Here is a 259,544-nt window from a genome sequence, read left to right as displayed (position 1 = left end):
ATAAGATAGATAAGAAACAAAGCTACTGCAAACAAAAGGACTAAAGGAACAAAAAGGTTCAAGGAAGACTAGGCTCCTCGTCTCTCGGATAAATTTCCGAGCAAAGGGGCCATTATGAGCTGGGAATAATGAAGCTTCTGGAATAGATAACTTGGTAGTGTGTTGTTGATTTAGTGAGGTCAGCTGTTGAACATGTGGTTGGAGTCTACTTTCAATTGTCCAGATATGTTCATGGATCACCTGGGCTTGTATATAAAGTTCACACAGACATGGGTTATCTAAATTTGAGGATCTTGAATTAGAAATTGACACAAATATTATTATTTTAAGTGGCCTATGAAGACAGGTTATTATCCTTCCTGTCAGTTGCTCTACTGTGATGTAATTATTAAATTCAAAATCATGTTTTAATAGATAGACTTGAGCTAACATTTGTTTTAAGCAATATTGATAACAAAAAACTACTACTGCATTACCTAACCTTAACAGTATCATGTTTAGTAAAACCTGTAAGGAAATACAGGTGTTGTACAGTGGTATTGTTTAAAGCTCCGTGTCACACTTAGCCACAGGCCAATGTAGAACAGAATATGTCATGGGAGATGCACAATATGCACCGACAGAAATGTATCTAGAAATGCATATGAACAGTCAAGGTCAACAGTCAAGGCAGGTGTACAGTCAGGTCCAGATGAATCTATTCCAGAAACATGTTGTTAGGGGTTTTATAGTGTAGGAATAAACTCTTATAAGTAAAATGTTGTTCTTTAAAACTCTTCTCCCAGGAAGAGTTTAGGTTGAGTCAGTGCATTTGCTCCCCCTTTCTATGTCTTTCCACATCTTCCCAACAGCCTGCCACATGTGAGCAGATGGCAGTGAACAGACAGAAATAAGAAAGGGAGCAACCCAAGGACACCCTGATATCAGAGTGTGGCATGCCGATTCTCTCTCTTTGGCTGTCTTTGTGTTTTTTTTAGATTCCAGATTCCCTCAAGTGATGATTGTGGAAAAGAAAACAACTTCCAGGTTGAATTTATACATTTTCTGGAAATAATATATAAAGAAATATAAAAAATGAATAAAAAATAGATGAAGGACTATAATACAAGAATATAAATTACATGTCCAGCCTTACAGTAAATGCCACCCAGGGGTCAGTGGGGGTATGCTTTGACTCTAGAATCATTTTAGTAACATGATATTGAAAGCTTTGAGAATTTATACTTTTTAATGTTGCTTTTGAAAAAAAACAACAACATCTCAGGAAGCATCTTATTGAGGTGACAGGCATCATGTTAAACCCTACATTCTGTTTAATTACATACTCACAAAAAAAACAAAAAACAAAACAAGAAAAAGGTAGTTGGTTTTGTTAAGTTATTAGAGTCATAGTGTATGTGGATCAGGGGTTGCACAATTAGATTGTTTTCTTTGTAAAATGTGCTTGGGTTATGTGTGAGGCATTCAAATACCTAGCTCTTATTACATAAATCTATCTCAGTGCAATCAATTGTGTCCCCCATCTGCTTTGTCCTCCCCCTATTACAGAGAAACTGCGACATATAGAACATTTTTCAGTGTTGTATTAAATACATGCAGTGGCCTGCACACAAACATGCCCGAGGAGTTTAAACACACAAGTTGTGATATTGCTCAGAAAAAATAAATGTGTAAGTAAAAGATGGTAAAACAACTAGTAACACAACATTCAATGTAAAGGTCACAATTTAAAAGAAGAAGAATGTTTTTGCATATGATACTTTGAATTTTGACAGTGGGCAAATGCGCTAGTATTATTAACACAATGAGTTTAAGTATAAAATGATGAAGCATACACACCAGGATTCTGAAATGAAAGCATTCAGGCACAACATAACTTAACAAGTCAAAAATAGGAAAAGAGTGCAGCTGTTATCTTCAGCCCACTTGACTTGACCAAACCAATAACTTTGTATGATGAAAAAACAAACGAAAAAGATAAAAAATAAAAAAACAAGTACCCTTCAGGATATCAACGTCTGTTCCCACTGCAACAAACCCAGCGGACAAAGTGGAGCACTAGCAGCCTGTGGCCACTAGTGGTCATCCATCTCACAGAAATTGGCTGGACTGATTGATCATGTTGCCTTCAGGGAATGGCGGTAACAGTGGGATTATTATAAAACGCACACAATCAACTCATATAATGTAAAGTGTAAATAAGAAAAGGGGCATTTAAATGCTTAGGGTGAGAGGAATATACAGTGTGAAGGGATGGTGGGGATACATCCAACAAGTCCTGAGACATAAAGGGTTTTATTACGCGAATTATTATATTCAGTGACAGTAGCTTTCCGTTCTTCTCCTCGCTCGTTCAGTCTCAATTGAAAACTTGCATTGCTGAAACCAGTCATTTAAATGGACGTCAAGCAAAACTTTGTTACACGTCTTTCAGTGAAGAAAAAAGGACTGAAGCGCTTGAAGGCATCACGGTTGGTGGACAGGCCAGCGGCAGACTGACGGTGGACGCAGCCTGTGACAGTGGAACTTGACACATAAACAAACCCTCTGCATGGCCCTGAGGATTTTTAACAACTAACGCCTCAGTGTGCTGTATAGCTCATGTTAATGCTATAAAAGTATGTTGCTTGAAAGAGGATGACGTATTTGACCAACAGCTAAACATAATAGTTGTGACCGCCGAGAGGTGAGTTTGATACAAGTCATGCTCGAAAAGTTAACGGTAAGCTAACACTAGCTAACCGATAGTTACCGTTAGTTAGCCAGACAGGGCTTGTTACATGGCTAATAAACTACACACGGTTCTTATCGAACTGTTACCTATTTTGTCTCACCTAACGTTACTTGACCACGTAATAGTTCGTTAAAGTGAGCTATTTAATTAGCTAGTCACTAACTGAAATCCCCAACCTAAGCTATTTGTAATACGAACCGTGTCCCAGCGGCCATATGGACACCGTTAGTTTGTGATGGGAAAACCTGCCTACACTAATAAAAGGTAACGAAGCTTCGTGTTTGCATTTTTTTTTTTTAAACTGAAGTTCACCGGTTCACCTGTTGCATCCTCACCTTCTTCTTACCAGAATCTCTATCAATCGTAGATCGTGCTGCTTTGACTGAGAACTGACAGCTTGTTCTAATTTTGGTGTTAGTTCTGACTTACACCTACAGGATGGTGGCATATGCTCATGAAACCATGTCAAAGTTATATAAATGAAAATATCATCATCAATACTAAAGAACAATTGAAAATAGAAAATAATTAAACTATACTGTTTGCATCTGTCACCATAGTTTTATTTGCTCCTCTCCACAAAGAGGTGGTTTCTAGTAGGTTTCTTTCTACATACTCATAACGAGTAACGGCACGTTTTAATTTGTGTTTATTTTTCTTGAACTTTAAGTCCTAACATCATTAACATCATTCTTCATTCATTCTTCTGAAGCTGAGTGATTTTTACATCATTACCTTTTGCTCTCACCTTAATAGAAACATGGTATTTCTTGTCAGAATATTGGTCTAAAAAGTCATACCTGATTCTTTGCTGTTTCTCTCACATCCTCTACTGTCTTATTTGCCCAGTGGATGGTGTGATAATTGCATGCTGCATGACTGCATCCATCATCCATCAGCACTTCTTCTTACTCCTGATCATTGGCCCCTCTTGAGAAATGAGTGCCTTAACTTTCCTCACACATTGTGTTATGAATGTGACATCCTGATGGGAGATAGGGATAACACTCTGGCACTGTCATCCAAGAAATCATGCCAGAGCCAGACAGATTATGGACAAGGACTAGAGAAGCTGCGTGCTGATTTGGAAGCAGAGAAGACTCGAACACAGCAGGTTCACAGACACCTCTGTGTGGAGCTAAGACACCTGCGGGAGGAAGCGGAGAGGGAACAACAGTGGGCTGTGAGGGAGGTGACAGCCAGGCATTGGTGTCAAAAGGACAGGCACTCTAGAAGATACTGGAGTGTGCTGGCTAAGCAGGTGAAGTTTAAAGACTGTGGACAATATAGAAAGGTTAAGTCCACATGGAACGAGACTTTTTGTTTGTGCAGTGGAGAAACCTATACAAAGCTTCAGCAGTTGCTGCTGACACCGTCTGAGAAGATAAATGGTGAGCAGGCAGTCTATAAATTGCATCAAAGGCAGGAATTTGAACTAGAAAAGGCCATCTTCCTCTGCCACCTGCTACAGGCCTATGAAAGACTGTTGCAAGGGAAGCAGAGAACAGAACACCCCAGCTACAGTTTTAAACGTCTCTCGAGAAAGCCCACTCAGAAGGGAAAAGAAGCTTCCTTTGGACGTTGGACGCTACCAAGATCTCAGAGGGCCTCCCACACAGCTAAGAACAACAACAAACAAGACCACCAAAAGCAGCCTTCAGGCAGGGACTTGTCTACACCTGACCCCTGCACTCCTGCTGCGGTCGTGGACACCTGTTGGAGCAGGAAAATTTGTCACCCTCGCAACACTCCCAATGCAGGGTGGGGCAGCCAGCCCCCTGGGTCACATGAGTCACCCCCCACCAAATGCATGGAGAGAAATATGGAGGTAAGCTGTTTTGTATTTTCAAATATATTGTTTCCACTAAGAATTTCAGAAGGTGAATCAACATGAACTAAACGTGCTGTGTATAGTAAATTGGTTTTTGTTGTGTTTTTTCTTGCAAGATGTTTTTCCAGCATAGTCTTAATGCTCTTTTGTTTTGGAGGACAATGTTTTTTTTTAAAGTTGAGACATTTTATTTAAAAAGGTGCTGCAGAAAGAGAGGTAGGTTTGCTGTGAGATATATCAGAAAATAATACTGTGTTTGCTCAAAGGAGCCCAAGGGCATTTTCTTGTAAACAGACACAAGTTAGATTTACATTTAACAAAACCCATTTTCAGTATCAAGTGAAGACAATATGGAAATGTTAAATATATCACCCACTCATTTCACGCTATGCTCAGTGCGTGGTATTGTTCTAAGGCCGCCCAATTTGAGAAAAAGGCAGCAGTGATGCTCTGCCAGCAGCAAAGGGTAAAACTACTGGGAACATTTCTGCAGAGAGTAGCTATTAGGATGTGTCACACTACAAAATGTTGTGAGAGAGGGTGAATGAAGTACGGCAGAGGAGAGATGGGCGTAGAAAGTGTGGGTGGACCTGTTCATGCTTAATTTTAGAGTGGTGGAAGTAGGTCAGTATGTATCCATGTCTTTAATTTTGGGTCAAGGTTTCACAGAAAGTAAATAAAATAAGAATCAAAGCTCGTCACTGGTCTGAACAGAAATGCGAGTTTGGTTGTTTCATATGTCTTACACAGCCCGGCTTAGACATCGCTGTTGTATTCACAACCGGGTTTGGGATTTAGTTAATTTTTGGACATTTGTGTTGTGGCATTTGCAAATTACTACTGCTGGTCTACTACGACTGTACTAGAGGTGTGGTGATACTGTAATGTCACAGACACCTGGCAGCTATTGAATTTGCTGTTTAGCTTGCTAAATTCCAAAGATGCTTACTTCCCTCCCTGTCCCAATTTTCATGTCAGCCTTCTCGTCAGACTCATGACAGACAGGTAGACACGGATGCTCTGTCAGAATGTAGTATGTCAGCGTGATGGGATATTATTGACACTGTGCCATGATTAACCTTACTACAGCTCATTTCTGTGTAGAGTAATAAGCTGACTTAATGATTTTCTTTGTTTATGCTCATGTCGTCATGTATCCTTGCTTGGGGCAGTTATCATGTGTATAGCATTAAGCGCATATTTTGTTCTTTGGTGGCTGTTTTGCTGTCAGCAACTCTGTCCCTATTTAGGGATTTAATTATTATTATCAAAGCAGCAGAAGCAGATTAGAAATTCTGTTCAGTGGATTTCACGAAAGGGTTGGTTTCAGTCTTTAGGTTAGTAATGACATGGTCTTGTGAGCACTCTGTAATTAATTATGAAAAAGACTGAAGCGGTGAAATGCAGTGAAATCAAATGGCAAAATAAGAAGCGCATATGTGTTACCATTTTGAGATAGCAATGTATAAACTCAGTCTGACTGCTCAAGACAGACTCATGGTACCTACAGTAGATGTTTACTCTATTGTTGTCAATTCAAAATAAAGAAGATTGATGTCACCCAGTGTCAGATGCAATGGTAATCGTTCACTGTCTGTACCTTATGGCTTCTAGGTAATAATTTAATAACCTTCAACAAATGCCTCTGTTTATGTGCATAACAATTTAGAAAACAAGAACCTACTTATGATTATCGATCTAATAAGTAACCAATGGACAAACATGTCAAAAATGTATTTATGCCTATTTTTTAATTTTACTGTTGATATATGCATACTTATATTTGTGCTACATTGACACTAATCTATGTATAGTATGTCATGGTTAAGTAAAGATTTAACCAGATGTCCAAATAACCTGACAACCCCCCCAACCCCTTACCCCCCTTGGGTCTTATTTAGGCTGCTGCTCATTAAGGGGGTTTATTGAGCTGCTTTGCTCATTTGATAGACAATTAGCTGTATTACCTGAGAGAGTGGAAGGCAGCGAGGTTATATAAACCAGCTCTTTTGCAGAGTCAGACAAGCTGCTTTACATGTTTATTAATGTCTATGTCTAAGGCTTAAGTAGTAAAACATGGGAGCATTTAACACTTTGTCAGAAATGTCTGTTTTTATAGAGCGTAACTGCAGTTAAACATCACTTCTATTCTAGAATGGACACACTTGTGCCTCTGTCTGCCTCTCTGTGTTGCAGTGTGTACTGCCTCTTGAACAATCAATAGGCAGCCAACATCATTCCAGCGTCAGCTCCATGGAAACGAGCTGTAGTCGTGGTAATGATTGGGCACCGTCTCATAGGCTGCCTTTTTGTGATAGGACGATGGGAGCAGTCCTCCCTACCCCCTCCTCTCAGGAACACTCACTGTCTTACACACACATTTTTCCCTTCATCCTCTTTCTTCACCTACACGGAGCTGTAACCAAGACAGGATTAAGATACACTGTTGACTCTAAATGTGCCTGGATGAAACGCTTTTTGATACGGCAACATCCGTGAGGACGGACTCAGAGTCGACATGCCACCCACATCTCAGCTGCACTGAGAAAATGGGAACGGGAAAGGAGACCTGTTAGTTAGATCGTTGCACGTTTCTTCTTGTTTGCGGTTTCAGTTAGGCCTACATGCACTGTTTCAGCACCAAGTATGATAAGAATTAGACTTGTGTATCTTTGTGATGCATGAACGAAGACCGGTAAGGCATGTCGCGGGGGAAGAAGAAACTGAAACAGATAAATACTAGCATGTTCAAGAATGCTGTGACAATAACATTCATCAATTTCCCTTTAGAAGCCAAAGCCAAAAATACGTAATATCCCTTTAGATCTGATTGTCCTAATTTTTAAAAAACGTCATAGCACAGAAAAGGAGGAGGTACTTTACAACTCCTGGTTGATCACTTACTGGTCCTTTCTTGAATGTGCTACATTTACTGTAATTCTAAGCAAATTACAACACCTCCACTTTTTTACATTTTTTTTTTTTTTTTTTTTTTGCCTAAACTCCGCTTGTTGTTGGGTTATTGATAACCATGGAAAAACAAGCCTTTGCATGGTTTCAGACACTGCACCTTAGCTGTGAAAAGGCACATACAGTATGAACTGTCGGCAGAAGGAAGGACGGTGACATCTATTTTCTGACTCAACCTAGCACAGCTGACCTGAGTTATTCTCCTCCAACAAATAAAAAGCCTGTGATGGCTTGGTCTTGCCTGGACACCTCCTTTGGTCATATTGATCCTGTCTGCACTACTTGACTTTGACAGAGTGATGTATGACTTGTGCACTCGGCCTGAGCAGCCCGAGCCTGCACCGGCACATGCAGAGATGGAGATCCATGAGGAAGCGGAAGCTCCTGAACAACAACAGCGGGAGTTGAAAAGGTCAGAAGAGCAGAGTAATACTCAACATGAACATGGTCTCTCGGACAACACTGTCCCAACCAAGGCTAATGTCACTTCAACGCCATTGTTGGGAAAAAGGCACCACTCACTGTATGCAAACCTCAATGGTTTTGAATTGGAAGGATTACGTAAGGTACGTGTGGAGCATTTCTTGGCTTCTGTTATCATTCTTGATGGCGGACATGAAAATGTCAATCCCCAGTCTTATTTATTAAAAGTATCAGTTTAATAGATTTTCATATAAATATATAAAACTGAAGAACTTTAGAATTATATTAATATACAGAGTACTACACTGTAACATAATGAAACATGTACAGTAACAATCAGTTTGTACACACTTTCCAGTTAAGTTGAATGGGGGGGGGGCAAGACCACCCCTTTAACTTGTTCTGTAGCTGGATTATTGTGTGTTAGATTACAATGATCTTAATGCTAACATTTTACCGATTAGGTACTATGTTCCACGGTCAGTAATATCACTCCTCTGTACATGTTTTAAGGATAGAATATCTGTCAGAAAATCAACCCATTAGATTTTCATGTAGTCATTTGATGCTTGGATATTAAGAGACAATGCTTTAAAGAACAGTGTGAACTTTACTCTATACGTTACTCTAGAAGAGACCTTTGAAATTCAGCAATAGCAATAACAATTATAGAAGTATAATGGTTACATTTCGAAACATATGAAATAATTGTGTTTAACTGAACGAAACACAATCAGTAAAAACAGTTTGAATATTGGCAAATCATGCCACACAATGTTTTCATCGTGCACTGTGAAGAGCAACATACAAAGGCAGCTTAACCAATGTGAGCAATATTAAGTTGTCACAACATTGTCTTTATTGTCAGTCTTTTCTTATAATCAAATTATTTAAATGCTCTGCTAAGTTTGAGGTTTTGGTTTTTAGCTTATTTGTATCACACAGTACATTGCTGGGAAAGCGATGCCAGCTATTAGTTATAAGCACTTTTGAGTTATACTGTATTTATTCTCTTGTTATTAGAGAGAAAGTAGTAGAGCATGTTTTACCACAAATTCTTCCATAAAACCCCTTTATTTATTTATTTATTTATGTATGTATGTATGTATGTATGTATGTATGTTGAGACAGGATTACCTCATCTGAGCAAGGTAGTAATCTGTGTGCAACACTGCCTGCGGTCTTCCCCACCCCTACCACAGCTTTGCAGTCACAGTGTAGTATAAAGTCCTAATGAATGGTTAGCATACAACCTCAGGGACGAGCATTAAATAATACATTAGAAATTATTATTTAGCCATTTCAGACCCATGGGAGGTGGCACTTGGGTTGCTGTCACTCTGAGATTGTTTATAATTACACCATTATTTGCATCAGACGACTGCCATCATTCTTATGTTTAATTATCACCAGTTCCGAACATAATTGATAATGTGCATGTGTGTGTGTGTGAGTTGGTAAAACTGAATGCATTTTATTTTATAATAATATAATGACTCACTCTAGTCCTGTTTAATAAGATGGAAAACGGTGAGCAAGTATTGTAGAGCCAAATTAAAGTTCAGTATACCTCGACTTGGCTGGGTATAAATGGAATACAGCAGGGTGGCTTACAGTAAAGGTGATTTTAATCAAAAGATCTCCATGATCTAGTGCGGCTCACCCTTCAAAGCAAAATGTTATTCTGTGGATTGTATTTTAGACATTGCTTTCATTTTGTTGGCTAAACAAGTTTAGGAAAATTGGCCCAAATGTGGTTTAAGTGGCATGGAATTTATAGGTGATGTCTTACTTTTCATAGTCATTGAGCCTCTACATGTTGATAAGGGCTCATGAAAGTAGGTAAATATTTTTTGGTCCTTATTCTCATTTATGAAGTTATAGTAAACATTCTTCAGCTATGGATATAAGGGTGAAGATTCCTAAAAAATGTGTTTATGAACAAATTTGTCACAGATGTCTGGTTTTGGTAATTATATAGCTCAGAAAATATATTAGTCTTTTGACAGTAAATCTGTGAAGCTGTTTTCTTTACATATCACAAAAGAAACAAAGCCTGATTTCACTGAATGCTAAAGAGTTTGTTGACTGTGTGGTCCTCTGTGAATTCAAGTCTTTAACACCTATCTGGACACCATATGGCTGCCTGTCTAATGATTGTTGGGCGTAACATGGTGGGAGTTCTAAATGGAGCTATAGCACAAAGAGATGAAGACAGTTATTTTACTTGATCAACCTGTAGGGGCATAGCTGTGATCACTCAGTTACAGCATAGGACATAACGGAGCTAAGGCCAGCCTGGCAAAGTCTGACGTCCTTCAAAAGGTGTGTCTTTTATTCAGTCTTAATATAAGCACATCTGCGCCAGGTTTGGCTTCACTCTAACTTAAAAAGTATTGTTCACATTCACAACCGAGCACTGGTACTGTAAAGATAATACCATGAATCCTGCATTGAACTTCCTGGCCTGACTGTTGCTGATTCCATGTGGCTCTTTTTAATTAATAGGGTCATGCTTGTATGAGCATGTGTACATATGATTGTGTTTTACTAGGCAGCTTTGTTATAACTTGTGAATAATTGATATATCAGCGAGACAGGAACCTCTGGAATATTGGTCTCTCACCTTCTCGCAACACAAACATCAGCATCTGTCTGCGGTCTGTCTGGTGGGAGCCTGGTGGCACAGCATTAGATTGGGATGCAGAAGGCAACGATTTAACCCATCTCCCCCCAGAGAAATGGGTTAAATGTAGAGAAAGAATTTGATTGTAACTTGTATGTGCAATATGTGTATGTGCTCAATGAAAATAAAGGTTGTTGTTGTTGTTCTTCTTCTTCTGGTGCAGACACTCTTTGTGAAACAGGGGCCAGACACTGTCTTCATAATGAAGCTCAGGTCCAGTGTGGAGCCATATCCCTGGTGTCCACTTTTACACCATATATACTTTGGAATTCACAAAGCAAGCACTGGGCATTTATACTAATGTTTTGCACTGATTCTGTTTGGCAAACATTAAAATGTCAATAAGGCTGTATAAAGCGTGTTTACATTCATTGGCTCATACCCAGATATTTGGTGCCCTCCGAGAGGTTTCCTTTGTCTGTGACATTTCTGGTCCTGCTCCCGAAGTGCTGGCAAGATTAAACCCACAATTACCCATGTTCCCCCTTACAATGGGAAATGCTTTTCGCCCGGAGGAGGAAAGGGAGACTCAATCTGTTGAGCAGCTTAATGTCAGGAAAGGTCACTCTGGCCTATTTATTACTATAGTGCCTTCACTGGATGTACATTTATTTGACATGACTTGTATACTGTAGGTTGGTGGTGGAACACTGTAATAGTGTTTGGTGTTGCAAGCAGTGCAACATTTGTTTTCTCTGCTGTTATGTTATAATTTACTGTTTGTGTGTGACACAGAAATACACAGAAAACCCAGGAACGAGTAATCTCTTAAGTAGATACACATTTTTTATTTTTTATTTTGGTTTTATTCATTTAGTATATGCTAATGATAATATAAAGTATGTTAGTAACAGTAGTCCATGCTGACGGTATCGAGGGAAATGTTTTTGTTCTTCAGCATTGAGATCTAAGTAATGAGATGCTGGCTTTAGTGATGGCCGTCACTAGAGTGGCAGCAGGGTCCTTTGGGGTTCAATAGATGTTCAATTAACTTTATGCACTGGCTGACTTCATCGTAGCTTGTAGAGGTCAGGTCAGTATGTAAATAATAAAAGCTTTAGTTAACAAAAGCAGTTTAATATTTGCCTCACTTACCTGTCAGTTCATAGTCCAGATGCAGCCAAAGTACTTCATTACTATGTAAATTTGCATTATTGTTTCCTTTTACTTTTTGGTGACCGTATTAAGAAAACCAACACAGATTGCAAATTTGAAATACTATATGCAATTTAATATTACCTAGTACATTAGTCAAGAGTCATTGTTCTTTGTGCATGTATGTCTTTGTGTGTGCAGGCACGGTGTGCAAGCTCATGAATATATCTTTCTCACATTCAGCCATTTTCTTTCCCTGTAATAACTGATGTGGTGTTAAACATTAAAGCAGGTTGTTGCCATTAGGAATGGGGGTTGAGGGGCTTGTATACATATGCAATTTTCTTTGACAAGATAAAAAATTCTATTCTAATGCTGTCAGGTTGAAGCTAGTGGAGGTTCAGAGGAGAAACGAATCATCTCCAGCACATTCTGTCTCTCCTCTTCCTTTTTTTGCTGACAATGCTCTAAATTGAATAATTTGGTGACCCCTCCTCCTGCTCCACTTTTGCCTTTTTAAAGGCCGGATCTTCTCTGTATGTCTGACATCTTATTATGCCCTTGGATCCTCTGAGTTTGTGATTTATTTTTAAATTTTTTATTTGTCGACTACAGAGTGGTGAGGCAGTCATGCCAGTGTGGATTATAATTACTGGAGCTGTATGGCAATGTTGTAATGGTTTTGTACATGAGAGGCCTGAGACAGCTTCAAATCATAATACAGACATAATTTGAAAGCTGAAGGGATTGGTTATTTATTATAGGTGCTAAAGAATTGTGACCATGTTAATTTCTCAGCTTATTTTATGCATGAAATCACTAATAGTCATATAACAAATAAATTAGCCATGTGGCTGTATCAAAACTCACAGAGAATGAAGTACACAGTAGGAAAAGTCTTTACATTTTACACCACAACACTGGATACTGGATATAAAACCGACAGCTTAAGTGTATGCAGATCTTATGTATGTTCTGTCATACAGTGTGGAAGGACAAAGGCACTAACAAGCATTTTCAGACGCTGCTTTTTATTTTTGCACGACCTCTCCCAAAGGACATTTGTATGAAGTGCAGTGGAGGTAGATTGCTAGATGCCTGGGGGCGTTAAAGTAAAGGAGTGTGTTGGTTCTTTGTTCTCTTAACAGCGTGTGAGAGACCCCCTAATCTGTCACCGTCAGGTACCCCCGGAGATATGAGTCGTGATAAATACAGAAGGGGATTTGAGGGGACACTTAAGAGGGCTTCCTCATGGTTTATATATGAGTACAGGGACAGAGCTGCCGTTTATAAAAACACCTCAAGACACAAACAGCATTATGGTTCTTTTCATATGTTGTTCATATGAGATATTTTTCTGCTTTGTTTGAGACCTTTGCAAATAATAAAGTCCTTGTTTCCTAACCATAAGAAAGTATAAAGCATTGCTATAGCCTACTTTTCTGTCCTCTGAATAAAATATATTTTGCTGCGGTGACCAAAGTAATTAGGGCAAAACACAGGCTTGGAATGGGTGCTTTTTAATACAGTAAAATATATTTAGTAATTTTCTTGCAGAGAATTGGAGACAGTGCAGTTGTACCATGCTAAACCAGAAGAGATGGTAATTAGGTAAGAATTAAAAATAGTTTATTGTAGAAGACAAGGTGCAGGAGATCAAAATATATTCTTTAACTGTTTCATATCTTTTGAGGATTTTGGGCAGCAGAGCTTCTCAGAAAATGTCATTAGAGAACCACTAATGTTTTAAAAGGCAGAGATTGGTTCATTGGTTCCATTTTGGCTCCACATTGTATGTAAGTCAGGCCTTGTTTGTTTGGCTGGTTGGGTTGTTGTTGTTGTTTTTCCCCTTTTCTGGTAATTAAATCTGTGCACAGGCGGCTTTTCTTCAATCATGTTTGTGGGGTGGGTCTCTGTGGGTTGGGTCTCTGGGTTTTTCCCCTTCCATTATTGTTGGCAGCAGACAGGGATTAATTAAACGACATTTCCAGATTCAGCAGACTGTCTCCTTTATTCCAAACCACTGAGCAACACTGGTCAATGAAAGTCTGCAATTTTATTAATATACCTTGTGTGTTGTAATTTTAATAGTTGTTCTGCTTAAAAAAGGTAAATGTAGACTCACATTTGAGAGATTGAACTCAACTGTACAGGCAGCAAACACATTTAATTTCAACAATTCACTGAATGGTTTATTCAGTTACGCCTCTGTGTTCCCATCCAAATCTAGCCAGCAATGATCTTTGTGCTGTGGTAGTGGGTATATCAGAAGCTTATTGGGAAACAACTTAACTATATAAAATAAAAGTTTTCAAAGCTTCAGACCACAGTTGGTATTATTCTGGTGTAGTGTTTTGATGTATTGCTTCAGCAGTAGACCCTGTGATTGCATGAATGTATGGACTTCGGGTGAATTGATGTTTTGCACCAATGACAGATTGAGGCTTTTATACAACTGCTTCAGTTATCACAAACAACAAAGACTTAACAATGGCAAAGTGTGTGTTTTTGTGTGCACCTATACGTGTCTGTGTATTTTTCTTGCAGTCTCTTCAAAAGGTTTATAGTGGGGGATTTCTAGCTCTCGTTTAAAAATGCTGATGTTGGTGTTTCTGTAAAACCCTGCTATAGACATTTCCATACGCTGAACAAAAGCTTGCTGTGGATGCCAAATAAATGAAAGATCTGCTTGTGTCAACTTATGAATATGTAAGAATAGGCCCCTAAACATTTGTTGAGCTATTTAAATTTATGTTAACATGTATTAGAAGTTTCTTATTTAGTTAAAACACCAATAAAAATATATTTAGCATCTACTCTCCATAACAGTTTGGTCAAATGCGTTTAAAAAAAATTGGTCAGGAAGAATAAATAAGAAGAAAATCAGGAAAATGTGAATGTAAAACACTATAGATAAATTTACCACAAACTATAACAAAACTGTAAGAATAGAAAACACTGTCTATCCTTAGCCTTGCTCTGTGTGTTCTGGTCTTTCCAAGTGAGTATTATGGTTGCAACAATAAAACAATTATAAATATGTTGATTTTACAGTATTTTAGTCTATACCTAGCCATATCTGGTCTTACTTCTCAACATTGCCAGTAGGATACCTACAAAGAAGATGAATTGCAGAAATCCCCTAAGGCATTTTCATTTAGGCCCTCAGTGGCATATAAAACTGCAACTGACCCACATAATCAAGAGGCACTGTAGCCTGCTCTTTTTGAAACACTGAGACTTGCCAGTGTCTGCTTATTACTAGCAATAAAACTAGTGGAGCATTTGTGTAAGTGTTTCTTCTCATTTGAACTAGCTTGAGTATGAAAGGTTTGTTTATGATAAACCATATTAAAATGACTGCATTGCTTAAGTAGTTTCTACTTTCAAGGGCAATAAAAGACAATATGTTTGTGCTGGGCCGTCACCAGCCCCCCAAAAAATCAACTTTTCTTTAGCTAAAAAAAATATCGCACAAGAGAATATTTGCGAACAGTATAATTATTGTGACCAATGTCAGTTCAGTGTGTTTGTGTGTGTGTGTGTGTGTGTGTAATAGACCCTCTTTTCAGTTTTCTGCGTGTATCTGCAATTAGAGTAGACAGAGAGTCAAACATAGAACAGGGAGATGGCACCATTAGCCCTGTCTGCCTTGCACACAGCCCGACTTCTCCTGACAGACGGTCGTGTAGAGAACCCTGCCCTCCTGCTACTGAGTTACATCTGGCTTGCTTGCTGAGCCAGCTTCATATGAAAACAGGACTGGTATGAAAGATTGGATATCTGGCTGAATGCTTACACACTGCCCTTGAACAAACCTTATCGCCCTTTTCTGTGGAAGCAAGAGAAACGAGCTCAGAGTGGGTTTAACTTTATAAGAAGTTACCATTACATCATGTTTAAAGAAGAGCCTTTAGTGTCACTCCTAAGGAACAATTACAAGACATGGACAGATTCCAAGATCATTAGAATAAGAATATAGGGAGAGTTCACTCTGGCTGGCCTTACTCTGAGGTGATTGATTGCGCTTTAGCATTATTAGCCTGAGAGGAAGACTGGAACAGTGGGACCAGCTGACACCAATAACTGATTGAAAAGTAATTCTCAAGGACATAGAAGTTAATATGAGAGCTACAGTACTTCACTTTAAGGTATTAAAGAATGTTTGCTAGTAGCCCACACTTGTACGTTCAACAAAGTCTGGAGTTTTGCTTTATGCTTTGCTGGCTTGGTGTAGAGTTACTGTAAAATTGTCATGTAATATGTGATATACTGTAGTCATTTCAACATGACTGTTGTCCTACTTGGGAGCAGAGGCCTCTCCCTTAACTAGGCTGCATTTTGAGGTCATTTGCAATAGAGAGTTGTTTACTCTATTTTAATGCTTTGAAAGGCCATACATATAAAAAATGGGCTTTTCATTAATAAAAATGTTTATGATATAATTTAATGTGAAGTGGTTTAAAAGCTTCAGTAGTTAGTAGTAGGTCAAATATTTGGATCACTATCATGCTTAACCAGAAGGAAATAAAAATTTAAAGATCTGTGCCAAGCTGTCTAAAGACAGGATTCAAGTTGAAGAAGAATATACCTGCTGACTAAGTGTTTGTATTGATTGTAAATGTCTTCTGCGAAGCATCTTTTTTGCCTATTGTAACAAAATGTGTCTTTGCTTTGATTGCAACCTTTACTGTCCAATTTAGACAGTATTGGGAATTCACTAAAACACGCAATTAACAAGTACAGTAACTATTGTTCATATACATATATATATATATATATCCTGCATTCGGTCCATTGACGATCATAAAATTCTATAACTTTGATGCGGAGGTCAATGCAGATTAAATGTAGTGCTCTCTTAATTACTTTTGTTATTAGTTAATATGTTAATAATTTCTGTCAAAATATTGTGTCTGCAACATAATGTCACAATACCACCAGTACATGATTTTTTTTTTCTGACCCATGACATCCCAGTATTTTTAATAGTGTGTTCTGTTATAGACGTTTCATTGCATACAGGGAGCTGTGTCAGGTTAGCGGTGAGATCATACAACTATTATGGAGACACAATGGCAAACATTTAAATGATTTTACTGGTTTTTTACATGTTCGACCATCTGTGCCCTTTGTTTATACAGTTATTTATCCCAGTTTGAAGAAACACTATACTTATTTGTTTGTTCAGATCTCTGTTGGTTTTAGTAGGTGTGGGTAAGAACATAGTCAAGCCTGCTTCAGGTGAGATGAAGCGGTTTCCAATCAAAAAGAAAGAAGTCCAGTTGCTATGACTCCAACCAGATAACCAACCCTGGATGACTGAGAACCTTCACAGACATTACCCTTTACACTAACTGCTTTCTTGTCATACAGTAGGCAAGAGTCAGCTTGGTGAGTTGTTGTGCTTGCAGATGTGGTTAACCCCTCCCCCTAAGATCCAGGGATCGTTTAGAGCATCTCTGACACAGACACACTCAGGCACTGTGGCATCGCTAGCATTCAAATGAAGGAATTCTAAACGCTCATGACAGTCTTGAGCAAAATATCGACTATCTGCCACATTGACTGCTGCTTTGTTCAGCTGTTTCTTCACTTAGAGCTCAAAAGATAAATAGCTAATTAGTGCACCACCCAGGAATATTACACTTTATCAACTGCTAGTGAATTGAAGGAAGGTTAATGTCTATCTAACAATATAGCTAAAATAAGACTGGCTATGGAACAGTTCAATTAATGTTCTCCAGAAAGATCTAAAGCCTAGACTTTCAGCCCAAGAGATAATTTATTAAGAAGCCTGAGATCACAGTTAATTGGTGTTCTTGTCTACAAGACAGCTTGAGAGCATCTACAAGGAAAATGTTAAGAAAGTGCATAAATTCGTGTGTTACACAAGAGCAAAACTTTTATTGCTGCCCTTGTGAAGGGCGTAAATTGATTATAAAAAATAATATAAAATGAAATGAAATCTGTGATCAAAACAATTATTAAAAAAAGTAGTGAATACTGTCTAATCACATTTTCTAAGTCTTCTTGCCCTATTTCACTGTCTCTGCTCCTCTCCACACAGTGCACAGCAGTGCACAAACACAGCTCCTGCTCCTCTTCTGCTAAGTCATTGTGGTATATGGATGTTCAGTGCTGGTGGCAGACTGATTGAGTTGATCAAATGAAAAGCCTTTTCAGTAGGCTGTGATCTGTCAGCTGCTATTAGCCACTGTAGCTGTATGTAAACATTGGCTGATGGCAGAGGAAAGCTTTTCTACATCTCAGAAATGAGACCTGATTTAAGACATTATACAGAAATGTACAGATATAAAAATGAATCTTTAAAAAATTGTAATAAAGTATGGTTGTGTGCCCTGGTGTTTAAAGTTTTTTGTTGTGCTTTTGTTTCAGAATGGCACTGACTATGGGTTCTTGGTGCGACAAAACTCGGAACTCTTGCGAGCCCTCGATGAACTAGAGAAGACTTGCACCACACTGAGAGAGGAGAATGTCCTGCTGGTAAGACTAAAAAAAACAGAGCTTGTAGTCCTGAGAGAAAGCTTCCTAGAAATGGAGACATGTTGAATAAAACCTTTATCTACTGTAGTATGCATTGTTTCAGTGTGGTGCTTTCTTTGTCCTTTTTTTCAGTTATGTAATATATAGATAACTATTCTGTTGTATGTTAGCCTGACAAATGTATATTTTGAGTTTCTACTGTTGACACACAGAGGATATAAACCAGGAAGTATACCGATCCCCTCTTTAAAGTATTAATAGGCCTTCCTGGATTGTGTGACTTTTTGTTTGCCGTGTCTTTGTAGGTTTTTAGCTGCAGGCATTGTCTGATGATTGTGTTTGTTTCCTGTACGTTTAGCGGAAGAGCAGTGCCCCAGAGACTGAGGAGAAGGTCAGGCGGCTGAGGAGAAAGAATACAGAGCTGGCAGTTCTCGCTAAGAGGCTGGAAGAGAGAGCTCGAAAACTACAGGAAGCCAACCTCAAAGTGGTATACAACACAATTAAAAGTCCTCTCACATTTTCACAGCTTGTTGACCCTAAATCTGAATCTGAGACATCATCTAACACCACCATTAAATTCACTACATCAACGTTATGAGGCGAATGCAATAGTTGAGCACGTCATGATTGGAGCCCTGCTGACCATAGTTTTATGTTGTGCTGAAAGTCTTGAATTAAAATGACATTTAAAAAATGAGCATCATATTCAGTGACTGAAGAGACATGGATACGAATATGCAATTATTTTTTTAGATCAATCTTCAGATAAAAAATATGATGAGTATAGATGACATATCGAGCTGTTAGGCTGATGATTTAAACAGAAGAGGACTGGGAAGTGTTGGTTTTTTGTAAGGATATATAAAGACACTAAAACCCTCTAAACACTGACATTCAGCATCTTCAACAATATGTATGTCTAAAATGTTGCACATTAAGCTAGTGCAAATGTTCTTTTATCACAAGAAGTAACTAAAATAGTAACATTTGTCTTTTGATAAAAGTAATTTTCCAAACCCCACAAATTAAAAGTGATTTAGTCAGTCACTTGGTTGATAAATATTTCTTCAATGTGAAATTAACACAATGATGAAATCTGATGAAATAAAATCTATTGTAAGATTATTCTAATGAAAAGCTGCATAAGGCACTGTATCTGTACATTTGCAGTATGTCCTACCTGCTGTGTATGGCATGGGCACCTGCGCTCCTCTCACCTGCTGCTGCTCACTGAAGGACAGACCAGCATAACTCTCGTGAAACTATACCAACAAGAAATGAAATGTGTTTTAAGTTTAGCAGTATTTATTAAACTGCTGTTTGGGAGCAGCTGTAATAGTTTTGTATATGTACAGTATTGTTCGAAAATGAGTTGGTTTGCTTCTTATCTTGGAAGTAAATAACCAAACTGAGAGCAATACATTGCTCACAAAACCCTGATGGAATCGCTCTGCCCAGTGACTGGACAGTAGAATCTGACTTCCTTACTGTGGTGTGTTTATAATGTCTTTCTCCTGTCTGGGGATTAAAATACTGTATATACCTTATTTCTCTTGTACAGGTGAATTCTCCGTCACTGATGAGACCTGGGTCAGTTGAACAGTGCAAGAGGGCGTTTGCCCGTCAGCGAGCTCGTGACCTTGCCCAGCATGCCGATACTCTGCTGTCTAAGGACAAAGAGATTGCTTCCCTACAGCAGGAGTGCCGAGAGCTGGAGGCACGACTTGGCACCATTAAGGTATTTATAAGTTCAGTTTCACAGTAACTGTTTTAATAAGTCTAAGTCTTAGAAATTTGGATGCTATTCATTTTCAACTAAAAGCCTGGTTAAGTTTAAACCACAGCTCTTCCTAAAATTTGTCTCTACTGTGTCACTGAACCATACTCATAATCCCTACACAGGCTCATATTGCTACTAGCTCACTCTCTGCTGGACAATATGAGTACTACATATGCAAACACCCTCCCAAGCTTGTCTTACAAAGGCTGCGTCACTGCTGTTGCCTAGATGACAGCGCAAGAATAGTCTGCCTTTCTAAGTGCCTGCTTTAATTACTGATCTAGTGATCTAAGAGTTGCCTCTCATGAATGTGGCCATCTGTTGTGTTCAGGGTCTTACAGATTGAGCTCTGCATTGCTCTAGTGAGAAATTCTGGCCTTTGCCTTTCCCCCATGTGACAAGTGTGGCAGGGAGGGAGGATAAATGTTTAATGTAATGTTTAATGTAACATAATGATCCCTGAAGACACATTATAGATTGAGATGATCATTATGTGAATAATTAATTTGCAATGCAAATACCTATAATAATATTTCTATAAACTGGTAACATAATGAATTTGTGGCAGTCCTTATGCATATGTGCATATTTTTGTGTAGGGGTCCCCTGATCCATCTGGCAGAGTGGAAATAGAGAAGCTTCTCAGGGAGTCTCAGAAGGAAGTGTTGCGGCTCCAGAGGCAGCTGTCTGTCACGTCACTGAGACAGCAGCCCAACCATCTCGACCCCGGTGGCCCTAAGAAGTGTGTTGAAAAGGTAAAGTCACCCACTTCCTTACAACAATACACAGCACAACTCTGTGCTGTGTATTGTTAGTCTGACAAGACTTAAACAAAACTGATCAAGTCATTATCAGTAAAATAACAAATATCCATATATAAAATCAGCTCAGTGCTGGCTTGATGGTGAAACGAGCTACCAAACTTTGCACTCTCAACAGCCTTACTCCCATTATTTAAAAAAAAAACTTTTGAAGACAGAATCCCTCCACATCTTCCTATGCCAAAAAAACTCCTTTTCATATCTATACTATCTTGAACTTCTGTCTCATGGAATGGAAACTTTTCTTCTCATAGCACTTTGCTTTAATCTTTTCTCCTCGACTTAGGTTTTGAAACTCACTCTGGATAAATATGTCTGCCTAATGATTAAATGTAAATATAAGTTAAGTCATTGTGCATCTGCAAAAATGTGGTAAAAATCTAGTGTGATGTTACTTATGTTTATTTTAAGTATATGTTTATGTATTTACACTCACAAGCATTTGTAGTGTTGATGTTGGTAATGTACAATTTTGCCAGTGTTTAAGTTTATGTTTATGTCGGAACAGATGCTGTTTTGCAGTGGTACACATTGGCTTGTTGCTGAAGTCAACACTAATCTGCCACAAGCAATAGTGAGATGACTCCCTGTCTTGAACTTAGGCCTCATCAAAGATACTAAAGTCACACAATCTGATCCTCTCTGCATTTAATACTGATCTCGTATGTGTCTAAGTCTTAGAAATAATTCTTCACCAGTCAATTGATGTTCCATGGTATCAGTCAGTGGATGAAACATGCACAGAAATCATAAATGTATGCATGGGCTACAGTACGGAGTGTGCGTATTATTTGTTATTGCTCAGTTCAGGTAGGGTTCAGGCACACCAGTGAACATCTGTAACAGAGAAAATTTAATTTCCCAAGAATCCTCTTGAGCGGTACATTTTAAAGGGACAGTTTCTGGGCATTATCAGTTTACCACTTTAAGGGCATACATCTTGTCTTTAACTGCCCGAGGCGGAGAGTAAAATTATCTGCGTGTGGAGCTCAAATGAGAATGCCGATTGTGGTAATCTCTATCATTTGTGGGACACGCACACACCCAGAAAGGGGCCATGTTGTGTGAACTCTAATCCCCTCTAACAACAGAATGGTACAGTCCAGTAATCCGCTCTATGTTGCTGTGGCAGCGGTGAGAGGGTTTTGGGTGGTAGGTAAGACTCCAGCCGCACTAAAGACTTTTCTATCTCGCCCTGCTCTGGATAACTAGCAGGCCAAGGGAAGGCTTGACGTTACCACAGATCACACAAAAGGGGTAGGTCATCTTATGAGTACTGTTGTCTGTGTATGTAGGTCACAGTGGTCCTAAACTCATATGTGCCTTCTTAGATGTGTGACTGAGGCCGTGCAAGACTCAAAGCTGAGACTTAACACTGAAAACGAATCAGTGTAATGACAAATCACAAGTGTGAAGGACTTGGCTCAAGGCAGTGGATGTTGCATTTGTGTTAGATTATAAAGCCATCAGCTTATTCTCAATGAACATTAGTATGCCACGTGCAACATGTTAGTACGACAGTATGACTTACAGCCAAGGTGATTTTTCTTTTAGGTCTAATTGCTGTTTTTTAGCATCCGTTGCAGTAAATCCTGCCCTTGTCTGTGATACAACTGTAACTTTCTTTCATATTAAAAAGACGGGACATTCTAGTGGCCTTTTCAAGGACAGCCGGTCAGAAACCTGGTTTTGTAACATTCTATAGTGGCGCTTCCACATGTAGAATCTAGAAAGAGCAACTCGGTCACAGAGTGGTGGATTCTTTGATCATGCACATCAGTATGATCGACATCGATGTGCTTTGTATTAAAAAGAAAGTCAACGGCCAGGCCAATCCATTAAGGTGCTTTTAAAAGAAGTGATCCAGTTACCCGTTTCAGTAGTCTGCAGGGATTACACCAATGTGCTTATGGCATCCAGGGCCTGCTGAATGGGATCCTGTGTTAGTACGCATGGGCCTAGGGTGTACTTGATCCTGTAGTGTGCATGCACCATATCAGTATGAAGTGTACAAAATGACACCTCAGTGTGCAGAGGTGAGCTCTTAAGCTAGGACCTTGTCTGACAAAAACAAATGCTGCAGCTGCTGCAGCTTCAACATGTGAAAAGAGCTATGGTTACATTCATCAAGTCTTTTAACTACAATGATTTATATGATGTGCTTTTACACATTCAGTGGGATTTGAGTCATTGCTTAATGTTTACAATAACCAGCTTCTTCTTTTATTATTTCTCAGTCCTATTGGGCAACAATCACATAAAACTCATTGTTTACAAGCACACTAACACACTGAAATACCTGTGTATTTTCAAATTTTAATTAAGTGCTTCTTTGTTGTCATTTTATGATCTGCTAGGCCTGTATGTTATAACTTAGTTACAAGACACAGAACCTCCACCAGGCATAAATTTAGCTCAAAGTAGGAGCAGGATTATACATTTATATTCTATAACAAATGCATATAAATCTGATGAATATGAGTTACAGTTGGTAAGATTAAGGATATATTAATTGCCAAATGAAATAATTATGGAGCAAAGATATTTTTACTCAGAGCTCATTTATGATTGAATTAAACTCCAGTGGTGCAAAGTGTACTTGTCTACGGTGTATTTTGTTTCAATACTGGTGTGTTTTGTACAGCTTTACACAGTCTGTATGTGTACAGTCATAGACTAGGTGGTTTGTGTTTTTAGGTTAGTCTGTTTTATGTCTTCTAATCATGCTCAACAGAACTCATCCTGTCTTTTTAAAATCATACACACATTAAAGATCATTGCATCTCTGTAGGACTAAAGGAGTTTACATCCTGTGGTTGTTTAAGTAAATGTGAGTTGTTCAAGTAAATGTGATGCTCTGACAATTTTGGAAAATATTTTATTTATATCTTAAATAAGAACTGCTACTTAAACAAGCTAACAAACAAAAATAATGCTAGATATAAAAAAAATGCAAATACACCTTTAAACATTTCTTCAGGAACTTTAATGTCTTAATTTTAATTCTTGTTATAGTTTTACTATCTTAACGATACATGCAAAATGGTAAAATGCATTACACCATTTGCATAAAAAATTAAAATATCTACAATAATCGATTTTGTTGTGGCACCAGCATTAAACTTAGTTGATATGACGTGCACAACTTTTGAGGTCACATTAAGTTTTCTTAGGTTAGTGTGTTATTCAAAACACATAGTTTTCAAATGATGCGTAATATCCTATTGCCCTCTATGACGGTCTCTTTCTCCCAACATTGAATAAATGAGGAATTATGTAATCCTCACCCTCTGTGCCCATTCGTCAAAGCCATGTCAGAATTATATCACACGTCGCCCTAACCCTGATTATATTTACTTAAAACTCATCATTTTGAGCTCTCACATTCCCTTTACAAAAAGGGTTGCTCTTATACGACATTTGACCAGTGGACTCATTCCAATACTGGCACACTGATCATAATCATAAATGTTGTAATAGTGTTATTCGTTTAAAGGGCAATTTCAACAATTTTTAACTTGCTCCTAATGACTTTAGGATGTAAATAAACACCAATGCTTTTAAATTTCTCTCTGACTTAAAATGTTTCTCTTCTTCTGGCTGAAAAATGCCTCCAGAAGACATCACCCAGAGGAGTTGTACATCATAATAATATGATAATATCATCTGTGGGAGCTCTGGAAAAGCAGGTTGACCACGATCGCAACCTTAACAAAGGCACTTGGGACTTGGAAAAACTTGCAAAACATGCATCTTCACATATTTAACATATATGTTAAATATAAGCTATATTTTAAACATGACTTGCAGGCATTTTGCTACCAGAGAGGCAATTTTGTATTTTGTTTTGTATTTATTTTTTTCGTTTATCCACTTAAATCTTTTTAAAAATTAGAAGCGAATGAAAAAATAGACAAGCATCAGAATAATTTATTCACAGTGTTTTATTAGTTTTTTTTCCTGTTATATGTATTAGGTTTAGCTTATTTGAACAGCACCCGGCACAGAAGCTGTTGATTTAGCAAATAACATTCTTTAGTAAGTGGGGACTGACTGAAGTCTGTTAGTGACTCACAGTAAAGGAAGGAAAGTGTAATGGAGAGATCCCTTTTGCAGCACGTGGCTGAGTGCCTTTGATCCTGTTACTGGGTCACAGCCTTGGCAACACTAGCATAGTTCTACTGTGAGCATAAGTAGGTTTGCTCTAAAATTAGATACTGATTCCCGACTCTTAACCCTTAACCAGTGTCAGCCTGTCCCCACTTCGATCTTAGTTTAACAATTCATACAGTTGGTGAAATGAATGTGAAACAGTCATTATTTGCATTCTATTCAGCAGGCATTTTGTCCTTTCTGATGTGTTCTAGTTTATTGTGCAGTATAAGAATCAGTATTTGTTTCTTTATCAGCAGTTAGTCATGTTTTTTGTAGCCAAACTGGATCCTGGCTTTCTTTTTCCAAATTACTTCTATAAGCTTAAAATTATTGACTGAATGATTCTCTCTGCCAGGTTGTAGGAGAGACCCCATGTGTGGCATTAGATGAAGCTCCAACCAGGTATAAGAGAACTCCAAGAGAGGAGGAGGAGTCGGGGCTGCAAGTAACGCCCCCACCGGGCTTCAGCCCGACCCCCTCCCATCAGGAGGAACACACAGAGGAGCAGCACCTACAGTTTCTGGTGAGAACATGCACTAAACTGAGCTGATACTTCAAATAATGATATAATAATAACATAATAAAATAATCTGTCATGTAGGTGAACATTCAGATCATGACTTTGTAGTTTTCCTAATATGCTTTTTTTTTTTTTTATGAATTTTATTATTAAGACCAAACACCTCATGAGAGTAGTTTCTCAAAAAATACTTGCTGTATGCTTGTTATTGCTAAAAGTCAAGCCTTGGTAATGCAGAGGGTTCTTAAGTCACCGGCGCTGCTTTTAAATCCGTCTCGCCTCCTAAATTCCCACCTAATTGCAGGACCAGCTCTGTGCTATTCACTTTGCATTTTCATCTGAAACTGAAGCTTGAATTTCAGTTGTGTGACTAAGCTTTCTCTCACTGAAGGAAAAACTAGGGTCAGATTTGTTATGTAATTCTGGGATTATTTTGATCTTGTCCCTTGGAAACAGAAGAGTAGCACATTGGCTTTGTGATTCTTCAACTGGGACTTATAGCCTAAATAGACGGTTTCCCTTTCAGCTGTCCATGGATTTTCTTAGTAAGGGTGCAAATTTAATTTGTCTGAGATATCATTGGTAGTTGTTTGGTTTAGTGAAGCATTGATAGTATACATTACATCAGCAAATATAACTTGCACTGTAGGGAGAAGTGATTATGAGAAGTGATTCACAAAACAGAAGGGTTATTTCACCATCCTTTGGGCATCAGTCATTATTTCATGACTTATTTGTGTCTTTTAGGATCATATCTAAACTATCCTTGCTGCTCTCACATACTGTATGTCAGTTGCACCTGGAAAAGCTGGCTGTGTAGTTTTCTGGTTGGAAGAAATCATAATTCATGGGGGGATCTGTTTCATATTTTTAAACAAATGTGTTCCTTTTTTATTCTGTCCTCTATATAACACATGGACATGGTTTGCTCAAATGCATAAGTGCTTTACAATCAGTTATTCTAATTTTCCCAGATTTCAATGAGAGGAGTCTGAGAGATGGCAGCTGTCATAAAACTATATGAAACTATTTTACACAAAGTTTTTGTGATGAACATGTAAATTATTCAATTCAAATGGTGCTATTGAATATGTTTTGGGCCCAAGTCCCATCAGCATACAGTCTTGAGATCCGTGCAAACACAACTGACGAATTCAATAGTATTAATATTTAAAAATCTGTTGGATAAATACTTAAATAAACATAGTAAGTAGGCTACAAAATAGAGAACAAAAAACATTTTTCATTCACAGCAGGATCTTGTTCCAGTCTTTACTTTTTTATTGTGGGGGAAACCTCCGGCAAACAAAATCTATCTGAATTAATAGAGTTCATTACTATTATTAGTCTATCCTCCGCCGTCATCTCCTCATTATCTAGATGATGCTTTCAGTAGTAGATCATTTCACATTGCTTGAAACTTGCAAATAACAGATGTTTAATTCACATCTGATTTGTTCATGAATCATTTCCAAATAACCGTGGAAGGTCTTTTTTTGACTCAGATGCTACCAACATGCAAGTTTATTCTTTTACCACACCTGCTGTTCTTTTGTAAAAACATGGGAGATTGTGTATATCATCACACTGCAATGCTATACTGCACTATATTCTCAGTATTGCTGGTCAGAGTATCTCTTCTGCTCACCTGCTGGTGGTCTGCAATTAGCCGGTCTATTTTGTAGCTTCCGGACAGAGTCACAGGGGTAATACTTGACTGAGGTCCCATTCTGAAATAAGCAGATTTCTCCCATGCCGGCCCTGCATGTAAGCTGCATTTAGAATAATTAAATGATGCTAGGCTTTGTAATACCTCATTGCTTTCGGGGCAGAAGTCAATACAAAAACAACAGCTAAAGTATTTTGCATTGATAAATCTAAATGATAATCATTTGTCATTATTCTTGTTCATTATATCAGGCTCTTTGTTTAAAAGTTTGTTCTGTTACAAGCTGTATATTAAACTACATTTGGTTTCAGAGCCGCTGTCAGATTTCAAAAGAAAGATTTAGTGCAGCTGTCTTTGCTTTGTTCTCATTGTTCAGGAAAGTGAGTTAGGGAAGAAGAGAAAAGAATGTGAAAACCTTGAGCATGAAGTAAAGAAGCGGCAGAAGAGATGTCTGGATTTGGTAAGCAGTCTTCATACACCAGGATTTGTTTTGTGTGTGCTCTTTGATGCCCCCCCCAGTCTGGTGTTACTGCAGTGGACATAATGACTGTGTGGGAAGAGTAATTTTTCCTAGGTTTTATCGGAACTTTTTATATTATTCGTGTTTTATAACAGGAGAACCAGCTTGAGGATGAGCGAGGAAAAAATGAGCAACTAAAGGAGGAGGCAGATCTCCTCAGGAGGAAGGCACAGCTGCTCGACCAGGTCAGGGTCTCCCTTAAAACATAGTCTAGTCTATTAGGTTTGGGACCACAAATTCTATATAAGCACTGATATTGTGTTTGTGTTCATCTTTGTTTTGTTTTTTTTTGTTTATTTTACTTTTATTTTATCTAGTTCATTAACCAGCTTTTGTTTCTCAAGACTCAGGCTGAGAATGAGGAGCTGAGGGAAGATCTCTCTGAAGTGACCGCTCAACACGATTCAGTTCTCGAGGAGAACCAGAGACTCCGTGCCAAACTGGAGAACCTAGAGCAGGTCCTAAAGGTACCAGCTATGGTCAGAAAATCTGTGTGTCATTTTCACTCCTTATCATCGTGCTTCACATAATAAGGTTTTGTTTGTTTGCTTTTGTGAACAGCATATGCGAGAGGTCGCTGAGCGAAGGCAGCAGCTGGAATTGGAACATGAGCAGGCACTGGCTATCCTTAAGTTCAAACGGGATGAAATCAACCGGTTACAGAGGGTAAGAAACTGCTTCCAGTACTCTACACATTTGACCGTAAAATCTGATGTGCTAAAATCAAACCGTTTGTGGGTAATGGGGTGCTTTGTCCAGCAGGAGGCAACCTCTGAGCACAAATAAAGTATGCTTTGCTGTGAATTCAAAATGTATGATCAAATAACCATGGTTCCACTGACTGTAATATATTTTAAACCATCAGGCTCAGTTATTTGCCAAGAGGGAGCATGAAGGAGTCGTTCAAATGCTGGAGGTGAGTTTGTGTTTCAGCAAAACAACTTAAATAAATGGTTTCTGTATCATGCTGTGCATTTATTGTTATACAGTTGTGTCCTGTAAGGCTTCCAAGACTTTTCTGTGTCTTACAAAAATAAAAGCAAAGCTCCCAATGGTAAAGTCTCACTAAAGCTGGAACGTAGAACTTAGTCGTTTTCAGACTTCCTCATTATTTCTCTGCACTACCTTATTTCTGTTTGAGAAACTAAAGCTCCAGTTCTTTACTGAAAAGTCTTTTAAATATTTAATTCATTCCTTGTTCAAAGTAGACAAAACCATCCCATTACTACTGAAGCTAGATGGATGCACATTGCACTGGGCCCTTCATTCTTATCTAAACACCTGGCAGAAAAGCAGTTGCAGAAAATGCATGTATTTTTGTAGCTCTCATAGGCCCAAAAAACCGTTTGAACAGATGGCTTCTCTGCTTCTCTGACGTTTACATTTGCTCTCAGTGTGAGTGCAACGCACTTTGAATTCAAAATGACTCCACACAGCCACTGACAGTTGAATTTCCCGTGCGTCTGATTGGCTTCTGATTTTGAGTAATGAAAAAACATCAAAAGACTTTAGAGCCTACAACTCAAACATTTCATCATCCCCGACTGCTGATTGTGTATGTGTGCTCTATGTGTGCTCTCTGTGCTCCTTACTTCACCTAAGCCTTCTTCACATTGTGCATTTTTTTTGTTTCTAAATGAAGTTTGTATTTTATTTTAGGAATTGGCTCAGCTCGTGTTGCGGAGAGAGTTGGTAGAGTATAGTTGCTCCTGTTAAAAAAAATTCTTTTTCCTTCCTCTTACTTTGTTTCTCTCAATTTATTTAAACCCAGAGCATCACAGGAGAAAGTCTCTTTTTGTCCTAAGAGCCTGGCATTGTTGTCTATTCAACACAGGGCCTCCCTCAATCTATAAAAGCCCTATTTAATGTTTTTATTTTATTTTGGGATATGTATTTATTTTTTTGTCAAAGATTAGCGGGAACATATGTTCTATGAAAAGCTGCCATTGGCTGCTGAGGTCTTGAGGGCCAAGAGACATTCCAGTGATCCTGGCTCCTAGCAGGAATTCTTTGCTGACCTGGACTCAGACTGCTGTGTTTCTGTTTTATTAATATGTTTTATTATTCCCAGGTTCCGTGTTTCACAAGCATGTGTTTAATTATGTACACATTTTTTGTTCTATGTGTTATCTTTTTGCTAACCAGAATACACTGGACTGCATGCAGGTACTGTTAACCTTTAGCTGGCTTGGCCAAGTTATTTATCATCCTGCCACAGACCCCTTCACTAGTGCATGTAGATTGAACCACCAAACCGCAGTACCCTTTTTTTTAAATCGTTACTTTGACAGGACCTATAAATGTTTACGTGTCCCTTATTTTTATACAGTATATACGTTTAAACTGTAAAATCATCTTTTAGAAAGTGTCCACAGAGACTTATCTGTTGCTAATGCAATTTGTTAGGTTACAAAAATATATGGAATTCAGGTCATTCACATGAAGCCAGATCTGCGTTATCACTCCCAGCGACACTGAGCACACACTTTACACTTCATGCTGGCTTGTTATTTGAAGTCATTATACTGAGGTATGGTTTGACGTGGTCTATATCCATCACAGTACTGATGTTAATTGCTAATTTGTAATTGAGATATTGTTAGCTTTCATAGTCATTTTAAAGTTTTAGTATTCATTACCACTTCAGCTCAGTGCAACCAGATAACAAGTGATTGCAGACTGGGCTTTGCGTAGGTGAGAGCTAACAGGAAATGTTGTTCAGACAGTTTCGAGCAGAGGCTTTTGTCAGATCAGCCTGCCAGGAAACTCCCACCGCAACCGGAAGTGAAATCTGCCACTTATAGAAACTCAGTGGGGCTAAGACAAACCTCTGTAGTGTTCTGGCAAATAACCCTTCTGTCAAGTGGCTCTGTTAAAGTGAAGGCAGTGTAAGACAGAAGCACAGCATATAACTTCATCATAACCTAAGCTACCCTGCTAACCTTTTACTCCTGTTTGTTGAAAGCTGCCTGCTTTTATTTCCCTCCTGTTTTTTTCCCCCCGTTCATATAATACCTTTTTGTTTGTAGTCTTAGCACATGCTTTAGTGATAGTTTATATTGTCTGTCTTACAGAAACCTGACCTTATAGTGTAATTCCTAATTTAAAAAAAAAAAAAACAGTCTTTATCCCCAATGTTAGCCATATTGTTACAACTGTGTAAGTTCAAGTGTGGTATTTGACTTCTCAGACATATGCATCAATGACAAAAATAAAACCATTGGATGTATTATGGCATTATGGCAAGGTTTCTGCATGACACTGACAAGTACTGAAGAATTTTGCTTTTACTTATGCTGATAGGTATTTCCATGTGTGTAACTGACGTATTACAATAAAACAGGAAATGTTTACCTAAATCACAATACCTGCCTTCATATTCTGCCTAACTAAACAACTTATATGTAATAGTGTTGAGGTGTGGATTTTTCCAGTTAAAGGCATACTGTTCTCTAAATAAAAGCCTGGGTTTTCATCTGTTTCTTGAATATGTTTCATCTTTTTTGTAGTCAAAGGTACGAGAGCTGGAGGAGAAATGTCGCAACCAGAGCGAACAGTTTGGCTTGCTGTCCCAAGAGTTGGAGAAGTTTCGACTGCAGGCCTCAAAGGTGGACCTGGCCAGCTCTAGCCTTCTCAACACTCCCAGCTTCTCTGTTCTGACCAATGGGGTAGGCCTGACTGCTGAAAGAGGTGAGCCGCACGAAAGTGACTTAGTGGTTAAGTGCTTTAGGCCATGATCGGCCTGCATTTAGCTTCTTAGAACTTTTTCTTTGTGGGAATCTAAGTTTTAAAAGCTCTAAAATTTAAGTTCTTTAACAGTTAAAACAATGTTAAGGGACTACATTACATGTATTTATAACACCTTCAGTATGTATTAGCTTCTGTTAAACTTTACTTCTGTAAAGTTTAATTTATTAGCAAATACACAGCGTTGTCAACAACCATATTTCTTTAGAGCACCAGCTTATGTAAGTGATGACTAAAATCATCTGAAGGTCATTTTGACTCAAGTCTGGCTAGTTTCTAGATAATCTTGTAGTTGGCTAGTTATTGCCAAAGCACATTTCAGCTTGATAATTTCTAATGTTTTATGTATTGTTGGATCGTTTTAATTTTTTAATTTTGTTTTGAAACTATTCATGCATTCATTAAAAATGAAGACAAAAATGCAGCTTAACAGCACTAGTTTACTCATATACAAAGTGCCTTAACACGCATCCAAATCCAAGTGTTTCATCAGTAATACAACCTTTTTAGAATGTTTGTGTTCATGGATATGGACTTTTTACTGTATTTTACAGTATCTGCTTTTTCCTTTAAAACAGTAAGAGCACATAAAATGATGCATAAGTGATCATTATACTTTTTTAGTTTTATGTATGGGTGTTCTTCATCTAAGCCTGGGAATTAAAAGCACAGGGGCCTTTAGAGTATCCATTATAATTGGAGCTCATCCTCAACTACCTTCAAGTAACATCAGTGCAAATTCAGTTCCTACCTTTCCTACTGTATGTAACCCATAATTGTATCCAACCTTTTTCTCCCTACATTGTTTGGTGTGTTTTAGACTGCACTGGTGGCCTATGGGACATGGTGTCTCTGGGTGAAATAGCCTTCTGGAGTCTCGAGGGAGGTGACACTCTCTCCTGCCCTGAGGGTAATGATTCGCTCTGTGCTTGCTGTATCGCTGTTAAACATAAAGTATTGGGCACGATCACAAAAGCACAGCATGTTATAACACATCATCTCGCCTATACCATCACAGTTCAATACTGTAGTAGAACTTGCCTGTAATTGTCATTATTACATGACGGTCAGAGAAATGTCTTTGGACCTTGGAACCAGTTAAGCCCCTTAGCAGCGTTGGTGTGACACACGTTGCACAAGGTAGTGTGACCTCTGACCTCAGACAGATGGAGACAGGATTTTTTCCTGCACATTTTTAATCAGCCAGGTTCAACCTTGAGCCTCCTGCATGTCAACCAATAACACTCCACTGTTCCAGCTGCTCATAAATCCAACCAGGTTAACTAGTGAGAGGGCTAGAGGTGTCTAGTAAAGTCATGGATTATATATTATCCTCCTTCTCCTGTCTGTCTCCTGCTAGATGTGGCCTCTGCGCTGCGGATGGGGGCTACCCCGCATGCTGCAGGCCTGTCCAGGGTGGAGCGTTCGCCTGTCACTAAGCATCGAGAGCTGCCCACCATCAGTGTCAGCAAGTCAGGCTCTTCCTCCAGCAAGTCAGAGACCACACATCTCACTCCCAAGTCTGACACCCGCCTCAGTCCCCACAAATCGAGCCCAACTCACGAGGTAAAGTTGAATCAAACTTCTCTTAAACAATTTCAAAAACCTTTTTTTTTACAAACTTAATGATGGAAAGATTAATGAAGGACAACTGTATTACTTTAGCTGAGGGTACCTAATAAAGTGTCAGCTGTGTCTAATTTGGTTCTATGTTTTGTGTACTGTGGTGCTTGTTTATTCGAGAAATTGGTCTTTACTTGTACTTTTTATTGAAATAGCATTCTTGGAATGGCATAAAAGATTACAATAATTTTTTTCTTTACCTTCTGTTTTCTGCATTGTTTTAGTACATACCCGTAAAGCAGTTTTAGTTTTACCCCAAGGCCTTAGTGATTCACCATCTGTCTACGTTGTTTTCAGGTGGACACTGCCAGTGAAGTAGAAGAGTTGGACATTGATGTAGCCCCCGCCCCTTACACTACCAGCAGAGGAGCAGCAAAGCTTCAGGTTTTCATTGCAAGATATAGGTAACTATGTTATGACATAAATCCACCCACAATATTGTTCTGGTGTTAACGGTGTATTAATCACTCACTCCAGGAATTTGTGATGTTGCAATTGCAACAATTAATACACTTTAATTTATTATAACAAAAATGATCAAATTACTTTGTGATTTTTTTTTTTATTTCTTTATTTTGTTTTAACAGCTATAATCCGTATGATGGCCCAAATGATAATCCTGAAGTGGAGCTACCACTCACTGCTGGCGAATACATCTATGTGTATGGAGACATGGATGATGATGGTTTCTATGAAGGTGAATCTGAAATATGATTTTTGTTTTTGTATTAACATCATCATATTCCTGTCAGTACATTGTATTTAGTATTTAACTGTGGCTCCTTTCAGGTGAACTGATGGATGGACGGAGAGGCCTGGTCCCCTCTAACTTTGTGGAACGTGTGTCAGACGACGATGTTATGAGCGCCCACCATCCAGAGACAGGAGACATGTCTCATAACTCCTTGCTAGACAGCAGCCTGCACAGTGCCAGCCACCAGCATCACCTCCATATGGGCTCCTCAGAAAGGACAGAGGCTTCTGCTCCCTCTGGTCCTGCCTCAGCCCCCTCAGATTCAACATCAGCCTTGGCTGTCCCAGCCCCCCTCACTAACGGCCTGGACTTGAATTTGGAGGAGGTGGGAGTGGACGTTGTGCCTTACCCACGAAAGCTCACCATCATCAAGCAGCTTGCCAAGAGCATCATCATCGGCTGGGACCCTCCGCTGGTGCCAGCTGGGTGGGGCAATGTGTGGAGCTACAATGTGTACGTAGACCAGGAGCTGCGGCTCAATGTGCCCTTTGGTGCCCAGACCAAAGCGGTGCTAGAGCGGCTAGACATAAACCTCAAAGCCTACCGTGTGTCAGTGCAAAGCCTGACAGAGAAGGGCGTCTCAGACCAGCTGCGCTGTAGCATGCTGGTCGGTCGGGACGTTTGTGTTGCGCCTACGCAGCTGCGCGTGGAGAGAATCTCTGCCACTTCTGCCAACCTGACCTGGCTACCCAGCAACAGTAACTATGTGCACATTGTGTCCTTGAACGATGAGGAGTGTGAGCTGGTGAAGGCTGCCTGCTACTCACTGTGCCTCAATAACCTTTTGCCCAGCCTGCAGTACACAGTTAAAGTGGAGGCACGGCCGCACCGCATACCATGGGAGTTACCTGTGGAACGGCGTGAACACAGAAGCACTACAGTCACCTTCACTACACTAATGGCAGGTCAGGATTTAGTATTTAAGTTTCTTTTTAGCATTATGAAGTAACCTATGTTCTTTTGTAATTAACCAGCAAACATTAGCTAATTTCCAGTTTGGTAAACCTTTTTTTCATAAAAATATGATATTTTGTGGTTGTGACTGAGGATTTAGTCAGTATGTGTTCAAATAAGATGTCTTGATATGAAGTAGTAGTGATTCTTTAACTGTTTTCCTTTATTGAATAGCTAAAGGACCTTGGCACAGAATGCTTGACTCATCAAGCAAAATTGGGGATTTAATTTGTCGTGGTAAACTTATTCAGATCATATGACTTATAAAGAAGAAGGGTTTGTTATTGTGGTAGGCTGGTATATACTGACCTTGGAAGTTCTTTGTTCCCATGTGTCTTTATACTTTCTGAGGTTTAGGATTCCAAGTAAACGAGGAAGCTTGCTGTGAGGTTTGTGTATTTTGGTAAGAACTGAGTTGCTGATGCAGTTCAGTTTATGGTAATAATGTTCATTCCAATTTGCTTAAGGTTTAGGATATCATATGACTTTTTCCTATACCTTTATTGTTACAAACTTTCTAGGTAGCCCACTGTAGAAATTATTTCTTAATCCCAAGCCCTGTATTTTCACTAAATCATGCTTCTTAATCTTTGTGCTTGCCACTGGGTCTTATGTGATGCTTTCAATGCCTGCAGGTCCCCCTGATGCTCCTCTGGATGTGCAGCTGGAGCACGGTCCATCTCCGGGTATTGCTCTCATAAGCTGGCTGCCAGTCACTATAGATGCTGCTGGGACCTCCAATGGAGTCCGTGTCACTGGATACACCATATATGCTGATAAGAAAAAGGCAGGAACTTAAAGTTTTTTTAAATTTTTGTATTTATTTTTTAAGTTCAACGTTGCTTTTATAAGCCAGTGCGTTTGTTTGCCTCAGTGTATAACACATACTGGGATTGTATTGTTCTCCTATCCAAGGTGCTGGAGGTGTCTTCCCCAACGGCTGGCAGTGCCCTACTAGGCCCCTCCCAAATCCAGTCCCTCCAGGCAGCTCGGGAGCTCACTGTCCGCACCATGTCTGGTCATGGGGAATCCTGTGACTCTTTGCCAGTCAATGTGCCCTCCAAGCTGGCTGCCATCATGGCAGGCCCAGCTGTCACCACCCCAATTGTGCCACCTCCATTACACTGCACCCCAATAGTTCCCAGTAACCTGCCCTCCACATCATCTAACATGAACTCTGCTGCCAAAGTCTCCATCGTGTCCAGTACTTTGCCATCTGACACACACATCATGGGTCTCACAGTGGAGGGTGCTGCCAACCCTCCTCATGCTCTCCACTCAGAAGATAGTCTCTTATCTGCCTCATATGTGAAGGCTTGGGCCAACCCGTCATCTATTGCTGCTTTGCCTGTTTGTGAGGCCACTGTATCAGTAGCCTCTGCCATCACTTCAATGGTAATCTACACTCTGCCATCATTAATTGTGTAATTTTTTTTGTGGATTACTAAACGTAAATAAAAAGTACTGTATTGATTGTGTTTCTCATCTTCAGGTTAATGTGACCTCCCCCACCACTTCATCACCTCACCTACCCCCAGTAGCAGCACCTGTACCTGAACAAGCACCAGTAACAGCAGGATCAGTTTTGGAGCAGCGCAGAGACACAGACAGCCCCGGAACAATACGTCCTTTCCCATCAATCACAGAGTTTATCGAGGACCCTAGTGCCAAGCTTGGGACCCCTGAGCGCATCCCTACCCCCCCTAAAGCTCCCATCACAGACCTCCTTAACCCTCAGGGTATTAACCTCCTCCGACCACCCAGCACTTCACCTCTGGAGTCAGAGGTAGAGGAGGAGCAAGAGAATACCCGCTTAGTGTCCATTGAAGAGTTCTTGAGACAGGACCAAGAGCCAGCCTACTGTAGGAGCCAGCAGGTCAGCCATAATTAATTAAACTCAGCCTACAGTAGTATAACGAAATGTCTGCAGTAAAAGATACCTAATATATTAATATTTTTGATTCAAAATGTTTATGTATCATCTCGCAGAATTATGGCAGGGGGCTTGTGGAGCCTCCCAGTCACTACCATGCGGACGACAGCCACTCAGACCTGTCAGACATCCTGGAGGAGGAAGAGGAGGACCTGTACTCCGACCACCTCGGGGAAGCACAGACCAGGGGATATGCATTTGGAGCTAACAGGGTAATGGAATAAAGCCATTATACAAATAAACACTTTGTGAGTTCTGCTTTTTGAATGAAATATCCTTTGGTTTGTCTTGCATAGTTAGGTTCTCGTTTACTGGCCTGGATTTTTCTGTTCTCCTAATATTCCGGATTTTGTTTGATTGGTTTTGTTTTTTCTTCCTCTTTCTTTTCTCTTTCATTTGCATGCCTGGATTGCCATCTATTTTGTCTACGCTTCTCTTAATTTCACTAAATGATGTGATATGCAAACCACCTTTATCCATCAACCCAATCTTGCATGCTTTGACCTGACATTCCTGTAGTCCTGCAAGTTGGAGCCTCCAGACAGTGATGAAGAGGTTTGTGAAAGGATCCTTAAGTTGCCCCCTCAGGTCATTCACAACAAGCAACTCTTCAGCATTCCTGAGGTGACAGATGAGGAAGACAGCAGTCAAGAAGAGCCTTTAACCCACCACAGTCAGCCTCGGCCCAGGCCCAGCCAACTTCACCCCAGAGACTCAGAACGTCTCCATCATGTCCCCCAGCATCATCCTCATCACTCTAACACCAACCCATATCAGCACATTGCCCCTCACCATCACCACTTCAACAGAAATCCAAGATCCCACACCAAAGAGCCTTTATCCACACCCAGACCGTTGCAGGTCAAGCCTAAGATTCAGCACAGGGTGCACTATGCAGACACAGTGAACACCATCGGTTATTGTCAGGAAGACATGAGTCTATATGACGCACCCAGCAGCAGGCGGGTGTCAGCCCGCTGTCCTCCCCAGCCAACCCACAATAGCAAAGAAAGAGTACTGCTCAGAGGGCTAGGGGACCGCCTTAGGAGGGAGGCCATGCTCAGGAGTCAGATGGCTGTTGCTGCAACATCAAACCTCAGCCATGGCCTCACCCTGCCAAGAACCTACCCGATCAGCAAAACAGTACGGTCTCTGAGGTCACCCGTTGGTCACGAGGTGGAAATTGATGTGGAGTATGGAACAGATGACAACGAGGAGTCTGTGGAGTACAGTACTGGAGAAGTGGTAGTAGAGCAGATGAGCTCTGAGTGGTGGGTGGAGGGGGCTCAAATGGAGCACTGCAGACTTCCTCACGTCCGAGGGCTGAAGGTCAAACTGCCGGTAAATTTCACTGCAGCCCCAGCTGTGTTGTCCCAGTCTGCTCCTCTCACCTGTAGGAGTGTGGATCTAACCTTTAGTGCAGGTCACTTAGCTCCACTGCTCAGTAGAGAGCAAATTACTAGTCCATCATCATCACTACAGTGGACAGAGGGAGGTCAGGTTTCCCTGTTTACAAAACCCATCACCTAGAGTACTGTATGTTCATATTCAGCAGAGACTTGGGTTGAGATATCAAGATTTTGCCAGACAGTGGCTGCATAAAATTTAAACAAGTTCATTATTAATGCTGTAACTTCTACGCTTTATAATTCATCCACAGCATATCAGAATCTGTTCTCCCTCAGTCTGCCGCTGTGATTCCTACAGCTGTCAAATTGTCCTACACCTGGGAAACCATCCAACTCCTGTAATAAACTAGTCAGTACCATCTTGTACTGTGTTAGCTTACAGTGGATGTGTTTGATGAATGTGTGCTGCTAAAAGGAAAATGTTAAAACAGTAGATTTACACAAGTCAGTAAATCTAATAATGCAGTTGCATTTGCTGTTCCTTTCTCAAACCTGAGATGCTCTCCCCTCACTTGTGATTGTGTCACTGCCTTAGAAGAAGTTCTTATTGCCTCGTTTCTTTTTCTGTATATGACCAGGAGCCAAGTCCAAACCCTCCAGCTGAGGCAGGTCCATCATGGAGAGGCCAAGCTGAACTGCGTGCTAGACCTGAGTGCCCACAGGCAAGGCAAATCAAAGGTCAGAGACTTTCCTGACTTGTTTTTTTTTTGTTTCTTCGCTCTCTTTTTTTCTCTTAATTTAAATACGCAGTTACCGCAGGAGAGTACAAGGCGGCGCTGACACACCTGTGCTTTCTGTTAGCAAGCCTCCCGCCCTTTCACATGATGGTAGTCAGATTAGCAACTTGTTTAGGAAGTGGGGGGGGGTGGGGGGGTGGGGTTGCTTTAGCTGCGGTGGAGAAGTGGGAGAAAGCCTGCTAAGCTGAGAACCAGCTTAAGCCAAAGTGGCTTGTCATGACAGAAGGAAGTGACAGACATTAAAATAGTAACCTCGATTAGCCAGCGAAGAAATAACCTAAGGTGTGAACACTTTTTCTTCCTCTCTACATCTGCCCCCCATCTGCCTTTACCCAGTTCTTCTCATTTGCCTTGATGACACAGACCGCACATTCGTTTAGTACACCTGACCTTTGTGGTGTATGTGTGGGTGAACAGTTGACTACACACATAAATGCATACATATCTACACGTGCATACAGATAGAGGAAGGGAGCAGGGAGAAGTTCAGTCCTATCTACTAGAAAATCAGTGAGGATGTGAAAGTATGCAAGTTGTTTGCCCGTGACTCTTGCCACAGATGGGCTGAGTCTCCCTAATGAGATAAAGAACACGTCTCTTCTGTGCAGCTTAAATTCTTACTACAGCTCTTCAAATGTGTCTCTTACTGTCCAACAGTGTACAGATGTAATGCTTTTAGTCACATTGGCTTCATGCCCCGTGTTTGTGATCCTGTGGTACCAGCCAGACTAAAGAACAGTTTTGCATTACTGTTACATACTAAAAGCATGTTTCATGATTTTAGTAATGTTTGTTCAATGTTTGCTTGTGGCTGTGTTTTCAGATGTAGGTGAGAGAAATACTATTTTCACTTTTGCTCAGTTACTGCACATGATGAACAGTTTGAGTTTGTTCTCTGTTCACACAGATTAGGATCAGTGGTTTAGCTTTATTACCTTTTTTAAGGGCATGGCTGTGCTAGGAAAACACTGTTCAAAGCAGCATTGGAGTTAGTGAGTTGTGGGGGAGGGGCAGACTGCTAGACTTATTGCAAGTGCATGCTTATTTTTGTAAAAGGTCTTTTCTTGTCAAATATTGGAAATGGTAGTAATAGTAAATTGCATTTAAATCATATTTCCTTGATTTGTCACCTGCTAATAAAATTCATAATTCGTTTGTTTTGTCTGACAAACAATCCAAAACCCACAGAAAAGATCCAAATCAAATCTTCTAATGAGAGAAGTTAAATTCAGCAACGTGAACCATGATAATTAAAACAGATTTGTATTTGTTTTAAAAGTCATCTTAAATCCATACTTATAAGACGTAACCAACATTATTGTAGTCATGACATAACCAGATTTATGTGAATGTTGAAATGTGCGTTATGTGTATGTGTGTTTTTGCAGGGGATTCTGATTTACCAAAGACGAAAGAAGATGGTGACATACGCATCTTTGTGGCCCTGTTCCCCTACGATCCTGCCACTATGTCACCCAATCCTGATGCTGCTGAAGAGGAGCTGCCCTTCAGTGAAGGCCAGATCATCAGGGTATGGCCATCACAGCTTAGACGCCACAGGAATAACACTGACATTCATCACGTTTTCAGTTCAAAGCCTCTATAATTAGTAGCATTTTAGACATGTTATATTACTACTATTACAACTGTGGCTTAACATGTCGGCCGGGTTTGCAGTTGCATAGCACACTGAAGGTTAAAGGTGTGTATTAGGACTTTTTCAAAGGATGCAACAATTCCCTTATGAATCACTATGGTGCTTCTCTCCTCAGGTTTATGGAGATAAAGATGCTGATGGATTCTACCAAGGGGAGTCCGGTGGTCGTCTGGGCTACGTGCCATGTAACATGGTGTCTGAGATCCAGGTGGAGGATGAAGAGACCCGGCAGCAGCTACTACAGCAGGGCTTCTTGTCCACAGCTGCCTCTATGGAGAAGATCGGTATGTGAGAGATATATTAGCTACCTAAGGACCAGATTCTGTATCATCAATCCTGCCAAATTATGTTATTTCTTCTCTGTCAAGCTTGGAAACATTAGACATTTAGACATCTTTTACCAGGGGTCTAAATTGTAACCTTTCTCATAATATCACCGCCGTTCATGGTTAAGTGGTAAGTGAAAATAGCAGCACAAGTGTTACAGAATCTACACATTGGCATGTTTGTGTGCTTATTCCCAATGAGCCAAGGAGCTCATCATGTCGGTCTGTAGTTCAACACATGTACACTGTGTTGCTATTGAGGAAATCATAACCATCTACTTATTGTCACTCAGACTGCGTTTTTATGCAGGTGTCTTTAAAAGAAAAAATAAACTCAAGTGTTTGTCTGTGGTGAGTGGTAACGAGCCACCCAGCGAATTTAAGCAGACACTTGGCTTCTGTTTCCTGCTTTCTATCCAGAACCGTGTTTGCAGATGGTTTAACCTTTTCACTTCCACTCGTTGTCACTGCTGTGTCTGGTGCTCACTGGTTGTCATTTTTAAATTGCTCTTCTTCACTTGGCTTTTCATTGTCTATTTTGTCTGGTCTGCTTCTCTCAAAAATGGCATCTCTGTGTTTCCTTTTGGTTTCATTTTTTATATTTTTTTGTTTGTTTGTTTTTTGTTTTCCTTTTTAAAACTCCATAAAGGCACTCGCACACACGCACAGCTCCCACGTCGCCCTGTTCCACCGCCGAAACCGAGACGATCCAAGAAAGGTGTGTCTCACTGCAGATTGCGGCTTCCCACCTCCCTCCTTTCTTCTCCTCTCTGGTTTGCTTTTCTTTCCGTCTCTTTCACTTTAGCCTTTTTTTCTTTCAGTTGCTGCTTCTCAATAAAAAACAAAGAGGGGAAATTTAGGTCAGCTGCTGTAGTGATGAAGTCAGGCAGCTTCTCAGCATTATGGTCTTTGGCCATATCTTCTCTACTGTTGTCTCATATTCTATAATTAATTCTAGATATTTTAGTGCAACAGTTCATTAATAACACTCATGCAGCAGCTTAACAGCTGCATGTGCATGAGTGAGTTCTGTCTCTGCATGAGTGAGTTCTGTCAGTTTTCACTGGGTATTCATGTAATACTTTGGGCACATAGTTCATAATCCTGTAAGTATTTGGACAGTTACTTCAACATGTTTTTAGATTTGAAATACAGTAACTGATCCCGCGTGTTTAGGGGGGTTCAAAAGTAAGTGACCCATGTCACTCACAATCATCATATTTCAGAATTTATAGGAAGTCTTTAGCAGCATAGTTGCCACATAGATCTCCCCTAATTGTGCTCTCCCAGGTCTTCCCTCCACACAACTTCAGCTTCATCTTATTCTGGGGTCTCTCTGACTTCAGTCTGGTCTTCAGCAAATGGACTGCACCTGATTCAAACTGAGATTAAATGGCATTGTCATCCCATTGAGAATGTCCCCTCACCGTACCTTTAAAAGCTCTGTGATTACTTCTGCTATATGTTTTGGATCGATCAGGCTTAAATGTCATCCAAAAGCATTTGAAGCATTTGGCCCAATCAGAATGCTCCTGCGTGACTCTGCACTCAATAAATGCCAGTGGGCCAGTTCTGTTGGTAGCCATAACAAAACCTTTCCATCTTTTCTGATGGTCTGATATCTGATATCTTTTCTGATATATCTATATCTTTTTTTTTTTTTTCAATTGTGTGGTCACCTCTAAAAATGCAGCTCCCAACTCGGAATTTTGTGTGAGGTCTTTGTTTATAAGACGAAATGCAGCTAACCAAAGTAAATTTAGTAGCCATGTGTCCATTTACTTTTGAACCCTTCCAAACTGTGTTAACACTGCTGTATCATCTGCACAGCCTACCTATGTTGAGTTAAAGCTTATCTGGTATCCATTTTTTATTTCAAATTAATACTGACAAAGACTAAGTAAAAACTCTCCAAATAGTTTTTGTCTATACTGTAGCAACTGAACCTGGCACTATGTCCCAAGTGTATTACATGATCACCTAAAGGTCACTTGTTGGAAAATCCATCCCCTCTGATCAACTGTCATTCCAGTGTGATAACTGAGACATACTACAAATTCAGAACTTTCAATTTTGTGATCTTTTTTGTCTCCTGTTATTCTGTGATTGTGCTTCTGCTTTTTTTCTCTCCTCATAACTTTTCTAGTGGAGTCTGCAGTAATGTGGGAGGAGAGCATAGACTCCTCCAGTCAAGGTTTGTAGTTAGCACTTTGACCCTCTGCTTCTCTTCCTGCACATGCATGATCAAATGGCCATTTTACTAGAGAACAGCATGTTTTTACAGGATAAATCATGTGTTTGAAGGGAACAATAGAATATGTTTGACAGTAACATATTATAAAGTACTGGTGTCTCACATTCTTCAACTAAGGTTACATGTGAACGTGTTTCTTCTGCTAATGCCTCTTTTCATTTCACAGTTCAAGTGGCATCATTTAACCATCTTGTAATTTTTTTCAACATTATTTTTTTATAACTGTAATCACTAACTGTATTCACTCTTCATGCCATGACAAATGTTTGATCATACGGATGTTTAGCACTGTCCCAAGCTGCTACGACCTTCTTAATTAAAATAAAAGTGCTAATTCTTACTGATTTTTTGCATTTTTGTTTCTTTGACTGCAGTGGTGTGACTTTTCCTAAGCTTAGCATGGCGCTGAGTGAGTCAGATATACAGACACAATAAGATGCATGCTGATGAGCTGATTGGATTTGCAGAGACACGTCCCTCTTCTAATTATCAAGATGTCACACTCAACTGTTTTCCCCTCTCTAACGGATAGATCCGAGCCAGACTGCTGCAGCTGTGGGGGACCCAGCCCCAGGGGCTTGCAGGATGGTCGCCATCTTTGATTATGATCCCCGAGAGAGCTCCCCCAACAGTGATATAGAGGTCAGGCTTGTAAACACATAACATACATAAAAATCAACATCCTGTGTGTGGAGGACAATCCTATTTCAAAAAAGTTACTTAGCACATCAGTGACACACTGCTGAGCAGGGCACCCGTATCCTGTGCAGTAATGCACCCCTAGACAATCAAAGGTGCTGTCTCTTGAACTGTGCACAAATAACAAATTAAATGGGCCCTTTCCTCTTTAGCAAGGAGGATGTGGCATCTGTGATTTCCAAAACAAATTTCAAATTTTAACTTGTCAGTCCACATGACAGTTTTCCACTTAACCTCAGTTCTTTTTAAATTAGCTCAGCCTCAGAGAAGGTGGCAGCATTTCTGGTATATGTAGTTAATTTGTGGCTCCTGCAACAAAATATCTTCACAGACAGTACTTTTCATAATTGTTCCTGAATCCGTGCAGTAATTTCCACTACAAAAAGAACGTTGTTTTTCTTTTTAAATGCAGTGTTCCCTGAGGGATCCAAGATCACGGCCTTTAAAAATTGTGTTTTAGCCTTTTCCATCACCTTCAATGTCTTTATTTTTTCAAGTTTCTCAGTTTCAATATTTCATTTATTGTGTTTGCTATTTACAAATAGAGGTTTTGAATTATTTGCATATCATTCTGTTGAATGAAGGTGCAGTAGAGGTTGTAGCAGTTTTTATTCCTTACCTCTTTGTTGTGCCTCTGTTCAGGCTGAACTGACCTTCAGTGCAGGAGACATCATACACGTGTTTGGAGACATGGATGAAGATGGTTTCTTCTATGTAAGTATTAATTTGACTTAAGAATTTGAAGGGATCTAGTTTTTGCCACATTTGGCTTCCTAGCTGACAAAATGCAATAAATCCTTGTTTGCAAGACACGGTTTTTCACAAAAACTGAAATGCCTACATTACAGTAACACAAGAGAGGTGGAAATCTGGATTAATAACTAAGAAATGTGTCAAATAAAATGTAACATGCCATGAAACAATTGAGTTCATGTTTGTAATAATTATGGCATATAAACAATTGTAAAGAATAGATTTAGTTGAATTATAGCTTTCTTCAAACATCTCTGCATATCTAATTTTGGATCTATATTCCAGGGAGACCTAAATGGTCACAGAGGCCTAGTACCTTCTAACTTCCTGCAGGCCTTACCGGAGGACCATCAGCCTGCACCAGAACCCAGGAGAGAATCACAGGTAGCTCTACCTGTCCGACTATGTAGTCTGCACTGCTGTATATAGAACTCTCTATATAGAACATTATGTCATTGGCATCACTCAGTTTTGCTTTAGTCTACATTCTGTCATTTTCTGTTTCTTTAATTGCATTTCTTCTGCCCCACTGTTCCTGCATGGCCTTTTGCAGAAGCACAAACGAACTGTGCACTTTGAGACTTGATCGTAAGTGTTTTTGAACAGAAATTTAGCAGCTCAGTCATCAGTACAAGTTTCAACTGTTCACTCCCTGTTTACCTGTTTTGTCCCATCATCCTCTGTACTTACACTGCTCCTTTGTATTAGTTCCTGGACAGAGGTTTAGTTTTAGTTTATTGAACCAGTGGATAAACTGTTAAATCCACTCTCTCCTCTCCTTGTTTTTTCTTTGCTTGTTGCCATTTCTAACTTTAGTTTATACTATAGCAAATACTGAGTGCATACAACACAAAACTAGGACCCAATTCTAAAGACTTCAGTATTACTTAATAGACACTGAGTATCATGTAGTTGCTGTACTCATTCTAAAACTCGTACTTTTCTTCACAAGGGTACCTGGACATCTTCCACAGAGCTACAAGATCGTGGACCCTCAATGCAAGCAGATGCTTTGCACCCCAAAACAGAACCTCCTTTCCTGGCAGACCTACCACCCGCTGTACACCTCACATCAGTCCTGGATCTGTCCCCAGGTCCTGCTGCAGGTCCAGCTCTTTCTCCAGCTGCAGTGGAGGTCTGTTGCTCCCCGTCACCCCCTCCTCCTGCAGACAGCCCAGCACAGGTGCAGTGTTCTGCACAAGGCAAGAAGAAGACAGGCTTTTTCGCCAAAGGCAAGAAGCTGTTAAAAAAGCTGGGATCTAGCAAAAAAGAATGAGAGTCAGGATAACTGACTGAAAACAGCTGCTTTTCATTAAAAGCACTTTTCTATCTTCACCGTTAAGATTCACTTTAGGTTAGTGCGATTAGTGGCTTTGAGGTCTAATATTTAATGCTTTAACTGTCTGTAAATATACATTTGCCTTATAGCACTGCTAGAGATCAGCTTTTAAAGTACTTTCAAACTTTAAACTTACATTCTCACATGAGCATGTACAATATAAGTGCACGATGAAGTGTGCAAACTCACTAAATATACTCACTAAAATAACTTCCTAATTATCTAAGCATTTACAAATTTACTCATTTGAGGTTTTATTGCTTGACATAGAGCTTGTCATAATCTCTCAATTGATTTTCATAAGAGTCTGATGCAGATTCTGGACAAGCAGAATCAGACTTAGCTAATAAAATATTAGCTTTAATATTCGTGTACTGGTGCCACTTTATAATAGAAGCAGCCGTCTCTCTCGTCCTCTGTGTGACTATAAACAATGCACTATCTATCCTGAATGAAGGTATTTGACATATGTCTGCTTGGTCCCCCGCGTGTTTCTTGTCTTTAAGACTATTTATTCATTACTTTGTACAGAACATGTTATTTATTCATATCAGACTCTTGCCCTGGGGGATGGGAGATTAGTCATACAAAACTGACAGAGACAATGGTGATTCATTTTGGTATGTGTAGTTTTGATCTTAATAATTTGGGGGTTTTTAAGACAACAGTCATAAGTGTCTGTTGATGTTGAACATACTGTGAAATGTAACGAATGGGAAGGGTTATCCTTCTTTGGTGTGTGTGAGTGCGTGTGCGTGTGTGTGTGCGTGCGCATGTATGAAGTTTCCCAGTCCTCTGGTGAGACTGAAGACAAATGCCTTTCACAGACATTCACATGGGAAATGTGAACGCTGTATGTTTGTAACCACTGTCACATCTGGCCTGATTGTTGCATATTAGACATTTTCACTCTGTATGTGTGTGACAGGTCGACCTGCTGTGTGTGCAAAAATGATGTATTATCATTTTAAGCAGTAACTAACTAACTAACTTTTTTTGTCAAATAGTATTTCCGTTATGTTCTGAGTAATCGATGAGTCATAAATGGCCTATAAAAAATTTATTAACGGTAAGAAATTCCCATCACAATTTTATGCAGTCCTGTCAACACGTCTTCTTTTATTCAAACAACATTTGAAAACCCAACTATACAAAATAAAACAAGGAAAATCCACAACTGAACCTAAACTCGATCAGATATTCAGTGTTTCTTGATCAATTAATGCAGAAGTTTCTAACTCAGATTCTGTGAGGGCCCCCTTCAATTAAAAATAGATGCACCCCAGCCCGGTTACAACAATTAGTTTATTGATGATTTAGAGAGCGTCAGTGGCTCATTCTGACCCTTAAGTCTGTAGAAAAATGATAAAAAGTAGCAGATTTAGCGAAATAAAAAGTGAATACAGTATTAATGTATTTTGTTTTACTACCTTTGTGGGTGAAGCAATAGTTAAGTGGGATAGTGAGTTAGCTGTGAGCTCCAACCTAAATCCTGATTTGTAGCCTATATTTTACATTTGGCACCACTATCATTGGAGGATGAGGCATGATTTTTAGTTACTTAGTCCTGCAACAAGTTGCCCATAAGTAACTTGCACCCCAAAATACCAAAAAAGTCGTCACAGTCACTTTTTGACTGACTTTGAATCCATGTTCGATTGAAGTAGTGTCCTGGATACTGGTTACTTTCTTAACCACGGTATTTAGTAGTCTGATGCCTAAAATAGAGGATTCAGTATGATTTCAGTGTAGCATGTTGTGGTGTTGTTTAACACAACCAACAGGACACTTGCTACGATTTCATCTAAACAGAACCGTTTTCAGTGAGCACTGATGGTTTGTGGCGCCACTGTACTGTGACAGACTGTGACAGGAGTATTGTTTGTGCGCATTATACAATATGTGGTTAATTAATCCAACTTCAGCAATATAGTGTTAATAAATACTGCAGTAGTGGAACGATAACATATCATACTGTATAATTCAATGATCTAAAATTTCTTTTAAATGAAGCTGTAATACGTGTTTAACATGAATGTGTGGACCAGGCCTTCGGACTCAGTTACAACACATGCAGTCACTGTTCTCTCATTCAGATTGGAAGTTTTAGCTGTGTGACACAGGGCTGTTAGGTATCTTCTCAGGTTTTTACTTGTAGTCTCTTATTCAAGCTGAGCCACCTGCTGACTTTAGCTGTCAATGTATGCCAAAATCTTAGGTGCTTTCCCTGTTACGATAGCTGGTGAATGAGAGAGCAACCAACAGCAATGCAACTGGGGAGTTTAGTTGAGAACATCAGCTCGGATTTCACTCACTCAGTTGAAGTTTCCCACATGAGTAGTTGCACCTGATAGAAGCAAGTTGGTGGCATTTGTTTCACATTTCATGAATGTTTGACTTACACGTTACTTAAAGGGAGCGCGATGATGCCAACAAACAAAAAGGGAGGGTGGTTGGGCGGAAACACTTTAGATGTTACATTGAATTAACATCTATAGAGGCAAGACTGTGACTGTACTGTATTTTGTTTTATTTATGCTGTTCGTGTTTTTTAAGCGGAGGTTTGGATGCTCAAAAGTTGCCGAAATGTACAGTGAATATTTTGTACTGATCTTGTATTTGACGGCCTTTAATACACAAGTATTCCTTTACCTGCTGTGTAGTGAGTAGATTGCTCCACTGAGTAGATTCATAAAAAGTAGTGATTTAGCTCAACTGGTCATATTTAGCCTTACAACAAGACCTTGTTTAGTCTTACTCTGTTGTTTACAGGTTGTTTATGGACTGCATGCATGTCATACCCATGTTTGGCCTTATTTATGTCACTTCCATGTCACTTCTGTGTTTTCTAGACTGACTCGTCTACAATGTAAGGGTTTTAGATCGTTGATGCAGTGGAAGAGAAGCTGTAAGAAATTTCTGTACATAATGAACAGTGATTGGTATATTTTCATACAATGCGGGAAGTTTTTTTCCCCGTGACCTGCACTCATTGTTTGAGACCAGTGGAAGATTGACCTTTTTATATGTGACCGATTTTATTACACTTTCGGATGTTCATCTGTAAATACTTTAAATTTTCTTTTTTAATTTCTCTTTTTGCATGTCCAAGCTGTGTCCATGGAAAAACAGTAACTATAATAGTAGTACACAAAGGATTTGTTGACTTGAAATTGTGATGGCTTCTTTCAAAATGGATCTTTTTACAGGAATAAAGAACGTTTATTTTCACAGAAAACACTGAGTATGTAATATATGTGATGTTCCTGGAAAACACAGAGATAAAACAAAATGCTTGTTTGTTGTTTAATGTTTATTTCGTTCCTTCCAGATTACACATTATAAGTACATGTTTTTTTGGCTTCAGGACTGTTGAAACAGATGAATTTTAAAATGGAGGAAAGAGTTGCAAGCTTTGCTGCGCACCACACACCGCCCATGTGAGCTGATTGTGGCAACACTCTGGGTAATGCGTGGCCTTGCGAGACAAAGCAGCTTCCTCTTTTGGTGACTTCCTGCGCAGGCGTCACATCGGGCCTCTCCTCTCCCTGAAGCCAACAGTACACTCATCCATAAAGTAGGAAACACTACACTGTGGTGAGGAGTTTAGTAGTGCTTTCTACTTTATGGATGACTGCACTGTACATCCACTGCTCCTCTTCTTTCTTTGTCTTTTTGCCGCATCTCTCTTCTTCTGCACCTGCACCAGTGTGTACAGCTGCACACACACACTCTTTCACCAACACCCCACCCCAGGCACACTATTACACCAAATTGAAACTTCTCAGCCCAATGCACAGCCAAGACTCCCAAAGCCCAGTAAATGCACACTTCCTGATTTCCCTTGAAACATTTGCCTGCACAGTTTTTCGAAAAACATGATCAAATTCAAGTGAGTTTTTCAAATTCAAAGTTTGTACAACATTGTTCTTAAAGTCTTGCTTAGTACAGGGTTTTTTTTGGACAAAAGTCACAGCGAAACCCTCAGAGGAAGTGCTATCTTGTGGAAGCCATTTTGGCAGGCATGAGTAAGCTTTTCTGTGCGAGTAACAGACAGTTTGGTATATTTAAAAGTCACATAAAATAAGTTTTAGTTAGAATAAACTTGCAGGAAATTAAAACAATACCATAGATAAACGATAGACAATAATATTATAAAACTTAATAGCACATAAATAAAGTGACAAAACTAACTTTTTAAGTACAATGTTCTTTAAAACAAAATCCAGATGAATTTCTAAATCGAGATAAATTAAACAGACATTAGGTCAAAGAAAAACAGCGAACACTGGCTTATCTTTCATTATCCGACACATAAAATGCATTCAGTCATTTTTACAATGTCACTAATAATTCTAGCATCAAATAGGCAACGCAATGTCTTTCATCCTACATTACCTCAACCTTCTTTTTTAAATTATAATTTTTTTGTCTCTCTTGTAAGTGATGATTGTCCGGCAGCGTCGCAGGTGTCTTCTGTCTGTCCAAGGACTGGATGAAGAAGAAGAAGAAGAAGCTGTCTCCTTTTGAACCCTCCACAACCACGTGATGTAACCACAGGAAGAGGTCTAACAGTCACAGCCCGTCTCTTTCTCTTCTTCCGTCCCAACTCTCTGGTTTTTGCAGGCACTCTTTTAAAATTGCAACTCTAAAGATTTTCCAGTTGCCACATATTGATAGTGACACAAATTAGATGGCAAACAAATAATCTTAACATTAGAAATTTTTTTTTGTTCCTAACTACAAATACTGGGACATCCAAGGCCTTTGTTTTATTTTTTAGATTTTATATAGATAACTTGAATTATTTGTTCAAGGCTTTTGATGCTGTGTTGCAGACAGTGATGTCATTTCTGCTCACGTAGACCCGCTGTAGCTTCACCAACTTTTGTCCGGAACACATTGCAGTGTGAAGTTGGGTAATAAGGCCACAAAGAATATGTCGGGGGGTGGGGAGGGGTGGGGGGGGTTGCGGAGCGGATCATTACAACACACACTGTGAGCTTATCTGTACTTTTCTGTTTCACACTGGGTTCATTTTTGTAACCTTTTCATTACATTTGTAAAGTGCAGATCCTGGGATCATCTTACATTTGCAGAACATGTTACGAAAATATTAATGAATTAGACAACAGAGAGGAGAAGGTGAAGTAGATAGATTAGGTTTAGGTACTCACGGTGGGGGAAGTAGCCGCTGTAGGTACTGTAGTGCTTCTATTTCCATTTTGCAGTACTGCAATGCAATTCAAAAGGAAATGTACTATTTACGTTCCATTATATGTGTTTGACCCCTATAGCTACCACTTACTTTACTAATGAATGTTTTAACAATCCAAAGCAATTATTACACTGTAAAATGTTGGTGAATTAGTAATAAAATTCCAAAAACATATATAAAATTATAGTATTACAAAAATAATTATTCTTTACTTTTATTTGAGTAACATTGCCACTTTTACTTATGATGGAGTATTTTTACAGTGTGGTATTGATACCTTTACTTAAATAATGGTATCTGAATACTATTACCTCTACTGAACAAAAATGCTCAGCTTTTTTACAACCCTAAAAACTAAATAGAGAACTTTTTTTGCTGTGAAGAAAATGTGTAGTTCTAGGTTCCTGTAAATGCTGATTTCTTTAGTTTTTGGTAGTTTATGATGTTAACTAGGTAGAGGGGGAGGAAACACTTTCTGAAGAAGCTCCAGGGGTCGTGAACAGGCCTGTGTGCACTGTGACAGAGATGACAACTGGGAACTGTAATGCACAGCAGTGGTAACAATGCTGGTTTATGCCCTTTCAAACATAGTTTCCTTTAGCAAGCAAGCTCCTGTCGACCCCATTATTTAATAGGCGTTACACACATACTATGGGCTATACACATTTTAATAGGCAGATTAAAGTCATGTTAATTAATTCAAGATTAATTAGCAATTAATTTTCTATCTGCTGAGCTCAGGAATTAATAAGCTGAGGCTGATGTATAAACAGGTGAGGAGTGACTATCACAGGTAAAGCCGTCCCCGTACTCGGAGCATAGCTTTGTTTGACAAATCCTCGTGATATGACAGTTGTATCATGGGAGTTTTGTGTCTTTTGGTACCGGCCTGTTGTTAATGGATTCATCTGACAGTTAACCACAGATCCAACTAATTTTATTCCAAACAGATAATAGGCAGGACATGTAGAACACAGTTGAAATAATACAAAATGTCTTCAGAAGTTCAGAGAAATGTTAATAAACTTTCATCTGACAAGGGAAATGACATGTTCAGGACACATTTCCGTTCACATTGTTGCAAGTGCTCACGCCAACGTTTTTAAATCTGTGTTACTGTTCCTAGTAGACTTTTAAAATTCATTATTCTAAGCCCTGTGTGTAATGTAACATGTGATGTGGACATGGACATGGACATAGACATGGAAATCTATGTGGAGTCCTGATTGTGTAGATGTTCTACCATGAATTGTAGAAGTTTGCAAATTCTTTACCTGAGTCCAACTACTAATACAAGCAGGTAAAAATTTTGGAGATTCATTAAAGTGAAAATCTTGTGAGAAAAAACCCCTAAAACATGGACTTGACATCAGCTGGTGCCCCAGATTCATGTGAGGACCACGTGTGCTTAATACTGGAAGACTACAGAGACCTACTTTACTAGTGTTCGGGGTATTAACTTATTTAGACTAAATGCAAGCAAAACTTGTGCTGCTCCAGTTAAAAATAAAACCCAACTTGTTGAAAATACCAAACATATGTTGCCATTAAAAGCCACACATTTGTTTTTAGCCTGTAACTTTCCAATCTCCTGACCTCTGCCCTGCATTTTGTTAATCCCTGCCCTCAACAACTTACTGAATCACCAGCCTCCAGTTGAGGAGGAAAACACCAACCTTCATTTGGCAGAAGACCAGTAGCATATAGTCATCTGTTCGTGTGCCAGTGAGGAAGTGATCCTAACTCCCTGTGTGAGGAGTCGACTTAAAGCTTTGGCCTTCCCGAGCCCACACTGACTCTCGTGATAGACCTTATCTGGGCGGGCAGCCATTTCCCCTCCCTGCCTGCGCTCTCCAGGCTCCTCCACAGCCGGGTGTCGACACCACTGAGCCACCCAGAAGCTTACAGGTCCCTCCCCGCTCTACACGCTCCACAGGGGCCTGAGCTGCTCTGAAGCAGCGTCTGCAGAGCACCAGGGGAATTTTGTGTACTTCATTAAAATGTTGAGATACTACTATGCCAAATGGACAAGACGCAGCTACAATACCTAGAACTCTGTGTAAAGTTGAGGCTAGCTTCACCTCGAGCAGCTATATACAGTCTAAATCAGTTACTGTGGAGATTTCCTTTTCCAACTTTTTAGTACTTTTTGCTGACAATACTTGTGCTACTGTATACATTTCTGCATGCATTACTTGTCTCTGAATACATTTTACCAACAACAGCAGAGCTCAGAATACACCAAACATGTATATCTATTCATGCTAAAGCTGTGTCGAACATGCCCTCAATTGTACAAGGAAATGAAATCCTTAAATATGACAACCTGCTCTCAGTTCTGTAGCTAATTTCTAGTCTGCAAGAGAGAGGAAGTTTTGTCAGCCTTATGAAACACGCTCACACAAACACTACAGTTTGACTGTGTGTGCCCTGTTCTGTTGATAATGTCCATCCTCTTACTTCCCTATCTCCACTTTATCCCTGTCAGACAGAGCACGTTGCAAAAAGGTGTTGAAGAAATGTCCACTTGCTTTTTCCCCATTTTCAGACAGAGATCTGCAAGCAGCCAGGACCGTGTAAACCTTGTGTCAACACCTTGTTCTCTGATCCGATCTTAACCCTTTAACTTAAAGCTTTGACATATCCAAATATGGGCAAAAGGCATGCAGTAGTTGTGAGCAGATAGGCCTGTGTTTGTCCCTGCGTGTAAAAATGAAAGCCATGTTTTGTTCAGAGTACCCTGCTTGTACAAGACCACGCCTGTGGTCGGGGAAGTCTTGCAGCAGTAAGCAGAGCTCGCGGTTTGGTTTCTAGTTTGCAGTTCTCATGAAATGACTTCAGCCACATGCATTTTCAAGATAAAAAATGTTCAAAGGACGTGCAAGGAACGTAATAAAAACTTGAATTTATTACGGTATTGTTCTGGATTTCATCCTAGACAAAGGGTGAAACCTAATAAAGTGATGTGTCACTACACATGAATTTAGCTCTGTAGTGTTTTAGAAACTGACCTGGAGGTGAACAGACTGACTTGTGGTTTATTTGATTATAAACTGTCTTCAACCTCTGTATGTAGGTACTCTGTTCAAAAAGTCTCTATTCCGCTTGTGGTGGAAAGAATGAGTAACCTTTAACACTATACATTCTATACTATAGCAATAGGTAGTTTTCAAGGCTTTACTTCAGTTTTCGAGAGGAAAATATAGGTTCTTTATAAAGTGGCTGACTGTGACAAAACGTGGTTAAAGCTGAAAGAGGAGGCACAGGCTCTTGCCAAATGAGGTGTTGTAACGGTTCGGTCTATTGGAGATATGTCATTGTCTGGTTGGATTTTCCTTCAGAAAGTCAATGCTCCAAATGCACCTGACGGACAGCAGGCTTACTACCAGTGACAGGTCTGTTGGATTCAGTCAAATGAAAATGCAAGTGCACAATGCGCATGCAGGTACATGTTTAACCTCATGTTTTCAGATTCAGATTCAAGGGGGTGATGGTATTCAAGCGTGTGCTGGTCCGAAGATGGAGAAATAATATTCAATAATTTATCATTCATGTACAAACAACAACTCACACTTAGCAATATTTTGCTGACAGTACACAAAGGTTCTCGAAGTTTGAAGCACAAAATTAATATGAATAAATATGAATACTTGGCTTCTATAGGATGCTCAATAATGCACTAGATTTACAATAAAAACTATTATATTACATGGTAATGTCTACGTGAACATTGTTGATGACACCCCACTTGAGAAAGAACAATACAATTTAATATTTCTAAAAAAAAATGCTGAAAGAATTAAATATTAAAAATAGTAGCATATGGGATGGGTTGAAGAATGAACAGAGAAGTAAAACCATATGACAAATATATATTTAAAAAACTTTATGAAAATGAGAATCAAAATAATAAAAGCCTTTATGAGCTTGTGTGAGTCTTTCCGCAGGATTTCCAAGGTGCTGATGATCCTGACCTTTGACCTCATGTTAGCTAAAGGAAAAAAACATCCCCAAAGATGTTCAATAAAAAAAAAATCTGAATTATCCTCAGTAGTCGGGCCTCTCCACATTAATCTTCCTGTAAAGCTAAGTAAGTATTTTTTGATGAACAGATGAATTATCCAGTTTTTGTTTAAATTCCATACAGCATTTGGATGTCAGTGTCTATCTGCTCTGTAGTATTAGTGCTTACACCAAAGGAACCTCAGTGATCTGTTAGCACAGATGGAAAATTAGTCATTTAGTCAAGTTTTATACTTTACAATTTTAAGGTACTTTTACATGAGTGTTTCTGTTTCCAGTTCTTTATATTTTCACTCCACTGCATTTATGAGAATGGATTTTTTTTTTTTTTTTTGCATATAGTAGCAGGATGATATGAGGCAGAAATAGAATAATTTTGTGCTAACACAGAGTCTTTACACGCTTTGTAACCCGCTTTTCATGAAAACCAAGTTACAGTATTGTGGGCTTCAAAACACCATGTGACCAAGTTGCACTCAGACACATCTGGCAGCATAAGACACTGGTACATACAGAGTGTGCAGTGTGAGGTGTGGCTATTTTATTTATAGCCTCATATTTCTCTTGAATTCTAGTTTGATATATGGCCTAGTTAAAGTAGGTCTCTGTGTGCATGTTTCTATATAGAGGCCTTAAAATATTGCTAATAACATCTAATCTAAGGCACAAGTAAAATCCGACTGCATTTATTTACAGAAATGTCTTCTCAGTTTGCCTGACCCCAGTACATCAGTTTACCACAACACATCAGTACAGTAATGGCGAACTTTACACCTGATCTGCAGAGCAGCACAATCAATTTAATCATTGTCTTTCAAAGGCTACGGTGCAATGAAACAGAACCCGACAGCAGTTACAGGGACTGAAAAGTACATCACTTGACACACCATTTCTGACAGTATGGCTTACAGTTCCCTCTACTAGCAGCTCGTGGTACTGCACGTTGATTCACTGACTTGAATAGAATTTTGTGGTGGTACATAGTAGTGTGTAGTGTAACTCTGCAAATATGCTGGCAGCTCAGTTTAACATTGCTTTGCACTAAATGCAAATGACAATATGCTAAAAGTACATTATCAGGCTGATGTTCACCATCATAGCTTAACTTTAGCTGGTTAATTAACATAGCTAAGGCAGATAAATGAGAGCTGAGGCAGAATTTCATTAGTTTAGCAGGTGTTGTTTTTATTGGCCAAATTAGTGTGTTATCCTAATGTAGGTTATTGAAAGGGTTGACAAGAATGTCTGTACACAATTTCATAGCAATCTCTAGTTGTTAAAATATTTTAGTCTGGACTAAAATGTTGTTTGACCTTTTTCATGACATTTTATTTAACATCTAGTGTAAATAATGGTTGCTCACTAACTCTGGGACACTGAATACTGTGCCCTGCTGCAGTCTGCCTCACTGTGATAGACACATTATCTACTAACTAGTCTCAGTGGGCTTTGTTTGTTACAGTTTCTTCAGGTAATTCTAGGAGTTTCTCTAAGGTAATTTTCTAGGGAACTTCTACTGTCTTGTATCAGCTTCAGCTTCGTGGGAAGCTGAGATAGATAGATATAGATATAGATATATACACACCCACACATATATATATATATATATATATATATATATATATGCACATACACATATATACACACACACACACACACACACACACACACACACACAGAGCGCCGGCCCCCCTCAACTTTGCGTCCTTTTGCCACATTTCAGGCTTCAAACATAAAGATATGAAACTGTAATTTTTTGTGAAGAATCAACAACAAGCGGGACACAATCATGAAGTGGAACGAAATTTATTGGATATGTCAAACTTTTTTAACAAATAAAAAACTGAAAAATTGGGCGTGCACAATTATTCAGCCCCTTTACTTTCAGTGCAGCAAACTCTCTCCAGAAGTTCAGTGAGGATCTCTGAATAGTCCAATGTTGACCTAAATGACTAATGATGATAAATAGAATCCACCTGTGTGTAATCAAGTCTCCGTATAAATGCACCTGCACTGTGATAGTCTCAGAGGTCCATTTAAAGTGCAGAGAGCATCATGAAGAACAAGGAACACACTGGGCAGGTCTGAGATACTGTTGTGGAGAAGTTTAAAGCCGGATTTGGATACAAAAAGATTTCCCAAGCTTTAAACATCCCCAGGAGCACTGTGCAGGCGATAATATTGAAATGGAAGGAGTATCAGACCACTGCAAATATACCAAGACATGGCCGTCCCTCTAAACTTTCAGCTCATACAAGGAGAAGACTGATCAGAGATGCAGCCAAGAGGCCCATGATCACTCTGGATGAACTGCAGAGATCTAGAGCTGAGGTGGGAGACTCCGTCCATAGGACAACAATCAGTCGTATACTGCACAAATCTGGCCTTTATGGAAGAGTGGCAAGAGGAAAGCCATTTCTTAAAGATATCCATAAAAAGTGTCGTTTAAAGTTTGCCACAAGCCACCTGGGAGAAACACCAAACATGTGGAAGAAGGTGCTCTGGTCAGATGAAACCAAAATCGAACTTTTTGGCAACAATGCAAAACGTTACGTTTGGCGTAAAAGCAACACGGCTCATCACCCTGAACACACCATCCCCACTGTCAGATTTGTCTTCCAATGAGACAATGATCCAAAACATAAAGCAAATGCTACAATGGAATGATTCAGTAAACACATCCAGGTGTTAGAATGGCCAAGTCAAAGTCCAGACCTGAATCCAATCGAGAATCTGTGGAAAGAACTGAAAACTGCCGTTCACAAATGCTCTTCATCCAACCTCACTGAGCTCGAGCTGTTTTGCAAGGAGGAATGGGCAAAAACTTCAGTCTCTCGATGTGCAAAACTGATAGAGACATACCCCAAGCGACTTACAGCTGTAATCGCAGCAAAAGGTGGCGCTACAAAGTATTAACTTAAGGGGGCTGAATAATTTTGCACACCCAAGTTTTCAGTTTTTTTATTTGTTAAAGTTTGAAATATCCAATAAATTTCTATCCACTTCATGATTGTGTCCCACTTGTTGATTCTAAACAAAAAAATTACAGTTATATATCTTTATGTTTGAAGCCTGAAATGTGGCAAAAGGTTGGCAAAGTTCAAGATGGCCGAATACGTTCGCAAGGCACTGTATATATAAAAACAAATTTTATGACAGCTGCTCATGTTAATTATAAAACACATTTATTCCTTTTTCAAAATTTAAACAAGGATTATTCACTCCTTCCCCCAATGAGCCTCCATGACAAAATTTCTAATCACAAAAAACAAAAACTGCACAGTTAGAGGAAAGTTCCATAAGACATCACAGATGAAGTTTAGTCCCACTCTTGTTGCCCCCCTGGAGTTGGATACTGTATAGTATAATACCATCCTAGTGAGGTTAATCTAATGACGTTCACTCGAAGCAGTCTGATTTATGTCTTCACTGCTGTATCTCTGGATTTGTAGATCACTCCTCTGCTTTTTAACTCTCTCACCACCCCTTTAGAAAAGGATAAAAAAACAGCAATTAAGCCAAATCAAGCATTTCCTTTTGATCTTTACGACTTTTGGTACATATTGACGCAATGTATTTAATTCCAGTGTACCTGGAGGTAGTCGGCCTGTCACTGAAACTGCATACACACCTGGCTTGAAGTTGCCTAAAGCATGGAGCACATGATTACACAAATATTATGGTATGTATTTTAATTCAGACTGAAGATAACTTGAACTAGTATTTCACAAAGCAGTGTCTGAACAAGGGAGTGATTCAAATTGTACTTGACAGCATCAAGTTGTAATTGATGTTTTCTTATTGATGTTTTATTTTAACAAAGAATTGTATTAATGCAGCTTTAGGTAGGGGCATAAATCCTCACCTATCCTCTGCCATTTAGCCACCCAACTGTCCTCAGGACTCATCATGGCAATAACACTATGAACATACAGACAGAAATGGTAAACATTCGGTCACTCAATCTGCAACATAGCACTGCTACAGTTTCTGATTTACCAATATTAAATCGCTGTTTACCCATCAAATGAGGAGCTTGTGCATTCATAAACCATCTCTCGGTTCCCTTTCATCTGAAGGTACGACTCACAGTTGTCACAGCCGTCATATTCAAACTGATCAATGGTCTAAGAAAAGAGAAGGAAATTTAGTGGGAAGAGTGAGTGAGGAATGGAACAAACCTGAAAAAAGGATAAATACCAGCAAACGTGGTTGGTTCTCAAATTTCGTGTTTTCCCCATCTACCTCTAATCATAGGTGAGTGGTCATTCATTAATGAAGTACCAGCGTAACTTTATTTTAGCTTGGGTAACGTTACTATAAATGAATTGTTTCAATCGTAGCCTAAAGTAAAGACAAATACAACAACAATCGTGCCTTAGTGTAAACATTTACACCCTTTTACTAGTATAGTCCAAGTAATAGCAAAATCATTATTTCTATTTTAGCTCGTGTGTGACATACAACAAAATAAATATACTAACTTTAGCTAACGCTTGTTACATAAAAGACGGCTACGCATTAGCACAAAAGCTAACTGAATCGTCTCTATGTCGCAGTTCACGCTTTACCTTTACTAATGAACAAAGAAGACATGCTCGCAGGTGGCGAAGGTCTTTGGGCACAGTGTCCAATGCCATTGTAACAAACTTCTAATAATAAACCACAAAAATATGACACAATCAAAAAGAGTAATATTGTGATACTGCTGTCGCTGGTGTAATACGTCATTAGCGAGGACCTATAAAGTGACCAGGAGGTGTCCCTACAGCGCGCCTGTTTGAAAATCTTAATATTAACATTAGAAATTACCGGTTTCATGGGTGCTACTGCAATAATCTTGTATAGTTATGACCTGAGTATTTGTTCTATCCTTCCACAAAAGTACCATTCAGGAACTGAGGGACAATTAGTATTCATCTAACGATTCATACATGTATTTCAACCATCTACAAAATGATGAAAAAAAATAGTTTATTGAAAAACTGTTCGTTATTTGAATGTGAATTCTTTAAGTAAAACATAAATAAACATATAATCCAGTATGAGAACTAGTGGACTGGTAAACTAATAAATGTAGTTTCTTTTTGTGTCCTGCATTTGCTTAATATTATGTCCCCAAATATATTAATAAATTAAAATTACCACAGAAATTAGCTATGTTGGTATAATATGCCTATTAAATTAATTATGCTTTTTCTTAAAATTAATATTGTCCACAATAGGAAATTATCTATATATGGCAAAAACCACGCTCGACTGAGAAACAGAGGTCGATCACAGTATTTTTCATAAATCAAATGCACAGATGTGTTAATCCATTTAATTTGGGGTGATTTCATTCCTTTTATCTATGTCATTTGTAGGGTCCTGGTTTTGTGCATATTAACTAGCTTACTGGGACAGTCTGAAGGAACAGACCTATCAATACCGTTATTAATTAAACCTCTTATATGTCTGTTTATTCTAGACCCTAGACAATACTGATGAAGTAAAAATGGTGAGCTGTGTGTACAATATGATCCATCCAACCTATTTACATTACAGGAAGGGTTTTGATTAACTTTACAAAGCTTCCAAATTTTAGAACTTCCAAAAAAGATGTTCAAAGTTCATCTCCAACTTGTTGCAACCACTTCAGGAATTACAGCCAAGCTATAATGTGAGGAACCTATGAAAACACGACCCTTTTAGTTGTGAAAAGGTCATTTTGCTGCTGATGCTTTATTTATGATCTATTTGTAGTATCCTGAAATTTTTAAGGCAGTAGTTGATCTTTGATCAATTGTTTTCCCAATTGAAGAACAAGACAGAATCCTGGCAGCTGGTTCAGTTTCTGTCAGAAGAAACGTTATGAAACAAGTTTACAGCTCCAGTGGTTCAGAAAACTAACGGTTCTGAGAATAGGAGACGGTCATCTTTGGCAACCCAGGTACAAATATCATCGTGTTTGTTTTTTTATGTAAAATGGCCTAAAATACAAAGAAATACAAAACAATTAGCATAGCAAAGAAACATAAAATTAGCATAACCAATTTGCCAATTTACTCATTTTAAAATGCTAAATTTGATGTTTCTTTTCTACCGAACTACAACATTAGCATTTGTAGGGCTTGTGACTATTTTCGTCGTCAGCTGGATTTTGCACATTAGGTGTGAAGCTAAGATAAACGTTTCCTTACAGTTCAATGTCTAGATAACTGCTAACGTTGCCATTTAAAGGTGGTATGGTTGTTAAATAAAAGTTAACCACTTATTCCAATGAGGACGAGCCTTTGTTACCTTGCAGTGACTTTTTTTTACTTTTGTTTCTAGTTGTGCAGAGAAAAGCATGGAGGCTAGTGAAAATTCACTCCCTGGCAACATCAATCCTCATACTTTTCCTGCCAAACTGTGGCGTTTGGTAAACGCCAATAAAGCCATCTACTGGGACAGCCTTGGCAAGGTCATCATCATTGAGCAGAAGCTTTTCGGGAAGCTGCTCCTTTCTCCTAGCTCAATCACCTCCGACCCCCCAAACGGCTTCAGAACAACCAACTTCTCAGGCTTCGTCCGTCAGCTCAAATTGTACGGGTTTAAGAAAGCTGATCCAGCTGTTAAAAATAGCCATCATTACAACCGGGTCTCAACGTGACCTGCCCCGTTCTCGATACGAGCGAATAGGTGGGACAAGTGAAAAGCATCGTGAAAATCCATCAATATAACACACACCTCACACACTTCCCTAAATGTTTTCCCAGAACAATCACACTTCAGGAATCATGAGTCTAACAGTTGTTTTTCATGCTTGTTTTCAGTTACTGCAGGCAGTTCTTCGTTGCTTAGCCCTAAACATCAGGGTACAACTCATCCTTACTCTCTAAATCAATCTCAGGACATGACATCACACCTTGGAACCCCAGTCCCACCACAGTACCTGATGAGGGGTCATAGTGCATCTCTGTCCTCTTCTGTCTTCAGTGTTGCTTTAAGGAAACACTACCCTGCTGTGACCTTAAGTTCCAGTGCTCCACATGTTCCACAGGGTTTATTGGACAGTGCAAACCATAGGAATCCAAATTCTACTGGTTTTAATCCGTGTTCTGCACAATATCAGTCCTGCTACTATTTTCCATGTGAGCATGACATCAGTTATAAAAGCACACTTGTAAAGTGTGGTCAGTTTTATTAAGGTGAGATACTTCAGTCAAGATGTACCCGCAAGAATCTGTATGTTGAATGAATATTGTTTTTAAATATGAAATCAGAACTGTAGATTTACCAGCAGTAGGAACTAGAACCAAAGACTGAATTTTCTAATGTAAAATATTATTGCTTTGTGCTTTTTTTCTGCCACGTCTAGGTGTCTGCCACTACTACCATCCAAATCTTGTGGCAGAACCTATCACAGGCGGTGGGTTTCAGGCAGGGCCATTCTCTCCCCAGAGTTATTACCAGGTAGGTGAATTAGAGTGTTTGAATAATTTCATGTAATCAATGGCTCTGTTCACAACAAATCTTCAAATGGTCAAGAAATATGATCAAGCATAATATTATCTCACTGTTTTAGTCAGTCAATGTCAGTCCAGTCATATGGAGGCAGCAGGAGGAATATGTGATTTTAGTACCAGAGCAAATGCCTGAAGATGCCATATCTGAGGTAGGAGTCCACAGCGTAACTTTCCTGAGTAAGTTTATCTTTTTTGAGGACAACAAACTGTTTGAAAAAAGCCTGGGTGAGCTCTGTCCCGCAATTTGCAAACAAATAGATGATCTCTAATTACAGTATTTTGTATAGTAAGTATATTTATTACACAAGCACAACAGTTTATCAGAAGACCTGTACATTATACCATCTATGGTGTTACAGGGACTGAAATGTACATCACTTCACACAATTTCTGACAGTGTGGCTTACAGTTCCCTCAGTTATCTTGAAATGCACTTCTTTAGCTTTTAGGGGAATGGGAAAAAAGCTAAAGTTTTGGTCCTAATTACCTGTTATTATTTCTTTTATGATCAAGATTGAAATTTGAAATGGAGATACTTTGTAATTTTGGGACTCGGGGATAAAATGGCATTGATCCTTTTATCAAATTAATTGTTTGTGAAATATGGATAGTTTTACTGCCAATATATCAACATCAAAAGTCACAGTGTAAAACTTACTACCACCAAATTTACTAAATACTACAGAGTGACAGTGACTGTAACGTATTCGTAGGGGAGAGTGTAGCCAGACAACACAGGATGGTGGTGTGTAAAATGACTCTGGTGGTAAGTAAGATGAAGAGGACAAAGGCAGAGCAGAGGATGAAATGGTGGAAGTTGAAAAGGGAAGAATGTTGTGTAGAATTCAGGGAGGAGCTGAGGCAGACTGTGGGTGGTCAGGAGGTGCTTCCAGATGACTGGACCACTAATGTGATCAAGGAGACATGTAGGAGGGTACTTGGTGTGTCATAGGGAACGAGGAAAGTAGACAAGGAGACTTGGTGGTGGAACGAGGAAGTTCAGGAGTGTAAACAGAGAAAGAGGTTTGCTAAGAAGAAGTGGGACACTGAGGGGACTGACGGGAGTAGACAGGAGTACAGGGAGATGCAGCGTAAGATGAAGGTAGAGGAAGAGCATATGAGGACTTGTATGTTAGGTTGGACACTAAAGAGGGAGAGGTTGATTTGTACAGGTTGGCCAGACAAAGAGATAAACATGGGAAGGATGTGCAGCAGCTTAGGGTGATTAAAGATAAGGATGGAAATGTATTGACAGGTGCCAGGAGTGTGATGGGAAGATGGAAGGAGAACTTTGAAGAGTTGATGCATGAGGAAAATATAAGAGAACAGAGAATAGAAGAGGTGACTGGTGTGAAGCAGGACGTAGCAAAGATTAGTAAGAGTGAAGTGAGGAGGATGTTGAAGAGGATGAAGAGTGGAAAAGCTGCTGGTCCTGATGACATACCTGTGGAGGTATGGAAGTGTCTAGGAGAGGTGGCAGTAGAGTTTCTGATTAGTTTATTTAACAAGATCTTGGAGAGTAAGAAGATGCCCGAGGAATGGAGGAGAAGTCTACTGGTGCCAATTTTTAAGACCAAGGGAGATGTGCAGAGCTGTGGCAACTACAGAGGAATAAAGTTGATGAGCCAAACAATGAAGTTGTGGGAAAGAGTAGTGGAAGCTCGGCTAAGGGCAGAGGTGAACATTTGTGAGCAGCAATATGGTTTCATGTCTAGAAGGAGAACAACCGATGCAGTATTTGCTTTGAGGATGCTGATGGAGAAGTACAGAGAGGGTCAGAGGGAGTTGCATTGTGTCTTTGTAGATTTAGAGAAAGCGTATGACAGGGTGCAGAGAGAGGAGCTGTGGTATTGTATGAGGACGTCTGGAGCAGCAGAGAAGTATGTTAGAGTGGTGCAGGACATGTATGAGAGCTGTAAGACAGTGGTGAGGTGCTGTTGGTGAGACAGAGGAGTTCAAGGTGGAGGTGGGTCTGCACCAAGGATCAGCTCTGAGCCCTTTCTTGTTTCTTCTCTGGTGATGGACAGACTGACAGATGAGGTTAGACAGGAATCTCCATGGACTATGATGTTTGTGATCTGTAGCAAGAGCAGGGAGCAGGTGGAGGAAAATCTAAAAAGATGGAGGTCTGCTCTGCTCTGAGAACATTGCCCACAGCACTTCAGTCTCCGGTGACTTACTGACGATTGGAAACACCTGTGACTCTGATGTACTCAATTGTCCTGCATCCTTCTGAGATGTTCATAGAATTTGAGGTTATCAACATAAAAAATATTGCTCTAATGGACTCTAATTTTTCACCCAGGGAATTGTACTATTTCGGTGAATTTTATGATCTTCACTACACTGCTCTTTGCCCAAGAGAGACCACCTATACTATTTAAACCAAAAATTAACACATGGGAATTTAATCATAATAACCTAAATGTTAAGACCACTACTTATACAGAATCAAAAACCAAAACTATTAAATGTGGATTATTAATTTTCAGATCTCTCTTGTCTAAATTCCTGTTAGTAAACGATCATCAAATTTATTTTTTTTGTCTTACTGAAACCTGGTTGCAGCAGGAAGAATATGTCATATGAACATGTTATCATGTTCCTAGAAGCACAGGCCGCTCTATCTTATTAATAAACCCTAGACCTAGACAGAGTTAGAACTCATTTGACAGCTTTACTCTCAGCCTTTTACACCCAAACGCTAAAACTCAAAACCACTTCTTATTGTTATTGTGTACCGTCCTCCAGCCCCTTATTCAGGGTTTTTGATTGAATTTTCAGATTTTCTATCCAATTTTAGTGCTTAGTACAGATAAAATCATCATAGTGGGTGACTCTAACACTCATGTAGATGCTGACAGTAACTGCCTCAGCACTGCATTTATTTCATTATTGGATTCAATTGTTTTTTTCCCAAAATGTAACTTAACCCACTAACTAGTCACAAATTAGACCTTGTCCTAACATACTGCATTGAAACTGATCATTTAAAAGTAATATAATAATGATAATAATTCTCATTTGTCTGACCATTTTCTAATAACATTTGAATTTACAATAATAGACTATACAGCAGTTAAGAAAGAATTCCACTGAATGCCACTCATGTTAGAGTTTTTGGAGATAAATACAGAGAGGCCAGGTTGAGGTGGTTTGGACATGTTTAGAGGAGAGACTGTGAAAATATCGGTAGGAGGATGCTGAGGTTGGAACTGGTGTGAGAGAAGAGGATGCAGAGGAAAGGGTTAGATGGAGGCACATGATTCGCGGTGGTGACCCCTGAAAAGGTCATAAAGCCAGCAGGGGTTTTCTCTGTTTGTTCTGCTGTGTTTTTTCCAGTGGTCACTGTGTCTTGAAAGGTTTGGTAAATTAAGAAGTGTATGTATAACTGTACTGAAAGTTAGAGAGGCCTGATGATGTCATCAGTTACATCTTATAACTGCCTTTGAAGTGTTTGCCTTTGAAGTTTGCCTACTTAGTTGTCAGGGATTTCGTGTTTAGTTTTACAACTTTTGGAGCAAACAGATGGATGTGTTCTACAAAGTGGGGAGCTCAACAAGGTAAAGCTGAATGTATAGCCGTGGAGTTACACGGTTTCTAAATGTTCTGTAGGATTAATTTGTGGAACATGTTCTATGTATTTTATTGGTTATCATCTCAACATTTTCTGCGGAATTACTTGATTATCAGCTCAATTGTGAAACATGGAATTCAATAAATGTTCAGTGTTTTTTCATACAATGACCTCTGGAGTTGATAATTGTTGGATGCAATCTTAAGTAACATTAATGTGCTAAAACAAAACAAAAGAAATACTCCAAATACAGAAGATTTCATTAGAGACCGAATGCTAGAAATCATCTGCCAGTATTAGTATTTTTAGGTCTTGTGACTTGAACGCATCTTAAACAGTTTTTACAGCAATTTCAGCATCACATTATCTTTTACAAATGTTAAAATTGGTGCTAAAGTTACATAATACAGGGCTGTAACTTTGCCTCAGGTTGAGTACACTTCATTGGCTTGATTTTGCAGTGTTTGAAGTGTTTGTGCGCAACAGGAGTTTTCTCTGTTCTGCTGTTTTTTCCTGTGCTCACTGTATCTTGAAAGGTTTGGTAAATTAAGAAGTGTATGTATAAGTGTATCCCAAAAGTTAGAGAGGCCAGATTGAGGTGGTTTGGACATGTTCAGAGGAGAAACTGTGAATATATCGGTAGAAGGATGCTGAGGTTGGAGCTGCCAGGCAGGAGGTCTAGAGGAAGACCAAAGAGGAGATTTATGGATGTAGTGAGGGAGGACATGAAGTTAGTTGGTGTGAGTGAAGAGGATGCAGAGGACAGGGTTAGATGGAGGCACATGTTTCTCTGTGGTGACCCCTGATAGGGAACAGCCGAAAGGAAGAGAACAAGATATATCAGCGCACCGATGATGTCATCAATTACATATCTGTCTTTGAAGTGTTTGCCTTTGAAGTTTCGCTTTGTCAGTTGTGGGGAAACAATATGTTGAAATTTTACAGCTTTTGGAGCTAACAGGTGGATGTGGACTTACAAGGTAGTGGGGAGCTCAACAAGGTAGCTTTGGAGGTACACGGTTTCTTACCATGTTCTGTGTAATTCATTTATGGAACATGTCTTTGGAATTTATTGTTTATAATCTAAACATTTTCTGTGGAATTACTTTATAGCATTTTACTTATGGCATTAACTTTTACAAATGTTACAATTGGTGCTTAAGTTAGTTAAACAGGGCTGTAACTTGGCCTCAGGTTGAGAGTGCACCTTTATGGGCTTGATTTTGCATGTTAAGTGTGTATGAGCCAACAGGAGTTTTCTTTTTTCTGCCGGGTTTTTTCCAAAGATCACTTTGTCTTGAAAGATTAGATAAATTAAGAAGTTTATGTATAAGTGTGCCAAAAGTTAGAGAGGCCAGATCGGTTTGGTTTAGAGGAGACTGTACAGTGACTATATCAGTAGAAGGATGCTGAGGTTGGAGCTGCCGTCTAGAAGAAGACCAAAGAGGAGATTTATGGATGTATTTAGTTAGTTAGTATAGGGAAGGCCAAGAACAAGATGAAGATGTATAAAGTATAAGATGATGTCGTCAATTACATCATTAACTGCCTTTGAAGTGTTTGCCTTTGAAGTTGGCCTGGTCAGTTGGGAGATGGTTTTTGGTTTACAGCTTTTGGAGCTAACGGACAGACGTGGAGTTGTGTTCCAAGGTAGTCGGGAGCTCAACGAGGTAAAGTTGAGTGTGTAGCTGTGGAGGTACACGGTTTCTCACCATGTTCTGTGTTATCATTTTATGGAATGTGTTCTGTTATCATTACTCTGCTAACTGAGTGGCTAGCTAACGTCAACGTTAGCATTTGTGGGTCTTGTGACTTTAACGCATCTCAAAATTTCATTATATGATATTAACTTTTACAAATTTTAAGAATGGCGCTTAAGTTACTTAATAAAGGGGTTTAACTGTGAGCCAGCGGGAGTTTTCTCTGTTTGTTCTGCTGTGTTTTTTCCTTTGGTCACTGTGTCTTGAAAGGTTTGGTAAATTAAGAAGTGTATGTATAAGTGTATCTCGAAAGTTAGAGAACTCAGATTGAGGTGGTTTGGACATGTTCACAGGACAGACTCTGAATATATCGGTAGAAGGATGCTGAGGTTGGAGCTGCCAGGCAAAGGAGGTCTAGAGTAAGACCAAAGAGGAGATTTATGGATGTAGTGAGAGAGGACATGAGGGCAGAGGACAGGGTTAGATGGAGTCAGATGATTCGTTGTGGCGTCCCCCGAAAGGGAACAGCTGGAAGGAATATAACTATAGTATACGATTTAGTCAATTACATCATTATCTGCCTTTGAAGTGTTTGCTTTCGTGGTTTGCCACAAGTCAGTGGTGGGAAATGTTTTGTTTTACAGCTTTTGGAGCTAACAGGTGGACTACAAGGTAGTGGGGAGCTCAACAAGGTAGAGTGTGTAACTTTGGAGGTACAGGGTTTCTTACCATGTTCTGTGGAATTCATTTATGGAATGTGTCTGTGGAATGTATTGTTATCATCTCAGTGTTTTCTGTGGAATTACTTTAGCAGCTGAATTGTGGTACATGGAATTCAATAAATGTTCAGTGCTTTGTCATACAACGACTTCTGGAGTTGATAATTGTTGGATGCAACCTAAAGTAACATTATTGCACTAAAACAAAACAAAACAAATAATCCAAATACAGAAGATTTCATTAGAGAACGCTACAAAATGCTAACTGAGTTGCTGGCTACTAGCAATGTTAGCATTTGTAGGTCTTGTGACTTGAACAACTTTGCTGTTTTTTTACAGCATTTTCAGTACGGTATTAACTTTTACAAATGTTGTGTGCATAAGCATGTAGGAGTTTGTTCTGCTTTGTTTTTTCTGTGGTCAGCTGTCTCTTGAAAGATGATGTAAATTAAGATGTGCGAGTATGTACATTGATGTCAGCAATTATGTCACATATCTGCCTTTGAAGCGTTTGCCTTTGATTTCTGCCTAGTCAGTTGTCACGGAAACAATGTTTTGGTTTGTTTTACAGCTTTTGGAGCTAACTGACGGACGTGGTCTACAAGGTATTAGCAGCTCAACAAGGTAAAGTCGAGTGTGTTGCCTGTAAAGAAGGTACACGGTTTCTTACCATGTTCTGTGGAATTAATTTGTGTAACGTGCTGTGTGGAATTATTAGTGGAAGGTGTTCTGTGGAACTTGTTGGTTATCATCTCACTGTTTTCTGTGGAATTACTTTGTTGTCAGCTCAGTTGTGGAATGTGGAATTCAACAAATATTCCATGTTTTGTCATAAAACAACCTCTGGAGTTGATAATTGCTGGATGCAACCTTAAGGTACTTTATTGTGCTAAAACAAAAAAGGGGGGGCTGTAACTTGACCTCAGATTGAGTTCGGTAAGATAAGCGCTTCTTTAAAGTTCAATGTCTAACTGCTAACATTGCCAGTAAAAGGTGACATGGTCACTAAATCAAAGTTCAAATCAAACCACATTTCAATGAGGAAGAGCCTTTGTTAACTTCAGTGATTTTTTTTTTTTTTTTTTTGACTTTTGTTTCTAATTGTGCAGAGAAAAGCATGGATGCTAGTGAGAATTCACTCCCTGGCAACATCAATCCTCATACTTTTCCTGCCAAACTGTGGCGTTTGGTTAACACCCCTGCCAATAAAGCCATCTACTGGGACAGCCTTGGCGAGGTCATCATCATTGAGCAGGAGCTTTTCGAGAAGCTGATCCTTTCTCCTAGCTTCATCAACTCAAACCCCGCAAATGCCTTCAAAACGACCAACTTCTCAAGTTTCGTCCGTCAGCTCAATTTGTACGGCTTCAAGAAAGCTGATCCAGCTGTTAAAAACAGCCATCATTGCAGTGGAGACAACGGGGTCTGTCATCATTTTTACAACCCAAACTTTAAGCGAAACCACCCTGAACTTGTTGCAAATTTGAGGAGACTCACCGCCGACAACAAGGCCAAGTTACAAGCGGGTCTCAACGTGACCTGCCGGCCCCGTTCTCGATACGAGCGAATAGGTGGGACAAGTGAAAAGCATCGTGAAAATCCATCAATATAACACACACCTCACACACTTCCCTAAATGTTTTCCCAGAACAATCACACTTCAGGAATCATGAGTCTAACAGTTGTTTTTCATGCTTGTTTTCAGTTACTGCAGGCAGTTCTTCGTTGCTTAGCCCTAAACATCAGGGTACAACTCATCCTTACTCTCTAAATCAATCTCAGGACATGACATCACACCTTGGAACCCCAGTCCCACCACAGTACCTGATGAGGGGTCATAGTGCATCTCTGTCCTCTTCTGTCTTCAGTGTTGCTTTAAGGAAACACTACCCTGCTGTGACCTTAAGTTCCAGTGCTCCACATGTTCCACAGGGTTTATTGGACAGTGCAAACCATAGGAATCCAAATTCTACTGGTTTTAATCCGTGTTCTGCACAATATCAGTCCTGCTACTATTTTCCATGTGAGCATGACATCAGACATCAGTTATAAAAGCACACTTGTTAAGTGTGGTCATTTTTATTAAGGTGAGATACTTCAGGTGTTAAATATTATTGCTTTGTCCTTTTTTTCCAAGTCTGCCACTACTACCATCCAAATCTTGTGGCAGAACCTATCACAGGCGGTGGGTTTCAGGCAGGGCCATTCTCTCCCCAGAGTTATTACCAGGTAGGTGAATTAGAGTGTTTGAATAATTTCATGTAATCAATGGCTCTGTTCACAACAAATCTTCAAATGGTCAAGAAAGATGAGCCTTTTTTAACACATCCTGTATCTAAAGTATAAATTTTATCCCACTATTTTAGTCAGGATATCCTGTTAATATATATTGTCATGGGGAACACAGCCAGGACTCACAAACTAGGAAAAACCAGGAGAAGAAAAATTGTGATGTTAACTTGGAAGCAATTTTCCAGATTGCTGATGAAGTGATGCAGACTCCAACCAATAACTGCCTGGTTAAAGTCGTGACCCCAGAGAGGTCAGGCTCTGTGCTAGAACCATCCTCCGCCACCTGCAAAGCCACACTCTGCGACAGCCCTGCCAGCACCATGAAAGCTAACCCTTTGTGTGCCACACCCATGGTTATGCATGTGTCAGGCAATGTCAGTCCAGTCACATGCAGGCAGCAGGAGGAATCTGTGGTTTCAGTACCAGAGCAAATGCCTGAAGATGCCATATCTGAGGTAGGAGTCCACAGCGTAGGTTTCCTGAGGGTGATTTTGCTTTATCTTTTCTAAGGAAAACAAACTGTTTGAAAAAAGGCTGGGTGAGCTCTGTCCAGCAATTTGCAAACAAATAGATCATCTCTAATTACAGTATTTTGTATAGTAAGTATATTTATTACACAAGCACAACAGTTTATCAAAGACCTGTACATTATACCCTATTCCTCTGTGCCCTGGTAAGGTCACCAGTGATGATGCAAAGGACACTGATATTGAAAAGGTTAGCAACACTCACATGGATCCCACTCAGGCTTAAGACAGCAGCTGCACAGGAAGTGTACTAAACCTTTAGGTAAGACTTCACTGGAGATTTAGGCTGCTCATTCAATGAACAATTAGTGGGGGGGGGGGGGGGGAGGAATTAAAAAGTGAATGTATCATTATTATAACATGTTTACTGACACATCACATTTCTGTTTTTAATTGTTTTAGAGCATTTCGATTTGCTTTGCATACGACACAGTCCAGGATGTGATCTCAAGTTTTTATTATTACCAGACTTCATTCTCCAACTTTGATGACTCTTAGTTGCGGTAAAATTTGTTGTTGTATTTTAATTAAAATCTTATTTAAAACATTTTGCAAATGTTGTAGATATTTGTGTGTTTTCATTGTAGTGTCTTATTTACAGTGACTTTGGAAAATAGATGAATTTGAGTAAAAATTCTGTAAAAAATTGAGACATTTTACCTATTTTAAACTTGTGATATTTAAAAAGATTATTTAATGTATAGTAACATTTTTAACAAAATTGTAATAGCAGGCAAATACAAACTGTAATAGAGGAGAGTAAATCATTTTATGAAATAGAATTCTTTAATCTACTAGTGATTGCTTTGTGATAGCGACCAAAGAGTGGTATTTTTTTTTCCACATTTTTATTTTTTTTTACTTCATCTTTGTGCAGTGAACTGATGTTTTTTTTTAATGGCAACTGTGTACGAGTTTAGTGATTCAGTGATTGTGTTTGTATGTCATTATTTCATGTGGGCACAGCAGTTGAGTACAGATGTGCCCTGGTTCTGACCCGAAGCCTGTAGCACATGCAGGATTTAATGCCCCGTTCTCACATATAAGCCTCTCACCATAGAGGTGATCTTCACCGAGCTCAGCTGTAAGGTGGCGCAACATATTGTCGTACCTCATCCCTTAAGGGAACAGAGGTTATAGACATAATAGTTCGTTCCCTTTCAGTCAATTCATTTGGTGCAACACAAGTAATGGGACATATATTCACAACCCCACCGTGCAGCCCTCAAACCCATGGACAAGATTCACAATAGCCATTCTAGTGCATCATAGACAACTGGTCACACAAATGAACAACCTGTAATAAGTTCATTACAGGGCACAGGTTATGCAGCTTTGCCTGTTTCTCAGATAACGGGGGTGGGGCAGATGTTTTGGAGCGCAGACCATAGAGCTATAAGCCGTGGAGATAACTTTTGGTACATAAGCGGCATTTGTCCGTAGTTCACCAACTCTTTTAGCAGATAGCAAAGCAAGAAAAAGTGCTGCTTTATATGAAAGGAATATCAACAGACTCAGTTGGTTCAAATGAAGAACCACAGAGGGCCTCAAACACCAATGGTAAATCCCAAGATGGAACGTTGGACCTGACTGCAGGTCGTAATTGGCCTCATTAGAGCCACGGTTTATTTTCTGTGTAGTGTTCAGAACACAAACTCTACCATTTATTGAATTGAACAAACGAACATTTACAGAGGGCAGCTTTTCTGGGGGCCATGGTAACATGACACACATTCCAAACACTTGTTAGGGGCCCTGAGACGTTTTACACACCCTTGCTGGGGTTCATACACTAAGGCAATAAAAGTGTGTGTGTGCGCGCTTGGGAGACTGTTACGGAAGTGCAACACTGTTTGGGGCTAGTCGTCTAAACATGTGAGGGGCTACAATGTCTCCCTGCTATAGCAGCTCCTCCTCGTCCAAGCATCCAGGTAGAAGGCCTGTGCTTTCTTCCTCGTAGTCAGCGAGTCCTTCTGGAGGCTCAGGTAGATGGCTCGGTCATTGCCGGGGATGTCAGAGTGTGAGCCATGTTCGCCATCTCCCTACCAAGAGCGCGCTGCCCACCGAGACCTGCGGAGAATGTCATCAGTTGTCATTCTCACTTCGTTGGTCAGCGTACATAATTGGTTTCCCTGGGGTACAGACACAACTCCTGGTAAGTCTAGAGCATGGTGACGGAGCCCTGCGTGCGCAGTGTTATCCTGAGCGTGATAAATGTTTCGAGTTGTGCAGACGAAATCCTGCAGTGCTTGGGCGGGAGAAGAGTGGGCCCAGACACCCGATGATCGTGTGAAGGCGCCAGGTATGCAGCCAAGTAAGGTTCCATCGGTGGTGCGTTAAGTTCCATCCAAAGCTAGCTACTGCCTGTAACCGGGGACCGTGACGCAAATAGACAAAAGGTTTTTCCCATGACCAGGTTGACTCCAGAAGACAGGGAATTCTTTACTGTTAAAGGGGGAAGGAAAAACCCCGTGAACCTTGACGGTTTCTGTAATCAGGCTGCGGGGCGGGTCATTAGACTACCAGTTTCTCAGCCGGAGAGAGAGAGAGAGCAGACGAGGCTGCAGCGGCAGTGCCTTAAGCAGATGGCAGAGCCTCCTGCTCGTCCTCCGTCACACCTTATATGTCAATCCCGTCGTCAGGCACGTCATCGTCATCAAGGTCAGCGCTCAACACGAGCTCATTCTGCGTGCTCGCGCTGACTTTTGTTTCTTAGTTGTGCAGAGAAAAGCATGGATGCTAGTGAAAATTCACTCCCTGGCAACATCAATCCTCATACTTTTCCTGCCAAACTGGCGTTCGGTAAACACCCCTGCCAATAAAGCCATCTACTGGGGCAGCGTTGGCGAGGTCGTCATCATTGAGCAGGAGCTTTTCGGGAAGCTGATCCTTTCTCCTAGCTCCATCATCTCCGACCACCCAAACGGCTTCAGAACGACCAACTTCTCAAGCTTCGTCCGTCCGCTAAATTTGTGCAGATTCAAGAAAGTTGATCCTTTGCAGTGTCCTTATTCTCACAACCCTAACTTTAAGCAAAACCTCCCTGAACTCGTTGCGAATCTGAGTAGACTTCCCCAACAACAAGGCCAAGCTGGTCTCGATACGAGCAAAAAGGGGGGGAAGGCAGAAGCGGAGATAAACGTGAAATGCATCGTGCAAATGCATCAATATAACATACCTCACATACCACCCTAAATGTTTTCCCAGTGTTTATTTAAAACACAGTAATGGTTATACAATTTCAGGAATCACGTGTCTAATAGTCTCTTCCTGCTTTGCTTGTTTTCAGTTTCTGCAGGCAGTTCTTCGTTGCTTAGCCGCATACATCAGGGTGCAACTCATCCTTACTCTAAATAAATCTCAGGACATGACAGCACACATTGGAACCCCAGTCACAGAACCTGACAAATGGTCATAGTGCATCTCTTTCCATCTTTGGTACAGACAAAGTGATACGTGCCATGAGTAGTGTTGGTTTGAAGAAACACTACCCTGAGGTGACCTCAACTTCCAGTGCTCCATATGTTTCGCAGGGTTTATTGGACAGTGCACAATATCTGTTGTTCTCCATGTGAGTATGAAATCAGTTAGAAACCAAAACCAAAGAGTGCATTTTCTAATGTAAAATGTACTTTTTGTAGTTTTTTTTCCAAGTCTGCCACTACCACCATCCAAATCTTGTGGCAGAACTTATCACAGGTGGTGGGTTTCAGGCAGGGCCATTCTCTCCCTAGAGTTATTACCAGGTAGGTGTATTAGAGTGTTTCGATGATGTCATGTAATCAATGTCTCCGTTCACAACAAATCTTCAAATGGTCAAAGATGAATGTTTTTAACACATCCTGTATCTAACACATTAACACATTATAAAGCAACATTTTATCTCACTTTGACTCAGTCAAATAGAACCATCCTCCGCCACCTGCAAAGCCACACTCTGCGACAGCCCTGCCAGCACCATGAAAGCTAACCCTTTGTGTGCCACACCCATGGTTATGCATGTGTCAGGCAATGTCAGTCCAGTCACATGCAGGCAGCAGGAGGAATCTGTGGTTTCAGTACCAGAGCAAATGCCTGAAGATGCCATATCTGAGGTAGGAGTCCACAGCGTAGGTTTCCTGAGGGTGATTTTGCTTTATCTTTTCTAAGGAAAACAAACTGTTTGAAAAAAGGCTGGGTGAGCTCTGTCCAGCAATTTGCAAACAAATAGATCATCTCTAATTACAGTATTTTGTATAGTAAGTATATTTATTACACAAGCACAACAGTTTATCAAAGACCTGTACATTATACCCTATTCCTCTGTGCCCTGGTAAGGTCACCAGTGATGATGCAAAGGACACTGATATTGAAAAGGTTAGCAACACTCACATGGATCCCACTCAGGCTTAAGACAGCAGCTGCACAGGAAGTGTACTAAACCTTTAGGTAAGACTTCACTGGAGATTTAGGCTGCTCATTCAATGAACAATTAGTGGGGGGGGGGGGGGGGGGGAGGAATTAAAAAGTGAATGTATCATTATTATAACATGTTTACTGACACATCACATTTCTGTTTTTAATTGTTTTAGAGCATTTCGATTTGCTTTGCATACGACACAGTCCAGGATGTGATCTCAAGTTTTTATTATTACCAGACTTCATTCTCCAACTTTGATGACTCTTAGTTGCGGTAAAATTTGTTGTTGTATTTCAATTAAATTCTTATTTAAAACCATTTGCAAATGCTGTGGGTTTTCATTGCAGTGTCTTATTTAGAGTGACTTTGGAAAATAGATGAATTTGAATTAAAAGTAATATTTCAAGAATAATTAAAATATTTATGCTGGACCAATATGTAAAGAAAGATTTTACCTCTGCTTAAAAGATTTATTTTAAAGTTGTGATACATAAAAGGATGATTTAGAGTTTGTTTTTTATAGCAGGGGCTTATTTAAACTTTTCCTATTTTTAAAACACAGATTTCAGATGTGGCTTATGAACATAACTAATAGCGGGCAAAACAAAAGTTTAATACGGGAGAGTAAATCATTTTATGAAATGTAATTGTTTAATCTACTAGTGGTTGCTTTTTGATAGTGACCAAAGAGTGGTATTTTTTTACATTTTAATTTTTCACTTCATCTTTGTGCAGTATAACCGACGTGTTTTTTTCATTCGATAATGCAGGTGTTTGTGTTTCTATGTCATTATTTCATGTTGGCACAGCAGTTGAGTAGAGATGCGTCCTGGTTCTGTAGTGTGTTGCACACTAGATGGAGCCGTTTACCAATGTTTGACCCTCATTGCATCTGCGCTGCTGCTCCGCCCTCAGCTTCTAGCTGCCTTCAGGTGCGACTCAGGAGTTATTTTTACGACATTTGTTCAACGTTAATCCTGTGCATTTTAGCGTTTGTTTTTCTGGTGGACTACCAGAAGCCTATGGCCCATGCAGGCTCTAATAGCTCGTTGGCATTTGAGTAAACTTGACTGAAAATAAAAAAAAAAAACATTCACGCAAGTCGTAATTTTAACGTTGCATTTCAGACAGTAGTATTATGATAACAGCAAAATAGTAAAGACACACTGAACACCGTTTACATGTGTTATCTTTCGTCTATAACTTTTACTATGATCTAGGGTTTCACCCACCCCACCCTTACACACACACACACACACACACACACACACACACTAATCTGTTTCGGGTGTGCAGATTTCCCACAGCACGCAAAGTGAGCAGGACAGCGAGCAGGTAGAGACTGTCAATGAGATCCCAGGGGAGACAGAGCGACTCCGGGAGGTAAACTTCTGGGACAGTGTCATAACTGTGCTCTGTGCCGCTCCACTTGATCAACTAAAAATGGGGATCACAGGGAGTTTGAGCCTCTTTGACTCCACATTTTATGTCTTGATTCTTCTCCGCACTCGTTGGTAGTTCTGATAAACGATTCATTTTGCCTCGGTGCTTCCAGGAGGATTGTATCTAACTTCTCGCATTGCAGGGAAGCCACTGAGCTCGGGGAATGTGTTTTCTTTCTTTCTCTCCTTAAGGTAGGTTTAAAGGAGGGCCGACTGTGGAGAATAGGTTGATGGATCTGATACAGAAATCTCTTTGGTTTCTGACCCAGTATAATTATCAGGTTATAAGTGAAGCAGCGGTCCATTTGCTGTGGTTAATAATTAGTGCAACAATTTTTCGCAACTCTCCAGTCGTAAAATATATTACCTAACTTTTTGGCACCTACGTTATCTGCCAGCATGCCTTATAACTTTCCGGCGGCAACCTGTAACTCAGCCTTTGAAGTTCAAGTCCTCGTTGCTCTGCGTTTTTGGTGGATTTATCCCGACAATGTGGCGACCACAGGACGTGCTGCCTGTTGATGCTGTTTGTCAACTCGGGTTCGGGCGCAAAATGTGAGCGCACGGTCCAGTGACTGGTGAACACTGGGATCTTAACAGTAGTTCGGATACCAATGAAGATCAATAGAGCGCTGCCAGGACCTGCCCTTCTGGGAGAGGATACAACAGTCTAGTTCTAAGGCAAACAAATGAGGACATTTGTTGTCTTCTGTTGTCGCCTCATGAAGACCAGGCTGTTGGAAAGCAGCGCAGACTTGAAGCTCTGTCCTAACACAGCGTGCCTTCATGGTGCATTCGTGCCTGCAGTGCTCCGCCACCCATATTAATGACACTGGATACACGTACAGCTTGTTTTATGTTGGAAAACTGTAACCAAGCGGTTGGTCCATGTGGCCACTGATTGATTTGCGTTTTTGTAGCGTGTCGAGTGTGAATATTAACTCTGGTGCTGAATGGAAGTTTTAGGACAGTCATCCATGAGTTCTGATGGCAGTCGTCCAGCATTAAAAGTTTGGATTGTATCTGGTTCGCAGTAATCGCCGAAGCAGAAAGAAGAAGTGGATCGTGTCCACGCCAGTGTTTTTTCCGTCTTGTTTCTCCGCGGTGTTTGCCTGCTTTGAAGTCCACCATGTGCGGTCGGGCACCGCCGCTACAGCCGAGGCCATGACCGTCCCCCAGCAGCGCCTGGCCGGGCTGTGGCCGTGGCTGCTCATGGCGGCCCTGCAGGTGGTGCTGGGCCAGCCGGGCCTGGAGCCCGAGCGGCCGGCCCTCCGAGCGGTCATCAAGGTGACACTGCTGAAGCACGAGCCAACGGGAAAGCCCATCACCCTGGAGGGGGTGTTCGTGGGAGGAAGTGCCGGGTACGCCGAGGGAAAACTGATGCAGGTAAGGTGTGATTTTCAAAAAACATGTACACTGTGTGAAGACAGTAGAGCCCTACTGTCCCTACTGTCCCTACTGTCCCTACTGTCCCTACCCTTGCAGGCTTATTTATATATTACTTGCAAACAACCCAAAATAAGGAGTTTTCAGCGGACTGAGTCCCAGGGCTGCAGGTGAGCACCTGTTGTCAGTTCAGCTGAACTGTTGGAGATTTAAAACCTTGCTCGGAGACTTAAGTAAAGTCGATAAGTGGGGACATTTGGTCTCGAACTCGTGTCTTTCTACACAGCATCCTTTGGGTCTTGATAGACCCACAGTTCATTTGTTCTGGCTTGTTGCTCTAATAACTATATCGCTCCAAGGGACCCTCCCATTGACGATTTCATTGTAGAAGATGTATTACTGTTCTTCCGTCTGTGCAAACTCATTTTAATATCCCACAGCTTAGCTCAGAAATATTAAACTTTAATGTTCTCTTGTTTCCTACAGTGTTGACAAAGTTCAATGGCCTTATTCTTTGGGAGAATCAGCTCTCAGAACACTGTCCTCAGGTTCAGTGCATCATTGCTAAGCTAAACGATTCTTTCCAAAACTAAAGACCAGTTTACACAACATCCACTGTCTGAACAACCAAATGATGCTAACACCTGCACTTGTTGCTATACGCCATCAAAATACTGTAGTGGCTATGGGTTACAGTCCACTGTATCTTTCCAAGAGCTGCTCCCAGCAGCACATGTCCCACTCAGCACTCAGCATGTGATGACAGAATATCTAAATTCCTTTAACAATAGTGATGACATACAGGTATTATTGAGGTTAGTTTGTTTTGTAGCTATTTTTACTTATCCTAGAAAAACATCATTTAGTTGTGTTTGCCAACGTTTGGGGGTGTATCCTTTGTAAGCAGGCTGCTTTGTTTTGCAGAAACTATTTATGACATGTCCTGTTCTTCCAAAATTTTTAATGTCAAGGTGTGGTTGAAGACTGTTCATCAAAATAGCAAATCATGTTTAGACCCATACAAACCTAAAATTTAATTTTAAGAGGATTTTTTTTTAACCATTTATTAAACTGCAAATATGAAGTATGTGGTCTATTCAGTGTGCATATTTGGGATTCAGGAGTGGATTAAGGTTTCCGAGCTGTAACGCTTCAGCTGTGTCAATTTATTTACTGTTTCCAAAGAAACGGGCCAAGAGATAGGAGGTATTGTATGATCTTGTCTCTCCTCACTCACCAGGTGTGAGAGGTTTTGTGAATGGGGAGCCAGATACGGCAGTTTGTCATAATTGTTAAGGAATTACACGAGTTCTCCACGGAGAAAGCCCAGCATTAGGCAAGGTGAAAAGACACATCGCTATTTCGCTCTCCAGTTAAAGCCCATTTGACTTTAGTGTAACTGTGTGGGATGATGTTAGCAGCATGTAATGCATCCATAGCACAGTGCAGCTGAAATCAAATACACTTCCACCGTTCTGGGATTTCCACCTTTTTAAATTTTTTTCCCACAAAACCTGGCGCATTTTGTTGTACAGATCCCGAGGGCAAAATCTAAATCTGCTGTAGAGCGAGTGCATAAAAAGTCGCCAGGTCTCGGTAAAGAGCTTAAGCAATGTGCTGTAATGTATGAAGGTAAAGTGCATGTTAGCTTATAGCAGTGGTGATGCATCAAGACAATCAGCTAATATTTTTGTATCTACTTTAGTCAGAATAGCAACAGCCTAATCCTCCCCCTTCTTTTTGAAGCCTAAAAAAATCTGGAAAGTCAATTAAAGACTCATTCTCTTTTTTTCTAAGTCACTGTGGTTCTCTCCAGTGCTAGGAAGGTACAGTACAGTTTAGACAGTGTCTTTCTTCCCATAATGCAGAGAGGTGGTGTTGTGCTGCAGGATGCTCTTTGTTGCAGCTTAGACTTGTTCTAACAGGTTCTTATTGCCTGTGCAGGCTGCCTTGCTGTTCACGTTTTATGTCTCTTGTCTATTAGTGGATGAAAGTAAAGGAAGGCTGGGAGGGAGGTTGAGGTCCATAAATATATACGGGCCACTTTATTAGGTACACCTGTACAATCCATTGCCATCCAATACAGCAGCTCTGCCCCCAAATCTTCTTTTACTATGGTATCATTTCTCAGTTGTTACGTTTTTAAATTTGCCTCATTTTGGAGTTAAAGTGGGAAGGCAAACATCCAGCATCAGCAGCTAAACATAAGCTTGGCAGTACCAACAGTATTTACAACAGTACAGATGCACATTTTGTAGCCTTTTTTTTTTATATTAGATTTTGTAAACCTAAATGAGACCCAGTTTTGATGACATTGTGCTAATAGATGTAAGCAACAAACTCCTTGCTGTGCTCGCTACAGCAGAAGTTCCCAGTTTTTTTAGCAAGTTGAAGTCATGAGACTTTGCTTTGGCAGGTATCTCCCACTGATTTATTAAACTGTGATCTCCCTGGAAGCATGCCCTGTCCTCTGAATGAACACGTTCATTGGAACACTGGCTGGGGTCTGGCCAGCACTATTTGGACAAATACAAGTGCTGAGGAATTTCGACTCTCTCCAAAATGAATCTTGCATAGTGACCAGAAGAGAAATGCAAAAGATTACTTGAAAGGCTTGTCAGCTGTTCACCAGCCTCTGTTTAGAGATGGAGTTGGAGTTTATCTTCCAACAGGCATTTGACCTAATTAAAGGACAACACAAAGTGCTAACTGCTTTCACTTTAAATCCAGCTTGACTTTTCTTCCTTTCTCACGCTGTATTTTTCTGTGTTTGTACTTTGAAATGTTGAATTGACTTTTGAGAGCTTCCTTAAATACATTAGCTATAATTAAGGCAGCCTAGGCAATTGACTGAAGTCCATTTAATCCTGCACCACTTCACATTCCTTCGTCTCCCTTCTTAGGGTCCCACAAGGTACTGAATGCCTCTCCGTCTTTTCCTAAGCCATTGACTGTCCAAGGACACTATCTGCACGTTTCCCCCCAACTGGCCCTCAGCGCGGCCATTTGGGAACAAGGGATGGGAGGGCGGAGGGGGCGCTCAGGGAGAACATCAAAGTGAGTCCAGTTCTGAACGTGAGCTGGGATGATTAAAAACGAAGACTGTTTACACTGCACTTCCCATATGGGCCTTCTCCTCCCCCTCCCTCTAGATTTCCTGTCCATACTTCCTATCTCCCTGGATGAGATAACAGCCTGTCCAGGGCTCACTGCTTTATATTGATGTAGTTGCTGCTGTGCATAGTTGTGCATGTGATATAACCTAATAATATATATACAGTATATTAAATGTTTTTCTCATCCATGTGCAGGTGTGTGAAACTTTTTTGTTTAATACGTATTGTGTAAAAAGGGAGGTGAGAAAGGTGATAATTCGATATAACTTAAAAGTAACAAAAATCTATCTACCATGGGATTACTTTTGTTCATTGATTCCTAATCCCTGAAGTTTTTGGAGGATTGAAAATATGTGACAATGGGGATTTGGATGAATTACAGCATTGAAAGGAATATATAGTCAATGAGGACTTTTGTAATTTTTAGACATCGTCTACTTTTTTCTATGCCAAAGAATCCGGAACAAGTTCCAGATAATAACTCAACCCAGTCGTATTGTATGTTTCCTTACAGCTGAATAATCACGAGTGTAGCAGTAGACTGGAAGAAGCCTGCTTTGAATTTTGCTGCAAGCCTCAATTCACATTCACAGTGCTCGTGTTTGGCATGCAAAGTTCCTCTATGTTCACTAGTATGGACACCATATGAGACCTCAACATATGCAGCAGCAGAATCATATCCCCATCCATCCTATTTGGCCTATCTGTGACACTGGCACTTGCATGAAGGAGTGAATGAAATCACTGTAATCTCACAATTTCCCCCTGCTCTGCCACAGTGTCTGTTTTAAAAGAATGCTGACTTTTCTGTGACTAACTTCTGTTTGTGTAGAAAGGGACAATATTCAGAGTCAAGCATCAACTTCAAATCCAGCATATGATGTGGAAGCGGTGAAAACTGAGCGATGTTGATACAGAGATTATTCTCATTCCTCAATGCGGCCAGCTCATACAGATCTGGTGTCAAGATGTGTTTATTGTTGGTATTTCCATATAGTCATTTTGCCATTTTCTACTATCCGTCCTCTAGTGTTCCAAGACTACAAATCTGTTTTGCCCCTGGCTCCTTTCCTTGAACAGACCCCGCGTGTGTCCAAGCTATCAGACAAGCGGTGGACTAATGGTTTCTCCTGAGCAGGAATCTGACAAAGCCGCAGCCTGCAGCACAGGAAGCAGGGGCTAGTACTGTCCTGTCCACCCTTTTCCAGCAGAGATAACTGTTTAGGGCACTGGGAAGACAGGAGAGGCAGGTAGGGAAAACATGGCAAAACTCTTAATCCTGCCGGCCCCCTTCTTTTTAAGTCATTAGACCAGGTCTGGAATTCTTGAAAGTTATACAACACGTTCATGTCTACTTTTCATAGCTCTCCACATCCTAACGACCACGACTAATGCTTCGATCTCCTCCTCGTATGTTTGTGCAAAAAGTCACATACTTAATTCCAGATTGTTTGTAACACAGCCAAGAGGGGCATGCAAACACAGACACATGCACGCACTCACACACACACAAATGCAAACACATGCACGCAAACACTGCAGTATGGTAAAGGCATTACTCCTGGACTTATCCTTGAACTGGCCCACAGACAGAGTGAGCTGGAGAAAAGGAACATCAGAGCAATAAACAAACAGCATTACAAAATTTCACATTAAAGTGAGGACTTGTCTTCTTACACCACTGCTTATGCGTGTGTCCTTTCACTTTTACACACTTCATAGGTCTCAGATTGAAGGTGCATTTACATAAACACACATTTAAATGAAAAGTTAATGACATTGGCTTTGTGTCAATTTTGATTTTGAGGACTTTTACTGTCTGTTCCTCTGTGGAACCTCTGAGCACCCAAGAAGCAGCAAATGTACACAGCTCTTTGAGGTTGTGCTATTATGTAGCCGCACATCCATTATAATGGAGAGCAATGAGTCACTGCTGACTATAAAAGAGCACATGCACACACTTATATATGCAGTACATAAACATAACTACATCTTCCTTTGATGGCGCCACACCTGACATAGCGCTAGGTAGGGCCAGTTAAATGAAGTTATATAAATGTCCAGGGTTTAACAGTTGAGAGTACTTTGGCATTTTTATATTCCTACAGAGAGGTATCTTGTGCAACCTTTTTTGAATTTGTCCTGACAGTGCAGGTCAAGTGAAGCACCTGTCTCTTTCCAGTTGAAACCGATCCACTGGGACTACACAGGAAAGCCTGCTGATCCATACCGGGTTTGTGGAGGCCAAGGTATCCCTTCCTCGGGGATCAAGGCCACGTTTATAGAGATTTACAGAAAACCATGTTGGGTTTAGATGACAATTGCACCATATGGAAGGCGAATTCAGATGCTACTGGTTGTGAATTTGGTGGACTAAAAAGTACAATAACGCTGGAGCTCCTAGCCTTCATGTTTTACCATGTGCTTAAAACCTTAAATGTGAATGATTTAATGTCAAACAGCCAATCTAAGATCAACAGCTTGTCCCTTCAGGGGTCTCCAAAGAGGAACATGTTCCGCACATTCGTTTCGCATGAGTTTTTGTTTTTCACACCAGATGGCCTTCCTGTCGCAACCCTCCCATTTTATTTGGGCTCGCGACCAGCACCAAGGTGGCCACACCTGGTGAGGTGGGATTCAAACCCGCATCCTTCTGCATCCCAACCCAATGCTCTACCACTGAGCCCCAATAATGGCAAACAGCCAATCAACATAATAAAGCAGGATAGCAATATTTCCAGTCCAGTGACCAGTGATGGAGCCAGACCATTTTCATAGGCCGGGCAGACAGAGCCAGTACTTAAGCCCACCCTTATGCGTACTAGCTAATTAATCATCATTATTGGTCTTTTAATACTACGATTCTGTGTGGGGCGGTCAGACTTTATAAAGGGGTCACTCATGGTCCCCCTAGCCGCCCATAAAACTGCTACTGAAGGCCGCTAGCGTTGCTAGACATGTTGTGTTGATGTGTAAACCAGACTTTTTATTGAAGTTTTTCTTGAAAATGTCCATCTCATTGACCACAGGATAAGACCAGCAGCTTTCTTTTGCTTTGAGAGAGGGTATAACCTTTGTTCAACAGAGCATCTGGGTTGTTGCTCCCCTGTGTATTCTTTTTTTTCAGTCTTTTCAAAGCATCAAAATGCTTTTTCTGCATTTAGCTTCCATGCACAGTTTGTAATGTGGTGTTAAATTGAACTCCCAACTGTTTGCACTCATGTGGGACCTCATTTTGGCTTGCTTTCCAGCCAACAGACACCTTATATTCTGTTTATTTCAGCCAAATGGCTTCACAGATAGTGCAAGTGTTGACTTTATCGTGCAGTCACTACTAACTCCTGCCCCGCCTGTAGTGGTGAGAGCAGCCTTTTTTTGCTCCCTCTAACATCAAAGGCTCACACTGCAGTTTCTCATTCCTCTGCTTGTCTGGCTTCTCTTTCTCCCAGCTGCGCAGCTTGAAATTCTTCCTCCTCACCTCCTCTCCTACAGCCCTCTCTTGCTTCTTGACAGCTCTTTAAAATTGTTTTAATTTATTGTATGTGCTTTAGCTTCAAGGACAAAGATGACAACATGTACTCAGAAATTCAGGAAGCGCTTAGTTTGCCGAGGGTATGGAGGAAAAGAGTCATCACCATACCACAGATAAATGCTCTCTGACAAATGCCCTCCCTCTCTCTGGCTCCCTGTGGCTTCTTCAGTCACTCTCTCAGACATGTTTTTTGTAAGGCTTTTGTGTTTGCCGCTTTGGCAAATCTAACAATACCACCTCCAAGCAATGTAATTTTAAAAGTTATAATTGGCCATAAGTTGTTTGGGTCTCGTATGACAAGTTGAAAACTGGTCGTAATGCATGTTTATGACTGTTGCATTTGCGTCAGAGCTGCGGAGTGATACTGTTAAAAAGTGCATTTCTTGTCTTTTGAGTGGAAACAAATTCTCTGCTTTTCTGCTTGAATGCTTAGCTCAACGATTCCCAAGGAGAAGAGCTTTCACCTGTGTGGCGGTCTGATTCTATATGTATGTGTGCACAAGCATGAGTGAGCCTTTGTGAGTGTGTCCACACTGCGTTTATGTGTGTGTGCACAGGAGGCGGAGCTCCCATACTGAGATCATTTACCAAACTCTATTAAGCGGGATCAAAGTGACTTAGATCTTTCAGTGCTGCATGACTACAAAAGCCATATTGTAACCCCAGATCCAGGGAGATAACGCTGCTGACAAAAAAATGCTTTATGGCTCCAAAAGTCACATGGTCACTTCCAAACAACAGACAGCATGTCACTTTTTGACCTTTCCTTTGCCTCTCAGAAAAGCTTCAGTGTTAGTTACAATAATGGCCCTCATATATTTCGCTGCCTCATGCAGAATTTGATATATTGAATTAGAAAAGCTTAAGACCGATGAAAAATGTTACTGAATTCAGTGTCTGGCAAGATGTCTTATTCTGTCTTAGAGCCAAAAACAAGACATGCGGTTGGAGACACAATATTGGCTGCGGTATCAATATATGGCCTGGCATTATTGTAATACACAATGTCTCATTCAGGGAAACCATGTGCCATTCATCCTATGGTTATGTTAGTGTTAGTGTGCGACTCTCATCACAGTTTTAAAAACAGCAATATTCCCAATAGAGGTCTGTGTATGAAGTTTCCTATATTTTTATAGTGGAATCTGTCCACTGCCATAATGGATGTGTCTGTCACAACATAAAATATTGGCTCTATTATTTACATTGTGTATTAAGCTGTGTAATGTCTAATAATCAATGAAAGATTCAAAACAATTGTACTAAAAAAAGCCGCCACTTGTTAAGACACTACTAGGATTATAAGACAGAACATGTCCGTGTTTTCGTATGTAAAGTATTGTAGGTCAGATGAAATGGGTTCATATTAAAACGCTTAAGATTTCCACCCTGGTTAATTTATCGGAAACCAAATAATCGTTACTAACAAGTTATGGGTTGTAGTAAAACACTGCAGTTTAATACCACCGGTCCCAGAATTCTGTGTGAGGCAAGCAAGAAAACACTTTTTGAGCAGCTGATTTTTAAAAAAATCAAACTCTAGAGCAGCATGTCTGTCTGTTTGTTTATGAAAAATATGCTAAATTGGCTTTCGTGGCAAATACACTGTATTTCCTGTGACTTTACAATAAAAGCCACCCCTTGTTTTTCAATTAAATTTAAGGTAATTTGGCAGTAGCGTTAGGACACTGAACAGAAAACAGTGAGGCTATTACAAGTAAAATAACATTAAAAACAGTAATACATCAGTGCATGCATCTTGCATAGTCTTGGAGCAGAAGGGGACAGTGTGAATGGAATGGTGGACATACTTTGGAAAGACTGATGACTGTGTCTGCATCCCTTCTTAGTTGTTTAGCTGGTAAAGTTACTTATAAAAAACACACATAATCATCACAAACACTTCATTGGAAATTGATAATTGGACCTCACTTAACAGAAACACTCAAAGAACATGTAGCATTAGATTTTTGTTGGACAGGTTGAACATTCTGTGATTTTGCCTTTCATAGCTGTTCCTTTGCCTGAGTAAGCAGGAATGATTACTCTGTGTGAACATGACTGATCATCATACATCCAGTCACATGCCTGCCAGCATGATAGATGTCTGCTCTCTCAGTTGGAGAAAATTAAATGTGCATGCTCATCAATTAGACAAAAGGTTAGTATATCTCACAGAGAAATGCATTTAACTCATGTGTCTCTTTCCACCTGCAGGGACAGTTTTCTTCCTTCTAATCAGGGAGGATTCGTTCACAATGTACAGTCAGGATTGCAGAGAGTCCAGTATGTCTTGTTCAGAAAACTTGAACCAGTGTCACATGGCCTCAGGCACTACTATACATGGACATGTATGTTTGTTCTCACAAAAATATTTCACACTGTTATCCTTTCCTCCACCATCAGTACGAGATCTTACTCTACCCAGACTTGTTAATTTGTTATCCAAATCCAAAACATCCAAATCCACCTCTCTAAAAAGGTCTTATCAGAGGGGAGTTGCTTAGGCACCTTTTGTGCAGGAACAATAGAGATATTTACAGGTCCTTTTTAGTAAACTGAGGCCCAGTGGACCCAAATTGATTTTGTTATGCTAATTTGTTCCATAATAAAAGAGCATAAATTAATCTTTAAAGCTTTTAAACAAATAACTTTATATGTTTTATTATTAAGTCTTACTATTGCTGCTTTGGAGTGTGCCTGGTTGTTTGATCGCATGTATGATGATGCAGTGATGTTTGTTTGTCTCTCTCTCTTAGTGTCCACCTGGCGTGACAGCATTTGGGAATAGGCTAAATTATCATTAGGGCCATTTGGATGAGATCTGGCTGAATAAGTCCCTAAAAAAGATGACCGAAAGCCCACCCAAGTCTTCATGAAAGTAGATAAACTACTGTGGGGCCCTGACCTTGTTGCACTCTTTAATTACAACTAAACCCAAACTCAACTGTTCTTGGTTTGCTTAGGGGAGGACTGCATACAGAATGTGGAAGACCCTATGCAATTGGCCATGACCTTTGGACAGGCTGCTCCTAATTGGAAGCGGTCCCTTACAGTGCCCCTCTCTCTCTTGTCCAAAGTAAATACCTTGGCACCCTGCAGGAATGCTGATGGACTGCTGTTTTGGGTGCTGTGAGAGAGGTTTGGATAGTCAGTGACTCCCCTCACATTTAACCCTCTGGAGCCAGCACTAATAACAGTGAGCAATGGAAACACAAATAGTCTCATTGTTGAATTCACTCTAGGTATGTCTTACGATCTTGGCACATTCGTGCCAGCATACTGTGTTGGTTTTCCACTCAGAATGCTTTCACATTATTCCTTTGATGTGGCCTTGACTGCAGACTGGGAATTTGTAAGAAGGTGACAAATGTAGGTGTAGATCAACTATATCTGCGTTACATAACCTGTGTGTTTACATTTACTCCAGCATTAGGCTTCTTGCAGCCTCTAAGTTAAAAAAACAGATCCTTGCTGTTTCAATGTCAGCTGCCCTTGGTTTGCAGCGGTTGACTGGAATCAGGTGGGCAGATCAAAAGGCAGTCTGTATTTGCGAGAACAGGGCCATGATGTCGCATCAGGGCCGTTCACCTGATAAACTCCTGTGTGGGAGGTACTCCAAACCAGCTAAAAAGGAGTAGTTGACAGCTAACAACATGTTTCTAGGGCAATATGGCGTCATAAATGGCGTCTGTTGGTGACTCGTGCTGCCAAGCCTCTTTCCCTCAGAGGCTGCTATTTAAACCCCCAGATTGCTATGGGGGGAGTGCTGTGGGACTTGGTGTTGCTCTTTCTTTTAGGTCCTAGGTTAGGGTTAGCACAGCATTACACCAGAGCAGCCCTGAAAGCCAGCTCTAAAGACAAAAGCAGAGCTGTGTGCGGTTTGGTGTTTGGTCTGCTCATGCTGAGATTAGAGCAGCAGGTTGGCAGACGATTGGGTAATGACATGTCTCCTGCTCTCAAGTCCTTGGCCTGTCTGGGATTCTGCAAGGCTACTTGAAAGCAAGGCACACACCTACACACACACATAAACATGCTTAGCACTTCTTCCTCCACCAGCTTAATTTGTACCGGGAAGAGTCACTAAGACAAGCTAACGTTGTGGCAAGAGGAACAACATTACATTTATAATCTCTGCCAAATGAGATGTGACATGGTCGGCCGCTAAGATGACACATAATGTTTCACTTATGTTATTGAGCAGAAACCTTTTTTTCCAGAGCATTCAGATTATGAAAATGTAAGCATATGAAAATACAGCAGCAGAACATAGGGGGATAAATATTAGTAGCCAGACTATAAATTGTAACATACTACATATTCAAGAACAATAAGACTCAGGACTCATAAGATGCAGGAATGAAATCATGTGAAGCATTGTCCATGACTCCTTAATTTAAACAATTGCAATAAATTATCTGAGATGTCCTGTTAATCCTTTAGTGTATCTTCCCATTTTCCACATTTGTTTTACACGTTAGTAGTTTTTTAGAGGTCGTGTTCCAAATCTGTTCCAAGTACACCCAAACAATGTCAATACCTCTGTATCAAAATTATTTTTCTGAATTCCAAAAATGCAATACGCATGCCATGACACTGGAAGTTGACAGGTTTTCGAAGCAGTCAGTCAAGGTTGTTAAATGTTGTGGTCCTGTTAGAGGACTGTTTACATTCCACAGTATTTTCTGAGGAAGGTCCAACGAAACATTTTGTCCTATATGAGTATATACAAGAGTATGTTTATGAAGCTCAAGCACAAACCTAAAACCTGTAGCTGAGCCAAGTGTCCCAGTCACAATGCCAGATCTGTGAAAGAGGCAGAGAGAGAGAGAGAGAGAGAGAGAGGCAAGTAGCATGGCGGGTGGGGGGAAAGTTGTGTGTCTACTGCCTTTCTCTGACCTACCTCCATACCGCTAACTTCCACTGTTTGCCCACTCTGTTAACTATTACCGAAAGGCTGTGTACCTTGGCTGCAGCCCAACACTCTTACACATACTGTGGCCCATTATCAAAGGAGACCTGCACTACAAGCCCTGGAGTCCTTCCAATAAGGCCACAGCCACAGTTTGTGCTTCAAGACTGATCTCAGAACTGCAGCACTATCTGAGCACTCCCTCCTGTTTTGTCTCCTCTCTCTCTCTCTCTCTCTCTCTCTCTCTCTTTCTTTGTCACCATCTCTCACTCTCTCTACCTCCTCCCATTCGTTCCTTTTCTCCTAATCCCCTTGCTTGAACATGCACATGTTGGTTAAACTGTCCTTGGCAAGTACCTCACCCACTCAGACTTCTTTTTATATAATCCCTTTCATGTTTGCATTCAATTTATTTGGTGTGGCTGCAGTAGAAAAACATGCTAAGAGTTGAAACACAAGTGTTTTACCTCAACTGTTTTTTTTTCACGTATTACTGTTAGGATTGAAATGAACAGCTTCAGTCCTGTATAATTAAAAGTAGCTGTGAATTTTTTTTGTAATTATACTGTCACTTTTATGGGTTGCCTTTGTGTATTTGACATTTTTAATACGTTTAAGAGTAATTTCAGTCTTAATTTACCTTCAGCTTATTATTGTTGTTAATAACTACTCCATAAAAGGAAAAGGAAAATAAATAGATCCTCCCATTGAAGTAAGAAAGTATATTTACTCACGTACTGCACTAAAGTACACTTTTGAGCTCACTAGAGCACTTATAAATATCAGTTGTAAACTTTTATCTGCTCATTATACTTTTCAAATTTAGATTTTTCTATAGAGAAAATAGAAAAAAAATTGTACATGCTCCTGACTTGTTAGCAGTTCAACCAATACCTTTGCATTTTCCTGAAAATCCCTCTGCACTTTTTACACGAGTGATTTTGGAATGCAGAAGTTTTAGTTGTGACTGTGATTTGTGCACTCTAAATACCAATACTTTTACATACTTTCACTTAAATAAAACACTTAAACTGGAACCTTCTATTGCTGTCCAACCCTTGTCACAACTCATGTTATCTCATTCTTTCTGAGATTATGATTCTATGTTATTGCTGTTTTGTGATATCACATAATATCTTATGATGATCATGACTTTATTGTCTTGTTAGCTTGTGATGACATTAGTCATGGCTTGCCAAGATCTGGTTTCATTAGCCGACTGATTTTTACACGTAGAAGAAGACACAGATGAGAGCGTGCACCGCTGATCAGCCAATCAGATTTTGCGTCAATTGTCAGGCTCTATTCGATCATACTAAGAGTTCATAATGTCGCCTATTTATTATGCCGGCTGTTGTCTGATACTCATACTGTATTTGGCTGTCATTGCATAAATTGTAGTGCACTGATGTTTCACACAAACCTGTGTATTAGTTAGATCTGAAAGCTCACCTAGTTACTTGGAGCTGAGAGCATCCAGGTGAGTGCAGTGAATGTGTGTGTGTATTATACTGTATTATGTTCCTTATTTGATCAGGTGGCAGCCTCGTCATGCTTGAACCAGGTGCTCAGCCATATTAGCCTGAATCTGTCTGTACAAATGGCACGCTTGATGGCATGTAAACATATCATACTTTGAAGTGTGTAATGTTCTGTGTGTATTAAACTTGGAATCTGATTCTTTATAACTGATATGTAAACACAGTGTGCTTTGAAGTGAGTGTGTGGCACAGACGGTATCTGAAAGTGTGATGTCAGATATCTTCGGGCCATCCAGCGAAAACTGTTGTGAATGGGGCAACATAATCCCAAAGTCACTTCCCTCCCCTGCCAGGAAGTCCTGGCCTTTTTTGTTGTTGTTTGTTTCATTTTTACTGTGAGCGTCTCATCTGAGCCTTATCTCTGCAGCTTGTAATTAACTGTGAGGTGTTTACCACCTGCCCTGAGGGAGAATGATCAGGCACACAAGAGCAGCACCTAGTGTGTTGTTTTATTCCTTGAGCTGAATATGGTTTGTGAAGTATAGATTGTAACACTAATAAATCTATATGTAGTAATTTGGAGGAGTCGCCTATGTAATTATTATGATTTTAATAATTCCTTTTTTTCCTGTATGGTCAAACACAAGGTTATGGTAATTCATATAAACACAACATATCTATTTAATCATTAACCACGTTCATAAAGCCAGGGTTTTCTGATGATAGAGCTACGAAAGTCACAGTGTCACTAAAACTCATTTCAGGGGTGGAAGGCTCCGGATGCTTTGCTCTGGTAAAGTGGCAATGTGACAGTCCATACAGAACGTTTTATGATTTTCCAGTGTAGGTGTGAGCTAGTTTAGTCTGGATTCAAGTGGTGGTCTGACAAATCTGAGAAACCATCCATAGAGCCACATCATTAGTATTGCTGAACTCTGTATTTGACTCTAATATGTATGTGAATGTGTATAAACATGTCGACTTGCTGTATCATAGTGTATCTATTGTGTGAAAGTTACAAAACAGGTACAGATTTTACAGGCGTTGACTACAATTAAATTGCATATTTTATGTTATGTGCCCATGGGCAGTAATCCTGTTTAATTTAAGGCTGGTCTTTATTGTTTGTTATATAACTGTTGCTATACAGCACTCTGCACGAGGGTTTTGCTGGAGGGCTGGTAAGTGGAGAGCCAGCTTTGGCTTTCAAAAGGCTGGCATCTTTTACCAGGTGTCTGGTTGGTGCCCACGGGACAAGCAGTGGCAGCACTTTACAGCTGGGTATTGCTACACTCTTTACAATGCATCATGCACAATGATGCACAGGCCACAATATGGTTAAATTACACCTCGGCAGTCAAAATGTCGGCAATTGCCAGTACATAATTATGTGTAAAATATACAGTTACTCATCATCTACAGAACACAGAGCTACTGCTTTAAACAGTCTAATTACACACAACTTGAAAATTGGTGACTAGTGAGATCTTAAGCACACCTCCCATACACTTACGCAGACACACTCACACATAATATGTCATGCAGTGCCCCAGTGTTTCCAGTCTACATAGAGAGCAGGGAGGAGAGGAGGCAGCACCTTTCAGAGGGTTTCTCCTCCACGCCTACAACACCTTTGTTTTCTCGCATAATGATTTCCTTTTGGGTCACCTCCACAGACTTTCAGGGTAGTGAAAGTGGATCCATCCTAGGCCTCTCCATTACATAGCCCATCAGATAGGGAGCCCTAGATAAGTCCCCTCTGTATAATAAATGTATCATATTTGATCTTCGCAGATGGGAGCAATCTCACAGCACCATAGCCAGGGTGCCTCTCCTGGGAAAGCTTGCACAAACACCTGCTCTTCAGGAGGAAAAATGCATGTTCCTGTGGCTTTTCACATACACTGTGTCAGACAGGACCATTTCACAAAACAATAAAACAAACTCATGTTGCTGTTTCCTGTGACTCTACTGTTGGTGTATGGGAAGGTGAAAGGTTAACATATCTTTGCTTATTCAGCTCAACCAGCCTTTCAAGTCGTTTTATGGTGCGAATCATAAATGAGTTAATTCCCAACCCAGAGCCCTCTCTTCATGCCTCACCTCCCCACAGTGTACAAGAGAGTGTGTCACTCCTTTGAAGGTTCAAAGTTCAGACACAGGGCCCAGCAATCACTAACACGGTAAAGTGACACCACTTTAATGGAAGGAAATGTGCCGGGAAATCAAAAGGGAATACAAGAAGGGTTGGCTCCAGAATAGACATGGGATCATAAATACAGTGGAAAGTAAATAGTGGAGGCAGAATGTCAGGCTGCCTTGTTAGCAGGTATAATATTGCATGGCTGTGGTTTGAATGGGAGGCACTGGAGACATGGGAGGCAACCCTAGCTGTGAGTTATGTTACCCTAGCTGTGTGGGTATGCAATACTTGTTCCCCTCTTTGCATTCACCAACAGTCAAAACTGTGGCGTGTCAATCACTTTTCCCTGGCGATTATTGGCCACCCAGGGCAGGGGTGTGTTCCCCTGAGTTCTGCCTACTGTATTGCCTCAGTTAAGTCTTGGCCACTTTGTGCCCCAGTGGTGGAAACACAATCGACCTGCTGTTGTGCTTTAGCTGTTTCCCATAACAGCATACATTTGCATACAAATGCAGTGCACCTTGTAAAAAAAAACAAAAAAAAAACGAATGCTGTAAAGAAATACAGTTTCAGCAGTGGCTCTCTGAAGGGAAGTGACTGTGCAGCACGCTGTTGAATTTACAGTATGTACTTTGCATATAAAATCACTTGCATTAACTTACATTGTTGTGAATATCCCGGCCCTTTGTTCACTGTACTCAAGATATGTCTTGGAAACTTTGCATTGTTCGACATTTTACTTTTATTCACATGGCTTATCTTGTATAAATATATGAAAGGTTCTTTATATCGGTCAGCAAACCGCAATCAGAGTTTGTTTTTCCAGCAATGGAAATAGTCAACTACAGTATTCCTCATTTTAAAAAAGATGGATTCCATCAATCGAAAAAAGCCGCAGTTTATCTTAAGTTGCATTAACATAGAGAACCCTGTTATAAATCTGGGTTTTACAGAAGCTTTAGTTCACATGTACATGCCATAATCTAGTTACCTGCGGGGCTGACCCCAGGCGTGTGTTGTTGTTGCCACTGTTTGTATCAAACAGCAATGGAAACAGGCATTTCCCTGTTTTATCTCCCTGTGTTTCCTCCACTATAGAGAGTCAGTCATTGTAACCTGCACGCTTTACTCTGTCATCGTCTACTCGCTTCTATAGCCCCTTATATTTTTAGATCTCTTATCTGATATTGTCATGGCAATGCAGAATAAACAAGCTGTTTTGATAGCAGCGGGTTTCTCAGTTGGAACCTGTCTCTGAGTCCTTTGATCAGAGAAGCCTTTTATTCTGCCAAGAAGCTTGAGAAGCTAGGAGGAGTAGCTGAAACTACAGTGAGGCAGCCAGAAGAGCAGTTGCATGTCTGAATGTTAGGAAACTGACAGTGGTTACAGTTTTCACGTGGACGTGTGCATAATAATGCCTTATTCAGACTATGCAAAAACAGATAATAGCCTGACCCGACAGAAAAAATAACACATTAGGTGTCACAAGTGACCATTAGCTAAGCCCGATTGCCCTAAGTAATGTTGCTACTTTCCACTGAAGCAAAGCGTTTGATGCTACAAGACTAAGGCTAAAACAAATCCTTATTCTCCATGTCTTAGACATAAATAAGGAACATCAGTAATCCCAACATTAGGATACATATTAAAGTAGTATTATACATTAAAATGGGATTAAATTAAAACTTTGAATGGTTTGCATGTGTCATACAGTGAAAATGTATAACTTAAAAACTTCACAAATTTAGCATGAAAAAAAGACTAAATCGAACTTCACCCCCAAGTGACAATAAATGGAACAGTCGCACAAGGCTATTTTTAGGCATAGATGATGCAGACAGTTTCCTAGAGTGCCACCGGCTGGAGGGAAGAGATCATTTTCGTAAACCCCCCATAGTAACCTAGATAAGATTAGAATCATTCAGGAATATATTACATCTGAAGATCTGAAGTCACATTTAAATGTTCTTTAAATCAAACAATATTGTAGTGGAAAGATCAGTCAAAACTGAAACTTGGATTAGATAGACAATCTTGTCACTGACTGACACAAGAAAACTGTGGGTGTTTATTTGTCTATCCTGGGGGGGAAAAGGCGTTCAAAATTCACGTGTGACAAATTAAAGGTGTTTGTGACTTAATGTGTGTGTGAAATTTTGCATGAGAGCAGGGCCTGGGGAGGTCCCTGCTCCCTGGCCCTCTGTGTGGGTGAGCAGTGATGCATGCTAGGCAAAGGGAGTGTGGGAACCAACTGACCGCTGTGTAAAGGATGGGGGGTTGGGGTAAAAGATAAGGTAAATCTTTTGGAGCCAAACTGTCCACATGTTTACGTCTTCATGGGGTGTCCTAGTTCTTTGCTGGTGGCAGACATCAGGAGGCCGTTATGGATGGGGACACAGCACCATCTTGCTGGAGCATGGATGAGTTATGCTTGTTGCTAAAAATAACACGATGCAATCATTCCGCAGGGTGTCAAAGTATGTACTCCACTTGATACCGAATCCAACAACATGTAGCACATGAATGGACTGAAGGGCTGGTGTGTGTGTGTGTGTGTGTGTGTGTGTGTGTGTGTGTGTGTGTGTGTGTGTGTGTGTGTGTGTGTGTGTGTGTTAGTCTGTGTGTGTGTGTTGACCTCTGGATTTTTTTGTGGGATGGCATAATGAGATGCTTGTACCACAAGGTTGGAGTTTCCCCAAGGTTTAAATGTCCTCAAAGAAATGTTTATTTCAGTAATTGTGTCAAACACTGAAAGCAAAAATTAAAACATGTCTTTAAATTTAAACTTTGTTTTACAGACAGCTGGGCATCATTTTACATTTGTAGTGCTTCCAGTGCAGTTTTCCAGTCCATCTGGAGAACATTCTTTATCACTTAGGTTGTTAATACCACATGTAATGCTGTCTCTTAGTATTCACACACACACACGCATAGTCATACTCGTACACACCTCACCCTCATGATAATAGCCAGACTAATTCATGACTTTAGTCCACAATTGCAGGCCTTTATTATGGGTTGGGCAGTACTATGTTGACATAACATTACAGATTAGGGTCTTGGTTCTGTGATTTGTAGCTTGTAACAAATAACCATTAGCCTTTGCTTTCCTCTAGAAATAGCCTGCACTGTCATTGTGGTAATGGCTTTACTCCTCATGGTACCTCTGTTGTCTAAGGGCAAAACAAAAGCCCATCATTCTTCTAGGCTGATTTATTCCTAAGCATATATTTATATTTTTTCTGGGCACAGTTGGCTCCTGCTGGAACAATGTCAGCGCCCCCCTACCACCACCGTCTCAGTGTTCGGAGTGTAATCTTAACTGCCAGCACTCGAAGCCTGTCAATGAAGGGGCAGCTGTTCCCCATCCTCTGCCGGCCTGCTCAGGCCTCTGTTAGATACTTGCATCTATGTCCCCCCCCACCACCCAAACACACACTCTCACAAACACACACACAGATGCCCCAAGCTTGTGTGAAAGCATGAAATGCCGTTAGCAGGCGTCAGGTTACGTGGGCACAGCACCAAGCTATGTCCCTACTGCTAACGAAGGATGTGCTACATGCTAACTGCTCTAGCAGCATGGCACTGTAGCTCTGCACTTTCTTTTTCACAAACACACACACACACACACATTTCTCGTTGGTTGTCGGAGCACAATTCTGTAAAACTTAACCATAGGACAGAAATAGAACGCAGCAGTCTTTAATGTTAGAGTCTCTTCGAGAAAAGGCAGGCTGTTGGTGGGATCCCTTGGAATAAATGAAGGCTTATGTGGCCAGCTCATGTGTTACCGTAAGAGCAGAGACTGTTTTGAAGCTGTAGCTAATCAAACACACTTTAAACAGCAACAACAGCCTGTACAGAAAGTGATATTGATTTATTTACTGCACACATATATCTATGAAATCTATTTACAGCTGATTTTAACTCTCATTTTTAGTCACTGAAAGCTTCAACTACAATATCACAAGTATTTTCCATTTGTTTTTGTTTTTAGCTTGCTAGCGCGTTGCCTAATGGTTACAAAGCTGAACTTAATACTAAGTGCTAAGAGATTTTTGTGTTTATGCTAATTATCATTTATTATAGTGGGCCTGGTGGCTCAGTGGTAGAGCATTGGGTTGAGATGCAGAAGGCAGTGGGTTTGAATCCCACCCCACCCACCCTTGCAAATTGTCAAATGCTAGCACACTAACATACTGAACAAACAGAGTGAATATGGTAAATAATAAATAAATAAATAACACCCCGCACTCAAAAGCTGCTTGCGTGATGTTACACTGTTTATGTAACTTGAAAACAGATTAGAAAATTACAGCATACTTATTATCTAGGCCCTAGATAATAAGTATGCTGTAATTTGTTTGTAGTTTTTTTTGTGTGTAATTTGAATATAAAGTGATGAATGGAAATAGTGAATTTTGTTTGTTGTGTTTAGATACTTTGAGAAAACTTTGAGCTTTCAGTTTTTCCTCAAAAATACAGCAGCAGTATTATTATTTTGTATAATTATAAACCCAGGTTTCATACTAACTAAATGCCCTACAATACAAACGTTCTCTAAGCTAAAGTTTTGGACGTAAGAACGAGAATTTTCTCTCTGATAAAATGATTACATGCATTTGTTTGTCCACAGGGTGTTCGGATGTGCATCCTCCTGTTCGGGTTCGCCGTCACTTCTGCTTCATTGTATATATTTGATTGAACATTAAGCATGGCAACAACATTTAAGTCAAGTTACTTTTTAAGTAGGCCCCCACACTGGTGGCGCAGACAGAAACGCTGGTGTTTTAGAAGGAGTGGAGAGATTGTTTCATTTCCGCACGTGGGAGGCATGCTCCGCATAGCTCGAGGATACAAAACCAGATATCTTTTGCATCTGATATAAGCTCATATCAGCTCTCAAGTCCTGTCCATCACAGGATGTGCTACTGACTTCTCCTGTTGCAAAACTGCTGTTCTATTTGAATTACTTCTGTCCAAGACTAGTACTCCCTGAGTGAACATTGTTAGATGTCTGCAGTTTTGATATGTGTTTCCTTGCTCCAAGTCTCTCCCAGAGTCTCTTTTTCAGAGCCGGGCTAGCTTTAATGAGTGGACTCCATTGTTAGTTGGAGTGGCCGCCTGCTTGCAGCTGTAGATGAAACTATCTGGTGTATTTGGCATGGTGCCCATCTTTGGCCTCAGTTTCTAACAGAAGGAGGAGGAGGAGGAAACAGGCCAACACATTGGATGTACTTGATGTGGACTGATGGACAGTAGACAGCTTGCCTTGTCTCCTGGAAAACAAAAGTACTCCTCTAATCTACTTAGATGGGAATTCATAGAAACCAAATGCTGGTGGAGAAAGACAAGGAGTTCCAGTAGATGACAGATTGGACTGGAAGTGAAAGTAACCCTTTGTTGTTGTTTTTTTTAGAATGCATTTAATATCAGTGGCTCTATCATATTCTATCTGTGATGTTTTGCCTGTTTCTCTGGCCCAGACAATCGGCTCTAAAAGTTTTATGCTGGAGTATATGACAGCATCAAACTGCAGTGTAAACTCTAGTTCAGCCTCTGGGCTCCACTGCTATTATCATGGCCCAGCAGATGCTGCTGACAGTCAAAACACCAAGATCTTTTATCATTTCATGTCCCTGATGCATTACGTCTCTAGGTCCATTGGGGTTAGTTTGTCATGGGCTTTGCTAGTATTTTTGGAACTTTTCACATAAATCATCTCTGACATCCTCTGAGGGTCCAATAGTCTTTGGCTTTTTGAGGTAAAATCTGAGGGTTTGCCAGATTAACTCCCCTATCTGATATTATGTAATGTGTGAAGTCATCCTCAAAATATTTTCTTGAGCTCTGTCGAGTTTTCTAAACATCACTGACAGTGTTGGAGGAGTCACTTGACAGAAGTAATATATTATATGTTACTTATTGTTACGTAAAACTAATATGCTATGTATTACTTATTATCCTTCATTCACAGCGGAAGTAATACATTACATATTCTTTATTTTTATTAAAGTATTAAGTTAAGATACAATATTACTTTCCAAGTTACTACTTTTTAGTTACTTTTGCATTATTTTCACAAGCATCCCCATAATCTGACATTTGGTCTGATGTAAAGTGATGTTATAAAGGCCCAGTAATCAAAGTACTTGCCAATCATCAGCTACACATCTCTACAACATTTCAACTGCTTTTTCATCTTTGGTTGACCACATAATGTTAAGTCCAGTGCTCTCACACAGACCCCATGTGTCCTACTCACAGTCTGATGTTAACCCTGCTTCATTTTAGCAGCTAATAACTCACCTCCGTTTGTCTCTGCCTCAGCTGAATCAACTTATACTAATAATTCCTCATTAAACTGGGTGTTTCCTCAAAATAGGATGGTACATCCATTCTGCATCTGATAAAATCAAATGCAAATACAGTAATTAGTAGTAGTAAACATGATTTATTCTTGCTCATTGTCTTATTATTACATGTATAACAGTTTATATTTACTAGATTTGAACAGATGCCAAGTGGCTGTACATATATATATATGATGGAGACTCAATTCCAGCTTTTGTTGTACAGAGACATATTTCTGCATTTTGTCTTGCATTTGTGAATGTAACACACGGGTGGACCACAAACATTTGAGGACATTGACTTATCCAGAAAACAGAAATTCTCTTTAGTTATATGTAAAAAAAAAAAAAAAAAAAAATCACAATATGGTCTCAAACATAGTAAGTTGCTGCTGGCATTTATGGCAGTCACTGACCAAAATTCAATCTAATATGTGATCTTGTAGGCCTCTTGTTGTTAAAATGCTCAATTTCTTTCTATAACTAAATTGCCTACATGTGGAGTAAAAGACTAATTGAAGAGAATCCTGCTGAACACACTCCAGTGTGTGTAGGTGTGTGTTATAAGAGTCTAGAAAATGTTAGAGAGATTTACATTTGTTCCAAAACAGCTCAAGGAATGGTTGTTTTTAACACCTGGTGAAGTTTGGTCATTTATCACCATTATTGTCGTTAAGTCGAAGCAGATTTGAATCTGTGACCTGTCTTTTGTGTGTTCAGAATATATGTGTGCAGTTTGTAGAAATACAGAGTCGAAAGAAAGGCTCAGGATAAAAGAGCACAGATTACATATTCTTCTGGCCCATTTAGAGGAAGCAAAGCCTACAGAGATTCCTGTCGAAGCTCACTGACAAATGTAAGATTACCCACAGGTGCAACTGTGAAGCACACACATACTTCCATCTTTATGGTCACCGTCTCTCTTTCTCTTTCTTGCCCTCTATACCTTAGTCTTTTTCTCTTCCTGTCTCTCTGTTTCAAAAGCTTGTGTTTTGGCACCTTGAGTTCTGTGTGTTTTATCATTAGCCCTCATCTCCATGGTCTTGGCGCGTTTCTGCATGTACAGTCTTTGTCTCTTATCAGAAATCTACCTTGCTTATCAGTCCCCTTTTATGCTTGAGTTTTTCTGTTTTTTTTCCTTTTCTGTTGTTGGCGTGCTTTTATTTTTCCACATTTGATCATAATGAAGTCCTTCATAGGAAGGTCCCGTTCCACGTCCGCTGATGTTTGTCTCCTCACTGACAGACAGAAGGGACCTAGTAAGGACGTTAGAGTTAGGAGGCAGAGATATAAAGTAGACAGAGAGGAACCTGCTCAATATTGCACTGTGCTTGTCAGTACATATTAAACATGCTTTGTTTTCCAATGCAGTGTAAATTCTTTCCCTGTGTTTTGCACTTCATAAAAGTACCTGGAACAAGTTTTTGTGGTTCAGGTCATTCATACTTTAATTTCTCTGCCACATGTCTTTAGAGCATATTCTTTTATTTATGTGTCATTAGTAGAGGTGTTCTGATCCCGTCCAGGTAATCAATATTGACGCTAATGCGATCATTACTTTAAAGGATTGGTATTTATAAGTAGTTGTTCCAAAACGTTTCCTCTTTGAACTGATCCTTACTGCTGCTCTCCTACACAGGAGGATCAACATTTACAAAAATTCAATCGAGAGTCCATTGGAATTACTTTGAGATTGTGCTGAGACAATAGAGTCTGAAAAACAATTTTCATTGAGCTTAAACAACATTGTCAAGGTCACGATGGACAAAATCTAAAACTATCATGTGAATGGGTATGAGTGAATGAGAAGTTGTGTAAAGCGCTTTGAATACCAATTGGTAGAAAAGCGCTATTTAAGTGCTGACCATTCGCCAGTTCGCATTAACTAGCCTCACTTAGTTAAAGAGGAGAAGCTGTAGAGGCCTGCAGTAGTACCCTCTCACACCTCTACACACATACACACAATGTGTAGAATCAGTGGAAACCCCTTTTAGGTTTAAATGTCTCTTTTAAGAATCAGTCTCACTTAAAGCAAAATGTCACTTATGATAATGCTGAAAAAGCTGGTGTACTGTAGGTGGGTTTTGTGGATCAGGATTGGCCCATACAAAGTGTGCTGCTTACTGCTTCAGTATACTGCGTGCACCCTAACACTCACTCTGCAGAATGTTTCACTGCACAGAGCAGTGTTTGTCTGTATTAACATGACTTTAGTCAGCAGTGTGAGAGACAATCCAGAAGGATTTACTGGCTAACATCCATCTGTACACTATACTGGCTTTGGCTGCACTGACTACATCAGTGTGTGAGAGATCTCTGGTGCCCTCTCTCTGTAGACCGGTTGGACTCCATGTTTACTAATGCCCGACTTCTCAAATTCACATTAGATTAAAAAAACACATATACAGTCAACTTTCAGATGTGCTATTCTAGCCAGAGGCCAAACAAAAAGTCATTAGGACTTGATTAAGAACTTGTTTTTTAAGTTTGATCCTTTTTATCTTTCAACTAGTGTCGTAGTTGAATTTTGCGTCTTTTGCACAAAAGTTAAAAAAGAAATCATTGACAATAACTTGCCATCTAGTCCAGAATAATTACAAATATGCTACTCTGTTTTGATTCTGGGAAAACTGTGACACAGTGCTAGATTTCCACTATGCTGTGGACTTTGATGCACTATTTTTGAGCCTAATGATTACAAATGATTTGCTGCACTGTTTATGGACTGTCTGATAACAGGGTTAACTCTGAAATTTTCGACTTTATCAGTCAGATTCCTTGCCTCTAAAACACAAAGACTTGGGTCTTTTGGCCCAAGTGTGGAGGAATCCGTTTTTCAAAGCAGTACAAACTAACACTAGACGCAAGTTGAAAAATAACCGGAGAAATTAAAATTAATAAGAGAAAATCCCCCAATTAATTTTTGACACGTATGCAGTACGTCTCCAAACATACTGAAGTTTCTACCAGGTCAAGAATTAGTCTGGTACATACCTCCTAGTAAAACCACAACTTGAATTAAACAATGGGAGGCTTAGAAGTGCTGGTGGGCATATTTATTGTATTTGGACAGAGTCAGATTAGCTGTCTCACCCTGTTTTATTCTAAACCATACCAACTGTCTCCTGGCTTTAGCTTCACATTTAATGTACAGACCTGAGAGCGGTATTGATCTTATCTAACTCTTGACAACAAAGCAAATAGGCGCATTTCCCAGAATGTCAAACTATTCCTTCAAGCTCTGTCATTCACTGTGCACTGAAGCACAAATGCGTGAGGACAACACGGGATGCTTCTGCCATCAATCTTGTTCTCCTTAGGGGTCTCTCACCTTGACAGGCGTGTTTTTTGATTCACCCTTGATCTACCTGCCTACTCCTACTCCTGTGTTCTGGCTGACTGGCCTGGAGGGCCAAATAGACGGTGCGCTTCTGAGTGGTTCCACACCTTATGAACTCAGATGTCGCAGGTCTACAGAACGCCTAGAGCCAGATCCATCGCGTGCAACCACTTTATCCTCTAATTAAGCTTCTGAAGGGAGCGACAGCCTTTATTAAGAATGCAGTTATAATGCAGTGTACAACTGTTTCCTCTTTTCTCCACTTCATGTTCCACACCCCAGCTGCAAGGGAGGCAAGAAACCAAATGAAAGGTGCCGCTGTTTGTATCTGATTTATAGACTTAATACTAGAAAAAAAAATGTTGTTGATGTTGTTACATTGCGGATGAAGAAGTATGAGTGTCTGCTATAGCCAGTGGTGAGGGATGACTCCTCCAGATGATTCTGTATGTAGCAGCAGTAACACAGCTGGAATTGTTATCTCTTTGATATTAGGGCTGTATGTAATGTGGAAAACACCCTGGGCCAACTCCACTTCCTCCTCAGATGATAGGGGTTTCACATGCCAGTTGTTTTTAATAATCCCCTCAAGGTTTGTAGTTCATTCCTCTGAATTCAGTGGGATAGTATTTTGTTTTGCTCGTTTTGAATCAAATCAGCCATAGCTTGGCATTGGTTAAGACTTTTTTTTTTTTTTTTTGTGGTGTTGCTACTGATCAAACAGTCACGCCTAAAGTCGAGGTTGTTGCTGTAAGGAAATTACTCAATTTGCACCTGTGGTAAAACTGGAAAGATACACCAGCAAGTCACTGACCAACTAGGTGGGGCCTGATAAACATCAATCATGTCGGCATGCTTTCCTCTGGGACACTGCTGTGGCGCTGCCTTGTCATAGTTGTCTGGGATTCTCAGTCTGTCTTTCTACCTTACCAGTGTGCACCTTTGGATGGAGTACAAGGAGGAACATGGACAAGGAAGTGCTTTGGATGTTGCCCATCTACCTAGAGGGGCTGCATGTTGAGACACACCCCTCCCTCCTTCCCCCTCCTCCCTTTCACTCCCCTTGCACTCATCTCCCGGCACATCCATCTCTCCTGAGGCAACAGCCCTGTCTCCTTTGTTAGAATTGTCCAGCCTGTGGGGTCCACATAATGAGACACGCACTCACAATAATACACTGCCAACATCCCTTCACCCCTGCAAAATAATGCAGACTCACTCATATTTTTTTTTTGTCTATAAATGCGCGTGTGTTGTCTAGAATGTCTAACGTAAAGAAGGCACAAATGTTTCCTTGTCTCTCAGTACTAGTGTTAGGAGGACTTTGTTACCTTTCAGCAGGGCTGGGGAAGCTACTTCCTATTGCTTCCGCTGTTTATGCTAAGCTAAGCTAATTGCGTAGCTCCAGCTTTGTAACTAACAGACACAAAAAAAACTTATATCAATCTTTTTTATCCGACTCTGCAAAAAAGGCAAATATGGGTATTTCAGTTCTTCTAAGATAGCGACCACTTGGGATATGATGAACCACACACGTGTTTAACTTGAGGTATTTGAAAACAGTTATAAGAGTAACTTTGTTGCAGCTGGCAGCTACCAGCAACTATGGTTTGTAATATTCAGCTAAATTATGAGCTGCACTGTTTAGTTTGAGCAGCTGGGGTTTTAGCGGTACACCTTCATAGGAAGTGATAAATCTTGTCCTGTGTGGGAGGTCTAGATGTTTGGGCCTATGTTCTCCTCTAACCATTAGAAACCATTAAATTAAATGCTAATGAATTATGAATTAATTCCTGTAAAATGAAAGGGAATCGAGAGCTGGGTTGAGACCTCCGTTTATCATAGTAAATCAGCGCCTAGTGAGTCTTGAATGTTCCACTTTGAGGAATTAACAAATTCCAGCAAAACAGCCATCACATGAAAGACACCCCGGGGCCAAGCAGCACTGAGTAATACATGAGAGCCTCTTTCAGACTTCTAGTCTTTATTATAAATTCCTTTTCATCCTACTATTCTTTAGTGTCTACATGAATTTTCTAAGATGTTCTTTGAATTTAAACATACTCTAAATGTATGTGTTTGCTATTGATTAGGAATATATCAGGGCATTAGGAGTAGGACAGTAAGACTAATGATATTTCATTGTTTTGTTAACCTAAGTGATGTGCTCAGCTGGCACTCCGGTGAAAAGTGTGTCTAAAGTGTGATTGTGTGCCAAGAATCACAGAGAGAATAGAGATAACTACTTAACTTCATAGTAATACTGCCTAAGCTTGAGCAGTTCTACAGTCTGTGCTACAGGATGACTCACAGTGATAATAGGCTGGCACAGTGTCAGGATGACTCAAAATCTGCTTGAATCACACACATCTGCTGGCATTGATTTAACGGTTCATTGTAGGCTACGCGACTGCTCTGAATACTGAGATACACAGAAGGACACACCCACAGCTTACCTAATGCTTTGTGAGTATTTGACAGAATTAATTCCTCTGCAATTAATGAGCTTATTGTAACCCATGAGTCACGGCTTCACAGAATTAAATGAAATCAATTAAACCAAATTAAAGTTAGAGCAAGGCTAATATATACACGACCTTATGTCACAGACTAGTAAAAACTAGTTTGCGTTTTTGTATACTGTAAATGACCACTTATGTAGCGCTTTTATCCAAAGCGCTTTACAATGTTGATTCCCATTCACACATTCACACACACACTGATGGCGTTGGCTGCCATGCAGGGTGCTCACCTGACCCACCGGGAGCAACTTGGGGTTCACTGTCTTGCCCAATGACAGTTCGACATGTAGCCAGGAGCGGGGATCGAACCACTGGCCCTGTGGTCAGGGGCCAGTGATGTAAAGGCACATGGCATTTACATCACGCCGTGTTACTGGTGGTGGTGACGCGGGCGCCATCTTGTGCTCTATTTACCTGTGCCTGGTACGGAATTTAGAATGGGTTACATGCATATCTCTTTATTTGGATAAAATGTCTAAATTGTTAAAATTTGATGGAGATGGGAAAAAAGAAGAGGAAGAAGAAAGATCACCTGGAGCAATTAAATGGCAATAGCAAGCAACAGCACTTGGAAATACTAATAATGAGAGATACAGTACGTTGTACGTACAATAGTTTTCCAGTTTTGCCAAGGTAGAGCTGCACTGGCCTGTCATGGCGACGCTTTTCAGAATCACCACAGAAAGTCAAAACACAGCTTCCAACTAGACAAAAGAACAGCAATGACATGATATTCACATTCTCTACAGACAGCATGTGGTAGTATGAATAGCCTTCTATTCTGTCTGTTGACCTTCATTTAACCTGGTGCATTGAAAGTGCTGTAACTTGCGGCATTAAGCAATTTCACATATAATAATTTAACCATTGTATTAAAATAATTGCAATCAGCTATGAGTTAGCAAATACAAGAACAAAATACAGAAGGAACTGAGATACAAGCAACTCATTTGAGTTGACTTTGTCAGTACCTGTTGAATCCAGCATTCACTGATATGTTAGTGTTTCTGACCACAGTGTGGAAATACCCCACTACAAGTACAAGTTCTTAATTTGAAACGTTACTTAAATAAAGTACAAAATAATTAGCCAAAAAAATACCATCTAAGTACTGTTTTTTGTAGAATGCCTAATTTCACCTCAGTGAGTCTGATATGATCAGACTATAATTATGCATAATGTTTTCATTATTTTATTTTTGCAGTTGCCAATAATGGAGCATAAATCAACAATTTTGTACAGGATTTGGATGATTATATGTATTTATTATATCTAATCATTTAATTTACCTTTTGGACTCCAGAGTAGCTGGTGATTTTCACATTCGGAGTCAATAAAGGTTAATATAATACTAATATTATACTGTATTTTGTATTTCCCTGTACCTTCATAACAAAACCATGTGCCCCATGAGGAATATGATCTGAATATGTTTTCCTGTCTTTATTGTTACCTTTTAACACACAGACAGATGTGAAACATTAGCATTACACCCACAAGAATTTGTTTTGAACCATAGAGTAGCTCGATGTTGAAGCACTGTTATGTTACCATTAAACTGCAGTGGTAAGCAGGTGTGAATGAGAATTCTGGGGTGATGAAAGGTCTAAAGGTTAGGGTTGCTCATGGTTTAGCTGTGATGTGGTTTACCAGTAGAGTGCTGGATTGTGATGGAGTTTGGGAGAGTGGCAGCTGGTCTTTGCCACAAAGTGCTGATTTTTCTGAGGGATAGGCCTTTAAAAGCTGCTTGTGATTTGCAGCCCACCCACATAGCAACACAGCTTGAATGGACCTATCTGAGGGAATGCTGTGCTTTCCCCACAGTCTTTTTATCATTTCGCTGGCAGGAGTTTAATTTTATGCGGTTATTTACTGCGGTCTACATTGGAGTTCAATTGCTTTTTTCTCCCACTCTCTCCTCCGCCTTTCCGCCGGGTGCAGGTGTGTGTGCTCTCTAGCAAGCAGATGTATTGGCTTGGCTACAAAGGTTCCAACAGAAAAATGGATCAAGAAATTCTGGTTCCACTCTATACTGAGACCCTCCCCTCACATGGCAGTAAGGGCCACAATCCTTGTCCCCTGACCCACCCACAGCTGCAGGAAAAGGTGATGAAAATGTTTTGCGGCATTGCTTTTATCACCTCCCTGCTTTCCACTAGCCTTGAATTAGGGCTAAACTCCCATCAGTCGAACAGAAGGTAGGAAAACACGAGACAGGACTTTTTCATTCTTTGTGCTGTGGGTGGTTCGGCAGATGAACCTGATTCAGGTGACAGTTAATATGAAACCACAGGGCTGTGAGCACTGTAGACCCTCCAGGACTCTGGGATTCTCCTTTCATGTCTTATGAGGTCACCTTCTTTTGTGTCCAGTGCATGCAGGCACATACACACAAGCACACAGAGACTCACAGATATCGCAGCACCAGAGGAAGGAGACACAGCAGAGGAAGTGTAAAGGTCTAATGTGAAACTGGTGAGTGACTCTGGAAGGATAGTAGATCAGGTTGCAAGGCCAAGATGGGGTAAAGATGAGTTGATCTGTCTCTATGAATAGGCCTTGTCTCTGCCATTAAAGTCCTGTTTCTGTTGTAGATCCCAGAACTGCCCGTAAGGCACTAACCGCAGAATGCTGCAGAATTCTGGAAATTGGAAGAATATTTTAAGTTTACAGACAAAACTCTTAAAGACATCTTCTTATATTAACTGACTTTTTAACAATTAACTACATTTGATTTCACTATAGGCATGTTAATGAGGACCTCTTTAATTAAGGTTTGGCAAAAAAAAGTACCCCATAATCTAATGTAGTTGTCATGTAAAGATAGTGAAACAATGCACACAATAACAGAGCAATAACACACAAGATGTTTTTTTCTCTCATGGAAGCTTTAATTAGGGCTTAGTTTGAGGAATGCATGGTAACAAATGTAATGTAACCCACCATTACGCAGAAGTTGTCTAACCTGCTTTTTGGTTATTTCAACAGTGGAATTCTGTAGCTGCAACTAACAGTTATTCAATTTATCAACCAGTACATTACATCAACATTAGAGTGTCATTTTCTGTATACATTTACAGTATAAAACAGTTTACATTTTTTTAGTTAAGCTTAAATTACATCCTTATGGCCATGCATTTTCCTTGTTTACAATGCATAGCTACAATATGTAACTTTCCTCTACTGTGTAGCATGGTGTCTGCAATCTGCAGGCATTTGCATTATGAATAATTTCACCGTGTGACTCCAGCACACCACTACACAGTTAGCTGGAGGTACCTGTGGAATCGCAGGCAAAGGCCATTGAAGATTACCAACTCACTGTGTGTCTGTCAGTGCTGTCCCAGGCTTATGTCCAGAGGCAGTGGGTTAGCTGCCAGCTGCCATATGAGGAAACAAAGAAGTGTCAGTGATCAATCTGCCCCTGAAGACATGGCAGGCACAGAAAGGGGAGTGTTAGATGGGCCCCATAAGAAAGGAGGGAAGAGAAACCCCATGAAAGCCTTAGATTGAAATAAATATTCCAGCAGGAAATGACCAAAGAAGCGCCCTGGACTTGACCCTAGATTGGTTAAGCGGTTTGCCAGATGCTATTAGACAGTAGCAAAGTAAGGAAGGCACACTTTCTGTCAGCAACATACTTTCTCATTTAGACAGAGGACACAACACTGGGAATTTCTTCTTACCCTGAATCCAGCCAACGATGGTAAAAATTTAAAAAAATGTATGCGGCACTTCAGAGTAGTCTATGTTTGCTATTGATTGGATGTAGAGGCCTTCTCTGTTATTGCCAAGAATCTGAGTAAAACAGCAATGATTTGTCTGCAGGCCCACAGAGCTTCCAGGTTAAGAGGAGAGTACAATGCCTGGCTGAGGTCAGTAAACTGCTGCTGCACCTCAGAGTCCTGACGAATGTCTCTTAGTAGTGGAACAGGGCCTGCTTGTGGTATCAGCTGGTCCCTAGATCGCAGACAGACTGTCCCGCTGAAGAGATTGTTCTAGCAGCTTCCACAAAACACCAGCAGATCAGCTCTGCCAGCCAGCACAAGTACCAATTTAAAAGCTTCTCTATGATATGACATTGCAGCGGTGATGACAGGCCCCACTCTGTTCCGGGCTCCTCTACCTTTCATCCAGCGTAATACAGACAGAGAGCGGAAGACTGCGGAAAGACTTTAAAGTAAGAAGCACTGTACAATAATATTGCTGCTGTTGGAGGAAGACGCCTTATATATTGTCATCTGAGTTATGCTCAGTGAAGACAACAAACACTTCCCGTTCTGTGAGAACATTTTAAGATGACCCAGTTAAGTTCCTCTAACTAAACAGGAGGAAAAAATGTTCATCCAACAGTTTAGCCACATGGATTAAACATTATTAAAGATACTTTTCATTTTGGCATATCTTGTAGCCAAACTAGTACAAAGACACCATTTGAGGCTGCAGGTAGAAACTAAATTGAAAACCTTTATTATGAATGGAACCTTTATCATAGTTAAGGTTGTAAACACATGACTATAACCAAAAGAATCTGGTGCCAGCACAACTTATGTTTCTAAGTGGTAAAGTGGTCTGAAAATCAAAAGTAGACATTCCTTGTTCAATGAAATAAAATCTTATATAAAGTTAATAAATAACTTAGTAATAAATCTTTTAGTGTATTTCACTTTCATATTCTGTCACCGATACATAAAGCTTGTTCACTTTCATAGTCTCTCTCTCTCTATTGCGCACACACACACACACACACACACACACACACACACACACACACGCACACTGATAGTAAAAGAGAGTGGTGTTCCAAAGGGCAGTTTTGTTTACCTGCCCACTTGAGTGGATTCCTCAGTCGGCTGGCTCAGGCACTGAGGTACAAGCTCTGGTGCCTACGTGTCTACTGTCTATGCTGGAGACATTCTTAGGCTGGTATCACAGCCACACGCTCAACAAAGATGTTGAAAGGCCATAGTGAAGTGGGACTAGGAGTGGATGGGAGGGAAAAAAAGGGAGGGAGGGAGTTTGAAGAGATAGAAGGAGTCGTCTCATGAAGTTCACTATCGTCAGCAGCGCCGGAAGCCTTGAAGTGTTGTGCTTGCAGAGGGAGAGCAGGTGTGAGCTCCTGAATATGTTAGGGAGTGTGTTTGTGTGTGTGTGTGTGTGTGTTTGTGTGTGTGTGGACGTGACTGCGCAGGCATGTGTTTGTGTGTGTTGGTGTGTAATAGAGAATGAAGTGACTTCAAAGTGGCATGGCAGCATTCTCTCACCCCAGCCTGTTTACACTGCTCAATGGAGTCTGCATTCCTGTGTCTCATTTTTCGATGGCATTCCACAAGGAGCTCCATGCTCCTGGCTTTGTGCCCACCAACGTTTATCCCACCACCCCCTGTCCCAACTCCTGCTCATATAGGACATACATACTTCTGGACACACAACTGTAAACTCCATTTGGCCAGTAACACAAGACAAGACCCAGCTGGACCTAAAGCATGCAGAACATAGTTCTGCAGGACACCTTTAGAGATAGAAGGAAAAAGAAGGAGGTAAATGAATGGGGCCATATGCTCCCCAACATTTGGGGAGGGGGGCTGGGGGGGCTTTTGCAGCCTTTCACACAGGTGAATATCCAGATGCACAAATGTCAGTCTGGCTGTCACCAGTGTCTCAAACATGTGCTCTGGTTTGTCTTGAAAAGCTCTCAGCACATTCCCTGACCATAAATCAGGCTGCTTCGATGTCTGCCTCTGAGCCAAAGTGAAATATAGCAACGAAAAAGAAAACAATTATGCTGCCAATTACAAGGTGTGTTGCAAGCAGTGAGCGGCCACATCAGACAAATTCATTGTTGATGTTTTTAGGACTATTTACTGCTTGGGTTGCTAAGGATACGGCATGTGTATATGCCTGGGCAGTATGGTTACATAGATTAAAAATAACATGGAAAGGCCCTTAATTTAGCGGCAGGGTGTACTTGTTCTCTGCCTTTATGACTGCATTGCTCCGACATCAGCCACAGGTGATTATGGGATTCCCTGTGGGGTGGTGAGGGGAGAGACGATGGCAGACAGTGACATCTGTGGAGAAATATGTCCCTGTTTTTGTATGTGCTTTACTTTCCACGGGATTCTCCACTGGAATAAATTAGATATCTTCCATGACAGTATAGTAGGTACTGACAACTGCACAGCAAGTATACTCATCTGAAAGTGCTCTTTCATCTAGCTTGGAACCTTAAAATTCTCTATTCCTCCAAATATTTGAAATATTTATGTGAGACACTGGGGAGATGTTCTTTTCTGGACATTAGTTGAGTAATCTGATTTATTTTATGGCAGATGTCCTCTTTCCAAGAAAAGAAGATTTAAGAATGAACTTGCAACTTATAGGATATTGTACATGTTCATTGTGGACAGATGTTATTCAAATCAATTGTGAGTAAAGAGGAAATCAGTGGGTAATTTGTTGGTGAAGACGGGAGGATGGAAATGGCTCAGAGGGTATTTCAGGGAAATAATTTATGATGTAAACGCCAATCCTGATGAGGTCACAGAGCTTTACATTTCTCCATAATCATATAAACTCTGTTCAGCAGCCAGTAGCTGAACCACCTTTAAATGCAATGAATTCAATTTGACCTCATGCCCAGAGCTTCATTTCAGGAGTTATATTTTGGTAAAATCATGCTTCTAATCTGCAAAAACTCCCAAATAGCTAGCAGAAGATCCCACCCCATCAGGTTTGGCCACAACCAGCCACCAACGGCCACTTTTGATGCTGGTCCCGCGCCCGGATAAAATGGGAGGGGTTGCGGCAGGAAGGGCATGGGGAGCGTAAAACCTTATGCGGAACACGTTTTGCCATGGCGACCCCTGAAGCGACAAGCAAGAAAAACATTGATCTATATTTCAGTAAAATCACGGCCATGTGTTGAAGTGTCCTTGGGCAAGACACTGAACTCCAAGTTGCCTCTGGTGGGTCAGGTGAGCACCTTGCATTACAGCCACTGCCGTGTGTGTGTGTGTGTGTGTGTGTGTGTGTGTGTGTGCATGCGTGTGTGTGTGTGTGTGTGTGAATGAGAAGCAACATTGTGAAGCGCTTTCGATAAAATTGCTTTGTAAGCAGCCATTTATCATTTAAACAATAGGCAGAACAGTTAAAACAAAAGCTGAGTCCATGAGACATACGAGAGAAAAACAGCTCCATCATTTGTAATAAATAAGTTCGAACACTCTTAAAGAACAACATAATGCTACAAGAGACATGTTGGTGGGAAGGGAACTTGAGGTTGCATAATCAAATTACAGAATGATGTTAAAAACACCCCCAGCAGCCTACTGTTTTTATTTTATGGGGAGTGTGTAAAAAAGGCACCTGTCACTTGTTAAAGACAGCCAGTCTGAAACTCTCCTATGGTGTCTCTCACAGTTTTACGCAGATATTTCCCTTTGGAATAGGATCTCCTCTGAGTCAGTTTGAACTCAGACTCTTGACTTAAATGGAAGTCTGGCACCAGTTGCTAAGGGTTAAAGGTTTTCTGCTGAACAGATGCAGCATCCTTTGACATATGTTTAAATGAGAGTAGACTTATTGGGACTGATCACAGGTTCGTCAGGTTAGCAGCATGGTTGGTTGGTCCACGTCATTGGTCGGAATATTACAGCATTCCAGTTTCAGATGGCATTGCCATAAAATGTTGTCAGACATCCATGGTCCCACATGATAAATCTTGATGCCATGTGATGACGTTTTCTCTAGCACCACCCTCTGGTCAGTCCAAAGCTTTGGCATACCTGTGCTGTGTGACAGTGCTAGCAAAATAACACCAGACATAGATGGTGAAAACATCCCTCTAAACATCTGCATTATCACTGTACATATCTTAGTAAAACAGTAGCATTTAGCTCAAAGCACTGTTATTGCTTTTCTTTTGAGGACTCGCAGAGCTGCAAGCGCAGCTGTAGACATAGCTTTAGGCTTACTGCAGGCAAATGCACTATTTAAGTGATTTAAAAGATTATTTAAGGTGAATTAGGAATTGTAGGGGAAATATCACTTTTTTCTGAAGTGAAATATCTCACCAATATGATTAATTCAATTATCAGGGGGGATGCAAACTTCTAAACTAATATTACTTTTTTAATACAGTCGTGGACCATTTTTGTTACTGCCTGCAAAAAATTACTTCTGTGCAAAAGTTTGCATTTCCCTTGATAGATTAAATAACATTTATTTAAATTTCAGATTAAAGAACAATTGCACTAGCTGTATGCGCATTACACATTATGTTGATAAAAAAAAACAAATTCAAAATAAAGGGATGCAACTGTATGTAGGCTTCTCTGATTCAGAGGCTGAATTACGTTCACTGCTGTCCAAAAATGTCTCAAGTGTCCAAAGTGACTTCAGAAGCATCTTGAAAAATTTTATCGTATACAGTACTCAGGGCAGATATTTTACACAAGTCACCCCTTGTCTTTTTTCATATCCCTGTCAGTGTGTCTTTTTAATAATTTGAACTTATGAAAACTCAGCTTTCCCATAACTAAGCTCGTTCCACATAGCTGAACTTAGGTTCTCAACTATAAGTGACTGACACGCAGGAAAATGTGGGTTTTCTCTCTGACTGGTGTTGTGGAACCTGAGAGACTTTAAGAGTCATCCTGTAGGCCAGGGATGGGCCGGAGGAAGCCTGGAGGATGTGTGGATGTGGCTCTCTGTGTCTACAGGGAAAAAGGATCACTGCAATACTAACAAACTGCGGGGTTACCAAGCCACTGATTTGTTATGACAGGGAAGAGCTGTGTTTAGGTTTAACTCAGAGCTTTGAAATGTATAGTGTAGCGCTGGCCTGGGGCTGACTGAGTGGCTCTAGTTGTTGGTGCTGTGTATGTTTAGGTGTGTGTATATGCAAGCATGTGCGTTTGTATTAGCAAGACCACAGAACCTGTGGTGTGGAAATGGCACAGGGACTCCATCCTAACACTGTTTCCATGGTGATACCAGTACAGCTAACACACTTTGTTGCGTGGCTCAGAAGGCCTTGTCTCCAGACCCAGATTCATTTGTGATTTGTAGTGGCCACACTAATGCAGCAAAAGTATTACAAATGTTTGATGCTATAATATAACAGAGGAACAGAGGAGACATTTACATATTTGAATCTGTTTTCAAAGGGCATCATAAGTCCTGCAAAGAGCTCTACAATCCTGTATTGTCGGTAACTCTCACCATGCCTAAATGGAAATCTGCTGCATGCATCAAAGCGTAGGTGTTGTTGCACTCATTTTGGTACCTTGGTGCACAAGCTCATCCCAGTTAAACACTTGTGTCAAACATTATAATAAAACCATTGAATATTTCCTAAATCAATGGGAAGTAGCTATAGTGAGGAAGGCAAAGAATGGTGTGCAAACGATGAAGGAAGAGGGAGATTACATCAACAATATAGTCTGTAGAAATGTCTTGCATCAGAAAAAAATGTAACGTGTATTCCTTCATCTGACGTTCAGACAGCACAAGCTCACCCTTCATCTTCTTTTTTTTAAATCAACTTCTCTTCCCTCTTCAGGTTCTTTCTTCTTCGTCTAATCCCTTTTATAGAATAGAGAGACAGTCTGACGGGCTTGAAGCTTGGAGGGGGGAGTGCTCCTACTTAAAGAAAGCGCCTGGGCAAATTTGGGGCTGGTGGTAATTATTTGGGCCTCATTATGGGATCACGTTTCCCCAGTCATTCTCTGTGGTAATGTTACTGGATATGGGGCCGACACTGTCAATAAAGCGATGGGGAAAGATGACACGCCTTTTGTTTTGACAGGACCAAAGCAGTAATGCCTCCTGCTCGTTTGCATTTGCAAAGCGAGATGAGGCGAGGGCCTCTGAGCCCACTTTTCCAGATGCTCTGACAGAGAAAGACCCTCTGCTCCACTCCCCTGGCACTCCATCCAGTGTCACTCTCACGTAAGCCTTTTATGTAAATCTACTTAGTGTAGGGTCAGGAGATACAAGCCTTTTTGATTGGTATGAGGACTGTGTATCTGAGAGCTGGACCACAGTGTGTGTGCAGAAGCCAACTTGATTATTGGAACAAATATAACATTTGAGAACAGAATTAGTGCATTGGATTTCACTGCCCTCCTTGAAGTCAACCACTGAGATTTAGAGACACGCTCCTGTACCCAGCGCTGAACCCCCACCCCCCACCTACAGGATGCCAGTGGGACATTTCCCCCCTGTGGATCAGGAGGTGGTTGCTCATGCACACATATGTCCACATGCAAGTACATGCTCAGGTGCCTTTAGCAACAATACATAGCTGTGGTCCCACTCATTAGCCTACATTCTTACACAGTCTCACACTCCAGTGTTATCTCTGCTGCTACCTGCTACCTGATGTGTTTCCAAGATGGTAGGAAACAAAGCTAAGGGTCATTGTCTCAACCTGTGTCACCTCAGGCCCCTTACACCTTAACAAATAAACACACACATGCACGCACGCACACACACACACGCACGCACACACAGACACACACGGGCCAAATCTTAGCAGGGATCCTCAGCAAGTGTTGCCCAGTAACCCGGGCAACTAGATTGAGATCTCTTTCAACTCTTGCATGTGGTTTTGTTGCTCCTTTTGGCAATGACTTTTCTAGCACTTATAAAAAAAAATTGCCCTCGTTGTAGAATCTTCTGCCAAGTTAAGTAAGAGAAAGTCTTGATTTACACCTTTAGAGACTGCAACAGTGTGACAGAACCTGGACAAAACTGATGGAGGTTTGTGAATTTCTGTTGTGTTACAAGCAACTCAATATCACTTTTTTAGTTTCCACTACTTCAATTTGTGGGAATTGAAGGAATTTATTGTTTACAGTACGCTTTTTTTTATAGTGAACTCTCCCTTCCCTTTTTACCCAGTATATGAATCTAGGTGCACTTTAACAGGTTTGTTTCAATAGTGGAGTTTCAAGAGACAGAGAAATTTCATTAGATTTACAGCCAAGATGTGGGAGACTGACTCACTCAAAGTGGGTCACTACCCAAGCAACAGATACTACATACATGTGTGTGTTCGTGTGTGTGTGTGTATGTATGGCAGGGTTGATTGAATTCTTCCCTGATACGCACCTGGCAGGCTTTCCAGGCCTCGGGGCAGAGCTCCATTAAAGCAGCCTTTTCTCCTTCCTCACTCAGAGTCTTGATTTATACTGTATGAGAGAATATCACATACTGTTGTTTCTTTCATCTCCCACTAAACCAGTCTGCTTTGTTTTGATAATGTTGCATGTAGCATTTCAGCCAGTAGTTCTCCAGAAGCCCTGTGACCTCAGCAGCTAGTAATTGAGTGGTTGAGCTTGATGAGAGGTGCAAGCACTTTTTGCTTCGCCCCCCCCCTCTAAAACAGACTGACATAACTGCCTGGGCCTGGTTCCCTGCTGGCAGCAGATGAACTAGAATGCTCTCTTGCTGATTATTGGCAGATGAAAAAAGAAGATCTGCAGAAATACGCAAAGGGAAAAAATATTATTGACTTCTCACCGCAGCTACTATTTATTTTCCCCTTTTTTCTGTCCATATATTTGTTTTGAGACTGTTAGATACTTGCCTCAGAATATTTTTAGGATAGTCTTTGATTGAGCTGGAAAGGAATGCCTTTAATCGTGGCTACAAAGAAACCGAGGGACATGTCCCCGTCAGTTTTGCAACAGATCTAGACAGATGAGGACGAGGAGGAGGGATGGACCAGTGAGCATTGTTAACAGTCTGTGGGGAACTGTTTGCGTGCCCTGTGGTTTCTAGTCCCTGTGAAATAGAGACTCAGTGATTTGGTTTCCCAGGCCCCTTTTTCTCAGGGCCATACAAAAACCAAAGAAGACATTTCAGTCTGTCCTGGTGGCCATTTATAGTCCAGCGTCAGCACATTTCTAAGTGGTGGATGGCACCAATAGTGGCACATGGAGAGTGTTCACAGCCATCTGAATGTAAGTGGTGTGGCCATATCAAAAAATAGAAGATAATGTTCAGTCTTGTCAACAATGCAAAACATAGACACATCGAGGTGGTTGCCCTCAGAGGCTCAGAAAGCCAGAGGAAACTAAAAGCAGCCACCCCTTCTGAGCCTCTTTGGCTCAGCTTTGGGATGATTATCTGCTTTATTAGGTATGATTGCACAGCCCCATGCATCAACATGTCTAAAGTCACAGTAAGATCCAAGCAGAGTCAGGTAAGCCTAAAGACTCAAAAGAAGCGTGGTAATTTCACTGAAAAACCCCAAACTTCTTAACGAATGTAGCTCCTTCTCAACGTTTCCCATGAACCTATAGCAAAAAAGTGCAGAGGTCATGGCATCAGGGGAATCGTGTCATTAAAGGATTGTTTTTATTTTCATTTTCTTTTCCTTTGTTAAGGGCCAAATTCAACTGTAGGCCTCTAATTTAGGCCTAGTAAATGTGGACTGGTGGATGCAGCTGGCAGAGCAGCATGCAAGCCAGGCCTGGGGTTCATATTGACTTACTGCGTTCCTGAACAGGTGCTGCCATTCAGACCTAAACACATTTTCAAGGCACAAGACACAAAACTCAATCAGGTGTTAGTTTTCAGTTTCAGTTTTACTGTCATCTCTAGCTAGACTGATATATTTCATGTTGGTCCACATACCAGAACTGTCCTCTACCAAATATGTTAATTATTAAAACTATTTTTGTTTTGTTTTTTTGTCCTTTCGGCTTATCCCGTGAGTTCAGGGTCACCACAGCAGATCATTGTCCGCATGTTGATTTGGCAGTTTTTACACCGGATGCCCTTCCTGACGCAATCCTCCCCAATTTCTACCAGGCTTGGACCGGCACTGCACAGCTGGGGAGGGGAATGGGCTGTTAGGGGTTCAGTGTCTTGCCCAGAGACACTTCGACATATAGCCAGGGCCGGGGATTGAACCACTCACCCTGTGGTCCGTGGACGACTGCCCACGCCTACCAACTGAACTACAGCCGCCCCATGTTAATTATTAAAACTACTACTACTAAATCAATCCACTCTGCTTCACCCAACCCTCTCTCTCTCCAACTCTACTATACTCTCTGCTATACTGTTCTACACAAGTTGTTGAAAGTCTCTGAATGGTCAGAACGGTAAACCACTTTAGTCAGAAACGTTTAGAGGTGAATATCACCTCACTGCTGTTAGTGCTTATCTGTAAGTCCGACTTTTGAGAAGTGCTGACAGCACATCTCCACAATGTGATCCACAAGTTTTATTTAATATATTTCTATAAAAAATTTTTAAAGTTCCACATTGTAGCTGTAAAGTGGATATTGTTGTGGTAAGGCATCCCTTACCTTTAGGTAACTGTAACTACTTTCCTTTGTGATATTAAAACTGACAGGTTGGCGTGTGTATGTGTGTACTCTGTAGTCAGCTTAGCTAAACATATTTCTTTGTTCAAATCAGTTGGGCTGCTTCAGTATCTTTGCACACACCTCCTGGCACCTTTGGACCTACATCCTAGGATACAAATACCGCTGGTTAAAATCCTTGCTCTATGGCTTATCAATACATTTTTCATAAGGTCTTTGCAAAATATTAAGATTGAACTTATGATGTTAATGCATCAACATAAACATAAATCTCCATCCATCTCCCTGCTCCACCTCGCTCCCCGAAGTCCACTCTCTCTTTTCCTCTCTCTCCTTCTGACAGACATGCAGCAGCTCTTGGCAGCACATTACGTCAACTCCCCCTGGACTGGGATGCCAGCTGTTGATGTCACCCTTGGGTCTTTTTAATTTAGGGATTTCCGCTGGGTGAGATGAGGGGGAGCCCCATGACCTCAGCCCACAGCCACATCAAGAGGCCCACCGGGGCAGAGCCATGCTGGGACGGGGTTGTACAGGGCAGGGCTAGTCAGGGTGGGACTACTCCACTGGGGTGTGGGTGAACATGGAGACCGGGCGCTGCAGGGCGATCTGTGAGCTGCAACAAGAACTGATCTCTGTATTGCATTGTGTTAGTGGGTGCTCCCATTGATGTCATGAGCAGATCCATGTTTTAGGAGTGGTTTGCTCCTGCCTCAACTGTCGTGCAATCCCTTGTACCCGTGACAGTATGTCTGTACCTTGCAAACACTGCTGCTATCCGTTGAGCCCTTAAATGCAGCCTTTCAGCAACCACGAATTTCCTCTCTTTCAGAGGGGATCAAATGTTCCTATAAAGTCTATCTCTCATTCTTTCAGTCCACAAGGCTTTGAGTGGGCGTGAACAACACCATCCATGTAATTGATTTTGTAGGGTGCTTTTTTTATTTCGCTGGGTACAGTTCAGGAAGGAAATGCCTTAATTCAACACATAAAAGTGCAACTGTTTTTGTAATGGTGTGAAAACCGGCTTTGGATTCTCTGTCTAGACTGTCTTTTTAAACGTTGTCTTATTTTGGTTTTAGTCCATGTAACATCACAATTGAAAAGCTTCAACTTGTAGTTTTGGTACATATGGGAAAAAAATCTATGAAATACTGTATTCAATGCTGTTGCCTATTAACATTGATTTTCAGCTTTAAGTCACCTTCCCTCACTGGAGGACATAAGTATTTTTGTCCTACTAAGACTATTCCAGCAATGTATTGCTGCTAATCTCAACCCTAAAAAATAAAAGAATCCTGATGTAAAATTAAAAATATGCCAGCATTTCTTCAGCGGCTGCAGAATCGTTTGACCAGTTTCAAAGAACGATTGCAATACATCTGTGTGATGGGGTGTAAAAGTGGGTAAACATAAGTGGAATTTCTGTAACTGGGCGTTTATGCATCTGGCACTTCTTATAAAGGATGCACACCTACCACTCTAGTGTCATAAACATTGCGAAAATGTATCTTCTCAGTCTGAAAGATATTCCTACAAAACACATTGTACATTTCTGTTATTGACCCTTTGAGCTGATAACCTCGTTGTCTCTGATTTTTGCAGTATCACCCTTTGTCTCTGTGCAACACAAGCGAGGATGAACGACAAGAGAGTGACTTCATCACCATTGTCAAACTGGAGCACAGGGGACCCCGCTGTCTGGCTCTGCTTGAAAAGGTACAATTGCACACACAAAATTCACGCACACAGCTTTCTTCTTGTCAAAGTCTCTGAGAAACTCCCCTCTCCATGAACCCTTGTTTCTCAGACATGGCAGCAGGCAGATAAACCATCTTGCCACCTTTTCTCCTCTCCAGCACCCCTTCCGCTCTTGGATTTAGACTTTAAAGAGGAGATGGTTTTAGAGGGAATTTGGCAGGAGCTTAATGTTTTGTTCAGGAGGGTGATCTTTCAGACTGAGGGCTTGGACAGGAGGGGATGGACTTAGGTCAGCGCTGCTATGTAGCAAGTGGCAGTGAGCCCTGGCTTTGGATGTAAGGCTTTCAAGCCCCAGCTGTCACTGGTCCGATCCCAGCCAGCTAGGCAGCCAGAACCAGACACTTCTCCATTACTTCTTCCCTCTAATATGAACCCAGCCAGAGCTCCATAGATTCCACCCACAATGGTTGAGATGTATGTGCAACTGCAACAGAGTTGACCCAAATTTCCTTTATGTTTAAGTATTCTACCATACACGCAGTCTGACATATCCTAACTTTAAAGTAGTGTGATTTAAAACTGTGGCTATTTTTTCCTCACTTTTCAAGTGGTGACAAATTAGCAGGCAGGAGTATAGTTAGGCGACTCTGCCTTTTTTTAGCCCGTGTTTTCTTTTCCCCTAATTTAAAGCCGTGTTTAGGAGCTGCCCGCCGTGGCGACGATGCAGAGACATTCCCACACTTCCCCGCTTCTTTCTTCCTCCTCCTATTGCTCCTCGGTGGGAACCTAATGGGTGAAGAGGGGGTCACTTTAGGTTGATTCCAAAAAACAGTGCTGATTAAAGCCTTTTTGGCAACACTGTGTTGTCCTGTAAATAAAACAGTCTCTCTCTTTCTTTCTCTCTCATGCAAAAGTACCCATGAACAAAAGGCTGTTGCTTCCGAGTGCTTTCTCCCTTCCTGCAGATCAGCCTTTAATATCAGGAGAAGGGGGGGGGGGCAGTGTCTTGTTGTTTTGGTCGTCTGGAAAGTATGCGTTGCAGTAAACTCCACTCCAGCCACCTGCATCCTTGCTTCCTTAGCGAGATTCAAAGCGTTCGGTCGTGGTGGATTTATTGGGGATTCATTGTGCAGCTGTTGAGTTTGCTCTCAGCCTTTTGAAGAGGATGAATCAGATGGTTTGGGATGTGCGGTGTTGAGCCAGCCATGCTCTCTGGATGGGACTTGTTTACAGTTTAGTCTGGCTGTAACCCGCCCCACTGATCTATAGATACTGCGATGACCACAGAGGGTTCATGTTGCACCACATCCACTCAGAATAGACTGTAAACCAAACAAAGTAAAGCTTAAAACCTTTAAGAATAAGGTTCCATTGTCTTGATTTTGGATTTCAGACGTTCTTACCTCCTTGCATGGCCAGGAATGTGTGTTGTACAGACTCTCTAATACTCTGTCTTTTACTAAATGGCTTTTACAATGTATTTTAAGGATGATAAAGTTACAGTTAAATTTTTTGATGCCTCACTTGTAAACATTGTCTTGATAATACAGGTATCTCCCAAATACACGGGGGGAGTAACCATACTTTTTCAGGCCAGTGTCTGCAAGAATTCCTTATACGATGCATGGAGCACTGAGGCTAATAAAAATGGGTTATACCCAGCATATAGTGTAAGTATCAGTGTCCAGAACACAAAGTATGGAAAAGTATGGAGCAGCAGACCAGCAGACTAGCAGTCCTGCTTGTTTTCAAGCTATCTTTGCATTACTGTTATCTTGCAGCTTCTGATTGACTGAATACACCTGTTCCAGGTAATCAGCAGTGAGTGGTTGTTTCAAAAGCAGGGGTACAGCTCTCAAGGACTGGAGTTGGCCACCTCTGCCCTATACACTATATTTAGTGGCTTAAATAGTAACCTATAACTTGTTCCTTCCTACAGTTATTTTATTCCAATCTATTCTGCTCTGTCAGATTTGACTAATCCTCGAATCAAAGCCACTCCAGAGGCTTTGCATCATAATACAACACAACACAAACAGATATGATGGGATTTCTCTGCCAGCATGTTGTGTTAGAAGTGCTCTGTGTGCTTTCCACTAGCCAGCCTGTTTTAAATATTTATTTAACTGCTAGTTAACTGTAAAGCACTAGGAAGATTCTCATGCTAAGTCACAAAGCAACACATGACTCAATGAGTAAAAGCATCACAGTGGTACCTGGAGGCCTGCTCTAAACCCCACATAAGGCTTGATTAGCTCTAAATAAATGCTGTAATCTGTGCTTTTTGAGACACTCAGTTGACCTTCTACCACTCACACTACAGCTCTGTGAAACACCATCAATAAGAATCCATTTGTGACAACACCTCTTACAGTGATTGAGTCTTTGGCCCATGTCTGAACTTGTCGACTCTCATGGAAAGCCTCGCTTATTGATTCTGCTGCTCTCAGATGAAAAGGGTTTTTGGCCTGATTGTGCTGTAAGCCTGTTTTCTTTGACTGGGGTTTTCATGTGCACGCGCCTGTGTGTGTGAATAACAGTAGTGTGCATGTGTTTTTGGCTCACATTGCCTTACGTGTGCTTTCCCAAAGTTTTCTTAAGGCCTGAGAAACGTGGCCGCTTTGAGAGGAGGGAAGCTTTGGGATCCAAAGACAGTACCAGGCACAGACACTGAAAGTGTGTAAAGTCAAATTTAAATATGATATCGTACTATAAGTGCTCTGAAACAAGGTAATTTTCAGCAGCTGTCTAATGCTAAAGGTATTATGAATGCTATTTGTTATTGGTGTTCCAAAAAGCCTGCAGTTTGAAAATATGTCAATTACTGGTTCTAAAAGTATCGGGTCAAATATGTCTTCCACTTTGGCCAGGAAGAGTTGTCCCAGTGGCAGGAGGTGGTTGAAAACAAGGAAACCCATAGAGGGAGGACTAAATCATAGCCCTCATGAGAGTGCTTTTGTCTCCCTCTGTTTGCTTGTCTGTAGGGGGTGACACTGACCTCAGGATTCACCTACCTGCTGTTTTTAAGTAAAGACTGGGGCTGGAAATGCAATGGCAGCTGCCTTTGGCTTTTATTCCTTTGGTAGCCAGGTCCAACGTCTCCAGTTCATCAGAGACAAGTCAAGAGGAGGAACAGAGGGGAACATCTGGAAAAAGGGAGATATTTTAGCCTTTAAGAGTCAATGCAAAAAGCAGCAGGTACACAATGGACATTTTGGCCAGCGTGAAATGCGTCAGCGTTAGGAGACTACTGGGTGCGCTTTGATTTCTCTCCCAAGAAAATTCATTATTTGCTTCTCCGTGCCAGACACTTGCACAAGTTTCTTCAAAGGGATAAACTATGACTTTCTGTTTCTTAGTCAGATCTGTACTTGTGCTTTGCAACCTTGGCCACGCTTTGTTAATTGACCGGCAAGGACCCTGCACCTCCTAAACCTTTCATTATTCTTTTTAGTCTTTGAAGCATATATACACACACACACAGAGACACACAGAGACACAAACGCTGCATTACGTTATGCTTCCATTTTAGGATAAGCGATTGCATGAAAACCACACCGGGATATTTCCAAATCAGTTTTTAGTCCTTTTGTGCATAAGGTACAATCTCTTTCTTCATGTTATCCCAAGGGTCATATTCCTTGTGCTCTTTGTTAGATAGGTTTACATCACTTTTATAATTTCATCCTGAATGCAAAAGCGCTTTAAAAGTGAGGTAGGAGTAGCTCCCGGGTTATCACTCCCAAACTTCCCCTTCTATTAAGCTGCTCAGAGACTCTGTTTTGCTGTGCCTTCTCAGACGTTTCCTCCCTATAGCATTGCGTCTCTATAGAAACAAAAAGTCTGACTAATCAAGTTTTTCTATTTGTGCCTGTTTGACCCTGACGACAGTCTTTTCCCTCCCATTTCCTCTGTTGCTAAAGTTAGTCGCTGTCTTAGCTCACCATATGAATGTAAAGACAACTCCGTAGGAAGTACTTAGTGTAGAGTGCAGCAGCCTAATGATTGCGTTCTTTTCACTCAGTGCACCCATTGTGGCTTTTAGTACCTATGATGTAATTTGCAATTTGATTAGTCCGTCTCTGAGGACTGTCTCATTTATTTTGTCTTTGAGATATTGTCCGTGTTGACTCTGAAGGTGTTTTCCTGAGTCCTTTGTAACTTGTTCCTTTCATGATGATGCAAATATAGGAAAGCTAAACTCACAGGGTTTTTAATAAAGCCAAACAACTGGCACCTTTGTGAGGACGTTAGCCACAGTCCTACACCTGCCTTCCTGCCGTGCTGTGAGGGACTTTGTACTTGTAATAATGGTATATATTTGTTCAGACGCATCCTCATAGGAATAAAATAGATGACACAATCAATTGCATTTGTCTCAATAGTAGCTCTCAATTTAGCAAAAATATAATTTATCTTAAAGTGGTGCTGTGATATTTTTTTGCAATTATTTAACTATTAGTTTGACATAGTTCCAAATTCATTTAAAACTAATAAATACAGAAAAATGGTGCTAGCTGGTTCTATTGAAGATGACTAGTTTTGTATTAGCATTGAACTCTGGAGAGCTAATTGTTATCCACAACAGTTTATTGTTGTTAGTTAAATTATTTATTAATCTTATTTTACTAATTGGAGTGCTAGTCACTTTTTGCATCTATGGAGGGATTTTTTTCTAAACTAAGCTGGTGAACATGGTAAACATTGTTTCTGTTAAACATAAGCATGTTAGTGTGGTAATATCAGCATGTCCCTTAAATGGTAACCTGTGCTAAAGAACAGCCTCACATGGTTTCATTCTCTTTATTGTAAAGGTAAATATAGATGTAATCGGTTGAGGAGGGAGCCAGTGAATCAGAAATGACAATCAGAAAATAAACTTATAAACGTGTTATTTGTATTGGAAATTGGGTCAATTTCATACTTTTAAAGGGTCAGAAGTGACAGAGCAGTGACACAGGACACTGATGATAGCAAACAATGGCATCACAAATGAGGCAGAACTTCAGTAACTACAGTGTCCCCAGTGTCCCCGGCCTTACCAAACACAAAATGTGAGACACATCAGCTGTCATCTATGCAGTATATTAAAGTGCCCTCGTCAGCCGAGAAAGAAGGCCAAGAGACTCGACACAGCCATTTGTTTTTTTCACCTGTAGATTTTTTTTATGCCAGCTCGGTGTGTCACATCCCTTACAGATAAACTGGCAATTTCAACCTAAACCCCTTATTCCAAAGCCCTGTTGTTCTGGTCCATTGTCTTGGTGAACAAATAAAGATTACTGTGGAACAAATGAAGAACCCTGGAACAACATTTCAGAATAAATATTATGCAGCAATTCTGTCACGTTAGAAGTCCAAGAACAGCAAATCAGGGTATTAAGAATTAAGTTGTTACCTCACAAACAGGAGAGTATATCAGAAAGGGACACGGGGAAATGGAGCATAGGAACATGTTTTATCTCTGGGGAGGCCTTTCGCAGTGACCTTGGCTCTGCAAAAGACTTAACAATGAAAGAATTACTTCAGTTTTGCCACCTCAAAGACAAAGGGCGTTGCTCTTAATGTCACCACTTCAAAAACAACTGGTGTGTTTTCTATTTCTTAGTCATGTGGTTTTTGGAACAGTGGTTTTGGTGACCTGTGTGAATTTAAAAAAAAAAGATTGATAGTAAAGTGTGTCTTAATGTTTCTGTTTAGGTAGGCAGGTGTTATAACAAGGAACAGAAATATTATTATTAATATTACAGAAATACATTTTAGGGCTTTGGAATGAAGTTCTAATGGTGGACAGTAGCAAAACAGGTTATGCTTGGTGACTTTTTTAACCTTTGGAACAATGTAGTAACCCTATTCAAACATATATGAAATACTAAGATAAAGCTATAAAATCAAACCTCAACCTACTGTACTACCACTGATCAGTTTTGGAGGAAACAAGAATTTGAGCACTGCAGTGTGAGCATCAATAATCAGTAATACGGTAGCTAATCAAACAACAGTGAGACCACAGGTCACAGGTTAAGAGGTGTCACCTTCACTCAGTGCACCCATTATGCATTGTTTTCATTAAGCTCAGTTCAGCATTATCACTCCTTATGAGGTTTGAACGTTTGTGAAGCCTCTGCTCCTACGCTGCAGTCTTTCCAATCGTCCTGTCGCCTTAAATAGGTGGAAAATTCTCTGGCCTAAAGGTGCACCCCTTGAGAATATTTTCAGCATAACACACCCCAGCTGTGGCCGCAGCTCTCATCTGCACGTCTTGTTGTTTCTTGCCTGATGCCAGCGTTGCTAAGCCAAACACTGAGTCTGAGCTGATGGCACAACAAACTGTCCTCTGCACACATACATAAAAACTGCAAGAATCTGTTTCCAGATTCTGGCTCTCTTTTTCCAGCAACAGGTGCCTAACGTCCTGTCGCTCTTCCTTTTTTTTTTCTCCCCTTACTGAAATGAAACATGGGCTGTGTACTGCTTCTGCATAGATACTGTAGGCATGGTGGGTGAACAGAGTCTGATTCAGCAGTCCAACTTGTGATTGTCGACAGCATTGCCGCAAAACTTTTATACACAAACAGTGAGATGTCTGTACTGCCACTCGGTGGGATCTACCTCTACTAAATAGAAGCTACTGGCTTATCACCTGTGTGCGTATATGTACGGATTGTAAAATGCCTCCCTCTTAGGTTTTCCTATGAAAATCTCAAAAATTCCTATGTGATATTTTTCCAATTTCTCAAAGTTCACGTAAACATATAAAAGAATGAAAAATAGATCCTATACAAGATTGTAAAACATTATTAGTGAAATCAACTAATCTTTTGTAATTAATTTGTTTTTAAAATTTACATTTAATAATTTCAAATTGAATTCAATTAAATATTTCGATTTTTTATTTTACTTGACCACAAATTAAGCTTATAAATGTACTGGTGAAAACCAACATAAACGATTAGTTTATACTACCATATATAATATTCTAAGCTTTGGAATTAAGTTGTTGTGGAGGGACATAAATTGAGACGATGATGTGTTTTAGCCTTATTTGTTTGTACATAGGAAGAGCTGAGGAATCCCACATATGTTACTTTATTAAAAGTTTCTTTTTGCAATGAACACTGGGTGTTTAGACACTTATCATTTTGTACTGAAGATCTAAACACATAATTATTGACAGGGTATGTTTATTCTATGAATTAGATTTTGGACATTTATTCACTATGGACATCAGAGATGATATCCACATAAAGAGTATGTCAGAATGAATTAAAAAACACAGTATACGCTATGTGTGTTTAGATTTAACGTAGTTATGACTCAGACGATTATGAATTTTGATGCAAATTATGATAATCAATTAGAAAAAATAATTTAAAGTGCTATAACTGCCTTCATGATGTGCAGCATGCAACTGACTCTTTCACCTTACACATTATCTTTAGCTGTTTTCCGACATGCATACTGCAACCCTGAACTTATCTAGACATTACACAGAGAAGCTGTATGTGAGAATGCAAAGCTGTTGGACCAGACATTAACTGGACTTCATCATGCAAGTCCCCTTGTGCTCAGATGGGAAATGTCCAAGTGAACCCACGGGTGAAAACAGCAGAGAATTCTGTGTAAGTTTCTGCTATTCAACTGACTCTACTTTGATTTGCTGTTAACAAAACATTATTATTTCTGCAGCGCACTTTTGCATCATGTTGTTCCTTTTGTACATTCCACCCATGTGCCACCCCTTGCCTAAACCAAACTCAGTATTTCCAGTAGGTGAGAAATGCATTGATATGGACAAGCTCCTTCTGTGTCCTGCATGTGTGAATTAGACCAGATTCTAAGGAATTTTTCTAGAGCGAGAAAATGACTTTTAGCTCTGTCTTTTGACTTTGGTCTCAGCAGTTTCCACATTTTATTGATAGAACTTTGTGCTAATTATTCAGCTTAAGTTCAGTTAACTCACCTTGTAAAGGCAGCCGGAGAATGTTTCAAGCTGAACCAACTAAAAATGGGCTAATTTACATAACATTAACTCAACTGTTAGATGCACTTGTTTACTGATGAAGCTAGATCATTTGTTCCCTCTAAAAGATAACACAATATCCACTTTCACAGGCAGTTTTATACTGGTGAATTTGCACACATACCAAACACGCATACACTCTTGTATGTTTGCCCATGTGAGCGTCTATGCACGCTAGGTTTCTTATGTTGTCCCTCAGGGCAGGCACACCACCCTCTTGCAGGGCTGCTACTGGTGTTTTGAGAATGAATCTCAGGTTGTTCATATTAGGGCGGCACATCTCTCACTTGTCACTTCAAAGGGAGTGAAGCGGGGTCAGGGTTTCATCAAGCTGTCGTCTGTGCTGATTGGAGAAAAGTGCTGACCCAAAAATAGAACTCCCGTGTCATACTCATAAAGAGAGATGGAGCCCAGATGATACAATTCCATGCCAGGTTGCTGTTAGGAAAATACCATCAACTGGTTGGGAGACACTTTGAGCAGGGCATGATGATGTGTTTGCAGCCTTGTCGAAGGGGAAGGGGAGCTGCTGGGAGGGAGGCATGATGAGTTGGGACAGGTGTTGGTGATTTTCTCTCAGAGACAATATTTATGCACGTTTTATCACTTGACTGATAAGAGTTTATCTTTTATTTTCTCTTTGCTTACTGAAGATATTTTTCCACACTGGGATGGCAAATAGGATCATATGATGAATGCTTAATGGCCCTGCAGTTACAACTGTACTATAACACTGCCTGTCCCTGATGAATGAGGCGTTCATAGGGCAGTAACTTATTATTACTGCTGTATTAGTCCTTTGATCTTCCAGCAGTTTGAACCCTGGAGTTTTTTAGAGAGGCGGCGCATCAAAATAGCTTTGCAGATGGGATCGGGCCTGGTCTTGCCCTGGCTACAGGGAGAGGAAGCCTGGAGGTGTGCAGAGGCACCGGAGTGCAGGAAGCCTTCACTACAGAGGCATTGCTGCAGTTCCTAGTATTTCAATCAATTAAACAAATATTTATATATATATTTGTAAGGCAACTGTAGCATTCACAGATTTGTGATTTTTGTGTCCACTGTTGAAGGTTTCATTGAATAGTAGAGTTTAATGTGGAGGTGCCGCCCTTAAATCAGCGTTCAGGATCCACAATGAGACACAAAGTCTCATTCTCGCCAAGACATTCCTGTATTAATGACAAAGGCGAATGGTGAGCCTCATGGTGAAACATGAAGAGGGAGAAGAGAAGGCAGGAGAAAGTCAGAGAGGGGGAGAGGTGAATGGGTTGATTCAGAGGAGCAGCAGGCGAGGCAGAGGGCAGCCCCACTCACGTCCTGTCTGTCTGTCTTCTGTCTAAAGGTCGGGGTATAGCAGGTCAGAAACAGATCTGTTGACAGGAAAATTTGTTGCTTTGATTTGACTCTTTCACATCTTTCTCCTCCCTTTCTGTTGTCGCCAACAGTCTCTCTCCGCTTCTCACCCCACCCCACCTCCGTTTACCTACCTAATACTCTTTCCACCCTCCCATCCTCCATCAGTTCATCTGGTACATCCCAGTTCTCATTGTGAACGCTGAGCCGCTGGCCCTCTTTAAGATCTGCATTAGAATGTTGTTTTTATATAGCAGCAAGCGGAGGCATGTGGAGTCTCTTTTGAACTGCTCGGCAAACAGATGGAGGTTTTCACGCTGCCTTTATGAGATTAAGTAAAACATTCCCTTACAAAAAAGACATTTCCCCCTTGTCCCTTCACCCTTCACTGTCTCACTTTCTCTCTGCCATAAACTTCTCTTTCTTTCTGTCTTCATCTCTTTCTCTTTAATTTTTTTTCTGTCATGCCTAAGGCTTGGGCAAGGGCACGCTACTCCTGAAAGTGAAGTGGAAAGAAGACAGGTTTGTGTTACCAATAACTATATCCCCAGGCAAGAAAGGGAGCACTAAGCATCTCCCCGAGTTGAAAGCAAACTAGCAAATAGGTCTTGTGTGTCCAGTACTGCAAGTGAAGGGACGGAGTTCTTGTTTTTGCAGTACGAACCTGTTAAACTCTGACTCAGGCAGCGCCAGTTACCTCCCACCCTTCTAACAGATTCACGGGATAGAAAGTCTGCCTATAATTTGCGTACAGTAATTTATTAGGAACCAATAAGAATATTTAGACCCAGATTTGCAGAGGGCAATGTCAAAAACCAAGGTTTTTTTTACACCTGCCTTGTTTAATCACCCTAAATCGATCTCTGGTTCATTCCCTCATGGTGCAATTTTTTTGGGCAGGTCTGAACACACCAGGTATGGTACCAAAACAACAGCACTTAGACCATGTAGAGGATGTGGGCTCGGTCAAGCCCAAAAAAACCTCTGGAGCAATTTGTTTCTGGTGGGAACATGGCGTGACCCACTAACCTCTTTAGTGTTGAATAAACATCACATATCAATATGTTTGATAGGTTGTGATGAAAGTGATGATTGTAATGGACCCACATGATGGGGAAGGTCTGTTTATCTAGGGGCCTTGGTCTGTTGTTAGACTAGCCTGCTGCTTTTGATTGAGTTCATTTTTATTAATCTTTCGTTTTTATTGTTGTGTGTTTAAACTAAGAAAATAAAATATATACGTAGCTGCCGCAGAGTAAATGGCAAAGATATAGTAAGCCTTGTTTTCATAATCAAATATCCCATCGACTGACACTGAAATGTGATTTGCATTGATTGAGCAATGGCAGTAATGTGCAACACTACAGGAGGTAATGGATGGTATTTTTGTAGTTTGCAATGAAACAAAGTGGTGCAACTTTGTTTGTGTTAAAGACAACAAAGGTGTTTAATGCCAACGTGCTGGTCGTGTCTGTGGATGGGTATGTGTGTGTGTGTGTGTTTGCTCTGCAGAAAGACACGGCTTACTGCACGGCCTGTTCCAAGAATGAATTCCTTGAGGCTTACAAGAGCTGTTGAATGAGATGGAGGGCTCAGGGCAGGAATGATGGGAGGGAGTGAGAGGAGGGAGGCTGCTGTACACTATAGGAGGGGTGTCAAGGCTCTCACTTACAGGCCTGATTAAATAACAGGATGCTTTATGAAAACAAGAATATTATCTGCCTCTTAAAAGGTCGGGGAAAGGCCCTATAATTGGCTTCCCCTGAATCTCTGTGTTGCCACCCATCGGTGTGAGAAAAAAATGTTTTGCCAGCCACTAACAGAGCATTATTCCCACTCTCTCCTACATATATCCATAGTTCCATCAGTTTCTAAAGGAATGTGTCAACTTACTGATATCAAGCCAGGATCTATTTTCCACTCAAAGGAGGATAATCCCTACCTGAATCTGTTTATTGAATGTAATTCAAACAATAAAGAGAAAGTTTCTCCTCTGTGGGATCGGACAGTGACTAATGTGGCAACTTTCACAACTGATGTTTTTTAAAAAGTCCTCTAGGTATTTCGAGAAGAAACATCAGAGGTGGGGTGTGGTATGTTTGTGTTCCCTACAAGATTAGAAGAGTCAGTACATCCAGGGATCCAACTCTCCCTCTTTATATTTCTTTCCCTGCCATCTAACCCAGGTGGTTTACTTAATTATACTTATTACAGTCAAGTACTTCTATAATTAAAGTATATCATGATATTTACTGTTGTAATTAATTTTGGAAGTATTTCATATGCTTACACAGCTTTATTTAATTACAGTGATGGTTCAGTATAGCAGGAGACAGCATTGATAATGCACTGTTGAACTGAAACTGTCAAAAAATATTTTATTATTTACATTACAGATTAGTGCACCATCCCCAAAGTCAAGACCTCTGACACTGGTGTTTGCTGTGGGAAGGCGTGATGCCGTTTTTCAATGTATACGCATTTGTGTGCGTGTATATTTACACTGAGCATATGTTTTCATAAACATGCACAAAAGAGGACATAATTGTGCAAAAAATGACTTATTTAAGGTTAAAGAAATTTAACCTTATCTTATATCATATCTTAAGTATCTTATTATTCAGTGTGTGTGTGTTTATGTGTGTGTGTGGGATAGTTGATTTCATGTTTGATGTTTGTCTGTCCAATAAATGCTTGAAAATGGTATATTTAATCTCAAGAGGTTCTCCTGGTAAAACAAAGATTAAAAAACGAAAAGAATTATCTTACTATATAAAAATAAAATTGTAATTGGGCAAACCAGTCCAGGCTGCAGCCAGGCTCCAGGTTCTTGAATACTTTCTGGCTCTGATAATCTTTGCATAGTAACTGAATGTCTTATAAGGTATTGTTCTCATGGTCCCACAAAACATTTTTATTCTTTACCTTTCCATAATGCTTTCAGTCATTATGCTATGCTCTCTCAATACGAGTGGTATCATACATTCATTAAGAGAGTGACTAAGCATATTTCTCAAAGTCAAATACTTTTTAAGAAGCATTTTATAGTTGCTGATTATCAGCTTAGAACTTTTACTATTTCTTCTTGCCTGTTTACTGGCATTTAACCTGCTTTTAACACTGTCACTACTCAGACACTGCGCTTGTTGGGTTTAAAGAGGGAAATATAATGTCAAATGTTGGCTTGTGTATGATGACCTCTCAACTCCAGCGTCACTGCTGTCAGTGGTGGTCACATCAGCGCCATCATCCCCTGCTCACTGCCCAGCTTTGTGATGTTTGGAGGATGTGTTAAGCAAGTGATAGTGTATCAGATGATATTAGTCTTTCTCTATCAATTAGTGCTTTGCATTGCAAATATGTGTCACATTGCAGCCTGCTAATGAGAGGGGGGGGTGTCGTGCAGTGAAAAGAGAGGAGTGCAGGCCAAGCTTTAATACTGCGAGTTCTCTAAATGACCCCTCTTATCTCCGCACAGGCAGATCACGTTCATAAAGATTTTCACTATGCCTCTCTCATGTGCACAAGAAAAGTGGCCCAGGTTCCCGATTTAGAGCTTCTCCATGTGCTTGTGGGTATGTGTGTGGAGGAGTGTGTGATTCAGGCCCACCCCCTAAGGCTCAATACTTTTCCTGAGAGCATAGAATCTGCTCACCTGCCCTAACTTGCCCATCCACCGCCTCCACCCCTCCCCTTGTCTTCATACGGTACTCGCCCACCCTCCAGCGGCCCCACATCAAAGTACCCCCTATGAGTAATAGATACCCAGCAGGGCCACACCCTTCCCTCCTCCAACTACCTCAAATGCCGCGAAGCCAGTGGCAAGCACCCGACAATCACACAGCGCACACATATACAGCAATTATTCTCACACAATTAGACTTAAATATGCAGCTTTAAAGCCAGGTAAACTGTATTTAAGTCAAATGCTGTGCAGCTTATTTTTGATGTAATTTATCAAGCCATGTCAAGATTTATATACCGTAACTGTAGTGAGACAGAAAAAGTATAAAGTGAAAGAAAGTGTTTTCTGTAAGTGCTGCATTTTTTTCTGATTGGGCTCTTAATCTGATAATGAATAGGATACTTGATCCATGTAGACACATTATTTATTAGAAATTATATACAGGCAAATACAGATAGGAAACCGGAGCATACTGGATTTTAGCCCAATCAGATTGTTGGAATGATTTATAAATTTGAAAAGTAATTATTACTTTCTCAAGCAATTGGTCAACATACCTTGGATGACACTCATCACCTAAAGATGCAAGGTCATCAACTTCAGGAGTCAACCTTTGACAATAAAGCAGTTCTTCTAGTCCTTACATTTATTGAAGTACTTTAAGAAAATATTGTACTACTAGACAGTTTTATCACAGAGATCCATGTGTACAGCTGTCTGTTCTCTTTGTCAACATTTAACATCAGGTTTGTTAACAGAGATAGTCACTAATAGTATCTACTTGTAAATTGTTTATGCTAAATGTTGATTTCTGAATTCTTTGGTACCTACGTTTTTAGACAGTGTCCAGAAAATTTGGACCGAAGATCTCATCTGTATTTTCGATCAGGTCTTTTTGAAAACAAATTGTAGTTTTTTTGGTGCACAGAGTATTTCTTCAAATACCAGAAATACACCAACAAAAAGAAAAGTTGAAAGAAAAAAAAACAACCTGATTTATTGGTTTAACGCTAATCAGTCAGCTTGTTCCATCCAAACACAAAAACTACTGAATGAGTTGCAGTGCAAACTTCGGCGAATTCCAATTCCATCGAATATAATCATCAGGTCATAAGTTTATTTGTCCCTTATTTTGGTTTATGACAAAATAGCTGCAAAACTAGTGACATTCCCCTCAGCCTCAGCGGAACCTTTTGTTTATTTATGTACTTTCTTTTTGTATTATTTTGACTATAAGCGTTAATTATCGAGTGTTAGATGGTTAAAGACGTTTGTTGAACACTGTAAACACATTTCCTCAGCATGTTTGCATTCGGGAGCACGTTAGCATGCTGGTGCTACAGTTTAGCTCAGCGTACCAAGACGCCAGTATCTGTAGATGTGCTTGTTTTACTTAATAATGAGCTCTATGAGCTGAGTAGATATATTGCTACTAAACATAGTGAATGGATTAATTGAAGAATCTGAGCCAGCAACAAAACTGGATCTCAAGGAGAGATGATCATCAGAACTGGACAATTTGTGAATTCCCTTCATTGTTTGAACCCTGAAATCAGACAAGCAGAAGTTCACATATCCTGTTGATTAGTGATGAATTCCCATAACTGACCATTGACCACGGAGAAATAATGAGACAATGGGACCCAGGCACAGACAGATAAAAGCCCCCCTCAAAATAGGACCCTCAGACTGAAGTAACATACAGAATGACCACCAATGAGGCCTGAAATTAATTTTGAAGTTGTTTTTACCCGCTTTGTGGTTGTGTTTGTCTGTTTGTGACTTATTTAGATGATTTTTCTTTTCAGTAATAAATCCATCGATGTTATCATTCGCAGGGTACCTGTGTGAAGTCCAGTCTAGGACATTCGGTGCATCTCTCCCTGTTTCTCATTCCATGTAATCTTTCTACTTTTGCATAAAAAAAGGCATAAAAATGCCCAGATAGACAAAAACTTTGGTTTATTTACGTAACCACGGTTCTCTGAGTGTCTCACATTAGTAACGCCTTCAGAATGACCTCATCAGAAGCTCCTATTGCACTCTGCCAGGCAGGACTGGCTGGGACTGAGCATGTCAGTGTCAAAGAGGGACAAGCCCTCCCCCTTAAAGGGGGTGACACTGCATAAACAGCGATTCAAAACGACACCTCTTCCTCGCTACCAATGAGCAAGTAGGGTGGACTGGTGAGATGCTCACTCATATGCTACTCAGAGAACCGTAGTTATGTAAATAACCCAAAGTTCTCTTTCATAGCATTTGTTTCGTGTCTCACATTAGGAAATTCTGACTCCCAAATTCCCGGCAGATGTTACCTGAGAGACACTGTCCTTTAAATAGCACTACTGAGATGCCCCTACACTAATGGGCTAGTGAGGAAGCTGTAACATTTACATTTAGTCATTTTGTCGAGCCTGTAAAACTTAGCACAGATTTGTGTTTTGACCTAACTTGTTGCAGCGCAAACGTCCTGAATGGAGATCCCTGTGACAAGAGCCCATAAAGTGGTGAGGTCCCTGGTAGTGCGCCCTTCCTGAAATGAAGGCTTTTTCTGCCATAGACATTTCGGAACTGGTGCTCTCGGTGGAGACAGAGGAGCCACCTGGGTTGCCTGAGTGTTAGACTGCCTAGGGATTCTGAAGCTGAAAAGTTGTTGTGCCCCAGGCCTGTGCTAATGTTTTGGGGTGGGTGGCAGGGAGAGATTTTCTTGGCAGACACAACTTCAGCCACACAACGTCATCCCATTTCTTCTCTTCACATCTCCACTGTGAGAGAAGACCCCGAAAAGGCCCTCAGATGTACTGGATAAAAGGAGATCCTCCTTTTCTTTGGTAGACAGGGTGGAGAGATTTAATCATCTAGCTCTCTCCTGTAAGACCATTAGCCCCATGGCTCTTCCCATAGACTAGATCAACACTTTTATGGAGATGGAGGCAGTGGTCAGTGATGACACACACCTCTTACCATAAACGGGAGTCCGGTGAAGCCATCATCTTCTCTTCCAGCTCGGCTTGGTATGGCATCAAAAGAGAGGAAGCATTGAGGGCCCAGGCCATCAGCTCAGCGGCCTTGTATGACTTCTTCATTAGGTTGGACTGGAAGCGATCTGCTCCGAATGGGAGGGCAGGCCCCGCTGATAACAAGGAGGGTTTCTGATGGGAATGAGACGCCACCGCAGCTTCTATTCGGGTAGTGTTATAGAAACCATGTTATTCCATTCCTTCACAATCAAGCATGGAACTGCCTGCCACAGGATGTTTCTCCCTGTAAGGTTTATTTTGCCAGGAGACCGAAATCTCTTCCAACAGCTCTGGGAAGGTTGGCAGCAGTTGTTTCCCTGTCTTTTTAACTTCTAGCAGTATCTTCTTGTCAAAGCGTGACCGAGTCACCTCGGCTTGAACCTCAGGCCACTGAAGATTTAGCTTGGCAGCCGCACGTTTGGACACCTCCTGCAAGTCCAAATCCAGTATAGGGGAAGACGCATCTCCGTCTTCTGCCTGGGCCACGGTCGGGGGTGTGGGTTTTGCAACCCGGCCCAAAAGTGCCAGTGAAGAGTCGTCAGCATCCTCGTCGGACATGTGAAGCTCCGACAAACCATCTGAGTCTTCATCCACCTTCAAACAGATAGTCAGGCGGCCACAAGCAGGGGTTAATAGCTGTAAAGCTATGATATTGCGTACTGCTAAAGCTAACCTGGTGTGGCTGGAAAATAGCAGGCCAACTGGCAGCGGTGCGATTTCCAGAATACAGTAAGTGAAAATTACTACTGTAATACGTTTTAACATTAAGCACGGGGAGTAGCAAATTTTACTTGGGGGAGTATTGCTGCTAAACAGTGTTACCACTTGGTTGGAGCAACTGTGAACAGTCCGAGGCTCAAACTTTATGTTTGATGACAGACTAGTGTGATCAAATCTCACAAGAGGCCAGTGACCGAGTTTGCGCTCGTGTCTTTGGACAGTTAAGCTACGTCCCAGAGAGAGAGTTGGCTCGAGAGAGAGTTATAATGGAATTTCTGCTTGTAGCGAGAAGAGGTTTTTGAATTACGGCTTATGCAGTGTAACCCCCTTTTATAGGGGGAGGACTTGTCCCTCTTTGACACAGATATGCTTAGTCCCAGCCAATCCTGGCTGGCAGAGTGCAATAGGAGCTTCTGTTGAAGTCTTGCTGAAGGTGTCCCCAATGTGAGACACGAAACAAAGGCTATGAAAGAGAACTGCACCTGTTTTTAATGTCACGTCTTCCTCTTTATCATCAGCAGTCGCCGCCTCTGCCTGCTCCTCATTTAGCTATTTGGCGTGTCCCAGTGCCTCAGTAATGGTTCCAGTGTGCCAGGCTGGTCAGAAATGACAGAGCGTCCGCCTCAGACCTGTAGATCCAGAGCTCTCTACTCTGTCATTAGACACTTTAATTCAGCAGCACCACAGCCTCTTTTTTCTTTACTTCTTTCACTCTCACTCTTTTTTCCCACACATATTATTCCATAGTGTAACTTACTAGGGCACTGAACGATGCTGGAAATATAGACATACTGCTAAAAAGTACAACATATTATAAAATACAAGTCCACTGTTTATACACTGTTATAAACAGGCATTAAGGGTTCGCAGAGAAAAAAGGAATGGTCAGGGGGGTGGTGTTGTGTAAGAAATGGTAAAAAAGGCTTAAAACAACTGCTCATCAAACTTATGAAATGTCTTATTTTCCTGTTGCACTGCTCGAAGTTTTTTAGAAATAAATGTTAAAACGTATTTAAAACTTATCTTCTTTGACTCCGTGGTGGACTCAGCCATCTTTTATGGCATAGTCTGCGGGTGCAGTAGCATCTCTGCAGCAAACAAGAAGAAAATGGATAAGGTGATCAGGAAGGCCAGCTAAGTCCCAGGGATGCCCCTGGACACAGTGCAGGAGGTGGGAGAAAGGAGGATGGCAGGCAAACTACGGTACCTTCCTTGCTGGAGAACAATCTCTCAGCTGCTCCTTCAGTGACAGACTGTTACATCCTAAATGCCTTAACGAGCAATATCGTAGGTCTTTTCTCCCTGCTGCTGTCAGACTTTACAACCAGAGCTGCTCCCAGTAAACCAATACTTACGATAGTATACATTCCTACTACTAATTGTAATACTATGCAAAAATATCAACCCTAGTGTAATTGTTTGTTTAATATGATACTTTGTTTGTAGTGTTTACTGACTTTTTGTTTTTTAATAGAGAAATTCTTGCTGTACATTTGGAGGTTTTCCTCTGCTGCAGTAACACAAAAATTTTGGCCATGTGAGACGAACAAAAGCTAATCTAAAGTTTATTTAAAAAGATATTTTCTTGTGCTCTGTCCTTCCCTGTTCTCGTTTATTATAAATTGATTACTTTTTAATCTACCTGCCTCTGTTAACAGATTGACACAAGAAAATCAACACTTTTTGTGTGGTGGTTACTGTTGCAGATTGTGTACTTGTACTGGATCACTCTGAGTAATGATAGCGGTTTTTACTAATATATTAGAAGCTTCTGTGTATGTACATATGTGTAATATTATTGTTACACTGGAACATGGCTGCAGATGAACAGAGTCAGCCCCAGTACTGGGACAGGCTCATTACCCAGGGACATAAACAAACAGTGCTGGCTTGTCCCCCACACTGCTGCAGAGAACAGATCATTGACTGGGCTTGATACTGTTCAGCTATGTGCAGCTTGTAGTAAGATACAGATTGTGGTACAGTTTGTTTGCATACTGTAGATGTTTGATTTTTTTCTTTGTGTGATTACAGCTTGTTTTTTCCAAATCGATCTGATGCTAAAATCTTTTGTTTATTTATAAAATTATGAAATAAAATCTGTGACAATTGATAAAAAAATGTAAGTTGTTTTCATTTAAATGACCTCAATGTTCTCAACTATTCTCATATTTACAGAAAAAAACAGCTGCAGAGGTACTGATTGTACTGTAAGCAAAAACAGAGCTTTCATCCTTTTGATTATATTAGGGAATTAGGGAAAGTACTATGAATGTGTTGCTGTGTGCTGCTGTTTCTTTATGCAGCACTTGACAGCAAAAGACATTTGGAAGAAATACAGCTTAAGGAAAGAAAGAAATGATTATTTGGAAAACCTTTTGGGGGAAATTTTATTGACCATAGGACTCCAAAACTATAGAATGATTGGTGGCACACGGGGACCTCAAGAAACACAGTTTGACATGTCACAGCAGGGAAAGCTAAGGTGTAAATAACAACAGGCTGATGCCTGAACTCTGTCTAGCTGCTTCAGTTTCAGAGTCCGGCTATTGTTAATGCTGGCTCCTGTCTGATACTGGAACACACCTGATTCATTATCAATGATAGTCGTTACTGTAATTTAAGGTGTGTTTTATACCTACTGACGCCTGTGACTTCAAACTGTCTCTTTCTGGCTGTGTGGCCATTTGTGACCACTTGCTTTTGAAGAAGCTCCTCCAGCATCACACCAACACTTTAACCAAAAAAAAAAAAGAAATAACAGCTAAACATCACCCACGCCCTCCTTCAACTGTCAGTGTTAAAAGTAGTTTTTGTTTTTCGGTGATAACGTCTTCCTTGTATAACTCTGTGAACCACATTCATTTCCTGCGCTGCCTTTTTTTTTTTACGCAAATGCCAAATAATGTTTAATCACGTGTCAAGCTGCACCTCGTAAGGATGGGTGTATACCTAACCACAACCATGTCTGTTTCTGTTCCGACCATAATAGACCTGGAGCTGATGAAATAGTCTTGTTAGCTTCGAACCTGCACCTCTGGTTGCACCAGTAAAGCTTAGGTTTGTCATCAATTAATCACGTAGAAGAGCTTTTGCCGGGTCTGCGACCATCCCGAGGTACCACTACTGCTACTGAGATATTATAAGACCACAGCAACCTTAATTTGATAATCATACTATGTTATATACTTAAACTGTTAGTTAGTAATTGTAGGAGGCTTTTTGTGTGTGTGTGTGTGTGTGTGTGTGTGTGTGTGTGTGTGTGTGTGTTAAACCACAGTGGCAGGCTTCCCTGTATTTGTTACCACAGTTTGAGGATATACAGTATGGGCTCAGTGCCACATAGGTAAAACAAATTCCCACATGTCAAAGATTTTATTTTTCCCCCTAAGTGACCGCAGTCTATCTAGGTCTGTAAATGTTCAACAATTACCGCTGTGATCAAACTGCTGCACGAGAGCTGCAAGCCAGATCAAAGTGAATATGTTGATTTTTTATTTGGCCTCTCTCTGACCGTCAGTGCCTATGAATACTACCTGCGGTTCTGTGGGAAATTGTTAACACTTACTGTGCGCACACTCAAAGAGGGTACTTTGGAGTACACATTACTTGGAGAATACACTGTAAATTAATGGGCAAACTTCTGACATTTTAAGTATACAATACACATACCCCATTTGTTCATGTCATGCACTGACTTTCTCTTTTTTGAAGGCATAAAGATTTCAATGCAGCCACTAAACACAAGAGGTTTCTTGTAAACTTCATTAATGGATCAACTGAGTGATTCTTTCCCCACAATTTGTGAATGTCTTGTGCCCGGCACAGTGAGCTGTAGCCTAGGAATTACTGTTTAGTGTTGAGTTGGACCAGGGTGATTAAGGGTTTGAACTTGTGTCTCCTCCCTGCTATGTGTTGGCAGATGCCAGACACAGAGCATATGATGAGATATTGATGAAAAGGCCGCTGTTTATTTTCTCACTGTCTTCTTAAACCGTAAATATTTACCACCTAATCATTTATTTATATAATTTACCACCCAATAGGTTCATCCTGCATAGCCTTCAAATTAAAATCACAGTTTTGGGGTGGTTGTACTTAACTGTGTTGATTTATGTTTTATGTTACTTCTACTTTTATTCCACTACAATTCAGGGGGAAATGTAACTTTTACTCCACTACGTTTACTTTACATTTACAAACCCGATTCCAAAAAAGTTGGCACACTGTACAAATTATGAATAAAAAAGGAATGCAATAATTTACAAATCTTATAAACTTATATTTTATTTACAATAGAATATAGATAACATATCAAATGTTGAAAGTCAGAAATTTTGAAATGCCTTGCCAAATATTGGCTCATTTTGCATTTCATGAGAGCTACACATTCCCAAAAAGTTGGGACAGGTAGCAATAAGAGAAACAAAAAAAAAAAAGAGGAACAATATCTGTTCGTAAGGGTCCTTAGACCCTGCATCACGTACAGGAATGCTACTGTACTGGAAATCACAACATGGGCTCAGGAATACTTCCAGAAAACATTGTCGGTGAACACAATCCACCGTGACATTTGCCGTTGCCGGCTAAAATCTATAGGTCAAAAAAGAAGCCAGATCTAAACATGATCCAGAAGCCAGGCGTTTCCTCTGGGCTGAGGTTCATTTAAAATGGACTGTGGCAAAGTGGAAAACTGTTCTGTCGTCAGACGAATCAAAATTTGGAAAACTGGGAAGCCATGTCATCCGGACTAAAGAGGACAAGGACAACCCAAGTTGTTTTCAGCGCTCAGTTCAGAACCCTGCATCTCTGATGGTATGGGGTTGCATGAGTGTGTGTGGCATGGGCAGCTGGAAAGGCATCTGGAAAGGCACCAGCAATGCTGAAAGGTACATCCAAGTTCTAGAACAACATATGCTCCCATCCAGACGTCGTCTCTTTCAGGGAAGACCTTGCATTTTCCAACATGACAATGCCAGACCTCATACTGCATCAATTACAACATCATGGCTGTGTAGAAGAAGGATCCGGGTGTTGAAATGGCCAGTCTGCAGTCCAGATACAGTTGAGCAATTAGAAGCCTGTATTAGACAAGAATGGGACAACATTCCTATTCCTAAACTTTAGCAACTTGTCTCCTCAGTCCCCAGATGTTTGCAGACTGTTATAAAAAGAAGAGGAAAGCCACACAGTGGTAAACATGGACTTGTCCCAACTTTTTTGAGATGTGTTGATGCCATGAAATTTAAAATCAACGTATTTTTCCCTTAAAATGATACATTTTCTCAGTTTAAATATTTGATATGTCATCTATGTTGTATTCTGAATAAAATATACGTTTGTGAGATTTGTAAATTATTGTATTCCTTTTTTATTCCCAATTTGTACAGTGTGCCAACTTTTTTGGAATCGGGTTTGTATTATTTTAGTTATTTGTTGCAGCTGTAGATACTAAAAACATACAATGAACTGATAAATGCTGATGTATGATCAGGATTTAACCAGCTGTCAGTAGATGAAGTTGTTAAAATAAGCTCCATCTTTACAAGCTGTGATATTTGTTCCACTCAAAGTCTCTATAGTAACACGGGTCCTTGGTACTTATTCATTATTGATGACTATACATTTTCTTTGACATAATTTTGACCTTTGAAAGTTAAACAAAACTATACTAGACTTTTACATTTGTTGCATAAAATTATAAACTGTGTGTAATTTAGCTTGGGTAAAGACTTCAAAGTGCTACTTTTGTTTGTAGTGGAGTATTTGTCTGGGCAAGTAAATGCACTTTTACTTATTATAGTATTGTGTATGTACTTCTACCAATTCTGCCATCAGTTTCAGTCCCTTAATCAAATAATTCCCATTGTTTCATTAAATACCCTCTTGCACATTAAACACAGGCAGATGATTTAAGCTGTGGTCTCCCCAATAACACACTCTCTGTGTCTGGCCTCCAGAGTCAGGTGTAAAAGCAGCAGGAGCCGCTGTACTTTAGCTCTGTGTTGTAAGATCTAAGGCTCATGGTATGACTGCCACCTAGTGATAGTTTAAGATGCTAACATGAACTCTCCACTGAACGAGTAAAGGTTTTTTTTTTGCTGCTTTTGTGATCCTTCACAATATGTAGTTATTGACAATTATTCAGGTGACTTGAGTAAGAAAAATGCTCTATGTGAGCTTGTGAAGCTTTTAACACTACTCTCTTCTGTGTTGACTCCTTCAGGCTCGCATGGCACTGGACAAAGGAGCTCAAGCCGTTATTTTTGATGTCAGTGATGATGCTAATGCCGCTGCTGAGGTGAGCGCGAGGCAAGGCTAGAGCTTTATAAATTAATTAGGTATATTAAATAATGGTCATTTATCCCGCTGTTTCTTTGTCCTCTTACAGCTTCGGGAAACAGACTCTCTTTCCCGTCCTGTTGTGCTTGTAGAGGCCAACAATGCAGAGGAGCTAATGGGTTTGGTTAACAAGAATGAGGAGGCTAAAGTTCGTATTGAGGTCATGGTGGAGCAGCCAAGATTGGTAAGTAGTGAAGTACACACATCTATCATGAGCTCCTCTGGACTTTGACTTTCCCTTTACTGGTTGGAAGATGAACAAACCCTTGAGGGAAATAGTAAAAGAGTTTTACTACAGAGTATAAGAGTTACTATAAATAAGTATGTACATTTGCTCTCTTTCCATTTTCTTTTCCCTTTCCAGATACATTATGATGTGGGCATCCTGCTCACCATAGTCCTAGCTATTCTAATCATCATCCTAATCTTCGCTTTCCGCTACAAGTGCAAGTCCAACAGAACGTGGGTGAGTGATTCATACAAGTTTACAGAGGCACATATGTCAGTGGATTGTTGGTTATTTGGACCCACAGTCCATCTGGAGTTTATCTAACTATCCCCTTCTTGCGTGTGCAGGACTCTGTCCATCAGCAGACTATGCGCGCCATTAGCCGACTTGAGACCAAAACCTACAGCTCTCAGGGCTGCTCAGGCTCCCAGCACCACCGTGGGGCCTGGGGGTCAGCCAGCAGCTCCAACTCGAGCCCTGTTTGTGCCATCTGCTTGGAAGAGTTCCAGGAAGGGCAGGTAGGACTGGAGGAAGTGAAGAAGCTCTCTGTAGATTTAGCATTCCTTGTTAGTTACCGTCTGTCTCCTTTGTCTATGAATCTCATCCCAGCATTTGAGGATCATCTCCTGTGCTCATGAGTTTCATAAAGACTGTGTTGATCCTTGGCTGCTGCAGCACCGCACATGCCCCCTCTGCATGCACAACATTATGGGTGAGTAAAATCTTATTTCTAGTTAAGTTCAAAAAGGTGCCTGTTAAACTGTCTCATAGAAGTTGGTCACAATGGTGATTAGTTTTAAGCAAGTTGTAAAACTTTTCAAAATGTGATGATTTCTTTTTTTCTTAATCATTTGGAGACAGGCATCCGTGGGTCTATGTTATTATATTTTGCCTTTGCACAAAAATGATTTTTCATGTTTTTAAATATTTAAATTTGCAATTTTAACTCAAACAAGTTCAAAATGTTTCCTAATAACGGCCACGATGTTTTCTCCGAATGAATCTCTGAGCTCTGTGAATCAGATTTATAAGTGCTCTACAAGTAGAGTTAATTATCGCAACCTTGTGTCTTCTAACTGCTGCTGTGGTCCACAGGGACAGAGCGCCAGCCCCAGAGGAGCAGACTCCAGCAGACTCCAGAGCAAAGCCAAGGCTTCCTGCATTCTCAGCCTTACAGCAGCACACACAACCACCCCTTCCCTCAGCACGCGATCCCCTTTTCTATGAGGCCCCATTATCCTCGTGGACCGTCTGGACCCTATCCTTCTCTGGGCCACTACAGCGGCTCCTCTCCCATGGAGACCCAAACATTACGTTACCTAGCCAGCAGGCCGCTTGGTTCCAGCTGTGGGTACCATCTTCCTGCAGAGGGTCTTGGCAGGCCCTATAGGATTGGTGGTAACTGCAGGTCTTCCGCTCACCACTACACATCTCGACGTGCCTGCCACAACTATCGCTCGTCCTGTTCGGCTCAGCGCAGTGCATCCAGCTCAAGACTGCAACACGCTGCCTCTATGACAGCACAGACTAGTGGAGCCCCAGCTCTCAGCCGGCAGGACGAGGGCAGCTGCTCAGGTGGCAGCTACCACACAGAACGCAGTGGATATCTGGCTGATGGACCAGCGAGTGACTCCAGTTCTGGGCCTTGCCATGGCTCCTCCAGCGACTCAGTTCTTAACTGTACTGACGTGTCCCTGCAGGGAGTTTATGGCAGCTGGTCCACCTTCCGGAGCTCTCTGAGTAGTGACTATGATCCATTTGTGTATTACGGGCCAGGGCCTGGCCACGCACCCCGGAAGAACAGCCTGGAGGCTAGTGGCCATGCCCGGCCAAGGTCTCTGGACTCTGTGGTGAACAAAGCAGGCTGCCCTGAAGAACAGCCACAGACTGTGTTCAGCCACATCCACTACCACCGCCACAGACACCACCACTATGAGGAGGGGGAGCCAGGCCACGGCCAGAGCAGAGGCTCCGACGAGGAGCAGGGGGCTACCGCTGCTGCTCCTGCACCTGCTGCTCTTGTCCTGGACAAAGACTCGCCTGTGTGCCCTCCTAAGCACAGCCCCTGCCAATGCCCGAAGCCAGATCCCACAGATCGGCTCAGCCCTGGACAGACAGAGTGTCAGGACCGTGAGTCCAGCAGCCCCACAGGAGCACCTGTGCTGGTGTCCCCAGTTTCATTACAGATCCAACCCCACTGCTGCCACCAGGGACACGGACACCCTCCTGGTCCTCTTGGGCGAGTGGGTGGCTGTGTCCTCGATGGCCCCACTGTTCGGTTTCACCAGAGCTTGGATCTACAGGATGACCGCAGCATCCACATTCACTACGGCCAGGGCCCGGGCTTTTGCTGCTCTCCTCCTGAGCTGCACCCTGCCTTGGTCCCTGTTCCCCTCATTCTGGACTCTGGGGGGATGGAGGACTGGCCATGCTGCGCTGGGACCCATGTTGTGTGGCAAAAACGGGTGCAGCAGGCCCGCTCAGAGCCTCAGCTGCTGGGGCCTGGGACTAAGGACAGGCCGGCCTGCAGGTTCCACCATGGTCCTGCTGCTGACCGTAACACAGACATTTGTTTATACTGCCAAACATTACACCACAATCAGGGTGGGTGTGTCACTTTTTTTTCTTTAATAAAGTGATGTTTTAAGTGATCATTCTCATTCATTACATTAGGTAAACAGTAGGTATCATTTCTGTTGGTTATAAAAACACTGGTCTAGCATGCAGGGTTTTTCTACCTGAAATAGGCTTTAGCCAAAGTGTCTTGTCTTTGAGTCTCTGATTGTTGCCACTTTTGTGTCCCCAGGATCAGAAGAGGAGTCTGGTGTGTGAGAATTTGTTGCAACCCCATTACCACGCTGCTACACAGGAGCCAGAAAGGACAAGCCCCACATTGGCTGAACGCTCTCACGTCTTCCACGACAATTCCACTTGCAATGTTTCTGTTCAGATAATTCTCCAGCTGCCCCACCCCACCTCCAGGAATCAAAGCTCACATGCTCTTTTAGCTGAGTTATTATGACAATAATACACCCTTCATAAAATGTAATAACTAAATTGAGGGATTGGCCTAAATATTTGGAGACAAAGGGGGCAACTCATGCACCCCAAAGGTTTTTTCTCTGTTTCTCCTCATCAGTTATAGAAACAATATACATTACTGACACGATATCACAAGTTCCATGCTCCTTGGTAACAACTAAATAATCCTTGCTTAGGGTGTTGAGCCCTCATGAAGTGAGACTCCATTACGGCATCTCTCACTCTATTACATAACTTGATTTATCGTAGAGGTACTCAACTTTTTCACTATGTGATCTTGGCCTTCCTTTGCTGAGTCCCACTCTCAGCTTAGAGAAGCTTTTCTCTCCAGCCTACCTCAGCTCAGATTTCTTAACATGCCTCACACACGGGGTCTTTAAAGGTACTGCTGTAGTGATTTTGTTTTGTTTTTTTAAGTGCGTGTGTGTGTGTCTGTGTGTGTGTCAAAACCATGTAGCTTTCATAAACTCAACTATAATTAACTTCTTGATATAAACGGAGAGAAGCGTTGATGCTCAGCCCCTCAAACAATGAGCATTCACTGAGGTTGCTGAGCATTGCATGGGCTTTGTTTTCATTATTTCAATAATGGCAGCTGTTTTAAAGGTGTTTGTGTTTTTTGGATCATTTTCTTTGTTCTTTTTTTTTTTTTTTAAGTCAAATTTCTTTTCACCTCTCAAAATGAATAAGTTTGACTGAATATGTCATCGTCATTACAAGCTATTGTCACACTCTAGTCCTTTCTCTTGCCAGCCGTTACTTCACATGTTTGACCTCAGTAATTTGTGCAGAGTAGAATTGATCAGAAAACCACATCCTCTGCTCCTTTAACACCCAGTGCATCAAAATGAAAAAAATACAGTCTTGTTGTCTTGCAGCACCTCAAGCTTTAGAAACCGCAGCAATATAAAATACATAGTAACTCTTATTAATAATATAAGTGGAATAAAGCCATGATAGGTAGACATTGCAGGTCCAAACATCAGCTCAGTTTCTAGCTGAAAAAGCTCGGTGTGGACTTCCCATTATTTTGAGAAATGTCTCAGGAGGATAAACAAACAAAAACGGATATAAATCTTCTTAGCTGCAGTAATAATACCCAAATCAGTGAAAAGTCATCTGTCATGGTAAAAGTTCATTGCCAATCCCTGCATTTAATCTTACAGCACTTGAATAAAACTCCACCTTAAATCATATATCAGATACAGTATTGAGAATAGATTGTTAAATAATACTGTTCACTTAAATCTTGTTGATAAGCCTACAGTAAAAGTCAACCTCATCGTGCCATCTGTGATTGCTTTTTTATATTTACCTTCATGCTGACATGTACTACACTACATAATCTGAGATCAGAGGTATACAAATTCTATTTTAACATGGGCTTTTCCCTAAAGGCTCAATGAAAATGTGAAAGGAATTTTCTTTACGGTCAGATTGCAGATACATTTTAGTTTAGCACAAACAGCAGATTGTGGGTATTGCAAAGCAACCAGTAGCACTTATTAAAGCCTTACATTTGCCTTGTTCTTTCATACTATTCATAATCCTAAATCAGGATCCTCCCAACACACTAAGCTCTTACCTGTCTAACCAAAGAGGTAAAATCTTGAACACAGTGAACTTGTTTTGTGCCTTTTTCCTGTTTCGACCCTCGCCTTAAATCTTAGAATTGCATCTACTCTAAATGCTAGAACTAACGTGGAAATCATTTTGGAGTCAATTATTCTGGACAATTATGCACCTGCAGTTCCTTGTATCAATACCTCACTTTAAATGTTTCAACTCAGTAGCTAAAGGTATCCTTGCCTTATTATATTCATGCCCAAACAATCTGAGACTGCGCTGGTAATGACTGAACTAAAATTGCACCTTGGCTCCCAAACCATCAGGATGAGAAAAAAAAGTATTTGGTCATTGCTGCAGAATATCTGACATGTTTTCAATGTGTTCAAGACCTTTCTCTTTGCATTGTTTATGTGTTTGTTTTGTTATGTTTTGCAAGAATAATGAGCTGAAACTGCCTTTTCTAATAGAGTAAGAAAACCCAATCCCTCCAGAACGTTGAGGGATGTGTCAGTATATTTTGGATATTTTGTGTACAACAGGAACAACAAAAACAAATGAAATAGTGTTGTATTTTATATATAATAGAACATTTCAATATAGTGACATGTCACAAATATATTTATTTACTAATATATTTATCCATTTTGTCCAGGTTTGAAAGAATGGTTTCTGTATAGACTGAAAGTTCCTATATGGAAATTGTCCAGTGCCATCACAGATGTATCAACCTGTCTTCATTCCAATTATATGCAAATAAATTATTTTTAAATAAAACCTTTATGTGGATTTTTTTATACTATGTTATACTGTAAGTACATTTTAAATCTTTTCCTTTTGCATATACACTTTATTCAGTAAGAGGCATTATAGTAACACAAAAACTATGTGTTGAAAGATTTCTCAAAGCACTAGATGATGCGGTTTAACCTTCTTTGCCATCAGTGCTCTTTCACTTTTTGCATCTTGAAACAACAGTTCAATTGTTCTGAAGAAGTGAAAATGTGATTTTGTAATTATTTATTCTCGTACTGCACAGTGAGTTAGGAGGGAGTTTGATGCTGATGATTTTATCATCTAAATACCTATAATATGTATATGTATAAAAAGTATAAAGTACTAGTAGTAGTATGTATAAAGTGCTTTATTGGCATATGTGCCAGAGTATGTCTTGACCAAGGACTGTGTTTTACTTGCTGTAACACATGTAATGTGTCCAAGATGCTGATGAGCTGAAAGCTGATATTTACAGCAGCCTACACATATGACAGAATCAATTTTCTAAACTAGCTCCTAGCTAACATCACCCATTTACCAAAATGTCAAACTGTCCATTTAATATCTGTGCCCATTATTACCAGAACACACATGCCAGCCCACATGAACATAAGATCCTTTATTTGGCCAGAGGACAAACAATCAACCAACTACAGTACATTTAAAGCATAGCTGATGATGATAAGGACATTCAACAATGTTAACATGTGTCCGATTGACTCTATTTCTGGTGGTTGTTGATTGTATGTGAAACGATCAGTAGAAGGCTTTGGCCTGCCCTTCGGGTGTCAGCACAGTGAGGTTGCCCCTGGCGTCTTGGTCCATCTCAATAGCCTCAAAAAGAGACTTGAAATTTCCTGCCCCAAAGCCCTGGAGAAAGAACAGACACACAGATGGGTAATTACCCTGAGATCTACCTTCTTCTGTGTCATTTTTTATGGCTCTGGGGATCTTCTCTCCCTCACAGTTCGAACTGTTCAACGCTTTGATGTTGGATTACAAACGGCAGATAAATATTCTCACAGGGTTCAAACATCCACTGCCCCCTGACAGGGAGCTCGCAGATTAATCATGTAAATATTTTCATAGATAATCAAAAGATCAAGTGTTGGTGGTTGCGCTGAGACATTCTTTGCTGTGGTTCGGATTCAGTTTCTCACTTTCATGCATTGTATCCACATCTGTAGACTCTGTGAAATGCTGGAGAGTGACAAGATGTGCCTGTTCTGACAAGCAGAATGGGTGCCGGGTGTTATGAATGAAGTGCCACAGGGCGCAATCCAACCCAAAGAGCCCCGTCGCTGCGAAGCACGAGCCTTTTAATCTGTATCTGTGATAGATTTACTGAGCTCTACGAGTAGGCTGCTGTTTTATTGTTCTCACTGGGTGGGAGCTGTAAACAGGTGTTCTCGTGGCTCTGCTTTTTAAACAGGACTAGAGGCCTGTAAAACCCATCAGTGAGGTGTTGGATGTGTTCATGAAACAAATGTTAAAAGACCCTCAGTCTGTTTGTGCACTTACAAAGTGGTTCTTTCGCTGAATGACCTCCAAAAAAAGCGTTGGTCTGTCCTGCACAGGTTTGGTAAAGATTTGAAGGAGGTAGCCCTTGTCATCAAAGTCCACTAAGATTTTCAGGTCCTTAAAGAAAACACAGGTACTTAATATTGTGGTACACAATTTGAAAAATTCTCTAAATAACTTCACAGAGAGAAAACACGTCTCCTCACCTGTAAGCGATCGAGGTCCTCCTTCACCTTGATCTTGGCGGTTTTGAGTTTCTGCCTCAGGGCGTCATAATACGCGTGAGGTGCCGAGAGGAACTCCATCCCTCGGGCTCGTAGGTTCTCTATCTGTTTTAAAAACAGGATAAAGAAAAGAAGCATCTAAAACTTTCCTTTGAAGAAGGTGTGCATGGATGGAGCAGAGGTCTATGGATTAACTTGGAATTTTTGACGATTAGAAACTTGGAAGTCTCACAGCTTGGATGATGTTTGAAGTGTTGAGGGCGATGTGCTGAACACCTGGTCCTCCGTTGTAGTCCACATATTCCTGTAACGACACAGATGGATGGCATTAAGATGCACTGAGACAAGGTTGCAAACGGAGGCGTTCCAAATTTTATTGTATTATAAATTGTTCGTTAAGCACAAATGCTCCTCGAACCGTTGTGGACCTCTTAGCTTACAGATCAAACATCTGTTTTAGACCCACAGCCAATGGAACTGACTATCAGGATGCCTTATCACTAAAAGGAGCTGAAGAAGTCACACCTGGATTTGTGACTTTTTCTTCCCAGTGGCAGGCTCATTGATGGGCATCTTGATGGTCTCTTCATAGTTAGCCACCACTATGGACCTCAGTGCACTAAACTGCGTATGGATCTGCTTGTCGTCTATTGACCAGAACCGATGGAACATCAAACAGTTCTGATACCTGGAATTAAGAAAACACAAACATCTATTGATAAGCCAAACAAACAAGCCTTTCCTTACCTGGAGCTGAAATTGCCTCCACTGCTGTTGGCGATTTTGTTTTTAAATCCAAATTTGCTCTTGAGGTTTTATATGTCAGTGATGTTGTACTGGGGCCAGTTTTTGAATGTCTGCACAACGTTTAACCTTGTGACAGAGGTGGAGTTACTGGGTGCAGTGTGTTTACTTGTCCTTTTGGCCCATGTGTCTGCTGTGTGTGTCCTGTGCGTATGTGCAATCAAACAGGAGCCTTACCAGTCTGAAACTGGCACCATTTGATCATCTGGCTGGTTTCCCACAATGTGATCGATGAAATTCAAACCTCCTGGAGGACTACAAAGAAAAGAAGAAAACAAACACTTGGTACTTTTCCATAAAAGATCGGCAAACAAATTAGGAAAACTTATTATAACAGCCCACCCTCATTTTTTTTACACCTTCGCTGTCAAAGAAAACTAAATATAACACTCTAAAAACAGAACATCATCTATGACTGACACTGGTAGTACACACTGCCAAAATAATCTAAATATCTATAAAACATCAAATCATACTAAGTTTAATTATGTGTAGAGCATCTTCAGCCTTGAGTGATCAGGTAAAAAAAAAAAAAAAATCAGTGGTGAAAAGTAGATAAGTGCATTTAATTAACTATTGATGTACTAAGTATTCTACCTAATTCATGAGGTTATATACGTATACTCCACCTGATCAAAGGAAGGTTTTACTGCACTGCAGAATACTGTGGATTAATCACCTCAGCAATGTACGGTGTATGTTTAAATCAGCTCTGCTTACCACAGCCAAAATATAAATTACAACTTTTTCACTGATGCACAACTAAAAATGATCCAGTAGTATTAACTGATATTGCATCTATAATTGCATGCAAACTTAACATAGTATTAATGCACGTTCAACTAGTACTTTCTATACCTACTAGTATCTTCTTTTTTTTATCAGAAGTAACAAAATGTTCAAGGAGTGTATAAAAAAAATGATAGTAAAATAATAAAAATTACTTTAGTGCAAAAGTTTGCATCCTACTTTAAATTAATTTAAACTTCACTTTAATTAATTTCTGATGATGATACATTTATACCAGTTAAAGATGCATTAAATATTATGTTGATATATGGTTTTCCTTTGTTTGCCATTTCAAACTAAGGGAATGCAAACTTTTGCACCCAACTGCATTTTAGTTAAAAATACTTTCACACGCTTTCAAATATGTTTTTGTTGCTAATACTTTTCCCTGAAAATGATTTCAACAGCATCACTTTTCCTTGTAATGGAGTATTGCGGCACTGTGATATTGTCTCTTTAACTGAAATTAGAGGATATTAAATATCCTCCACTACTCCTCCACGCACACACACAAACACACACACAAATCTCAAAATCCCACATGTATTTTGATCCAGTGTTGTAGCATGAGAGAATGTCATTATGTAAGAGACTCACAGTTTGTCTAACAGAGAATCCCTGAACAGAGGCTCTTTGTAGCTGGGCAGGAAGAGGCCTTTGTAGGGTCCGAGGTATTCAATGAGTGTGTGTGTTGTGTCTCCATACTGGGGAAAAAACAGTGACACAACGGTTATTCATTTCCAGTTTCATGTGTGGTTTTATATGAGGCTTTCACATGTGCGTCACTTTTGACGTACCGTTTGAACCACAGCATACTTGACCCTCCCGTGGCTGTCTTGCTCCACCCAGGGCTCCTTGATGATCACAGCTCCTCTGCCCTTAGCTGTCTGTCAGTGGAGCAGTGTTGGGGTCAGTTCAGTTACACATGAACATGACAACAGTTTCTGAAGCTAGAAGGTGGCTGCCCTCCAGTGGTTAATGATAGAATATCCTTCTTTATATTTAGCTCTCAACACTCAGAGTGGTTAAAATCAGCTCCACCTTTTCCAACAGTGACCTTTGACCCTTGATTTTTATATGTTTTGCCATTATTACCATACTCAGTATTGATTACTTAGTGAGGTTTTATTTTTGTACATTATGTAAAATGTAGATAATCAATTTAGTATTTTCACTTGAGTCACAGATTTGAAGTGGTAATGTACTTGTAGTGGACAACTATTTTAGGCCAATCCTCGCACTTTTCCTTGAGTATTGAATTTGTGTACTACTATTACTACTACTATTATCTCTGCACACAGTTTGCACCACTGGTGCTAAAGTTGTGGGTGAATGGTATATACTCTCTATCACTGTAGCGATTACAAAACCACCAATCTGTCCTTGACTGAAGAAAAGATCTGTAGTTCAGTAGAACCTGTCACAACAGCTGCATGTTTACCCTTATTTCAACACTCACTGAGTGCACTACATGCACTTTACCTCAAGTGTGTATAGAAGTATGTGCATTATATAACTACACAGAACATATCAGGTTTGTTAAGATTAGTACATTAGAAGTCAGTGGAGCTTATAGTATAGCTTATTATATTATATTAATTATTATAGTTTATATTATTTTAAGTACTTATGTGGAGTAATAGCTCCATATAAACAGTGGTCAAAAACTGACTTGCTTAAATGTAGGTATTTAAATTTGTGTATTCTTTTATTATTTTTTCTGTCCTTTCGGCTTATCCCATGAGTTCAGGGTCTCCACAGCGGATCATTGTCCGCATGTTGATTTGGCAGTTTTTACGCTGGATGCCCTTCCTGACAAATCCCTCCCTAATTTCTACTGGACTTGGACCGGCACTGCACAGCTGGTGATGGGAATGGGCTGTTGGGGGTTCAGTGTCTTGCCTGGAGACACTTCGACATATAGCTGGGACCGGGAATCAAACCACTGTGGACGACTGCCTTACCAACTTAGCTATAGCTGCCCCCATTTTTAAATACTCAGTGAAATATTGTGTTCACTCAGCTACATTTATTTAATATCTTTACTTACATGATTTAGATTCAGACAATTCAGACTTAAATACAAAATATTATTTTAAAAGATCTATTATATAATTATTATATTTAGGTTAGGAGCAAATAAAACATAGATCCTGCGAGGAAATTAAGAAATTACCCAGTGACATATTAGAAATATAAATTCACCTAATGTTCACATTAACAATGCATCAACGATTGTAATGCAATAACATGTGTTATTCTGAATAATACATGTCATGTTACACAATGCAAAGTTTTTTCTGTACTTTTACTTTTACTTACCACACAGTGGCATTGCTTCTTTTACATGTAAACCTTAGTACTTCTTCTACCACTGTATAAGAATATGAACTCATGTGAAATGATTAAGTACAGTTGGGTTGAAATACCACATCCTTCCATCAGCAGATGGACAGGAAGTGCTACTTGTTTTTACCTTGACTAAGAAGTCACAATCCTCCACTTGGAAAGCGATGTCCTTGACTGCATCTCCATGCTTAATCAAGTGTTTTCCCATCTCTGAGAAGAAAAAAAACATGACAATACAGTTTAGTTTCACTTTAGTTTCAAAGCATGACAATGTATTTGCTTAAGTCATCTTTACAGCATTTCATCTCACAGTCAAGTTCTCTGTTGAGATAACTTGCCTTCATTTCCAGGATTTAGCGGAGATTCAAATGCAAAAATTATCTATGAGAAGAGAGGGTTTTTGAGAAAAGACATAGATCATTGATGTACTGTGAAAACATATTACTTGTATTATGTGTATTGATGCATACCTTATCCTGCTTGATGACATGAGACACCACTTCTCGGCTGCCAGTCTCCAAACCCTTGTAGGCAAATGGCTCGAATCCCATCTTGTCACAGTAGAATGTGGCTGCCTACAAATTGATCAGAATATCTTTAATACGAAGAGGATTTCAGACGAGATAGTGTGAAGTTAGAAGAGTTCATCTCCTGCTAAAAATTTCTTCTGTGTGCTGATCAATCTGGACTGTGTTCTGAACCCGAATGAAAAGCAGATGTGTTTCTATGAGCAACTAACATTGATTTTCCTCACCAATTAATCTCAGTCTATGCTTATCATATTCCTCTCACAACTGTATATTTGTGGTGTCTGTCATATATCAGGAAATTGTGAAAGAATATATATTTGCCAAAACTGGTGACATCTTATTCAACCAAATATTAGTATTATATTCCAAAACTTAAAGATATTAATATTACTACTAAATGATTATCCTACACTAGGGGTGACTGCAGCTCAGTTGGTTGGGCTGGGTTTGACTCCCAGTAATTTACTTATTTAGTTGAGGCTTTTACCCACAGCAACTTAAAACTAAGCGGCAGACACTAGGGACAACTTTGGTGTTCAGTATTTTGCCCAGGGATACTTTAACATGTAGCCAGGAGGACCAGGACTCAAACCGCTGACCAAGTGGTTTGTGGACGACTGCTCGGGCAGGACACTGAATAAGAAGCAGCATTCTTAAGTGCTTTGGATAAAAGTGCTGTATAAGCAGAACCTTTACCTTTTTACAAACGTTTCTATATTTTGCTCATTCATTATCTGTCAGTCAATGTATCACTTCATTTATTCACCATTTCAGCTTTAAGACAAAGGCTGTATTTGCTTGTCTGACGATAATGTCAAATATTCATTAGCCAAAACACATTGGGCGGAAGTTCTAAGAGCCTTGAGATTAAACAACTCCAGGCTATTATAATTCAATGTAATGTGATGTTAACTACATTTTGTAGAACTTTCTGTGAGAACACAGTCTGACTTTTGACCTATTTCTGTCTAATATCATACACGCAGAAGGAAGATGAAGACAACAACATATTTTCTAAGTCAGATTTTGTCAAAATTCTTATTTTTAAACAGTTAATCTGCATCCAAATATAAATAATGTGGAAATGTGGAAATTATGTAGATGTGCTTTGACTGGTGCAAAAATTAGGTAAATACATTTTTTATCTAATGCCAGTGATTACATACTGACCTGTTTGGCATTGCCGACCCAGAAGGTGACATGATGAAACCTGACAAACTTCCCCTTTATTGGCTAAAAGACAAAAATAAAACATAGAATAAAACAAAGTAATCAACTGAACTGACAATTAACTTAGAACTTTCAACCTTTTGGTTTCAAAGGTATTACGCAGTTTGCATTACAAAACGATTTATTGGCTGCAGGTTTAAATGATTTATTAAATCTTGTAAGTTTCAGTCATGTTGCATCCAGACCTTCTTCTGCAGATCTAATAGTAGTTTAGGTCTAAATTGAGCCATCGTAAGAGTTTAGCTTTAGTCTTACCTTCTCGCCTTTATCTGTGTAGCTTGTCTGAAAAGAAAGAAAAGATACAAATCATTAGGACTACATAAACTGCAGTCAATAGATCTCAAATGTCTAAGGTGACATAACTACTTCAAAAATATAGTCATTTGCTCTGTTACTCCGCTGTGAAACCATCCAATTTCCCAGATAACTGGGACTAATAACTGACTCTGGTCATTTTGAAGTTTCCTACCATTTTGCGATTATAGTTGGCTGACAGTTGAGAGAAGAGACAGATCAAAATCAGTGGTCAGCCCGACAACATGCAGATAAGTACTGACCTGATCACCATCTGTGATTGGCCCTTTGGGGTCTACACCCACCTGTCCACCTCCTTGCTTCCTGCTAAAACTGAGCTAAAAAGTTCAACGACAGTAGCATGTTATGTCCTCTTTCTTGGGTCAAGTGTCTAGTTGGTCTTGGTTAGAAATGTAGACACATTAACCTCTGCTTAATGGAATACAGATATGACACCAGGTCTGGGATGATATTTATTATAGCTTCCTTGTGAGCATGCAAAGAAGAACAGATCCTGTTTTATGTAAAGAACAGGGGCTTACCAATGCAAGAAACAATCATGGTACATCCAAAATGTGAAGAACTGAACCGAGAGTGTAGCACTCTCTGTTGAGGGTCCTTCATCAGACCCCCTCTCTCTCTGGTTTCAGATTTCCACCACAAGAGGGAGTAATATTGTTGGATATTAAGTGCACAAACATACAGTATCAGTAACCATATACTGAAACTATCTGAGCCAGAACTTTCTAATGTTAAGGGACTGAATTATTATTAAGAATTATATGTTTTCATTTACATACAATAACTAATTAAATATTCCTTTGAGTTCATTTCTTAATTAGTTCCTTTACCTTACATTCACAAAATCATCTGATAAAAGACAGAACATGCCGTAATCATGGGTTGAACAAGATCCCACATCTCATCAAAAAGCTCGGCAGGGAAGAATGTCACAGACTTCAAGTACACACAGGGGTGAAGTGAGGCATTGAGTGGCTGCTAAATTGTGTTGGGGAACATGAAGTCAGGTCCAGGCTTTTTTAGACAATGCTGGTAAACACAAATAGTGAGAGACCTCAACTACAAGTGCTGTAAACTGCACAGACGTGTCAAATATATGCATACATAAGTGTTGTGTGTCAGTGTCAGGGAGCATCACCAGAAAGCTGTGAATAGGTTTTAAGTTAATCAGATGTAAAATCAGACTAAGGTTGCAACTAAATATTATTTCCATTTAAAATAAATCCATTATTTTTTAAAAATAATGTTTGGCTTGCATAAAAATTGTATAATATATACAATATAGTATAGATATTTATTTTATAAAATACAAAAACAAACAAAAAACGGTAAATCGTTGCACAGGATAATATTTGATTTAATGGTATAAATCAGTGATCCAAACGCACAAGTTGACCTGTTCTATCAAACGTAATTTCTGTAAATTAAGCTTTGCTATGACCTTTTAATTGTTTACTTCTCTTAAATGCTTCTGTTTTTTAAGTTTTGCTTCCTTGTTATTTTTTTACAGAAAAATTATTGACGTTTAAATAACTGTATAATTATTATAATTAATACAATAATTTGAAGTATTTTACGGGATACAAAAAATCTTGCTGTATATGATCTACTAAAATTTAGTATAGAGATCCTACTGGCTTAAGAATGCTACGTGTTTGGAAGAAGCACCATGCAGCAAGTTACCGTAGTGTATTTTAGTAGTGTGTACGTGTGTATTAATTTTGTGCCGCGCTGTGATTTTCTATTGGTCCACTTTAGGAGCTCAGTGGCACCTGATTGGGTCTGCTGTGGGTGTGTGCAAGTCGCTTGCTTGATTGTTGTTAACACTGATTGGCCGGTAGGAGTCTATATTACTATTGGTGTAGACAGTCCAGTTTCTTCCCTGACAATTGGCTAGAGTTGTAGTCATCACAGAAGAATGCGGAAGTCGTGCACTCTACTGAGTCACCGTTGTATCAGCTGATTCTTTCAGAGTGAGTAACTCGATTTAATTTTAAAATGTTGTACCTTATCAATAATGTATTGCGTGTGACATGTTGATGGATTGTCAGACTTGTATTGGACATGTGAACCATGAGCAGTTCTGTCGTTTTCTGTCGGACAATTAACGAAATTTAGACTCGAGCTTCCAGTAGTGTTGCTATCCCTGCTATCCATTTAGCTATCATGATGCACAGTCACACACGCACGCTTTCGATTTGTAAACTTGTCTCCTCCTAACAGAGTTATAGCCAGCAGTAATACTGTCAACCACTTTCACTTTCACCGTAACGTAACATGCCTTTAAACTTTATCCCTGCTATATGGTCACACCTGTTGTATTGTCAGGAGTCGAGCAGAGCACCTGCTTTAACTAATCAGGTGGGGCTGGTACTCTCACTGGGGATACTGGAAATTTCTACTGCATGTTTGTTGTTCTGCTTTTAAATTTATATTAAGAGGAAAGCACCCTGGAATACCCCGCGGTCGCTGTTTCATACTCAAGAGAAAAAGGAACCGCTATTCCAAAAGTCACCTTATCACTGTCATTATTGTTCGGTTAAATAGTGGGTGAATATTTATCTTTATAAGAACTCTGTCGCTTTCGTTGTAGCACATTTTAGCTTTTAGTTTTATAAACGAATGTAAAATGTAATCTGAAATAATGTAGGGTAGGTGAAAAAAACACTGGCAACTAAGTCTCTACACGTATAACGTACATCATTCCCATGTGGTGATGAGGTGAAGTTTAAACAAAATACATTTAACTAACTGCTAAACCATCAGCTGATCATTATCAGGAGATTATTAAGTAATCATGTACATATGACTATATCCCTCCAGATCAAATTTAAACGTTCCCTCAGGGTATTCCCTAAAATTATTGAGAAACATGTTTTTGAACAACATTGTGTAGTTTTATATTTCTCTCTTAGTACAATGCAAACTACGGAAGTTGATGTTATGGGTTTTGCTTTGCTTTTAGGATATTTGAATAATCTCATTGTTATTCTTAAGTCTTTAGTTTCATTTCCCTCACAATTGGTTTACTGAATATTTTCCCTTGCTTCATTTTCCCCCTGCCAAATCTGACATTAATGTCCAGATTTCACTTATTATGTTCACATTTTTTCCCACTTCTTTTCCAACTTGCGTCCTCACCCTTATCCTAAATAGCCCAATTTTTGTATTCATTGTATTCTTATAAGTACATTCTGAAAATGCTGACTATGGTTTCACAGTACTATCAAAATAGATGCTTTCTTTGTGTCCTAATGGTTTGTACAACATGTGTTATCAGTATTTTATTCGTTCCAGCTACCTATACTACCTATAGCTACCTAAGATGAGTAGTTTGAAAACATTTCAAATTTAAAACCCCTTGAATCCGAATAGTTGTGTTAAATATGTTTTATTTCACTTAGTGCTGTAGCAAAACTGTTTTCAGCATTCTTGTTTTAATTGAATGAAGGTACCATTTGAATCTCTGCCTGTACTGTATTGTACTGTACTTCAAGCTAGTACTGAAACGTAGTAGCTTAGTGTTTCAGACAGTACCTGACCCTGTAACTGGTATTGATTGAAATGAATTTAGCTTTTTGTTAATAAGCAAATGGAATATGGGAGAATGTTATATATCAGTTTTTTAAAAGGTCCTACAATTAAAGAATAAAAACCATTTATTGTATCTGAAAACACGGCATGACATGTACCAGAAAGCATATTATTGTTTGACAGGTACCTAGAAATGAAACAGATATCATAACTTGTGTGTTATCATAACTTGTACAAGTGATGCTAAATCTCCTGTACATTGCCCAGAACCTAATGAAATAATACAGCAGTGCAGTGTATACCACCGCGTGTTTGTTCAAAACGAAGATGATTGAATAAAATATAAATCATTTTATATTTTAGTAAACTAATTGTTAAATTGAAACATGAAAGTGCTTAATGGGGAAAATCTGATTAATCAAGTAAATGAAAAAGGAATCAATAGACTGACCAAAATTGTTAAGTGCACCCATAATTGTTGTTGCAGCTTTAATTGCTTTATCTTAACACTGATAACTTGATGATTTCCCTGCCATTCAAAATTTTTGGTAAGTTGCACACTACATCTAAAATTTTCAGTACATCTTTTGAATATTTAAATCTTCAGATGATGCAATTTCTGTTGAGTAAGTGGGTGTCTCATATTGCTTTGATTTTGTTCTTGAAACCAATTATGACTGGTTGCCCATGTGTGGTAATTCCTAAATTTAATGAATGATTAGCAATGAAAGCAATACATTTTGATTAAAATGAGTCATGAGTGTGTTGTAGGTGGTGAAATGTAGCAAGTATGTGCCCTGTAGTAAAGCTTCTTTCACTTTGAGAAGCCTGGCACTTGCAGAGTGGGAGGGAAAGAGAGTAAGCAATAGAGACGGAGCAAGAGAGGGAGGGAGGTATGTCAAGCAGTAGCTTACAACCAGTATGTGTTTAGGAGAGGGAGACTACTGCTAGACTACTTTACAAGGCTTTCTGCTTTTGTGCAAGTTTGAAAGATAAAGGGAAGTTTCAACACTTTAAATCAGCACTTTGTACAGGTAAGCAAAGGCTACTTTGATGAGCGTTTCATGAGTTAAGGAGTCTTTTTTTTTTTCTTTTTTTTTTTTCTAATGTGGAGCTGTGTGCAAAAGTGGGTGTGTCTATAACAAAGTGTAGGGAAGTGAGATGAAAGTACTGAACAGTGACAACTACGATCCAGTTCCAAGTTGAGTACTCATAATCAGTGTGCATTGTCAAGTCTAGTTTAAAAAAAAAAAAAATGAAATGAACATTCTCCGTTTTGTCTGGCTGCCTGCCCCTCTGTGATATAGTGTGCGTGTCACTATCATTATAGGAAACTTGCACAGCATTTCCCTCTTGATAGTGGCATATACACAGGAAGAGAAGGCAGTGCATTACCAGAGTGGTTGGTTTCACTGTCTTATATTAAATGTTTTATTGTATCAATGGACAGTAACTATAGCAATGCATGGATAAATATTTGGTATCTGATTAAATTTCATGTTAAATGATCAGGACATCCACCTCACTTGTTGGTCTTTTGGGTGTGGAGAAAATTTGTGCAGTTAGCCCACATCTGTCTCTCCTGTATTTATCTATTTGGCTGCCAATAATATGAAAAGGAATGTTGAGTTTGCATTTCCTAAGTGTCTCCGATCAAGTCAGGTCAGCATATTGGCTCTACGTTTTCACTCGCAGTGACATGGTTCATGCTTGTTCCTACACGTCTGTCTGCAACACTGCATGTGGAGTGTGTGTTTATGTTGACTTGACCTCATCTGTACATCCTGTTCCAGGCGGCCAGCTGAACCAGCACTCTTTATGCCTCAACATTCTACTAAATGTGGTAGATATGGAGCATATGGTTATGGCAATGTTGTCAGATCTATTCAATTAATTCAACATATTGATCAAGTAGACATTTAATGAGTGTAGTGCCAGTTTCTGTTCTGCAAGCTGTACTTTAGTCCAGAAGGCTTTAAAATCCAGCCCTTTTACGCAATAACTCACACTTCAAAACCACCCACACACACACCCTGTGTCTGAAGGTACTGTGTTTTTTATGTTGGCAGGAGCCATCGCTGGCACAGCAGAGCCCAGTAGACAGGACGAGAGGGAGGGATCTGAAAAGGAGCACCCAGAACGCTGTCTGCAGCACTGGCTGGCAGCATGGTGAGCCAATAACCCTGTTGTGGAGGGGATTGTATATGTTGATATGTACTCAACACTGTATATTCCTGATTGCTAAATCAGCTGCTGCTCAGAAATCTAAACATGCTTTCTGAAGGTTACATGGCAAGTTTAGACTTTTTCACTCTAACAGGGGAAAATATTGTTACAGATCCAAATAAAGCACTGTGTTGCAACATGCTTAACAGCAGAATGCATTCAAATTTCTATCACTTTATTTTTTAATTCAACTCACATGCAATTTAGGACAATTGTTTGCTAAATCAAGATACATTTATTTTGGCTTGTTATCAATAATCCTTTAAAACCAGACCAGTGTTTTTCTTACAGTAATGCAGGCTAACACATTTTGCTGCAGTTTTTTTGTTTTAATTTTTTTAAGTAGTTGTACAGAGAGAGTGGGGTTTTTGTTCTGTCTTTTTTTTTTTTTTTTTTTTTTTTTTTTTTTGGTGGGGGGGGCTCAACAAGTATGAAGCTAATGACTGAATTTAATCATAAACAGCACATCTCTTAACAAGCAATAAGTTGTTTTACCAGTGGAGCTACCATTTTATTGCACTTTTGATTTATTATTTAAGTGGCTGTGTAGCAAGTAACAGATGTTCTGTCTTTGAGATAAATCCTTGCGTGATAAAGTCATGTGTGATCTGCACATCTCTTTGTTTCAGAGCACATCAGACCTTGTTAACCTCCTATTGACATGCAAAAGCTTATGGTATGATGTGAGATTTGAAAGTACTAAACACCAAACCCAACATGCTTGCTCAATCATTGTCTTACTGATTGTGAACCTCAGTTAATATATGGGGGAAAAAAAATCTTGTTCTTTTTATTAGTGAGGGTGCTACACTAAATTAAGATGCCCAACGCTCAAATCTACAAGTGGATAGAGATCTGTTGTGTTTGCCTTTTATTGGATGCTATTGAGTATGTACTATAAAACTACATGATTTGTGTTGTGTAACATTACCATGAAAGTCAAATGTGTAAAAATGAGGAAGTACAGTTATTGTGCAGCTCCAGGTTTATGCCTGCAGTTTTTTAAAAATCTTTGGAAATGCTGAGTCTCAGCTTTGCTGTTGCCAGTACTGTAGACAACAGTGGATTGTCTGATCATGCTGCTGTTTTGGGCCTCAGGGTTGTAATTATATTGAAGCGCAGCAAAAATAACGTACACAATACATTTGTACTTCAGAACGGCGCTTAAATTCCTCTTTATACTTGCAAGCTCTGTATTTTATTGCACTGTTCAAAGTAGGCGTTAAATGTATTCTTTAATGTCATCACACAGGATACAGAGACTTTATAAACGAGTGTTGTTTAAATCAATGGACCTGAAATAATAGAAATGTTAAGGATTTTTTTTGCACAGGACCCTTTGGCACATACAGTAAATGTCCTCCAGTCATGTCAGACTAGGCTGTAGGACAGAGGGGTGACAGTGCTTGAAACCTTTGGGCCAGAAATAGGAACTGTACCTGGAGGATGTGTGTTCTGGTCAGCTGGGTAAGCCACGGTGGCTTTCTGCCCAGCTCCCAGTCTTTTAATGGGACACAGTGGCTCTGGGCTTAATTGATGGTGTGGCTAATGAACAAATAATGGGCCCACCAAGGCACATACAGTGAATACACAGGACTCAACTAATACATTTATTTTGTTGTTGTTCTAAGGGTTGTTTTGTCAGAAGGACATGTGGGGCATATGTCCCAGCAGTTTGTTCCACAGGTAACATGATCCTTTTTAAATCCTGCTCTGTGAAGCAGCATTTAATTGCTTCCCAGCCTTTAGCCTTTTCACTGAAACCAAACAGGAAGTTGTGAGTTCATACTGTAGTCCAATCATGCCACTGTATTGTTAGAATAATGTGAGCATGGAAACGAGGACAATGGGTTTTTTTTACTACCCACAATGCATCAAGAGACTACATTGTAGGGGTAGTGCCAAACATGAGAAGTTAGTTTACCAGCACCATGCCGAGATGAGTGTTTCTCTGTCACTGCTTGATGTGATGTCACCTGTATGTGGGGTTTCCCTATATGTGGGGACTTGACACCAGACACTCAGTGTGGGTGTTGTAAAGGCCACAGGATTCATTCTAGGCTGTTAATGATTTGACTGTAGTAGCTCTTTTTGAAGCCCTCTCTGTCCTTGCCCCAACTCTTAAAGTTGGCCTTCCAGTTTTGCTGGTCCAGCTTTTCACTCAGTTCAAATAATAGTAACTTGGTTGTTGTCTTTAGTCTCCTACATGTGTTTTATCACAGCCTGTTGCTTTATATTTAAGATGTTTTGGTAAGACTTTTATTGAAAGCTTGGCAAAAACAAGAATTAAGTTGGTGAGAACATGTCAGAAATTAAACAACCTGCATTTTAAAGCAGGTTGATGTGTCTGATTCCTTTTTCCAAAGCTCTTGTAAAGGCGAGTCCCAGTTTGAGTCCTTTTCATGGTCAGCTTTACAAACTGAAGCTGTTACTTGGCCAACACAGAGAACCTCAAAAGCCAAACAATGATGAAGACTGACATGTTACAGTAATATCACCAGGTTTTAATTACTGCATAATTTTAAAAAGCAACACTAACAGCAGCTCAGTGAAGCGATGATGTAAATCCAGGTTTCTGTCACAGGTAATGTGAAAGCTAACCACAAGTAAATCTCTGCTGCTCCACAACAAAGTTGTATCTTGAAGTAAATATTCATGCTCAGTTTTTTGCCTATGCACCAGTCAAAATTTCCACACAGAAACACAACTGATATTCGTTTGAATTAACCTTTATAAACTTAATTTACCTTGAAAAGTCTAACTTGGTGGTAGGGCAAACAACGCAGCTTTTGTAATACAGCAATCAACATTCATATTACCGTTTAAAGTCCTGTTAATGTTTTATAAAGTTCTTCTGTCAAAATGCGTGGATGATGAGGGGGAAACAACTGAAACTTCACTAACACAACCACACATCGAGCAAACACCACACAAAACACAGCAAGCAGCTGTTTAACTTCTTACTTACTGGCTCAAAAGCAAGAATGCCATCTCTGCTTCTATCTTGTCTTTTTATCAATCATTCTATCAATCATTATTAATATAGTGCTTTGAAAAGAACCAGGAGTTGAGCAAAGTGCTTTACAACAAATACACAGAATATCTAAACACGCTTTTTATCTTTTAGCTCTCGCCAACAAGTACAATCAGCTCAATATTACTCTCTATCTTGATGTATTTTGTACTTGGACTAAAGAGCTATGTAGTGTCAAGTGTTACCTTTATTTTACCTTCCCTGCATGATGTCCCCAGTACAGGACTCCATAAATCCATACTGGAGTATTTGAGGATGCTAGTCAACGAAGTACAAGTCAGCTTACCATCAATGATGCTGAAGCACTCACCTTAATGTAAAAAGTTAAATTTTAGCATTGTAATGCTTGGAATAAATCCAGTTAAGCTAAATCCAGCTTCAGGCTGAAAGGTCACAGCTGTGACAAAACACTGCTTGTATATACAGTGGGGCCTGTATATTGTATCATTTTACCCACATAATGTTTGTAAGTGATTTGAAAATGCATACTGCAGATTGACCCAACTCCTGTTGTATATGCTTTTCAAATGGTAAAATGCATGTAAACATAAGTGTTTGCTTTTGTGTTTATGCAAATACTTTATGGAGTTTGACTGTGTTTGAGCTTCATGTAGATGCCCTATCTAGTGCCTTCTTCCCTGTTCATACCTTTCTTCAATATCTTATGGAAAAAGGAACCCATGTGTCAACATGTAGGGTAACACTCTGCATTAGTGACTCGCTGACCTCCTTTCCTAAAATAAAATGTGAAACACAGGAGGCCAAATCTGGCACTGACTTTTATGGCTTGTTTGGGTGGGGCAGGGCAGAGAAGTTTAAATCCCAGTGCTGGACCTTACACTTTTTTTTTTTCTTCACATTTTATTTTAAATTTGTGATTACCATTTATTTAAAGGAATTTACATTTAAATAAACTAAAATAGGAGCTGCTGCAGACTTCATGGACAAGTGTTTTATAGGAGCAGTAATTTATGGATGTGAGTTCTACTGCCCACAAGTTCAATACATCATTCCTCTGCAGCAGACCTCTCCTTTCTAATAAGTAATAAGTGATGTTTTGCAAATCCTAATATATTCACTCTGTGTGAAAAAGGCATTATAGAAGAATCTATAAATTAATTGCCCCATGGATTACAATTTAAAAAAATATATATTTTTTTAGGTTCTATAAAATGTCCTAGTTTCAACACTGAACAGTGTATACATTCTCTCCTTGTAGCCAATATTTTCCTTCAAACATATTCCTAACATCTGTCATTAAATCTAAATTGCCAGAATAGCTAAGTTGTAATTTACAATAAAGACCTACAGCAGCTACTACAACTATGCACTTGTGATATGTAATTTGTAAAATGTATTGGCACATTGGATTTTGTTATTGCATCCTGTTGGTTACCATGGTATCTGTAATTTTGATCCAACAGAAACGTAAATTGTCTTAATGCTCTCATTTAGTTAATTCTAGTCACATACGATGAATAAAACATAGATGGTCTACATTTTGCAAAAGACTCAAATTATATTATAAATGGATCTTATTGGTATATAAATTGACCTCTGTGTAGTAGATGTGTCTAGAAATACAGGCTATATATTAGGAATAGTCTAACATCCATTAAAAGATGCAAAATGTACAATTATAAACATCAATATCAATTTCTTTATTCACCAGAAATGACATGAATAAATGAATAAGTGACTGGAAGCATGTTCTTATAGAAATGGTTAATTCTTTAGTTCTCTAACATACTACAGTGGGGTTAATGGAAAGATTATCTTATGGTTTCTTTAGAGTGAGTACTATGGCAATAAACAAATATCCATCTCTAGATTTAAAAAGAGGCTCAATCATGTAAAGGTAACATTATAGGACCATCCCTTGAAAATTAAACCAATGCATAGTGCCGTGTTTACGCTTCCATATGTATTACATAATTCAGGGTCATACAGCTGAAGGCAAGGGTCTGTCACAACTCCTCCAGGGGAGTAGGTTGGTTTGGGGGGGGAGGGCTTTGTGTCCCCTTGTGGTATAAGGTTCACCATATGTGCAGTTTCTATCCAATCTCCTTCATTTCAACCACAAAAAGGTAGACTGCAGAGGACTGTCTGCTACAGAGATGTGTACTGCCCTTGTGTTGAATAGTGCCAAGGAGACACTCAAACGAGGGAGAGGACTTTGTGTCTGTAGAATGCTGTGTCACTAGACCTCTCCGCATAGACTCCCTTTTCTCATCACCCTCCCTCCCTCCGTCCTGTGCCACGTATTTCCCTTCTGCACTAGATTAATGCTACCAGTGCAATGGTTTTGAGATGGGATACTGTCCAACCGCTGGATGTAGAATCTGTGTGTGTGAGTGAGTTTGCTTCAGGGTTGGTTTTTGTGTTAGTGTGTGTGTGAGAGAGAGAGAGAGAGATTAGGCACAAGCCACAGTATACTGCAGTTAATGTGTGATGATGCAGCCAGAGCATCTTCTGGCTGTTGGCGGCAGTTTCTAAGCTTTACCGCCTCGTTGCTGAGGGAGAGGCAGATTTATGAAGAGATGTCGGTAAAGGGTGAACAAGGAGGGAGTGGGTTAAGAGAGGAGAGCAGAGGGAGACGGGGAGAAATGTGAGCGGGAGGTAGATGCGCATGCTGAGGGTGGAGCTTAGCATCAGGCAGTTCCCTCTGTCTTTCCTTTCTTTCCTGCATTCTCTTCTCCCAGTTTCCCCCATCCTCTCGCTACAGTGAAGGAGACACATCTGCAGTCTTTACATCACGTTTGCTTTCGCCTCAGTTTGAACTCAGCTGGCTGGACTGACTGCTGATCCTGTTTGTTCTCTGGATTACCGTTCTCAGTGCATCAGGGGTGATCTTCAGACACCAAGCGCGTGCTCTCTCTCTCTCATCTCTCTGTCGGATGCGTTGGGGTCGGGTGGGGTGGGTTCCGAATGACACCTAGGACTTGTGTGTTGTCCCACAGCACTGCGTGAGGAAAAAGGAACGTGCAAAAAGGTTGGGGGCGGCAAGAAAGCCGGCGAGAGGGGTGGTGGCAGGCAGAGGGGTTTGTAGTGGAAAAGGGGTGGAGTGGCTCCAGCTGCGAGCAGAATGGTTATGCCGGGTCCTCGTGCTCTGGTTGTGCTGCTGCTCCATCGGCTGTGTGTCATCCAGGCACAGCCCTACCTCTCCTCGACATGAGCCTCGCAGGAAGGGTGTCCTGCTCCATGCTCAACTGCTTTGTAAGTCCATAGGCTTTGATTTTGCTGTTTTTCTTTAACCCAGGCTTTTGATGGATGTGTATTAAATCCCTCCCCTCTGTACTTCATCTATGTGTGCCAGCTTGCCAGTCAGTGGTGGGGGGTGGGGGACAGGGGGTGTGTGTTGACACACGTGAGCGCTGCAGTCAAGTAGCAAACCCTGACTCCAAATAGATAATAATTTGAAATACCAGTCTTGTCATTTATTTGCTGACGAAAACCTTTGCTGCTGAAGTTGCTCACCTCTTGGGTTTGGAGCTGCCGGTTTGCTGATTGGGGGGGCGGTGCTGTCAGGAGCACAATGGAATAAAAAGTGTGTGCTGCTAAGAGCCAGCACATTTTATGCTCACTGTTGTGGCCTCAGAGCATCTAGGGACAGATGATGGATGAATGTAGGCTATTTAGGGTGACCAAGGGGTGGTCTTTAACTCAAGTCTCTGGGGCTAAATTAGCTGATAGTCCACAAGTTAACCTCAGACCTTTCATTGATCACATTCCACTGTTTTGGGCCTGTTTACTTCTAAACGTTTTAGCAAGTGTGTTTTCAATGTAAGTAAGTTATTTCGTGATTGTCGACGATCCTTTTATATTGGTCCACTAGGTTTATATTTATCTTATAGTTCAGTTGTAGTATACTTGATGGATTTTTTTTTTCCCCCATTGATTAGGTTGCATAGAAATTTTCAATGGTTAAAAAATGTCTGACTGTGTGTTTTTTTTATATTTTACCACATTCCCCATGCTTGGCCGAACAAAAGGCAGTCTGGGGACAACTAAATGTTTGATCTCATGGAAACAGTACATGAAGGGTCAGGTGATCACCAAAGTAAATAAGTTCCATCTTCAGGTAACATTTCATGTACGTTTAATATTAGTTTTATACAGTAGTGAAGATATTTCACATTCAACCAACCCACAAAAAACACAGACGTCACTTAAAATAATCCCTCTTTGCATGTGTGTTACTGCAGTAAGCACTTACAGATTCAGCCTATGTCAGGACAGGTACTGAAAGATTCTTCTGCTGTTATGCCAACATTTTTCAAACAAAATAGATGTTAATAGGACTAGGAAGCCTTTGATTTCCACCACTAATTCTGTCAGAAGAATTATTTAGTGGATCGGGCAGAGTGCAGCTGCTTGCTCCTCTTCTCCTTTCTCTGTGACCAGGCTTGACTAGATGATCTTTCTTTAATGTCTAGTGCAGCTGAGTCAGCAATTTAGCTCCTGCATCAGTGGCTTTATAATTTAGTATCCACGTCCTCTGTGGAAGAAGGCTGCAGCATTATTCCAAGTTTTCATCATTGTCCCTGTTGCTGGGATCCAGCTTTAGATCAAAACATCCTTTATAACTGTTCCAATATATCATGTTTATCTCTATCTCTATGATATGTTGTCTGCACTAAGTGGAACCATAAAAAAACCTAATTGAATTGATTAAGATTTTTCCATGACTCATATTTGATTATACCCACCAGCTAAATGGATCAATAGGATAAGTGCTAGCAAAAGCTTTCTGGGGGTGTGCTTCAGACATTTTACCTTATTCTGCACCCTCTCTGGTACCTGTGAAGGGACTGGGACACCAAAGCTTTAGCAAATGGACAGTACCCTGAGGAGGCTTTTAGAACCCCAATGTCTTGAAACTGTGAAACAGGAATTTCATCTGTTTTCTCTGTATCAACAACGCAGTCTGTAGACCAAAATAATATCTATCCAACTTTCCGTGTTATAGGTGAATTTTATTTGTATAACAGCCTGCCCCTGCTCTTAGCCCAGTGGTTAGCCTAAAATGGGAATGGTCATTTAGAACATGGTGGTCTATGAAATATTAACTCAGCTGGATGGATGACAGGAGGAGAGTGCATTTAAAGAGTCGTCATACTTCGCGTTCTTTGATCTTGACCCACTTACCCTCAGAAGCAAACATCTTTGTTCTGTTCCTCCCTTTGTTTGCTGGATTTCAAATAACTTGACACAGAGAAGCAGACATAAATGCATGTCACCCACATAGTCATGAGGTCACCTCTGCATCATGTAGCTCTAATCTGCACTACTCTAGGACAAAGTGCCAGTCAGATTAAGTAAATAATCTGGTCAGTAAGGGCAGTAAATTGTTTCCAAAAGCTTCAGAGTGAAAGGGACAGTCTCTCTAAAAGAGGTGGTTGTATCCATGACAACCAGACACTTACTATATTAATGGAGACTCTGCCAGTCCCTTTTTCAATCTTTCTACCTCTTCTAAATTTGTGTATTCATGCTGCCTGTTTTCATTTTCCAATCACACACATGCAAAAATCTCTGAAAGGCAGTTGTGCACCTTTTTATTAGTGTATTATAAAAGGACATGTTTGTTAACAAACCTAAACCTTAATAACCTGCCAGGTTAGGGATTTTTAACCAACCGCCAACTTATATTATCAATTTTAGGGCAATACATATTAAGACATTAAGTGTGCTATCAACTCTGACATTTTATAAATAATTGTGTGTGTGTGTGTGTGTGTGTGTGTGTATGTGTGTGCATATGTCTGGCAGATCTAGCTTTTTGATTGCTGGTTGGACAGAGGTGGGGGAGGGAGCACAGGCTCACAGCGGTGACGAAGCAAAAACGTGTGTTGTGCATAGTACAAGCTGTGCTCCATCTTTGTGAGATGTTTGGAAGTGAGAGCGTTTCCCTTTAATCTTCTCTAAGCTGATTGTCTGGTTTGTGAACACAGTGCAGTGGACCTAAAATCAGAAGAGTCTGCCATGGTTTTCTAATGTAATCAGTTGTTAGCTCTCTTACTCACGGGCTGCCTTGCAAAAGGACTTATGAAGCTGAAATATCAACGTCTACTGGAGAGCTTGTGGTTGCTACAAGTCCTCTTCTAACTCTGCTACACTTTGGGCTTTAATCCTGCTCAGTCTGAGTTCTACTCTACCTTACATTTTCTCTCTCTTGCTCTTTTTGTTTTCGTAGCTAAACAGTCGTGTATCTTTTCCCAGGTTTATGTTTAGAACCAGTACATCAGTACTTTCCACGCTGAAATTTATAGAACAATACAACATCTACACAACTTTTAGTCAGCGGCTTCTGTCTTTAAAGTACAGTGTTCAAGCAAGTCTCCCAGAAGTGCAACGTCAGGACTACTCCATAGGAGAAATGAATAAATGGTGCCAAGAATCTACCAGGTCGTGCAACACAAAGCTCATAGGGACTGGATTCTTGGTGCATGGTGTCTGTGTAGAGATTAAAAGCCTGCTCCTCTCTGCTGTTTGACATTTGATTTCTTAAGGTGAGGTTGTATAACAGCTAGCACAAAACTGTAAACCTTATATAAAAATAAGACCTGCATGACAGGCTGGTCTTTCAGACTGCCCAGCAACACAGCATCTGAGATCAACCTGCAGTGACGTGACCCTTGCAGGACGCCTCTGACTGATGGCCATTGTCACGATCCAATGATGCACCCACTCCCAGGTAAAAAATAAGTCAAATTGATGATGCACTGTTGCCTTAAACTGTTGCAGAAGGCCAGTTCACAGATTAGATGTGTGGCATTTCAAGGGGATTCGAAAGAGCTCAGCTAAGTTTACTAGACAGACATTGAGGCACATGCTGTTGACTCAAGTGTTTTCCCAGAGAAACACAACTGCTTGTGTTTGAAAGTAGCATCTTACAGCAGGGTTTGTGTATAGCATTGACTTTGTTCTATTAATGCCACACAGCAGCTTCAACTTCACCTTAAGAGAAAATGCTGCATGAGCATGAAGGGATCAGGTCAGTGAAATGGAGCTCACAGTAATACCAGACAGCATGTAACATGTGAGCATCTTTTAAGGAATGTAGACAGGTGGGTTTGGCACAGCCATTGTAACCACCTCCATGGCTGACATCAGAACTGGCTTTTATTATGATTGACTGCGCAGAAGTCAGGTAGACTAACTCTGTGTATTAACTTATGGCATTAAACTCCTACACAGCGGCAGTAGTCTGTGTGTGAAAATACTGACGGTTATAGGAGGAGTCTCATAACTGTTAGGTTTGCTGCTGCTGTGTAAGTACTTTCTCCACCAATCTTTACTGTGTCAGCACCTGTACTTTGTTCCATTGCAATATTAAGGGCTGCAACTAACGATTGTCACTACTGATTAATCTGCTGGTCATTTTAATGTTTAGTCATTTTGTGTTGGTGGAATTTTGCCACAACATGAGTGTCTTCATATTTATATTCTAGTTTTCGGCTTGTCCCGTGAGTTCAGGGTCGCCACAGCGGATCATTGTCCGCATGTTGATTGGGCACAGTTTTTATGCCGGATGCCCTTCCTGACGCAACCCTCCCCAATTTCCACCGGGCTTGGACCGGCACTGCACAGCTGGGAAGGCGAATGGGCTGTTAGGGGTTCAGTGTCTTGCCTTTTTGACGACTGCCTTTATCAACTGAGCTACAGCTGCCCCTTCATATTTATATTCTAATAAGCCCAAGTAACTTATCTCTGGGATTCATAAAGTTATTAGAATTTTAAGTCTTTGTTTTATCTGGTCATCACTGTAAAAACCAACAACAATTTAGACTCAATACTGTAAATAAAAGTTGGAAAGGGCAACAATTTTATTTGTCAAGCAAAATAGCAATGTTAAAATGTGTTTGATAAAGCTTCATTGTAACTGATAGCTACTAATCAATACACATCCAAAGGTGCATTTCTCTTTTTGCCACTCAGCTACTTGTTTATTGCTCAGTCTGTGCAGTAGATGTTTGCTGATGGTAAACCACTGTTGACCTATGTCACCGAATCATACCTATGATGCCTATGATTGCAAAGTCAGTGACACGGTGGTGACTTGTAGGGGAGGTATGTAAGGGTAATATCTCCATCTTTTAGTTAGTCTAATGGGTGCTATGTTTATTGTGTGTGTCAGATTTAGTGATTTATAAACCATCTACATGATCAATCTTCAGGGAATTGTCCACTATAATATGACATTTTTTTGTTGTTCATTTGTCCCAGAAGTTGGGACAAATGGACCACTGAAATAAATCTGGTCACTGTGTCCTACCTACCAGGGACCCCCCCCTTCAGGAATCCATTTGTTTTCATTAAGAAACTGCATCAACATATGGTGATACTCACTCAAACAAAAGCCAAATCAGTCAGAGCAGTAGAGGTGCTAAAGCAGCCAGTGACCAGACTGGGTTTATCCTCAACTGTTGATGTTTTACAGATGGGTGATGGTGAATAAGGTGGATGGTCATTAAGTTGCATAATTCTATTACTTTTTACCCCTTTCCTGTGAATGAAGTATTACCTAATGGAAGTATTTGCCTCGTCATAGAGGCCACTGACACCCCAAGGTGCAAGGACAGGATTGACTGTCATCTTTGTTCCTCTCTTTGTCCTCTCTGCTGATTCTGGAGGTGGCGCAGTCTAATTTTAGCCCACCAGCCATTGTAATAGGCATTCACTTGATAAGGCTGTTTCATTTATCAATTCAATTAGTTTGTCACAGAAACAATAGTTTATTAGGTATCAAAATGCGATCGACCAGGGGGAGTGTGTGTGTGTGATAGACAAAGTCCTTTGTGACCAAGCAAACAAAGATGCAAAGTCTACAAGGTTTTAGTATTCTGTGCCCAGTTCTGTCATTGGCAATGCAATAACTCCTTGCACTGTGGAAAAGCAAGCAGATGGAAAATGAGCTTCATTCTTCTAACATCATAAATAATCACAGAAAGAAGCTGCCTATTAGTGAGTGGTATACTTATTAAAATTGCTTGTCTCACTGACCTAACACAAGGTTGTTTGCCCTCTATTCAAAGCACATTTTGGTTCCTCGTAGTAAATATTTAATCTCCTACGTGATGTCTGAGTTAGCTTATGGGAATTGTGAAATTCCACGTGGCCTTTCATCAGAGGCTAACCCCCCTGGTAAATGGACAATAAATGGAGAAAATACATGTTTTTAACTTTACTATATAAATTGGATTTTTAACCATGTGTCAAACATTTACCTGACTACCTCTGCATTGTCTGACAGGGTGAAGAGGGGCCTCCCAGTCTGGAGTACATCAAGGCCAAGGACCTGTTCCCCCAGAAGGAGCTGGTGAAAGAGGATGAAAGCCTTCAGGTGTGTTGAAAACTCTTCATGACCCCTTAACAACAACTCCTTCAACTACTGCGTACACAGTGTCTGTGGAGCAGTCAGGAGCTCGTGTTTAAACCAAATCTGGCTGCATGGTCAGTCCTTGTTCTTGCTCATTTGTTGTCTTCAAAAAATAGCCCAGTTCCCGGTCCCTCCTGGCTACGTGTTGAAGTGTCCTTGGGCAAGACACTGAAGCCCAAATTGCTCCCAGTGGGTCAGGTGAGCAAATCGCATAGCAGCCACTGCCATCTGTGTGTGTGAATGAGAAGCAACATTGTAAAGTGCTTTGGATAAAAGCGCTATATAAGTGGTCATTTACCATTCATTAGTGTTTCTCTGAAACACACACTGATAAATCTTGCTAGTATTGGTGGTCACAGTAGTGTCTGACTACAAAGATATTACTTCAAGAGCCATGCTGTAGGCCAGACGCTGAAGGCAAGATCATGGTGCTTGTTTAAAAATAAATAAATAAAAATAAAGTCGGAACAAGAACAGTTATCCTCCACTGTTGATGTTTTTACTTATTTTATCATTGTTCAGCACAGGAAATTTATTTGGGCAGCTAGGTGTATAACAAAAATATTTGCATTTGAATGCAACCACTACCTAAGGTCTCTACAGATCCAGCAATATATTTCTAAAAGAAACCTTTTTTAAATATTATAATTATATTATAACATTATAAATAAGGGTTTTAGATCACTCTCACACTGAGATAAGGCAACATAATTATGCGACAATTGTTGTGAGCATTAAAGAACCAAACAAAGTGTGATTCACATCTTTCTGTATAGCAGACATTGTTACATGTGTGGCTGCCACACAGATGGAGCTCGATGACAAACCGGGTCCTACATGATCTGAAGTGCCAGATCCTTAGACCCGCTTTTCATTATTCCTCTAGTTGTGGAACAGACACGGTGCAGCTGTCACTATTTAAAGCAGGGAAATAAAACACAATAAATGTTATTCAAGTTTATAATAGCTGCCTTTTGCTGTTCCTCAGACACCAAATTGCATTAGCTGACGGCAAACACTCCCAGCTATATATACTACTAGACACTCACTGGATCTGAATCCAGACGGAATCCCTTTTTTTTTTTTTTACAACTTTTATATTATATTATCCATGTCAAAAAGGACACAATTTGTCAGTCTCAAAGATTTATTTCAGTACAGCATTTTATTCAGAGCTGTACTTGTGGTTGTGTCTGCAGGAGATACAAAACAGGGAACTAATAAGCATTTAGGTCAGTAAAGTGAGATGGATTTGTAATTCTGTTCCTCTGTGACGGTGCCAGGAGAAGAGTTGTGATGGGTAACTTGTGCTGTGCCCTTCATGGTGTTGGGTTTTTGCTCTCTGGCTGTCTGGAAGTAAATGGAGCTGAGCATCATGTGTCTATAGAACTGGACAAAGCAAAGGTGGAGGGAGGAGGGTTTTCCCCAGCCCGGGGTCACTATCTGTTGTTGCTCTTTTAAAGCATGATTCCACTTGGCTTTCAGTAAACTGCAGGGAGTTCCATCCCATTCAGTGTTTTTATTATTACTCTCATTACAGGACTGTGCTTCATAGGACTTCCGATGAATTTCTTTATCTTCAGCCATAGTGTGTGTAAAAAAATTAAAGCTTGACATGAGATGTTAATGAAGCTGCATCTTGGTCCCCTCCACCCACGCATGCACGCACTCACCCTTTGTGTCTTGGTTTTGTGTCTGTCTTTGTGTGCAGGCACTCCCATGTTAGTTTAACTGACGGCTGATGTGTCTTAGCTCAGCTTTCCTGCAGGCAAATTACAGGCATTCCCCACCATATTTAACACCCTGCTGCCTTTTTCTCTGGTGTGCCTGCGTGTGTACATTTGTACCATGCAGGTCCTCACAGACAGGCAGCTAAAACCGGAAGTCACGACGTGCAAGTCAGTGGTATTCACGACTCTCTCTCTCTCTCTTGCGCGTGCTTTGTAGAGGAAACATGACACAGTATCTTCTGCTGCACTTGCAGCCTGTGACTCATGCACCTACTTTTGGAGCACAGCTTGCTTAATGCAGCTCCCAGCCTGTACAGCATGTTAACTATGGCTCTTAGCAGGACGTGTTTGGTGTCTTCCACAGCCCAGTAGCACACACAGTAGCTGCACGTTCTCATTTCAGATTTTTCTGCTGCTGTTGAAACGGCATATAATGCAAATTTTCTACATTCCCGACTGATGACTAACACAAAACATACTTAAATGAGTCTTTCTCCTTTTTATCTCCTGCATTGTGGTGTAAATCTACAGTTTATCTACTGCCTTTTCTGTCACAATCAAAAAATGTCACTGTCTTTACAAAGCTCTAAATGTATCTAAAATTTCATTTTCTTTAAATTGTGCTCTGACAGTGTCTGAGTGCAATTACACTTTCCCAGGTTAAGATATGATCTTTCTCTTTTCATATGCTCCCTCTCCAGGCTCAGCCACATTTTTATTTAAATATAAGCAAAGCAAAATGGACCACCAGTAATCTACAGTCAACCATATTTCTGTTAGACCTGATATTTAGCTGGCTGCACAGATAGTGGACTTGACATCCTTCTTCTCTGTGCAATGACAAAGGCTTTCAACTGTCAACTAATGTTGTTTTAAGAGAGCCATAATCCCCCATCTGTCCTGCTGCATGTCCTCTTAGCATGCACCAGTGGGTCCTCCTCAGCATGACTCAGCAGCATGCATGCTAAAGCAGGATGAGGTAATGTTGTCTCTAAGCAACACTGTTGTCCTTACTTACAGCAACTGAACATTGATAGCAGATTCGTAGTTTGTGTTCCTCAATGATTTTAATTATGTTTATGCAGGCAGTCACACAGAATTGATGACTTGAAGAGAAGAGAAGAGAAAATTAAATGTGAAGAGGTTTTGTAAGTAAATGGGCAATGCAATTCAGTTTTCCAGATGAGGACAATCTAAGCAATAAGCTATCAGCCAGTAGGAATGTTTAATGTCTTGTTGCTGGAAAAGATTTAATCTTGTTCATAATTTTTTAATTGAAATCCTTCTGAACAACACCGTAGTTCACGAACGTATTAATTTCAAATCTCTGGTCTCACTAGAAGTTTTTTTATTTTTTGAATTAATTTAAAAGTTGGCTGCAGTAGCCACGCATCGCTTTTATTTGATTGGCTTTAAAGCTAATGACCTGGCTCAGAATGAATTGAAATCTGCTTTCTTTTAACCTCTGTTGGGAACCAATTATCTTAATGTAGGGGTCTCATAGATGCCAAGGCTTGGGCTTGGTACTAAAATGGTACAAGTAAGGATGTTGACAGTTTTGGATCCCTCACTGTACTGTTAGCAATGTTGCAGACAGTCTCCTTTCCTGCCTGCCTCCTGTCTGGGTACTCATTCAAAAAGCCCTCCATGCTCACAAAGGTCCTTCTGTAAAACGACCGTGTGCTAATTGGACATCTAAACATCCACAAAATTTCTCATGTCTCTTTTCTCATTTCTTGGCCAATAGTCATTGTAAACATTAACCTTAGCTGTAATTTACCTTTATTCCTCGGTATTATGTTAAAACATTTCAATACTGTACTTGTACTTGTCTTTCTATGAAGCAGATGTTATGAATAAATTCCAAAAATGGCTAATCAGGGCAGTAAACAAGACTCTTAAGAATGTCAGTGTTTGTGTTGAGTTAAATTTTAAACTTTAATCCTATCACACAATACCGGAGGCCTTGAATTTCATCCTTACACTTGTGAATGCAAGATCTCTTGAATGCTTTTTTTAATTTTTTCAAAATTGGCACAAAGGTCAACTTGATCTCAAGGATGAACTGATTGGCTTTTGGTTGTCTAAGGCAGAGGTCACAGTGACCTCATGTCTACGCCATTCTTAGCAATGCAATACCTCAACAACAGCCATAGGGAATTTCATTACATCTGGAACAAACCTCAACTTGTACTCATGGATGCACTGATTAGATTATGAGTCTGGATAAACATACGTGTATATGCTACTTTACCGTTTGGTGGAGGTATACAGCTGAAGGAGTAAATTAAAGATTCTCCCATGCTGGCAGTGTGGTTGAACTAATGGCAGTGTCAGTGTAGCGAGTGTATGAGATCCCGAATTTTGCTCCAGTCTAAACTGTCTCAGCAACTTTGTTTTATTTATACAGACATAATGGATCCTCCTTCTAGCAATAGTGTTTTTATGTACCTAATGTACCCATCTCCACATCTGCTCAAAGGGTGTACACAATATTTGATTTCAGATCATGAGTTCTGACTTTGAGACTGACTTCTGGAATTTGTGGCTATTGTTTGGATCACCATTTATTTTGGTGCATACTTCTTTTATTTTTATATTTTCAGGGTGAATTGTAATCAGTTGGTGATCACCTAACAGTTCATCTTTCCAATCATCAATTTTAAGCTAATGACATAAGCTCAGCTTATTAAAGCTAAGTGTTAACCAATGTTTGCATGGAAACGCCATAAGCAGAGATAAATATGTTAAACATGACATTGGACATGTTGACTTTTATTTAAATACCACTGTATTCAAGTACAAGCTCACAGATCCTGTAGTATAATTTTAGACATAAAACCACAGTTTTGTATAGATATTGTCAACACTGACAGCACAGCTTTAACAATAGAAATGTTGACGGTATGATTAATAAAGGCTGAGAAACAGGTGTGAGCCTAATGTTTGTGTAGTGCAGACTTAAACAATCTTGTCGTTTATTGTTCCCACAGGTTCCATTCTCAGTTCTTCAGGGGGAAGGGGTGGAGTATCTCGGCCGTGCTGATGAAGCCATCATTGCCATTTCTAACTACAGACTCCACATCAAGTTCAAGGACTCTTTCATCAATGTAAGTGCACAGTAGACAATCAACATAGGGACGTTTCAGCCCAAAAGGTACAAGGGATACTACTGCTGCTATGGCAGTACAGGAGATAAAGCAGGAGAGAAGAGGTTGTAACTTTTTGGATGATTTTGAGCATTTTACATTTCCCCTGCAAACATTTTGTAAACATAATTATTCTAATAGGGGTTGTAAACCCACACACTTTACTTGAGGTACCTGGAAAGGGAGTTGTATCCCAGCCTAGTTGGCATGCAGTTTTTATGAAGTTTGGGACAAAGATTGTAGCAAAGTAGTGACTGGCCCTCTGATTTTAAGAGGGCAGAGGTTTAATGTGACATCTAAGCTCCAAAAGCCTGCCCCCACTGGCACTGATGCCCACCAGCTCGCTTACATCGGGCTTTGCCCAAACACAATCAGGCCAGTTCTTTGGCCTCACTAGTAGCTAAATTCCTCCTACTTCCCAGGGGATTTTGGAAGGAGGAGGTGACTGCATATCACCAGGATGTTTAGCACTCCTCCTCACCATGACTGACTTCAGGAGACACTAATCAGTGCACTGACTCAACAGCCAACAGTCCTTAACCGGTTTCTTACTGAGTCCTGCCTTGATCCCAGCAGCACAGAATGAACTATTTAAAAATGCCAATAAGCCACACACACACACACACACACACACACACACACACACACACACACACACACACACACACACACACACACACACCCTTTGCTCCTGTTTATGTTTGTCTTTCTCTATTATTTCCATTTGGCTTGATCATGTGCTGCAAGTAGCACCTGGAGTGATCTACTCAGTAATTGTTCAAGCATTTAGAAGTTTTCCTTCCTCTTAACTCTTCATTTCCTTTTTTTTTTTTTTTTTTTTTCTTTTGTGTTCTTTCGGTTTATCCTGTGACTTTATGGTCGCCACAGCGGATCATTTTGTCCGCATGTTTATTTGGCACAGTGATAGTTTTTTTTTATTTTATTTATTTTTTAAATTTAATTTAGTCTTTTCCATTTCCTCCTGTCTTGTCTTGTCTCGTCTTCCCTCCCTTCTTCTGTCTCTTTGTGCTCCATGGTGTCACTGTGTTTTAGACCTACCCAGGTGTGGACAATGAGATATTTGTGAGTACCATATGAAACACCACCCTCTGCCACAGTCTAGACAGACTAGTTATTAAGCTGCTCTTCACTTTAAAGGATTACTGTACATTGAAGACAAATTGTAATTTACAGTCAACTGAGTGTTAACACTGGTTGTTGCTTGACTTTAGGACCTGAAATGGTTAAGACAAACTAACAAAACAAGTTGTATGAGTGGTTTTGTAAACATTGGCATCACAATCAATAACGAATCAGTCCACAGCATCCCTCTAAAACCTTAGAAAGCAGTTGTTTGGCGTAGCACTGAACTAGAGACAAAGTGCTGCAGAGGGTCACTTTCTCCTTCAGAGTTTGAAACTCTGTTAACTATGTTGAGCCTGGATACAGTCTGTACTAGACCAGAGGGTGGTAGCTTATTTGCAGATGCTGTCTGCTGTGACTGTGGGCCATCATGCTGATCACACATGCTCTGTCTCCCCCTACAGGTGCCGCTTAGGCTAATAGAGAGTGTGGAGAGCAGAGATATGTTCCAGCTGCACATCATCTGCAAAGACTCCAAAGTTGTCAGGTAAGGACAACAACTCACCCTCACATCTAATGTTGACCCTGCAGAAAAACTAGTGCTGGTGTTGAACAAATACAACACAGTGTTTTAGGTCTTTTGAATAATTAATAGTTCTGTTCCATCTGCCTGATAGGAGGGAATTCTTAACTGCTAATAAGTAGTTAAATTTGTAAAGGTAGCATTTATAACTTTTGCAGGTATTAAATGACCTGAACAGTTCCAGTTGTCTCCAATCACCAATGACCATAAAGATTGTTTTCCAGTTTCGCAGAGTTTTTCCTGTTAAGGTAACATAAGCAGAAATATGTTGTACACTGATGACTTGGAACCAGGATGTGTTTTTATGGCTGCTTTTTTTCACTTGTTGGATTTAAACACCTAAAACAATTATTAGAACTCAATCTGTTGAAGTAATGAGTTGCTTTATCAATGAGGCAGTTTTTTTTTTTTTTTTTTTTGTAGATCAAAAATTAATTACTTAAATAAATCAGCAGATAATTTTCCAACAGCCGACAGCTGCTAATACATGAAATATTCCAAGCATGCTTGCTTCAAGAAACCTAGACCCTGGCCTGCCTATATTTCACAGCAGACAGAAATTTTCATCTGTTTGTGGACCCTGAAGTTTAAAACCAGTTTAACCATTCTCACCAGCAGTTGTGCTGCCAGCACGTCTTAAATTATCATTGCACAGTTGCATTATTACCCCCTTTTTGAATGCAGTCAATTACTCAACATCTGGAAAACAATTGTTTACTATGAGTTTCTCTCGTAGCAGGGCAAACTCTCTCTAATCAATTTAATATTCTAAGTTCTGCCACTGACTTCTCTACAGATGCCACTTTGCAACGTTCAAGCAGTGCCAGGAGTGGGTGAAGCGTCTAAATCGGGCTATAGCTCACCCGTCCCGCCTGGAAGACCTGTTTGCACTGGCCTTTCACGCGTGGTGTCTGGGAGGTAGTGCTGACGATGAGGACCAGCATGTTCATCTCTGTCGCCCAGGTCCACACATAATTTCAAAATATATATATATATATATTTTTCAATTGTTAATGTATTCATTTTCCTAAAAGTATGTCCTTTTTACATCCTCTGTGTGTGCGCAGGAGATCATGTGCGTCACAGAACAGAAATGGAGATCAAAAGGATGGGCTTTGACACACAGAACATCTGGAGAGTGTCAGACATAAACTGCAATTACAAGTATGTCTCTGTGCTTGAAACATCTGAGTCACAATCATAGAAACTGTATGGTGAGTGAAAGTAGTTCAAAGAACTGCGACAGAGTAGAGCTGGAATCGAACTGTATCCACAGTGTTGTCAAACCGAACAGCTTGTGTGTATTGTCACATCTCACCAGTGTGTGTCAAAACTCTGTTAGGAAATGACAGTTCTGAACTTGTGCTGAATCAGTCATTTTTAGGGGTTAGTAGTGAAGTTAAATATTAATTTGCAAGAGTACAAATGAAATGCTACTTTTAAAACCTTGGTTCTTTTAACAGACACCACAGTTTGAAATTCAGGTGATCAGTCTCAAAGTAAAACAGTAACAGAGTAATGGCGTTCCGTTAATCTATTAGCTTTTATGGTGTTATGTCAGATATCTCTGAGGACGAGCCCACAGACCCCGAAGTCCCTTGCCTAAAATACAGTTGAAGTCATGCCGTGTTTGTTTGATTTTATGGGGGGGGGGGGCGGGGTTTGTTTTTTGTTTTTTTTCTTCCCCCTTTCTCGTGCCACGTGAGTATCACTCCTGGAATCTGTCTTTTAATTGTGCCATGATTCTGAAAACTGACACACAGCTACCACCATAACAGAACAGTAGAGGAATGGTTGCCTCTTTCCCATCTCAATCACATTTGAACGAGGTAAACACATTTTTCAGCCAAAGGCAACAGAGGTATGCAGAAAACCAATTGTCATCACTGTAGCAGTCTGATACCTCACAAGATGGCACAGTGTTCCCAGGGTAACAAGGCGTGACATAACTGACTGAAACACTTAAATTATTGGCAGAGAATTTAACTATGCGTTTGAGTATGTTCTAACCAATCCTCACTTCACCCAAACAATTGCTAAGAACACTGCTTCCATGTTGTAACATCACCACCTCATAGCTTTAAAGCTCTCCTGAAAGTATAAAATGCTTGAAGGGGATCAACGGTGGTATGGAATACACTACTGAAATAATGTGAGAATATTTGTACCTGCACATATTTGTACATTTTGACATATTTGGTAACAATGTGTCAAACCATTATTACATCATAAACAAGATTAGTTTTCTTTTAAGCATTCAGGTGATTAATATAAAATGATCAAGATGGAATTTGGATGGACTATTTCTTTAAATGCTATAATCCACATGTTAATATTTAATATCTATCCATAACATTGTTGCATTCACTCGAGCAGAAACAATGCAGTGTGTTGTGTACCTGTGCATCAGACTCTTGTCTCCCTTGCTGTCTGGGCAAATAAAACGTGCAAAAATTGTTTAAAAAAAAAAGGGTCAGTCTGCTTGGGAGAGCACATCCTGCTGAGGGAGACAGATGAACAGGACAACTGGCTAATTAAACCCGCTGCAGCCTGCTGAGGCCCATGACTCAGCTTTCACTGTCCTACAAACAAACACAAATAGTCTCTGTCTGTCTCGTCACTCCTCCTTACACAGTGAGCAGGTGAAGAGAAATTGAAAGTGGCCTGGTAGAGGAGGAGGAGACCACAGACAGATGGAGTTCGGCAGTAGCACATTGTGGTTTGTTCTCAGCTAAGCTGAAAGTTATTAATCCTGCAGTGACCCTGAAAATCGGAATATCCGTCTCAAATGGGAGAATGTCTCAGATGTGTTTGTAGACACTAAATGCACAATTCATAATTTTTCATTGTTGCTTCAGTTAACGTGGTTTAATGCAGCATGATGCAGTTTACTATTCCTCTAATTATGTCATTGCTCTTGTCCTTTCTGTCGACAGGCTGTGCGCTAGCTACCCACAGAAACTTCTGGTTCCAATATGGATCACTGATAAGGAGCTGGAGAGTGTGGCATCTTTCAGATCCTGGAAGAGGATCCCGGTGGTGGTCTACAGGTAGGTTTGACATAGTCCTATACAAAGGAGGATGTCTTCATTTTGCACAGTGCCATTTTCCTCTTTGAAAGTTAGAGCTCTACTTGTGTTAATTTACTTTTAAATTTAGGCACCAGAAAAACGGGGCAGTGATCGCCCGCTGCAGCCAGCCTGAGATCAGCTGGTGGGGCTGGAGGAACACAGATGATGAATACCTGGTGACATCCATTGCCAAAGCCTGTCACATGGATGGTGGAGCCAAGGGTACCTGTGGTGCACCAGCCTGTCGACAACGCGGGGAAGCTCCTGACACCTCAGATAGTGATTTTGGTAAAGCTGTTGTTTGATTTATGAATATGTACCTGCCTATACTGTTGGACTACAGTCACAGTCAAATGCATTCAAATTTCACTTTATATATTTTTTTTGTGAAATGTCCTTTGTAGAGTCTAAGTAAGCAACAGCCAGATAAGTTTCCTCTAACATCATGCCAGTATGTCAAAAGTAGTTGCAGGACAAAATGGATGTCCGAATAGGCTTTTAGACAGTGGCTTAACAACAATAGGCTAGACAGCGAGCACAGTACAGCAGCACAGAGAGAAGTAGTTCAGTTGCAGCCTCAGAGTAATTATTTGTCTGTCTTGCTGGTCACACACCAATTGTGTCACCAGGAGGAGATTGTTTTTCAGTAGGTTACGGTTTCTGTTAATACTGTCCCTGGAACTCTGATTGTTTCCATCTTTTTTTCTATGTAACACAGTCCTCTCAAAACAATGAACACCTCTTTCATCCTCCCTCCTGTGTCTCCAGACTCCTCTCTTACGGGCGGCTCTGGCTGCAATGACAACACTGTCCGACAGAAGCTACTGATTCTGGATGCCCGCTCATACACTGCTGCAGTGGCAAATCGAGCCAAAGGTGGAGGCTGCGAATGTGAAGGTAAGGGTGACCAAACATTTAAAATGTCTTCAGTTGCTCTACACTTCAGTAAGATATGAGATAACAGGACAGCATGGAGAGCAACTTGGACAGCTCTGCCTCTCAGCTCTGGGGAGCGTATCCTTCTAGTTCTTTTGTTTGTTTTGACTTCCTGTCCTGCTCTCATAACCCTGATTTCCAGCAGCAGTTGGCAGCTGCTTTCAGCAAAAACATAATAAAGATACTACACAACAACTGTGTACACTGACATAAGTAGCAACTAGTTGTTGAACAAATGAAACACCTAGTAGGTGTAGAGACATAAGTTTCTCAGACGTTGGCGGAGAGTTGAATTGCGGGCAGAGTTGAGAGTTGAAGTTGCTATTGCGGGCAACTGGAGACAACACTTTAGATACATTTCAACAGTTGCCCTAATCTGTGTGTGTGTGTGTGTGTATATATGTATATATATGTGTATATATATGTATATATATGTATATATATGTATATATATATATATATGTATGTATATATATATATATATATATATATATATATATATATATATATATATATATATATATATATATATATATATATATATATATATATATATATATATATATATATATATATATATATATATATATATATATATATATATATATATATATATATATATATATATATATATATATATATATATATATATATATATAAACTGCTGAGATGCATATCAACTTCATAAGGTGTCATGTTTTAAAATTGTTCCTCTGACAAAGAACATTCAGTCAAGTTTTAAAACTTTTCTCTGTAGGAAATACAGCTGCAAGTCCCAAACATGAACTCAATTTTCAGAAGTATGCAGCGCATACAAGATGTAGACAGTTTTGCAGAGGTCAACTTCTTTAGACAGTGAGTTCAGAGAGCAAAAATATTCCAGTTGGCAAAATATTTGTTACAGTGTACAACATGTTTTATAAAGCATGGTGGAGTGTAACAAGTGAAGTAAAGTTGTATCAGAGGAGGGAGAGGGAGGCTGCATACTGTAACTTAACAGGGTCCACTACTTTTACTTTTGTTTTGATGTATTCATCTGAATGTGCTGCTTTCTCTTACATTGTAAACATTGGCCTCATTCATACAGTGTATTTTTTCATGTTCAGTATGACGTGATATTCATTAAACACAACAGAAATTATTTCTTCTAGAAGTTACTGCACACGTCCCTTTTTATTTTTATTTTTTTTTAACTTGACAGTTGATGACAGGGATTTGCATGAAGGTTTAAATGATTATGATTATTATTATTAAGACTGTGAATATTATTTGAACACATGATGGTACACTGTTTCACAAGCAAGTGCTGGTTAAGTCTGATGACCGTCCCTGATGATGTTTGTGTGTATTTAGAGTACTACCCCAACTGTGAGGTGATGTTTATGGGAATGGCGAACATCCACACTATCCGCAACAGCTTCCAGTCTCTGAGGACTGTCTGCAGTCAGATCCCAGATCCAGGAAAGTAAGTCAGTCTCTTTGACCTTTCTTTCAAAGAAGCTCTGCCCTGGTTTTTGCCTCCCCCTCCCACCCCCATTTTAGCAAGTAAGGCAGCACTGCCCAGATGGGTATGTTGCCACAGTCCAATCACATTCCTGCTGGGCAGGTGCACTGAATGTACACACTGACAGAGGATACGTGTTTAAAGTGTTTACATGTGTGCCAGTTACATGTGTTGTGATGTGCATAGTACTTGGGTTAGCCCAGTTGCTGTGATGTAACCTCATGCTATTTTGCAGCTTGTTTTCCTGATGGCGTTGTGTAATGTGCGGGGAAGCCTCCAGACAGGAGCTCCCACCACTTAACCTTCAGCCTCATTAGCCAGTCTATGCTAATCTTGAATCACCTAAGCTGATGTGGAACCTTGATACTACATGCATACGTAATTTCCTCAGTTGGTCTACATCTAATGAGACTCCTCTGATGTTTCCAGCTGGCTGTCTGCACTTGAGAACACTCGATGGCTGCAGCACCTATCTGTCATGCTAAAGGCTGCCGCGCTAGTGTGTTCAGCAGTGGAGAGGGAAGGCCGTCCTGTCCTGGTGCACTGCTCTGACGGGTGGGATCGCACACCCCAAATTGTGGCCCTTGCTAAGATCCTCCTGGATCCATACTACAGGACATTAGAGGTAAAATCAGGTCAACTTGTATTGTTTTTAGAAAGGGTTTTAGGAATCCTTGATCTGTTGCCTTTTGCCATGTTATACTCACTCACTATTTGTCGTCCACAGGGTTTCCAGGTGCTTGTAGAGACAGAGTGGTTGGACTATGGCCATAAATTTGGGGACCGCTGTGGCCACCAGGAGAACGCAGATGATGTAAGCGAGCAGTGTCCTGTCTTTCTGCAGTGGCTGGACTGTGTTCATCAGCTGCTCAAACAATTCCCCTGCCTGTTTGAGTTCAACGAGGCATTCCTGGTGGGTGGTGGTACATCATGCTTTACTTTCTAATTCTGATAACCGTTTTAATTTTTGAGCCATTGGTTAAAAACTCTGGCAGCAACTCAGGATTGAGACCAGGTGCTGTCCTTTGCATTTATGTGAAATAACTTAACATCGTTAGATCATAAATTATCTACATCATCGTCCTCATTAGAAGGCCTGACCTCCTGTTCTTTTTATTTATTTTATTTTTTTCACACATCCAGGTCAAGTTAGTGCAACATACATACTCATGTCTTTATGGCACATTTCTGTGTAACAACGCTCGTGAGAGGGACGCGAGGAACATCTACAAGCGCACCTGCTCTGTCTGGTCCCTGCTTCGCTCTGGAAACAAGAACTTTCAGAATTTCCTCTACATCCCCTGTCATGATATGGTACCTGCACATTTGCACAGCAATATCTATGCTACTTTTTAGATCCTGGGCAAAATAAGTTCCGTAATCAATTATTAATTGATGGTGTGACTCCAATTCTGTACTTTAATCTCCAAACTGTCTTTTTGATCAAAGATTTAAAGCATAAGATTGAATCTATCCCACTTTCTCTGCCACTTTCTCTGCCATCCTCTCTGCTCCACACTATCTAAAAGAGTAGATGGGATTATGGTACAACCGTGAACACAGACTAGGCAGAACACAATAGGCACTGACTTTACGGTCTATTGACCTGCCGGGATTTGTCATCACTTGTTTGTCTGCCAGGTGCTGCAGCCAGTTTGCCACACTCGGGCATTACAGGTGTGGACAGCTGTTTACCTGCCCACATCTTCACCCTGCACTGCTGTGGATGATTCTATGGATCTCTACCTCCCCCCGAGTATCACCGGAGATGAACTCACCTCACGTTCTCTGGACAGGTATCAATGTGGATCCGATTCCTCTGTGTTTTTACTTGCAGTCCCCTGAACACAGATTTACATTAATTCAAAATGAATGTGTTACAGAGTCAGGCTGCCCTCTAGAGTTCTAAACCTGCAAGACTGAAAACATCTTATTATGTACATGAAGGAAAAATAAATACTTGTGTATTATTTCCAGACTTCCTAAGACCCGCTCAATGGACAACCTGCTGTCAACCTCTGATAATGAGGTGACCTTGACTCGCACATCCAGTGACCCTAATCTCAATAAGCATTGCCAAGAGGGTCACTCTGGCCTGGAGACCTCACCTGTTGTTGAAGAAATCACTGCAGACTGCTCTGAAGAGAACATTCCTGACACTGGACCAGACAGCAGTGAGGAGGAACCTCTACATCAAAGTCTTGTCAAGACCCCAGACAGTGTTGCTGGTGCTGAGAGCTGTGAAGACTCACAGGAGGAGCCCTGTCTCACCACACAGCCCCTCCCCTCAATGCCCCTTCCTCCTGTCCGTGTCAGTGAAGATGTCACACCTGCTCACACTCCCTTCCCCACTTCTGTACTCAAACAGGCTTTGCCTCAAATGACAAACCCTGCACTCCCACAACCTCTGCAGGAGCCTGAGAGCACCACATCACCCACTCATAAATCAGAGCCATGTTTGCTGCTCCCCAACCATGGCTCTGCACCTGCAGCTGCCACACCCACCTTACTCCTTAGTGGCCACGTTGATATCCAAGCAGATGTCCTCCCAGAATCTGTAGACCAGCTGGCTCTGAACCAGCTAACGCCACTCCTTTCCATGGAGGACTCCACTGAGACTCTCACTGATGACAGAGAGCCTCCCCCTGTTCTTTGCCCCACAGTGAGCCAGGGTCCTACCCAGAATTCTTTTGACAACGAAACACAGCCTCAGGTTCAACTGCAGAAGGAGAAAGAGGACATGAGGGCAGATGTAGTGAAAGAAAGGCAGCGTGTGTTAACAGTTGTAGCAGCTCGCCATCTGATCTCCCAGAGCCAGCTCCCAGATCTTTCCCTGCTTGGCCCCCAGTGGGACAGTGTCCAGGGTCTGGTCCAGTCTGCTTGCAGCAACCCAGGTCCTTCAGGGGTCAGCCGGGGCTTGCACCACAGCACTTACCAGAATCGCCGACTTGCTGGTAAGTTACTTCGCTCCCAGGGCTCCAATGTGTCCCAGTGCTGCCATAGGGAGGCTCTCTGTTGTCCCAGCAGCCCTCTACAGCCTGGATGGCTGTCTGCTGTGAGGAGTGCAGGCAGCACAGGCCTGTGTGGCCCTACTACCTCTGCCCTCAATACCCTCTCACTAGCAGGCCATCAGCTTCTGCCAGGGTCATACTCCTCGCCTTCTGCTTCTAGCTCCCCTCCCCCTCCACAGGCCCCAGCTTACCTTGATGATGATGGACTCCCAGTGCCCATGGATGCTGTACAGCAGCGACTGAGGCAGATTGAGGCCAGTTACAAGCAGGAGGTGGAGGTCTTGCGGCAGCAGGTGCGACAGCTACAAATGAGGCTGGAAAGTAACCAGTACAGCACTCCTCCTTCAGAGCCAGACATTGACTATGAGGATGACATTGTGAGTAGCTTTTTGAGCGATGACATTGATTGCCAGAGAGCAGGTGCTAGAGGTTTTTCTCTCTGCTGTGTCTGTAAAGATTTACTTTTGTTCCTCTCTAAGAAGTATTCTCTCCTTTTTTTATTTCCTTTTTTTTTTCCCCCCTCTTTCTGCACTATCTTCTGATCTCGTCCCGCTCCAGACGTGTTTGCGGGAGTCAGACAACAGTAACGAGGAGGATTCTCAGTCCACCCACAGTGAAGACCGTCTGTCTGAAGGTAGCTGGGACCGAGTGGAGAGCAAGGACACAGAGGTCAGCATCCTTTTAGCCCCTCAATGGCACTGTACTACTGACCGTTTCCACTCCTTCACCTTCTTTCCTCTAACTCACCTGTATGGCTAGAAGCACCTTATCACACACTGTCCTGATAGCACTGTCTGTGGGTGTGTCTGTGTGTAGGTCACGAGGTGGGTGCCCGACCACATGGCCTCTCATTGTTTCAACTGTGACTGTGAGTTCTGGATAGCCAAGAGACGTCACCACTGCAGGTGCGGCTTCAGTCTGGTTTTCCTAAAAGAAATGCAGCACACAATGACTTTACAAATGATAAAGGTATTAAAGAAACAGGTTGGGGGGAAAAATTGAACTAAAAACAGAAGTTGTCTGTTTTTACATATTTTTCATAGTGTGCCAGATTTATGATGTGTTTTTCTTATCAATGTAACCAGATAGAATGTAAACATTGAAAAAAAAAATGTATACATTTATAATTTTTTTGCAGCCTATAATTCAAAGACCCACATTGTGTTTTGAAGGCAGTAAACCAAGCTTTGATTTCAGTATCAAAGCCTCTTAGTTTAAAGAATTATTTTTATGCTTCAATGATAAATTGAGACACTTTTCCAAAATTAGAAAATATTATAATATTCTGACAAAGCACTGAAAATACAGAGCACAGGCAGATTGTAATGATTATTATACCTCCTAATATAATTATTTGAAAGGCAGGGAAGAGATTGTATCAGTTCAGTAGGGCCCATTCATTGGCTGTTAACAATATTCCAGTGCCTGGAAACATTAGTGTTAGTCATCTCCATCAGTGGTGACAGCTTCACTGTCACACAAGGGCGAGAAGCTTTTATGCCGAAGCAAGAAAATTGAGTTTTTGAGCAGGGGGAAAAACTTTTTGTCATCAGACCTGAACTTCTGGCCTAATTTGGGTTTGATTCCTTTATGATAGTATCTTAGTTTTTGAAATGTGTTAATCCTATACAGGTAAGATGGCTTGTAAATCATCTCTGTATCTTTTACAAAGCAAATTTAAAAGCATTTAGCTGCATCTATTTTACTAGTGTACTTTTAAAATATATCATTATACAGCATGTGTTATCTTTGCTTTCTATTGCGCTGAAAACTGATTTGGGTTTGGGATTTATGTGAAGTTGCTTTAAGCCTGAATTTTCCCCTAGTGTTAAAATTTTAACGTTCTGTGCATTCTCCATTTTCAGGAACTGCGGCAATGTGTTCTGTAAAGACTGTTGTCATCTGAAGCTGCCCATCCCAGACCAGCAACTTTATGACCCAGTGCTGGTCTGCAACAACTGCCATGACCTGCTTTTAGAGTCCCGCACCCGTGAGATCCGCAGCCAACAGCTCAAGAAGGCCATTGCCACAGCCTCAAGCTGAGACACCATTGTAGCATGGCCGGCCTCAGCTCTGTCCAGTTCATTTTGGACTGATGAGAGGAGTGCTCCGTTTTAACCGCAACATGCTGTGGTGTTGCCTGGGGGGTGGGGGGGAAGGGTTGAGAATGAATTGCTACTCTTTGGGAGACTCAATTTAGAAATTGAGATGCACTGCAAGTCTGTCTAAGGGGGGTTGAAGATGGAAGGGACTGGAAGACCCTTCTGTTTAAACACTTTAAGCCTGGAGTGCTGTAGCGTCATGCTGCCTCCGCAAGGCTCAGTCCTTTAGTGGTGCCCTGTCTGAGACACATCTCTAACCTGTCCACCCCAGCAGAGTCACCAACATTTAGTACCAAACACCTGCACCCTCCTTACAGAAACTGTCTCACACTTGAGAGGACAATCGCTTACCCTTCAACATGCCGGGGACTCCAAAGCCTTTACCTGTACTACTGGAGGCTTTCTACTTTAAGAGAAAGGAATTGCTGCTACAGTATTTAAAAGTCTAATTTTTTTATTCTTATTTTGTGCACTACTAGCTGTTGAGTATTTGAGGGAATCTGAGACCAAACTTGAGCAAAAGGGAGAAATCTGCTGTTTACTTTGCCATCACATATTGTTTTCATTTATTTTTTTTTTTCCCTAGTAGCCTGAATGTAAAAGGTAATGGCCAACTGAATTGAGTTTGTTGTTGTGCATTTGGTGGGTTATATATGTGGTCATTGCCGCAATGTGTTTTCCAAATGATGTATATGTCAATGTGGTCCTGTCTTTATCAATGCTTTTCCCCAGTATAACCATGTTGCAACATAAGGCGTTCTGAGGGATGTGTATGGACAGACTGATGTCATGCTGCAAGCTGTCTGTTTTAAGAGATGTGTGCTTTAAAATGTCAGGAGGAAGAGAACATAATGCAGGAAGACTGCGGATTTGTAATGTCGTCTTCAAATGTAAGAGAGTCAGTTGTAGGTACTGTTTGCATTCTGTGATGTGTCAGAGGGAATTTCCAGAAGTCTTTGCTTGTCAATGAATGTGTCCACATAAAGCTTGATTTCCATCTGATGGTTCGACTGAGAGTTCAGTAAAAAAAAACTGAACAAAGTGCTTGGAATTTCTTTATGGGATTTTGGCCACAGTCCCCTTTGAAAATATGTTTGTCTACTGGTAGTTCCTTGAGACAATAGTGCCATATTTTCTTTTAGTCTTTTTAAAGCTTTTTTTTTTTTTTAAATTGAATAGCAGGTTTCCAATGGGCCATCTCTATGTTCTAATGGTACATAGCTGCTTGATAACACTGACAGATTAACAGATGGGTCAGTTTGATAACACGGCTAACCATTTCAATGGATGTCAATGAATTAGTTACCTGTCTAATTGGAATTTCCACAAGGTATTCATGAATCAAAATCTTAAAGCGGCGCTCAGACATGTAACATACATACATAGTTTACCTGATCGGTAGTGGTGGCTAAAACCTGTCACTTAATAATTGTTGTAAAGAAATGCACTGTAAAAGTAAAATCCCATTGGTTAAAATAAAATTATATCATGGATCTCTTTACCTGCCTGCTTATTTTTATTTTTTTACTGAGGGAGAGTTTTTAAAGGCCTCATCTCATTGTCAGGGTTGAATTGTGCGAAGTAATAAAGCTGCAAAGCAGGTTAATTTTGTACTTTCAACTCTTGCAGAGGTTTTAAAAAACTATTTACATGTACTGTATTTGAGTTAATGCAAAGCTGTAAGGATGAATGTCAGAGTCAAATTGTCCACCAGATGGAGCTCTTTCATCCAAACGCAGGATGCTCCTTCTGCAGGAGCAGACTTTGGAATCGGTCAAATTAAGAGTGTTCCATAAATTCAGTTGCAGAAGGTTTTGGTGTGTGTTTTTTATTGTCATTTTCTTCCTGTGAAGACAAAGGAACTTTGATTTTCTGCTATTCATGGTGTGTTGGTCCCTCTGGTGCCACCACCACACTTACACCCACGTTAACTTTAGTCCTTTAGGGATTCCCAAACGTTTCTGTCAAACCCCCAAAATAGTTTAGCTTCTTGTTGGGGTCCATCTTTTATCATAATCATTAACACGTCAAATATCATTCTGTGTATAAGCTGGGACTGGCAGGTTATACTTTGATCAAATTTATTTGTAGTAATAAAGAATTTTAAAAATGTATAAATGAAATTTCACTCTTCCCTACAAGTTGCTGGGGCCCTCTGGCACCCCCCAGAGGCCCCCAAAGAAGCCAAGACCCCCACTTTAGAAACCAAAGAAGCATTGGTATTATTGGTATTAGAAGACCATCAAACTCCACCATGCCAAGCTGGAGTTCTTTTGCAGATTAGATCCAAATATTTAAACTAGACTAAAGAACAACATTAAAGCTGAAAAATACTCAAATTGGTCTAGAGAGGACAAAAAGCTGCAAGCTTATGCCTGTTATGCCTCTGAACTGGTAAACAAAATGTAACATTTATTTTCAATTTTTAACTTTAAAATTATTTAGTATAAAACAAAACATGAAAAACTACAGTTTCATATTAAGTAAAACCAACTATACATCCTGACTTAAATGTACATTCTATAATTACACTAATGAGTTTATGGCAAAATATCTTTTGGTCTTCAGCACCCGTCCACCACAACATCTGAAAGAATACTGACAATGGTTTTATCAGGATGTGCCTGTGTTTAATATTACGATAATGAACCTGAGAATTAGATTAAAAAAACCTAAAAGAAGATGTGGTATGAACATGTACTGATATGTAAATGCATATCGGAAAAATGTTAAAGAATATTGCTTTTTTTTTTTACAAACTTTAGCAAAAGTCTCTTTGGAGTTTAAAAAAAAAGCCAATCTTGCAAATGTCTTTTGCAGTGCATGTATTTTATAGAGAATAGAGAGGTATGACCTCAAACAATATTACCATAAATCAAGTGAAGTGAAATTACAGAAAAATGAAAAAGATTACCAGCAAAAGTCTTTAATAAGAGCAACTCAAGCTAATTCATGTTTTTGAGGAACAACTTCTGCCATTGCCCCTCACTCAGCATGATGAATAATTCACAACCAGGGTTTTCAAGATTTCCACCCACTGAACAGAAAATAAAGGTGACAGCTCAGAAAGTTGAAGACAGATGCTGAGATTATTTTTACAGCGCTCTGCACTGATATAAAGCTTTTTAAAGATTTCACCTGATATCCTCTTTTGGATATTTGAAGCTCTCAGGTGTGTGTAGTATTTTGAGTTCCCACGTAGATCCTCAGTTTTCCTATAGGAAACTAAATTTGTCTGACTCATTTGTGGAAAATGTATAAAACTGAATGTGTAGTTTTGTCATTTGTAAAGTTTTTTTTTACTTGCTTGGAACGTAATTAATGCTTTTATGCTTCTTTATACTTTTTTATTTTACTATATCTATTTACATTTTAAAAGTAAAACATACTACAGTTGTATGAATTGATTCACCTCCACTTTAAGCATTGTACTTTATTTCAGTCAATTAATTCAACATTAGTGCAAGTTAGTACAATTCACAGTGCTTTTTAAAATGAATGGGAATGTAAACTGTAAAAAGAAATCTAAGATTGCATACTTCTACAGAATTGTAAGCAGAGCTTTTCAGAGTGCTACTCGGATGAATTTAGAATATTTCCTGTGCCAGTGACAAAATAAATCACAAGAAAGCTACAATAGATCTGTCTGATTAAATGGTGCAGCTAAGAGAAACATGGGACCTGAACATTTTACTACAAAACATCACATAGCTTCAGTAAGCTACTGCAACAAGCACATACTGATTGAATAATGGGAAGTAATGATACTGTGAAGTGCAATGATTCTTCTAACCTAAAATTTAAAGGAAGTGTGGCAAGTGAAAAGGTTGAGACTTTTCATGATGATGGTCCTCTCACACTGCTCTCTGTGTCCTCTAAGGGTTTTACCTGGGGACCAATCAGCTGATGATTAACTCCATCTGACTTCTCCCATTGCAGGAAATCTTTCAAAAGCACCTTTGAGGTGGGAAAATATTCGCCAATTTGATGATGAATATATTTTTCTCCTGCACACAAGGAGTCCATCAGGCCCCCTCAGTGGAGATCTCCTCAGTGGGGGGCTTTATTAAAGGCGATGCCCGAAGTGGGAGGGGCCACTCTTTCTTTCCTGTCGGTGTATGGTGATAGATAAGTAGAAGACCCCCTGCAGGAATACGGTCACATTAGAAAAAAACAAGTCACCGCGTTGTCTTCTCTCCGTGGAACCAGAGACGCTCCACCATGCAGCAGCTGATCCTGTCCGTCCTGCTGGCAACATTTTGGACCGTTTGCAAAGGAGCGGGAGGTGAGTTTTTGACTTTTCATTCACACCCAGACAAATGTCGTAAATATATAAATTTAAAAAAGAGTTGTGGCTTTACTCAACTTCCTCCTCTTCCGACTATTCATTTTCTGAAAGTCTAATGGAAATGCTGGTGTTATTCTGCAGAATTTCAGCCTGTCTTTCCGTCTGTATCTGATATTTCTGATCAAACATGCTAATTCTACTGAGAATGCATCCGATAAATATGAAGCACATGAATACATTAGCATGGTGAAGTTGCCCCAGTCGTTTTATTCGATTTGAAAGTTGAAAGTATCTAAATTATCTGAAAGGCAAAAATTCCACAAATGATTAAAAATTCATTTTGTGGAGAAAAGAAAAACGGAGCCACTTAAGAGCCACAGCTCCCCAGATGAAAGCGAGGATCCCCCATCACAAAAGCCGACTCAACCTGCCCCCAACATCACTCAAATGTGGCACCGGGTTCAGCTCGGTCTCAGCCATCACAGGACACAGACACCCTGTATCAGCAAGACCAATACAGAAGGAACCAAAGCAAGCAGATCTGTCCGAGATGAGATTCCATTGGAGCCTGTCTCTCTCCTCTCTCGTGCACCTGCTCAGATCCGCTGAGCCAATGACAGACGTTTGCGTCCTTGTTGCCGCAGAGAGACGCGTCAGGCTGCCCAGCGCTAATGTCTCCAAATTTACAGCGACTCTTACTGAGGCTTGAATTTTACATATAGTCCCTCTCAAGTCCCCGAGGTTTGGTTCCAAGACTCTAACGGCGTAAAGCCACGATCAAGATGTTTAACGCTTTAATTTGGTTAGTGGATGCGCAAGAAAGAAGGAAATGTGACCAACTCTGATGTGTTTTCATATTCCAACAGCCAACATCTCTTCTGTCTGTCTGTAAAATGCGCCAAACCTCATTTGGCTTCATGAATATTTTTGGGTTATTCTCTTGAGCCTAATTAAGCCCGAAATCATTATCTACACGTGACTTGATCTCATTCCACGTTTGTTCGGGATTCCTGTATCAGAGGGACAACCGCACGCTTTTAGTGTAACCAAACGCTCCAAAATATTTCAATAACAATATATTTTTAGGACAGGAAGGTCTTCTTTACTGTATTTTCTTTTAATTATTATGAATTCATATAAGGCACAACCTCACACACACACACACACACACACAGACCCGGGGTAGGCTATTGGATGCGCCCCCTCCGTGCGCTCTTCCATTCATCGTTATTGTAAAGCAGCACCCTGCGTGGAGCAGCTGCAGCGCCTTGTGTCAATACTTGTCGGTATTCAATGCCAAGGGGCAACAGCAGGACGCACGGAGCCCCGGTGGATAAATGGTTTGTCCTTGAAGCGTGCATGAGACAAACCGTTGTGTGTTTGTGGTGACCAAGGGACACCTGATCCAAACAGTGTCTCTCTATTTTCAGCGCGGTGAATGCTTTGGCCACAAAATAAAGAAATCAATCCAGCTTTGTTGGGGACCCTGGGTCCCTTTTAAAACCCCATATTGAAGTTGAGAAAAGCTTTGGTTACCGTGAGAGCGTTGTCATGGACTAGTCCTTCTTCCTGTGTTTGGTGTGAAATATAGCGCCTGCAGCGCAAAACGCCGCTTTAGTCGACGTACAGGCAGACGTGGCTCATTTGTTGCCTTGCCGCCGCCTTTTGTTTACTTGGTGACAATTTCCTCAGTTTGCTCTTTTGCCAAAGCTCAGTCCCACTGAACCTCTTTCATATTGTTATTTGGCTCTGCACAGCACAAAAAAGACCAGAGCTGAGCGTCGATTGGTCAAGAGCTGTGCGGACAGAAATCTGATTGGTTGGGATGAGAACAAGAGACTGGGAAGCATATGAAAAGATTTTCTACTGTTGGGGGGAGTTTTCAGATTTACAACTACTGTAGCTGACTGTAACACCACAGAAAATCACTCGTTTATAATTACAGTACAAGGCATTTGCCGCAAATATTTATTCCATATTGTTTAAAAAGTACTATAAGCAGTACTGTATGTACTAAAATTGTATTATTGTAACGGTGCAAAGTGATGGCTCCTGTTGTTATTATAAAACGAACAAGATCATTATATTCTATAGGTGAAGGTATTTTAACTACTTTGTACTGTCAGTTTGTTATATTGATATTTGTATGCTCATTACATTTTTTTATAAAAATCTGTAATGTTGAATGTACCTGTGTTAAGACATTTTCTTCTGCAGCGTTTATTGGCCACACATATCTTGTGGGAAAGGTTTTACAGATAGATAAATGAATACAAACAGAAACCGTTTTCTTTATTTCCTGAGACAAAAAGGAACAGGATTTCCAATATAGCAAAGAAACCGGGAAACACCAGGAAGACGTCCTCATACAATTCTAACAAGGACACAGTGTCAAATATTTGTCTCTGAGTAAAGAAAGGGCGGAAACATGCAAGTCATTTGTGAAAAATTAATAAAGCCTCAGACACACTTGTGGGAATGGGACCTTGCTTATGATCAATTATTAATAAAATGATATACTTGTAAATATTTTTGCGAGCGCATGTTGGGAGAAACATCCTTCTCTGCTTTCGCTGAAAGCTGAGACCTGATGGTAAAATCCAGAGGAAACTGTGTGTTTCTGCTCTTTACATTATTTGATGATATATTACAGAGGTGAAAGCCTGTGAGCTTATGTATCTTTTTCTGTCTCTTAGATTGGTGCTATCAGTCCCAGTTTACTTGTGAACATAAATGCAACAGTAAGTTCATTAATTGATTTGTTTTTACATCCCTCAAGTAGAACATTTAAAAAATAACAATACAATATGTGCTTTACAGGCATTATTCTTTTATTTATGACTTTTTAATCTATGAACTATTCAAAGTTTTTTATTTTGTTTAGTTAATAAATGTGTTCGTGAGATGTTTGAAGAGCAGGACTCTGCATGTAAAGAACTTTCACCCATGGAGGACTCTGAACCTTTTATTGTAACCTTTGATTCATAATGAGTAACTACAGGATGTTATGAGATTTGCACAGTAGAAATCATTTGCATGAAATGAAAAATGTTATGATGTTTTTAAAGTATTTGACATAAATGTAACCCATACCTAAAGAATTGTGAAGGACTGAGGAGTGATCCCTGTGGTACTCCATGTGTAGTCAAACAAGATGTAATTTTAGACATACAAAAGCAACTTAAAACTATTTCTTCTATGCCTTCTCAATCTTAAATCTTGTCATGTGACAATCTGTATCAAACATCTCAGTAAGATTTAAAACCAAGTCGGATTTTGGACATTTACATTTATGAAAAGGGCCATTGAACTGAAAGCAACTTTTCTAATTTGTTTAATTCTTCTTTCAGCACCAGACAAGTGGGAACATGCCCACAGTGACTGTGCAGGTAAATACCAGTCACCCATCAACATTGTCACCAGAAAGACTTTGAAAGATGAACGTCTGACTCCCCTCCAGTTCAGCAACTACCAGGAGATTTTCAGAAGCACAGTGAAGAACAACGGCCACTCGAGTGGGCATTTTTTCCATTAAAGATCAAATCAAGACGTCATGGCAAAATCAAGTTTTTTTAACTGTTTATGTTTGGTGTGTGTGTGTGTGTGTGTGTGTGTCCACCAGTTCAGGTTGGAGTCCCTCATCACAGCACAATCTCAGGTGGAAACCTGAAGGCTGTCTACAAGGCTGTGCAGTTCCACCTGCACTGGGGCAGCAATGGAGGACCTGGGTCTGAGCACACCCTCGATGGGGAGCAGTATCCCATGGAGGTAGCACCACAATGACGAATACAACTTGTGCCTTTAATACTGAACAGTTTCATGGTTACATTACTTCATTCTGTTATTGATTGTTGGATTGGTTAGGCAATGCAACAAGCGGCTCAAAGTAAACAGGATCTGTTAGATATCAGAGGCTATTGTGAGAGCACAAAACCTTCTGTGAGTAACCTTTACAGTGCAATTCTCCAAGCACTGTGTAAATGTAACTTTTGTGAAAAATGTGTGACTTTTTAAATATTTTCTCTACAGCTGCACATTGTTCACATGAAGCAACATTACACTGATCTAAAAACAGCCCTATCAGACCCTGAAGGAATTGCAGTCCTTGGGTTTTTCTATGAGGTAACCGTTTTTAACCATGTATTGTTGGAGTGGTACTAGTTTTACAAAACAAATGAAATGGTGCTAAAATGTGTCTCTTTCTATTGTCAGAGGTCCAACAGTGCAAACCGAAAGTATGAAGTTATCATTAAATCTCTGGAGAGCATTGAGGCTACAGGTGGGTATTGAACCTGAAGTGTGGCATCGAAAAGCATTGCTGCATTTCATTACTGCTAATGTTTTGTCTGTGTTTTTTCTTGTTCAGGTAGCAACACAACTCTGTCACCCATTTCCCTGGAGCAGCTAATCCCACCCCAGCAGAATCTGACCAACTACTACCGCTACAAAGGGTCTCTGACCACACCGGGGTGCACTCAGAATGTGATTTGGACCGTGTTTGAGAACCCCATCCCTCTGAGCACTGATCAGGTTGGAATGAAAGGCCAGAAAAAAATAAAGAATATTCAATATTTTAAAATAATTTTCTGTCTTTCGGTAACAAATTAACACTTTTGGACATAAGATATCAACTACACAGCCATCAAAAATGTTTGTCTTAGAACAATAGTATTCACATCATGCACCAAAACATTACCCTTAAATGATGTGTGATGCTTTAATTTATAGACTTGTACTTCATCTTTGGAAATATTGGATAATTTGACCTCTTTGGGCCTGAAACTGACCTGTCCATGTAGTAGAACTGTGATACTTTTAATAATACATATCAATCTCAAATGCTACAAGGAGCCCTAGTTAGACATTGTAGTAATAGGAAGCAAACCGAAAATGCTGGTTTAATTGTTTCATTATTGTGGTGACTCAGTGAAATTGTACACCTAATATTTATGTTTTACTTCTCCAGCTGAGTGCATTCTCTGAGGTCAAGTTCCACGACGGAAAGCCAATGGTGGGGAATTATAGGCCGGTACAGCCCCTGAACGGCCGACAGGTGTTCCGGTCGGGAAGTGCAGCGATCCTGGCCAGCTACGCCTTGCTCGTGACCACCATCATCACGGCCCTGGGACTGTCCCAACTCAACTAGAGCGAGGCATCCCATGCTGCACTGGGACTTTAATGAACACAATAAGTTCTTTATCACTCTTAAGCTGAATCCCGGTTTGTAATCTCTTCATCGCATGGTTGCAAAAGACAATCGAGCATGTCGTAGTGCAGGCTTGACTCACCTGGGGTTTTTCCCTTATGACACAAATGACAAAGGCATTTGAGGAATGCCTTATGAGAGGTGCCGTGAGGGTTCAATCAGCATTCATGCATGTCTACTGAAGAAGTAAGTCTTATTTCAGCATTATGAATGTGCCATAAAGCAGATTACCAAGCACTCAAAAGTGACAGCTAAATTCAACACCCAAGCCCTTAGTCATGCCTTTTCCATTTCCCAGCATCATCCTAAAAACACCAGCACTCAGACATCACGTATCCTCGTACACTGCAGACCTCATCCACCTTGTTCAATGTCAGGTAAATTTAGTCTCTGCTAATAGCAGTTTGATTTGCCGACGATTTGCGCCGTGAGTGCCGATGTCAGCTCCATGACCTGGCGCCTGATGTGTTGTTCTGAATGGGGCATGTGAACCACATGGAGCTATAAATAACAGAACTGAGTCATACAGACAGGCTGCATTTCAAAGCGGTCAAAGGAGTCAGCTCGCAGTCTGGCTTTTCCCTCAAAGGCCAAGAGCATCCAGAGCGACTGTCAGGTGAACCCCTCACACCTCCTAACCTCCTACAGTAACTCCTCAAGCACGTGCACAAATTTGCATGTCTTAATATTCCCGATGTTCATCTATGAGCTACATGTACAGTACATGGCTGCTGGACTGAAGCGTCACACACAGAAGCGTGCTTGTCACTCCATTTCCACATTGTTGACCGGTAAAGCTCAATGAGCTGATCTTGGGAACATGTGACTGTGTTCAGGGTCTCGTCTGCACTCGGTGTTATCGACTGTGAATTACACCCCTCTGAGCTCCTACTCATTTATTCAGGAGAACTTGTTTTGTAGGCTATTCTGAAAAGAGATGTGTGCAGTTTTCCAGAAAGATTTGTTGTGATGACAAGGAATCAATGGTTTATCATTTTTCCATAAGGCATCAAGGCAAATTAAAGCTGTGTGATTGAACACATGTATTTATTTACTGACGTGTATACTGACGATGAGATGCACATGTTACTGTTTATTTATGTATTGCAATGTTTAGTTTGTGCTGAATGCAGTTATGTTCAGTATGAAGCATTAAGTTGTTCTTGACAAATGGAGTTAACTTATGATATTCAAGTGTATGAGATTGTCAGGTTGTAATGCTTGGAAATGTCATAAATAATATTGAGATGTGTTTCAACTGAACAATAAACTACTCACATTCCTTTTTAATGCCCAGTCAAGCTACTTAAACCAGCGATCAAAACAGCCTTTAGACCCAGTGTCAGTCCTGCCCCCACATCTTAGCATGGTGAAAACTGATATTAGAATACACAGTGATGCCTCTGTTGTTTGTCTGCTAGCTCAGGCACACAGGCAAGCTTCTCACTTTCCGGTCCGATTCTCCTGTCGGGAGAACCCAAAAGTGCCCATGGGTCTCAGTCCCTTAATCCCTTTCTAATTGACTTGTTCATGATGTTACAGAGGCCGTTTTTGGCAAGAGTTCACGCACACGCATACACACTCACACACAGATACACGCTCAAGTGAGCAGCAGAATATTGTTTCAAACATAGCTCTCCATAAATGGTGGCAGGAGTAACACAGACACATTGAATTCTATTTGGTTACAAGACCTGTTCTGTTTGTTCCCCTTTCAATTTTAATTTGCAACCCCCATCTTTTGTCCCCCCCTCCCCTATCCTTGAGAAATCAAAAGACTTATTGTGATGGACAGGGCTAGAAAAAAAAACAGCCTATCACTGAGACATACACAGGGACAGACAGTGTATACACAAAAGCTTGAATCAAAGCTTTCCTTGCTCAGGCTACGATTGCATCTCCATGTGAGCATTAGAAGGGACTGCAGGTCAAAAGGTGGAAGCTTAACATCTGGCAGTGATACCTTGATCTTCTAGTCAACAGGACAGCAGCCCTGCAAGTACACTAACTCCTAAATTTCTCATCAAATGCCCAGTGTCCCACGGGTATGTGGGACAAAGGGCACCATTCTCCCTGGGAGAACCCAGAGGTATCCTCAAATTGAATATGACCCTCCCTGAAATGCACACAGGAGCAGCCCATCAGATAGCCAGCTGCAGTTAAAAGTCACTGAGCCGATCTTTGTCAATTTGAACTAGATAAAAACAAACAGTGTCACCTTTACTGGTCCTGTGCTCCGTAGCTTCTGTTTCTCAAGCTTTAAAGAGAGGACACGCAGCACATTAATCAGTGCTGCAAGGTTTGCATCTCTGTGTCAAGCCATCGCCGAGTGGTTTTTCCGCCACAATCAATGTTCCTCTAATCCAGTTGACACACCTGCTAACTGTGTTGATGTACCTGTCCGTGATATAAGTCATCGTGACACAGAGGTTTTCACAATGCAAAGTTAGACATCAGTTTAAAAGAAGCCCTTCCTTGCCAGGTAATTCAGCAGCCAGCGAGACAGCAGCCCACAATACTATCGTTTTAACAAGGATATAAATCTAGAGGTTGCATTAAAAAAGGGAGCAAACATAAATTTCCTCTCTAATTTAATTCAAGACACCCAGGCTATGAGCAAGATGTTGCACTGCCCATTAAACAGTACCACACAGTGATTTTCATTTTCAGAAAATCACAAAAACACTGCAGGGGACCAATAACTGGTAACATCTATTTAGGAGCCTTTTTACCACAGTAAGTGATAGTGGCTGAGGATAATATCCTGCCATTAAAACACCACAGCTGACATCTGTTTACATTCAGTGCTTTGATAAATGATAAGAAAGGAAGTTAAGCAACTTCAAGCCTTTTGATCTCACAGTGGAACAATGAGTAAATTACTGGGTTTAATAAACCTTTTCAAATACTTCATTCTTCCTTTCAATGCCATTTGGGCTTCAGTCATGGGGGAGGTCAGAGGTCATCATGGCCAAAATTAACACAATAGTCCCACAGTGAGGGGGATCTCTTTATCTGCCTTGTTTGCATGTGAGGAGGAGCACCACAGGAATGAGATCAACCGCTGCTGAGGTGCTCTCGGGGTCAGACCCATGAAAGTGGAGTCAGTAAAGCAGACAGACCTCTTACACAATTGGCCAAAGTGTTAACCACTATAATCCCTTTTTGGGCCAGTCTTTGGGAATAAGATCTGGATTAGCTGGGTCTTCTGTAGACAGTGGGTAATGAAGGGATAAGAAGTGTGTGTGTGTGTGTGTGTCTGTGTGTCCGTGCTTGCAAGGGTGCCTAAAAGTCTGAGTGTGCAGAATTGAAAAGTTTTACTCTCCTATAGCATCAGTAAACCCTGATTACTCAGAAGGTTACAAGATTCCCACAGATAAGTGAGAGATAAGTGCTCACATTGTATGACAGTCATAGAAAATTTTTAAGTTAACCTCCAGCAAACCCTGTCTAAGTACATTTGCTCCTAAGAGGAGAACCTGTTCAATATTTGCGCTCCGTATGATTGGGAAATTACTCCTTTGTGACCTAAGTGTAGACTTGGATAGTGGTAGCTGCAGTAAACAGGAAGAAGGCTGAGTCTGGTGTAACAGACCATCCACTTCTAACAGAAACAAAGGCACCTTAAGTACCAGAATGTCTCAAAGAGCCAGAGGCAAGCATGGTGAAGTTGTTCTATTTTTGACAACAATGTTTTTTGGCTACATTGTTCTCAGATCATGGAGTGAAGGGTCCTTGAAAAGTGAAAATCAATGTGTTAGGTTGACCCTGCTGACCTAAATGAATGACAGGTTTTCCCGAAGAATTGCTGCAGTTTTAGAAACTACAGTCATGTAGTTTAAATATTTTTAAGGACCTGTTCTGAGAATTAGAACAGAAATCCTGCTAGAAACAGGTCAGAGGAATTCCACGTTTCCACACATGAGATATGTGATAATGCACATATTGTATTACTTTCCTATTCAAATACAGTTTATTCACCCTTATACCAGTGCCCCAGCTCACCCAGTTCACCCAGTTGCTGTGAGGAAACCGGAGGGCATTCTTATTTTCTGTTTGTAAAATTGAATTTCATGAGTCATTCTGACTACTCGCAATGACAGCAGGAGGCTGCTGGCTGCTGGCACATCACGACAAACCTCCCCCGTCCGCAACCCACCTCCCACCCATTATCCACCGTTGGCACTCTGCCTCACACCCACCTTCTTTTTGAATGCAAAGCTTCTTTTTGAATGCAAATAAAGCCACACTGGAACAAAAAGGCTAAAATGGGCCATGTTTTGTTTCACAAACAAATCAAACAAATGTTTCATGCAAAGGCAGATATAAATATTACTTCTTGTGAAAAAGTAATATTTATATTTATGAAGGAAGTAGACACAGTTAGCCACATGCTGCAGGATGAGAGGACAAGAAATAGGAGACGGAAATGTCCTTGGATGTTGCTGCAGAGCTCTGTGTAGTTGTACTATACATAACCATTCAACAATACCCTCCAGTTTTTATACATCTCATAACCATGCTGGTATAAACCAAGAGAATATAGCTAAAAAGTAAATGCTTGCTGCAGGTTAATAGGACAGTTGTGTCACCTCTTGTCTTTGTAACATAGTGCTCCAACCTTTTCACAAGCTGATGAAATAACTTCCATATATTGTTACACCACCTTTCTCAAGGGAGCTATGGCGGGATTGCTGGCTCGGTGGCTGCCAGAACTGCACACAGGTCAAAGTGAGCGGGCTCTCACCTCTGACACCTTTATGACAGAGGAAGGAAATAGGACATATGAAAGACTTCCCTTCCTGTTAGTGGAGAGGTCATCATTATTTCTGTGGCAACCCTCTAAAACAAGAGAAAGTTTCCTCTCCAGCCGTTCATTTCACAGCTCATTGAGGTTCAGGGGCATCTGTGCACTGTGGCACAGAGGTGCAGATCATATTCAACTTCTTCAATTTTACGCTGAATTAGACAAGCACTCCAGTTTCAAAGGGAATGTATCAGCAGGATTTGGAGGGTAGAATGATATTACTGAGCCTTTCTGTGGCCAAGTCAATCATACACACAAACACACACACACACACACACACACACATACACACATACACAAGCACACTGTAATGTATGTATGCTCTCATAAAAAACAAATAGGGAACTTTAGCACCGTGTGTTGTAGAAATAACTGCAAATAACTGTTGGAGGAAAGGAGGGGGAGGGGTAATACTGTAGGGATTATAATAGAAAATTGACAGCTTTGGTCTGTAAAGTGTCAAATGACTTTATCACCATACATCAACGTCAGTTCAGCAGTTGCATCTCGTGCTGTACAGTTTGGACACAGTGAGCCTCTCAGATGTCTGCTTTAAGTTCATTCAGCCTTTTTCCTGCTGCGCTGAAGGGGACAGGGGGCTTCTCTTTCCTTTGCTTGTGCTGACTTTGTGCTGATCTGGAATGAGACGCAGACAACTTTTTAAAGGAGTCTGTGCAGGCATCCCATGGTGAAGCGCCTCTCTCCTCTTGTTTTTTAGGCCCCCGCCCCATCTTACATGCACCCTGAGCACACCCTGTGATCAGCTGCAAGTAAGTGTCCTCATTCTGCCCTAATTAATGTTGCGTGGATAGCAACATTTGTCATTATCATGTCGGTGCATGGCTTTTGATCAGGCATTTCTTGGTTTATACAAACCAAACAAGTCAACGAAACCTTGAGCACATTTAACTGGTGTAAAACAGTGGGTGTATTATAGATAGATGCAGTAATATGGGAACACTTACCTGGCATTTTAAAATATATATACACACACACACAAACACACACACTCTTTTCTAACTCCTCTCTCAGCCTTTGGTATTTCCCACGCTTCTCGTGTTCTCTCTTCCTGATGTTGCTATTGCTACATCTACCACTGAAGCCTTTTTCTTCTTTTTGTCCACAACTACAACTACTCTGTCATCACATGGGGACATCTTCCCGATGTATTCATGGATCTTGATTCTCCGATCCTGGATAGTGGCTCTGGCGCTCACTAATCCTCGGCCTCCTTCCTTCTGCTACAGAGTATATAATATTACAATAAAATATTATGATAAAATAAACAAGAAAAAAGCTAAATGAATACATTTACGCCAGAATTGGTGTAAATTTGCACCGACAGTTGACATGTTTTACATCTATATGTTTCAATAATAAACTGCACTTAATAAAAGAGATCATTTAGCAGACAGATTAAATAGTTACTAACTAAAACCATGTTTATCTCTGTAACGTTTTCCCACAGTCACGTTGCCATTTGTCAAAGGCTGTTTGGGTTTTTCTGATCCTGAATTTTCTCCCAGATGAGAGGCTCTCAAAACATCAGGCGGCTGGATTATTAATATTTATCATTCACACATCCTGCCGTGAATTATTCTCTTGAATAGGATGAGATTGTGTCACTAGCTGAAAAATGAGTTGTTGTTTATTTATAAAAATAGGGGCGCCACTGGGCAGGATAATATTTGTGCCTCACCCACCCTGACCATGACCTCTGACACAGATGATGTCACCAGTCATATAAGCAAACAGGCTGATTTGATGCAGCATTAAACATTGCAGGAGTTTTCTACATCGTTGTCTGTGATACATTAATTTTTCTAAGTGATTTAACACAGGTCATGTTCACAGACATCCTTAACAGCTCACTTAATTGCCTGTGACACATGAATATTTGTCCTAGATCTAGTCCAACACCAGGAAGGCTGCCAAGCTGCCTCACACCCCCTAGTTCCCCCATTTAATTTCCTTATGATTCCCAATTATAACTGGAGTCAGCATTTTAGCATTCTGTCACATGACAACTTTTTCAGATTTGATTTGTGCTGTTCCGTGAGATATACACCTCCAGAGAGGTGATGAACAATGAGTAAGAGCACTTTACTCTCTCACATCAGCTAAAGTAACACTGGATAAAGCAGCTTTAACTGAGTAACTAATAACTAGTGATATTATGAATTATTTAGTAATGCTTTAGAGTAACAAGGTACTTTCAGTCACACTCGACACACAGCGCTATAGATTTGTCCACCACTTTATGATTGGATCGACAGTGTTCAGACATTTGTGTTACGGAATAGATAAATCCTGTGGAGCTTGACATCACAGTGACATTTTCCATTTTCATACTAACCCAAACACTGTCTAATTCCATCATATATACAACTGTGTTGATTTTGTCACAGATGTATGGCGCAGACCTGAGCTGAGGATGCTGACCCACAGGTCACAGACACATTGTGTGTGTGAAAGGACCGGAACATGTGACAGGATAACAAAGGTGATGAGTCTCTATAGGACCACAGAGTCAGGGACAGTGACAACACAAACTGTGCTGTTATTTTAAATCTGGGGGGAGTAAAAAAGCTAGAGAACTGGAGCTAAGGCAAACATTTGTTTACAAGTAATAAACTAATGCAATAAAAAAGTTGTTTATAAAAGAATAAGTCAGTTTAATGTGTGTTAAAACATTCTGACTTAAATTGTGTGTCAATCTGTTTTTTTATTTCGTAGCCAGATTTTTTATGGTCATACTCTTCATATATGGTGTAAATGATATACAGTATATAACCTACCTGCCTGTCTTGTTTCTGAAGGGTGTTAACTGTGATTTCCATTGATCTTCAGCTGAACATCTTCACATTAAGGCAACACATTTCATTAAATACCCGTTGAATTGTCATAAATATGACATGGTTTTCAAGAAACACACAAAAGCAGCTGTCAAAAACAAGTAAAAAGGTAAAATAATAATAAATATTCTTCTTTCACCAACATATTTTGTTCTTGTCTATTGAAAATCATCCCAATTTGCTTTTGTTACTTTGCAGATTTTTTTCCTCTCTCTATCTCTCTGCAGGATTTTATAACTTCTGCAAACTTTGCTCAAACTATTTAATAGAGCAGGCTTCTTTTTAAGTGCCGACTTGGCACAGAAGCATTTTCTGAAAACTTCACTTTAGCGTCTCCTTTAATATCTGTCAGGATGTATCAGAGAGTGAGCTGTGCAGGGAATGAGTTGCCATTAATGTGAATGCCTCCCTGTCACTTTTCCAGAGTTTCCTAGTTGCTAGTTGCATAACGTTGTTCGGAATCTATGGCTATGTTTGCTATATTCCATTCATAGACCTGACATGAGGACTTCTTGTTTCTTACCTAAATAGTACAGCAAAGTGCACAACTACAGTTTGTTTGACACAACTTCAGTATGTCCTCAAGTGAAAAAAGGTAGAGACACCTTGCCTCATCATAACATGCTGTTCACCATGATTTGTACTGTACTCCTCTGCAAAGAACGTTGGCCTTCTGCATGCTAGAATGACTGGTGAGTATCTGAAGGGCATACAAGGGGAGTAAGATTTGTAGTGTTGCTGCAAACCTTCTGTTACTTTCAGGGGGAAAATAACTGCACAACACTTCTTATCTGTAAAAGAAGAAGAACACTTTATTTTAGCTCTGTAATAGTTTTGAGGTTTATGCAATATTTTGCATAAGTAAAAGGATGGTAAAAAGCTGAGATGTTTGTAGTTGTTAGGGGTTGAAACATCATATACTCAGTTGGAGCTGAAGTACTGAAGTTTACACATGACAATACTACATTTTAAGTCTTCATAAGAAGCTGTGCCAATATCAAGTCAAGAAGTATAAATTTAACATGTTATTTTACAGGTATATACTGTAATATCTGAGTGCCCTTGTTTTTATTTTGCGGTCTATTGACTTGTGAAAACATAATAGAGTCTGCAGTCGTCATTTTCAGCCTATAAAAACTATTATCACAAACTCTTAGTACATTTTAATTTAATTCCACAAATGGTAAAAATTAGACATATACAAATTCCCCACTTACAAAACAATATGCTCAAAGGTGTCATTCATTCAATTGTCAGTTTTAGTATTTGTTTGCAAATCCTTTGCAGACAATGTGTCCCTGCAGTCTGGAGTGTCTTTCCTGGGGCTTAACGTCTTGATTGTTTTGGGAGCATTTTGTCCTCAGTTTTGCCTCCAGCAAGTCCAATTGATGTTGTCCTGGGTTCAGATCAAGTCTTGGATTGATTTTGCCCCATGCTTCAGGTCATTGTCCATCTGCGCTGTGAAGCACATTGATCATGAGAAGTTCCTTCCTTTCATTTTTTCTTTTTATTTATTACAATTTATAAGACAGGCTAATAAAGGAATGAAACAGGACAGGGAAGGCAAAACAATGGATACAGGACATCTGCACAGGATAAAAAGATGAGTGGTGGTGTGCTTATGAGGGTGTGTTCGTCCTGTTCAATCTGTATTTACTAGTACAGGGTCAATTTAGTTTTAGTTACACTAAACAGAAATAGACTCTTTCATTTCAAAGTGAAAACATTATAATTAAGTAGTCTAAATTATTAAAAATGTTATTCAATATGAATGATCTTCACCATTTACAAGTGTCACAGGGGAACTGGGGCCTATCCTAGCTGTCATTGGACAGGTAGCCAGTCCATCTCAGGGCCAATACAGAGAGACATACACAGACATACACTCATTCACCAGTTGACCTAGCATGCATGTTTTTGGACTGTTGGAGGAAACCGAAGTACCTAGAGAAAACCCACGCAAGCACGGGAAGAACAGGCAAACTCCACTGCAGCTGGTAGGTGGATTCAAACCAGGGCCATTCTTGCTGTGAGGCGGCAGTGCTAACCACTCCACCGTAGAAATATTTAAAGGGGTGACATATACATAAATCAACCAATAAGAATTGGTGTCAGGAGCTGTGGGAATAATTCCTGCTGGCAGGACACATTATAAAAATAAGTAGGTGTAAAGGCCATGAAGTAAAGCTAAGAGGTATTATGAGCTTAAGTCTATCATGGCTCAAGATAAAACAGTCGGACTGATACTGCATTTTGTGTAAAGGAGAAATTGAAGCTGTCATTGCCACACCGAACACCATGTTGGTAAAATTCATATCAGTGTTAGGACCAGAGGACAGCAAAAATGTTTCAACAGGGATTTTTATCATGCTTCAATTTTACACTAGGATAAAAAAATCTTATTATTAAATTATTCACAAAATGAAATAAGTGGTAGAAAGACCTTAGGAAATAAATGACTTGTAGCGAACGTGAGTGTTCTCCATATGGCATTAAACTGCTTAAAGCTACAATATGCAATTTAAGCTACCCCCAGCATGAGACAGGCTTTGGCAGCACTCCTCCCAGTTAGATTCATTTTCGGAGCATGTTTCCAGTTTAAAAAAATACTAAACAACATACAGTGTCTTTAATAGGTTTAGTTTTTTATGATGTGTTGGGAGAATTTATGTTTGACATTTAACAACATTTAACCCATGACTTGTGTAGAAATAATAATTATTGCACCTTTGGAAGCATAGTCTGAGCTGTCTGTCGAGTTGTGTGTAGGCTGTTTTGATTGGTTGGTCCTCACAGAGCTGAGCTCCACGCTGCTTGTGCGGGTCAGTGCTTTTGAGAGCATCCTGGGCTGGGACCTTCAGCTGAGAAAATAAATCAATCTTCCCTTCAAAGCTGGTCAACACATTCCTCAATGTGACCTGAAATAAAAACACAACTTTTAATAGATGTTATTGAGATAACATGGGAAAAAGGTTTGATCTCATGAGCATATTTTAACGTAATGATCATAGTTTTGCTTTTTGTCACTTTTTCTGCACATATGGCATATTTGTTATTACAGAAGTGGTAATCAGGAGAAGTTCTGATAAGTGTTTCGTTTCAACACACAAACACGCTTCCTCTTCCTGGTTCTGAGGAGACTGAATAAGAGGCAGGCGGGAATGGTCTGGGGGACCATTTCTTATGAAACCACACACAAATACAAACACCCACAGACACAGACACAAACACCACACACACACACACACACACACACACTCACACACACCACACACTTGTTCAAGCCTTCCCCTTATTTTATCCTTAATCATCCAAAAACACACATACACATACACACATTACACAAGCTATTTAATACATATTCTGTATAAAATGCTTTGTCACAGTAGGGGATTCTTATTTTATTAGCAGCTTATTTTATTATTAAAGTTTTGAAAAACGTGCAAAAAACAGGTCAATTTCTATCTTTTTAATCGTTAAATTTTCAGTGAAGATTTCATTTGCACAGTGATATTTTTTTTAGAAATCTCAATCTTTAAAGTGTCCAAACTTGGACAGGTTTAATCTTTATAGTGGGTGCAGCAGAAATATGGGAAATCTGCAGCCTTTTAAGTCAGATACAAAATCCAACTCATTTAAGCAGTGTTAAATACGGTTAAATACGATCACAAGAGGGCACAAGCCCGTATCCTTTTGTGCCAGTCTTAAGTCGGGATAAATACAGAGGGTTGTGTCAGGAAGGGCATTCGACATAAAACACATTGCAAATTAAACATGTGAATCCTGACTTCCACACCAAATCTGAATTCCAAACTGGATCGGTTGCGGCCCAGGTTAACAACAACCACCAGCAGTGCTGTTGACCTACAGAGTGCCGGTGGAAATTGGGCTACTGTTGGTCAAAGAAGGAGAGGAGGAAGCCACGTTCATTGGCAGAGAGAGAAGAGGTAAGCCAGGAGTTTAGGACTGACAGTAGGGACTTTGAATGTTGGGACTTTGACAGGAAAGGCTAAAGAGATGGTTGACATGCTGCTGAGAAGGAAGGTGGAAATACTGTGTGTCCAGGAGACCAGGTGGAAAGGTAGCAAGGCTTGGAGCCTAGGAGCAGAGTTCAAGTTGTTTACCACGGGTCAGATAGGAAGAGAAATGGAGAAGAGTTATCCTGAAAGAGGAGTTTGTAAGGAATGTTCTAGAGGTAAAAAGAACATTCCTTAGGGAGAGGAGTCTGAAGCTGGAAATTGAAGGTGTGATTTGACCCTCTCTCCCTCCTCTCACCCCACAGTTGTCACCACTGTATGACATTAACTCTGTGTGTTCTCTCCCGTAGTTGTCTTTGTCCATCTCTGTCCCCCTCTCTCTGTCCCTTTCTGCAGGTGTCGCCTGGCTTTAAAGCTGTGTGTCTTCCAGCGTGCAGCTCCTGGTCCTACCAATCTGCCCGATGTTTTGTTGTTGCTTTTTGTTGCTCTGTTCTTTTCTCTCTCCCCTTTCAACTCACCCCAACCAGTCAAGGCAGATGGCCGTCCACCCTGAGCCTGATTCTGCTGGAGGTTTCTTCCGTTAAAGGGAGTTTTTCCTCTCCATTGTTGCCTATGGCTTGTTCCAGGGGGAATTGTTAGGTTCTCTTTATACATCTTTATAATCTTGACTTTATTTTGTAAAGTGCCCTGAGATGACTTTGTTGTGAATTGGCGCTATATAAATAAAGTTGAATAGAATTGAATTGATTTTCAATGTTGTTAGTGGTTATACCCCAAAGGTAAGTTGTGGTCTGCAAAGTATGGGTAGGGGACAGAGTAGCCAGACAACATAGGATGGTGCTGTATGCTCTCTGCTCTCTGGTGCTGTGTAAAATGACTCTGGTGGTGGGGAAGATGAAAAGGACTAAGGCAGAGAAAAGGATGAAGTGGTGGAAGTTGAAAAAAGACTAATGTTGTGTATTTTTCAGGGAGGAGCTGAGACAGACTCTGGGTGGTCAGGAGGTGCTTCCAGATGAGTGGACCACAACAGCAAATGTGATCAGGTAGACAAGTAGGAGGGTACTTGGTGTGTCATAGAGAAAGAGGAAAGTAGACAAGGAGACTTGGTAGCGGAACGGGGAAGTTCAGGAGTGTAAACAGAGAAAGAGGTTAGCTAAGAAGAAGTGGCACACTGAGAGGACTGAAGAGAGTAGACAGGAGTACAGGGAGATGCAGCGTAAGGTGAAGGTAGAGGTGGCAAATGCCAAACAAAGACACTAAGGAGGAAGAGCTGGATTTGTACAGGTTGGCGAGGCAGAAAGATAGAGATGGGAAGGATGTGCAGCAGCTTAGGGTGATTAAAGATAAGGATGGAAATGTATTGACAGGTGCCAGGACTGTGATGGGAAGATGGAAGGAGAACTTTGAAGAGTTGATGCATGAGGAAAATGGAAGAGAACACAGAATAGAAGAGGTGACTGGTGTGAAGCAGGAAGTAGCAAAGATTAGTAAGAGTGAAGTGAGGAGGATGTTGAAGAGGATGAAGGGTGGAAAGGCAGTCGGTCCTGATGACATAGGCCTGACCTACCACCATAGGTAGGTAACCATAGCAGAGGTCGCAGTGGAGTTTCTGACTATTTTGGAGAAGTACAGAGAGGGTCAGAGGGAGTTGCATTGTGTCTTTGTAGATTTAGAGAAAGTGTATGACAGGGTGCCGAGAGAGGAGCTGTGGTATTGTATGAGGACGTCTGGAGTGGCAGAGAAGTATGTTAGAGTGGTGCAGGACATGTATGAGAGCTGTAAGACAGTGGTGAGGTGCTGTAGGTGTGACAGAGGAGTTCAAGGTGGAGGTGGGTCTGCATCAAGGATCAGCTCTGAGCCCCTTCTTGTTTGCTCTGGTGATGGACAGACTGACAGATGCGGTTAGACAGGAATCTCCATGGAGATGAAGTTAGTTGGTGTGAGAGAAGAGGATGCAGAGGATAGGTTTAGATGGAGGATCATGATTCACTGTGGTGACCCCTGAGAGGAAAAGAAGAAGACTGTTTTTAGTTGTACTTTTAATTACTCATTTATAAAACATTAAAATAATGCAGTTAACATTTTGTACCACCAAAAATCAATTGTTACCTACAGAACAAAACTTTAAAAAACATCATACTTTTGCTTCACTTTATTACTAGTGTGAATACAGGAGAAGAGCATTTCTGTTTCTTCTGAAAGTTGCATTTTGGGAATGAATGTTTTTATAGTTGACTACTGAGGAACTACTGTAGACATACAGTAGTTCCTCATTTGAAGGTGTCACACATGATGTGAGCTTCCTAAAATAGAGAAATGCCACCTTGAATCCCCTGGGTTACAGCCAAAAGAGTAAAAAAAACATCCAAAATGTCACATTTGTATTCCTATAAGCTTAATGCTTTGAGAAGAAAATGTCATTTTTGTTTTTGCCGAGATGGTGTATTTGCTGAACATGACAATAGATCCTCTCTGTGACTTTCATCACCCTGATAGGCTGCAAGCAGGCAAGGCAGGCTAATGCTCGGGGCCCCAGGCCAGTAGGGGCCCCAATAGCTAACGCATGCCAACACGCACTGAATGGTAGCAAACAGACAACTTTTCCACTTCCCAACCTTCTGCTTTATATGGCACATGTATTCTGTATTTCAAACTATGCCAGATTACCTGCAAAAATACACAGACAAAGTAGTACACTGTTGTTAGCATGTTTCCCTCAGGGGACCCTTTCTAAGCTTAGCCCTTACAGTGCCCCTACCTCGAAAGGTTGAACTCAACTGGGCAGCTGCTCTAATACTATTTTTGCACAAAATAGTCAGATTTGCTGGGTTACAACTGTGCAAACATAGCACAAAGACATCTGTTATGTTAGGTTTAGGCACTAAATAAACACGGTTAGATGTTGGTAAAATGTCTCTTTGCTTTAGTTCACAAACCAAAAAGTGATGGAAGTTAGTTAGCATCTCTGATGCTTGTTGAAAAGAGAGGATATGGTGATCGCGGCATTATAGATGCCGCGGAGTATAGATGACGCAGAGACACTCTGATGCCACTCTGGTTGCGTCAGAGCTATAGAAAACAGGTTTTGCTCAATAGGAAACTCTGGGTTTACATGTCCCAACACTGACTTGTTGTGGTCAGTCATTTTCTGTGTTAGCAGGTGAACAACAGAGGGGCAACAGAATGAGTCTGGTCCACAATCGCTCGTTTGCTGTGCTCTGATGGTCCCCACACAGCACAGCATAAAATCCCAAGTAAAGCTCTTCAGCTCAGTTGTCCCACGATAATGAAACAAGCTATTTGATTCTGCAGGCTCAGCAGGTTTACTCCTCGTTCCAAAAACAGAACTTTTCTGCAACTTTCTATTCCCTTAAACAAAAATACTGTTCTCTTTTTTCTCTTTTCCTGTCTATCCTAGGTTACACGTATGTCACATGATACTGAAACCTTTTCTGTCATAGCACATTGTTTTAATTACTTCTGCCTAACTTAGGCACCTTTTGGACATGCACAGTTTATCCAAATGTTATGTGGAGGGGTTGTATGTGAGTCAGGAGGCTCAGATATTATGCAGATTTTACACAGGCAGCTCCCTAGTACACAGTGCAGATATTACCCAACTGAGCACATGTGTGAATAGATCAGGTGAATAACCAGAGGAACAATTGCTAAGTGAGTAGATGACAACATTCATGAACTTCTGACGAGAAGCCAAACACTGAAATTGTGAAACAAATTCAGGCAACAGTACATGAACAGCACAGCTGTCTATGACCTTCAATGTGCTGTAAACGAAACACTGTGATTTGTGCAGTGTACTTTGTGCGTCATGTCCTGCCCCTGTACACACTCTACCCAGGCACCACCTCTTGCCCAGATTAACTTGAGTATTTACTCACAACCGAGAACACATCTCACACGAACTATGCCCAAAGTGCACTACAGGTGTGAAATAGTATCATCACAGAACATCCTGACATGATCCTCTAGATAGTCCACAAAGTTCATTCGTTAAAGTTTTTGTTTACTTTGTACCACAATTTTGAGTTGCTTTGCATAAAAGCATCTGTTAGATGACTAAATGCATAAACCACCTGATTTAATGTAAACATGGTGTTTGTTTGCACTAGAGTTGTGTCAAACCTATTAAAAACAGCTTCACCTCATTTGCAAACCCTGGGATTATATTTCCCAACTGTGTGAGACTTTTCGTGATCAGTGATTTTCTTCATCCTATTCCACACCTCTCTCGTCTCTGATTTTGTTCTGCCTCAACTCAGGCTCATAGCATCAACACAGGAGGACAACATAGGGACAAAGGTAAGTATGAGAGCTGTTGATAGAGACAGATTCTCAGAGAGACACTGCTGGCACTTTGTCGGGTTGTGTAAAACCTACCAATAAACATCACATGAGGAAACTCTGGGTTTCCATTTCACAAGTGTGAAATTGGTAGTAAATGTTCTGCACTTATATAGTGCTTTTCTACCTATTGGCACTCACAGCACTTTACACTGCTTCTTATTTACCCATTCTCACTCACAATCACACACACATTCATACACCGATGGGGGAGCTGCTATGCAGCTGGCCAACACTCACCGGGAGCAACTAAGTTGGGGTTCAGTGTCTTGCTCAAGGACACTTTGACATGTGACTGGAGGAGCCAGGGATTGAACCAACAACTGTGAGATTGGTAGACAACTGCTCTACCTTCGTGCGCCACAGTCGCAGGAAGTGTGATCATCTATTTTCTTCATCCCGTTCCACAACTGTCTTTTTCTCTCTACACTGCCTCCACTTGTTCTCTGTACTATCCCAATAGACTATTTTGCCTGAGCACCTTCTGTTTTCTTCTCACAAAAGCCAAGAGGTAAATGTTGCCTGTCAATAGAGGTCTGGCCATCAAGGTACAGATCCAGGTTAAAGCACTCAAACCTCCCTGCTTGCTGTCCATTGCATCATTTGTTTGCTACAGTCACACTAAAACTTGCTCCTCCTCATGTGAATGTGACTGGCGATATGCATTTACTTCCTGTTACAAATTCACACAAGGTCTGTTTATATTATAGTTTTATAACTGTATGGCAAATTAATACCAGCAGCATAGAAAGAGAGACAGTTTAATCGTAATGTTAAATTAAACATTTTTACACAGCTACCCTTGCTGTTTCCTACACTTCTCTTTTGGGCCACACTATGAGAGTACACATCGAAAAGCCACAATAATAATACTTTTTCTATGACCAGCAACACAGTGCATGACCATCAATGAAACAAATCATGCATTACCAAAGACAAAATGTTTAAAATGGGATTAACTAGTTCAATAAGCTGTTCTGGGTGAACTTGGGTACCACACATCTTGTGTGGTGGTGCTTGGGTCAGAGGGTGTGTAAGAAGAACTTAGGGGTGCAGTGCCCACCTTAGCACCATTATAAGCATCTGTATCCTCTTCATTTCACATGCTGAGATGATCCTTGGTGTTTTGCTACAGCTTTACTGAAACAGTCAAGTTGTACCCACATGTGTATCCTACATCGCTTTAAAAAATAGAAAGTGTGGAATGCTCTACTGTATTGCTTGGGGGTGTTTTGCTTCTTCATATACATAATTTTTGTATTTAAAATAGTGTCTAATAGTGGATGTTGCCAGGTGGATGTGAGAGGTTACTTAACACTGGAACAAGACCCATGGTTTCACAAACAACCACACATCAATTTGCTCAGCTGTGTGAGCACTAAAAGACACACAACTTCAGGCCATTTTACATGTACCCACACACACAAACCCCCCCACACACAAACACACACACACACACAAAGCGAGTGTGTGTGAGATAGACCACCCACCCTTTCCTTTGTAGGAGACCCCAGCATGCAGACACAGCTCTGCGTGATTCTGCAGCAATGTATTATTCACCATCTTTAAACACGGATTCTCCTTTTCACTTCATTCACACAGTTTTATGTTATTCAGCGAGTGCTGGAGCAAAATGATGTTTCAAACACAGCATGTATCATGTTGTGTTTGCAAACAGCAAAATCCACCTCATGGTGCAGGTCGAATGCTCAGTGAAATGTACACGTGCTATTTTAGTTGGAGCCTTTTCATCTGTTCCTTTTTTTGTTGAAGCAGGTGAAAGATCACTCAGCGGGGGAAACCCTCCTCTCTCTGCCTCTCTATAGCTCATCAGCGTGTATTCTTTAATCACTTGCACATATTCATTATTCACCTCCCCCAGGTGATGAATTATTCAACATCCATACTTCCACATGGAAACAGTGAGAGGAGACACGAAGAATGCCTGTTCCCTGTCTTTACTCATCCTCTCTCTTCATCTTCCTCTTCTGTCCGACTCAGTCTTTCTCTCTCAACCAAAATTGTTACTCAGCACAGCAAGAACAAAAGTGGGGAGGAATTACCCGCCTCAAATCAGTGTGCATGTTCTACCATCAAAGTGTCTAAATGTAAAAATAGAAGCTAGAAGCCAGAATTCATCACTATTGTTCAAAACAAACCATATTCGCGTGAAATTCCATTAATTAGAGGAGAAAGGAATGAATTCCAAGGCAGTTTACATATTAGATGGGGTTTTGCTCATGTAAGCATTACTGCAATATTACAGCAGTAATGCATGTTATATAATGCATGTTATATGCTTTTTTAAAATACAATCTGCAGTGCTTGTGATGCAGTAATTTTACATCACATGGCAGAAAATGTGAGCAGCAAAAAGTAGTACACCTGCTCCCTGTTGCTAAAAGTTATTAGTCGCAAATCCACAGAAAAGGTGGCTGCACTGTTCTGTCCCCACGACAGCCATTACATTTCCCTCCACAGCTCCAGCCACATTAACTGATGGCAGGAAAATAGTTCATCTTCGGCTGTTTTTGTTTTGTCACACATACAGGTAGTTGTGAAAACAACACTGGGAACAAACAGGATATTGATGCTATTTGTAGGAATTTTGCTGAGATGTGGTAATTCTGTAATTCATGTCCTGTTAAAATGATCCTGTTTCATGAGGGTCTGCTGTGATAAATCCTCCAAGCAGTATGTCTTTCTCACCTTGTTAGGACAAGGAGAGGACTGCAAATTAGTATTAAAATCGATCGGTCTGTGTGCCTGTGCTGCTGGAGCTCTCACACATGACAGTGTCAGAAGCTGCTATCATACATTTGTGTTACTACGTCTGCTGGGAACCGCCTGCACCAATTGGCTGTTATGTCATCAGCAGGGAAAGGAAGGACTTTTCTCATTTTTATTAGTTCACACACAGTGCAGTTACACCACATAAATCATGGGATCCAAAATAACTACCTTATATGACAGCATTACTGCAGTAAAGTAGCCATTAATAAAGCATGCAGAAAAAGAGCACATCTATGCTGAGGTGGTGGTGGTTCTGCAGGTTTCAGATCACAGCAGGGGCTTTGGCAGTGTGGAACCATGGCACAGAGGGTGGCACAGCGTGATGTAAGAGATGACTTCCTACTCTGCCATGCGTGCGCCCACTCAGCCAATCTGCCACTACTGCTATCTGACTGATCCTCCCTGGATCCTTGGTGCAGCTATACCCTTATTTGGGCCTTATTTCCCATTTCTGCCCCACACTTGTATCTCTGGATGGAGCAAGTGGTGCATAGTGTGATTAAAATACACAAGAAAAAAGTAACACACAGCAATTTAATCTAATACAAAATTTATGCTATGAATAAATATTAAACAGTTATAAGCACCTAGAAGGTCACATTATAACTCCTTTCTGCGTCTTTAATTCTTTTAGCAATACACTCACATAGCTGTTTCTAACTTCAAAATGTAGTAATCAAGTACTAAAATTAGATTGAATTCCTTGTTAGATTGACAAAGAGTTATTGCATCATGTCTTCAGAAAATGATGAGAACTTTAGATTCGTGTTAAATTTTAAAACCTTGTATTGCATATGCACTTTTGTTACAACAATGAAAAGTTGCTGCAAATATTTCAGGTGTTGCAACACAACACATCTCTACTATGCTGCTCAAACACAGGCTGTAGAGTGAGAAAGAAACCAGACAGCAAGCTGTCTCAGTGTCTTGATGGCTTTATCCTCGTAACACACATTCACGGTGGACAGCTTATTAGACAAGAAGAGAGTCAAAGGAAACTCTGATTCTTCCTGCTGTGACTGATATGCAGAAAAAGAGCACATCTATGCTGAGGTGGTGGTGGTTCTGCAGGTTTCAGATCACTAAGACATAGTGAAACTCTTCACATCATCATTTACTGCACATTTCATTTCCTGCAATCTTACACAATATCAAAAATGTATTTGAGAAATATCCTGTCTTCTAGTGGATTAAATACACAACTGACTTTTTGAAGTCTTGTTTGAATTGGATCTACACATGATATGTGACATCAATTATAGAGGAATCACAAAGGCTTTTTCAATAGCAGCTGAAATGGTGTAGAAGCAGGTGTACAGGGCTGAAAAATCCAGATGAAAAAATATATTTTTGGGTATTTCAGACACAAAACTGAAGGTACAAATTTATTCCACAATACTTTCAGTTTCTTCACATGAGAACAGAAACTCCACCTGGGCAGCACTTACACTGTGATTTTGATACAGTAAATGCACTTTGCATCCTCTACTGGTGCTTTGAAAATCTGGTCAACTAGTCTGTTTTTCTGTATCCACAATTGTGACATGAAATGTGAAATAGTTAAAAAATTAATAACTAAATAACAACAAATCGAGAACATCTTATAAAGAAAAACAACATAGGGAAACAATTTATTTAGGCAAAGCTTGTGTTGTATTATTTTGATAATTGAGCTCAGCAAACGGATCAGTGCCAACTCAGGATAAATACTACAAAGGAAATCTTTGTACTGACAGGTGCCCATGATCCAGTCTGTCATCTCCCATGTTAGGCTTTATGAATTTTATTAATATCAGCCAGGAAAGGAGCAAACAAATAGTGAATAGCAACCACACAAAAAATAATAGAGAGAGATGCAAAATTAGAAATAAATCCACAAACATTATAGTCACAGAGGAAGATTGCAAAGTTAAAAAAACAACTTATAAATACACAAAAAATGGAAAGAGGATAATTAAAAGAAGAATCTGGTAAAATATGAAAGATAACAATCGAGCAGAATTGACAAGAACAAAATATTCTGGGACACATGAGCTGAGTTAACTGAAAAAAAACTAAAACTGAGTAGTGCGAAAAAAAGGAAACTGTAAAGAAGAAGAGGTTTCACATAGAATACAAACTTTTATACTTGTCTCTGAGAATATATAACATTGTTTTTATTATAGATTTCTATAACCCCTGCAAAAAAATGAGTACCTCCTCTTTTTAAAGTGAAATTGACTATTAATCCTGCCTTAGCTAGAAATGCACTGAAGCCATGTTGTTTGGGTGCCTCTTACAGTATATGATGACACTGATTTTTGATAAAGGTTTTCAGAAGTGTGACTTAGTGTTCAACTTTTCAACTTCAACTTTATTTATTTGTGAAGCACCAATTCATCTCAAGGCACTTTATCATCATTAAGATATGACTGTAAAGATATATAGAATACTCAACAAATACCCTTTGAGCAAGCCCTAGGCAACAATGGAGAAGAAAAACTCCATCTGCCTTGACCGTTGGCGTGAGTAGAAAGTGGAGAGAGAAAAGAAAAGAGCACCAAAAAGATACTATAAATCATTGGGCAGGTTGGTAGGACCAGTAGCTGCACACTGGAAACACAAAGCTCCAAAGCCGGGGACACCTGCAGAAAGGGACAGGGAGAGGGAGACAGAGAAGGAGAAGGACAACTACAGCCAATAGAAGACACAAAGTTAATGTCATACATTGGTGACAAATAAATGTGGAGTGAGAGGAGAGGAGAGGAGAGGAGAGGAGAGGAGAGGAGAGGAGAGGAGAGGAGAGGAGAGGAGAGGAGAGGAGAGGAGAGGAGAGGAGAGGAGAGGAGAGGAGAGGGGGAAGATGATCTTTTCAGAGCTAAATTGTGTTGTCTGTGCAAAATAATTCCCCCAGATAAATGGCTGGTATTCTACTGTATGCAGTCACATTCTGCTTGAGTCCATTCATACAAGCCATCAGTGAAAAAAATCACCTGACTTGATGTCTGACAATTATCTGCACTGTAAATGCTGATAGGGATAACGATTTTAAAATCATGTTTATCCTTTGGGCAAACTATGCAATCTGCATTTCTGCCACCGCTGGTCTTTGTCCATGGCTGCTGTTGTTTGTATCCCACTTGATTTGGTCGAAGGAATATTATTTTCAGTGGCATTACTAGATACTGGGGGGCCCAAGGAAATGAAGCCCATGGAGGCTCCCCAAACTAACACCCCTAACCCCTTTCCTTCTCTTCTTTTTTTCTTTTCATTTTGGGTGTGTGATGGTTTCAGGTGGCTGACTGTCCTACCTAATGGCATCCAGCTGTTATACAGCAGCTAGAGGGCAGCCCATTATAACGGAAGCAGGAAATGCACTGTACAGTGCCTTGATGGAAGGTTTGATGGGGTTTGTATATGTCATTGTTGTGCCAAAATGAGAGGCCATTAGGATCCCCTCTTCCCATTTTTTGAAGCGAGCGGCTACAAACACTGTTTTTCATCTCCTGACGATATACTCCTGCTGATTTTAGTAAGCAAGGTGAGCAATTCGGAGCTGAGGCTGTTACTACTTCGCGTTGCAAAACTTCACCACTGATGTAGCGGTAACATGAGCAAAGCAGACTGTAAAAAGCGTATCAGCAAAAATTCTGGCTTTGGGAATTTTTGTCCCCCTTTATTCTCTCTTTCTCACTCCAGCTCCTCTAGCTCATCAATAATGCATGAACAAACACTGTTTCCGTTTTTAGTGGAGTCTGCTTTTTATTTTATGCTGACTTTCTAATTTATTCCTTAAATAAGTATCAAGTTTACCAGTGGGTTAACTAAAAAAAAAACATTACTACTTAAAACAGAAATGGATTAATAAAGTGAGATAAGATGAATGGAGAGCGCTCACATACTTTTAATAATTTGTATTTTGACACTGTAAAAATTAGTAATGAGCACAGTGTTCCATCACTTTGCAGTCAGAACTTCTGGTGCAAATGTGGATACAAAAAACATGTGCATGCTGCTTTGTCATGATCCTGCATTTTGAGTACATGCCAGTATCCTTCACCATGAATCTCAAATGCACAAGCAGGCATCAAATCGCTCCAGACTGAACAGGACAGGCAGGATTTAACCTAAAGCCCTTGCTGCCTCATTACAGTATAATGTGGCCCTGACCAACTAAAACCAGTCCAGAGGAAAAGACAGCCAGAGGAGAACCATGACAGGCCCACACTGATGGAATGGATGGACTTCATGAGCTGTGTGTCTCTAATGCCTGGAATGACATCAGCAAAAAAAGATGTAAGACCCATGATGCAAAGGGACAATACCATGGACCTGACAGGAGGAGATGGAGGTGGATTTTTAGAACAAAACAAAATATAAGTAAGGAAGTATATCCATGAAGATGTGTGATTAATATTTGCATCATTATTACAGTGGAAATGATTATATGGTTTTCAAATTTATAATGAATCATTTTTACAAAGAATCAAGAATATGATTTAAAGGATTTAATACGCAACCAGTCTTTGACTTAATGCTGAACAGTATGTGCGTCATGCTTTAATGAGGAAGTACCAGGAGGCTGTGCAGACACAGACAGCTGGAGAAAATGGTAATTACACTGAGGCCCATTAAGTTGGAATAAAATAATTTTTTACCTCTTATCATGAAATGACAGTGACAATGTGATTTATGTGTTTTGAGAAGTTTAAATCTCAAAACTGTACTGATCAATCTCTACCAAACATATCACAGGGAAAATTAAACCTTGCAAAAAAGAGGAATGTGTGTGAAAACAAAATTATTCCAACTTTATGGACAATACATATGATTAAATTGATTAAAAGAGAATGATGCGATTGTAGCAATTAACACAAATGACTTAATGTTGCTAGGATTCGAAAAAGTTATAGATATGTATCAGCTCCATGCCATAACCTGACCTTCTGTCAGACCGCATCATGAATCTCCACAGCAGCAGAAGTGCACCAAGACTGCTGGAAGATATCCCAGAATCCACCTGACCTGTTAAGACTGCCATAATTAGTTCGGCCTCCCTCAGGCCTAGAAATGTTATTGCAATACAAAGAAAGCAACCAAATGACTTCACAATGCAGACACTAGAATCTTTTTAAAACAGTTACAGTTACATTTTTGATTTGTCTTTAGCCTCATTCTTCCAACTCCAAGGAGGTTGTGAGTGGAATGATAGTTAAAATAGAGCAAGAATAGTATATTTTATCATTTTAAATACTTTTATTCTTTGTTGTTTCTTTCATAGTCTCTCCTCGTTGATGTAAAAGAAATAGACTAAGAGTGACTAAGCCAGGTTCACTAGATAGAGGCTCTAGTCCAGTGGTCGTAACAACTCTTACTGTAACATGTAAGTTACTGTTAGCCAGTGTGGGTCTGTTAGTATCTATAGTGTCAGGCCTCTGCAGGTGCGAGTGAAGAGACAGCAGGGAAACATTGGGGTAAAGATAGTGAATAGTTGGATAAATTCCTTCCTGCCTGATTTGGAACCTGTTTAACCTCAGGCAGGCTGGTGGAGACCACTTTAATGTGAGTGCTGACCTGCACTCTTGCACTTGAGTGCCCGAGTATGAAACACCACCCACCCATGTAAATGTTTCCGATTGCCTGATACAGATATGTTTGTATATGACTGGTTGCCTTTCATTGTTTTATTGTTAAATATGTTTTTCTTTCTCATACCCATTTATATTTAAATGTCCTTTACTGTGTAAGTCTAACAGACCCCTACAAAGGCCACATGCCAAACGCGTTGGTCTAATAATAATAAAGTTGTATGACAATCTGCATGTGTTGCCAGCAGCCTGATCTTTAACTTTTGGCAGGGAGTCAGAGCAATGTGAAAATGTGAAGTGAGCACTAACTGCAATAGTGAGAGCAGGAGTCTGCAGGCATAAGGGAAACAGCCTCCTGTGTAGCGGTGTAGAACCAGTGGAGAAGTGACCTGAGCAGCTTGGGATGAAGAGCCAGGTCTTTTGTTGCTCTTTGAAGCATATTGTGGAAAAAAGAGTGTCACTACACTTGACAGTACAGAAACATGAAATGGGTTCACAGACCTTAACTGAAAATAAAAGTGTTCAGGAATTGTCAAATGAAAATTGTGAACCATGACGGTGGCAAATTCTATACTACGTGTACACTAGTACTAAGCTTCAATGCATTTGAAGCTCAAAATGAGCCTGGCTTGATTGCATTTTACATTTACATTCAAATCAGGAAATCCAAGAAAAAGTTTAATATGTTGAACGAGACATCTCAAAGAATAGTTGATAACTTCTAAAAATATATTAAAGTACTTTTATTTTAAACATCCCAAATTAAATGGTGGGAAAGTGACTTGGGACAGGAAATTATCTCTGAACTCACCATTAACCTTCTAATAATTCACAGAAGATAACAGTGCAGTGGATCATCTGGACTCACTCTCAAAAGCACTTTCTTATAAATCTTCTTATTTGTGCTTTTAATGTGCATTAATACTGACTCAAAACTTCAAAAATAAACTCTGATTTGACTATTTTGGTGTCTCAGCTACAGTATGTCACTAGGTCAATGTAAAACATTTTGATTTATTAAGAAAAATCTAAACAAAACATTTTGGAGGGGAACTAGAGAATCATATTTGTTAAAGAAAATAAAGTTAAAAATGAATTAATAAAGAGAAAGATCTGTAAGAGAAAATTAAGCTCAATTTATGGCATCCAGGGATGGGAAAAATGTCTGGATTGAGAATAAGCCAAAGTGTAATGTATTTCAAACCAAAGCTGGACTGGGTCACGAAGGTCAGCACATTCATTAAGTGTCAAATTTTTTAATACAACTCATTTTAATATATCTTCACATACCATGGGGAATTTTCAAGAAAACCTAAAAAACCTATAAAAAACTAAAGTTGCACATTAATATTAAACAAAACGGTTGCGTTAGGTTCTCAGCTCAAAATGAGCTGATAATAGATTATCAGATTTCTTTTTTGTAGGGGGACTAATATAACCTACATTTCACATTAGGCTCTTTGCAAACTACTTTCTCTGCACACACTTATACTCACACTCGTATATTCAGAATTACATGGGCACTAAACACTGGAAGGCAGTGAGGTGTAGTAGTACAGAGGTGTAGTGAAAACATTATTAAATATATAGATAATCTTATTTAAGAGTTTATTGACCATTTTTATTAGCAATTTGACAATAGAGAGGACAATACTTGAGACGATGCCCCATGAAATTTGGGATTTGACACTAGCCTCAAACCTGAAACTGATGAATTAAAATCACTGCTTCAAAACAGGGGCATATAAACATTGTCATTATGATGTAGTGGTGGTTTTACATGTTTCAAAGCATATTTACTAATGTTGGTCGAGCACAAATTCAAAATGTCCAAATGGCTCTCTTTGAAACTATCAATCCACCCTCATGGCTTTATTTCCAACAAACCACATGCCTTAAGGGAAACCCATATTGATTGTGTGTCACTTGGTTAGTGGAAATACACAGTACCAACGCATTTAGAAGTGAACTGCCTTGCAGTAATTATTTATTACCTTTTCATTGTTACTTTTTGAAATTCACATTATAATATTCCTGAAAAAAGTAGAGCTTAAATTACCACAAACTGGAGGTTAAAAGGTAAATATTCGCCCCAGGCCATCCACCACGTTAATCTGTTCATGTTCTCTGTGACATAAAAGTATATTTCGTGGCTGTGGAGGTTCAATAGGATCCTGATAACATCGGTGTAACGATGCTGCTGCTCTGCGCCTTCGCTTCGGTTTGGCTCCATCTAGTGTCACTGATGTAGTGGCACAGTAGCCCACTGATGCTGCGTTCGGAGACACATCAGAGCTCGGATATTTCCAAGTCTGTACTTGAAAACCCAGCTGAGCAGTCTTTGAAGTCAGATCTCTGACTGAAAAATTCGGACCTGTTTCAGACACCTCGACTTCACCAAGCAATCGATGGTCTGATGTCATCCCATATGGTCACGTCCACAAAAATTGCAATTTGTCTTTAATGAATAAAACTCCCAGAATCTGTAAAATCATGTTAGTAAGTGATATTTAAAATTATAAGTCTGTTTAAAATCTGACAGAATTGATGTTATATGTGACAGCCATATATATATATATATATATATATATATATATATATATATATATATATATATATATATATATATATATATATATATATATATATATATATATATATATATATATATATATATATATGTACTGAACCCTTTTGTTACCTTTGATGATGAAGTGCTGAAATGGCAGGAAGGCAAGAAGACGTGATTAAGGCAGCACTGCGTCATGTGACCAGACCATGTGACTGAACGGGGAACAAAAGCCGCGGAGTTAGTTTCCGAATGCTCGTCAATGGAAAATGTCACAGTGGAGGCTTTTACGTGCTTTGTGCTTGTTTTCTCTGTTTGACGCGGCATGTCTGCTGGACACCGGCATGCTTTTCCCCCGGGAGTCCTCCTCCAGGGAGGTCAAAGACCTGAGCGGGCTGTGGAACTTCAGGGCTGATAAGTCCCCGAACAGAAACCAGGGCTTCGCGAAGGCTTGGTACAGCAGTCGTCTGGCGGAGGTGAGAGGAACAGTAACAAGCAACTAAAGCAGCACACGTTGTTTGTTTGATACCTGCCTCAGTTTCTCTCACACTATCCTCCAAATGTGTGCGTTCTAGACGACTTGCAGCCAAAATATGGCCGGGTAATAGTACATGTAGTATACCAGGACAATACTTGAGAGGATGCCCCATGAACTTTGGGATTTTACACTAGCCTCAAACCTGAAACTGATGAAAATCTGGGCCTGATGTGGACACTCTGAAAAATATCGTCCAAATCTGTGCGTTTTACACTACTTGGAACTCTGGAACTGTGCAGCCAAAATACGTCCGGGTATCCTATCCTACATGTACCATGTACATGTACCAATATACCTAGTAATTATGTTAATAAAACATCTTCATACTAACATGATACATAGTCAGATCACAGGTCTGTAGCACTACAAGTCTACACTTGAAGGTTTTGGACTGTTTGGTTTTACATTCTGCAGCTTGAATCGAGTTACTCAACCATATATTGCCTAATCAACATGCTCGATCTGCATGATCTGCATGATCTGCTGTGGCGATCCTGAACTCATATAATATAGATAAATACATCTTAAAATAAGTGATGATTTTGTCTTTTAGGGTGTTAATTTTTAACAAATAGTTCACAAGAAAAAACAGATACACAGAGGCAAGTCCATAAATGCACATGACAGAGATTTGCATAACAGATATGTGTTTTTCTTTCTTACTCCTTGAATTACCTTGTAAACCCTCAGATTTATCTTGTGGAGTCCTGAACCTAAGTTGACATACAACAGCTACCATACGCAGTGTAATACAGTCATTATTAACAGTCTTCAACTAACATAGTGTTATTACTCAAGCTGGTTATAATTCTTTTAACCACAAACTTACCACTGAGTACAGAAGTACCACTGAAATAAAATGTTTCACTGTTGTTTTCTTGTTCCTAGACTGGTCCAGTGATTGATATGCCAATTCCTGCAAGCTACAATGACATCACACAGGACTCCACACTAAGAGATTTCATTGGCTGGGTGTGGTATGAGCGAGAGGTGGTGGTGCCTGTCCACTGGATTGCCAATGAGGGAATAAGAGTGGTTCTCAGGGTGGGAAGTGCTCACTATTATGCAATAGTGGTGAGTAACATGTATATCCTCCCAATCAACTCCTATCAAAGACACACAACACTGTGTCTCACTAATTCATGAACCAGATCTAATCCTTGCTTGTATTCAGTTTATAGTCAGTTCACTTATACTAACCTACTGAATTACTGGGACAATGCTTCTACAGAATCACTGTCTTTACTTTTGCAGTGGGTGAATGGGGTAAAAGTGACAGAACACGAAGGGGGGCATCTTCCCTTTGAGGCTGAGATCGGCAGTTTAATCCGTAAGGACCCAAGTGTGCCATGCAGGATCACCATCGCTGTCAACAACACTCTTACACTGCAGACACTTCCTCCAGGAATCATCGAGCACATGGACGACCCCAGAATGTAAAAACTCTCATTTAATACGAAAGTTTTTTTGTTTATTTAATTTCAACTACAATTATTCTATATTTCCGACTTGGCAAGGGGCTGCAACTGACAGTTAATTTCCTTTATAGAATCATCTCCATGCTCTTTCCATGATTAATGATTTTTTTGTTCCTATAATGCCAGAAAATAATTATAAAATGCACACTGTTTTTCCTCAAGAGTCCAAGATATCTTCGTCTTGTTGTTTAGTTTATCTGAAACAGTAAACAAGTTATGTTTCAACCACTTTTGTTGATTAATTTGGGACATTGATCATGACTTTTGCTTTACTTATTGATTAGATGGTTAACATTCTATCAACTAACAGTGACATGACATTTGAGAATGAAATGACATTTCACCTGCTTTTAGCACTTTCACCTATTCTACATAAGATTTCATCTTCTTTTATGTACTTTATATTTCTTTCACTTTTCTTTGTTTACACCTTAAGTAACACATTCAATTTGCTGTTTTAATGTGTATAGTTGCCTGTTGGGGTGTGTATCAGATACTGAGAGAAATTGTAATTGCAACAGGTATCCTGATGGTTATTTTGTGCAAAACACCTATTTTGATTTCTTCAACTATGCTGGGATCCATCGTCCTGTATTGCTGTATACTACTCCAAAGGCTTATGTGGATGACATCACTGTGGTGACTGATTTCTTGGATAACACTGGTAAACGACTGCAACTAAATTAAATAGAAAGACTTCTTTGGTCACTTATAAAAAAAAAAATGAGAATTAATATCATGTGCATCACACATAACAACTGCATTCTTAATGTTTTTGTGTGTTTACTCAACATTGATGGTTGCACTCTTTTGCAGGTCTAGTCATGTACAAAGTCAAAGTCCAAGGTGCTGCCACCCCCACCCTGAAGGTCACTTTGATAGACAATGATGGGCACTCTGTGGCCTCCTCCAGCATGCCATCTGGCGTGCTCAAAGTGGCAGATGTTAAGCTGTGGTGGCCTTATTTGATGCATGTGAATCCAGGTTATCTCTATTCTATGGAGGTAAGGCAACATGTATTTATATTATACATATATTTGTCATAGTGACTTTTTGTGCAAAGTTTCAGATTCAGGTCATATGAGCATGGTGAGAGTAGTTAGTTAAGCAGGTGGCTTTAAAAAGAAATGGGTTTTATTAATAATACTAATCAGCATTTTAGACAGTACAGTATACTTTGCACTCAACAACAGTGGCAGGATGACCATTTATTTAGGTGCTCTACTTAAGTATAATTCAGGGTGCTTGTTCTTTCTCCCAGTAATTTCTTTTCATGCTACTTTATAAGTCACCTCCATTACATTGGAGAGTCAAATTAACTTTTTATAGCACTACATATGTCAGCGCAAAAATTGTCCACTTAAATTAAATAAATTAATTTGCAGAGTGTTAAACTAACACTTCAAGAGTATGAAATGAACACCCTCATAGTTAATTTAATACCTGCCAATTTTGGTAGCAGGTTCCTTATTAACGTAAGGATAATCAATTTGATCCTCAGTGCTTCCCGTTCAGACATAAACATCCGTCGGCAACACACTGAAAAAAATGTCAGCTAGACCTTTTTAGTGCGTAATGAATTTCCCCTTCGGTAGCGCTTTGGGTGCCAATGGGTAGAAAAGCGCTATATAAGTGCAATGCAGAACATTTACCATTGAATTAACTACAACAGTAAAAGGCTGCTTACACATTAATGCGTGAGTGATAGTAAGCTATTGTATTCAAATAATTAACTTCTATATAAATACTATTACAGTAATGAGGATTAAGTACATTTACTTTTTAAAATTTAAGTACATTTTCCTTATTTTACTTTATACTTTTTCTCAAAGTTAAAATAAGCAACTTTATTTTACATAGCTAGTACTAGAAGTACACTGAAAATCTACACCCAGCCTCCCTCTGCCTGCTCTGCTACAATACACTTTACCATACTCTGCAGACTGCTTCAGTGTTTTTAAAGACGTTACAGGATGTGAACACTTCCTCAATAACAAAATATGAACTTCCCAAAAGACCACAAGACTTTATCCTCCATTTTTTGTTAAAGCTAAAATCAGGGAAGTTTGTGGTAATGTTAGTTATCATAGAATCAAAACTTGGGCAAAAATTTATAATAAGGGTTTAAAAAACACACTTAAGTAAAGCATGACTCTAATTTTTGAATGAATTTAGGCTGTATCACATATTTTAGTTTTTACAACTAAGAAATGTTCAGGTTATCACTAGTCAACACATAATCTTATACCATTGCGGTGTTTTAGTTTATGTAGGAATGACTTTGCACTGGTTGGGTAATTATCCCAAACTTTATTTACATGTATATGTTAAAAGAGCTCAGGAGTCATCAAAAAATAGGTTTCTGATGTTCAAAGTTTCTTCAACGACCAGGTTCGCTTAGTGGCAGCTGATGAGGCATCTAAATATGAAGATGTGTATACTCTACCAGTTGGCATCCGCACTGTTAATGTTACCAGCACCCAGTTCCTCATCAACAACAAGCCCTTCTATTTCCACGGTGTCAATAAACATGAGGACTCAGATGTGAGTACCGCCAGAAGAAAGCAAATCCAATATTTCTGAAAAAGCTGCAAAGTTTGCAAATGTACCCAAGGAAGTGGATTTACTTCAGTAATTTAATCCTATGTTCATCCTGTGTGGTAGATCCGAGGTAAAGGCTTGGACTGGCCCCTGATCGTCAAGGACTTTAACTTAATGAAGTGGTTGGGGGCCAACTCTTTTCGAACCAGTCACTACCCCTATGCTGAGGAGATCCTGCAGATGTGTGACCGCCATGGCATTGTGGTGATAGATGAGTGTCCAGGGGTGGGCATCAAAGACATGTAAGTGTTGCTGGCCAAAGCTCTGTGACCTTCACATGCATTTAGGGATTCAGGGTGGTCAGCATCTGACTGTGTACAGTGTATGAGGTCAGACAACTGCATGTGTCATTGCTGTTAAATTAGAGCCACAAGATAGGTATAATATAATTTTCATCCATTCTAGCATAGTCATGTTGAGAGATCCTGGCTAAGTTGCTGCATTCACATTTCCTGCCAGATTTTTATAAGTAGTACTACCACACTGACATTTATACATAAGTAAAAAGTTAAAGGTACTTGATTATTTTTTTTTTGTCCTTCTCTTTTTCTGTGGACCAGTGTGGCATTATTTTATATCGTATATCATTTTGCTATTTTAAAGATTACTGATCATTTTACCGAAATAACTGACCGTCATATATCAGCAATATCAGAAGTCATTTTATTCCCTGTGTGTTTCTCCATAATATGGTTCACACTTTGAGTAATTAAAAAAACTGAATTGTTGATGTTACCCACAAACAAAAATAAACTTAAATAATAATATGATAATCACCAAATAGTTATATTTGTTAAACTCTACAAAAAGTCTTCAGTTTAAATGGTAAATGATCTGCACTTATATAGCGCTTTTCTACCTATTGGCACTCAAAGCTCTTTACACTGCTTCTTATTCACCCATTCACACTCACAATCACACACACTCACACACCGATGGGGGAGCTGCTATGCGGCAGGCCAACACTCACCGGGAGCAACTAAGTTGGGGTTCAGTGTCTTGCTCAAGGACACTTTGACATGTGATGTGATAAAAATAGAATGCAATGATTTGCAAATCTCATCCACCCATATTTTCTTCACAATAGATTAACAAACAACAACATATCAGTTGTTAAAACTGAAAAATTTTAACATGTCATGGAAAATAAAAACACATGGCAAAGTTTGCCATTGTGCAGCATCCCCTCTTCCTTCCGAGATCTGGGATTTTTTTGTTTTATGATGTACCTAATGTTTCGTAATGGTGAAAGATCTGGAATGCAGGCAGGCCACCCAGATGCGGGACGTGGTTTAGCATTGTCTTGCTGAAATATGAAAGGCCTTACCTTAAAGAGGCATTGACTGGATGTGAGCATATTTTTGCTCTATAACCTCTATGTACTTTTCAGCATTGATGGTGGCTTTCCAGATGTGTAAGCTGCCCACGCCATAGGCACCAATGGACCCCCATACCACCAGAGATGCAGGCTTTTGCACTGTCTGCTGATAACAAGCATGATGATACACATAGAGATTTAAATTATCTTTGTGAGCAAGTCAGTGTTGTATGCAGTTGGATGGATAGTGTTAAGAGTGTTTCTGGATGTAGAAAACACAGAGGATTCAGCAGGCAGGCCCATGGGAAGACTGGGAGGAGATCTTTGAGGCCTCATTTATAGGAATCTTAACACAGTTGACACAGATGTGGTGCATGTCAAAAACTCAGCTCCCCACTTTGAATTCCTGGAAGACAATGAAAACACAGAACATACAGCCAACCACACATGGACAAAGACAAAACCCAGATCTGGCTGAGGCCTTCACAGTTTTTAAATGCACACTTTAATTGAAATGTAGATTTAGATGTAATAAGGCAAAAAGATATATTGAAAAAAAAAACAGTTAAAACGATGTCCAAATACTGGATTATTTCTCCCATCTTAAATTTAAATTCTCATGATCATTTCATTCATGTTGCCTCTAAAAAAAACTGGGTACACTTGGGGTGGAGTGGCAAATGCATATTCTCTGTTGCCTACACTTTGTGTATACATCTAGATCCTGGTGGTTTTAATGTTGTTGTGGACGAGTGAGCCTGGAAAAATGTCCAAACAGCTTGCTGCATATTGGGGTTAGAGTTAGAATGCATTAAGTTTATATAAACTTTATATATGAACTTTCTATAATGCAATTTTCTTGGAACAAAGACTTGTATGAAGGCGTTGCTTTACAGTCTTTATGGATAAAAGACTATGTGTCAGGAGTTTAAGTGAATGTAAATATTTAAGAAAAAAATATTCATTTAATCTGTTATTTACATGCAGAACAGTTGTCAAGTGGGTCTTAACTCTTTGTCCTTACAGATGTTGCTATGTGTTAGCTTTGCCTTTTGTGCTGGTGTATCCCGAATGACGGATGTCTTTGTTCCTTCGTCACAGCCGTAGTTTTAAAAACGCCTCCCTCAACCATCACCTGGTTGTCATGGAAGAGCTTATACGTCGAGACAAGAACCACCCTTCTGTGGTCATGTGGTCCGTAGCTAATGAGCCTGCTGCCGAGTTGCCCCCTGCTGAATACTATTTCCAGTAAGTATTGATCCTTTTGCTTTATGTAAAGCACTGCGTACTGATGGATTCACTAATTCAATTTTTCATAAAGTGACAATTGCCAAAAGGGATGATAATCATTTACTTATTTTATTAACCTTCATTTTGCCCTGTAAGTGCTTCAGAATTAGTAAACTGTCTGCTGGAGAGACACTGGTTTGTCAGTCACACTCCATCCCTTTACTCTGAAAGTTGGAATTCTTTAAGAATAATCAAAAAACCACCTCGAACACAGTCACTTTGATCTCAGTAACCCATGGCAACAAACAGGGCAGACAAATACTAGACCTGCCCAAACTCACTTACTCTTTAAGTAATTTGGTCTGTCTTGTGTTTATAAGCATTACTAAATCACAGTTGCTTTGAATTAAATGTCTATATATGTTTCTCTTACAGGACAGTGATAAAACACACTAAAGTTCTGGACCCCACCCGGCCCGTCACGTATGTCACAGACAGTAACTATGCCAGGGACAAAGGGGTAAATTTAACACTAACCATATTGATGCATTAAAGAAGAAAATAAATTGAAGTTTTTTTGTTTTTTCAATCAAGAAGTAACTTAATACCCCCTATACAAATATTCAGTGCTTACTTCTCAACGTCCTGCAGTGATGTAGAAGTCTATATGACTGCACTGTTGAGGTGGACTGGATTCAGCATAGGAAGGATTTAATGCTGGCCATGACCAACAGGTGTCAGAAATAAAACTGCATCTCAGTTCCCCTGTCTACCACAATTTTAACACCAAGGTGGATTTAATGTTGTGCACATGATAGCAATAATTTTAATCCTGCTAAGTTTACCTGAATTGTGCATCAGTGGAAAATAAACCATTGAAAGCTTATAAAATATTACAATTATTTTTCTGTGACATTAACTATTACTGACTCAAATACATAATAATCTGTGGTTGTGATTGCATACTTAAACAAGTAAATAGTGGTTTTATTAAATGTTTGTGAGTGTGCCAGCATAAAAAGAGCAGCCTACAACTGTTTCCAGAATCTAATTTATTTTTTACTTAATTGTGATGGGTGCACACAACTTCCAAGTGATTTTCCCCAAGTTAGTCCCGCATCATGTACAATAACAAAAATTCTTCATTGCATTCTTCAAGACCGTGGTTTGAATATTTTAATATGTTAACATAGTTATTTCTTCCTCATGCGGATACGTTGCCCGATATAAAATGGGGGAGTAAAAGTCAAGTTAGTGAGGTCTCCTTCAGAGGTCTGTCTGTTTGTATTCGGAGGCTGTTGCCTGATGCCTGAGGCAACATGTCTGAGAGTTTTTCACATTCCTGTGCTCTAAGGAATATCTTTGAAGGTAATATTTGTGGCTTGAAGGTTCTGATTAGTTTGCAGCCTCGGACAAACCTCAGCCATTTTTCTATGAGTGAAAGCACCATCATTTCCAGTTGTAAGATGTAAATATGGCCTGTAGGTTATGGAAACAAACAATTGATGTTGAAGTTAATCATATTGTGTTGAACATTACAATAGTGGACAGGTTGAAAAGCGTCTGTAAATCTCTTACTTCTTCTTTTATCTTGTCCCCAGGCTCCCTTTGTGGATGTCATTTGTGTGAACAGCTACTTCTCCTGGTACCATGATCCAGGCCACTTGGAAGTGATCCCCATCCAGCTCAACACTCAGTTTGAGAACTGGCATACAAAGTACCAGAAACCCATCATCCAGAGTGAATATGGAGCAGATGTGGTGCCAGGTCTTCACAGCGTGAGGATTTACACACTTTCACATTTAATGAGAATGACTGTGACGCAATCAATCAATTATATTGACTTTCTGCAATATGGTAAGGCTGTGGTTCACTTCAGATTTTGATAAACCACAATCAGCACACGTTTTTAGTTTGTTATTGTAACAAATATTTATACACAGTTAAACAGTTTTCTTTCAATTTAAATATACAGTGTACAGGGCTGTTCCAAATGACAATATATATATTGTATCACATAAGAAAAACGTCTATCGTTTATTTTGTCGGGTCGAAAAACACCCTTTTTTGGCAGTGTGAGGTTTTGCTGTCTTGCACACAACACAGGTACAGCAGTGTAGCAATACAAATAAAGTGATTGAATACAAGTAGTTAGTTAGTTACTTAGTTGTATAAAGCAAATGAAGCAGCATCAAACATCTTTCTGAGAAAAAGGGGCAGTGCAGACATTATACTCATCTATGAAAATGTAGCAAAAAATCGGAATTCTTTGTTAACTAGTTCCCATTAGCCTGCAACTATTTGCATCTTTAAGGGTTAATCGGTCCATGCTGTGAATCAGTCAACCACCTTAAAGTTCAGTACGACTTTGACCATTCCATGTTTATTTTTTATTGCTTTTCTTAGTGACAAATGACTTAGTCTTCTAACTCATTTAAAAATTTAAATGTTTCTCATTTGGTAAAGTAAAAAGAAGCCTGTGTCCTACTGTGGCCACAATTGTAACTGCAATCCCACCTACTCAAGAAACAGTTTGAAGATAATGTTGAGATGAGAGCTACAAAAGGATGTTGGAAGGGACATGGTTAACTGAAAAATTGCACAGAGGTTCTAAGGATAAATGTAATAAATATAATTACATTTTGTCAAGTATATAATAATTGGCCTTCTCACATCATCATTTGTGTGAAAAAAAAAAAGAAAAAGCATTTCTATGATACATATATCTTTATTGGGATATGAAGACAATTATATTAGGATATTTCACACAGCCCTAACTGTGTAACTATAATGTACATAGTTTGATAAGATTCTGTCTTCACAGGATCCACCCCTCATGTTTACGGAGGAGTACCAGAAGGTGGTCCTCCAGAACTACCACAATGTATTTGACCAGAAGCGAAAGCAGTTTGTAATTGGTGAACTCATCTGGAACTTTGCTGACTTCATGACTGCACAAGGTACTACAGCTGCAGATCATAACGTCCAGTTTTTCTCTTTCAGTTTACACAGTGAGCAAAAACAACCTGTGCTAATCACCTGATGCTGAGGAGGCTACAGGTAGACTCCTGCTCACATGAGTAAAGCCTTAGAAATTTCCTTTTATAATAAGAAAATGTTAAATAAATTGTCCTGAAACATCCCTGGCTGTAGAAATGGGCATTTTACATGGGGAGATTCAGTGCTTTGTGAATCACTTTTGCATTGCTGAAACCTATTAGCAATCAGGACAAAAAATCCTTGCGATGGCTATTTTTAGTAACTTTAAGTTACTTTTATCTATAGATATAAAGCTATAGCTGTTGACTGTATTGCCTTTTGCATTTAAATAACATTTAACTAACTACTTAAGTAACTACCCCCCCCCCCCACTTCCAGGTCATTCCGTTCAGATTAGGCTGTGTTCACACTGTGCACCTCTCTATAATTCTTCATACTCATTCAATTACAATTGTTGGCAGAATACCGGTATAACTTGACTACAGTTACATCAACAGGGGGCAGATTGTGAAAACAGTTAGAGGTGTGGTGAACAGATGAAAGCGGTAGAGAAGGCTGTTACAGGCTTATCCACTGTTGTATCATGTGTTCTTTCTTTGGGAGAATGAACAAGTTAAGGAAATGAAAAGTTTACAGTTGAAAAACATGTGCCAACCTTAACTAGTGCTTACAAGCACAGTGGTCTGGGGAGTGTGTGCTCATAATGAAAGTCCTTATATGCTTTTCAGGGTAGTTCTCTACCAGGAAGCAAAATTAAAAACCAAGAAAATTCACATGAAGGCTGTGCAACAACGTGCACAGCAGACTTAGACTTGGGAGTTAGCTCACAGTTTGGAAATATGGCATTGCTTTTTATGGATCCCCATCATCACAATAGTGAAGTTACATGTAAAAATTCCAGAAGCGAAACATGGGCCCCTTTAGTGAATAAGCACATTGACCTGACAAAAGACTCCTCTGTCTCTGCATCCTCTACATTGTGTCTGCAGGAATCGTCCGTGTGGTGGGGAACAAGAAGGGTGTTTTCACCAGGCAAAGGCAGCCCAAAGCAGCAGCATTTCTCCTCAGGGAGAGATACTGGAAACTGGCAAATGAAACGGGCAGACTTCCTCCTTGGACTAAGCTTCCCTGCTCACTCTGACACCTGCTAGTACTGGGGGCATCCAGTCCAGGACAGGTTTGATCTCATGTCAGCAAATTGCGTTATGGAAAAATGCTGATAAAATTCAGTTTGTTACTGTAGAACATTTCATTTCATCTTATCAGTCTGTGCTTGAGTGCAGAAGTCAAATCAACATGGAAACACATTAGCTATTCCTAAGCTATTCCTGTATTCTGCATATATGAACGCAACACCAACACTATAATCAGGGTTTTTAAAGCCATCTGTTCTTCATTTCGCAGAACATATGAGCAATCTTCTTTTCCTTAATTAGCATTTATGCTTAATCAATGGTGCAGTTAGCCCATCACGCCATAAAGGGCAACCTTGGTGTCGGTCCTGAGCCCGGATAAAAATGGGAGGGTTGTTGCAGGAAGGAAATCCGGCCAATTGCTGTCATAAAAAGGTCAAATCAAGTCAATGCTTCATGTGTGATTAGCTTTACTTTTCCTACAGTCAGGTAAGGTTTTTTCACATGGCAGACAAAGCACATTGCAATAAAAACTGGAAAGAAGTTACCACTCTGTTGCTTGTATGTTTAAGGAAATTTTTTTCTGAAAAATAATTTTTAAATTTGTTTTAAAGCAATGCAAACGTGTGAATTTCGTTTTTTTTTTTGTTTTTTTTTAGATTCAGGTGCTGTATACATGTAATGTCTCTGTGAATTACAATGTTGACTCTAATCATAGCAGAGCTTTATTTTTAATATGAAAATCAAAAAGTGACTTTTGGTATTAATCAAGAGATTTTTATAGGCTTGACTTTATTCTGTAAAGTGCCTTGAGATGACTTTGTTGTGAATTGGCGCTATATAAATAAAGTTGAATTGAATTAAAGCATATACTTAATATCCAAACTGTATTGTTTTTTTTAAATTAATCTTTAACATATTTTTAACATTCCTCAAAGTATAGCTGTCCTGAAGGGAACAATGAATAATACTTTACATTCCAAGTGCCTCCAGTTATCTCAAATTACTGTGACTAAATGTTTCCAAAAACCCAACATACACCTTAAGGGTTAAGTTCTGTCTTGATTGTTGGCAGTGGTGTGACTGCAGCCTGACTTTTCACTATCATCACTCCATGTGTCTTCATCACAGGATTGACCTTTGTGTTACAGCTGGACAAATACTGATTATTCAGACTCAGCCTCGGTTTTTCTTCAAGTATACACTAGCTGGGTGTTTTTTTTAATAGGTTTTAGAAATTTGAATTTTAAGTGTCGAAACATAAGTTGCCTTTTTAGGCACCTTTTTTTCTTGGACTGTATTTGATGCAAATGTTTTATTCTGTACTGTTTAGGTCAACACAAATCATTTTACAGTTGACCTTAATTTACTATTTTAATTAATTCAAATAAATAGCATGTAGTTTCAGAGGGAATGTTTTAATGGTAGATCATTTCCACATGACAATGATACAATTAAAAATGTTCTCATGTCAACCTTTTCCACAGTTTTTCCTTAAGGTGAGTTGGATTTAAACATAACTTTTTTCGCACCCTCCTACCATTCGTGTAACACTTTCCCATGTAAGAAAATACAGCATTTTAAAACATATTTGGCAATACAGAAGCAAACCCAGTTACGTTTTCCTCCAAAAACAAACTTAATAAACATTTGATGCTGACACATGGATTCCTAGCCCTCCAACCCCTCAACTTTATTTCTTCCCTAAAACAACCCAGAATTTTAACAGTCTACACAGCTAAAGGGCATAATCAATGATGAAAAAGACAATTATAATCATGTCGTTTAAACAGAGTGCATTCTTAGCTAACAAACATGTCCTAGCTAGTCAAAAAAAAAGGTGTACAGTGGTGTTCAAGAAAAAAAAAAAAAAAAAGGAAAAGCCATTGGTTGACAGGACATTTTTTCTGGAAATTCTTGAATTGATTTTTGCACATGTACTGAATAAACCTTTGGGAATGTCCAATTTCTCAGATTACATGTTAAGGAAGGCAAAGTGCCTGTTGCAGTAAGCTTTCTTAATTTTACAAGGCTGTTACTGTTGCTCGTCTTTGGCTCAAGGCCTAGTGATCAAACAGAAGGCACTTTTGTTGGCATTGGTGATGCAACTAACATGGCAGTTATACCTCAGGGCCTAAATGAATATTCATGAGAATGCATTATAAATTGTTTTGACCTGCTTTTATCATCATACAACACTAATTCTTTCACCAGCCAACTATTTCAAACATCCAAATTGCTTACCCACTTATTTAAAATAACTGCACGTACTATTAAAGGCTTGTTTATGCAGAGTTATGACATAATGGCAGGCTACTTGCTGTATGGTTGTCAGTTCAATGTTCACAGGGCCCATAGTTCCTCCCCCTAAAACACTTTCACATTATGTCTGACTTCCAGAAAGAAAAAAAACCTTTGACTGGTGCAATGCATAGGACACTTGCCTTACATCTGAGAACAAATGCTGTTAGGAATGAAAACCAAAACAAGAAACAGTACAGTTGTAATCTGAATGTAAGTTTACTTACATAAAAAAGAACCTGATTTAACCAATACAGTATAAGGAATATCTAAAGAGGACTTGTTAAAAAGAAAAAAATGGAAACAATTTGGACTGTGCTGGTTTCCTGCATGTTATTGCAACTTTTACTACTGATCATGTCAAGTTAATGTAACAGGCAAGCAGTTTCCAGAGCCAACCATTGTGTTTAAATGTGTTTCTCTTTCAAGCAGCCACTAGTTTCTAAAAATCAAGTCACCAAGATTTTAAATTTGCTTTAAAGATATGGTCTCAAATAGTGTCACTTGAAGACTACTTTCCAAAATGGGCTTAGAAAGATTAGAGATTACTGGACCATCTCTACTTAACATTACATTAGCGGCCAATAGTAAAACACAGCCAAATTTCCGCCAAATGAACTGGGTTGCATGAAATATGGTTGGATCTGCTTATTTTTAAATGTCTTATGTATTACTGGAGTGGATAACTTAAAGCTATCCACAGATCCCATATATTAGGTTGCCTGACTGCATAACATTATTTACTGATGTTTATCAAATGCAAAGGACACATGTTGACATGGAGAACAGAAAACGTTCTGCCACATGGACACTATTTTATGTAAAATAGTTAACAGGGATGTCCAACAACCTTTTATAATATGTAGATAATGTGTCAACATGGGATAGTGGCTGAGTTGGTAGAGTGACCACCTACCAACCATATGGTTGGGGGTTTGCTTTTCCCGAGCACATGTCAAAGTGTCCCTGGGGAAGACACTGAGCCCCCAACAGCCTACATATTGATATTTTGGAGGGTTGCATAAGGAAGGCATCTGTTGGACAACGATCCACTGTGGCAACCCTGAACCCACAGGATTAAAAAAGCAGATTAACAGTTTTACTTTGATGTTACCCTGGAAAGAAGTATATCATTTTTCATTTTTTATACACAACTGACTTCATGTGTTGTCACACAAAGCACATCCATGAAATGACTTTCCTGACTTCTACCATCAAACCATCTTAACTTTTATTGTATTAAAATATTAGGGGTTACTGAAACTATCATTGACAGGAACAATTAACAAGCTGGTTTAACACCATAGGTGAGTAACAATTGCACGTGGCTCAAGTTTACGTTGCGCCATAAAATAGTAAACCAAGCATCTGATAAGATCCTTTAATCAGTGGATTGTGGATGGAAAAGAGACAGTGGTCCTACTCTGTTCACTGAGTTGACCACAAACAGCTGTGCCTGCTTTCCCCATACTGTGATCTACCTCAAAAACCATCACCAACCTGGATCTCTTTCATACTAGAGTACAATTGCCAAAGACTCCCCATATGGCCTAACGTACACTGTGTTTTCTCACAGAAACTTCTGTCATTAATGTTAATAAAACACTAACCTTTTTAGAGTTTCCTGAACATCACCTAACTCAGCTCGTCAAGATCAGTGGTACCTATTAAATATCAAATGTATACGTGCCAGACAGTGAACAAACGTCAGATGAACATTAATGCAACTGAAACAGAAAGATTAGAGAGACCTGTCCCATCTGGCCAATCTACTGTTGAGCAGGCAATCACAGTGTAGCAGCCTTTGCTACCTCATGAGACTATTAGGGAGCTGGAAAACACTTTACTGGTATTGTAATTTACAAAATTGTGATCATAAAAATAAAGCATTTGGACCTCAAGACAATAAAACAAGAAAAATTAGTTTTTACATGAGACCACCCCATCCCACCTCCACACACACACAAAATGTCAAAAACTAATTACCTTAACACTCCTTTAGGCACATAAGTCTTCATGGAACCCACTCGTGTGGTGGTCAGGAATGCTCTTCACACAATGTTTGTTTGTTAGGAAGGTGGTAGGTGGATGCGTCGTTATGCATACTTGGTGGAAAAAAACCGTGAGTTCTACTTTTATGACTTGTGTTGGTGGCTTCAGACTTCACATAAAACAAGGAAATCTGAATGACTCTTAACTGCATGCCTGACAAGGATTACAGGACCAGTGAGCTCCTAAACTTGTCTTTAGTCTCACCCACCTAACTGTGACCTTAACCTTTTTTCCAGATTCACAGGTGGATGTTGGGTTTGGATTTCCTTAGATGTTTGTGTAAACACTACATCAGTATCTAGCCTGGAATATTGCTCAGCAGCTATTTACAGAATTGCAAAACAAACAATCTGACTGATCTACACACAATATTGTCACATTGTCCTGTTTTTAGTGGTCCTCTTCAAAAACGAAGCGTACTACAAAGTGTAAACATGAAAACAGAAATTCAGTAAAAATCGTTTTGTTCCCCCTTCGCCCTTCTCCCCACCTTATAACTGTTTCTGCAAACTGTACGATAACCTAATGAGTGTTTTTCTAATTTTGGGAGCCGTTACTCACTTCCAAGTTTTAGTGCAGATCTGCTGTGCATTAATAAGGACCTTTCTAACAGTATTGGGTGAAACCCTCGGATGTCTTGTTTTTTTTCTTCCTCTCTGCAGTCCTTTTTGTTCAAAAGACAGCAGTTCTCCATCATATAGGCTGTTGTGCTCTCGTTCATTTGCTCGCTCGCTCGCTCACTCTCACACACACACACACACACACAGCCTGCCCTTGCCTCATGTGAGTACAATGTTAAACAAGGAAAAAGAAATTAAAACAAAAGCATCTTTTCACTTACAGATCCTTCCGTTACGCAATCAACATTGAGATGTCAGGCCCAACATTTAAGTTAAATTTCTTCATTTTTTAGAACACACAGCAGAATAAACATTGTTTGGAAACAAGGTCTCCTGGTGGATCAAGTGTTCAGAGGTCACATATCTTTTCTTTTTTGTTTGTTTGTTTTTCTTGCCGTTCTTGACAGCTTAGTCCAGCTTAGCTTGGAGCTGCTGCTTCCAGGCCTCGTTCAAGTAAACCAGTCGCTTGTAGTTGAGAATAAACAGAATGAAGTTCAGCGCATATGTGGTGACGCAGATGATACAGAAGTCCTTTAGGACAAAATAGAGTATGTAGCCCAGGTACAGTGAACCCACCACTGAAAAGATGGATGTCGTCATGAGAATGAGGGCGGCCATTGCACTGACAGTCATTCCTAGTAAGAAACACAAATTAAGCTTTAGCCAAAACAACAACCTTGCAACATACAGGCAATCTGATGAGTCAGCTCTGTCAACCTCACATGGGCCTATTTATATGATTGTCTTCCTCATGATGACATTTAGATCAACACTGAATAGACTGGCTGTGCTCTTCTGGTGTCACATGAGGTGGAGTCATACTTCTAAGGCTAAGTTTACTCCTTGTTTGTGCTGATGATATTTTTGTCAGGTTTAAAAATCACTGCTCAGCTACAGGTTTTGCTAGCAAAAACTATCAAAACATATTTTACCTGTTAGATCAGTTATTTGTTTTGAACCTAGTATCTCTGACTAATTTTTTTTCCTAAAAATTACCTGTTCTATACCTTTGCTGAAACTGTGGGGTCCTGGTTACTCTTACTGGCAAAACACGAACACTACAATGAAGTAATGTTCTTGATTCAATTCAGTGAATACATTTAATAGATAAAGCTAGAATTAATGTTTTATTCACCAACCTACATACACATTATGCTGTAGGGCACAATGGTGGAAAATAACTACTGAAAGTATCTTTACTGTTCTCGAGTATGTTCCATTTATTACAATACTCCACTACATTTTAGCGGCTAATATTATACTTTACTTTATGTATCTTTAATCATTTAAAAGAAATAATATATAAAAAGACTATGGAACTAAATAATATATGATTCAATTACATACTTTGGCTCCTTTACATAAATTTGAATGCTGAGATTTATTTGTTTAAGACAAAAAAAATGTCTACTGTACCACATGGTTAGACAGTGTAATTATTCATATGAGTGCATATTAAGTAACATATTTTGTTGCCCACTGCAGAAAAGCAAAGTTTTCAAATTAATGCTTTTATTAATTCACTTAATGCGAATATAAATAAATAAATAAATAAATACCCAAATAGATAGATAAACAGTAATTGTGGCATGTGCAAAGGTTTGGGCACGTTATCAGAACTTGAGAAAGATGAGTGCGTGGCCTCAGCTTATAAAACAGGTTCGTATTTCAGTTTTGATAAAATGGGACTGATCCCATCCCTACTTGCCCTAATGTTGCTTCGCATGCTTAAGACTCAGACTTTTGTGCTGAGGATGCTGCTTTTCTATGTAGACCCTATTTGTGTTCACGCACCACTGGTCCTGTGTCAGCTAAACTCCCCTGGAGTTCCTCTGCTGTCATGTGGGGTTCTTGCTTCACCTTCTCGCCAGTACACATGCAGTTTAATGTTAAAGTATTCTTGGTCTTCCAGATCTGGTATCAACTTCCACAGTTCCCTGTTACTGGCATTTTGTAATATCTCAAAATGTAACCTCCCCCTCTATATAGGCACCAATTTAAGATCCTGATTTAGATCCATGGGGGAGCCTATGTTTTTTGTTACATCAAGATGTGGAGAATTTATCAGCTGACAATTCAAAAAGACAAATCCTGACCTACCATAAAAGTCCCAACAAGTCAGTTAAGGCCCAACAAGTTAATAAAGTTTCTACTGATTTACAAGGAGTAAGAAATTTCTGCACATTCAGCATAGTTGTTCATTTTATCCATCAGTTTCAGTTTGTATAATAAAAATCAATAATGCAGTAACATTTCACTTGTCACTTAGCAGACAGCTTTGCACTGGGAGGGAAAAAGACAAGATACTATGTTACAAATGTATGAGCAGCAATGCCTTATTGCTAAAGTATTATTTATTTAATTTTTAAATCAATGTAGTCCTATACTTTGATCTGGGATATAATTAATTTGTCATTTTTTGTCATATCTGCTTAAAGACACTGTACAAGAGCACCACTTAATGAACTATGAACTAGAGCATTAATTTCATGTGGGTATAAAATGTGTCTCTACTGTCAAATCCTTATCAACAATAGTCACAACATGAACACTGACATTAATCAGAGCTTAGAGCCTTGGTTATGCAGATTTTAGAGTAGTCACAAATATTAAACAGTCCAAGGCTATGAGAATGATGCAACTCCTGCAACGGCGTAGTCTTGCTTTTAATATGGAAATGTTGACCCGTTGTAATAGTTTAGTTTAATTGGGCTGCTACTGTGTTAGTCAAATAAGTGGTAACTGCTGTGGTTAAAAGGATATCTTGTTCTGTGCAAGGTGGACAGGGAAGCCTACAAGCCACTTTGCAGGAATAAATGTTAAACTATGACTGGTTTAGCATTGTCATCACTGTACTTGGGGGGAGAAGGACAATGTCACTATGAATGTAACAAAAGGAGAAAATATCATAAAGTAAAAACAGGTCACGCATAAGGAGACTATTTATCCTGACTTTCAACTCTCATTGCATAAATTATACAGAGATAAAGATAAATTAATGAAGCCATACGAACTATGAGAAGCATGCCCTCTGATCGCCTTTGTTATTTTTTTACAACACTGTTATTACTACAACAAATTTAAATTATAAATTTAACCAAAAAAATATATACAATTGCCTCCCATTTAACTATATTAATAAATACACATAGCCCTTTATTATGAGGCATGTTTAGTCCAATATAGCCATGACAGAAGAAGGTCAAAGTGTACCAACAGATTACTCTGAAGAAAAACCCCATCTTACCTAGCAGGAGTTGGAAGGCATAAAAGAGAATCCCGTAGACACTGTTGGGTTGGTTCAGTGCACTGTCTTTTCCAAAAATTGAGCCCAAAAGTCCAAAACCTCGACCCCACCTAAACCACAAAAACATCAGCAAAGAACAAAGCAGTTACAATTTTATTTCAGGAATATAAAAGAAAACTGCAGTAAAGTAGAAAACCTGCATTATAGCCGAGTGCTAAGACAATGAGGTGTACTGAATGGAACTACATTTCCACACAGTATGTGGCAATCACACCCAAGTCAAATCAAATTTGAAATTCTTTTTAATGTTTGGTTTCTTAAAACCTGAACACCAGCTGAGTGAGATTTAAATGTGTTTAATTCTGTGTTTTAGAACAAGAAAATTGTTATTTACATGGATGCATTGCAGTGTTCAGTTAACTACAAAGAGCAATTTTATTTTCGCATTTGTTTTTACCAATATTTTGGTAAGAAACAAATGCTGCAAAACAAAAAAAGTACCAAATTCTTCAATATACATTATGTGGCAAATAAAAACCTATGCAATAAGTGAAGTTTCATTCACAAAACTGAAATTTTAGACTTTTCGGTGCAGCAACTTGTCCTAAGTTTGATTAAATTCTAAACATTTTATCAGTGCATTGAATATCTTGTATAAGACGCCACACTCTGTCCAGTAAATACAGTAAATGGAATCCTGTTCACTTAAAGACTTTTACCATATGATTTAAAATATTATGCCACATTTAATCAGTATTTTGATCAAAAAGCTGTTACAAATCTCTCTTAATGTGCAATATGTTTATCAATCTTGATTAATCACTCTGAGGCCTAAATCTTCATGTGAGCAACAAGCTGGGTTTTCCCACATTGCTTTCATTTCAGCCAGCATTTTCACTAGGTGTCTTTAGACCCTACTCGGAAACTGAAAGATTTTAGGAGACACACAAAACACCCACTTAAACACACACAAATACAATAGGCTGCATTACCAAACGTAGAGTAGTATGTGTAGGCCTAGCCCTTTATGATAGTGGTGGTTAAACTGTTGGAAACCAAGAGAGTTTAGATTTAATTAAACGGCCATACATTTTTATTTCGATGATTAAAAAACATGGCACTCTGTCTTTATAGCATATTCATTCCAGGCACTTTTAAATGTAAAAGTACATGACTGAAAATAGTGAGACTGTTTCTTACTCAGAATTCACTCACTGACTTAACATATGTAATAAACTGTAGATGGGTTGCATTCATCAACGATCTACATTTTCCTACTGTAAAGCCAGTATGGCCACATTCTTCACAAAACTGGTTTTATACAATAATTGTCATGTTACCAGAGTAAATAGTTTTATTTTTAAAAGAGTAAATTAATAGACAAATGCTAGAAATTTCCCATTAGAAATAAATCAAAGTAGCTCTCTAACAGCATCTTTATTAATAAAGTGAGGGCTATTTGTCTGCCAATAAACAGTGATAATGAGCAACACATGTAAGACAGACAAAAATGCAATGATGCCCTCCACTGACTTCTGGAGCAGCTAAAGTATGTGCGTCTTCCCTTTAGGTAAAAAGGGAGTAATTTAACCCTTTGGACTGGCTGGTTGCTGTCAAGAGACATTAGCACGACTGCAGCATGACAGCTAATGTGAGCGCTAACTAGCATCTGGGATAAGTAAAAAAGTTACCCAAAAAATATTAAAATCGAACCTAGTCAACTTCCAGAAATCCTAGTGTTTGTTGGAGTAATGAATGTCTTGCAGCAGAATCATACATATCACGTTTTATCTCACAAAAGTAACGTACAATCAACTTTGATGCTAAAGTTGGTCTAACAGATGTGTTTCTTCCTTCAAGATACAGAGCACACACACATCAGTCACCTGCTAACATTAGCAATCCACAACTTATCAATTGATTATTTACCTGATGACTGCTCTCGGTTTGGATACGTGGCTTAATAACGATAAAAACGGTCTTCATTAGCTAATGGCTAGCTTCATTGAGCTAACAGGACAGCTAATGATTTGTCTATTCAATAATGAGAAAAAACCTAAATTACTTGAATTAAGTTAACTACTGTTTGACTCGCAATATGCTATCAGTTATGGTTTGCGGTTAGCGTTAGCAGGCAAATGTTGGCGGAGTGCATTTGACAGTTTCTACCGCGTAGCCCTTCCCAGATTGCTACAAATGTAGGCGCTCTTTGCTGAATTCAAATTACCTTGAGCTGAACACTTTTGAACAGCTGATGGAGCTACTGACGTCGCACATAGCCGCATAACTCGGATCCCGAGCCTTTTCCCTCTCGACGTGAAAAGCATATAGAGACAACAGTATCCCCAGCAGGCAAACAATAAGCCTAGCTATTCTTTCCCACCGAGGGGTGGACACTCTTAGGACGGGCGCCGCCATCACTCTCTGGCCTAGCTGGAGACACGCATACATACGCAGCGAGTTGCCTTGTGAGGCAGAGCGGCGACGTGGAAAAGCGTCAGGACGTGTCAGAGCGTCAGGGGCGGGCCGCTGAGCCGAGGAAACGGGGAGCAACAGCACCGCATGAGGCTACAGGAACATTCAACATGTATGCGGAAACACTTTCAACATCTGGCGTGCAAGGAAATAAACGGCTTTCTGTTCACACGTTTCTAACGAAGCGCAGGGTTGTATACATGTTTTACTGTAATGTGTATTAATTCCTCTCACTCAAGTAAACATCCTTGGAAATTCCATTTTCATAGCCAAAATAAACGTCTTACTTCAAAGGTCCCTAAACCTAATCATAACAACGCATTAGGAACAATGTTAAAACAAAATGTACGTTTCAACATGGGTTTGATGTAAACGTGTCATTCATCATACACTGCACAAGCTGCATTCAACACGTGTGGATAGAAACAAGCAAATAAACACACTCATTTAATCATAGCCCAAGGTCGTTAGTGGACAAAACTAAATAAAAAAGGAAAATTTGAAAAAACAATATTTACAAACAACAAACATCCTGTAGTTATGGCAGCATAAAATACATTTCCTGCGAAAACTGTTCCGGCGCCAGACAGGGTCACGTGATTCATATCCATATATAAACACAGGGTGACATCATCTGTTTATTCTCTTAGACGACAGTCTGGCAATAAGTGCTCCAATGTCTCTCCAAATGGCTACAGACCTGGAAATATTTGTTTCTTTCGAGGAAGCACACTACGACCAATATGACTACTATAATCTACATGAATACTCGTGCCATGCTTGCGGTAAAGGAAGATCGAAGAGAGAAATTGAGTTGAACACAAACCGCCATTGCCCTGCAGGACATGAGAGGAAGATAGCAGTGAAATATCATAACAGCGAGATGAAACGCAGAAGAACCAAGAGCTCGTCGTCTTGATTTACAGGTAATAGTGTTAGTATGAAAATAGTATTTACTTATTGTTTAAAAAAAAAAACTGCAATTCTGCTGTTGGCCGCTGTGACTGATAAACACTAGTAGCTTGTTGGATATTTACATACTTAACAGACTGGACAAGTAGTTGACTCTCACAACTGCAAAGTGAACAACGCCTGCTTTTGTGCTCACAGTTAGAAGCATTTTAATATGCTTGATGTGTGTTCTACCGGTTTGGCAACTCTAAGAGGTGGAATCATAATGCTCTTGCATTTAAGTATAACGTGTTGTTTTTATTTTGTAATAATACCAGGCTCATTTTTGTTTGCGCAGCTTGAATTTGATTTTTTAACGACTTGATTGTAAAGTTGTCTCCACAAAATGATTAGTCAAACAACAGAACATTGTCACTACTAAGTAGCAATACTGATGCTAAAACAAACACAAACATTCACTGGTTCCGCTCAGCTCAACAACACGGATTTCCTATTTTCCCTGTGATCTGAATATGTTAGCTTTTCTACTCCTGGTTTGGTAAAACAAGAAAATAGTCTTTTCAAAATAGTGATTGACATGTTTTATTATTTTTTTAATATTTTATAAGCATCTGCAGATGAATTTATAAATATCCTATAGCTGCACTATATGTTGTGAAATAATTACTATGTTCTTTCACAGAACGGGACACAAATTGGATTTCAGATGTTGACCGTGGCCAAGTGTCTCTGGCTTTCTTGTCCCAGTGAATTGACCTCTGTGACGCCCCTCTGGACATGCCCAGTAAAGAGTCATGAGAGAGAGCTCTATTCCATACTGAACCTTGTAACACGACCTGCTACTCTCAAATTACCACTGTGTAAAAATAGTATGTGTTGAGTTATATAGGTCAGTGCTGTGTGTGCTTGATAGATATAGTAATTTCTGTTGATGCAGAAGATATTATACTGTATTTTAATACAATAAAAACTGTTAACTAAAGCAGCTTGATTTATTTATTTACTTTTATTGCTCAAAAGTGAATGAAACCCATTTCCACTTGATATGCTTGCAAGGGAATTTTCTTTTATGATGACGGCATTCATAATTTGTCGTTAATTTTATGTTTTCATGATTTAAAAGGCAGAATCTATCCCTCATCCCTTTTTATTTTGGACTTCCTGCATTCTGTACTCCTCCTTTTTGACTGTGTCAGCAGTTTGACTGGGAGAGGGAGGTCTGTTTACTTTTCGTATCTCAGAGGAGTGGCATGCACAAACAGGCACCACACCACGAGGCATGCTTTCAGAAATGTTCAGGGATATGGCTTGTAAACTAGAAAGAGATTTGTTGTACAATACTGGTATTATCAAAATTTTACTTGTAATTAGGACTTGGCTTAAATCCAGAAGTATGCTGTTAAGGTTGACTGTATTTAACTAGATAAATGCCATTTATTTGATTTACATGAACTTAGCAGAAAACTGTTGTGACTATTTAAAATATCCGCAAATTAAGATTGAAATAATTCAAAGGCCTATCTCTACTGTACATACCTGCGTTTGCCTTTAACCGTGTTGGACTAACAAGGACTGAAACCATAGGAGCCGTTGCTCGCTTTTATTTTGAAAGAACTGTCCTGAACCGGAATCGATAGCACCCATTTCCTGTTTTTCTCACGTTTTGCTATAGAAAGCGTGTGTTTCCAAGTATAACGCTTTTAATAGTTCTACCCTCTACTAGAATGCAGCTTTGCAATGTGTGCAGCGACGAGACACCAAAATACAGATGTCCAGCCTGCAAAATAAGATAGTAAGTAATTTCAGATGGCTACGTATTTGAAACGAATTTTAAAATCTACGGTATTCGTCAAAAGTTAAATCCCTTTACAGAGACTAACGTTACAGTAGTGAATATCTTGGAAGATTTTATGTTTTCCTGGTGTAACAGTAAAAGGTGCATCAACTGTCACATTTCCAGTTCATAACGCTGTCTTAAAATTATACTCGATAACAATGTTCAGCATCATGACCACATGCAACGACAACACATTGCGGTAACACACACGCGCGATATAAAATGGTTTGCGAGTTGATATCGCCGGATTCCGAGTGAAGTCGACATTATGTTAGTGTGAAATCAAAATGTTTTTCCTCTTGCAGTTGTTCACTTGGCTGTTACAAGAAGCACAAAGGTAAATGAGTAGATTTCTTTAATTTAATTGGTGTGATTTCTTTCTAAAGGCAATAATTACTCTCGTCATCATCCACTTGCTGTCCTTCATCTAACTTAATTCTCTCCATAGACACTTGCCTTCCTCTTCAGCAGCCGGAACCCACTGTTGCTAAAGCAAAGGATGCTCTTAACAAAGGTTTGGTCCCATTTCTCTCATCTTCCCTGACATTCCCAAGGACATATTAGGTGTGAACCAAATGCAATCACAAAATCAAAGTCATATGAACAGAATTTAGTTGTTTTACTGGAAAACTAAACCAAAACCCAAAGACGTGTTTGTTTAATTTAAATCTGGTTTTGATTTCAGAAAGATTCACTATAATTATTTATCCAAGAGAGTTATGAAGTATCTTACTTTAATAGTGTTATATTCAAGAATAAATATACTGTAATGTCCAACTGCTTGTCACCGAGGTAGGTCATACTGAACTTCATTAGTAATGAGAAATATTGTGTTACTCAAAGTTTAAATCACAAAAAGATGGGCAGTAACATCAAGTGATTTGACCTTCGTGAGTTCTGTGATGCTTTGTGTGAAAAGCATTTTTTCTCTACTGTCCCTGTAGAGTCTTGGACTGTTGAGGATCTTCTACATGAAGATGACATCATTGACAAAGTGCCTCTACAAAGGCTCCAGCGGTTAGGTAGTTATTTAATATTCAACTCTGTTTTTTCATAACACTTATACTAGCAGCGTCACATGTTCAAACTTCTAACAAAAAAAACCCATTGCATATGGTGAATTCATGTTTTCTTCTGCAGGTCAGTCAAAGGAACTAAGAGATCTTCTTTGCAACCCCCATCTAAGGCAGCTATTGTGCTCCATTGACAGTGCAGACAGTAAAGATGATGCAATGAAGACTGCAATGCAGGAGCCTCTGTTTGTTGAGTTTTCAGATCAGTGTTTAAAAGTTGTAGAAAATGAAGCTGGAAATTTGTAAAATGTAATTAGTTTGTGTATCAGATATATTTTTAATTAAATTTTTGTAGCGTGGAGAGTATCTCTTTTATAAATTTAATTTGTATAGGTCACACTTGCTACACATGGTGTAAGTAATGGTAATCTTGTTGATCTGACTTCCATTACTATGTCATGCTATGCTTTATTATGTATATAATGTTCAAATAAATGTTAAAAACAACAATTTGTGAAATAAAACTACACATATACAGTGCTGCCAGTTGTGAGATAGACAAAGTGTGATTGTCAAGAATGTTTTAACACTGGCATTTATTTCAGCAATTTACATATAAACAGTTCAAATTCTTGTAGACCCACTTGGTACTTCTGACAATAAAAAAAAAAAAAAGAAAAAACAGATAAAAGCACAGTGACTCTGCCACCTGGAATCTAAAAAGATTAAAAATTATTTTGTCAAAAGAATTACATGCTAGGAATAAAAAGAGCTGTACCTTTACTGTGTTGGATCAAAAGCTAGGAAATGAAAGTCTTATTTTTATTTTGACTTTTCCTGTTTTGGCAAAATTGTTTTGAATGTAACACTTTTAAATATATTAAAAAATACTCTCACAGAAAACACTGGTGTACAAACACTTTCGTATGTTTATACAGTACTTACATTGCTTTAGAGTACAGATGATAAACATTTGCATAACTGTTTACATATTTACCGATGTGCATATTAAAACATCAAAGAAGGAGCAACAGTTTGAATAAACCTGGTTTATTTGCTTGTTTTGTCTGTCTTTCCGTTCAAATGTTGCCGGTGTGTAGTTTAATGTGCAATATGTGCTTTACATGTGCAATACTTCCTGAATTGCCCTTTGTCCTGGCATAAACTATACTCAAATGCTGATTGTGAACATCTGCAATCATATGTCCAGCTAAATCACACAAAAATTACTGAAATCATACAAAAATAATCCCCCATTTGGTAATTGGCCTAGTTGAGACCAGGTTTTCAAAAGGCACTTGCCAAAGTTTAATCAATAATCACATGCTCCAGAGAAATACAAAACCCTGAGTCCTCTATAAAAAAATAGGATTGGTATTCTTTCTGTTATCAATACAGGGTCAAATTCATTTTAAAAAGTGTGTTGTTTTTTCTTGTCCTGCAATGGCATTATCATAATTATGGCCTCCATCCTGTAGATGGGACACATAGCACATGTTCCATAAATCTGACTTTGAATTCTTAGCCAACTGCAATATCTTATCTGACCTCCTGTTGTCTCAAATACAATTTTTTTGGAGGTTTTGCAAGCATTTGCACTTGTGTACACACTAAGCTAAAAAAAATACTGGCATCATTAAAAGAGTTCATCACTGTTGATGCAAAATGTGGGAAATGATATCATTAAAATACTAGTTTTGGTTTGTCTGTATCAGGTTATGGAAAACAGCTGCTATAATGCTGAAGCTCATCTGTGCAACATTATCCTTTATCTGTTCAGTCTTTTGCTATTAGGTCATTCTTACAATGTTTTCTCTAGCAGAATCTCATTGAACCCTGACACATCACTCTTCACGTCTGGTTGCCGTTCAGCATAAAGAAGTGGAGACCGCTGATAGTGCAGCTTTACAGATCCCTGTAAAAACGAGTCAAAAGAACAACTACTAAAAAAAAAACAGACTGACAAAAACCTTAGGGAAGATGTAACAAAATATCTGTGGTTTAGCCCTACCTTGGGTTGAGCCCGTATGGAGGCAAGCCCCTGCGTGTACTGGTTGGTCTCCACCTTGTATTCCCCTCTCCTGGAGGGCAGGTTGAGTGAAGCCATCACAGACATCATCTTCTGAAAGCCTGTGGCTGTTAGAGACATAGTGATGGACGGGGCCGAGGCCAAAGCCAGGCCCATGGGCCACCCTCGCACTGTGACAGGCTCTTGGATGGTGGAGAGCTGCACTGAGCCACGATCTCTGATAACCGGGTTCAGTGCTGGAACGTCCTCTTCCACAAGGTCCTTAGCATCATCAAGTTCTGCCTCAGCCAAGGATTTTAAAAGAGCCTGCCACAAAACCAATGCAGTAATTTACATAATGTCCATAACTCCACGCTTATTTTTTATTTAGTTACATTGCTTATTCATGCAAAGGAGATACACCCAATACACAGACATAAATATAATATACAATAGATAAAATACATATCATTCTAACACAATAAATCAAGGTACATGAGCACAGAAAGGCTATAGCAAGATCATTGGCATATAGTAAAGACAGGACAACAAGGGCCAATAAATTTTTGCTGACACTTTTTTCAAAATGAGCTTTAAATAAACTGTGTGTCCAGTTCAGTATGTACTAGCATAATGTTCAACTCTTGTGCAGCTTTAACAAAGCCACAAAGAATGCGGATGGAAACATAAAATATTATAATGTTCTTTTTAAATCTTACCCTCCACTTCCTCCAGGTGTTTTGGATGACTGCTGCTGCTCTGTTCCATCTCTGCACCTGCTTCCTGACCAGCCAGGAACGCACTGCTGCAGGCGGCAGAAGAAACAATCAAATTTTTAACAGCTGACTGAAAAAAAAAACACCTCTTGAAAACATTATTTGAGCACTGCAGAGAGAAAAGTCGTAATTCTCAAGCATCAAAAGAATATGTCATTAACAGATGAGTGGCTGTGTCTGTTGCTTATGAAGGGATAATAAAAGATTAGCTATCAGCCTTAAAAATAGTGTGTACAGACTCTTGGCCAGACAATGAGGTTAAACCCAACACACACAGAAGTAATGAGGCCAGGATGCTCTGATGATTCCTCTGACACATACCTGTGTCTGGGTATTAAGAGTTTACCTGCTTGGATCAGAGTAGCAGACTGTCGGCGGGCGTGGCGTCTGCGGTGCTGGTATCGTAGCCAGCAGCACTGAATGGTGAAGGCGCACTGAGACAGGACCTTCTTTCTCTGATCCTCCAGCAAATCCAACTGTGAGAGGACAGCCAGGCAGGTCAGTACTCCCAAATAAGAAAAGAGCTCTAACCTGCTTTGTAGTATTCAACATTTACTGAACAACACCCACCAAGGAGCATATGCCCAGACTAAACCAGGTTTTGAGCTCTGGAACTCTGAACTGATTTTTAGCGAATATTGCAGTCACAAAAAATAAATAAAAAGTAGCTTGATCTCAAACTGAAAGGCAAACTGGAAAAAGGAGTGACCTGCCAACTGGCAATCTGTGTTTGGACAAATATTTTTGTGACTGGGGTATGACAGATGTTCATTGATAAGCTAATCAAACAGCTGATTGGATATTTCTTTGTAGCCTAAACTATGGATTGTAGTAAGGATAAATATTTCTTCTTTTGGATAAAAAAGATACATCCAAAAATAATTTGCCTTTGCATGTGAATTTCAGATTAAGAAATGCACACTGCATAATAACTGCCTCTATCTCACTGAAAGTCATGTCCACTCGAGATCAGGAGCAGTACAGAGTAAAAGAGCTTATCCATTTTTTTAACATTGAAAAATAAATGAAATGAATGAATATTCAAATAGCAAAACTGAAAACCTACACAAAGAACAAATATCTATATAATATAACAGTTGACTATTTAGGTCCAGGCCCAACTATTCCCATTTGTAAATCGTTATGCATAAACCTTCCATTGTATGTAATGTATGAGAATGCTTGTGTATTAAAAATGACTGACCATTGACTGAGTGAGAAAAACTTTAGTCCTTCCACAGTGCACCCATGAATTGTATTTTTCACTTTTGAGGAAGTGTGAGGAGTCAGAACCCTGACATTGTAACACCAACCAAATGAGCTTTTCCACCTGCTGCCGAAGACTGTCGCTGTCAGCCTCCGAATCTGAGACAGGGAGACAACCATGAATTAGACAGAGGGAAGCACTACAGACATAATTCAAGTAACAGCTGAGCACCACTCGAGCGTTCTAGAGATTGAGTTTTACCACAGAGTATTTGTTTAACAGCATGTCAGTCAGAAAGGAAAAAAGTGTTTAGTGGATAAAGTGTGAGAGCACAGTACAAACACGTGTATCCATAAGATGCAAGTTCATATGAAGATATAAATATAAAGAGAGGA

At 40.0% G+C, this 259,544-nt stretch overlaps 12 protein-coding genes and 1 long non-coding RNA gene across 28 annotated transcripts in view; 9 read left to right on the top strand and 4 right to left on the bottom strand.

Annotated features, from left to right (window-relative positions):
• Positions 1-2,474: 2,474 nt before the first annotated feature.
• On the top strand, positions 2,475-48,341 carry LOC137108966 (peripheral-type benzodiazepine receptor-associated protein 1-like). 11 transcript variants are annotated; one of them, XM_067494199.1, is made up of 34 exons: positions 2,475-2,998; positions 3,584-4,562; positions 18,139-18,246; positions 18,605-18,733; positions 19,808-19,984; positions 20,626-20,781; positions 25,358-25,525; positions 27,568-27,651; positions 27,807-27,896; positions 28,056-28,178; positions 28,273-28,377; positions 28,577-28,627; positions 29,371-29,403; positions 31,221-31,401; positions 32,279-32,368; positions 32,819-33,024; positions 33,379-33,485; positions 33,669-33,778; positions 33,871-34,740; positions 35,425-35,576; positions 35,705-36,184; positions 36,282-36,665; positions 36,779-36,934; positions 37,242-38,063; positions 38,710-38,809; positions 40,257-40,399; positions 40,641-40,809; positions 41,501-41,569; positions 42,998-43,045; positions 43,638-43,747; positions 44,447-44,518; positions 44,843-44,941; positions 45,111-45,145; positions 45,510-45,650. In XM_067494199.1, exons 1-33 carry the CDS (start codon positions 2,970-2,972, stop codon positions 45,141-45,143), a joined length of 6,633 nt encoding a protein of 2,210 aa, XP_067350300.1. In that variant the 5' UTR covers positions 2,475-2,969; the 3' UTR covers positions 45,144-45,145; positions 45,510-45,650. The 11 variants fall into 11 exon arrangements, with proteins under 11 accessions (XP_067350300.1, XP_067350292.1, XP_067350297.1 ...); XM_067494191.1 differs by lacking the exon at positions 45,111-45,145 and having other exon boundaries at positions 2,476-2,998; positions 45,510-48,341; XM_067494194.1 differs by lacking the exon at positions 45,111-45,145 and having other exon boundaries at positions 2,477-2,686; positions 45,510-48,341.
• A 9,964-nt stretch (positions 48,342-58,305) lies between these two features.
• Positions 58,306-59,883, bottom strand: supt4h1 (SPT4 homolog, DSIF elongation factor subunit). Its single transcript, XM_067494763.1, has 5 exons — positions 59,709-59,883; positions 59,158-59,264; positions 59,003-59,058; positions 58,730-58,783; positions 58,306-58,623 (listed from the first exon to the last, which is right to left on the bottom strand). Exons 1-5 carry the CDS (start codon positions 59,775-59,777, stop codon positions 58,556-58,558), a joined length of 354 nt encoding a protein of 117 aa, XP_067350864.1. The 5' UTR covers positions 59,778-59,883; the 3' UTR covers positions 58,306-58,555.
• Positions 59,884-60,623: 740 nt separating this feature from the next.
• Positions 60,624-62,574, top strand: LOC137109294 (uncharacterized). Its single transcript, XM_067494911.1, has 4 exons — positions 60,624-60,628; positions 61,453-61,767; positions 61,837-62,309; positions 62,480-62,574. Exons 1-3 carry the CDS (start codon positions 60,624-60,626, stop codon positions 62,306-62,308), a joined length of 792 nt encoding a protein of 263 aa, XP_067351012.1. The 3' UTR covers position 62,309; positions 62,480-62,574.
• Positions 62,575-69,696: 7,122 nt separating this feature from the next.
• LOC137108973 (heat shock factor protein 1-like) lies at positions 69,697-72,447 on the top strand. The gene is made up of 6 exons (XM_067494231.1): positions 69,697-70,194; positions 70,329-70,646; positions 70,761-70,852; positions 71,101-71,370; positions 71,594-71,704; positions 71,845-72,447. Exons 1-5 carry the CDS (start codon positions 69,741-69,743, stop codon positions 71,666-71,668), a joined length of 1,209 nt encoding a protein of 402 aa, XP_067350332.1. The 5' UTR covers positions 69,697-69,740; the 3' UTR covers positions 71,669-71,704; positions 71,845-72,447.
• Positions 72,448-74,203: 1,756 nt separating this feature from the next.
• Positions 74,204-76,189, top strand: LOC137108975 (uncharacterized). Its single transcript, XR_010912257.1, has 3 exons — positions 74,204-75,536; positions 75,760-75,870; positions 76,014-76,189. It is a non-coding gene; the product is annotated as an uncharacterized lncRNA (long non-coding RNA).
• A 1,006-nt stretch (positions 76,190-77,195) lies between these two features.
• Positions 77,196-150,465, top strand: LOC137108972 (E3 ubiquitin-protein ligase RNF43). Of its 2 annotated transcripts, none has more exons than XM_067494230.1 (9): positions 77,196-78,669; positions 121,023-121,136; positions 144,143-144,217; positions 144,308-144,442; positions 144,623-144,724; positions 144,835-145,005; positions 145,097-145,199; positions 145,589-147,091; positions 147,294-150,465. In XM_067494230.1, the coding sequence occupies exons 1-9, from the start codon at positions 78,448-78,450 to the stop codon at positions 147,317-147,319; spliced, it is 2,451 nt and encodes an 816-aa protein (XP_067350331.1). In that variant the 5' UTR covers positions 77,196-78,447; the 3' UTR covers positions 147,320-150,465. The 2 variants fall into 2 exon arrangements, with proteins under 2 accessions (XP_067350331.1, XP_067350330.1); XM_067494229.1 differs by having other exon boundaries at positions 145,583-147,091.
• An 11-nt stretch (positions 150,466-150,476) lies between these two features.
• Positions 150,477-157,871, bottom strand: hpda (4-hydroxyphenylpyruvate dioxygenase a). The gene is made up of 14 exons (XM_067494232.1): positions 157,789-157,871; positions 157,575-157,601; positions 157,260-157,322; positions 156,030-156,134; positions 155,898-155,940; positions 155,687-155,769; positions 154,008-154,097; positions 153,808-153,914; positions 152,599-152,676; positions 152,143-152,305; positions 151,850-151,921; positions 151,600-151,722; positions 151,394-151,510; positions 150,477-150,742 (listed from the first exon to the last, which is right to left on the bottom strand). Exons 1-14 carry the CDS (start codon positions 157,789-157,791, stop codon positions 150,629-150,631), a joined length of 1,188 nt encoding a protein of 395 aa, XP_067350333.1. The 5' UTR covers positions 157,792-157,871; the 3' UTR covers positions 150,477-150,628.
• Positions 157,872-159,522: 1,651 nt separating this feature from the next.
• On the top strand, positions 159,523-194,480 carry mtmr4 (myotubularin related protein 4). Of its 5 annotated transcripts, none has more exons than XM_067494090.1 (20): positions 159,523-159,607; positions 163,238-163,337; positions 175,685-175,774; positions 180,534-180,650; positions 181,743-181,772; positions 182,237-182,319; positions 183,152-183,318; positions 183,423-183,519; positions 185,292-185,405; positions 185,515-185,714; positions 186,195-186,323; positions 187,716-187,827; positions 188,296-188,491; positions 188,594-188,779; positions 189,010-189,180; positions 189,508-189,662; positions 189,844-191,254; positions 191,436-191,546; positions 191,694-191,782; positions 192,743-194,480. In XM_067494090.1, exons 2-20 carry the CDS (start codon positions 163,335-163,337, stop codon positions 192,918-192,920), a joined length of 3,639 nt encoding a protein of 1,212 aa, XP_067350191.1. In that variant the 5' UTR covers positions 159,523-159,607; positions 163,238-163,334; the 3' UTR covers positions 192,921-194,480. The 5 variants fall into 5 exon arrangements, with proteins under 5 accessions (XP_067350191.1, XP_067350192.1, XP_067350193.1 ...); XM_067494091.1 differs by lacking the exon at positions 159,523-159,607 and adding an exon at positions 162,046-162,202; XM_067494092.1 differs by lacking the exons at positions 159,523-159,607; positions 163,238-163,337 and adding an exon at positions 168,470-169,644 and having other exon boundaries at positions 191,694-191,846; positions 192,743-192,908.
• Positions 194,481-196,724: 2,244 nt separating this feature from the next.
• ca4a (carbonic anhydrase IV a) lies at positions 196,725-203,763 on the top strand. The gene is made up of 8 exons (XM_067494093.1): positions 196,725-197,264; positions 199,964-200,008; positions 200,618-200,782; positions 200,890-201,035; positions 201,297-201,389; positions 201,480-201,546; positions 201,634-201,797; positions 202,234-203,763. Exons 1-8 carry the CDS (start codon positions 197,201-197,203, stop codon positions 202,411-202,413), a joined length of 924 nt encoding a protein of 307 aa, XP_067350194.1. The 5' UTR covers positions 196,725-197,200; the 3' UTR covers positions 202,414-203,763.
• A 25,852-nt stretch (positions 203,764-229,615) lies between these two features.
• Positions 229,616-241,586, top strand: gusb (glucuronidase, beta). The gene is made up of 12 exons (XM_067493977.1): positions 229,616-229,879; positions 230,830-231,015; positions 231,196-231,377; positions 231,941-232,083; positions 232,236-232,423; positions 233,811-233,963; positions 234,084-234,262; positions 236,440-236,586; positions 237,004-237,088; positions 238,170-238,346; positions 239,393-239,528; positions 240,558-241,586. Exons 1-12 carry the CDS (start codon positions 229,673-229,675, stop codon positions 240,707-240,709), a joined length of 1,935 nt encoding a protein of 644 aa, XP_067350078.1. The 5' UTR covers positions 229,616-229,672; the 3' UTR covers positions 240,710-241,586.
• A 2,782-nt stretch (positions 241,587-244,368) lies between these two features.
• vkorc1l1 (vitamin K epoxide reductase complex, subunit 1-like 1) lies at positions 244,369-251,403 on the bottom strand. The gene is made up of 3 exons (XM_067493978.1): positions 251,149-251,403; positions 248,922-249,031; positions 244,369-246,309 (listed from the first exon to the last, which is right to left on the bottom strand). The coding sequence occupies exons 1-3, from the start codon at positions 251,370-251,372 to the stop codon at positions 246,083-246,085; spliced, it is 561 nt and encodes a 186-aa protein (XP_067350079.1). The 5' UTR covers positions 251,373-251,403; the 3' UTR covers positions 244,369-246,082.
• A 2,197-nt stretch (positions 251,404-253,600) lies between these two features.
• znhit3 (zinc finger, HIT-type containing 3) lies at positions 253,601-255,517 on the top strand. Its single transcript, XM_067493980.1, has 5 exons — positions 253,601-254,100; positions 254,451-254,482; positions 254,594-254,659; positions 255,090-255,167; positions 255,286-255,517. The coding sequence occupies exons 1-5, from the start codon at positions 254,033-254,035 to the stop codon at positions 255,462-255,464; spliced, it is 423 nt and encodes a 140-aa protein (XP_067350081.1). The 5' UTR covers positions 253,601-254,032; the 3' UTR covers positions 255,465-255,517.
• Positions 255,518-256,180: 663 nt separating this feature from the next.
• LOC137108891 (unconventional myosin-XIX) overlaps positions 256,181-259,544 on the bottom strand; it is a 12,342-nt gene continuing 8,978 nt past the window's right edge. The window contains exons 20-24 of the mRNA XM_067493976.1: positions 259,147-259,307; positions 258,289-258,418; positions 257,886-257,971; positions 257,170-257,493; positions 256,181-257,073 (exon numbers count right to left, since the gene is read on the bottom strand). Of these exons, the coding sequence (XP_067350077.1) occupies positions 256,960-257,073; positions 257,170-257,493; positions 257,886-257,971; positions 258,289-258,418; positions 259,147-259,307 (815 nt within the window). The 3' untranslated portion in view covers positions 256,181-256,959. The remainder of the gene's footprint in view (positions 257,074-257,169; positions 257,494-257,885; positions 257,972-258,288; positions 258,419-259,146; positions 259,308-259,544) is intronic.

This window comes from Channa argus, chromosome 24, assembly GCF_033026475.1.
Source record: "Channa argus isolate prfri chromosome 24, Channa argus male v1.0, whole genome shotgun sequence".
In the NCBI taxonomy this organism is placed as follows: Eukaryota; Metazoa; Chordata; class Actinopteri; order Anabantiformes; family Channidae; genus Channa; species Channa argus.
This window is presented reverse-complemented; position numbering and strand designations above follow the sequence as displayed.

Bases quoted from the DNA above. Each gene is read 5' to 3' on its own strand.
- LOC137108966 (XM_067494191.1), top strand. From the start codon at position 2,970: ATGGGAAAACCTGCCTACACTAATAAAAG. The intron at 19,985-20,625 runs GTATTTATAAGT...ATTTTTGTGTAG, and splicing joins CACGACTTGGCACCATTAAG to GGGTCCCCTGATCCATCTGG. The intron at 36,935-37,241 runs GTAATGGAATAA...ACATTCCTGTAG, and splicing joins ATGCATTTGGAGCTAACAGG to TCCTGCAAGTTGGAGCCTCC.
- supt4h1 (XM_067494763.1), bottom strand. From the start codon at position 59,777: ATGGCATTGGACACTGTGCCCAAAGACCTTCGCCACCTGCGAGCATGT. The intron at 59,265-59,708 runs GTAAAGCGTGAA...CTCTTTTCTTAG, and splicing joins TTCTTTGTTCATTAGTAAAG to ACCATTGATCAGTTTGAATA. The intron at 58,624-58,729 runs GTACACTGGAAT...CCTTTTCTAAAG, and splicing joins GACAGGCCGACTACCTCCAG to GGGTGGTGAGAGAGTTAAAA.
- LOC137109294 (XM_067494911.1), top strand. The intron at 61,768-61,836 runs GTGACCTGCCCC...AAAATCCATCAA, and splicing joins CATTACAACCGGGTCTCAAC to TATAACACACACCTCACACA.
- LOC137108973 (XM_067494231.1), top strand. From the start codon at position 69,741: ATGGATGCTAGTGAGAATTCACTCCCTGGCAACATCAATCCTCATACT. The intron at 70,195-70,328 runs GTGGGACAAGTG...GCTTGTTTTCAG, and splicing joins TTCTCGATACGAGCGAATAG to TTACTGCAGGCAGTTCTTCG. The intron at 70,853-71,100 runs GTAGGTGAATTA...GCAATTTTCCAG, and splicing joins CTCCCCAGAGTTATTACCAG to ATTGCTGATGAAGTGATGCA.
- LOC137108972 (XM_067494229.1), top strand. From the start codon at position 78,448: ATGACCGTCCCCCAGCAGCGCCTGGCCGGGCTGTGGCCGTGGCTGCTC. The intron at 78,670-121,022 runs GTAAGGTGTGAT...TGATTTTTGCAG, and splicing joins CCGAGGGAAAACTGATGCAG to TATCACCCTTTGTCTCTGTG. The intron at 144,218-144,307 runs GTGAGCGCGAGG...GTCCTCTTACAG, and splicing joins ATGCTAATGCCGCTGCTGAG to CTTCGGGAAACAGACTCTCT.
- hpda (XM_067494232.1), bottom strand. The intron at 155,941-156,029 runs GTATGCATCAAT...CTCTTCTCATAG, and splicing joins ATGTCATCAAGCAGGATAAG to ATAATTTTTGCATTTGAATC. The intron at 150,743-151,393 runs GTAAGTGCACAA...TTCTTTCTCCAG, and splicing joins TTCAGCGAAAGAACCACTTT to GGCTTTGGGGCAGGAAATTT.
- mtmr4 (XM_067494088.1), top strand. From the start codon at position 169,600: ATGAGCCTCGCAGGAAGGGTGTCCTGCTCCATGCTCAACTGCTTT. The intron at 185,406-185,514 runs GTAGGTTTGACA...TTTTAAATTTAG, and splicing joins ATCCCGGTGGTGGTCTACAG to GCACCAGAAAAACGGGGCAG. The intron at 189,181-189,507 runs GTACCTGCACAT...TTTGTCTGCCAG, and splicing joins ACATCCCCTGTCATGATATG to GTGCTGCAGCCAGTTTGCCA.
- ca4a (XM_067494093.1), top strand. From the start codon at position 197,201: ATGCAGCAGCTGATCCTGTCCGTCCTGCTGGCAACATTTTGGACCGTT. The intron at 201,036-201,296 runs GTAGCACCACAA...TTTTCTCTACAG, and splicing joins GGGAGCAGTATCCCATGGAG to CTGCACATTGTTCACATGAA. The intron at 201,390-201,479 runs GTAACCGTTTTT...TTCTATTGTCAG, and splicing joins TCCTTGGGTTTTTCTATGAG to AGGTCCAACAGTGCAAACCG.
- gusb (XM_067493977.1), top strand. From the start codon at position 229,673: ATGTCACAGTGGAGGCTTTTACGTGCTTTGTGCTTGTTTTCTCTGTTT. The intron at 232,084-232,235 runs GTAAACGACTGC...ACTCTTTTGCAG, and splicing joins TGATTTCTTGGATAACACTG to GTCTAGTCATGTACAAAGTC. The intron at 234,263-236,439 runs GTAAGTGTTGCT...CCTTCGTCACAG, and splicing joins GGGGTGGGCATCAAAGACAT to CCGTAGTTTTAAAAACGCCT.
- vkorc1l1 (XM_067493978.1), bottom strand. From the start codon at position 251,372: ATGTATGCGTGTCTCCAGCTAGGCCAGAGAGTGATGGCGGCGCCCGTC. The intron at 249,032-251,148 runs GTAATTTGAATT...TTTGTGGTTTAG, and splicing joins TCAAAAGTGTTCAGCTCAAG to GTGGGGTCGAGGTTTTGGAC. The intron at 246,310-248,921 runs GTAAGATGGGGT...GTTTCTTACTAG, and splicing joins TGCCTTCCAACTCCTGCTAG to GAATGACTGTCAGTGCAATG.
- znhit3 (XM_067493980.1), top strand. From the start codon at position 254,033: ATGCAGCTTTGCAATGTGTGCAGCGACGAGACACCAAAATACAGATGT. The intron at 254,483-254,593 runs GTAAATGAGTAG...TTCTCTCCATAG, and splicing joins CTGTTACAAGAAGCACAAAG to ACACTTGCCTTCCTCTTCAG. The intron at 254,660-255,089 runs GTTTGGTCCCAT...CTGTCCCTGTAG, and splicing joins AAAGGATGCTCTTAACAAAG to AGTCTTGGACTGTTGAGGAT.